The sequence below is a fragment of the Mugil cephalus genome, chromosome 9, assembly GCF_022458985.1.
Source record: "Mugil cephalus isolate CIBA_MC_2020 chromosome 9, CIBA_Mcephalus_1.1, whole genome shotgun sequence".
Taxonomy (NCBI): Eukaryota; Metazoa; Chordata; class Actinopteri; order Mugiliformes; family Mugilidae; genus Mugil; species Mugil cephalus.
Genome location: NC_061778.1, coordinates 823595 through 1056689, shown reverse-complemented (window position 1 = coordinate 1056689; position 233095 = coordinate 823595). Strand labels below are relative to the sequence as shown.

The following is a 233095-nucleotide window of genomic DNA, read 5'->3' as shown; positions in this document are numbered from 1 at the left end:
GTTTATGAGTCACTGTCACTGCGAGCGGCTCGTTGGCTGCCAGCTCCGTGGAAGCGCTGGGGTATTACCACTCGGTCACCTGTCTGCTGGTAAAACCCTTCGCTTTGTCACAATGTCACTATTTAACATGGACGTTATTTTGGTTTCACAATTACACGTGTGGCCAAGTTTCTGTCTGTTACATATTGATCGGCTTGTTTGCTTTTTTTTGTCGTCCCGCTCTTAGTTTTCAGTGAAGCGTTTAGTGGAGGAATATGACTGGAAATAAAACAAAAACACTGAGTAAAAACTGAACAATGCAGAGAGTGGACTTCACCTTCACCTTATATCTACACATAATGTACAAACAATGAGTAAAACGATGAAGCAGTAGCACAAAGTTCTAATAGTTCATGTTGAAAATTCTTCTAGTAAAACAGTTTCTTTCAGTTCCTTTAAGTTCAAAGTCCCAAACTTTCACCATATTATTCTTCTTCAGCTCAATCAGACATTTCAGTCAATTAAATCAAGTGACTTCAACCAGTTTGAAGTGTCCTGTGTGAATATTGTCCTGGTAGTTGTGTTATGTCTGTCTAATCAAATGAATCCAGCGAGTAAGAAAACACGTCCACACGACTGGAAAAAGGCTGAAATGATAGACACGAGTGATTAAAACTTCATTTACACACTTTGTGTGTAAATTTTAAAATGACAATGATCATTTAAAAAGGTTTAAGCAAAATAAGACCAAGCTTCAGTCCACACATGGTCACAGTCAAGATACGTTAACAGAAACAAAGAAATGAACGTTTTTATTGTTTATTTACATAAATGTGTGTACTAAACTAAACTAAACTAAACTAAATTAAACTAAACTAAACTAAACTAAATTAAACTAAACTAAACTAAACTAAACTAAATTAAACTAAACTAAATTAAACTAAACTAAACTAAACTAAACTAAATTAAATTAAATTAAATTAAATTAAATTAAATTAAATTAAACTAAACTAAACTAAACTAAACTAAACTAAACTTAATTTAACAACAGTAAAACAAACATGTGGTTCCAAATTAAGAGAAAAAGGCACAAAATGAATTTAAGATGTAGAAAAGCTGCTTTTAAATACTCTTTAAATAGTTCTTCTAAAGGTTCTTTAAGTCATAGAGTATCTGTATTAATAATATTTATATACAATCTTTTGCAACAACAGGAGAAAAACATGCAAAGTGTGCAGGTTCCACATCAAACTGATCTGAACTTTAGAGCTAGCCGCGTCCAAACGCTATAAGAATTATTCATATACACTGTATTTATAAGAGTCGACTATTTAATGAGTTCTCATTTAAACCCAGAAGTGTTCATCACATCAGCTAATGGAGGCAGCCGGGGCCGGACTATTTCCTGGTGATCCTGCTGTGCGTCATGTAAACTGATAAGAAGTGTCTGAACAATAGAGCCCAGTGGGATTCTACGCTCATTCTGAAAATCGAAAGTAAACTGAGACCTGATATAGGATCTGATTCGTTTGCATGTTGATAACAAAAGCTGAGCTTTAAATAAGCCAAAACATTTCCTGCGTCACGTTTCCTCTGCAGCGTTTCCTCTGTTTGTGGAGTTTTGCTGCAGCTTCATCACATCATCTCTTTGAGACATCTCTGGTTTCTCTTCAGGCCATTTATCCCGACTGAAAACCCCCGGTGGTCAGCGAACACCACCTCCATCATCACCACCTTCTCATCCTTCTCATCCTCTCATTCCTTCGTGGGAGTTTCCACTTAATCCCCAAAAGAGCTTCTGATTTTATTTAATCTTTCATGTCTCATTTACTGTAAGAGGCAGACGACATGACAACAAACCAAAACATTTACAGACAGTATCCAAACACACCTTTTTAGGAAAGGTCCCAGCTTCGTCTCTTTTTATTTTAACTTGTGTGTTTTTCCCAGAACTATGCGAGTGGTTTGGTCCCATGGACGAGTGAAGAAGCACCAGTACGAGCAGCAGAACAACTCACTGGTGAGTCCGTCTTTAAACCTGCATTTTTAAATCCTCCATCATTGTAGTTCCAGTCCCAAACACACCAGCCCCTCCACCTGAATGACCTTCTTCACTCCTCCATGGGCCAGTGGACGACGCTCTACATCACACAGTCTTTGGTTGATTTGACTTTTTTTGTATATTCTTTCATTTTCCCAACAAATTCAAATGTCTATAAATACACACGAACATGAATCCGACGTATTGTAGTAAAGATAAAAGGGAAAAGGGACAGTTTCATACTGAGTATTTCTAAATGGCACCAGGCCGAGTTTAATGCAGAACACATGCAGCAGGAAGAGTTTCTCAGTTTCAGTCGACGTCACACGACAGAATTCAAACAGGCAGAGAACAAACCGAAAGTTTAGTAAATAAACACTTGCATAAAGCTGAAACTAGTTTAATGCAGATAGAACAGTGTTGACAGTTACTCCATCAGATAAACGAATGATCAGATAAGAAATACTTTCACTTTGTGGAAGAACAAAAGTCTTGGTCAACATCAACAACTACCTGCTTTTCTAAAAAACACATTTTTATTTGTGCTTAAAGCTCACAGACAGAAAATGGAAATAAATTTAAATAAAAGGAAAAGAGGTTCGGTCACGACAAGCGTCGCTCTCCACAAACAACAGCTGAGCCTCATGTGCATCTACACAACCGCACAAACTGTTTGACTCTGTTTGACTCATGAAACGTCAGAATAAACCGGCAGCGAGTTTCATTCAGGTGATGAGCTCCTGCTTTAAATACGCTGCTGGTCCAAATATAACAACGTGTCCACGTTTGTTGTCACTCGGCTTCATCTGAATCTGGAAACATGGATTTAAAAACTTTGTTGAGTTAAATCAGATCAGGACGTTATTACGCTTTAATCTTTCCCTCTTTAGGTTTTATGCACTTTTATTTATGTTTGACGTGTCTTTATTCATATAACTGTGTCTGTTTTGTGTCTTCTTGTCTCTGTGTGTGTGTGTGTGTGTGTGTGTGTTTGTGATTGTTGACCTGTTCAAAGCTATAAATGTATCCAGACTGTGACTATGAGTTCAGGCCTGATTTATTTATTTTAAATCAATGTTTTTGTGTGTTTTTTTTTTTTACAGTAAGTGTGTGTCGCTGGTCGCTGAGGAATGTGTGACGCTGGATATTTACTTTGCATCAAACTGAAACTCAGTGGTGAGTGTTTATGTTTATGTAACATCTACTTTTCACTGAAGCGTTCAGTAGAAAGATGAAGAATGAAGCAGGGAGTTCAGAGGAACCCCCCCCACCCAGGACCAGATAAGGAGGTGGTTTTAAATCTGCCCTTTTGTGGTTTCTGACACAGAAGTGATCACTAACCACAGAGATTATCTGCTGTGTAAATTACCACGGTTCTGAAAAGGAAGTGAACTGGTGTGTGAGGAGGGAAAGTCCTCGATTAGAGTCTCAGATTAAACATCTATCGACTTCTTTGATTTGTGTCTCTAGTCTCCAAGCTAATCATCCTAGCCTCCCAGCTAATCATCCTAGCCTCCTAGCTAATCATCCTAGCCTCCCAGCTAATCGTCCTAGCCTCCCAGCTAATCATCCTAGCCTCCAAGCTAATCATCCTAACCTCCCAGCTAATCATCCTAGCCTCCCAGCTAATCGTCCTAGCCTCCCAGCTAATCGTCCTAGCCTCCCAGCTAATTGCAGCATGTTATAGTTTCCTAGCCTCCCAGCTAATTGTAGCATGTTATAGCTTCCTAGCTTCCCAGCTAGCTGTAGCATGTTATAGCCTCCCAGCTAATTGCAGCATGTTATAGTTTCCTATCCTCCTAGCTAATCGTATTATGTTATAGCTTCCTAGCCTCCCAGCTAATTGTAGCATGTTATCGCTTCCTCGCCTCCTAGATAATTGTAGCTAATTATAATTGTAGCATGATATAGCTTTCTAGCCTCCTAGCTAATCATAGCTCTTCTTAGCTTTCCAGATAATTGTTGCTCTTCCTAGCTTCCTACCTTTAAATCTAGTTCTAGCTTTTTTCAAGCTTCCTCGCTAATAGTAGCACTTCCTAGACTCCAGGCTTATTGTAGCATGATATAGCTTCCTAGCCTCCTAGCTAATCATATCTCTTCTTAGCTTTCCAGATAATTGTTGCTCTTCCTAGCTTCCTACCTTTAAATCTAGCTTCCTAGCTAATAGTAGCACTTCCTAGACTCCAGGCTAATTGTAGCATGTTATATCTTCCTAGCCTCCCAGCTAATAGTAGTCTTACTTAGCCTCCTATCTGTTCAGCTAATATATTAGCATCCTAGCCTCAGACTGATGTCACTGCTGAGCTGTTTCAAACAAACATTTCTGCAAATAAAGGTAAATAAAGACGGGATTTTAGTTCCAGGCTTTTGATATTTGTGTCATTCATCCAAGTCTGAGGCTTATTGAAGTAGAATGAATCCTTTAACTTAAAATCCCTTAAAACATCACTTAAGATTCAGAGTCTGGATAAAAGCTTGAGAAGGTGAAGGAATGTGGAGGGAACTGAATGTTTGTGGAGGTTTTCCTCTGGTCTCTCTGCTTGTTTGTTCTTTCTTTGAGGATCAGTGCAGCCACGTGTCTCATAATTGAATGTGTTGTCTGGAGTTCCCGCCCACGTGTCACCTGTCACCTGTTATCAGATGCCGGACATACCTGCACTTTCATTTCCACACCTGGAAAAACCACAGACTAAAAGACAGAGAGAACAGAGAACAGGCGTGGATTCTAGGAAACGTTTGTCACTGTCGTTTCTTTTTCAGCTGATAATTACAATAAACTTTCATTTGTACAGGAAATAAAAGTCATGACTCAGTTTACAGCTGCAGGTAGAGAAATAGCTTCAGGGTTTTACACTGAGATAAAATAGGACTTTACCTTCAAACGTTTTATTATGTGCAGATAAACATCGAACAGGTTCATTAAAAAAGTGTTTGTGTGGTTTCAGTCGTGACCTGGTCACCACCTCCTCTCTCAGGTGTTTGTTTCTTGGTTAATATAAACCTGAAATTAAATCGGCTGCAGGCTCCTGCTCGAGTCTCTGGTCTCATTTTCTTTCTGCTCACGTTAATTGGAGCAGACCGGGTCCTGTAGGGGAAGTGGTCCTGGTCCGGATGACCTCTGGGAGGGTTTGTTTGTGGTGGGAATGTGGGCCAACGACGGTCTGCGTAAAACCTGCAGCTTCAGGTTTCATTTATTTTAGTGGCCTTTAAATTAATGTAGTTTGTCACATTATTTATAGTTTAAAAAATATATTTTCCTTCTTTAAGTTGTATGAAAATCCAATGATGTTTTGAGTCATTTTTAACATTTAACAAATTTCTAAGGGTTTGAAATACTAGACATTATATAACAAAAAGACTAAAGGAAAAAATAAACAGAAAACACACACACAATAATAATAAAATAACTGAATATTAAAAATTACTTAATTGGTTTTTAACTAGATTTGATAAAGTTTCTTGTGTGGAGCTTTCGTTCGGTCGCTGGATCAAATCCGAGTCATGTCAAAAGTTAAAAGAAGAATTTAGTTAAGTTAAAAGAAATCTAACTTTTAATTTCCACATTTGATATTCTGACCTTTGAGTAGCTGTAAATTTTATTAAATGTGTAAATACACGTTTTTAGTATTTTAATATTTCGCTATAAAATCCTCTACAACAACAATCCAGAAATTGTTGGAAATAAACTTCCATCAGTTTGTCTCTACGTAAATAATAAAAACCACGTCCTAGTACGAGCATGTAAATAGGAAACGACAAGGGGCCGAGGATGGATCCAGGGGGGACACCACAGGTCAGGACGCTTGATAATAACAGATCAGTTTTGTCTTCATTTCGTGACATTATCTTTTAAATTCAGTCTTAATATGAGTTGCATTCCTCTCCTCAACCAAAGAGGAGGAGGAAGAGGAGGAGGACTGCAGCCTCCAGATGAACGGAGCTAATAAGTGAAAGTGTTAGCGGGGAGGAATGCAAAGTCTCCGACTCGCTGCCAACTCAACTGAGAGCATGTCGGGAATAAACTGGGTCAACGTCCAGAGGGAGAAGCTGAATTACTTCTGATAAAACCACTAAAGGCGATTTCCTGCTGACAGAACTATTAATATCAATGATGATGAACAACGACTCCGTGTCCATGTTTCTGTTATGTTATGAGAATCCAAATATATTTATCACTCCAGTTTTTATTTCTTTTTCAGCTTAAACCTCAAACCACTTCTCCTCCTTCCCCCAAACCTGGAACCTCATCTACGATTCATTTTTGTGTTATTCTGCAAAGTTTATCTGGATTATTAATGATATTATTATTATTATTATTATTGTTGTTATTATTGTTGTTGTTGTTGTTGCATTTTTTCAAACCCACATCTTAGATTAATTTCTTTACAAAAACACAGGTGTTCATCTTTTTTCCTCTTCTCACTTTTTATTTCTAAAAAAAAGAGGAAGTTTCTTCTTCTATTTTTTCCCCTGTTATTTCTGTGGGTGCTGCTCAGTTTGCATTTACGGTGAAATGTCTCCACCTAGTGTTCATGAGTGGACAGACACACAGACACACAGTGTTTCATCACAACAATAACAAAGTTATTTGAAGAACAGAAAACACACAGACAGTAAAAAAAAAGACTGAAGACGTCTCAGACGACACGAGTAGGAAGTATGTGATAAAAGAAAAGGTGGAAAAGATTTGGTGTTTCACACTAGAACCAAGTAGGACGACAGGTCGGTGAGCGTCTGCATGCTGAGCACTGATTGGCTGAGCAGCATGTCCATCACACCTGACTCCTCCTCCTCCTCCTCCTCCTCAGCAGGATGTTTTAAACCAGGAGGCGTCAGGAGGAGGTGGAGGAGTCAGGATGGGATCCAGTAGCTCCAAGCTGGACTTGGTCCCAGACGCCGAGGAGCTGATGAAGGAGACGGGATGTGAGTCGAATTCTTTTTATACCTGCGACGACGTTTAATAGCTGCTAATAAAAATAATTTTAAAAAATATACTTAAATTAACTTAAAAAAAAAAAGATTCTATTTCAACATAATTAACAAATTTTAAATAATAATAAAGTCAACCAAATAAACTAAAAAATAAATAAAAAATATGTATAAATGTGATAATATGAATTATTTACACATATCTGTGTATAGGAATCATACCTGTAGAGCACAAACTGGATGTTTCTGGTCAGTACTTGATATTTATTATATAAAACTAATTTCCAAACTGTTATTATGGTTTAAAGATATTTGACATTTATTAACAGCTGCTGACAAAAACTAAGTTTAAAGAAACAAACAAATCTTTGTCACTGTGCATCTGTTGATTCTATTTCACTATAATTAATGAACAAATATTAAATAATAACACTAATAAAGTGTATTTCTTGACTATATAAACGTCATAACGCGAGTTCTTCTCCAGACGCATGATTTCGTCTGTTAAAAAGATTAAAGAACTGAAGTGAAGGTCTGTGAATGTTTCTGGCCGTTAAATAAATGTGGTGTTTGTTGGATCTCAGACCAACATGTGTGCGACGTGTGATAACAGCTCAGGGTTTGTTTTTTCTGGTGTCGACGCCCAGAAACGTCGTCACTGATTAAACTGAAACCGTCGTCTGCAGCTTCACCGCGTTTCCTTCACTCATACAAACATTTTTATTTAGTTTAATGTTTAATGTTCACTACTGGTTATTAATGAATTAATACTTTATCTTATAATTATTCATCTTGTTTTTCAGTCTCTTCCGCCCACTTGCTCCGTCTCTACGAGAGGTTTGAGTTTCTGGACAGAGACAACAGAGGACGACTGGGGTCAGTGGACGGATACTGAGACGCTAAATGTCTGAGTCTTCTCTAGATGTCGTAGCTCTACATTTTGTAGCTCTAAATGTTGTAGCTCTAGCAGCAGATGTCGTAGCTCCAGATGTTGCAGATCTAGACGTCATAGCTCAAGATGTTGTAGCTCTATATGTCATAGCTGTACATTTTGTAGCTCTAGATGTCGTAGACCCAGATGTTGTAGCTCTAGATGTCGTAGCTCTACATGTTGTAGTCCTAGATGTTGTAGCTCTAGACGTCATAGCTTTAGATGTCGTAGCTCTAGATGTCGTCGATCTAGATGTCATAGATCCAGATGTCGTAGCCCTAAACGCCGTAGATCCAGATGTCGTAGCTCTACATGTCGTAGATCTACATGTCCTAGTTCCAGATGTTGTAGCTCTATATGTCGTAGCTTTACATGTTGTAGACCTAGATGTTGTAGCTCTAGACGTCATAGCTTTAGATGTCGTAGCTCTACATGTCGTGGCTCTAGATGTCGTCGAACTAGATGTCATTGATCCAGATGTCATAGCTCTAGATGTTGTAGATGTAGATGTCGTAGCTCCAGATGTCGTAACTCTAGATGTCGTAGCTCTACATGTCATAGATCCAGGTGTCATAGCTCTACATGTCACAGATCCAGATGTCGTAGATCCAGATGCCGTAGCTCTAGATGTCGTAGCTCTATATGTCATAGATCTACATGTCGTGGCTCCAGATGTCCTAGTTCCAGATGTTGTAGCTCTATATGTCATAGCTGTACATGTTGTAGCTCTACATGTCGTAGATCCAGATGTCGTAGCTCTAGATGTCATAGATCCAGATGTCATAGCTCTAGATGTCATAGATCCAGATGTCGTAACTCTAGATGTCGTAGCTCTAAACGCCGTAGATCCAGATGTCGTAGCTCCAGATGTCGTAACTCTAGATGTCGTAGCTCTACATGTCATAGATCCAGATGTCATAGCTCTATATGTCATAGATCCAGATGTCCTAGTTCCAGATGTTGTAGCTCTATATGTCATAGCTGTACATGTTGTAGCTCTACATGTCGTAGACCCAGATGTCGTAGCTCTAGATGTCATAGATCCAGACGCCGTAGATCCAGATGTCGTAGCTCTAAACGCCGTAGATCTAGATGTCGTAGCTCTACATGTCGTAGATCCAGATGTCGTAGCTCTAAATGTCGTAGCTCTAGATGTTGTAGCTCTAGATGTTGTAGCTCTAGATGTCGTAGCCCTACGTGTCATAGCTCTAGATGTCGTAGCTCTAGATGTCATAGCTCTAGATGTCGTAGCTCTAGATGTCATAGATCCAGATGTCACAGCTCTACATGTCATAGATCCAGATGTCGTAGCTCTAGATGTCGTAGCTCTAGATGTCGTAGATCCAGATGTCGTAGATCCGAAATATCATCCTGACATTTTCTTTTTTCAGTCCTGACGACTTTGAAGCGGTTACAGAATTGGCCTTGAATCCCATTGGAGACAGAATCGTCGCTGCATTTTTCCGCCCGGGGTAAAAAGTCACAACGTCAATAAAAACAACAACGTGCTTTCAAAAAAAGAATTTTCTCTTGTTTTCCAAAAATGTTCAAATATGACTTTTACGCTAGTTCTGCTATTAAGCTAATGATACCAGCTCCTCTTTCATTCCTCTTTGTTTTGTTGTTGAATCTCCAGAAAGGAAACCGTGGACTTTCCCTCTTTTGTTCGGATTCTGGCTCATTTTCGTCCCGTCGACACAAACCGAAGCCGAGACGGCGCCCAGACAGAACCGGCCAACAGCAGGAACAAGAAACTCAAATGTCCGCAAATGTTTTCATCCGTCACATTTATTTATCTGAGAAATCTGGGGAAAAAATAAAAAATAATTTTTTTTTTAAATCTTCTCTCTTCAGTTGCCTTCAAGCTTTACGACCAGGACAGAGACGGAAAGATTTCCAGAGCCGAGCTGCTCCAGGTTTGAACCTTATAAGTTTTAAGATTAAGATTTAAAAATCTGAGGTTTTGAAAGATGATTCGGAAACTGGACACGTTTAAATGTAGAAGACATTAACCACAGGAATGAAAGAGAAGGAAGGAAGGAAGGAAGGAAGGAAGGAAAGAGTGAAGGAAGAAGGAAAGGAAATGAATAAGGAAATGAAGAAGGAAGTAAGAAAGGAAATAAGGAAGGAAGGAAGGTCAAAAAGAAGGAAATAAGGTAAGAAAGGATGGACAAAAATAAGGAAGGAAATGAACAAGGAAGTAAGGAAGGGAAGGAAAGAAGGAAGAATTGACAGAAGGAAGGAAGGAAGGAAGGAAGGAAACAATGAAGGAAGAAGGAAAGGAAATGAATAAGGAAATTAAGAAGGAAGTAAGAAAGGAAATAAGGAAGGAAGGAAGGTCAAAAAGAAGGAAATAAGGTAAGAAAGGATGGACAAAAATAAGGAAGGAAATGAACAAGGAAGTAAGGAAGGGAAGGAAAGAAGGAAGAATTGACAGAAGGAAGGAAGGAAGGAAGGAAGGAAACAAGCAAGTAAAGAATGAAGGAAATGAGGAAATTAAGAAAATGAAGAAGGAAGTAAGAAGGGAAATAAGGAAGGAAAGGAGGAAGTAGCTCCACCCCAACGTGCTGATTGGCTGAGCCGCTGATTGACAGGTGCTTCAGGCCATGTTGGGGATGCAGGTGACGGAGGAGCAGCTCCAGAGCATCGCAGAGAGAGCGATTCAGGAGGTCGACCTGGACGGAGACGACGCCGTCTCCTTCGACGAGTTCAAGAGGGTCAGACTTCCTCCTTCCTCCTCCTCTCCTTCCTCCTCTTCCTCCCTCCTTCCTCCTCCTCCTCTTCTCCTTCTTCCTCCTCTCCTTCCTCCTCTTCCTCCTCTTCTCCTTCTTCCTCTTCTCCTTCCTCCTCTTCTCCTTCCTCCTCTTCCTCTAATTCTTCTTCTCTTGTTCTTGTCAGAGACGATGAAAACACGTCTTCCTCCTCTCAGATATTTGTGGTACTTGGATTAATTAAGCACAAAAAAAAAGAAAAACATTCACCGTGATTTTCTTCTTGCTTCCAGTCTCTGGAGAAAGTCGACATCGACCACAAGATGAGCATTCGCTTCCTGGAGTAAAGAAGGAAACGTGGCCGGATCAGAAGGACTTTACCTTTTATTTATTCACGCAGACACCAGCTGTGAAATGTCTCGTAGAATAATCGCTAAATAGTTTGGTGAAACCAGAGCCAGTTCTTACAAATCTCACAAAAAATACCTGAAAATGAACTAAATTAAACATAAGACTTGTATTTGTTTATCCAGTAAAATGAGCCAAAGTTCCTCTGGAACTGAACCAGAGTCCATGTGTTCACAAGTGTTTCCATCAGTGTGATGAGGTTCAGTTTCTATAAATCAGGGATTTGTCTCAGTCTGATCTTCACAACACATGTTTGTGGGACAAAGGAGCTTTGTGAGAAAAAGAGTTTCTGGAAGCCACAGATAATAAAACACAGGAAGTACCACAGAAGAAGAAATCCATGACCCTATTACACTTACACAGACTTAATGATAAATTATTAACATACAGACAAACACTGTTAACACTTACATCCTTTACAAGTTAAAATATGTAAAAACTATTTTTTTGTTTGTTTGTTTTCGTATGTTTTTGTGGGGACTGATATGTAACACTGGCTCATTATAGGCTCATTTCTGTTTCATGTGTTTTTTGTGGTTCTTTGTCTAATTTCAGGACTTGTGTGATAATTTGTTAATGTTTTGAGTCATTTCTATGAAGTAATGTAGAAAAGTGGTGTATTTCTTAAATTATCCACCGTGTGGCGCCGTTGCTGCAGTCACATCTTTGTTATTTCAGTGGGTTTTAATTTCAGCCACATCTCTCTCATCTCCGCTGCATTTCTCCAGAGTTTTTGGTTGGATTTTATTTCTGGACCAGATGTGAACGTTCACAGCAGAAACTGTTGTTCAGACAAAACAGGACAATGAACTCAACACACATGTAGAAAGTACAGAGACGTAAAAGTACACGTACTCAAAAAAGTGACTTCAGTAGAAGTTGAAGAGTTTCTTTAAGTACCACATGTTTTTGTACTAAAGTATTACAAGTAGTTTATTTTAATATTTACTACTTGAGTACTGAAAATAAAAGTACAAGTATTGTGTAAAGTAGTTATTAAAGAAAGTGGTGAAAAGTTTGAATATCATCATTTATATCCTTTCAAATGTGTTTCAGTCCCTTTGGCTGTAGCAGCAGTACAAGTACAGGAATGTACTACATAGATACATGTACATGTACTACATAGATACATGTACATGTACATGTACATGTAGTACATAGATACATGTACATGTACAGTCACCAGCCTCAGGAGCAGCTTCCATTCACAAAATACTACATGAAAGATGAAACGCAGTGACTTTAAATGACCTGTTGGGGGCGCTGTGTTCAACTGTGATGTAAACTGATGAAACATAACGTTAGAGAGTCTCCCAGCATCGAGACCCAACGCAACAGCTAACAATGCTAGCTAGCTAGCTGGCTAACATTAAGCTAACTCACGTCAGCTCGGCTCTAATATTACTAATATTCTCCAACAGGAACCATAACTTTCATATACACGTTTGTTCACATGAGCGTCTTGCTAGCTCGACGTTAGCTAGCTAGCTAGCTATCATGTAGCTTTAGCCCATTGTGTGTTACCTTGGAGCAGACGCGTGTAGCGTGTTTGTTGTGTTGACGTGTAGCTGGAGCGGCTCCTTCCGCACCGTTTCATCCACTTCATCCGTTCATGTTGTGTTTCCAGCTTCAGGAAGAACTCGACCCACAAACCACATCCTTCAACATGTAGCTTGTTGGAGGCCGCAGCTAGAAGCACCTGGTTTCCATAGTAACGCTTTCTAGGATGTATGATTGGGGGCGGGGCTTTGAGAAAGGTCGACGGTAACGAGTAACGATGCAGCTCATGAAAAACGTATCAGAGTAAAAGTATTAAACTTAAATATGTAGCGAAGTAAAAGTGGAAGTAGGAAAAAAAAAATATATAAAAATATATATATAAATATATATAATACTCCAGTAGTTAAGTACTTAAGTACAGTGAAGTAGTTCTACTTCATTACGATTCATCTATTAAACACAAGTATGTTTTACTCTGTTCAGACTCTGATTTAATCAGATTTAATCTCACTCTTATATTCACCTACTTTATTTATCCTCTTTGCTCGGATCAAACTCGTTTATTTTATTTTATTTTATTTTATTTTATTTTATTTTAGTTAAAGGTTTTTATGACGGTCTTGAACATTTAACATTTAATGTAGAGATTTCAGAGTAAGTTTGTTCTCTACAGTCAGTTTATTTCATTATTTTGGTGTTTTTAAAACCGTTAACGCTCATGTTCTGTGCAGCTTTAATGTTTCTTTAATCCCACGTTAAATGAGTCTGTCAGAGTCTTTTATTTCATCATTTCTTTCTTTCTCTACTTCCTCCCCGTGTTAAACCAAATAAAAACTCCAGAGGCCGTGACGTTAATGTTTCACAGGTTATTTTTTAACACATGTATCATTGGAGGCAAATCTATTAAAATGGAAGTAAAATGAACAGAGTGTAGCTCTCCAGGAAATAGACCGAGCCCGAGTCTTCTTCTTCTTCTTCTTCTTCTTCTTCTTCTTCTTCTTCTTCTTCTTCTTCTTCTTCTTCTTCTTCTTCTCTAAGATTTGTTCTGCGGCAGCGACGCCACCAGCAGCCAGTACAGAGAATAACCGATTCCTACGGAGACAAATAATAAAAAAAACACGTCTGTTAAATGAACCCGAGAACCTGAATTTTAATGTAACGGCAGATCCAGGAAACGAGGGGACAGGAAGGAAGGAAGGAAAGAAAGAAAGAAAGAAAGAAAGAAAGAAAGAAAGAAAGAAAGAAAGAGGAAGGAATGAGGGAAAGAAAGAAAGAAAGAAAGAAAGAAAGACAGAGGAAGGAAGGAAGGAAGGAAGGAAGGAAGGAAGGAGGGAAAGAAAGAAAGGAAGGAAGGAAGGATGGAAAGAAAGAAAGAAAGAAAGAAAGAAAGAAAGAAAGAAAGAAAGAAAGAAAGAAGGGAAAGAAAGAAAGAAAAGAAAGAGGAAGGAAGGAAGGAAGGAAGGAAGGAAGGAGGGAAAGAAAGAAAGAAAGGAAGGAAGGAAGGAAGGAAGGAAGGAAGGAAGCAAGGAAGGAAGGAGGGAGGGAAAGAAAGAAAGAAAGAAAGAAAGAAAGAAAGAAAGAAAGAAAGAAAGAAAGAAAGAAAGACAGAGGAAGGAAGGAAGGAAGGAAGGAAGGAAGGAAGGAAGGAAGGAAGGAAGGAAGGAAGGAAGGAGGGAAAGAAAGAAAGAAAGAAAGGAAGGAAGGAAGGAAGGAAGGAAGGAAGGAAAGAAAGAAAGAAAGGAAGGAAGGAAGGAAGGAAGGAAGGAAGGAAAGAAAGAAAGAAAGAAAGAAAGAAAGAAAGAAAGAAAGAAAGAGGAAGGAATGAGGGAAAGAAAGAAAGAAAGAAAGAAAGAAAGAAAGAAAGAAAGAAAGACAGAGGAAGGAAGGAAGGAAGGAAGGAAGGAAGGAAGGAAGGAAGGAAGGAGGGAAAGAAAGAAAGGAAGGAAGGAAGGATGGAAAGAAAGAAAGAAAGAAAGAAAGAAAGAAGGGAAAGAAAGAAAGAAAAGAAAGAGGAAGGAAGGAAGGAAGGAAGGAAGGAAGGAGGGAAAGAAAGAAAGAAAGGAAGGAAGGAAGGAAGGAAGGAAGGAAGCAAGGAAGGAAGAAAGAAAGAAAGAAAGAAAGAAAGAAAGAAAGAAAGAAAGACAGAGGAAGGAAGGAAGGAAGGAAGGAAGGAAGGAAGGAAGGAGGGAAAGAAAGAAAGGAAGGAAGGAAGGAAGGAAGGAAGGAAGGAAGGAAGGAAGGAGGGAAAGAAAGAAAGAAAGGAAGAGGAAGGAAGGAAGGAAGGAAGGAAGGAAGGAAGGAAAGAAAGAAAGAAAGAAAGAAAGAAAGAAAGAAAGAAAGAAAGAAAGAAAGAAAAGAAAGACAGAGGAAGGAAGGAAGGAAGGAAGGAAGGAATGAAGGAAGGAAGGAAGGAGGGAAAGAAAGAAAGAAAGAAAGAAAGAAAGAAAGAAAGAAAGAAAGAAAGAAAGAAAGAAAGGAAGGAGGGAATATTGCTCTCAGATGGACATTTTATCTTCTGGATATTGAATGGGATGTTGTTTCCATGGTTACCTGTGATGGTTATTGTCATGGTTGCTCTGTATAGGAGGACGTCCGTAGTTCCTCCCTTGATGTGGACAGGCAGCCCGTTGTCCTCCTGTAACCATGGAAACCATACTTATTATTCTCTCTCAGCAGTATTTTATTTTGAAAAGCTCTCTCTCTGCTGCCGTTTCCTCCTCTGGCTGTGACCTCTGTGGACTTTGGTTTATCACCAAGAACAAACAAAACTCTGGAGACATTTCACAAACCTGGATCAGAGAATAAATCTCTAAACCAGATTTCCTCAGAAACGAGATAAATCTAACAAAGGAGTCACTTCCTCCAGATAAATAAACCCTGTGGATCTGCAGCATCTCTAAATAACAGCAGGTTATCTATCCATCCATCCATCCATCCATCCGTCCATCCATCCATCCATCCATCCATCCGTCCATGTACCTGGAAGAGTTTCTGGGCCTCAGGGACTTTGTTCTTCATGTGTCTGGCTGAGCTGCTGAAGGCTCTGGCCGCCATGACGGGAACTTTCTGGAGACAAATTAAATATGAAAAGCAAAATAAAGGACAATAAATCAGCTTCAGCTCAGACCATCCATTTCTTCTTCTTGTGTTTTAAATAATTTTTAAAAACTTTTTTTCTTTGATTTCATCACTTTAAGTTTCATCCCTTCCCACATTCTTTCTTTCTTTCTTTCTTTCTTGTCCTGTCTCTAAGCAGTACTATTTTATTTTGAAAAGCCTCCTCTCAGCGGCACTAACTTCCTGTCTCACGAACTTTTTAACGAAGGTCACATCAGGTCACTGTGGGCGGGACTAACAGCTCAGGCAGCCAATCAGAGCGCAGGGGACCCGAGCCTTCTGCGCATGCTCAGACGCAGACGTCATGTGATCCCTCTGTTATTTCCAGTCTCCTTGACCTCAGGCCCTGAGGAGAGGATTTAGTTCAAAAGTAACCGGACAGGGTCATGAAACCAAACCTGGAGAGAGTGTCCACATACTTATGACCAGGACGGAGACAGCGAGGAGACATGGTCCTCACTCTTAGTTTAACTTTAAATCTCTAAACTCTTTCCTTCTTTATTCCCTCGCTACCTTCCTTCATCTCTTCTTCTTTCTTTTCCTTCCATCCCTTTTCCCTCCTTTCTCTCTGTCCTCTCCTAGCAGTATTTTATTTTGAAAAGCCCCTCTCTGCTGTCATTTCCTCTGCCTGTGACCTCTGTGGACTTTGGTTTGTCACCAAGAGACAAACCTTAAACTCTGGGGAAGTTTACAAAAAAAAAAAAAAAAAAGGGATCAGAGATTAAATCTGCATCTTCCTTCAGAAATGAAATAAATCTAATGAAGAGTCACTTCCTCCAAACATTAAACACTAAACACTAAACACGAGCCCGTAGAGACGACGCATCTATTAATAACAACAGGTTGAGTTTCTGCTCCGATATAAACTCTCTTGCCTCCTAATGGTTAATCCTCCTCTGTCTTTACTTCTACCACGTATTAAAAGCGGTGAAAAGAGAAGCGAGGATTATTTACCAGGATTCGATTCATGTTGAGCAGCGCTGCCTCGATTCACCCTCACAAGGACGTGAAGACATAAACACACCTCCAGCTGGTATCAGACTTTCTGAATCTCAGCCAAACTACGATCGGCTGCAGAGGCCAAACTGCAGACGCTCACCAGGGAGTTGGTTTCACGTTTAAAATTAAAACACACGAGTTAAATTTAACTTCGCACTCATTATTTATTTAGGTCTGAAAGATATTTTCATTTGTTTTAAGACTCAAAACTAAAAATTTATTCAACCCTCCAGGTTAAAGTTCATCCTTCCTTCTTTCCTCCTTTGTCTCCATCTAGTGGCCTAATGGTGACACTGCAGTGCAGCCATCTAATAGTGAGTGTTAGCTTAGCATTAATATGTAGCATGTAGCCTTGATGACTGTTAACTTAGCATTGCTGTGTAGCAGGTAGCTTTGGTCACTGTTATCTAAGCATTGCTATGTAGCATTTAGCCTTGATGGCTGTTAGCTTAGCATTGCTATGTAGCATGTAGCTTTGGTGGCTGTTATCTTAGCATTAATATGTAGCATGTAGCCTTGATGACTGTTAGCTTAGCATTGCTGTGAAGCAGGTAGCCTTGGTCACTGTTATTTTAGCATTGCTATGTAGGATGTAGCCTTGGTGGCTGTTATCTTAGCATTGCTATGTAGCATGTAGCCTTGGTGGCTGTTAGCTTAGCATTGCTATGTAGCATGTAGCCTTGTTGGCTGTTAGCTTAGCATTGCTATGTAGAAATAAAATGTCCAAAGGTTGAATTGTGTGTACGTTGCCTCCTGTAGTGAATCAGTAGCATTTTGGAGCCAGATTCACTTTAAGAGGTAAAAACCCAACGTGGAGGAACTTTGGGTTCTTTGGTTTGATCCTAATGTCCAGATGGAGAGTGGACCTGGTTCTGTTTCACTAGAACCTTTGGAGAACATGTGAGCTCTGTGGTGTTTCTAGAAACCAGGGTCAGTGAATATTAATGGCCCGTACACACATGATGTAAATACGCCAGAGTTAGCATCGCATGCTAAATTTCATCCAAACAACATATAAAAAAACAATAAAGAAGAAATGTTTTCTTTACGGGGAGGACTACAAACATGGCCGACAAGCTGAGCTACAGGGCAAACAGTTCGCCCCCTAGTGGCCTGGAGCTTCCTGCTGAGCTTCATCTTCAGACTCAAACTTAATTTATGGTTTGTTTAAAACCTGCAGACTAAGATTAAAGTTGTTAGAGAGTTTCTTGATGTGGGGATTAAAAGTGAGGCTCCATCCACTGTGACGTTCCTCAGCCCCTAAATGAGAACTTGTCATAGAGATGAATAAAGTATCGATCTATCACGTCTCTTTTTAGCTGAGTGTCTCAGAACGAACAGGTTCAGAAAACGATCTCGCTGTGAAAGCAGAAGCGGCTCAGAATGAAAAAAGAAAAGTTAGAGAGAAGAATCTGTTTCCTTTGAACCCACCTGTGTGTGAGCATTAAAATAAAACCTACTTTCACTTCTCATTTCTTCTGCTCTGAGTCGAGCTGAAGCTGCGACCGAACATCACAACAACAGCTGCAGTCGTCCGGTAAGTTTCACCTTTAATTTCTCCAACTCAGAGAAAATCACGTTAAGATTCAGCTTCACTTTTTACTAACGGGCAACTAACTGGCTCATTTACCTCAATACTCAAAATATATAGTATAATAACAGCAATGTTTGTGTTTCTGTGTCTGGTTGGATTTTCTTCATCTACTTTCAGGATGTTTTGAGTCATTTTTATGCTGAATTAACTTTAACTAGTTTATCTGTGGGCGGAGCTTCTCCAGCTTTGACTCCATTGGTCCAATAAGAAGCTTCTCCAGTGTCTCCAGGTTTCTTCCATCCAGTGTTTTTATTCAGATCTTGTGTTGATGATGTCAGAGTCTGAGTCTCCAGCTCGTCCCAAACATTCTCTCTGGGTTCAGGTCTGGACTCTGGTCTGGTCTGGTCTGGACTCTGGTCTGGTCTGGTCTGGACTCTGGTCTGGTCTCTGGTCTGGGTTCAGGTCTGGACTCTGGTCTGGTCTCATGCTCCCTGAACCTCTTTCTCTCTCTGAGCCCATGAATCCTGGTGGATGGAAGAACCTGCTCCTTCAGTGTATTCAGGGAGTCAGCTGACCTCATCCTCTGAACCTGGACCTGAGGAACTGCAGCGACGCAACATCATAGCACTATAGCAACAGTTAGCTTAAAATAAAGAAGTTAAAAATGATTATCTAAAAAAAAAAACAATTAGCAAAAACGTGGTTAGCTAAAAAGGTTTTTCCTCCTACTTCCTCTTTCTTTCCCTTTTCTCCTTCCTTTCCTTTTACTTACTTCCTCTTCCTCTTCCATGTCTCCAGTGTGGAGGAGATGTGTTGCTCAGTGCTGCCCCTGCTGGTCACTCTGCTACTCAGCGACATCACTGCGTCATGGGAAGAACGCGGGGTGGACTACAAATATGGTGGACAAGCTGAGCTACAAGACAAACAGCATTTCTGCACCTGGAAGTGTCTGCAGTTCACTCTGCAGTGGCCCGGAGCTTTCTGTAAGGTGAGCTTCACTTCTGTCGATTAAAGGTTTAATAACGTCATTATTCTTTTTTCTTTTTGTTTTTTAACGTTTTGTCTTTTGTCCTTCAGTCTTTGAAGGATGAGATTCTCTGTATTATTCCTCCTGGTATCGACAGCTGGACCATCCATGGCCTGTGGTAACGTTCCTTTAAAAAACTCTTCTTCCTCCTTCCTCTTACTTCCTTTTCCATATTTTTCTTCCTCTTCCTTCTTCTCCTCTTTCCCGTATCCATCATCTACCTCTTTCTTCTCCTTCTTGCTGTTCCTGTTCCTTCAGTCTAAAAAACGTTTCAATATTCTTCATTTTAATTGGTCAAAGATTTGCGCCTCGTTTAGTTCCAGGAACTCGTCCCAAACCTTCGTTACTTGACTTGATTTAATACTAATGATCAGATTCCAGTCACTCCTCGGTTTCCACCTTGTTCATATGTTTCCTGATTAAATCGTTCTCAGTGATTCAAATCAAATGTAAATTAAATGTGTTGACAGGCCGATGAAGGCGCACAGCTGCTGCAACTGTTGGCCGATGTTCCCCTCGGACGTCCAGGTGAGTCCAGCTAGCTCCATTAGCTTCATTAGCTCCATTAGCTCCATTAGCTCCAGTTTCACCCGACTCGTCTCATGATGACTCCAGTTTCATTCCCTGTCGTCTTTCCAGGAGCTGGAGGCTGAGCTCTCCCAACACTGGCCGTCGTTACTGAAGATCAAATCCAGCTTCAGGTTCTGGTACGTCATCCAAGTTCATGACTATGCTAGGCTAGGCTAGGCTAGGCTAGGCTAGGCTAGATTGGACTAGATTGGACTAGACTAGTGTGGGACTACTAGGTTGCCTCCTGGCAGACCCCTGATATAAATAGTCTGGTCTAGTCTAGTCAGGTCTGGTCAGATCTGGTCTGGTCTGGTCTGGTCCCCGATGTAACTGATTTTGTTTGAAAACAGGAATGAAGAGTGGAGGAAACACGGGGCGTGTGCAGCTTGTGTCGAAGGCCTGAACTCTCCTCTGAGATTCTTCCAGATCTGCCTCAAACTACGAGCACGCTACGATTTCCACCGGTGAGTTCATTAGCCTAGCCTAGCCTAGCCTAGCCCTACTGTAGCTTAGCTAAGCCTAGCCTAGCCTCAGTCTGACCTAGTCTAGTCTCACACTACTCTAGTCCAGTCTAGTTGCAGGTTTTTAACTGAACTTTTCTGTAACGTTTTGAACCAGGTTTAATTTTTCCTGCAGGTTCCTGGAGGAGGCCGGGATCACTCCGTCCTGTGAGCGGGTCTACAAGGTGACCAAGTTCTAGACCAAACTAAACTAGAGTAGACTAAGATAGGTTAGGCTAATGCAGACTAGACTAGACTCGACTCTATGTCTGTGAAGGTTCTCAGCCATCCAGGCCGTGATAATCCAAAAGGCGTTGAATAAAGGCAACTGGACTTGTAAGATACCGGAGACCAGAGCCCTGGACATTTTGCAGGTTCCACCCACTGGTTCAGGTATGTGGACGACACCTGGGTTAACATCAAGACAGAGGAGGTGGAATCCTTCACTAAACACTTCAATGCAGTGGAAAGTAACATCAAGTTCACCAGGGAGGACATCAGCGGGGACAGTCTGGTGCATGATGAAGACCGAAGCCTCAACACTGAAGTTTATAGGAAACTCATTCACACTGACCAGCATTTATTATTTGATTCCCACCTGGAACACAAACTAGGAGTCATCAGAACCTCCAGCACCGACCACAGACTGTTCCCACAAGACAGGAGGGCAAGGACAAGGAGGGACAACACATCAAACAAACCCTCAAGACATGTGGACATCCCAACTGGGCCTTTGTCAAAGGCTCTAAAAGAAGGAAGGACAGGGAAGAGGAGCACAGCAGGAGGAAGGACATCACCATCTCCTTCGTAGCTGGTGTCTCAGAGACACTGAGGACAATTTCCAGAAAGAGAACACCCAGAAGACACCCCAAAGACAAAACACCCAGAAACTGGTCCACCCCAAAAACAGGACACCCAGAAACTGGTCCACCTCAATGATAAAACACCCAGAAACTGGTCCACCCCAAAGACAGAACACCCAGAAACTGGTCCATCCCAAAAACAGGACACCCAGAAACTGGTCCATCCCAATGATAAAACACCCAGAAACTGGTCCACCCCAAAGACAGGACACCCAGAAACTGGTCCACCTCAATGATAAAACACCCAGAAACTGGTCCACCCCAAAGACAGAACACCCAGAAACTGGTCCATCCCAAAGACAGAACACCCAGAAACTGGTCCATCCCAAAAACAGGACACCCAGAAACTGGTCCATCCCAATGATAAAACACCCAGAAACTGGTCCACCCCAAAGACAGGACACCCAGAAACTGGTCCACCTCAATGATAAAACACCCAGAAACTGGTCCACCCCAAAGACAGAACACCCAGAAACTGGTCCATCCCAAAGACAGAACACCCAGAAACTGGTCCATCCCAAAGACAGGACACCCAGAAACTGGTCCATCCACAAACACATGGCCCAACACAGGAGAGCCAGCTCATCAGGAAACGACTCAGCAGTCCACCTCCACCTGGAGGACAAAGGACACTCCTTTGAGGACACCAACGTCAAAGTCCTGGCCAGAGAGGACAGATGGTTTGAGAGAGGAGTTAAGGAAGCCATCTATGTCAAAGTGGAAAAACCTTCTCTAAACAGAGGAGGTGGACTGAGATTTAATTTACCATCTATTTATAATTCAGTCTTGACTTTCAGCACCATTCACACCGTGAGACTGGAGGCTCCTACTGACAATAGCTTCATCAGAGCTCCATTCATAGTTAACGTAGCCTCGGCACACAGCCCCCCCCCCCCCCCCCCCCCAACAGATGAGCACTCAGTCTTTACAGAAATAGTGGCACCAATTAATCAAGTTTCTGATGGTTTTCCTGTTCAAATCCCAACTTCCCACTAGTTTCTCAGAACTGAAGAAGCTACTCAGATGTAACGTCCAGTTGCCTTTATTCAACGCATTTTGGATTAGACTAGGCTAGGCTAAAGAAAGCTAGGCCAAAGTAGACTAGGCTAAAGTAGACTAGACTAAAGTAGACTAGGCTAGAGTTGTTGACAGGCTGAGGAGGTGGACTAGACTAGACTAGCCCAGGACTAAACCAGACTGACTTGTTTTCGTGTGTCCAGGCTGAGGAGGTGAACGAGGTCCTAGTTCCACATCTCGGGGACCAATACGAGATCCAGTGCATCACAGACGACCAGGTCAGAACTTTAATCTCTGGTCCATACTAGTCCCACTCTGGTCCGGTCTGGTCTGGTCATTCTCTCTCTCGTCCCCCCAGGGCAGGGAGGTCTGGTTCCAGGTCAAGGTCAAGTTGTCTCGTAACCTGACCATCGGATGTGATCACCACGGCGACCCCAGCAGGGATCCAGGTCCAGGACTGTCTGAGCCGTCTTCTGGACACCCCTGCCCCCCCCACGTCCCGGTCTACTACTACCCCATCAACCACCAGCAGCCTCAGCGTCCCTGCGGTTAATCAGGACCAGGATTAAACAACACAAACGTGATCCGGGACTTAATTCAGGTTCCCTCTAGTCCAGTCTGGTCTTGTTTAGTCTAGTACAGTTTAAATTGTTCTGGTTTAAGGTCTTAGTTGGTTTCACCCAGAGTGAATCCAGTCTTTCTTCAGATGTTTTTCATTTTAATTTTTGTGAATTTAAACCGTGTTTTCTACGTTTATCTCAATAAAAACATCTTTGATCTGAGCTGATTGTGTTTGAACTTTCAACAAAATTAACAATAAAGACTCAAAACTAGAAAACAGGACGTCTGCGAATTAATGTTCTCGTCTAAATGAACTGGATTCAGTAGATAAACTAGATTCAGTAGATGAACTGGATTCAGTAGACGACCTCTTTATATTAATTTATAAAAAAGTAGAAATTAAGTTCGACAAAATGAAATGAAACGAAGGAGACACGAACATGAACTGATTCACAGTTTATTGACACTTTTTAAACCTCGATGCCAGAAAAAAAACAAAGAGTACAGACAGAAAGAAAGAAAGAAAGAAAGAAAGAAAGAAAGAAAGAAAGCTCTAAAATCAGACCCTGGTCACTAAGAAGCTAAAACAACAAATGACAAGTGGAGCTGATCCTGTTGGATTCATTGGATCTCAAAGGAATAAAAACCAGATCATGATGAAAGACGCCCTCCTGTCCCCCCCTCAGTGTCCCCCCTCAGTGTCCCCCCTCAGTGCTCCAGGCGTCCCAGGAACCTCAGGTTGAGGATCTTCAGCTGGTCGTCCAGCTCCATGCGGACGATGCCGTCGTCTCCGTCGATACTCAGCAGGATCCCGGTGGCCTCACGGTCCTCGCCCAGGATCACCTTCACCTGGAGGGGGAGGGAGGGGGAGACGGGAAGGGGGAGGAACATTTACTCACTCTGACCACGATGTTCTACCTTCCTTCTTTTTACAGATTCCTTCTTCTTTCACTTGCTCCATTTCCTTTGTTTTTATGTATTAATTGTATGTTTTTCTACGTCTCGGTGGTAAAACACGTTGGTACCTTCTGGTTGTAGCAAAGAGTTAGAGAAATAACATTTGACTTTCATTCCTTCCTTTCCTTCCATCTGGTTCCTAAATCTGGATCATGTCTCCAACCATGTGGTTCTGGTTCTGGTCCAGTGGTAGGTAGAGATCCATCAGAGACACCAGCTGATACAATAATCTACTGACCACATGGTGGCGCTGCTGCTTAGTTACAGACAGAGCCGTATATCAGAGAGAGTCTGTCCAACCAGGGAATATATCGTCTGATCTGTCCCTCTATGCTGATTGGTTCTGAGCTGGTCACATGGTTCATGGCGCCATGTTGGATCCATCTAACCAGTCTGATTAAAAGGTAAAATATGCCACAGTTTATATGGAAAAATAAAGTCATACTAATGTGAACCTTGATCTCACAAACACCCAACACCACTTTACAAATGAATGAAGTTGACCTAGCCTTTGGCTAGCCTTATGCTAACCTTTGGCTAGCCTTATGCTAACCTTTGGCTAACCTTATGCTAGTTATCTAGATTAAAGGCTTAGCCGCAGCTTGTTTAATATTCTGAGTAATTCCAACCTTTTAACGGTGATGGATGAACACGGAGGCTGAGGAGAAGTAAACACAGCTTCATGACTGATGAGGTGATTGAGCTACAAAGTATTTAAGATGTTTAAAGGAAGCAGACGCTGGGATATTTAAGTGAGGACCTTTTAAATATTGACAGACGTTGGTAATAACATTTATAGGCCTGTTAATGGTGGAAATAAGACATTTATTTCCACATAGCTCATCCGCCCCATAGAGTCACACTGTAGAATCTAAGCTCTGATGTAGCAAACATGGCGCCCACAGACTCTCTGATACACGACTCTGGTTACAGGTGGAGACGCGACGCGTTACCTTGTTGTTCTTGGTCGGGGTGACGGGCTCCAGGTGGTCGCTGCTGATGCTGACCACCTTCTCCGACTCCTGCATGAAGACCGAGCACATTCCCCCCTGGACACAAGAGACACAACGGAGACAACATCAGAGACAAGAGACACAACGGAGACAACATCAGAGACAAGAGACACAACGGAGACAACATCAGAGACAAGAGACACAACAGAGACAACATCAGAGACAAGAGACACAACAGAGACAACATCAGAGACAATACAAACAACAGAGACAACATCAGAGACAAGAGACACAACAGAGACAACATCAGAGACAATACAAACAACAGAGACAACATCAGAGACAATAGAGACAACATCAGAGACAATAGACACAACATCAGAGACAATACAAACAATAGAGACAACATCAGAGACAATAGACACAACAGAGACAACATCAGAGACAATAGACACAACATCAGAGACAATACAAACAATAGAGACAACATCAGAGACAAGAGACACAATAGAGACAACATCAGAGACAACATCAGAGACAACTTCTCCTTCCATCCTTCCATCCATCCTTCCCATCCATCCTTTCTTCCTTTCTTCCATCCTTCCTTCCATCCATCCTTCCATCCTTCCTTCCCTCCCATCCATCCTTCCTTCCTTCCTTCCTTCCTTCCTTCCCATCACATTCTGCGATCTAAATGTTTTTTGAAGAGCTCTCTGTCGTTAGCTCGTCCTCTGATCAGCGGATTCGATCGTTTTTTCTCACCGTGACGCTCCTGATGACGCCGGTCTGTCCCATCAGGTCCATGAAGGAGTCCTTGACCCGGACCAGGATGTCGGTGGTGACCCAGTCGCTGCCCCCCTGCTCGATGTTGGAGCCGGGGGTGTGAGGGTTGTAGCCTCCAGGAGAGGGCGCTCCGGGCGTCATGGGGCTGTAACCCACGGGGCTGGGGCTAGGACTAGCCTGCAGGGACAACGAGAGACAACCAGACGCCACGGTGAGCTAACGGGAAGGAGGGCTAATTATTAAAGTACAGGCTGAGCAGCATGCTAGGCATTAGCATCACCATTAGCATCACTATCAGGGCCGCCGCTAGTAGATTAGCAGATCTCTAACTGCCATTCCAGTCATTAGCATTTCCTTTAGCATCATCCTAAATGGCATCATTAGAATCGTCATTAGCATTGTTTATAGTGCCGATAGCACCTCCATTAGCATCAGTGCCTCCATTAGCAGACGTGCCGACAGAGTTGCCTTCAGAATCACGAGTTTGTAGCATCTTTAGCTAGCCATTAGCATTATATTTGTTGTTGCCATTAACTTTTCTGGTTTTTCATGAACACTTTTATAGGCTTTATTCTTTTTTTTGGTTTGTTTGTTTGTTTTTGTCCTTACCTGATAGGCCATGGGGGAGGGCGTTGGATGGTAGCTGGCCGGAGAGTGTGTGTTCTGGTAGCCGACCGGCGAGGGCGCCACCTGGTGGTAGCTCTGAGGACTGGGGCTGGGCTGGTAGGAGCCCTGGGGGGACGGGGCGGCGTAGGGCGAATACTGCTCTGTGTTATACCTGCAGAAAACAACCAAAAACAGATCAATTAACCCTCATCTCAGTAACTGAGCTCAGGCAAAGTGAGTAGAAAATCCAAGTACAAATGCAAAGCACCAAAACTAGCTCATTTACGCCAAGCACACATTAGTAGGGGATGCTGTTAGCATTTGGGCTAACGCGGCTAACAGCTGGAGACAAGACAAAATCTAATTTTGAGTCGAGTGTGTACATAGCTTTACTGTTTAAAAACCTGGCAAAGACAAAGGTTAAAAATTAGCTGAAGCTACGACGTATTTTCCCCAGTGTCATATGAATTATCCCCATTAAATAAACAATAAATAAATAAATAAATAAATGCAAATATCTGGCCACTCCTGCAACCACGACATTCTTCCTTCTTTCTAGAGTCTGTTTGCTCAAGCAAAATTAAATTAAAACAGATTAAAAATGAACGATACGATACTTTATCGCGATTAATCGAAATTAATCTGATTAATACTTTTACCTTCTGACAGATCTAGTTTTTATTGTACTCACATCGCTGGCGTTCCCGGGGTCTGAGGGTTGTACTGAGGGTTGACCTGTGGGGACGGGACCTCGGGGTAACCGGGCGTCTGGGGGTTGGGAGTCGCCCCGTAGGCCTGAGGAGACGGCGAGGGCTCGTCGTCGTAGGGGAAGTCGTACTCCTCGTCGTTCCTGTAAAACAGAAGCGTTATCGACAACTCCCGATTATTTCTTCTTTTAGTGCAAAAGAATAACAAGTTTACATTTAAAAAGTGGACAAATTGTTTTATACATCTACGTCATTTTCACACTTTGGGATAAATGTGATAAAACGCTCGTCCTCTGCTTGTCGTCGTCGTGTCTCGTTGTTACCTGGAAGGTGTGTTGGGGTTGCTGGGGTCCCAGGCTCCACTCTGACCCGGAGTCCTGCTCCCATCATGCAGCGGGGTCTGAGAGCCGTAGTGAGGCGTCCGACTTCCTGTCGCCCCGAATCAGATTAAAACAGATTAAACGAGGTCGGACGCAGATATGGAACAATAATGCACATTTTAACTGGAACATTGAGACCTTTGAAATATCCTCGATAAATAAATAATGAAACAAATATCAGGACGAAGGCTCCTCTGCATCTCCAGCTGCAGTTTATTTTTATTCCAGATGGACTGAAATGACTGAAATGGTTGCGTTTCAGGAGCAGCCTGGTTGCGTTTTATATTTTCTTTGTTGCCTCGACTTCAAACTAACGCGATGCACCGGCTTATTTGTGTTAATGTGAACATTCGGTTTCGGTTTGGCACTGAAATTATCCCTTTTTATTGGAATTCCTACAAAAGCCACCAAGACTTTTAAAGAAGATTCTTCTTCCTCTTTATTCTAGACTACGATGAAATAAACAGAAAAATAAAAGAACAAAAATAAAAGCAAACGAGAAAAGAGCTTCTCATCATCTAGTGGGTGAATAGATGTGTTGAGCGAGTTATAGGTAGAATTTATTTTGTCTTGTATCTCGACGAGAAAAACAAAACACGACATATTGAGGCAAAATTATCAGGAATGTTTTCATTTATCACCAATTAATTGATTATGGTGACAGGCCTAAGAGCAAGAAAATTAATAATGAGTAATTTACAGTATTACGGCAAATTATGTTTAAAAAAAACATTCAGAAAAGATTTTTTTTAAAAAGGAGGCGATTATAAATTAAAACTTAAGGAATTTTAGTTGTGTTTCTGTGAAATTAATCAACTTATGGAAAAATCTGAACAAAGACACTTAAAATTAATTAAAATTTACATTTAAAAGAACAATTAAAGTCGGTATGTTCAGGGATTCGTTCGTTCCCTTTGTGCAGCCACAGACACACAAACATGTCATTATTTTTGTCTTTGAGTTGTATGTTAAATTTTTCATTTACGTTATTTTATTATCGTCGTTATTTTGCTGCTTGTTGTGTTGTGGTTCTTTGTAAACTGATTCTTGGGGGTAAATATCAGGTTCTATCAGATTCTTCCTCAGTTTGTGTTTGTATCGACTCGTTTTGTTTTGAATGAATGAGTGAAATAAACCAGTAAATGAGTGGAAGTGTTGCTGGCGTTACCGTCGTGCAGCGGCGTCTGGGAGCCGTACATGGGCGTCCTGGAGCCGGTGCCATAGATGGGAGTCTGGGAGCCGTAGGAAGGAGTTCGGACATGAGAGGAGGTCATGCCGCTGTGTCTCTTGGCTCCCCTGAGTCAGAACGAGAGGATAATTATCATCATTATTATTATTACTGTTCATGCTTCTATGAATAAGAGAAGAGGTTGTGTACATGGTGGTGAGTCTCTGTCTGTCCACTGAGATGGTCTGACAGGTGGAGTGTAGCTCTACTCTGGCCGTAGACTCTGTGGCGTCCTTCACCACCCCGATGTATCCTGGGAAACGGAGTTCAGAGCTAATTAGCAGCACGGACACACGTCTTAACTCTGCAGCGTCTGCTCCGCTCCTTTTCCTCACCTTTGTACGGGCCCTGCGAGATCCGGACCGTCTGACCTATCAGCTCGTTGTCTCTTCGTCCTCGGCCACGTCCCATTCCTCCTCCTCCTCCTCCTCCTCCTCCTCCTGCACCTCCTCCCCCTGCGCCTCCTCCTCTCTGTGGAGCACCTGGAGGAGGTAAACAGAGCAGAGCAGAGCTAACTCCATCATTTAGCTCCAGCGCCTGAATCATCTGACTTCCATCTTCACCCTGAACACCTGGATCTAAAAACACTAAGCTCCTCCCCCCTCCCCCCCCCTGTGTTGGTATTGGACCCTCACCTCCTCCTCCCCCGTGGTGCATGGGGCTGCTGATGCGAGGGCTCATTGGAGCAAATCCTCCCACGGTGAAGTTGGTTACGTCCCTCGGCTGGAAATAAAAAAACAACAAATGGTGGTTTGACTTTTGAATTCTTCAGACACATGCGAACAGTTCAGAGCGCTGGTCTTCAGCGGGGGGGGGCGGGGGGTGGGGGGGTGGAGGGGGGGGCGCTGCAGACCACATCCTCACGGACCTTGGATCCGCCGGCCAGAACCAAGTGTCTGGTCTTGCACACGAACATTCCTCCGTTCTCCACCAGCTTCTTGCAGTGGAGGAAGGCGGAGCCTCGGAACAGGTGGCGGATCTCACCTTCACGGCCCTGGAGGGGGGAGGAGGGGGGGAGGGAGGGGGGAGGAGATCAGTTAACTCCCACTGGAACACATCACCTCTCATTCAGCCATGGAATTAATCAGAGGTGCAGCTCTTTGTGTAACTGTATCAAACTGTGTGAACACGTTGGAGCTAAAACCAGACTAAAACCATCAGATCCCAGCAGGAAAAGGTCAGGATCATGTCCAAAACTATCGTCTGAACGTCTCTAAACTGTCTCAGGTCGCGTCTTCCTGAGTCAAACGTTTAAACGCGGCGCTCGGTCCTTACTGAGTGAGGTCCATCGATGACTTTGACGATGTCCTTGACGTGGATGTTGTTCTGCTCTGAGTCCAGGGCCACGGCGAAGCGGTTGTCCTTCCGGCGGTTCACCGCCTGGTGGCGCACCGTCAGCACCTTCCCGTGCATGTTCAGAACCTGAGGAAGCAGGACGCTCGTCTCATTTAATTGTCCTACGTCTCAGTTTGACGTGTGGACACCGGGACCAGACTCTCACCTGGAACGTCTCCCTCTCCAGGCGGACGATGACTCCCACGGTCTGAGAGTCCAGCTGGACCAGCTCCCCCCACTCGTGCTGTCCCCCCGCGTCCACGCCGGACGCCGTCTCCGAGCAGAGCTGCAGGTCTCTGGGCAAAACCTTCAGCTGCACCGAAGAAGAAGAAGCAGAAGGTTCAGAGCGTTTCTCCGTCTCATCGTCACGTTATAATAATAATATATATAATTCATGAAGTAACTCTGAGGTGGGTGAATATTTTCTGAGGGCTTCAGCTGTTTATTCACATCCACCTCTCGTTTCCTGACTCGTCTCTTTAGAAAACTCACAGCCTCCAGTTTGACCGGAGTTAAAACAAAAGAAACCACATTAGTGAGGTTCTACCTCACGTCAGCAGAGAGAACGTTAGCAGAGGGAGTAAAGGGAGTGGAACCTCGTGCATGGTGAGGTCAGAGAACAGGATGACGAAGTTCTCCTCCACCCGGACGATGAGGCCGGTGTCGCCCTCGTAGCGCCCGGCTATCACCTTCACGTGGTCGCCCATACGGAAATACTTCCTCAGCTCGTGAGCCGGGAACTCCAGCGGGTCCTGCAGAGACCAGAGGACTCGGGGTTAGAACCAGGACCAGGACCAGAACCAGGACCAGGTCTGCAGGGGTCTGAGCCCGGCCTCCTACCTTCAGGTCCTCGTGTTTGGGCATGATGGTGATCTTGTTCCCGTCCACGCTCAGGATCTTCCCCTGGAGGTTGATCAGCTCCCCCTCACAAACCTCCACGTTGTCTCCGGCCTGAAGGTTGTGTTCACGCTCTTTACCTGCTGCGGTTCGATGGACACACGAACACTTTAAACACGTTATTTAACCTTTAACACGTCACTAAAACATGACCCCAGGACATGAGAAGTTGATGGTTTGATTTTCATTTTAAAAAGCGTCACTAATTCTGTTTTTGTTTCCATCTTTATCCGTGTATCGTTCGTTCTTTCTATTTTCAACTGTCAAAACCAAAAAAGGAAAAAGTTACGAATTATTTAATAATAAATAAATAATTAATGTTGAGTTTGTGGGGTTTACGTGACCTGGAGGCGGCTTCGCTCGCGAACGTTTGTCCATGGAGGAGAATACGCCTCCAGATGTGCTCTGGATCCTGCTGGACCGGTTCTATCGGGCTCCACTTACACTTCCTGTGATCTGACTCCTGATCGGAGCTGGTACGATTCCAAACCTTCATGTTTGGTCTCATACAGGCTGAGATTAAATGCTCCACGTGTCTCTTCTGCAGAGGGACATTTATATTTATTCCATATTCTTCTCACTTTTATTCGTCCCTCCTTCGTTTTCTTTGTTGTTTTCATGTGTAACTTGCCTCTGATTGGCTGAGCAGTAAAGGCCACAGACATAAAGACGATGGAAGCTGAATCACAGCCGTCGTGTTTGGTTGCAGGTTCCGGGTCCATATGGGACAGTTTCTGGTCCTCATGATGGACAAACCCTGCTCCAGTCTTTTTATTTATTTTCATATTAAAAGACAAAAACTGAGTTTACTTGTTTCTGTGTTGTTGCATCTTTTGTTTCTTTTCCTTCTTGTTCCGTGTCCACTTTTAAAATCATCTTATCATTTCTAACCTGTCGTATTTGAATGACTTTAATGTCCAGGACCCAACAGGTGGAAACTAGGACACGCTGCTATAATCTGGCTCCAGGCGTCTTCTCGTCTTCAAAGATTGTTTGTTTGTATTTTTGTGCGTCTCAAACTAATAAATCACTGTTTCAGTCTGACGTGAGACGTGAGATAAACGAACGTTGGCCAGGTTTCCACGGAGACTTGTTTCTCATCCTGATGTTTTACAGACGTGTGACGGATCCATGAAAACATCATGTGACCGAGTCTGTGGGGTCAAAGCTACGTCTGCAGGTTTTCCAGCGGTTTCTAATTTGTTCCATCACGAATTTGACTTCGTTTTGATGGATGTTTTTAAGGAGGTAATTATATCTGTTTTTCTGGTGACTAAGTGTGACATAATGTCGTGTTGAGGAAACGTGGGACAGAGCTCAGACAGAACGGAGCCTGACTTCATCCACGGCTTTAGATCCGTTTGGGTGAAGGAAGATTCTGTGAACTTTCATTCTGTTTGTGAATCTGAACCGATTCTAAACCCAGATACTTCTGTCTTTTACCCTTTAAATGTAAAATCTAAGCATCTGTCCCGGATAAAAACCGTTAAACTACCTGATTCAGTGACGACCTCCAGGTCGATTCCCTCCGGCTGGTCTTCAAACTTCTCCAGCTCCGACAGCGTCGGCTTCACTCCGTCCGTGATCTACAAACCAGGAAACACAGCAACACTAACGAACCTTCGTCTTCCTGTATGAAGGTTTAAATGTCTCCGTCTCCGTCTCCGTGTCCTCACCACGGCCGACATGGCGAAGCTCTTGAACAGGAACCCTTTGCGGCTGTACCGGTTTCCCTCAAAGATCATGAAGTCTCCGTCGTGGCTGACCTCTCCGCCCAGAGACCTGACGGAGACGCGTCCTCGTTTTAGCATCAGTGAAACAAACGAGTCAAACTCCAGCCGGACGTTTTTCCCTTCGAGTCGTTACCTGATCTTCTCGGCGTCGAACAGCCTCTGCGCCGGCCTCTTGAACTTCTTCCTCTTAGCGAACCAGTCTTTCTGCAGGACACGAGACGGACGCACCAGAGGGGGACACGTCAACCACCAGAGGACAAAGACAGCCAGTGTGTTCATGTAAAGATCGGGTGAAGGTTGGTCCTACCAGACTCATCTTGGCCTTGATCCGGTCCAGGTCTATTCGCGGGATCATCTTCAGGGAGATGGTGTTCTGACTCGGCTCCACGTAGTCCACCTGGAGGGGGGAGGGGGGCGGGGTTAAAACCTCAGACACCAGGAAAGAGAAGAAGAAGAAGAAGAGTGAGGACGGCCGCGTGGTACCTGAGCGATGTCGTCCTTGTAGAGGCCTCTCTTGAGCCGGACCCAGGACTTGGGCTTCAGGTTGGTGACCTCCTTCACCACCTTCAGCACGTCCGTCATCTCCTTGATAGGAACCATCTGCTGGTTCCAGAACCCCATCCTCAGGTTCCCGATGCCCTCGATGGCGGCCTTCACGTGGGTCTGCTTGTACGACTCCACGTAGATGTAGCCTTTGACGTGGTCCGGGGCCACGACCGACTTTATCTGCAGCGGCTGCAGAGACACCGGGACGACGTCAGACACGAACACAGAGCGAAGCCTGAAGCGTTTATTCGTTCTCGCTTTTAAACGTTTGGACTTTTGAGGAGGTTATAACGGAACTAAAGTACCCGTGCAGCCGCTCACAATTCATCCAGCGCAACCGGCTAGCTAGTAGCTAGTGAATACATCTATGGTAGCTAGCATGCTGCTGTGGGCGAGCCACGGGGTGTTAGCACGTAGCATAGCAGCGAAGACAAGTTGGCAGAACCTCATCACATGAGTTTTCTTTGTCCAAGTTGTGCTAATAATAATAATGAGTATGTTGCTAACGAGCTAACAGGCTATCTGCTCAGTAAGTTGCTAACGAGCTAACAGGCTAACAGCTCAGTATGTTACTAACGAGCTAACAGGCTAACGGCTCAGTAAGTTACTAACGAGCTAACAGGCTAACGGCTCAGTAAGTTACTAACAAGCTAACAGGCTAACGGCTCAGTAAGTTACAAACGAGCTAACAGGCTAACTGCTCAGTAAGTTGCTAACGAGCTAACAGGCTAACGGCTCAGTAAGTTACTAACGAGCTAACAGGCTTACGGCTCAGTAAGTTACTAACGAGCTAACAGGCTAACGGCTCAGTATGTTACTAACGAGCTAACAGGCTAACGGCTCAGTAAGTTACAAACGAGCTAACAGGCTAACTGCTCAGTAAGTTACAAACGAGCTAACAGGCTAACTGCTCAGTAAGTTACTAACAAGCTAACAGGCTAACGGCTCAGTAAGTTACAAACGAGCTAACAGGCTAACTGCTCAGTAAGTTGCTAACGAGCTAACAGGCTAACAGCTCAGTAAGTTACTAACGAGCTAACAGGCTTACGGCTCAGTAAGTTACTAACAAGCTAACAGGCTAACGGCTCAGTAAGTTGCTAACGAGCTAACAGGCTAACAGCTCAGTAAGTTACTAACGAGCTAACAGGCTAACGGCTCAGACTGTGAGCTGAATATTATCCTATATAACATTATAAGCTGTTGCCGTACAGTAACGCTAGTTATACAGTTAAAGCTGTGGTTGCTAACGGCGGCTAATCAGTTAACGCTGAGTTATGAACAAATATGAGTTCACAATAAAGAGAATTGTGAATAAATTCATATATTTGTAAGTTACCTCCTTTCTGCCGGGATGAATGTGAAATGGGTCTTAAATTATATTTATTATTGTCTTAAAAAAGTTAAAGTTGACTTGTTGAAACCTGCAGATCTGTTCACGAACATCACTTTGTTCATAACTTTGTTTTTACATTGACTAATATAAAATTATTTTTTAAATCTGTTTCTAAATTGTTCCATAGATTTACACCTTTTACTGTCATAGATCTTTGTTCTGTTTTGGTTCTTGTCTCTGTTCTTTTTATTCTCTTTCAGCATTTTATTCTTTATATTATTCTTTACTTTGCACATCATTTTTGCAGTTTTAAAGTTGAGTGTTTATTATTCTTAAAAGCTGATTTCCTGTTGAGAATGTGTAAAGTTTTGTTCAACATTTCGTTTTGATATTTTGTTCTTAATGTGATTTTTATGTAATTTCCAGTTTTAATTTGTGATTTTATAATAATTCCTAAAATGTGTTTACTACAAAACAAGGTCATAAACTCTGTGACTCAACAGACTGAGAGTTTATTAAATTAAAATTTAATGATTAATAATGTTCAAGGCCCAAAACACATCAAACGTCCTTGAGCTGATATGAACTAAAATGTTTAAAATTAAACTAGTGTCTCTGTGATGAGTTAAAATCAAGTCCTTCTGTCTCTAAACCCAAAAACATGTTAAATAATGAAATAAATCCTATTATAGATGAAAATATTAGATAAACAGGAGGTGGAGATGTGATTCATGTGGTTCATGTATTTGATCCATGTAGTTTCAACTATGGAGGAGAAAGAAATGAAATGAAAGAAGAATAAAAAAAAAGGAAAATGAGAAGAACAAAACATAAAAAAAGAAGAAAAATGAGGAGGAAAAGAAATAAAGGACAGAAAAACAAGACGAAAGAAGGAGGAGGAGACGAATTAAAGGGGAAAACGAAAGAAGAAGAAGAAGAAATAAAAAAAGAAGAAGAAAATTAAATTAGAATGAAAAAGGAATGAGGAGGAGAAAGAGGAGTTTAGTGGAGGAGAGTTTAACAGAATTACGACCAGGGAGAAGAAACCTGATCGGGATTAATCTAAAAATAATAACACGTTTTGTTGTGTTGATGTCGTTGCCGAGCATTTTCATTTTCTGTCCAAATGGTTTTTAGCTGAAGGCATCAGAAACGAATCCAGGTCCACGACCAAAACTGGATCAAGCAAACGGAAAATAATGGGAACTCCACCACAACAGGAGGCAAACACTGAAAACCTTCGTCCAGTTACAATTATTATTTATATATCGATTGCGACTACACACAGCGTTCGTTTTAACATTTCCTCCAAACAGCTGCAAAGAATCTGGAACAGACTGAGAAAACGTTCGCGCAAACACTCGAAGAGTCAAACTCCACACAGCTGTTTTCACTTCAATATCGGATCATCTGCACAAAACGTGTGAAAAGTAAGAGGAAACAAACAAAAACAAAAAAACAGAACTGATCACAAATCAAATTGTGTTCAGTCTGTAACCAGAAAAACTTCAACCAAAGTGAAAGGAAAGGACGCCTGCAGATCTGTTTGTTGGAAGAAATGTGTGGAAAACATTTCTGACAACGGTTTCTAGGAAAGTGTGGTGACCTTCCACCGACTTCCTTTAAACAACACCCAGAGGAGACGCTGAACGGAGGAATCGGATCATTTACTTTAATATAAATAACGTTTTATAAACAGAGCAGCATTGTTAAAGGTTTTATTTCTGCTTGTTATATAATATAATATAATATAATATAATATAATATAATATAATATAATAAGCTTGAGCTGAGTCTTTGCATCTCTTTTACAGAAATATAAATCTGTGTCCTCAGTCCAAGATGCTAATGGCGACGCTAAAAATGCTGGACATGCAAATGCTAATGGTGATAATAATAATAATAATAATAATAATAATAATATGTTAACAGCTAAAATCTCCATGAGTTTGTTCCTGCTCATATAGACCCATGAATCCTGGTGGTTTTATCTTTGAATGTGGAAGAAAAAGATGTGGATGATGATTCTCTGCCCCCCATCATAGCACTATAGCAACAGTTAGCTTAAAAACAGTTAGCTAAAAACAAAAAATAATGGTGAGCTGAAAAACATCAGAAAAAGGACAGTTAGATAAAAAAGGTAAAACACAGCTAGTTAAAGTGGTGACCTAAAAAAACTGCAAAAAAAAAAAAAAAAAAATGGAAAAACGGTTAAATCGGTTAGCTAAAAACAGCTAGCTAACTGTTAGCTAAAAACAGCTAGCTAACAGTTAGCCATGATTAGCTATCATCTGCCCCCCATCACTCTGGACCAGGTCCAGTCTGGACTCCTCAGACCTCATGACCTCCCCCCACGTCTCCAGAGTCTTTGTGCTGCTCCCTGTCAGACTGGAGCCTTTTTTCCCGGTTGTCCTCCCTGATCAGTGGTTTTCTGTTCAGTTGATGGAGAAACTGTACGTTTCTCCATCAATCAGGATTTATTTCTTCCTGGTTGACCATGGTTCTCCACTGTCCTTCCCGTCTGTAATAAAGGCCTTAACCAAGTTTTTAGTAGTTTAATAAACAACTTAAATAACTTGTTGAATACCAGCTGAAAGATAATCATCACGAACTAATTCTCCACCAGGGGGCGCTGAACTATTAGCTCAGTTACATGCAGGTGGAGGAGACTTGTTATTGACCAGGTTCCTGCTGTTTCCTCTTATATAGATGTGATTGTTGATGACATTGAACTGGATCCGAAGTGGTTTCTTACCGTGTCAGTGAACTGATAAGCGATGAACTTCCTCATCAGCGCGATGGCCGTCGCCCTCTCCTCTCCGATCTGCAGGAACACGGCATGTGAGTAAATCATAGCTACTTGTTTAATGTCTATTTAACTTTAATTGAACATTTACATTCAATTTAATAGGCGTGTGTATCTCGTTAAATTTGCATTTCCTTGTTTAAGAGTGTTTCCCTTTACATCTCCTGGTATAATCGACCTTTGTACATCATTAAACATGTATTTCCTGGTGTATTTGAAGAATGTGTATCTCTTAAAATATGCATTTCCTTGTATAACTAAGCAGGTGTTTCTCTTGAAATATGCATTTCCTTGTATAACTGAGCAAGTGTTTCTCTTGAAATATGCATTTCCTGGTTTAAGTGAGCGTTCACACACCTTACACTTGACGGTCCACAGGTTGGGATCCCTGTTGACGACAAAACAAGCATTAAAACACAAACTTAATAATCGCACAAGTGCAGGAGTCTTGATTGGTCGAAGGCCGTTTACGTACTTGACACCAGGAAGTAGCTGCTGCTGGGTGATGTCATCAGAAAGCTCCTCAGACCCACCGGAGTAACTGAATACCACAGAAGAAGAAACAGACAACGGTTTGTTTAGAAGACATTTTAATAATGATAGAAGGACTCATTCAGGTTAATGATAAACATTCTCAACGTCTCATCCTTCTCTTCACAGTTTATCTGAAGTGAAACAAACAAACAAAGACTCTGGTACATTCAGCTGTTTTCTGATTTCATCAGGGAGATGGATGTGAAAGTTACTCACTGCTCTCCTCCTGCAGACTTGGCGTACTTCCTCATGTAGTATTCACCCAGCGCCTCCTCTCTGGAATCTCTGCAACACAAAAAAACAGACCCAGACTGTTCAAACGTGAACACATCCGACGACACTTCTACGGTTTTATCTGAGGTTTTTACGTTTTTTTCCACTAAAAACAAACACAACTTTACGAGCAGACGTAACGTTTCATTTTCTGGGGTAGAACTTTAACATGTTAATTATTGATTGATTAATTAACACGTTAAAAAAATTCATGCATTTAATCACAGTTTGCATTCGAAAACAACTCGGAGGTCCCGGTTCACTGATGCCGGCTAACGGCTAACGGCTAACCATTAGCACGATGGAGAAACTGGAGGAAAACGCGTTGCTGATGGAAGCCTCGATAAAAACGTGATTTTAAATTAGACAAACTCACAAATTCACCTGTTTAAAGTCAATACTGTTCTGAAAAAAGTACCTTAAGTACTTAAAATATCACTTGTTCTATTTTGTCCAGGGACATTTTCTACTGTTTTGAATTGAAATGCAATTAAATGCATTTTTCCAAAAGAGTTTATACAGTGTTCATGTACGTGTCTATTATTTGATTCAGTCGTCCATTAAAGTCCATTTAATTATTATTATTATTATTTTTAAATAAGAAGCTTTTTGGGGCAAACATCATTTAGCAAATAATCAAGATTAATTAACTATAAAGCCTTCTGATTACTTTCCCTCTTTTTTAAGTCTCACCTCTAGTTTTTTATACTTGAAATGTCCCCGTGATAAAATAAATCACGGATCATCTCATCCTTCTTTAATCTTCATTCTAACATCTATCTCGTCGCGGCTCAGGGATGTAATGACAGAAAAGATCAGCTATTCATTAGAAACGTAACACTTCTAAATTTAAAAATAATAAACACGTCATAATAAAAAAAATTTAATGAATTTAAATTCCTTTTTAAAGCATCCTACTGATAATTATATCTGATGGATAGTGATTTATTTATTTATTTAAAAAATAAATTAATTAATTAATATATTTATTCAAAAAATAAATAAATATATTAATTTATTTATTTAAAAAATAAATTAATTAATTAATATATTTATTTAATAAATAAATAAATTAATTAATATATTTATTTAAAATATATATATATTAATTTATTGCATTTTGTTTTACTTTTCATTTAAAATTCTTATTTCATTTGCAACTAGTTAATTTATTTTTTAATCTCTTTCTGATTTATGAGTCCGTGAAGCATCTTTCTGCTGGTGTGTGTGTAGCTTTATTTGCGTCATTATTTGTTTAATTGTGCACAAAAAAATTAAGCAGGTTTTTCGTTCTAGTTTTCTACTTGTCAAATAACAAAGGGATAAAACTATATGTTTATTCATATTTATACTGTTTGTATTGTGGTTCCCCACAAAAAAAAAAACAAAAAAACAGGGTTTAAAAATTAAATTGAAAGAGGAAATCTGTATTTATGGAGTAAATTCCAGACACAGTTTAGACTTTTGACTCCTTCCAAGGAAATGATTATTTATTTTGAATAAAGTGCCGACAGCTGGGTTTAATGTTTACGTCAGACGTGATGGAGCGTTTGTTACCTCCAGAGGTTCTGCAGCCTCCTGGACCCAGAATGATCTTCATCCAGAACCACGTGGTCGATGTTCGACACTGAGACGAACAGACAACGTCATTTAAATTAAATATTTATTCAAAAAGAAACGTTAACATTTAAAAAAAAGAAATGTCTTCTCACCTTCAGCCTCTTCTGCTCAGGACCAACCGGGCGGAGACGGAGGCGACGGAGGCGCCGGAGAAAGAGCAGAGAGCAGCAGGAAAATTTAAAAGAGGAGAAAAAAGAAACGGAAACAAAATGAAACAAAAAAAATAAAATAAAATAAAATAAACAGGAGAGGACGAGAAGATGAGAGGATGAAAAGAGGACAGAAGCCAAAAGACATTGTCAGGCAGCAGCAACACAAAGCATGATGGGAGAGAAAGAATAAAAGAACAGAAAAACAAACAGATTAATGAACGACTGGATGGATGGAGGCGTCGGCTCGGTGGCGATTTAAGGAGGAGGAGCAGAAACAAAACGCAACAAAAAGAAACTCACAATTAAGACAATTAGTCTCATCTGAGTTACAGACACATATTTACACAGTGGATAATGATTTAGCATTTATTTAATATATGTATTTATATATAAGCTCCATTTAACTGGTCTAAAGAGAAATTCTGACGACTATTTTAGAAAAGGTAAAAATGCCGTCGCCTAAAACAATGAAAGATTAAAAAAAAAGACTAATTTTAGACCAAATCAAACATGTTTTCACTGTTAAATCATATAAAAAAGATGTAAAACGTGAACTGTGGTCGTTTTTGTTTCTGCCGTCCGTCCACCTGCAGCGTTATTCATGAGCCACATGAGAAGCTTCAACCAACGTCTAGTTAGTCTCAGTCAAAAAATCAAAACTCCAGACATGACGACAGGTTTCTACCAGGATGCAGTGTCAGGCAAATGATCACGGTCGGTTCTGAGTTCAGCCTCAGCTTCACCCACATTTAACATGCAGCAGCAGCAGCAGCCGAGCTCTGAAGACACGGGACTGAGTTTAAAGGGGAAATGAATCTATTACAAATATTAAACTAAAACTAAAATATTCCGCACACTCCTCAAACGGAAGAAACAATAACACGTCTGTGGATCTTCTAATGTTTGGAGACGTTTCCTCCATTTTACCATGATAACAAGTTCATTTCCTTTTTCCTCTCATCTCCAGTTATTTATCTCTTTATCTCGGGATAAATATCGATCTTGACCAATATCGATAACGTGTTTTAATTTTCTGTATATGCGCCTGAAGGTGAGAAAGGAAAGGATCTAATGTGTAAAGATGAATTCAACATCATGGCTCCATTCAGCAAATATTTAACTGATATTACTTCAGTTGTGACGCCTCAAAAAATAATTTATTACAGTTTGAAATAAACACAATAATATTTTATGAAACCAAAACTTTAGCCAAAAGGTTTTAGTTCAGTCAAACGTCTTTGTCTTTTGCTTCGTTAACGGGTGCAGACTGTTTGTTAGCGTTAGCTGCAGCAGATTTGTTTGACTTAGATCTGCACGATTAATCAAATCTGAATCGTGATCGTGATTTTTGCTGCTATGATTAAAACAACATGACTGTTTGTGATATTTACATTTAAAATGCTCGGCGCCACATTTAATCAAGCAGTTTCTCAACCAACCACCAGGGGGCGAAGTCACGGCTCAGGCTTCATTAAGCTGCCTAAACAACAAGCGAGTGAACCGCGCAGCTTTAGCCTCGTCCATTTTCTGGACTGGATTTGGATTCAGAGCGAGTAACGTGAAACGAGAACGAGTTATAATCAAAGAGTAACACAACTAATCTGTTCAATCACCTAAAAAAAACATCACAAACTAAAGTAGGAGGAAGGCATGGAGGTTAAAGCTAACGAGCTAACGCTGCTTCACTAAATCCACATCCATAGCTGTTCGTAAAAATTATTATTGTGTAAAATGTACACAAAATGTACATCTTTCATTATGAAGCATTTGTTCTTCTTTAAAATTTCATTTTTCGCTGAAAACTGTTACAATATTGTTTTTGTAAAAGTAGCGAAATAAAAAATCATCATCTCAAAAATCATGATCATTTTGTTCATAGTCGTAGTTTGACTGCGGGCGCAGAAATATGACATCATGAGCGTAACAGCAGCACGTAGCATCAGGCTATAAGGATGTTTCCCAGTATCGGGCCGATACTTAGGAAGCATCACTAACGTTTTCTCCAGATCTCTAGTTATTTATCGCATTATCTCGGCTTCATTTCCCCTTTAAGTGTCCTAACATTTGGAGTAAATTTAAAAAAAATAAATAAACTAATAAAAATTAGTTTAAAAAGCCAATTTCAAATCCAAGGAGCTAAAGGTGGATCTGCCTTCGGTGCTTCCTCACGTTACGCTACACACTCACAGAAATAGAGCTGTTGCTGAGATGAGGTGGTTAATACAATCTGGACGGGGACATGGACTTTTATTTTTATTTGTTCGTTTAATTAAATGGATGGAGACTGATCTTCCATTTGCTTCAGATAACAACATGGATGTCAATGACAACATCAGAGCGGGAGAAAATATCTGGAGCTGAATTACCGTTAACTGTCGAGGACATGCCAGACAAGAGAGAGACAAGAGAGACAAGAGAGAGACAAGAGAGAGACAAGAGGGACGTCGTGAGACAGAGAGAGTTCAGTCAGACACAGAAGAACATCCAGAATCCAACATCCAACAATATCCAGCACCCTGCATCCCACAGCCTGCATCCCACATCCAGCATCCAACAACATCCAGCATCCAACAACATCCAGCATCCAACAACATCCAGCATCCTGCATCCCACATCCCACATCTAACAACATCCCACATCCAGAATCCAACATCATCCCACATCCATCATCCCACATCCAGCATCCCACATCTAACAACATTCAGCATCCAACAACATCCAGCATCCCACATCCAGTATCCAACATCTAACAACATCCAGCACCCTGCATCCCACAGTCTGCATCCCACATCCAACATCCTGCATCCCACATCTAACAACATCCAGCATCCAACAACAGCCTGCATCCCACATCCAGCATCCAACATCCCACAGCCTGCATCCCACAGCCTGCATCCCACATCCAGCATCCAACAACATCCAGCATCCAACAACATCCAGCATCCTGCATCCCACATCCCACATCTAACAACATCCCACATCCAGAATCCAACATCATCCCACATCCATCATCCCACATCCAGCATCCCACATCTAACAACATTCAGCATCCAACAACATCCAGCATCCCACATCCAGTATCCAACATCTAACAACATCCAGCACCCTGCATCCCACAGTCTGCATCCCACATCCAACATCCAGCATCCAACATCATCCCACATCCAGAATCCAACATCTAACAACATTCATCATCCCACATCCAGCATCCAACATCCCACATCCTGCATCCCACATCCAGCATCCAACAACATCCCACATCCAGAATCCAACATCATCCCACAGCCTGCATCCCACATCCAACATCATCCCACATCCAGAATCCAACATCCAACAATATCCAGCACCCTGCATCCCACATACAGCATCCAACAACATCCATCATCCCACATCCAGAATCCAACAACATCCAGCATCCAGCATCCCACATCTAACAACATCCAACATCCAGAATCCCACATCCTGCATCCCACATCCCAACATCCACCATGACAATATTCCACATCCAACAACCAGACTCACATCCTGCATCCCACATCCAATATCTCATAACCATTATCCAACATCCTGCATCCCACATCCAGAATCCTGCATCCCACCTCCAATATACAACAACCAGCATCAAACAACATTTAGTTTAGTTCCTGCGTTTCATAAAGATGTAAAGACGACAGGACGTTGTGTTGTCGTCCAAGATGTTGATAAATACAAACAACAAAGTCACAGAAGAAGTTGTTGTTGCTCATTAACTGAGTTCAACAAACAGACTAAACTCTTCCATAACATTTTCCATCCTTCTTTCTTTCCATTCTACCCTTTTCTTATTCTTTCCTTCCCTCTTTCCTTCCTTTCATCCCTTTCTTGTGGAGACACATTTTCACTGATTAACACCAGATCGTAAAAGGTCTGAAAGAACCGGTCGACAATCGGAGGACTTGATCTTCTCACCTTTCTCCAGAATATCCTCAGCTCCTTCCTCCCACTGATCCTCCTCGTCCTCGTACTCGTCGTCCACATCTAGACGGAGAGACAGAAGAAGAATAAAGATCCTGTTCGTCTCTGAAGGAAAAGGAATTCATTCTTCATCCGTTCACACCGGCTTCGTCTAGAATGAAGCCCCCGTGTCTCGGCTTCTTCCTGGGACGGTCGTCGTCCTCCTCCTCCTCCTCCTCGTCGTACTCCTCATCGTCCAGGTCCTCCCCCTCCTCCTCCGCCACCTTGTCGCTGCCTCTGGGACTTCCTCCCTCATCCTGGAGGCAGAAAACGATAAAAACAACCGGGAAACACCCACAAGGTTCTCAAGGGTCCTGTTTGTTTTCATGTACGGGCACAGAATCAAGAATTTATTTATACAGGACAAAAATGCTTTAAATTAAAAACAAGATAAAATTAATCAGTGAGATGAAATCATCTTTCTGTAGATATTTTAACATGCAATGATACTAAACTATGACTTAGGGACAAATGTCTCCATTTTCAGTTTATTTTGGAAAACTTATATTTGTCAACGGTGTGTTTTCTTTTTCCTATATTTGTTATGTTTGTCACTTAACGTTAACAACGCAACTACTTTTTGAAAATCTGACAGGACAAAATAAACAGAGAAAAAATAAAATCCATGTTCATCTGCTCATTTCCTTTAGTCGAAATGATGTCAAACACTCAACGAAGGGAGAGATTTAGATTCATAACTAGAGAATTTCCTCTGGTAAACTCTGAAGGGATGAAAAATTAAGGGACGACAAGAGAAGAAAAACGCGGCACAACAATAGTATAACAATGACTCGGGCCCTAATTAAAATTTCTGAACATTCTGCCTGAAAAAATAATTAGTTTTTATTTGTTCTCAAGTGACTGAGTTTTGAGTTGTTTCTGAACAAGAACTAAAATATAATAAAATATTTTCTATTTACTTATAAACTGGATTTTAATAGATTAATAATCCAAAAGGCAAATCACAGACTTAACGGTCATGAAAAGTGTTTTATGAGTTTCGACGCTGGTTGAATGTTGTGTTGGCTTTTAGCGCATTATTTTATTCTTGTGTGTTTTTATACTGTTTAAGTGTGTTTAACTTTAAAGAGGACTGAACCGTATAATTACAGACGTCCTGCTCTGTTGTATTGGCACAGGTAGCTGGTTGTTAGCTCATCCTGTTCTGTTGTAATGGCACAGGTAGCTGGTTGTTAGCTCATCCTGTTCTGTTGTATTGGCACAGGTAGCTGGTTGTTAGCTCACCTCATTCTCCTCCACCTCCTCAGCTTCTCCATCGCTGCTGCGTTCGCTCTGGTTGTCGGAGAAGTCGCTGTCCTCGCTGTCAGACATCCCCGCTTCCTGAGGACACACCACAAAAAACAGAAAGAAAGAAAGAAAAAAGAGTGACTGGGGTTTTTGCAGGTTTGAACAAGTGAAATTAACCTTTTTAAGACCATTATGGTTTAAACTTAAGGCTTAAACAAAGCACGAAAATAAGGAAACTCAGGAACCTAGAATTATTTTCAAAATAAGAACATTTATTGTTACTGAACTGTCAGCTCAGGACACAGGGCTGTTATTTTTTGTATATTCTTTCATTATTACTGTTTTAGTTTATATTCTTGTATAATTCCGAGCTACTGTATAAAGAAAATGTTCCACACGTGGGATAAACAAACAATGTCTCATGTCTTATCTTTGCAAGAAGTACAGTTGTTTTCAGTGTCTAAAAATCTGTTGATATCAATTCTAATTAAATATATGTTGTGCAAAACCTTAAAGTGAAATTCTTTAATTTTATAGTTAATATAATTTTGAAAAGCTACATTTTAAAAGCCAAACAATACCCACAAACATGTTGAAAGCGTTTCCTCTCGGACTTTTTTAGGAGCAAGTGTTACGTATATTTTATCACTGCGTTTAACATCATTAAGATCAATGTCATTTATCATCAAAAGGGAATCTATCCTAAATACTTGTTGAAATTACAAATGACTTTTTCCTTAGATGAATTATACACCAGCTAAGCTAAGCTAAGCTAAGCTAGGCTAAGCTAATGCGGTTAGCATGGATGTAAAGTTGAACGTATCTCAAAAGCCGCTGAAATCAAACGTGAATGAAGAGTTCCGTGGATGTTATTTACCTCTTTTAATCTTCCACGGCGGGTTTTATTCAGTCAGTTGATAAATAAATTGCGATTTATGACCTTATTTCTTTTTTTCTTTCCCCCTGATGCCCCACGTAGTCTCGGGGTACCGCGAGATTACGGAAAGTGAGACATGATATCGCGGTATTTGGGTTGAGGATAGGTTGAGTGAAGAGGTCTCACTCTGTGCGGAGCCTGAGATTCCTCAGGAACTAATCTACTCAGGTCTGTAATGATTTCTATCGGTGTGGTGTTGGAAGAGAAAAGGACATTTTATTGCTAATAAATAATCGAATCAAGGAAAGGTAATAATGCTCTGAAAAAAATACTTTTTATTTCAGGAAAATAACTTTGAACAAAAGAACATTACCCAGGCATGTTCAGAGTTTTGAAAAGTTTCATATTCGAACAATAAGAAAACTGTATTGTATATTGTATTAAACAGTGAAATAATGCCTGTGTCCACATATGAGGATTTTTTTTTCCAAAGCAACTTCCTGTTCAGAGATAAAGCTTAGTTTTTATACTTCTAAGGTCCAACTAATCCCTTCAAAAAAATAAATATAAAATAAAAATGCAAAAAAAGCTCGGGACTCACGGGGATAAACTTTATTTCAGGACCGGAAAAACGTATAAAAACAAAACTATATTCTCGAAGTGACTCCTCTTTCTCTACTTAATATCTCTGCTACGTCTTGACGCAGCTACGCTTCAACGTCGCTCTTAAATGAGCCAATCGCATGTCGCCGTTCAAGGAAGGTCAGACTGCGCATGCCCACGCTGCCCTTCTCTGGGTGTTAAACCGGTTGAACCTCAGCGGAGACAAAACTTTTCACATTTCTGCGTCACGTCGCGTCCTCGGAGAAATGAACAGCGTCGGGGAGGCCTGCACCGACCTGAAGCGGGACTACGACCAGTGCTTCAACCGCTGGTTCGCGGAGAAGTTCCTGAAGGGGGACCGCAGCGGCGACCCGTGCACGGAGACTTTCCGGAAGTACCAGCGCTGCGTGCAGAAGGCCATCAAGGAGAAGGAGATCCCGATCGACGGGGTGGACTTCATGGGCCCCAACAAAGACAAGCCCGAGAGCTGACGGACGCAGGAGGGAGAGCTCCGACTCATCACATCATCCGACCGATAATCGAACAATCGAGTCGGCTCGATACGACGGGAAATCCATGAGGCCCACCGAGCATGCGCAGAAGCTGTCGTAGAAGTAGCTGCTGTAAATAAGAGGTTGAAGTTTAACCTCCCGAGACTTTTGTTTGTTTGCTGTGAATTTTTTAATTTCTCCAGGTTTTTGGGTTTAGCAGAACCCAAGAAGAATAGAAACTAAAAAACATAAAGTAGGTTTGGGGGGAAACAAAGTGTCCTCATGTGGATTATTTCACTATATATTATAATGTCATAGTCTGTTTTTTTTTTGTCAGTAGTGACATGTGCAACACAGACACAGGACTGAAATCAGCTTCCTCAGCGGACTATGGTGCAGCAGAGATTTAAAGAAGGATATACATATACATACATATATTATTATTATTTAAATCTCACGTTTGTACATTTGAGGTTTAAGGTTTAAATTTAATGATATCGTGAGCCTAATAGCATAATTGCCTAAATCATTTTTGACTTAATGTTTTAAAATGAAATGAAATATATAATGTATATAAACAAAGTAGGATAAAAAAAAAAAACTACAGCACATGACAAACAAAGTGGCCGGTGCCAAAGGGGATGAAATGAGTCAATAAATATAATATATGGTAGAAATGTCGCTGACGTCACAAACCTGAAACGTGACGTCCTCATATGTGGATGCAGGGTCTCTGGAGGATTTACAGTGACAGGACTGGATCTAGAACCAGAACCAGAACCAGAACTGACCCTGATACGCAGAGTGTTTCTGTCTTTTTAAAATCTGCTGCTTCTAGAGGAGGAGACGTTCGCTGGAGCTGGAGGAGCCTCGTGGGCCCTGGACGAACTTATATTTAGGTCAGTTAATGAGGTCTGAGTGGGAGGAGCTTTATTCCTGTGTGGGAACCAGCGTCCAATCAGAAACGCCTACGTTAAACCTCCAACTTATTATTATTATTGTTATTTTTTGTAATTTATTTTCATTTAATTTTCTCCTTTTTCTCAAACATGGAGGCCACAGTCTCTACAAAACCCATTTAAATGAACAGGAACCATCATCAGCTTCAGTTCAATTACATGTTAATTATTGTTTAATCGGCTAATTTTTATTGTTTGTTATAAAGGAATAAATGAATGTCACATGTATTGATAATAAAACTAGTTGTTGGTTGCTTGATTGTCCTGATGTGATTGATTCAGGTTTGATGAGGTGCAGCAGTGAAGGTTTTTTACTGTGGAGGACGGAGTTCAGCGTTCACTGCTGTACCTAATGAAGTGGCCGGTTATAGCAGCAGCAGTTTGCAGAAATCCAGATTTTAATCACTAATGCGTAAAAGAAAATGATTCAGATTTATCACGTCCTCAAACTGTGTCTGAGGATTAAATTTAACGTTAGAAAGAAAATATTAAAACTGAAACTAAAAGTTCAGTTTCTTCCTGCTTCTGGCGCATTAACCACATTTTACATACTCTGCATGTCTGTGGTTTAAAAACAAGCACATATAAGGCAAAGATCATAAACTCAATATAAAGACTCAATAAACAGCGTTTTCATTGGTTCACCACGTTTCCGCCCTCAGACGTTTTTAGACGTAGGTTAAACGAGGACGGAGCCGATCGCACGGAGGATCGACCGCTTATAAAACGCAACGTCCACGTCGTTACATAAACCAGAGAAGATTCACCAGAGAAGATTCACAGGGAAGATTCACAGGGAAGATAAACCAGAGAAGATTCACCAGGGAAGATTCACAGGGAAGATTCACAGGGAAGATTCACAGGGAAGATTCACAGGGAAGATTCACAGGGAAGATAAACCAGAGAAGATTCACAGGGAAGATTCACAGGGAAGATAAACCAGAGAAGAGACAGTTGTGCACTAAAATCTTCTCCTCCTGCCAGTTTCAGCGGTTTTCAAATGATTTAATGATTTAAAGTTTATATTTGAGTTTTGAGTCTTTTTGGTCTGGTCTGTTTCTTAAACTGCTCATTTTTATGCCTCTGTGCTCCAGAAATAAAGATTTATTTGTTATTTTAAGCTATTACTTGAACAGATGCTTCAGGAATAAACCTGGAAGAAATTAATCGTAACTGAATGGGTTTTGGTGGCAAACAGGAATGTTGACTCCTCTGCACAAACACTCACAGCTGCTTCCAGTTATTATTAGAAGCAGCTGCAGTTTCAAGTCTAATCCTCGTCTATTCTGGCTTATGTTTCGTCTTTGGTGTTATTTTTGTTTCTATTCCAGACGATGGAGCTCAGCGTTCAGAGTCTGAGGGAAGCAGAGAAGAGAGTGAGATAAGTGTGCAGAAACATAAGGTCACGTTAAGGTTGGTTCAGGAGACTGAAAAACTCCAGCGCTCGTCCAGACTGGAGCAAACTCAGCCTCCAAGAAATTATATATCAGCTGGATTCAAACCAACAGCCTGAACCTCGACTTCAACTGGGTTTTAACTTGCAAAAACATTTTACAGAAATCGTTCCCCCTTCTCACCACAACAATAGCTCCAAGATCCACGAAGAAGAAAAACAGCTGAATCGAGAACAACTGGACGAACTGTAGTTTACTGAAGACGTTCCATCGAAGTCTTTAATGTTCACCTCCTTCAGGACCACAATTTGCAACGTCTTCCAGGAAACAGAGCATCAACCTGAGCCAACAACAACCAACACCCAGATTCCATCAGTGCTGCTCAGTCTCAGCCATTATTTCACCCCGCGCTGCACACGACGTCTTCATCTCTGGTTTCTCCGTATACTTTTCTATAGTTTTATTCTTGCTTTTTATATATATTCTTGTCTAATTCTGTGCTACAGTGACATTTCATATATGTGGGATAAATAAACAATGTCTTATGTCTTAAGGAGAGTTTTAAAGGTGCAGGATTAGCAAAAAAACAAATAAATACAAATTCCCTCTAGAACCTCACTGTGCAAACTGAGAGTAGAGTTTAAACTCTGGACCAGAGGCCGTTTCACAAAGCAGGTTTAGTGAAAACTCTGAGTTTATTAACCCTGAAATGAGGGAAACGAAGGGATGTAACTCAAACCAGAGACAGCGGGAAACTCAAGCCTGTTTCACAGACAGAGAGAAATAACTTAAGCTCGGTTAGTTACCGTAGTAACAGACTCTATGAGCCTAACCTGGTCGGACCTGGTTTATCTCAATGAACCTCGGTTTCTCTCTGTCTCCGCCCTCTTTCATTCATTCATTCGTTCATTTGTTCTTTCATTCATTCATTCATTCGTTCATTCATTCATTCGTTCATTCGTTCAGTCACAGGTGCGTTTGGGCGTCGCCTCGTTCTGTCTGTCAGAAATCATTAAAAGTCAGAGTCGGTAGCTCAATAAAAACGTCCATTAGACTCAGTAGGAACCAACATGTCGTGTCCTTTTGACAACGATCCCGTGGATGAAGAGAGTTGAAGAGAAGAAGAGAATTAAATACTGGTCGGGAGATGTTTATCAGAGCACATAAATGTTTTAGCATTTACACACAATTATCTTTCTGAGCTGCACCGTCAGAATCTGTTGTGACAAAAAGAAAAAGACATAAAGGAGCTTGTGTGTTGGGGATGAACTCAGAGGATGAGTTAATCCAGCGATTCCCTCAGACTCTGACCTCAGATATTCTGGTTTATTATTCTGCCTCCGTTACAGGTGGAGGAGCTGGAACACCTCCCACTTTACTGCATCTGTCTGTGTTACTTTAAACAGGCTGAATTATTTAACAGGACATTATAGATGAGGAGACATTTATGTGTGAAAACAGTATCATGTTGCAGATAAAACAACTGCTCAGTCAAATATCCACTTATTATTTCCTTGACAGTGTAAAACATGATCAGAATGAGGTCCAACCTGTTTAACAACGTTTTTTATATTTCATCTTAAGCTGCTGCCAAGTAGCTTCTCCCCTATGAAATAAATGAATACACAACCATTCAAGCGGTTTCCCCTGTAATATTATTCTTAGTATCGTTCCCCTGTGTCGTCTCCCTCTCTTTTCTCTTTTGCAGTTGCAGTTGTGTTGCACTTCTTTCTAAAAGCGTATTTCATCACTCTGCAACTGCAGAATTCAGGATTAGACTCAGACTTAGTTGAACCTGGCGTCTTCTGTGTTTTTCAGGCCAAAGATCCTCAGACTGACGGAGATTGAGTCAGGACGCTCACCTCCTACATGTGTTCTACGTTAAACTCAGCCTAGTGCTACTTATAAATACACAGTATTATTATCACTGTGCATTCAGTATCAAACTGTCCCTCATTCCTCTCATTCCTCCATGTCACAGTTCATCACAGAAAAAGCTTAAATACAAAAACTGGACTTGTTGAGTTTGTTGCAGACGTTTTGTTTCTTGTTCAGGTGAAAGGACTGAAGCGTCTCCAGCTCTTTTAAAACTTAAATGCACGACTAACACATGGCAGAACTACCTTTATAATCTGTGTTTGCTATGAACATACAGATCTATGAGGAGACGGTGCTGTCAGCTTAGTCACCGTGATCCTGCAGCAACACAACAATCACTCATTCACTTAGACTTTGAGTTAAACTGTGAAATGTGCTTTTATTTAAGGACGAGTTCTCCTTTTGTTTCTAATTAGTTTTTTTTTTTTCAGGAAATGGAGGAATGTGCTATTTTCATCAAGCGTTTCTTTCTCGGCTCCCAGCAGGATGTAGAGGCCTAACCAGACTCTGCATTTACATAATACTGAGACCATGAGTGCGTCTCACAAGCCCTGATCAGGACGAGTGATAAAACCTGCAGATCAAAGTGCACATCTACAGGGCGACAAGCCAACGCTAAACATGACGGCGCAAGAGCAGCATTCCAAAAATACAGCACTGATGCAGATACAAGATCTAAACAGAAACAAATCATCAGAGGGAAACTTCGCTTCACCAACCACCTCGTCTTTTATGCAGAATCTGATCAAACCCACCTTCCCGTCAATGACTTTACTCCCACAAATGGAAGAGAATTCAGCAAGATAAACAACAACGTCCCAAAAAAGACGGAGACACTCAGTGCGTTTACATGCACGTGAAAAAAAAAACGAATTATTGCCTTAATCGGACTAAAACAGCAGAACTTAAGTTCATGTAAACACGTTACTCCCATTAAAATCAGAGTCCTCATTATCCAATTGAGGCGCCCAGATAATGTGACTGAATCAGTTTTCATCAGATAATGCGTGTGCGCATGCTCCATCACCGCTGCTACTGCGCGTGACCCCGGAACAAACACGTCCAAGAAAAGTAGTCGCATAAGAAGAAGAAGAAGAGAAACGGGAGGAACAGCGCGGATCTTACCTGCACCAGAAGTAGCACGAACACGTATAAGATTAAAAAATGTTCTATTATCCGTCTGGTTGTTGTTTAAATGTCTGACACATGAACGACTCTAGTTTATTAGATCACGTGATAGATCAACCGGAAATCGGGCCGTATTAACGTGGTATTAACCCGCTGAAAAGACACGTGTCGCCCCCTAGTGTGGAGGAGGAGAACAGTTATTAGATTTTCTAGGACTTTAGTCAGAAAGTAGAGTTTAGAGCAAAGCTCCATTAAACTCTGCATGTAAACGCAGTGAGAGTTGCAAATGTTCTCCATCTAAGACTATTCTTGTGCATCGTAGTGATGTGATATTGGCCCATTTCACCGAAAAATAGATACACAAATATAATATTTCAGTTCCACGTGTTTGGTTGGGTTCCCTCGTGTGAGAATCTGCTGATGTTTTGAGTCATTTTACAACGAAATGTAGAAAAATCCAAGAGACAAGTGAAATCTTGTCATATTAAGGGGACAATTTGCAGTCAAATAAGATGTCGCCATTGCGTCATTGATCTTTAACCTACAACCACCAAATTACAGCCAGTTCATTCTGGAGTCGAAGTGAATATTTGTACCAAATTTCAAGAAATTCCATCAAAGCATTCCTGAGATAAAAGTGAATATAAATGCATGTTGGGTGTTAACTCATCACGTTTATTGTTTTTTGTTGTTGTCATTTAAGTAAAATATAAAGTTGATCTTAAATGGGTTTTACAGAAAAACATGTTCTTGATAATAAAGCTGCGGCATAAATGGTTGTTAAATACATTTATATATATTTATATTCATTTATATATAAGTACAAGAAGTGATGCTAACATTAGCTTGTATGAAGCCTCAACCTTGTGTTTGATTTCTTTATTAAAGTGTTGGTTGACCCGATGGTGGCCACCTGTGAGTTACCTCCCATTCTGTCTGACTAGAACCCGAAGCAGAAATAATAAGAAAGTCAAACGTTTAATTTTCCTCTCGGTCCAGATCAACCAAACCAAACAACGAATTACTCGTCGTCCCTCCAGCTGTGAATTCAACACTGCTGAAAAGCTTCGGACATCATGCGTTTTATTTGTGCTCACTGGATATGAAAGGAGGTCATGGAGTCTCTGAGCTCCCTCCATGTGGCAGAGGAGGAACATTAGCTGTTAGCTGTTAGCTGTTAGCTGTTAGCTCTACGCAGTACTTCTCGTTGATCGCTTCTATGGTGGACAAAAGTGCATTGAGGAACTTTTCTGCACTTTGTTCCTCAAGGAGTTCACACTGACGACAATCTGTTTCCGTCTGTGGAGGCAAAAGAAACAAAAAGACATGTGTTTATTGGTTTACAGAGAAGAAGATGGATAGAAAAACAGATAAACTTTACTGTCTGTCACGAGTGACACAAATTCATCTTTGACAGGCTCATAAAAACAGGTAAGAACAACACTATAAAACACAAATAAATATGTATAAGGAGGCTGTTAACAGCAGCGTGAGCCTCCTTCTGTTTCTTCATCTTGTTTTATTGCGATCATACGAGTGAAAACTGATGTTGAGTTCAGATCAGACAAGTTTTGGCGCCACCCCCTGTGATCTTTGGTGCCCCCCCCCCCCCCCCCCAGGTTGGGAACCACTGGTCTAGAGAATTAATCCTAATGTACTTTTATATTTGACATGTTTTTTCTAGCATACATAATGAACTGGTCTCTTGTGCACTATACAGACAGATCCAGAGTTTTTTATTTTTTTTGAATGATTGAATCCAGATGTTTCTCACTAGTAATGGGACCAACAGAAAACATAGCCCTTCATTGTCCAGTTTTGGAACACCAGTAAAACTGAACGCCCTGTGTGCCAACAGCTGTGAAAAGGAGGGTGGCAACAGAGCCTTCAAAGGAAAATGTGTCATGTTGTTCGTCTTCCTCTGTTCCACCCACGTCGACTCTGAATTACGACCTTGTAACAAGCTTCGTTTCTCAATTCCTCTCAGCTGGTTTCACGGCTAATGAGCCGAGCAACATTAAAACTAACAACCAGAGATGAGACCAACAGCTTAGAGCACTTCATGTGGTCTCAGTCCGTGTGTAAATCAGCAGCAGCGCCACCATGTGGTCAGTAGAATATTGTATGAGCTGCTGTCTAATGGATCTCTACCTACCACTGGATTTATTTATCTTCCTCTTCTTCGTATTTAGCTTCATCCCATTCTTCCTGCTCTTCATCTCTGTCTTCCTGCTATTGATCTTTTTCCTCTTTCCCATCCTCCGCCTCATCTTCTTCCTCATCATCCTCTTCCAATTTATTCATCATCCTCTTCCCCTTCTTCCTCCTCCTCCAGCTGCTACAGATGCCAAAGCGTTGTGTAACGGTAAGGTTACTCCACACCACAACTAGATCCTCACCAACTCCCCATACAAACCGAATGATCCCTGATAGCTGATATTGTGAAATAGAATAATTTGAATATGTGGAAGAAGAAGCATTATGTGTCAGATGAAAGGGACTCGTCCTCTCATGTCGGCTGGATAAGTCTACATATTCAGTCCACACAAAGAGCTTCTTGAAAAGTAATCACTCAACAGCTCTTGGGCGAGCTGGGACTTGTTATCACCCAAGAGTCAGGCACTTATCGCAGAAGTTGATTCAAAGTTTACAGCTCGAGGATTTTTTCCTAAACAGGGTCTCACAGACAAAAGTAAAAGTCCACAAAGAAGTTTATACAATCACCACTTCCCACAGACAAAACCCTATCAAATATGTGATGAGTCACACTATGAATCTGTCATTTATTAATGAGCTATGTACGAGCTGAAATAAAACACTGTGTTCTTCACTGGTTTCTGTACAATTTCATTTGTTTTCCAGTTATCATGAAGCAAACTCTTCTCTTTTTGGGTGGTAATTAATAACTGGATGGAGTCTGTGGTTTGAGGAAATGATGCATATTTTAAAAGATGGAGACTAGATTCACTAGTGTACCTAATGAAGTGGCCAGGTAGTGCTTCTTCAAAATATCCACGTGGTATTAAAACAACCTGATCCTTGTCTGGACTCAGGAGCTTTTGGCAGCCTTTTCCAAAATGGCCACCTTCATGGACGTTGTAATAAAAGTAATAATAAGTGAACAATGGGGAAGAAGAAATGGTTCGATGTGAAAAACAAACACGACTCTGCTGAGGTTTATATGACCACACCTTTGTACAGACCAGCAAGTAATCAAATATATGCAGTGAGTCTGGTAATCTACTTGTTTATGAGTTTTACATGCACTCCAATAAAACTACATGGTGCTAATAACCTTATATAAAATCAGTTTTACTGATACGAAAAATGATTTCTACATGAGCAAAACATTATCTGACCTGAGAGCCACTGTTTTGTTTCTATTAAAATTATTTGTATGTTTCTTTACATTTCTTATTTTATTTTTATAATTAATTATCACAGCGCAAACACTTCTCAAATTTACGAAGCCTTGTTCAATTCAAGATTGAAGACTCAAGATCACTTTATCGATCCCCACAGGGAAATTATTTTGTCCAAGTAGTCACAAGATAAAAAAAAACAAAACAAAAAAAAAAAAAAAATATTTGAACAAGACTTAAATATAAAAAAAGTAAAAATAATAGTAAGAATAAGGTAGAAGTAAAATTTACTACAACAACAAAAACTACAGGTCCAGTCACTGTGAATATATTTAGCTGAAGTATCTCAGCATACAAATAGCTAAAGTTTCTTGTGTTCAAAGATTCTTTCTCTGTGGTGTGCCTCAGGGTTCCATACTGGGTCCCATTCCTTTATCTCCTCACCCGCTCTTATTCGGCCAAATTATATAAAAATGACACTGAAATGCGACCAAGTTGCTGCTGAATTTTCATCACCACCACTGGAGGGCTGAGGAGGATTGTCTTTGCATATATTTATGCAGAAACATACAAGCAAATACTTGTAATTTAAACCGTTTTTAGATTAAGAACCACAGTAACTGCACTCTCATACAGTTGGTGGTTGTCTGGTGGAATCTCACCTGGTTGAACGCCGACGCCAGTTTCTGCAGCATGGTGTTCAGGTTTCGACGGGACTTGCGGTTACTGACTTCCCACTCTTCACAGAGGACTTTCACTTCATCAGCAAAGCATTTCAGGGTGGTGCTGGGGCACTTCTGCTGGAGAGACAACGGGACAGGGTCCATTAATGGGGGACGCCTGAACCCACCACCAGGGTCAACTATTTTCTTAGTCTACTGTATGTTATTTTGCAGCTGTGTTTACTCTGAGTCATATCATCACAGCTCTATATTATTGTCATTCATCAACTAAATAAGTGCGAAGATGCCACCAGACTGGGACGTCTGTAGGAAGGTTTCCATCTTCTCCAAATAAATATTTAGATTTTGTGTTCATAGTTCTTGTGGTTTTTTGTTTAAGATTCCTTTAGCATTTTTCTTTAAGTGTTGAGCCAGTTGAGGAAACTCATACCTCGTAGTCTGGGAAGGTCGGCGTGTACAGTCTGCAGGCCAACCAGTTCTGAGCAGAGACAGAAAGTTAGAACAGACGCACGTACGTTTCCATCGACTTTGTAAATTTGCAATTTAGTTGGTGACTTCTTCTCTGGTGTTACCACGATGCTGACATTTGTGGCTTAAACTATTGTTTTCTTCTGACTTTTTCTTTGAATTTGTTCAGTACTGACGGAAATATACCCGAACAACTCATCTCCAGATACTGCAGCTGAGCTGCTAATTAGAAAATACTAATGGAAAAGTGTGGAAGTGAGTTCAGACCAAGAGGAAAAGGTGAAATCAAAACATTTGAATTGTCATCTCTCTCAGAGATTAGATAAAGACTTTGGAGATCTTTGGTGAGTTAAGAACTTAAGAATATAAGAATATAAGTTAAGAATATAATTTATGTTGTTAGTAATATATTCAACTTGAACATTTATTTATTGATTCCACCTGTAATTATTTCATACTTTATTCCTGAGTGAAAACTAGATATATGATACAGCAGATATACATGAGGAAATTCACCTCAGTCCTTCCTATAATCTTAAAATTATTCCTGACGCTATTGTCATTATTTCAAGATTATTTAAAATATTAAAATGTTGTTAATTTATTCCATATAAGTAAAATATTTAGATATTTATATATATATCATATATATATATCAAATGTATCATATACATTTAACAGATCAGAAACGTTAATTTATTGAATTTTTTTAAATATCTGTTAATACCCAAATCCAAGAGAAATGTTTCAAATCTTCCAAAAACATTGAACAGTAGTTTTGTTTATTTTTTTTAATCTAAAGTAACAACGTAACTCAACATAAATTCCCATGAATCTTTTAGATAATCTTACCTAAGAGACATCATCAGTCTATTCTTTGTCTCCTGTGTTTAAACTACATACTTTCTACTTTTATTTAAAAAAAAAAAAAGAAAGAAAGAAAGAAAGAAATTCTAAGTATCACAGAGCAAACGTTTCTTGAATTTAGCCGGGATTCTTTCTCTGTGGTGTACCTCAGGGTTCCATACTGGGTCCCATTCCTTTATGTCTTATTCGGTCAAATTACATAATAATTACACCAAAATACAACCAAGTTCCTGCTGAATTATTATTATTATTATCATTACCACCACTGGAGGGATGCTAAGAGTTTTATTTTTATTTTATTTTTATTTTACCATTCTTTCTTGTCCCAGCACCCCCACACAATTTGATTTATCATGGCTATGACACGTCCACTTTCATAATATCTAATGTTATCTCTTCCACTCCTCTGAATACCTTCATTCATCTTCTTTTTCCATCTCTAGTTGAACCTTGAATCAGTTTGTGTTATTTATCTTTGTCATTTAGTAGGACCGCCCGACAAGGCGCTGTGGGTGTTTTAGTTCCTCCTCCACATTCCTTCCTCAGACTTAGAATTTTTTTTCTCTTCTTAATGTACTATATGTTTTCAGTGGTACCTAAGTGCTTATAAACAATAAATCAAGACATAAACATGCAGTGAATGAAATATGAAAATAAAAATCACATGCAGAAGATTTTCCTGAGGCTTGGTTGGGTGGTCTACTGGTACCTTCTCGGGGGCTCCGTTAATGAGGGCCCTGAGCCTTCGGATGATGTCTTCGCTGCAGCGTGGAGACCTTATCTCGGGCTCAGCCACCAGCAGACACACATAACACAGAAACACACCCACGAGAGCTGACCTCCCCCTCAGCATGGCCCGGGCGGCAAAACCATCATCTGCATCACTTCATCCTCTCACGGCCTCTCAGGATCCAGGACGGGGGGGCTCCAAAAACGCACGACAAACTCTTTAATCCAGCGACTTTCAATCCCACGAGATCTGAACACACCTCATCTAAACGCTGCCCTGGAGCAAGGAACGCCCACTTCGACTCAGAGTTGTGCAGCTGTGATGACAATTCAGTCATTCATGTAATTCCTGCCAAGACATAAAATACCAGAAGCTCGTGTTCAGCTCTGGGGCGTAGCAGTGGAAAGATTTACATATGCTCAAATGGTCCAGTCAGAGAAAATCTGAAAAGCATCCAAAGATAAATTCCATCTGAGAAAATAAAAAGAGACGAGTGAGAGTTTCCTCTCGACTGGAATCTGGCTTCTGTCTTTTCTCTGCAGCTCGTCACCACGTGGGTTGGAAGAAGACTGATGGATGGACGCGAGCTTTTAAACAGAAAGCAATCCCCCTTCCTTCTGCTTCTTCTCCCCTTCTAACCCTCCTGTTTTACACTCCCTCACTCCTCCCATTCCTCCTCCTCCTCCTCCTCCTCCTCCTCCTCTTCCTCTAAGTGATTTACTTTGTCATTCAGCTTCCTCGTTTCAGTTTTCTTTGGCACCATCTTCTTCTACCTTTATCCCGAGGGCATTTACTTAAAGAATGTCTGAGTTGAAACACCCATGCTGAGTAATCAGAAGAAAAACCTGTAGGTTACTATTGTCTGTCAAATGAGGACACAAATGTTTCTCAGTAACAGGATCAGGAACTCGTTTTAAAACGATTTGAACGAGTTTGAGAAGCTGTTTATATCTGCTGCCCGGAGAAAATGGACAAGCTTCATAATCAGAATCTCTTCTTCTTCTACGTCTTATCCTCACTAGGGTCATGGGGGGTTACTGGAGTCTATCCCAGCTGGCATCGATGGGGGTTCCACCCTGGACCTGGAGAAAACCCACACAGACACTGGGACAACATGCAAACTCCCCCCAGAAAGACCCGAGCTGGACTTGAGCCTGGACCTTCTCGCTGGGAGGCATCAGCGCTGGCCACTGAGCCACTGCGCCGCCCCATAATCAGAATCAGAAAAACTTCATTTATCCCTGAGGGGCAATTAGGAGGCAAAGAGCGCTACGTAACATTAAAGAGTGAGAGAAGAAATACACTTGAGGTGTCAAATACAGGATCAGAGTTTAGAGTAAAAAGTTCGGAGTTAATATTTAAACATTTACACCTAGAGGTTTGATTTAGTGACACTTCCTTTTTATGCTTGTTTTGACAACAACTATTTAGTGAATGAGGGTTAATTATAATCTACCCAGAGTATAATTAACTCTACTAGTGTGTGTCTAGTTTAACAACAAGAATTCAACTCTCCTCAATTTGCTGTGTAGTAGAAAATATGACAAATATATATATAAAAAAAACATTAAATTAAAGAGTGGCATTGGAATACTGAGATGACATCACATTAAATTATTGTACAATATGTGAATCTTAAGTTATCGTAACCTCTTAGGTTTGAAAGAGTCTGAGAGTTGGATGATCTGCAACTTTCCTCCTACAACTAAACACTAAACCAGAGAAACCTGGATGCACTTGTTTCTTCTACCTCAGAAATATAATGACATGTGCGTTTGCTAATTTGCTCTGAAATACTTGTTGATAAATGAGACACGTAATTGAGCAGTTTGCTTGTAACAATAATGTCTGTGAGTTTTGTATTTGTGTTGATGTAAACAAACATTGTCACCCGACTGCAAAACAAACCCACAAGTAAAGTAACCAGAACCTGAACCTGAACCTGAACCTGAACCTGGACCTGAACCTGAACCTGAACCTGAACCTGAACCTGAACCTGGACCTGAACCTGAACCTGAAGCCACCTCCATCCTCTCCTCTCTGCACTGGTTCCTGGACCAGTCCAGGATTCAGTTTAAAGTCCTCCTGACCTTCAGATCCCTTCATGGTTAACTCCAGACACTAACTCGTCTCCTGGTGGCTCAAGGGACCAGGATAAAGACAAAAGGGGACAGAGTCTTCTAGGTGGTAGTTCCAGTGCTCTGGAACGATCCTACCCCTGAAGAGTCTTCCTGAGACCTTGCGTCCTCGTATGGGGACAATAAGTGCTGCAGACGAACATTATTCAATCCAAAAATCATATTAACTTTTCTAGTTTGATTCTGTCGACAGTGACGAGCTGAGACTGATCAGAAAGAACTCGTTTGAGGACATTGAGACTACATAATTTCTGTCTTTGCTCAGCCACGTTCAAACACTTTTATACTTTGTTTGTTTCACCTTGGTGACTTTATTATAACATATAGTTAAATAATCCCTGAGTCCACATAAAGGGACATCACATTCTTATCTACTACTTCCTGTTCAATGATGATGCTTAGTTTTTATATTTCTCAGTAGGTGTGGAGTCCAACCTAGATACAGAATTCATAAAGGCACAAAGAACATGGTGTCTACAAATACTTATTTCTAACAAATAGTTTTCAAATGATTTGTGTTGGAGAAGAAGACAAACATCCAATCAGAAAGCTGCCTTTCCTCATGTGACCTCAGTGAATATTTGTGCGTCTGCCTGGATTGAGTGACGTTCAGGAGTCAGGGTGAAAAGTCTGGACTCTGTAACAGAGGAGGCTCTGACTGGACCAAACACCACTTCACTGCATCACTAGTTTAGTCCAATAGATGATTTATCTTAACTGGGTTGTGGAGGCAGCAAATAACTTTCTGACCTGGAGATTATTCTGTTGAGACGCCTGCTGACAGGTTCTCTCATGTTAGCAGGTAAATGGTAAAATCTACTGAGCCACAGTCACGTTCTGCCCCTTTAAATCAGCCTGAATCACCTCTAATAGCTGTGTTTAATGAAAACATCAACCAATACTACACACACAATTACTACAATGGATCATTGAAGAATACTTAGTTTTACACTTACATATTCTAATTTAGAAGTGTAATGAATTTCATTTCAATACATATGCAAATACCAGAAGCTTTGCATGCCTCTAGTTCCTAGAAAGAAAGAAATGCAGGTTACAACAAAGCAGAAAACTTTTCAGGCATTCCTTGGGCCGCCTCCAGCCGGTCACCTGGTCAACCTTTTATTTATTTGAATCTATTCATTTACTTAAAGTTATTGTATTGTATGTACTGTTTATTTCATCTCCTTTTCAATCTATAGCTGTAAAGCACTCGTGCTGTGAGAGGTGCAGTTTTATTTGCTGTAGTTGAAAGTTTAAAGTCATCAGGTGGGGGCGCCGTAGAGAGCCTCCTACTGTCATTCTTAACCAAGCACATTGTCACTGCTGTAGTTTAATGTCCATATCTCATCAGTGGCCCCTCAGCGAGGCCTTAAGCTTAAAAACTTGTCACACTGCCACTGCTGTAGTTTGTCATGTCTGACTTGTTTGCGAAGGAGCAGCATCGTAACTCACTTGTAAAGCAATACTGATTATTGCTAGTTAGCTAATGCTAGCATGCTAACAGACTGGCATTTTATTTTTGAAGCATTACTGCTAACGTCAACCCCAGCTATGTACTAACCTCTAGAGTTGAAGCTAAAGTGCTACCCTGTGTTTGATTTGTTTCCATCTGCAGCTACTGCAGAGTTCTTATGAAAAGAAATGAGCTCTTACCTGGAGAGAGGCCAGGTGGACAATGAACAAAACAAATGAAAGCACATTCAAGAGTCACAGTCTAGAGTCCAAACCAAAACTGAAAGTGTCACACTGGCGACGGATCACATATCACATATTTCTGCATGGTACAAAGGTCAACCTGCCGCTTGGGAAATCAGTGACTCAGCCACTAAGAAGTTATGTCGTCTCTCAGGTTTGATCCACAGAAACACAAATGTTTTGATTTAGCAAAAAACAAAAACCTTTTTATTTCCAAAGAAATCACTGACTCTCTTGTGATTACCAGATGAACATTTTCATAATAATTCCCTTTTTTCTTACCCAGTTGCATAATGTTCAACCCAGTTTGAAACCAGCGTCCTCCAAAAACATCTTTACTTTTGTTTTTCACCAATTTACACCAACTCAACTCAAAAATGTTGCCTCAGCACCACACAGGTCCTGGAAGTCCACAAAGAGAACCTGTTCAAACACATCAAACACAAATATTAGACTGAAACGAGTCAATATTCCAGATCAGAGGGGAGCTTTTTGAGCTCATTGTGTTAAAGTGTGTGATGGCAAAGGAGCTTTGTGAGGAGTGGTCCACCAACAAACATCACTCCATCATAGTGGGAGAGGAACCAGAGGAACCCAGGGGAACTTCTAAGCAGCTAAAGGCCTCTCTCACATTGGCTGATGTTCATGTTGATGAATCCACTCAACAACCAAAGACACTGCTCTCTGTCCACAAAGAACATGTGGGACAATGTTTAGTGGACAGATGAGACCAGAGTAGAATAGTTTGGTTTAAATGTTTGGAGATGAACCAACACTGCATTCCAGCATCAGAACCTCATCCCTCCATGACACATGGGGGCGCTAATGTCCTGGTTTGGGCCTGTTCTGCTGCATCTGCTCATCATTGATGGACCAATGAACTGTGAATTCTACCAGTGAACTCTGAAAGAAAATGTCAGGACATGAGTCCATGAGCTGAATGTGAAGAGAAACTGGGTCATGGAGGAAGACAAGGAGCCAAGAACACCAGTGGTTCTGTTCTGAGGAACTGGATCAGATTCCTCCAAGCTGCTTTAGACACTGATCAGCTGTTACCACAAACACTTAGTCTAAAGGAGCTCACAGACTCACACACTGGACACAAGGACTCAACAACATGGAACATTGGACCATTTTAATGAATATACAAATACACCAGTATAATATTTGTGCATCATGTCATTCATTGGTTCTATGTCGACTTCCCGAATGTTTAGATTTTTCTGTTTTTGCTTTTGAAGAAATGTATAAAATTCTCTAGGGGGCAAACACATTTAAGCAGCTCTGCCTTTTAATGGGAAACACAACTTTTTAAATGTTGCACTGCATCAGTGTTAGCCTCAACTTCCCACCACTGACTGGAAAAAAAAGGGTTTGTGGAGGAGGACGCTGGGTCACTGAACCTAGTAAACAACACAGACACGTCGTCTTGGTCTGAAGTCAAACAAACTCATCAGACACGTCATTTCAAAGAAACACAAACACACGAACACACACATTCTCAATGCACCCAAGAGCTGAGGACACTGTGCAAAATACCGACATTATTTTAAGGATATTAAGTGCCAAAGAGAATAAGACTAACTTCATAAATAAACAATAAAATAATAATAAAAAAAAAGAATAAGAAAAATGATTAAAAGTTATCACTGGCCTCAGACAGCCAGACACCAACGCTCAGAATAATAATTTGTTAAGTGTAACTGGGATTGCATACAGCATGGTTTGGCTTCCAACATGTCTGTGTCTGCAGGATGGGGTTCGTCTTGCAGCTCATAAAACATTTAAAATATGCTCTTAAAATATATATCTGAAGTCCTTTACAGTTCATCTTATCCAGCTTTGGACATTCAGGGGTTCAGTAAAGTCATACATTTTTTTTTTTTTTTTTACAACACTGGCATCTTTTCCAAGTTAATGACTTTCCAGCCCCGTGCTGGTTGGCTTCTTGAAGGGCTTTTGGTTTAATGCTTGGACCTTGAAGTTATTTTCCCAAGAAAGTGTCTTAAAATTGAGTCCCTTGGACGAGAAACTAATTCCCAAGTGAGCCACGGTTTTCCATGTTTGTCTGGTGTTTGAAAAGTCTCATGCTTTCTTTGTGTCTCACTGGTGTTTTCTAGCAACACCTCTCGCATGAAAGACTTTCCTTCACGACCTGTTGCAGTTCTGAGGAAGAGGTGAAGGAAGGTGTGAAAGTCCGTTGATGCTCACTCTCCTCGCCCCCGGCCCCTGCCCGGGTCCTCCAGCTCCAGCTCCACCGTGCAGGGTTTGGGTCATGCTAACCTGGGCGGTGCTGAAGGAGGTTATTCGGCCACTTCCTGCGATCTGGAGGTTTACTGTGGTGGCGTAACTGGCCTTCTGGTTCCCCTGCTTGGATGGGGACGAGTGGGAAAAGGGCGGTGGTGGTGGTGGTGGTGACCTTGAGGACGTAGGAGGCGTCGTGGAGGCGCCTTGGACCTGAGGCGGCTGTCTGAGCTGAGATGGGTGGTTATGTTGGTGGTAGGCGGCCGGCGGAGGGGAGGTCATGTCTGGGGAGAGAACAAGGCATGAGGAGGGGAGGTTTTGTTCACGGGATGGCCGGGCAACGTAAGCACAGATCAGCTGGCTACGACAACTGCCCTCCTCTAGCTCAGGGTCTCCCCACTCGGTCTGGGTGTCTGGTGGGACAGGGGAGGTGAGGAGGGTAAGTGAGGACATTGGGGGTGAAGAAAAGCCAACGGTGGTTGATGAAGCGCTCACATCGGGGTACTCAGTCCCATTGTATTTGTTTGAAAGCTCCCGTACATCCGGCCAGGGCACGCTGGTGAAATGCTGCCCACCCGAGGCAGCCTTACCCGGGCTGAGCGGGGACTGCAGCCCGGCACGAGGGCTGAGGCAGGAGGGGGAGCTGCTATACGAGGACCATCCACTTCTCGGACTGATGGGACAAGACTCCTGCTGGTCGAAGGACCCTTGACTACTTCCACCACTATAACCAAGAGACCTTCGGCTGCCGTCCGCCCAGGATCGACGGAGTCCACCAGCGTTGGTTCGGGTCGGACTCACGGGTCTGTCAGCCAGGCTGGAGGAGAAAGACCTTCGAAGGCTTTGGGAGGGTCCAGATGGGGAGGCGGCTCTGGAACTGCTCCGTGGCACAAAAGAGGAAGAGGACGAAGAAGTAGGGAAAGACACACTTTCCCGTGTTGGTGAGTCTAATGAAGAAAAAGGAGAGGAGGAAACATATCTAGGATTTCTAGGCTGAGGGGCGGCAACGTTATTCATCCAAACATTCACTGACACACCGATGGGGGGCGGGGAGAGGATCTGAGGGCTCAGAAACGAGGATGAGTTGCCGAAACTCGCCGAGGAGGCCCTGGGCATCTCCAGAGTGAGGCCCAGGGGGTTATGAGAAACTGCCCCTCCGACCCGTGCGCTCCTGGGGTTGGGAGGCTTGTTCGCCATCGGGGAGGAGTAGTTATGCTGCGGCGGTGGCGAGCAGATGCGAGTAAACGATGCCGGTGTCGGGGAGGGAGACGGCGACTGAACCCGTGAGCTGGGTTCAGAGGCGGAAAAAGGCCGAGCTACACGGTTGTGTGATCCCGACCAGAGAGGATCAGGGGTTTGACGGGTGGGTGTTCGCGCCTTCTGTGGAACTCCCGCCCATCCACCATTACTGGCAGCGCTGCTGCAGCTGCTGGTGGCGACAGATACACCAGCCATCCTGTTGTTATTGTTGTTTGCATTCGGCGATGAATCTGACTTGGAGTGAAGGAATGAGGGACGGGGGGATGAGGAAGTAGAGCTGAGAGGCTGACGATGGGTAAGATTCATGGATGGAGACGGAGGACAGCGTTGGGAAAGAGTGGGTGGACATCGTGGAGGTTGGTACCCATCCTTGGTGCACCCTAACTGGGTATAAGCAGGCGTCCAAGTGCTTTGCTGGCTGGGAGGTTGAGGTTTAGGAGAAGGCGAGCGCTGTCGTAGGTGAGAGGAAGGCGGGCTTTGACTTTTCGCCATGCTCTGACTTATGGATTGGCTGATACAGGAGGCAGCTAGGGATCTGGTGAACGCAGAGGGGGAAGAACAAGGCCGAGAGCCGAGGGAGGGTGATGTCTGGGAGGCAGGTGGGGATCTTATTGAGGAAACCATGCCAGAGGATGGAGTAGGGGACAAACAGGAAAGAGCATTTGGGGAGATGAGGCCTCCTGGTGACACGGGGGTGGGAGAAGGTCCTTGGATGACCCTGAAAGGGGAGGAGCAGGGAGGGGCTCGGACGGCAGACGAGGAAATCGAGGACGGAGGAGGTCTAAAAGGAGAAGGGGAGCGTTGTCTGAGGCTTGGTCTGAAGGCCGAGGGGAAGTCTGTGTCCTTGTCAGGGCTGGAAACGTTTGGGTTACCCCTCTCCACCGGAACAGATGACTTGGAGACGAGCAGCGTGGTGGGGGGGGCTGAGCCGGGCTCGTCTGCTTCTCTGAAAACGACGAAAAGCAAAGTGTTACCATAGATTTCCCGCACAGGATGATTCACCAGAGATGAAAATATGCAGACGTATCTGTAACAAGGAGGAAGACGATGCTATCACTGATCTGCAGTAGATTCGTGGGAAACTTCAAGGAAGAGATGATGCGTAAAATGTTGAAATGAACAGTAATTAATAAATTTAAAAGTGGTACCAATCTAAATGAATTTCTCTGCTTTCTCTCAGAGGGGTAAAAAGAGGACAAGACAATCTAACCCCTGTTCAATTGCTGTTAATCCCTTTACATCTCCACACGCCTGCATTACTTCTGGGTATTTTACAGTGGATACATATAATTATGTCTTCACCACATGCCAGATCTGTAATCTAACAAAGCATGTGCAGAATGTGCAGAGATGTGGACAAGAATGGAACGGAACAGGAAGTTTATGGCAACCTCAAACTTTCTACCAGCCACATTTTCATAAACAAAAACTTTGAATTATGTGTAACAGTTGTGTCACTGAAGCATGCCACAGTGATGCAGCTGGAGGAAGAAGGTACAAACCAAGTCAATGCACATTGCTTAGAAAGCGCTTCACCTGGTTTTTAATCCTAAAGTCAGTTTCAGATCAGTGCTTTCTTAAACAAAATAGCAAGTTATAACATAGCAGTAAAATGTTTCCTTAGGTCATATTTAAAAAAGACTTGAATTTAACCGTGTCTGTTTAAACAGTGGGTATAGGCATCTGCTAAATACACTAAATACACACCTGTGTTGATATTCATTTTTAATATTGACATTCCAGGAACCAGTCGGGGCCTGTTTGCCCTGAGCAGTGGGTAGATCTGGAGGTCTCTGGGTGGTGAATGCCAGGAGGTGGTCTGCAGGGGTTGAGAGTGGTTGGGCACAAGCTGGTGCAGCAACAACTTCTTCTGAGGATCCGTGGTTTGATGTGTTTTCTGTAAAAATCACGGCAGAACCTTGGACAACCGTTTTGAACCTTGAGGAATTGCTCAGATCAGATCTAGCCTTGTATTCTTTTGGGTTCCCAGATGTTCCAGGTGAACCTGGGCCTCCCTCTTCCGGGTGAAGGGCCTCGTTCTGGACCTGGTCTCCAGCAAGTCCAGGGTGAAGCACCGTGGAGCTGTGGTGATTTACTGGAGCCTGGCTCTGAGCAGATTCTGCACCAGTGGTTTCTGGCCCTGTACAGACATCCTTCTTATGTTTGGTTGATGAATCCTGGTTTTCATCATGCCCTGTAGAAGCGTTGTACTCTGGTACATCTGCATCTTGCATGTTAGACTCGTCTCCATCTCTGGAATTTTTCCACTGTGGCTTGCTGTGAGCAGGGAGGCTTGACCCAGGCTGGTCTGGTTGGTTAATGATGTTTACAGATGTAGGGTCTTCTCTGACTGAATTAACAGATCCATACTGCTCCGAGCTGCAGAAAACCAGGAGGAGAATCAATCAAAAACACGTGCAAACCCAACTGTCCATAGGAAACCCAACAAACGTGAAAAAGGGTGCCATTAGCGATAGCTTAACTTAGCCTTTAGCAGTAACTGGACAAACTGGAGCTCATTCACTCAGTTTATTCCTGCTTATAATGTCTAATAATGTGTCTGCTACATCCTGCTTCGACTCAGGTGCATGTCAGAGTTAATATTAGACCTTTCATATGTACGTTCAGACACCTTTAGCTACTTTGCAGACTCGGATTAATAGTTAGTTAGTTAATAGTAGTGGAGAGGAAGCAGGGAGCAGCAGAACGGATATGAAGTGGGTGCATTTAATAGATATGCTATTTCTAAATCAGATTACATCTTCAGGATAAACTAATCCAGTAAAGTTAAAATTTCTGGACACGGTTTACTTTTAAAATTGCAGGTATAAACTCAATTACTTCACGTGATTAGAGGTCCTAAAGTAAAACTAAGAGATCTAGCCTTTAAAATGTTTAAGCCCACCTACAGCACTCTATGTTATGCTGTTTATTTCTAAACATACAGCTGCAGCTGCTACAGACAGCCACTAGATGTCAGGAGACTAAAGATAAAGCGAGATAAAACCCGCTAAACTCACTGTTTCATAATTTACCACCAGTCCAGTATCTGTCAGTATATTTCACTCACCTGTCTACATCCTTCTCTTGATTCAGGACTTCACCTCCTTCCCTTAACTCCGTCACTCCACAGTCCAAAGCCACGGTCGGCGTCCAGGTACCGGAGCTCTGACCTTCACGTTCAGTTCCGAGGTTCTGAGATGTGGACGGTGTCGAAGCCGAGGCTAAGATGAGCCCAGAAGGCGGCGGGGGTGGATTTTCCCCATGTGTGGCGGATGTTTGGGTGTTTGCACCAGAACCACAGCCCAGATCTGAGTCCTTTTCTTTGGTTAAAGCTGAGATAAAGTCCCTGGGTCTGGAGAGGGTAACGAGCCCGTTGGTCTGGTGAGTGGCCGGGTTCTGCTGTTCTCTGACGAGCACATGACCAAACAGCTGAGGCTCACAGGGCGCCGTCGCTTTCTCCTGGACATCTAGAAAAGAGAAAATAAGATTACAACCAACTCCACATGAAGATGCTGAATGTTAAGCTGATGAAACCAAAGCGTTAGAAAAGCCAACCTACCGTCTGTCAGACTATCTGCTCTCTTTATCAACCCGTCTTCCTGGTCTCTTCCAAACCATGAGGCATCCTGGCTCATGGTTTGTTTCTGGTACTGGCATGGAGTCCTGGTCTGGGTCTGCTGCCTACTTTGTGTTCTGGTTTGACTCTCTGCTTTGGTCTCAGAGTTAGTTTGAGTCCCATGCTCCGTCTCTGTTGAGGCGGTTTCTATTTGTCCTTGTGTTTGCGGCTCGGCTGGGTTCTGCGTTTGATTCTGAGCTTGAGTAGAAGGCCCGGAAAGTCGAGCCGATACCCACGACTGGGTTCTCACGGTGCTGCCTCGTTTGTGATGCAGCGGGACTTTCATGGTGCTAGCTTTGGCACTGTACATCCGGGCCAATGTTTGGACCTTGCTCAGAATCCGCTCTGAGTTTTCCATCAGCGCTGGGTCCACCACGGGGCTGGTCTCAAACAGCCCAATACGAGCCACATCCGACCCCATGCCCTCGAACAAGGCTCGGTTAGCGGCGACGATCCTGGAGTGGCGGGACCACCGGCCCACTCTTGTCTGACTGGGAAGGCCCTCCATGTTCCCGCCAGACTTAGCAAGGTCTTTGTTTTTGGCTTTAGCTAAAGTGGCCTGAGTTTTAGCCTCAGTTTTTTGTTCTGCAGATAGTGATGTTGTCAACGCTTCTCTGGGACTTGGTTCCTCTGGGTCGACTTGTTCAGAGTTAACAAACTCTTCAGCATTGGATTTGATCATTTCATCTCCTTCCACTGAATCTCCACTCTGCTCCCCTGCAGCCATTAAACTCACTGGTCTTTCCTGTGTTTCCTCCACTTCCTCCTCTATCGACTCTTTGGAGATTTTTACATTCTGATCCCGAACCTCCGTCTCTCCTCCAGCAGCACTGTTTTGGTGCAGATCTAGATAACCTTGGTTCTGAGTCTCATTAGAAGATTTAATCGGACCTCCTTCCTCAATCACTGGTTCATCTGCAGTTGTAGATGTGCAGGGACCAATGGGGGAGGAGGACTCATCCACTTCATACTTGGATCTGCCGGTCTCTGGCTCCCCCTGGTGTCCACCAACGTCAAAGAGCGACACCGACTCCTTCACCAAACCCGAGGGGATGTTAGAGAAACTGTTCCTCCTTCTAGACGCCCCTCCTTCTTTCAGTTCCTCCTCCTCCTCCTCGTCTTCCTCGCCCTCCTCGGCCTCGGCGGCTGCCTCATAGTAGCTCCTGATCTTCTCGATGATCTTCTTGTCTCGCTTGGTGAGGTGAGATCCTCTAGTGGGAAGCCGGCGACTCTGGATGGAGGGATGAAGAACTTCTGTTGAGGAAGCAGAGACCTCGGTCTTTACCTCCTCCTCCTCTGTTGAAACAGGGGGATGAAGATCTGTCGTTGGGATGCTACTTCTTCCAACTTCATCGTCACTTGCTCTCTCCTCTTTATCTTTTTCTTCCACTTCGTGCGTCTCTCCAGACTCCTCCACCCGTTCGTCCACCTCTTGACTCGTTGGAGGTTGTTGGACGTCACTTGTGTCATTTTCACCGGTCTCGTATTGGAGGGTGCCGTCGTTATCTGTCTCTGTTTCTTCCGGTTCTTGGTGCATTGTGGGTGATGTGGGTGATGAGTGTTCTGGGCTGGAGGCGATGGGGGGCAGTGGGCAGGTGAAGTTGGTCTGGTTACATGGAGGCTCCTTGGGCTGATCCTCGGCCTCCTCCTGAAAGAAAATTAAAGACTATCATCTTTCATCTTTCTATCATCAACTAGCGGAGGACAGACGTCATGAATGAGCCTTTCGGGAGGAAACGTACCGTTGTTCCGGTGTGAATGGCGGCGAGTCCCTCCCTGGCTCTGCTCTGGTTGATGAACTCCAGGATCTCTTCAGTGATGGACAGAGTGGGCGGAGCGCTGAGGGGGGTCAACTCCTCCTCTTCCTCTTCCTGCTCGGTGAAACAGAACAGAAACAATTTGATTTGATATCCCCACACCGACCAGCCCCCTGACGTTAACCTGAGGTCATGTGACCCACCTCCTCCTCCTGGTTGGTCTGGAGCTGTGGCGTAGCTTCGTCCCTCTCAGGCTCCACCTCGATGACGGAGGACGCCAACGTGCTGCTGCTTCCTGCTGAGCCCAGACTTTCAGCGTGACACAACTCTCCTTCACTTCCTGCCTGCTGCAGAACACAACCAATGGCACCAATAAAACCAACAGCCCACTAATTAAGTCTGTCAACGTTGGTCCTCTCCATGGGACATTTGAGGACAAAGAAACCAAGAGGGACCAGTGGAGACACATAAAGTATCATCACACTCTGCAGGAAGGAGTTTTCTTTCCAGCTTCAAACAGCACATGAACCAAGCCAAGCATACGTTAGTCGGGGATTCTGCTAGCACTTGGGCTAACGCGGCTAACAGCTGGAGACAACCCAAGACAAACCAAGACAAAGACAAGCTGCCAATGCTGGCTGCTAATATGTGTCCACTCCTGCAGCCACTGTTCACTGGGAGAGACTGTTCTCCTTCTTAATCTGATGTTTGAATCTTTTTTAAATCGTTTTCAGTAACAGAATGTGGCGATGAATGCTTCCAGGTGCTGTGGTTTATATCTTACCTTCAAAGCTGCCAGATCCCATGGTGGTGGAGATGATCAGGCGGGAGCAAAGGGAAAGAGAATCAGGAACGTTACTCATAATCAATCATCTCCAAACAGTTTCCAGTTTAATCGGTGGTTTCTGAGCAGCCTGAGACGAACTCAGACCTGGTTTATTGCCAGTGACCAATGAATTGAGACCAGAGCACCTATGACTTCTACCGCCTCAACAAACACCGACAGTAGAAGAAGAAGAGAAGAATTAAATGAATTAATCATCCTCTCACCGTTGGGATGAAACGCTGCTTCAATGTCTTTAGCCGGAGCTGAAGAAGAAGAACGAGAAGAATCAACACATCATTTCATCCTGGTCTCACAGAGGTTTGGTTTTCTATCTAACTCGTCTCTATTTCTATCTCCATCTCAGTCTATCTCCATCTATCCATATCCCTCCATTAATCTCTCTACAGAATTTTTTCTATCTTGCTATATATCTTTATATTTCTTTATATCGCTCTATATCAATTTATATATATCTGTAGCATTTCTATCTCTAGTTTTATCTCACCTGGATCTCCATCTATCTATCTATTCATTTCTGTCTCATCTCTTTTTCCATTCTTTTCTTTTTCCTTCTTTCTCAGGTAGTGGTTGAATGTGGATTTTTATTTCTAGACTTTAGACCTCAGTCTCTTCAGGATCAAGTTGCCACAGGTTCGTTATTTTTTTCATTTTGATTCGGTTCATCTTGAGGATGCGTGAATAAAGTGGCGTGGCCTCATAACATCAACCTTTATTGTTTTTAACTGAGTCGTATCTCGCCTCCTCTTTGTGTTTAGATGTTCTCATGGGTTCAGTTTTATCTGGTGCGTCCTGTGGTTCAGATATTATTACCTCCTACGTCTGAGTTTCATGTGGTTCATTCACACAGAACAAACAAACTCTGTGTTTACTCTACTCTCCATAGTTACGTCTCGGCTGCAGGATCATTTTCACTTTGTGATGTAGCTCCACCTCCACCATATGAACCCATTAATGGTGGATTTAATGGTTTCATCCCTGGTCTGAATGGGTGAATGGTTCAGAGACGTCTTCACTTTGCTCCCTAACATCTGGTCATTTACTAATTACCATGACCTCAACATTATACATACAAATTACCAGAGGTCCCAGATTAAACTAGTCCCTGATAGGACAGGGTCTGTGTTTCCAGCCAGCTGTGAACTTCTGGTTCCTGGTTCCTGGTCCGAGGTGGGTCTTTATTTACCTGACTGCCTCCTAGTGCGTCGGTACGGTAGATTTCCCTCCAGCAGCAGCGGTAAACCCTTCCTGGATTTCTCGGGGGTGTACAGCAGCAGCTCTGGAGGCTCTGGACGAAGGAAAGATTCAAACCTTAAAGTCAGAGAACGTCTGGAGCAGGAAGAAAGATTCAAAGGTTCCTCTGCTTCAACACTTCGTCTTTTACCCTTGACTTCACTTCCTGTGCTACTTCCTCCCTCATTCCCACCCACTATTCCTTCTGTTCTTTCTTTCACTCCTTCCTCTCCTCCATCGTTTCCATCATCCTGCCTTCATTTCTTACTTTCATCTTTCATCTTTCACTCCTTCTGTCCCCTCATTTCTTTCATCCACTATTCCTTCTTTTCTTTCCTTCCTCTTCTACTTCCTTCCTTAATCTCATAGGAGTCTGTGACATGAGGACCGGGTGGTTTATTAGGACCAGGTGGTTTATTAGGACTGGGTGGATTATGAGGACTGGGTGGTTTATGAGGACCAGGTGGTTTATGAGGACCGGGTGTTTAATTAGGACCAGGTGTTTGATGAGGACCGGGTGGATTATGAGGACCGGGTGGTTTATTCAGACTGGGTGGTTTATGAGGACTGGGTGTTTGATGAGGATCGGGTGGTGGATGAGGACCGGTGGTTTATGAGGACCGGGTGGTTTATGAGGACCGGGTGTTTGACGAGGACCGGATGGTTTATGAGGACCGGGTATTTGATGAGGACCGAGTGGTGGATGAGGACCGGGTGGTTTATGAGGACCGAGTGTTTGATGAGGACCGGGCGGTTGATGAGGACCGGGTGGTTTATGAGCACCGGGTGGATTATGAGGACCGGGTGGTTTATTAGGACCAGGTATTTGATGAGGACCGGGTGGTTTATTAGGACCGGGTGGTTTATGAGGACCGGGTGGTTTATGAGGACCGGGTGGTTTGATGAGGACCGGGTGGTTTATGAGGACCGGGTGCTGCTGACCTGACTGACGGCGCCCTCTGTGGTAACCGTGGACATCGTCCGGTCGCGGTGACGCTGACGACTTCTTCAGACCATCCTGCTCCATGTGAGGAGCTGAAAAACAAGAAGTGGAGTCAGTCCAGTTCATTGAGGCGCCCACAGTGAGGTCAAAGGTTTTAAACTGAGGACGTCGGTGGAACTCACTCTGACAGAAGGTGTCTCCCAGGACCTGTCTCGCCTGGAGAGAGAGAAGAAAAGAGATGTGGGACAATTTAGGGAGGATTTAGATGAAATAACGAGGATAAAATCTGCTGCAAACCTCCTTCCCTCCTTCCCTCCTCTCTCTTACCTTCTGGGGCAGTGATGCTGGATGGTTTTCTACTATCAGTCTCTTGAGGTAGTGAACCCACAGTCTCTTCTCCTCCTGGTTCTTGGTCTGTCGTGATAACGAGACATTAACGCCGCAGCAGATATCATTCACATAATATATATATATACATATACATATATACATACATATATCTACACTACAGGAAAAAAGTTTGTTAGCAACTTAAAGTTTCTGTCTTTCTTAAAAACCAGCATGAGTGAAATATCAGTAAAAGAAAAGAAGGGCTTAGTTTTAGGGTTGAGAAGATTTAAAACAGTCACAACTTCAGTGCAGAAGTAAAAAAACAACAAGCCTTTAATCTTCCACAAAGGAAACTGTTTGGTCACAGTAGCTTAGTTGCACATAAAAAAAAAAAAAACAGAACCACAAGTAAAAATGAAAACAATAAACAACAATAAATTAAAATAAAACAGTAAATGTAGAGAAAATGTAGGAGAAACACAGAAGTAAATATTTATTATATGCATAAAGACAGATTAATGATGTGTTTCCTTTCGTGTGTGATAACCAGCGGCTGAAACGGACCTGGACCACGTGCTGCTGTTTGGGGATGGTCTGGTCTGACACCCTGAAGCAAAGAGGATCCTTCAGAGTCTCCACCAGCAGCAGATTACAACACTGCAGCACAAACACAAACACAAACACAATCAGACCACGAACACGAGGGCCCTGGTTCCTGGTTCCTGCTGGTTCCTGCTGGTTCCTCTGGGGACTCACGAATATGTGCGTGCTGTAGACGAAGTGATCCAGCCTCTTCTTGGAGATCAGCAGCATCTTATCGAACAGGAAGAACGCCCTCTCCTTCTTCACCCGCTGGACCTTGAAGGAACCTTCCAGGACCAGTTCCCCGAAGCCTCGGAGGTCTGGACCGCTCCAGTTCACCAGCAAGGACTCGATCTCCTGTAGAGACCAGGAACAAAGGAGGTCCTTTAATTCACCCCAGAATCTCCCACTCCCTACCTCCCTCGCTTCCTTGGTTCCTCTTCCTTCTCTCTTCCTTCATTATTCCGTGATTCCTCATTCCCTCTTCTTCCTTGTATCCTTCCCTCCCTCCCTCCCTGGTGGCGCCCCCTGGTGTTTACCTGCAGACGTACGGCGTGCTCCTGCTTCCTCTTCATGTCGTTGATGTACCATGCGACCGCTGTCATGGTGATGATGGCGTCCTCCACCACCTCGTATCCCGGCTCGCTCTTATCGAAGTGTTTGGAAAGTTCCTGAGAGACAGACACAGACTCAGAGACGACGGATTCTCACTTCGCACCACGGACGAGGCCGAAGCGCGACCAGCCGAGGATTATGGGAAATTCCCAGCGAAGATCCAAACACATGTTGCAGCAGTGTTTAAACTGGCGGCTGCAGACGGAGCCGAGCAAACAGCAGAGAACAAAGAGCTTTAACTTTCTGCCCGTTTCATCATCCTCCGCTCAGAGGTGGGCTTGGACCGAACCCAGAGCACAGAGTCACGACGTTCAGGGGAAAAGCTGCGAGTGTGTTTCTGCTCGGTGGACGTCAGCGTCTGCAGCTCTAGAGCCGGGATTTATCTCAGATATGAGGCCTTGACTCAGCGACGGATTAGAAGCAGACGCATTTAATTTCATTTGTGTGGCACAAAGTTTAAAATAGAATCAGAACCGACCTCCAGAAGCAGAATCAGAATCTAACAGGCATTTTTTTCATTGTTCCCTGTTTTATTAGTTTGCTTTGTCCACGTTTAAAATACTGTGATCATCACATCCTTTTGAACATGATTTCACTGTTATTTCTCCATCAGTTCTTACCACAGGTGGAAACTAGCACACGTTTCTATAAATCAAGACGTCTTTTCTTGTCTTACAAGGTTCATGTTTTTCGTGCGTTGTCCCTGTTTTATATAAATAAATTCCCATTCCTATAAAATATTCAAGACAGAAATGAAACTCTAATGTTGTTCTAAAAACCAGCTGACTGTTGTTAAACCCAACAAACTGAAAACAGATCTTAAGATAATTCAGCTCATTTTATCAGATTCAGTTAAATGAACTTTGGATTTAAGTTCAAGGCGAAACTTAAAAAAAATAATAATTAAAACCAGGAAAGACTCTCAGGACCCAGTAAGATGTTAAAATCAGTTCTGAACCAGACCTGATGTGATCCGTCCTCCTGGTTCTGGTTTAGACTCTGGCAGCCGGAGTCTAGAGACTGATTTATAGTTCAGACGAGTAAAAACGCTGCTGCAACAATGAAAATATGTTAAATAGTCTTTAAGAGACAAAATGGGACGGATTATGGAAATGTCTCTGAGACTGGAAGTTGTTACTGTGGGAACCGTCCGCGCATTTCGTTCAGTACTTCAAGTCTGATTTGAAATCCAAAAACAAAACAGCAGCAGATTTTATGAGTGTGTAGTTTTTGATAGAATATGAAATATCTCTGGTAGTAGGAGGTGGTATTTTAGGTCCTAGAGGCAGTACTTGAGAGTATTTGTAGTAGTATCTGTAGTAGCAGGTGGTATTTAAGGTTTTAAATGCAGTATTTGCAGTAGTACCTGTAGTAGCAGGTGGTACTTGAGGATCCTCTGCACAGGTTTCAGCAGGTACGTCTCCAGAGGTAAAGAATGGTTCAGAGTCGCTTGTCTCTCCTGGAAGAAACGAACCAGACTCTGGTTCTTCATGCAGTCCCTCAGTACTGCCACCGAGCTGTGGAGAGACAAACGATCACAGATTAATCATGTGGAGACGTCCAGACTCCAGAGAAAGACTCCAGAGACTCTGAAGGACGAGGACTGAACAGCTGTCTGGACCTGAGACAAACATTCATTACAAGCTCCTGAAGGAAGAAGAGAAACAGGAGAGGAGTGAAAATTATTACATAACCTGACGTTTATCGCAATTTATACAAAGAAAAACGGCAAAAACTGAGCTCATAGTCCAGCACCTCCTGGTGGATCATTAGTTCAACAAGTTCTTTAACCGATGCAATGAGGAGCTTCTCGTTTCCTCCACATCCCGTGGTGGAGGAGGAGATGTTAGTCTGGAGGAGATGTTAGTCTGGTGGAGAAGATGTTAGTCTGGTGGAGGAGGAGATGTTAGTCTGGTGGAGGAGATGTTAGTCTGGTGGAGGAGATGTTAGTCTGGTGGAGGAGATGTTAGTCTGGTGGAGGAGATGTTAGTCTGGTGGGAAGATGTATCTGGGGATGTTAGTCTGGTGGAGGAGATGTTAGTCTGGAGGAGAAGGGTCAAATAATTGGCTGCATCAAGCAGAGGAAACATCTAGAAACTACTAAAACTGGTTTAAGACCTTTATTCCAGACTGGAAGGATAGTGGAGAACCATGTTCTACCAGGAAGAAATAAATCCTGATTGATGGAGAAACGTTTGGAAGAAAAGCAGCAGTAGAACTCAGGGCTGTGTTTAATAGTGGAAGGAAGAACATTTCACACCATGGACAATGTGAAGGGAACTCAAGGGACTGAACAGAAAACCACTGATCAGGGAGGACAACCGGGAAAAAAGGCTCCAATCTGATAGGGAGCAGCACAAAGACTCTGGAGACCAGACCTGAACCCCATAGAGAATGTTTGGGATGAGCTGGAGACTCAGACTCTGACATTATCAATACAAGATCTGAACTAAAAACAGTGGATACTAGAGAGTTTTGTTTGGTGGCAGAGGAGGAGGAGGAGGAGGAGGAGGAGGAGGAGGAGGAGGAGGAGGAGGAGGAGGCCCAGACAACAAACCTCTGTCTAAATGTAGGAGACGACTAAAGAATTTAAGGGTATCCTGACAACGGAGGAGAACGACACAAAGAAGAAGAACAGGAATGTAACGGTAAAAGAAGAAATGCTCCAGATGATGGAGGACGGAGGAGACACATCCGACTAACATTCATCAAAGCGAGAAGCCAAGAAATCTTGGACACCAGCAGCGAAACTGGAAGAGAAAGCAGCAGAAAAAGGAGAAGGGGGAAGACGGAGGATGGGAGGAAGGAGGTCAAGGCAGCGATGGGGATAAAGAGGGAGGAGAGAGGAGGATGTTTCCTCCAGATAGACGTTAATCACAGGAAGGAATCCAGGATCCACAGCGCTGCTAATTTATTCTACAGCCTCATGGTCCTGCTTGAACTCACCGGCCCAACGTGGGCTGGTCATTAGGGCGTAACTCGTAGTGTCTGAAGCATTACCCACAGCAGCAAGTAGTACTTTGGGTCATAGATGCAGTATTTGACAGCAGTAGTAGGTAGTATTTTAGACTAGAAGGGTTTAGTATTTGATAGTATTTGAAGTATGTCTTGCAATAGCGAGATGTATTTTAAGTTTTAGGTGCAGTACTTGAAGCATCACCTACAGTAGCACGTGGTATTTTAGTATTTGATAGTATTTGAAGTATGTCTTGTGGTAGCAGGTTGTATATTCGGTCTTAGCTGTAGATGCTGTAAAGCTGTCGATCTTCGATGTGGTTCCTCCTCCGCCTCCAGTTCTTCTTTTTCTTTTGATTCCAGTTTGTTCGTTCTTCTTCCTCTCGTGTTAAAGGAGGCTACCAACCACTACCAACCTGTGAGGTCACCCACCTGTCAATCAAAGAGGCCACTCCCCTTAATCCTGCAGAACTTTAAATTCTTATTAAAAAATTAAAAGGCTGAGTTTAAATCATTCATCTTTGTGCATTGACCACCTCTAGTGGACGTCTGAGGAACTTCAGGTTTTGCCTTTGCTTCCTCCTCCTCATCTCGCTGAATTTTTTCTCTTCCATTCCTGCAGAGCTCTGATCCCGCTGTGGTTTGTCCGGCATCGGTCTGAGATGCTGTGGCGATCCAGAGATTCTGGGACTGGCTCTTCCCGGGCTGGATCTCAATAAACAGGCTGAGTTACGATCAGATGTGAGACCACATAATGAGGCGGATGGAGGCAGACGCTCTTCTGCAGATTGTGTGAACGCGTCGTCTAATGTCGCAGCTATTTGCAGAGGTTGCAGCGGGAGAGACATAAGATATGTTGGCTCAGCTAGAGTCAGTCACATGGAAGAATTATGTGCATTTCTAAACAAAAATTACTCAAGAAAAAACCCAATCAAACACATGAAATGAAAATATTAGACTAGTTTGTTCAAGAAAATGAGCCATTTTCATTTTCCTTAAATATAGGTGCAGTACAGGTCATAAGCTCCACCCCCCCCATGTTAGTGGGCGGGACTTGTGCAAAACTAAAAACACTAAAACACACATCAAACAAACGTTTTTCAAACTTTTTCAGGTAGTTAATTTAATGTTGATGAATGTTCGAGTGTCATTTTTTTGGATACGTTTCGTTTTAGTTTGTTATTTGACGCTATAGAGACAGGATGTGATGTAATGGCGCCCCCTAGTTGCCATTACACACCTGTAAAAACTATTTTTATAAATAAGTTCAGTGTATAATCCAACATGTCCTTGTAGCCGGTGGAGGTGGAGCAGAAAGTAGGATTAATTAAAGGAAAACACCAGTGAGTCTGGAGCAAGTGTGGGCGGAGCATCAATATCGTGGCTCCGCCCTCAGACTGGCCTCAGTGTCAGTCAATGGTGGAGACGTTGCGTTTATATTTATATACGGTCTATGAAATAAATACACACGTCTAATATTTCTGTTCCGTGTGTTGTTTTGGTTTTTTTTATGTATTTTCAGGACGTTTCGTCATTTTTTTCTTGGCTCCACATTGTTGCACATAAGAATCTTCATTACATTGTTCCTCATTTTGATCCATTTTCTCTTTCAACAACTAATTTTCAAACAAAACACATGAACACGTCGTGCATGTTAATAATACAAAAAAAAAAACTGAATAGTTCTCATATAAAAATAAAGACTTTAAACAAAAGAGGAGCGTCTCAGGGAAACATCCGTTTCTTCCACATATCTTTAAATTCAGATTGTTGAAGTGTCAATGAGAAAGTAATTCTTTCCATCACAAACATGTCACAGATGATCATCCAGTCACTTTTATGCAGAAATGTAGAAACTCTATAAAGTCTTTGCTGTTGTGATGTGAACCCGTAACCTGCTGCTCTGTTGCTCTTTCATGTACTTTCACTTTCTGTGTTTAGTCTGATCCGCTGGAAACTTCCCTCCGTCTGTTAAATCTCTGCGTTAGAGAATCGAACTCCTCCGACCTCCAGAGCTTTAACCTCACTCCCTCCTCCCCGAATCTACAGCTCATCAATTTACAGCGTTACAAACTGAACACACATCCAAGTGGAGCTTAGCAGCATAAATTACCTCAGCATCTGTCTCAGTTCTCCCTCTGGATCTGCCCACATCTGTGATTACATCCACATCTGTGAATTTTAATAGCTGCCTGTTTGACGACACGTACGGAGCTGTAATGATATCTCCTCCGCTCCAGACGAGCTGCATTCCTCCAGACATTTTCTCTTTTTTAGTTTTTATTTTTTATGTTAAAGCAGAATAACTAACCAAACAAAGACTCTCCTCTCGGGTTCCCAGCGGAGCGACGCCGAGTTCACAAACCTGCAATCCAGCAGATTTCCCTCCAAATCTGACCCCGGCGGATCGCAGTGGAAAAAATGCCGAGCAGAGACCGAGCGTCTCCTCATTTCTGGTAATTACATTAGTGTTGCAGAGGAAAATACAAACCAAAGAAAACAACCAGGCTAGATTTTAGTCTTTAAATCTGCTCTCGGCCGGGTCACATAGAGTCCTCATGTTCTCAGACACGCTTATGTTCCATTTAACAACATCCACTGAGTTATTATGGGCTGAAACGAATCCTTTCTGTAGCAGCTCAGGCTCCAGAGCTCGACTTAAATGTTTGTAACAGGATCTACCGAAGGAGATGAAGTCACCCTGAAACTGAATAGTTCAGCGTCTGACAGGAAACTACTGGAAACCAGCAGGGGGCGCCAGTTTAGAGGCGCCTTTCAAAGGAGGAAACAAAAAGAGCTGCTACCGGCTTGGAGGGCAGGAGGCTAGGAGGGCAGGAGGCTAGGAGGCTAGGAGGCTAGGAGGCTAGGAGGGCAGGAGGCTAGGAGGCTAGGAGGGCAGGAGGCTAGGAGGCTAGGAGAGCAGGAGGCTAGGAGGGCAGGAGGCTAGGAACCTAGGAGGCTAGGAGGCTAGGAGGCAGGAGGCTAGGAGGCTAGGAGGCTAGGAGGGCAGGAGGCTAGTAGGCTAGGAGAGCAGGGGCTAGGAGGCTAGGAGGCTAGGGGCTAGGAGGGCAGGAGGCCAGGAGGCTAGGAGGCTAGGAGCCTAGGGGGCTAGGAGGCTAGGAGAGCAGGAGGCTAGGAGGCTAGGAGAGCAAGAGGCTAGGAGGGCTAGGAGGCTAGGGGCTAGGAGGGCAGGAGGCCAGGAGGCTAGGAGGCTAGGAGCCTAGGGGGCTAGGAGGCTAGGAGGCTAGGAGAGCAGGAGGCTAGGGGGCTAGGAGAGCAGGAGGCTAGGAGGGCAGGAGGCTAGGAGTCTAGGAGGCTAGGGGCTAGGAGGGCAGGAGGCTAGGGGGCTACGAGGCTAGGAGGGCAGGAGGTCAGGAGGGCAGGAGGCCAGGCTAGGAGGTTACGGGGCTAGGAGGCTAGGAACCTAGGAGGCTAGGAGGCTAGGAGGGCAGGAGGCTAGTAGGCTAGGAGGCTAGGAGGCTAGGAGGGCAGGAGGCCAGGAGGCTAGGAGAGCAGGAGTCTAGGAGGGCAGGAGGCTAGGAGGCTAAGAGTCTAGGAGGGCAGGAGGCTAGGAGGGCAGGAGGCTAGAATGCTAGGAGGGCAGGAGGCTAGGAGGGCAGGAGGCTAGGAGGCTAGGAGGTTACGGGGCTAGGAGGCTAGGAGGTTACGGGGCTAGGAGGGCAGGAGGCTAGTAGGCTAGGAGGCTAGGAGGGCAGGAGGCTAGGAGGGCAGGAGGCTAGGAGGCTAGGAGGTTACGGGGCTAGGAGCCTAGGAGGCTAGGAGGCTATGAGGCTAGGAGGCTAGGCTATGGTTAGCTTGGACTTCTTCCTCTTCAAGTTTTTTTTCGTCTTCCTCCTCCTCTTCTTCTTCTTTTCTATTTCCTGTAGACGTGATGCTCGTCATCATCAGAACCTTGTTCATTACTGAACTTCCAGAGTCTCAGATGTTTTCATCTTTAAACACGTGTTCGTTCTAGAAGCTGGAGATAAATGTTTCACTTTCTTCATGTCTTTATTTGAACTGTTCTTCCTTTGATTCCTGCTTTTTGAGTCTGTCTTTACTCTGTTCCACCTCCACACACGTTCTTGTGTTTCTGGACGTTGCTGCCGCGTCTGTTTTGAAATGTGAGCGACGTGCAGCTCTGAGAGCGGTTGACCTACTTCTCTTTATTGGAGGTTAATGGAGCTTTAAGGAGGAGGCGACGGCGGCGAGAGGAGGTGAAGGAGGGGAGACGCTGAACACATGCATGGACGGCGATGAAGGCCGGCGCTGTTTATGTGCGCGGTGATTTAAGTGTGTTAGCATGAAGACAGATGTAGACACATACACACAGTGATCTGGGCTGTGATCCAGTCACTGCAGACAGGAGACGATCAGAGACAATGAAAGACACATGGGACAGAGAAGGAGGTGAAGACAGGGAGACGGACGGAATCAGAGACACTGTGGTAGATCTGCATTAAAATTACAATCATCTAAGTTTCTGCATAGAAATGACTCCAAAATATTTTACCAAACATGAAATATTAGACTAAAATGAGACAGTCCTCTGTCGGTGCTTAAACAGTGAAAAGAAACAAACTTTGTCCAAATTTGGTGCCTTTTTATTTTTAAGGAATTTTGTGACGTGAAAGTTGAACAAAAAACTATTTAAATAATATAAATACAACTAAGATTAAGAAATAAACAAACCAATATAAAATAAATAATAAAACCAGAGTCGTGGGGTCTGTCAGGCATCAGAAACGCTACATCTCTTTTAATAAAATGCTAATGCTAATGCTAATGCTAATAATTCCAGGTGTTTCCTCCTTGTTGCATCTTTAGAGGTGAAGTCCAGACAAACTTTAGACAAACGTTTGGTCTCAGACATGTTGAAGCTTCACTTCCATCCATGCAGCTATAGAGCTAAGGAGGCTAAGCTAATTAAAAACTCACTGGCACCACATCAGTCTGGTTCATTATCATTATGGTCCCAGTATCAGGACCCATCCCTTCTGGTATCACATTCCTCAGATCAGAACCAGCTGAGTTGTGAGATGTTGGTGGTTTCCTCTCATCAGTTGATGCTCCAACATTTCTACTGGATGAAGGTCAGGACTTTGACTTGTTCCTAAACATTCATCTGGTTCTTCTGGAGAACCACTGGTTGTTCTTGGGCTCCTTGTCTTCCTCCATGACCCAGTTTCTCTTCACATTCAGCTCATGGACTCATGTCCTGACATTTTCTTTCAGAGTTCACTGGTAGAATTCACAGTTCATTGGTCCATCAATGATGAGCAGATGCAGCAGAACAGGCCCCAAACCAGGACATTAGCGCCCCCATGTTCATGGAGGGATGAGGTTCTGATGCTGGAATGCAGTGTTGGTTCATCTCCAAACATTTAAACCAACTGTTCTACTCTGGTCTCATCTGTCCACTAAACATTGTCCCACATGTCCTTTGTGGACAGAGAGCAGTGTCTTTGGTTGTTGAGTGGATTCATCAACATGAACATCAGCCAATGTGAGAGAGGCCTTTAGCTGCTTAGAAGTTCCCCTGGGTTCCTCTGGTTCCTCTCCCACTATGATGGAGTGATGTTTGTTGGTGGACCACTCCTGTGGAGGGGAACAGTCGTCTTCAATCTGTCTGACTCTCTGTGGATTATTTGTGGCTTCCAGACTCTTTACAGATGGTTGTGGAACCTTTTCCAGCCTGATGAGCAACAACAACTCTTTTTCTGAGCTCCTCACAAAGCTCCTTTGTCCGTGACTCATCAAAGACTAACTTCCTTTTGAACCTCCTCACAGATATGTGATACTGGCATCATTCCAGTCTTTTTGTAAAAAATAAAAACCCTCCTATTTAGGACATACCCAAAGTAAAGTGAATGCTGTTCATGAACATGTTGGAGCTCATTTGTGGTCTTTTCTCTTTTTAAAGACAAGACTCTGAAGTTTCTATCACAAAAGTCAGAATCTCTCTAAGTGGTTTAGTTCTGGGATCAAAGTTAAAATTAGTTGGGTTCACCTGAATTTTTGTGTTGGTTGAATCCTATAATGACTTTTATCAATGAAACCCAAGAAAATTCACATGAAGCATCACGCAGCAGTTACTGAAACACACTTTGAGTCCAGAGCTCTGACTGGTTCATGAAGCTGCTGCTGTCCCATGAATGATAGCGTTAAAATCTAAAACGTTAGCTGTCTTTGTTGCACTTAAAGAGAAGTGTAGAATATCTTTATAATGCTTTAGAAGAAGAATTGAGGTGTTAATTAAACACATACTTCACACTTTGATGTTGTTTCCTGTTTAACTCTTATCCTGTTTGTCTTGTTTGTTCATGTATTTAAACGTCTCAGCCACTTATCCCTTCAGAGCGCTTCGTATTTTTAAATATGTGAACCACAGCCGTGTCTTTACTTTTATTTTGGTCACAAACAAAACTCTGAGAGAAACATGAACATGTGGATAGAGAGAAAAAAAGAAGAAGAAGAAGAAGAAGAAGAGGTTCCTGCCTGTTTTCATTTAGTTTTAAATGTCAAAAATCACGAATAACGACTTGATCCAAAACCAGCAATCTGGTTTTGTGACATTAAGACATAAAAAACCCCAAGATGGGAAACATGCATTTAAACACACACATGATATTTTAGTTAGGAATGCATTGTCTCAGAGCGTCCTGCAAAGATAGCCGTAAAACTCCAGCTCCCGGCTCTCCTCCTCCTCCTCCTCCTCCTCCTCCTCCTTCTCCATGAAGCAGCCTTTTACTTTTTTCCTCCTCTTCTTTATGCTTCTGCTAAAACACATTTGCTCTCGTCATAAAGCAGACGATTCACACATGCTCGCTGTCGAACCCGAGAGTCGTTCATCAACTACAGACCAGGGAAGAATGTGGAGTCTCAACGGGACTCGAAAAACACACACATTTAAAACACAAAGTGAGAGCGTTAAGAAAAGAGTGTGACTGTTTGGTCCTGAACGGAGCAGGAACACAACACAAAATAAAACCTCCTCCATTCTTCTTCTGCTGTTTTTAAAATGTGTTTGGCATTTATTTTCTCATCTGTAAATCTTTTTGTATTGTCTCCCATTGCTAATAAAACAACAAGAGCATCAACATCTAAACCCACGAGAGTCAGTATCTGGATTATTTTAGTGAGTTCAGTCTGATTGTTGTGGCTGGTCAGAGCCTGGGAATTCAACAAAGAAAGGATGCTAATGGTGATGCTAATGGAGATGCTAATGGTGATGCTAATGGCGATGCCAGTGGTTAGCATGATGGCACAGCATTGCCGTGGATTTCAGGGCTGTAAGGACACAACGACATACTGCAAATATTCAACCAGACCGAAACTTTGTGAAAATGAAACAACAAACGACAGCAGCACAACCGCTATGAGCTCTGCATCTTAGCAGAGATCATCCTGAAACTCTTCAACATCAAACGACAACACACCAGCATCAATGATAACCGAGATTAAAAGTCTGTGAAGTCTTTGAAAAGTTAACTGAGAAGATGTTTTGAAGCACAGCAGCACAACCGCTACACACACACATCTCAGAGAAAGATCCAAGATAATGGTGAAACAAACTGAATCTGAGTATAAAGAACTTTCAGCACCAAGAGGTAGAAGAAGGTTGAATAAAAACCGTTCAGCGTAAAACCAAACCTGAAGAGGTGATGGACTTACTTTGGGTAGTTCATGCAGTAAAGTGTGTAGATGTCGAAGGCTTCACTCTGAACAAGACACAGAACAGGATTCAAGGTTAACACAGTTTCCAAAAAAATGCAAAAGATCAGAATGAAAATAACAGCTGTAATAACGACATAAAGGGAAAGTAGCACTAGCATGTTAGCATTGTTACTGTCAGGATGATAGCCGTTAGCGATTAGCTCAAACTATTCATCACTCTGAGGTTTAAAACTTGAGAGAATTCACTACAAAAAAAAAAAAATAAAGTTGAATATTTCAATGAGTCGCTTGATGTCTTGATGGACGAAGACAAACTAAGTTTGTTGGTGACGAGTAAATACGTCCACTTCCTCTCAGTTCATCAGGAGGTCGGAGAGAAAACGAGTTAACTGGCTCCAATTATCAGGTCTAAAAACAAATCCTGGGAAACTCCAAACTGATTAATCTCAGATCAGCTGCTACGAATCAGGAAGTTCAGCCGTGAAGAAAAAACCTCCTGAAGATTAATTTAGAAGAAAAAGAGGAAGGAAGGAAGGAAGGAAGGAAGGAAGGAAGGAAGGAGGAGCTCTCCTCACCCTCTCTACGAAGCAGTAAGCGATGGCGGCGGCGTGAGGACTCCTCTCTAAATCCTCCAGGAGATCACTGCAAAACACAACAACACAAACACTGAGGTTAAACCGGTTCAACTAGAGACACTGAGACGTTTGAATGACGGACGGAGACACAGTCAGACAGAACCTGCAGAGACTGATCACAACAATCATCCAGTAGATAACAGGAGGCAAGGAAGGAAGGAAGGAAGGAGGGAAGGAATTCCCTCCATCAATTTCTCTCACATCCCATCTACTAATAAACTTCTTTGCATCAGTTAAGGCCATTAGCATCATCAGTCTCCTCTTCCTCCTCCTCCTCCTCCTCGTTCTTCTTCTTCTTCTGTGTTTTATTTCCAGTAGACGTGATCCTTCTCATCATCCGAACCTCTTCAGGAAACAAAATCTGCATCTCTACACTCGGATGCAAACAGATTTGATTTGGTTTCCATGGAAACGGGGAAACGTAGTCACTGATCCAGATGGAGGAGGAGAAGGAGACGACGAAGGAGGAGGAGGAGAAGTTTGAGACGTAGCACATTAGCTTCCACCACAACTCTCTCTGCATTCTGAGCTCTAATTAAGTCTAATTAACTAATCAACTCTCTCATTATCACAAACACAAACACACACACAAACAGATTTGTTTATGAGGACAGACTCTCTCCTCCTCTCCTCCTCCTCCTCCTCCTCCTCCTCCTCCTCCTCTCCTCTGGCGTCAGGCCTCATTTTGTGGCCGGAGGACGTCATTAGAGGAGGATTGTGGGAGAGGAAGAGGGGATTCTGGGTGTTTTATTTATTTAAATGGAGTGACCACAGAGGAGGCGACGGGGGGATGAGGGGGAGAGAGAGAAGACCACAATAAAGACGGATGTATGTGACCCGGAGAAAGTGAAGAACGTAAAGAGACAAGAAAATGAGAAGATAAAGACGATGATGATGTTACATAAGAAGAGACGTCTCCATCTTTATCTGACTCCTCCTGACTCCTCTTGACTAAGTTTATTCAATTTGAAGAGTTACTCCTTTACTCGTTTTTATCGTCACCTCTTCCTTCTCTGTGGTTTTAGCTGCTACATAAATAAATTTACCCCTGACCCCACCCGACCTAGTGGCCCCTGAAACCTGAAAATGCCCTAAACTCCTGAGGCCCCCCCCCCAAAAAAAACAAACAGGGACAGGGAGGGGGGGCTGTTATTCACACAGCCTGAGAGTGAAATATGATTCCCTGGCCTCTAGTGGACGTTGCAAGCTCCAGTATATTAGCTTAACCGGCTAATATTAGCCTAAACCAGCTAATATTGCCAAAACAACCTAAGCTTAAACCAACAAATATCAGCTTAAACAAGCTAATATTAGACTGTATTAGCCGAAATTACATGGTTTAAGCAATTAATAGCCTAAACCAACAACTGTCTGTTTAAACCAGCTAACATTAGCCTAAACCGGTTAATATTAACTAACACCAGCTAGTATTAGCCCACAATAGCAAACATCACCAAAACAATCTAGCTTAAACCAGTAAATATTAGTTTAAACTAAACTAGCTAACATTAGCTTAAAGCAGCTAACATTATATATGAGCCTATACCAGCTAGTATTAGTCTACACCAGCTCTATCTATCTATCTATCTATCTATCTATCTATCTATCTATCTATCTATCTATCTATCTATCTATCTATCTATCTATCTAAGCCTGCACCAGGAAATATTAGCTTAAACCAGTCAACATTAGCCTAAACAAGCTGAGATTAGTTAGTTAAACCAATTAATATTAGTCCAAACAAACTAATATTCGTCAAAACTAGCTAATTTTAGCCCCACCCAGCTAATGTTAGCCTACATGAGCTAATGACAGAACTTTTATTGTGATGAAACATCACAGGCTACATCTCTTACTCTGTCGTTGGGGGTTTCTCTTCCAAACTCTGGAGCCAGGGAGACATTTTTCTATGGTTGTAACGTATAATTAGTGTCAGCAGTTAGCGGAGTGGAGATCTGCTCGCTGCCAACCTGCTCCTCTCCAGGTGTGTTTGATTTACGCCCCATCAGGAGGAGGAAGCAGCGAGGCCGAGGCCGCAGACGTAAAAAGGCCTTCGATAGGAGTTTATCAGCAGGACTCAGCCTGAGCCGCGAGTGCAGGCGTCCAACATAAATACTGACTTCTACTCTGAGCCGGGTGGAGCGAGGTTATCTTCATCTCTTTAATTTCACTTAAATAGCTTGGGGTCTGAAACCCAACGAGTCTGTAATCACTCATTTCTAGTCGAGCGATGTGATTTTAGTTTAGAGAGTCTGGAATAAATCAGGAAAGGTTAGTTTCACTGGGACGAAATGCGTCTGGTCATGTTATCACTCAGCTCTTAACCCTTTATCGGACACTCACTGAAATACTATTATTTATCATAGGATGTCAGAAAACGTCTTTATTTACGTGAAATGTTTCATATTTTCTCATTTTCATGGAGAAAATCTAGATTAATGCGCTTAAACATCGATGGTTCCTTGTCCTTAACAAATGTTTACAAATGTAAACATGTATTCAGAGCATTACGACATGATTCTGATTCAGACTTGTAGACCACATTAGACCCTGATTAGACCTTGTCTCCAGACCATTTGCAAGTTAGAAGCAGCAATTTGTTAAACTATGCTTCCTGAGTTGTTTACGTTCAACCGCAGCTATGAAACAGTTAGCCTTAACCAGCTAATATTGGTCTAACACTGTGCTTCACATAAGCTAATGGAGATGCTAATGGAGATGCTAATGGTAAAGCAACTCAACTCTTGTTTCTGCTCTAAAAGACCTCTGAACCTAAACCAGGTAGATTTCAATGAACGTTCCACTCTAAGTGGATGTTAGCAACCTTTAGCACTGGTTAGCATCACAGTAGGTGAAGGTTGTGGGTTCTAAGCTTCTTTAATCATAGATATCATGTCAAAATAGGTTTATAAATGTTTATTGGAGGCAATTCTGTGTATTGTTTGTTGGTTAAATCAAAGGATTAATCGACTATTTGCACTTGAAAGGTTCTTCCAGAGTTTTCTTTAGCGGCATCTAGTGGCGGCTGGAGGAACTGCAGCTTTCAGTGTTAGATGATCTGGTGAAATCCAGACGTCGCCACACAGAATGAGGTTTCCTTTATGAGGTTATACGTTAGCAGTGATTAAAGTAAGACTGTGATGTTAGCAGGAGACCACCCTGGATCACAAACGTTAATCACTGCTGCTGTGATGCGCAGTAACTCAGGGTGGAAATTAACGCTATAAAAACACACCTGAACATTCAACACGCTGATTCGACTGGCAGCGCTGTAATCTGAAGTTCTCTGAAGTAAAAGAGCCTGAAGACGAATATTTGAGGTAGAAATGTGGATCTGGACTCATCAAAACACCTCGAACTAAACGTAGTCTAGACTCAGACGGCGACAAGAACTCTGAAGTAAAAACTGGAACAGAGTCAATAAACAGAATTTAGGAAAGAAAAAGGAAACAAGAAAGAAGATAGAAGGAGGGGAGCAAGGAAGGAAGGAAAGAGAAAATAAGAAAATGGAGATTCAGAAAGAAAGAAAGAAAGAAAGAAAGAAGACATCTCATCAACCATCAACTGATCTTGGCCCAGTGCATCGTGGGAAAACAGACTAATGACGATGTCATAGAGCCAACAAAGTACTGGTGTAATTAGCTTGTTAAGAACTAATCAGTGAAAATCCAATTAACAGGACTGAGGCAGTTATAAACCCAGAGGTCAGTCAGACACACACCACCACCACCTCGACCCCCCTGGTTTAGATCTTTACACTCCAGCGAGGTCCAGAGGTCCAGAGGTCAGGGGTCAGGGGTCAGAGGTCAGGGGGGATTAAACTCACCTGTTGAACTCGTAGATGTCCTCGATGTTGCAGAACAAAGTGCTGACCTGCTCCGGCTTCAGGGGCAGAGCTCCACAGTCAATGATACAGCCCAGGTAGTCCTAGACACAAAGAGGGAGGGGTCAGAGGTCAGGTAGTCCTAGACACAAAGCAGGGAGGGGTCAGAGGTCAGGTAGTCCTAGACACAAAGAGGGGTCAGAGGTCAGGTAGTCCTAGACACAAAGAGGGAGGGGTCAGAGGTCAGGTAGTCCTAGACACAAAGGAGGGAGGGGTCAGAGGTCAGGTAGTCCTAGACACAAAGCAGGGGTCAGAGGTCAGGTAGTCCTAGACCAAAGCAGGGGTCAGAGGTCAGGTAGTCCTAGACACAAAGAGGGAGGGGTCAGAGGTCAGGTAGTCCTAGACACAAAGAGGGAGGGGTCAGAGGTCAGGTAGTCCTAGACACAAAGAGGGAGGGGTCAGAGGTCAGGTAGTCCTAGACACAAAGGAGGGAGGGGTCAGAGGTCAGGTAGTCCTAGACACAAAGGAGGGAGGGGTCAGAGGTCAGGTAGTCCTAGACACAAAGAGGGAGGGGTCAGAGGTCAGGTAGTCCTAGACACAAAGAGGGGTCAGAGGTCAGGTAGTCCTAGACACAAAGAGGGAGGGGTCAGAGGTCAGGTAGTCCTAGACACAAAGGAGGGAGGGGTCAGAGGTCAGGTAGTCCTAGACACAAAGCAGGGGTCAGAGGTCAGGTAGTCCTAGACCAAAGGAGGGAGGGGTCAGAGGTCAGGTAGTCCTAGACACAAAGCAGGGGTCAGAGGTCAGGTAGTCCTAGACCAAAGGGGGTTAGTGTGTCTGGGTCAGTCAGGTAGTCTAGACAAAAGAGGGGGTCAGAGGTCAGGAGTCGTTGTGTTGGGTTGTGTGTGTGTGTGTGTGTGTGTGTGTGTGTGTGTGTGTGTGTGTGTGTTGTTGATGCAGCCTGGATGATTGAGTTATGAAATAATCAGCTTCTTTAGTTGGAGCCGTTAGATCGAATGTGTGAACAGGAAACCAGAGACAGGAAGTCAAACAGGAAACAAGAAAGATTAGAACAACCTGAACAGGAAGCAGCGAAAGGGAAACTACAGCTGGTTATCTGAAGTCGATCGTCCTGACGCTTCTTCTTTTACATTTATGAATCAAAAAGATGAAAAACATCAAGACATTTTTACACAAGTCCGGAAAGTAAACAAAGAAAACCAGAAAAAGCACAGGAAACGGAAATATTAGATATATTAGAGATATATTCAGGAAAATGAGCTAATAATAACTATGCTAAATGCTAAAAACACTGCTAGCTGGTTTAAGCTAATGTTAGCTGGTTTAGGCTAATGTTAGCTTACATTAACTAGTTTAGGGTTTAAGCTTATATGAGCTTGGCACTGTTAGCTGGTTTAAGCTAATATTAGACTAAACCAGCTAACATTAGCAGGTGTTAAATGGTTAGACTAACGTTAGCAGTTTTAGGCTAACCTTAGCTGGTTTAGGCTAAAGTTAGCTAGTTTAAGGTGAGGTTTACTGGTTTTATCTGATGTTAGCTAGTTTAGTCTGGTATTAGCTTAAACCAGCTAACAGCACCAAGCTGATTTAAGCTTAAACCCTAAACTAGTTGATGTTAGCTACCATTAGCCTAAACCAGCTAACATTAGCAGGTTTAATCTAATGTTAAATGGTTTAGACTAATGTTAGCTGGTTCAGGCTAATGTCGTTTGTTAGGCCTCTGTTTTGTTTTTGCTTCTTTTCGGTCTCTGATTTGTTTTAGTTTGGATTTAACTCAAGATTCTCAAGCGTCATTAAATGAATTTTAATTAAAGGTAAAAGGTAACGGAGACATCAGAGTAAAACACAACAAGGGACGATAATTATAGCAACAATCCGTGTTCATACTAAAATATAAACACACATGAAATGTTCTACACGTATCTGTTTAATATGTTATGTAGAGAATCATCCATATCTTTCTCCTTCTCTTGTTCCCAGACCTCTGTTCCTCTTGTTCTCTCTTTCCCTCTTTCCCCCCATGTTCCCCCTTCCCCCCTTTTTTTCTTCTTCATCTCTTCCTCTCCCATCATTCGATTCCTTCCCCCTTTTTCTCCCCCCTCGGTTTCCTGTCCCACTTGGCTGCAGGTCAACAGCAGGATCCCGTCATGTTCCCCCCACGGCTCAGGTTTCTCTCCGCAAAAATGTAAGAAGAAAATGATTCCAGCCTCTTCCCCGATTCCTCCGCACGTCTCTCAAACCCTTTAAATCTCGCCGGGGTCAAATCTGACCCGGTTACTGGTCGAACCGGATCTTTGTGTTTAGATGTTTTAACACAACAACAAACACGTCTCCGTGTCAGTAAAGTCTCTAAGAACGAAAACGACGTGTGGCGATAAATTACATGTAGTTTTAGATGAAAACTAGTTTAAAGATAAAAAGTCTATGCATCCTTCCTTCCTTCCTTCCTTCCTTCCTTCCTTCCTTCCATCCTATATACGAGGTGAACTCAGTGTGTGATGACCATGTCCTGGTGTGTACTGAGTCCTGGGTGAATTGTGTCCTGAGGTTTAAATGTTGAGCGACCTCAGTCGGTTTTAAAAATAAAACGAGGGAGTGAGGAAGGAGTTTGTCTCCCCCCCTGGTTCAGATTCCCAGAGAGTGTGACATCATGGAGCCTCAATCAAAACCAGACTGCAGCAAAAAAAAAAAAAAAAAAAACACAGGAAGGAACACGTCATCCGTCAGCGCGGCCTCCATCAGAGCTCAGGAATCCCGGGTTAGAAATGTTAAAAATGTGAAAATCACCGGGTCTGTGGGCGAAGTGTTGACGGACGACGTTTTCCTTCCACAGCTGGAAGAGGCTTCGCTGGAGGACGGGATCAGATCGATATAGACCTCAGGAGGACGGGCCTTCACTCCTCACTTCCTTCCTTCACTCCTCACTTCCTATCCTTCCTTCCTTCCTTCCTTCCTTCATCCCTTCCTTCCTTCCTTCCCTCCCTCCCTCCCCCCTAGACGGGTCAGGATGGCCGAGCGGTCTAAGGCGCTGCGTTCAGGGCGCAGTCTCCTCTGGAGGCGTGGGTTCGAATCCCATTCCTGATATTAGTTTAGTTTGAGTCGATGATGATGAACCATCAGTCTGATATTTACTTCCTCCCCCAAAAAAACTCCGCTGACTCAAAAAAAAAAACCCAAACTGACTCTGGTATCAGTGACAGGAGGAGGAGGTGTGATTGTGAAAGTGAGGAAGGATTAACACACAGAGAAGAGAGATGTGGTGACGAGAGAACGAGCTCGAAGATGAACGATAAACCTGACGTGTGTGTGTGTGATGGCAGAGGATGAAAGCTGCAGTAAATTCTCTCTTTTACTTCAAAAGAATGTTTCACACTCCAATCAGACAGCTGGAGATACACACACCAACACACACTAATACACACTGACACACACTAATACACACTAATACACACCGACACACTAATACACACTAACACACACTGACACACACTAATACACACTAATACACACCAACACACACTAATACACACACTAGTACACACTAATACACACTAACACACACCAACACACACTAATACACACTGACACACACTAATACACACTAATACACACCGACACACTAATACACACACCAATACACACCAACACACACTAATACACACCGACACACACACTAACACACACTAATACACACTAATACACACCGACACACACTAATACACACACTAGTACACACTAATACACACTAATACACACTAATACACACTAATACACACTAACACACACTGACACACACTAATACACACTGACACACACTAATACACACTAATACACACCGACACGCTAATACACACACCAATACACACCAACACACACTAATACACACCGACACACACACTAACACACACTAATACACACTAACACACACCAACACACACTAATACACACTAATACACACTAACACACACTAACACACACTAATACACACTAACACACACTAATACACACTAATACACACTAACACACACTAATACACACTAACACACACTAACACACACTAATACACACTAACACACACTAATACACACTAATACACACCGACACACTAATACACACTAACACACACTAACACACACTAATACACACTAACACACACTAATACACACTAATACACACCGACACACTAATACACACACCAATACACACTAACACACACTAATACACACCGACACACACACTAACACACACTAATACACACTAATACACACCGACACGCACACTAACACACACCGACACACACTAATACACACTAATACACACCGACACGCACACTAACACACACCGACACACACTAATACACACCGACACGCACACTAACACACACTAATACACACTAATACACACCAACACACACTAATACAAACCGACACACACTAATACACACTAACACAAACTAATACACACACTAATACACACCAACACACACTAATACACACTAACACACACCAATACACCCTAATACACACCGACACACACTAATACACACTGACACACACTAATAGAACACACACTAACACACACTAACTCAGACTGGTTATTCATGTTCCTGGGTTCGTGGCTGATTCGTGTTTTAAATAATGAACGTGATGAATCAGCTGGAGAAGAACCTGATCATCTGCTCAACTCTAACCACGTCAGTCACATGTCAGAGTAGTTTCAGTGGGAGGCTGAGGACACACGTGCCTTGCTCAAGGGTCCGTCCTCCCGGCTGAAACATGTGTCCGTCCATCTTATTGTGCAACAGCCTGAGGAGGCGTGTTGGAGGCGGCTGCAGGTAAACTGGCCCAGAGGCGTTCACACCTGGAAGGAAGTCAACAGCTCCTCCCCTAAACTCAGCGTCCTAGTTTTCTGGACACGAGGCAAGTTAACCCTCTGGAGTCCAAACAATAATAATAATGAAAATAATGAAGACGACGTAGCATCAAGACGCTTCTCACTGAGTCTCTGTTTCTACTTTAGTACAAACTTCAAACTATAGATCAGTTTTTAACTAGTGTTTCTAGACCAAGTAAAACTAGACCAGTTCTAAATAACTGAGTCTTTCTCCTGAATGTTGTCGTCATGTTTGGTTCACGGAGGAAAACGCTAGCAAGAGGAGAGAGCTAGCAGGAGGAGAGAGCTAGCAAGAGGAGAGAGCTAGCCAGAGGAAAGAGCTAGCAGGAGGAGAGAGCTAGCAAGAGGAGAGAGCTAGCAGGAGGAGAGAGCTAGCAAGAGGAGAGAGCTAGCCAGAGGAAAGAGCTAGCAGGAGGAGAGAGCTAGCAAGAGGAGAGAGCTAGCAAGAGGAGAGAGCTAGCATAGGAGAGAGCTAGCAGGAGGAGAGAGCTAGCAGGAGGAGAGAGCTAGCAAGAGCAGCTAACCAAAGGAGAGAGCTAGCAAGAGGAGAGAGCTAGCAGGAGGAGAGAGCTAGCAAGAGGAGAGAGCTAGCAAGAGGAGAGAGCTAGCAAGAGGAGAGAGCTAGCATAGGAGAGAGCTAGCAAGAGGAGAGAGCTAGCAGGAGGAGAGAGCTAGCAGGAGGAGAGAGCTAGCAGGAGGAGAGAGCTAGCAAGAGGAGAGAGCTAGCAGGAGGAGGGAGCTAGCAGGAGGAGGGAGCTAGCCAGCTACACATGATAGAAAGAAACAACATAACAGCCCCTTTCCTATTGGTGGAAACATGCATCCATCAACCAATCAGGACATGATGTGTCAGTGGTTGCTAAGCAACATTGAGGCTATATTCAGTCTATGGAGACAGGAGACAGTTTAGAGACATTTAGACATTATTACTGGTTGGACACCTGATAGTTGTGGACATGGTCCTAAATAGTTTTAATGGAAATAGTTGTAAATAACTAAATGTGTTGATCAGCTTTAGAAATGTCCAGGTTAGATTTACATTCTAAGTTCTAGAAATGGTTGGTTCCACATGTTTGTGGTTTTCTAACTTGTTCCTCCTGGATCTGATGGTTTTAGCTCCAATGTGTTCACACAGTTTAATACTGTGAAGTCACGCATGTGAGGTTGAGAATTAAACCAAACCAGGACCAAGGTTGAACAGTTTTTAAGGAAATATGAAACCAAAAGGAGTCACATTATCATGGGATCATTGGACTCTGGACTCCTGAGGGTTAAAGTCTGAGGGTTAACGTGTTCCTGGAAGTCTAACTGGTTCGGTTTAGAGGCGTGTATGAACAGGAACAACTGACTGGAAAGCAGCACTGACATGCTAGCCATTAGCATCTCCTTTAGCGTTGTTATTACCGTCATTAAATCCAAGCACCTATTGGCCGACGCTGGATTAAAGACGGACGACGTGGTGCCATTTTTTTGCAGGAACAAATTTAGAATAATATCTACAACATACGGCCACGTGATGTTGAGAAGAGGGAAAACAACCTCATGTAAAACTGGAATGGGGAAGAGGATGGGCAGCATCAATCAATGACATCTTCACAAACTTGGAGGTTAAATTGTTGGAAGAACTTGGTTAGATTCTTTATCGCACCTGAGATCATGGACAAAATGTGGATCATTCTCATGATTCTAAGATGATAAACTTTTAGGGGGATGTTTAATTATTGTCAGAATTGTGGGTGGAATTAAGCCAGGTCATGTATGCTACTGTATTTACACAGTACGACAGGAAATGTGTTACAAGACGACAAATACTGACTGAAGATCCTGTTAGTGGCCTGTAAGACAGAAATCTGGAGTGGAACTGGAAGTGGTACGAGCCAGATCCCCAAATTATAACGCAAATGTATGTTATAGAGCAACTGTTGGAACACTGTTGAGGAAAATGGTATAACAGGCCTGTTGTCTGTACGTCATCGTGAGGACAAGGTCTCTGGGGACGTGTTCTCACCTCCACGATGCTCTTCAGGTCTCGGACGTAGGCTTGTTCCGTCTCCACGATCTCCAGAACCACTCGCTCCAGTCGAGAAAGCTGTCTGGGTGTAGCCGCCGCCGCCGCCGCCGCCGCCGCCACCACTGGATCTGCTCCTTTCCCATCATGGGCGTGGCTTATTCCTGCCACCTTGGCAACACAAGTCCCACCCCCTCCTCCTCCTCCACCTCCTCCTCCTCCTCCTCCTCCATGTGGCGTGACGAGGGGCGTGAGGTCCAGGCTGATGTCTGAGCCGTTCCTTTTCGGTGAAGAGGACGAGGAGGCGTTGTAGGTCGGGACGGCGCCGTACGGAAGCGAGGACGAAGACGAGGAGGACGAGGAGGAGGACGCCTCATGCAGGGAGACTGAGGAGGCGGAGGAGGAGAGGGACAGGGAGGCGGGACGCTCGCCCTCCGAACAGACGGTGTTGACGGAGGTGCAGGAAGAAGAGGACGCTCCTCTCTCGCCTGATGACATCATCCTACCCACAATCCCACTCAGGGACGAGACTGAGGAAGGACGCTTGGAGGCTGCAGAGACAAAGAGACAAAGAGACAAAGTTTAGTCCATCAGATCCAGACTTTAACCCTCCATGGACCAGGAACCATATGTGGTAACGTGGTTCCTGGTTCCTCTCAGTGAGGTTTAGTGTCATGTGGTTTTTATTGGGCCAATCAGAGAAGATCCAGGAAACATCCTCAGGTCTAATCAGGTTAATGTGGTCTACGAGGTCCCCCTCTGACCTGGTTTATCAGGAACCATGAAGAAGAACAAGTGTCCTAATGTTTCTCATGTGATGATGTTGGTGATGTTCTAATGTGACAAATACATGTTTACATTAGTTTAAGGACCAGGAACCAGATATGAGACCAGGAACCAGATATGAGACCAGATATGAGACCAGGACCAGGAACCAGATATGAGACCAGGAACCAGATATGAGACCAGAACCAGATATGAGACTAGAACCAGATATGAGACCAGGAACCAGATATGAGACCAGGAACCAGGAACCAGATATGAGACATCCATTCATCTGGATTTAACTCAGGAACATTAGGTAAAAAGGTTAAACGTCTTCTTACATCCTGCAATAAAACTCCAGGGTTGAGATTTAGAATTTCCCAGTATTTCACTGAGAGTCCTGTGAAGAGTTAAGAGCGTTTCTTTTGTTTCTTGACTGAGCTGTTTCCCTTGTGGATCATTAAATTCTATTTAAGTCTAAGTCTGCTTTGTTTTTGCTCGGCCTCATCTGGCACACACTCCTAGTTCACTGTCTGCATTTTATAACCTTAGCAACGATATTACTGAATACACTGAATGACCCCACAGTGTTGTTATTTTCTTAAGTCTAAATCTATACTGATCTCAAAGAAACAGCACAGAGTGAGACCTCTTCACCTGAAGAGTGAAGATCCGCAAACCAGACATTTAAAATTTATTTTTATTTTTCATTAGTACCTTTAAATGAAGGGTTAAAAATGCTTCCATCAAATGACACAAAACCACGAATTTATAATATCTTAATCAGCTGTTTACAGCTCAGAGCAAACAAGAAACACTCACCTCAGTCTGACACAACATCGACTTTGTTCCTCTTTTTAATTCTTCCTTTTTTGGGTCAAGATTAAACATGAGAAGTCGCACGTCTTTAAAGACATAAGAAAGATATGGACTGACTCAGACTAGGAAACTAGGAAGTGCTACTATTAGCCGGGAGGCTAGGAAAAGTTATCATCAGCTGAGAGGGTAGGAAGAGCTAGTATTAGCTGAGAGGCTAGGATACGCTACTATTAGCTGGGAGGCTAGGAAACGCTAGTATTAGCTATGAAGAGCTACTATTAGCTGAGAGGCTAGGAAGAACTACGATAAGCTAGTAAGTGATACGATTAGCCTGGAGGCTAAGAAGCTAGGAAGGACTACCTTTACCTGAGAGGCTAGAAGTGCTACTATTAGCTTGGAAGCTAGGAAGAGCTACTATTAGCCTGGAAGCTAGGAAGAGCTACTATTAGCCTGCAGGCTAGGGAGAGCTACTATTAGTCTGGAAGCTAGGGAGAGGTACCATTAGCTGAGAGCCGATTATAATTTCTAAAACATCAGTGAACGATGAAAGAAGTTCATGAAGTTTTTAACCATGTTCTTGTAATTCAGAAAGAATTTACAGCTTGTTCGTTCAGACTCGTGTCTCGGACGTGTTTTGGCGACGCCTGGTTTTGGTGTTTGAACAAACACAATGAAACGAAACGTGTTAAAAGGCTCCACATCTAAAACACACCTGGCAGAGACTGGACGCCGCGATGGAGAACTACTTAAAGTTCATTAGTGTTTGGATTCCAGACGTCCTGGCAGGAGGAATTTCCGCGCAGGGTGTGAAATGAGAGCGTTTTTGTTTTTTTCCCTCTCAGCTGATATTGGTTCTTACTCGGCTTCATCACTGAGTTCTAACAGGAACCGATTTAACAGCCGCCTCGTAAAGAACGTTCACCTCATTCCAGCTTATTTCAAACAGGATAATTCACCACGAACACAAACAGAGGAAAGAACTGGAAGCAAACAACACGGACACAAACTCCCAGGAGACGTCCACCGAGGACACGAGGACACGAGGACAGAGGACAGAGGACAGAGGACATGAGGACAGAGGGGACAGAGGACAGAGGACGTCCACGCCTGAGACACAGGGGACAGATGGTCTGAGAGGACAGTAGAAGAGTCCATCTATGAGACAGACTGGACAAAGGAGGATATGAAGGAAGGATGGAAGGACATGAAGGAAGGACATGATGGAAGGAAGGAAGGAAGGAAGGAAGGAAGGAAGGAAGGAAGGAAGGAAGGATGGAAGAAAGGAAGGAAAGGATGGAAGGATAGACCTGAAGGAGCAAAGGAAGGAAGGAAGGAAGGATGGAAGGCTGGAAATAAAGAATGAGTGAAAGGAAGGAAGGAAAGGAGGAAAGAAAGGAAAGGAAGTAATGAAGGAAGGAAGGAAGGAAGGAAGGAAGGAAGGAAGGAAGGAAGGACATGAAAGGAGGAAAGTAAGGAAGGAATGATGGAAGGAAGGACATAAGGAAGGAAGGAAGGAAGGAAGGAAGGAAAGGATGGAAGGAAGGAAGGAAGGAAGGAAGGAAAGGATGAAAGAAAGGAAAGGAAGTAATGAAGGAAGGACGGAATGAAGGATGGATGGACCTGAAGGAGGAAAAGAGGGAAGGAAGGAAGGAAGGATGGAAGGTTGGAAATAAGGAATGAAAGGAAGGAAGGAAAGGAGGAAAGAAAGGAAAGGACGTAATGAAGGAAGGAAGAAACGAAGTCAGAAATGAACAAAGGAACGAAGGTAGAAACGAAGGAAGGAGGTGAAGGAGGAATGGAAGTCGGACGGTTTGTGTGAATGAGTCGTGCGTCATCATTAGTTTTAGTTTGTGAGCGGCTGCAGGACGGAGGATAAACTAACTGATGCCTCATCAGCCATAAATGGTAAAAACCAGCCGGTGAAAAGCGTTAAAGGAAGAAAGGAAACGTGGTGAAAAGCGGCAGAAAGCGTCCGGGAACGTGTGCGAGGGCAGGATTTACTCACAGTTTGCAGAGTTTCCGTGTGTGTTGGTGTCGAGTTGATCGTTAATCTCTGGTCATAATGATTCGGTTGAACATTAAACTGTGAAGAGTCTGTCAGTCACACTCGTCTGGTTTCCTGGTTTCCTGTTATTGGCTCTTAGTCACACGTCGGTTTCTGTGAGGACCGGCGTGTTTCAGTTCACGCTTACATTCATTTATTCCTTTATTTACAGGATTTATTCATATTTATATTATATTTATATTAGTCCACGAACACAAACGACTGTTTGGGAAAGTTTGTCATTCAATGCTTTAAAAAAAAAAAAAAATGCTCGAAAAATAGTTGAAAACAAATGAAACCTGGGAACATGTGTGTTTTCTATCCTGAGCATAAAATCCTAGTTAATAAATCTTTATTTATTTACTTGTAGTTGCTGCTGTGTCTGTGTTTACGTCGCGTCTGAAGCTGCAGATGGAAACGATCTGTAGCTGAATGCATCATGTATTCGTACCAAGTGATTCATGAATTCATCTTCACCAGATAAATAAATGAATGAATGAATAAAAGGAAGAACCGGGTTTTATTTGGGTCCTGGTTTACGGGCTGAGGAGCTGGACGGTACCAGAGACGGTCCTCACTAGTCTGGTTAACTTCTGCATGTTGTGTGTGTTTGAAAGTGTGATTTCAAACACAGGATGTGGTTTAACAAACGTTTTGCTGATGCACAACACGATCCGTCAGCCTCAAACCCGGATTCTAACCCTCAAACAGGCCCTGCAATCAGTGCAGGTTCTGGTCCTGGTCCTGGTCCTGGTCCAGATCCAGGTCCAGGTATTTTATGGAAATGTCTAAAGTCTAAAGTGTTTGTTTTGCCAACGTCTTGTGCAAGAACCAAAAAGCAAAAGTGAAACTTAAAGACGCAACGATGCAGGTTCTGAACCACCTCATCTCATCTACTCATCTCATCTCATCTCTGATCTCATCTCATTTAACTCATTAATAAAATGTCATCATCTCATCCCACCAAGGAAGGAAGGAAGGAAGGTGTCGTCATTAGTTACTACTTTAAGTTTGTAGTTAATGAGCCGCTTTGAGGACCGAATATTTAAAAGTCACTTATTAACTCTGTAACAATCTGAAGTTAATTGTCTTGTCATTAAGTTAAAACCACTCGTGGTCTGATGATGTGACCTGACGTGCGGAGTCTGACTGGCTGCAGACTGAGCTGTGAATATGGTTTTAAGGTGGAATTTCCATTTAAACACACGTTGTGAAAGGAGGAGGCGGTGGAGTGGATTCCAGAGAGTGATTACAGTAATAAGAGCTGCTCGCTGTCGACTTCACAAAACTTTAAAAACATCCCGCTGTCACTTCATCTGCTGCAGATATGGTTCAGGTTTCGCTTCAACGTGTCTCCTTCACACCTCCGAGCACTACATGTGTTTCCATCAACCCGAGAACAGAGCAAAACCTGAAGATTTCAACAAGAAACTGCAACAGAAACTAATGGAAACTAGTGTAAACTAACTGAAACTAATAGAAACTAATGGAAACTAATGGAAACTAGTGTAAACTAATGAAAACTAATGGAAACTAGTGTAAACTAATGAAAACTAATGAAAACTAACGGAAACTAGTGTAAACCAATTGAAACTAGTGGAAACTAATTGAAACTAGTGGAAACTAATTGAAACTAGTGTAAACTAATTGAAACTAATAGAAACTAATGGAAACTAGTGTAAACTAATGAAAACTAACGGAAACTAGTGTAAACCAATTGAAACTAGTGGAAACTAATGGAAACTAATGTAAACTAATTGAAACTAATGGAAACTAATGGAAACTAATTGAAACTAATGGAAACTAATTGAAACTAATTGAAACTAGTGTAAACTAATTGAAACTAATGGAAACTAATTGAAACTAATGGAAACTAATTGAAACTAATTGAAACTAATGGAAACTAATTGAAACTAGTGGAAACTAATTGAAACTAATGGAAACTAATGGAAACTAGTGGAAACTAGTGTAAACTAATTGAAACTAATGGAAACTAATTGAAACTAATGGAAACTAATTGAAACTAATTGAAACTAATGGAAACTAATTGAAACTAGTGGAAACTAATTGAAACTAATGGAAACTAATGGAAACTAGTGGAAACTAATTGAAACTAATGGAAACTAATTGAAACTAATGGAGCTTCAAAGCTAATGAACTGAGTATCAGGGTCATTTTTAAATTGAACTGAATTGAAATCAGGATTCAACCAACAATGAGCTTCAGCAGGTATCAGGGAGGAAGAGAAGGAGGAGGAGGAGGAGGAGAAGGCGAAGTAAGGGAGGAAGGAGGAGGAGGAGGAGGAGCAGGCGAAGGGAGGAAGGAGGAGGAGGAGGAGGAGGAGGAGGAGGAGGAGGAGAAGGCGAAGTAAGGGAGGAAGGAGGAGGAAGAAAGGAATAAGGAGTGACCAGGAGGAGTGGATGAAGATGGAAGAGTTAAACCCTGAAAAGGTGAAAGGTCACGATGACGTGAGAAAACTGACTTCCTGTCTCCGTCTGAGTCAACATGCAGCTGATTCTGTGAACACACGCGGTTAAAAGGTCGAGTCCACTTGGACTCTCCCACCCGACCCCCCCTGACCCTGTAGAGTGGTATATTCCTGCTCTCTGCTTCACAACAAGAACAAGAAGAAGACATGGAAGAGGGCTCCTCTACCACTACTTCTTCTTCTTCTACTCTTCATCTATGTTCCTCCTCCTCCTCCTCCTCCTCCTCCTCCTGTGTCCTTCTATTCTATCGTTCTTCTTGTCATTCTCTCTTTTCAGTCTTATCTTGGGCGTTCTCTCCATTTTCTGCCTCATTCTTTTCTATATCGGCTGTAATCAGCTGATCTGCTCCAGCCTTTTATGGAGAAACATTGTTGGGAGCTGCAGAGGAGGAGGAGGAGGAGGAGGAGGAGGAGGAAGAGGGGGAGGAGAAGAATGAGGAGGAGAAGATAAAGAAGGAGGAGGAAGAGGGGGAGGAGAAGAATGAGGAGGAGAAGATAAAGAAGGAGGAGGAAGAGGGGGAGGAGAAGGAACGAGAGAACTGACAGAGAAGGAGAAGGAGAAGTGTAGGAGGAGGAGAAAGACAACAGGAGGAAATGGGAAGGAGGTGAAGATAGAACAAGATGAGCAGAAGAAGGAAGGGATGAAAAGAAGAAAAAGGAATGAGGAGAAGAAGAAGAAGATGGAGGAAAAGAACGAGCAAGAAAAGGGAGAAGAAGAAGAAGATGGAGGTCAGGAAGGAGGAGACGACTAAGAAAAGGAGAAGCAGAATAAGACAGAAGGAGAAAGGCTGAAGGAGGATGAGGACAAGAAGAATGGAGAAAGGAGGAGAAGGAGGAGCAATAAAAAAGATGAAGTGATAGATGAAGAAGAACAAGTGGGAGAGAAAGAGGGAGTAGAAGAAGAGAAAGGCTGAAGGTTCACACCAGGTCCTGATCCATGAGGTTCTATTCAGATTATTAGAGGAGGAACCAGACTCCTCCTCCTCCTCCTCCTCCTCCTCCTCCTCCTCCTCCTGTATCCTTCTATTCTATCGTTCTCTCTTTTCAGTCTTATCTTGGGCGTTCTCTCCATTTTCTGCCTCGTTCTTTTCTATCGGCTGTAATCAGCTGATCTGCTCCGGCCTTTTATGGAGAAACATTGTTGGTAGTTAAACTTTATCACCACAAACCATACGACTTCCTGTCTGAGTGTGTGTGTGTGTGTGCGTGTGTGTGTGTGTTGTGTTGTGTACGTGTGTGTGTTGTGTCTATGTGGTTTCTGTGAGAGCAGCTCTGGTATGTTTGTGTGTGAATTCTAACTATAACAGCAACTAAACACCACGGTGGCTGAGTGTAATTACACCTCATTACTGAGTGTGTACTTGTGTATTTGTGTTTGTGTGTGTTTGTGTTTGTGTGTAGCGGCGGTGGGTCCGGCCTCTCTCTCTCTCCCCCTCTCGCTCTCTGGGTTCGGAGAAAACGGAGAAAGTTTAAGACTTGAAATGGTGGAAATAAAAATTTGCTTCTACGTCCAGATCAATCTGTTACCACGGAGACCAGATCCACCATCCAATCATCTGTGCAGGAGCATCACATCCACGGGAAACAGGAGGAGGAGGAAATAACAAAGTGCAAAGAAAGAGGAAGAAAAATGGACCTCCACATCAGATCCACCTCGATCCGATTATTATTATCACTAGAGGAAGAACTAGTCTCCATGGAAACACAGCAACTAACTCTCAGCTCTGGCGGGACTCAAACCCACAACTTTTCACCTCCTCATGTGTCTCACCTGAGCTAGTGGGCGATCTCTGGCTGCCACGCCGTGACCCCTCAGGCATCGTGTGATGATGTCACAGGAAGTAGAAACCTGAGGAAAAAAGACAGGAAATAAAGCTTCTGTTATTACCAACACTATCTCAGGTTAGCCTAGGCCTGCTAGTGTTAGCCTAGACCTGCTAACTTCAACATAAAACAACCTGATGTTAGCCTAACACAGCTAACAATGACCTAAATAACATTAAACTAAACCAGCTAATATTAGCCTAACCAGCTTATGTTAGCATGGACCTGCTAACTTCAACATAAACTAGTTAATTTTAGTCTAAATGAGCTAATGTTAGTCTAACCCAGCTAACAGTGACCTAAGCAAAGTTAGCCTAGGCCTGCTAACTTCAACATAAAACAGCTAATGTTAGCCTAACGCAGCTAGCAATGACCTATGCAACATTAGCCTAGACCTGCTAATGTTAGCCCAGATCTGCTAACTTCAACACAAACAACCTAATGTTAGCCTAAAACAGCTAACAATGACCTAAACAACATTAAACTAAACCAGTGAGTCTAAGCAAGCTAATATTAGCCTAACCAGCTTATATTAGCATGGACCTGCTAACTTCAACATAAACTAACTAGTTAATTTTAGTCTAAACGAGCTAATGTTAGTCTAACCCAGCTAACAATGACCAACAAACAACAAACAAACAACGTTAACCTAAACCAGCTAATGTTAGTCTAGCGAGCTAATGTGAGACTAAACTAGCTAATATTAGTGAAAACCAGCTAATATTTGTCTAAATCAGCTGTTTCTAACCTAAACCCGACTATGTGTTGTGTCAGCTTAGGCCAGCTGACCTAAACGTAAACTAGCTAATGTTAGTGTAAACCAGCTAACAATGACCTAAGCAATGTTAGCCGAAACCAGCTAATGTTAGCCTAAACCAGCTAATGTTAGTGATTACATCCTAATGTTGGTCTAAACCGGTTGATTTTAACCTAAACCCACAGGGTTATTAGTCTATATTTTAGCTTAGGCCAGCTAACTTAAACATAAACCAGACAGTGTTGGTCAAACCCTGCCAACATCAGTCTGAGCTAGCAGATGACCTTTAAACCTTTAAAGGCTTGAACTGAAATCCAGATGGAAAGCGACCAGCCTCTGATTCTGATAAGAGTTGAGCTGAGTTTAGTTTCAGTTCAGTGGCTCAAAGATGGGAAAAAACGTTAACAAGAGGAAGAAGATGACGTCCATGTAAAACTGTTCTCTTTTCTTTTGTGTGAACAGTGTGAGGACATATGTAATGTTTGGCTAGAAGACAAGAATGTGGAGTGTGTGTGTGTGTGTGTGTGTGTGCTTGTTTGACTTCAGTTGTTCGGGCCAAATTCTTAGTGGAACACTAATGTTGTGGAGCCATGTCGTCCTTTTTAGAGGATTAAAACTAGTTCAGGTTGAGTTTGTGTGTTAGGGTCCGATCAAAGTTAAGCTTTATGTTGAGCACAAAGAAAGAAAAAACGGTTAGTGTGTGTCTCTGATGCAGTAACACACTGACCCACTTAGTCCATTGCACATAAACAAGTGTTTCTGCAGCTGCTTGCAGGAAAACTGAGAGCTGTGGGTCAGGGATGTTGGGAGGGGGGGTGGGGGCATGGATGGGGGTGGGGGTATGAGGGAGTAGGGATTCTGGGGTGTCAGTAACACAAGCCAGATGAAGAGCAGGTCTGCAGGTTGTTGGTTTAAAACCTTTTACTACAGATTCTCTTCATGCGCAGAACACACACATTCAGGTTTAAATGGCTTTAAAACACCACGTTAGCCTAAGCAAGCTATTATTAGCCTATACATTAGCTGAGGCCAGATAAACCAAAACATAAACCAGCTAGTGTTAGTCTAAACAAGCTAATGTTAGCTCAAACCAGCTAAAAGTAGCCCAAACCAGCAAACATTGGCCTATACGTTAGCTGAGGTCAGCTAACATCAGTCTAAATAGGAAATGTTAACCTAAGTTAAACATAAACAAGCAAATGTTAACTTAAACAATATTATATGTTAGCTGGAGCCCGTACACTTAAACATAAACCACCTCATATTAGTTTAAACCAGCTAACAACTGGCTTAGGTTTAAGCCTAAACCAGCTATTATTAGCCTGTATGTTAGCTGAGGCCAGCTGACCTAAACATACTAGCTAATGAAAGTCTAAACATGCTAATGTTAGCCCGGAACCAGTCAAGATTAGCTTAAAAATGTTACCCTGAATCAGCTAACTTAAACATAAACCAGCAAATGTTAACATAAACAACAAGACTTTGTCTAAACATTAGCTTATATGTTAGCCGGAGCAGGTTAACTTAAACAAAGCACCTCATATTAATGTACACCAGCTAACATTAGCCAATTTTAGCCTAAACCAGCTATTATTGGCCTGTACGTTAGCTGAGACCAGTTAACTAATGTTAACCCATCTTATTTTAGCCTAAACCAGCTAACATTAGCTGAAACCATCAAAATCCCTCAACTTTTAGCCTAAACAATGTTAGCCTAGCTGTTGCATTAACTCCCGTCCACATGTAAACAACGTGACGTGAACCAGACACTGAGATTGATCATCACGCCCTCGGGTTGGACTGTGACTTTAAGTATAGAAATGTAGCCACTTGTTTTAGCTCTAGAGGAAACTTACAGATAAAGTTCAACACGTTCTCCAGAAAGAGGTCACAGCAAATGTAATTTCTGTCCTATTTAGCATTAAAAAAGTAACCTCCATCAGCAGCCTCTTGTTACAAAACCCATAAAACTTAGATGAAGTTCATCTAATCTGACTTCAACATAAAACCTGGTGGATGATCTCTGAAAGTCGTTCTTGTCCTGTAAATAAAACAGGAAGATAAAACACTGATTGTGCCATTGAGTAAATGTGATTATGGATCATTAGTGTCTATCACAGACTCCCCCCAGTTTGGTTTAATTTGAAACTAGTTCCTCATGAACTGAAAATAACATTTGGTGCTTTGTAGCCATGACTATTTGGTATTTTTAGTAAAAGTTATTACGAAGGGAGGTTCGTGTTTTCTGCGAAGATCCAACGACAAATCAGAATCCTCAGCTGATGATCAAACAAGACACAGCTAGAAACTAGAAGTTCCTTCTTAAATATGTTCAGCCAATGTTTGACTTTATCCTGGAGCTGTGCTGAGGACAAACTAAGACTGAGTCTAAACCAGCGTTAACATTTAACTAAACCAGCCAAAATTAAACTAAACTAACTAATATTAGCATTAGGTAGCAACCATTAGCACAAACCAGTCAATAATAGTCTAAATCAGCTAAAATTTGCCTTAAGACGTTACTAATGAACACTGAACATAACTGCTTTATTAGGCACCAGGAAGAAATGGCCTGAATCAGCGCTGATGTGCTAATGCTCTAAATACATGTTTACACTTCGTTACCACTTAAGGACAAGAGTCAGAACAGAATTACAGAAGTCTGAGTATGAAGTGTCGTGGATCAACTCCAACTGTGCGGTTAACCAAATGTGAAGTTCCAGGAAGGTTAGACAGACATTTATGATGACATATGTTTATTTCCTGGACAAACTCAAGCTTTTTCTCACAGACGAAAACTTCAGCTTATCACAGCAGGAGAAGCTCAAACAGAAGAGAGATAAAAAATAAAAAAAAACAGAAGAGACAACTTTCAGTTTCATCAGTTTGATGAAAAACTGCCACAAACGGGTTAAAGTTAAAACTTCTGCTGAGACAAAACATCCAGTTTTAGCCTAAACCTGCTTACGTTAGTCTAAACCAGATAACATGAGCCAACATTACCTTAAATCAGCAGATTATTGTCTAAACCAGCTAGCATTAGTCTGAAACGGCAAATATTAGCCTATCATAAATCAAAACCAGCTAATATTAACCTAAACCACCTAACATTAGCTTAAACCAGTTAACATTAGCCTAAACAGCATTAATCCAGCTAACATAAAACAGCCAATGTTAGCCTAAACTAGCCGATATTAGTCTGAACCAGTAAACATTAGCACAAACCAGCTACCATTAGCCTAAAGAGTGTTATCCAAGCTAATATAAACTAGCCAACATGGGTCCAAACCAACTAACATGAGCTCAGCTGATGTAATCTAGCCAATATTAGCCTAAACAGCTAACATTACCTGATATGACATTTGCCTACATAGCATTAGCCCAACTAACATCAACTACCCACCAACATTAATCTTAACCAGCTAATGTAAGCATTAGCCTAAGGATGAGTTCAGCTAACATAATTTAGCCAACATTAGCCTAAGGATGAGTTCAGCAAACCAAATAACATGAGCTCAGCTGATGTAATTTAGCCAACATTAGCCTAAATTAGCAAACATCATCTTAAATCAGGAAATTATTGCCAAGTCTCCAGGATGTCCTGTTCTCAACTCACACACATCTTTAACATGTTGGTCAGGAATGTGTGTGTGTGTTTATGTGTGTGTTAGGGTGTGTATGTGTGTACACTGGCCAGCTTCATCATCACCTACTGAGGTATTTCCAGGTGCATCCGTTCCAAACACACCTCATCACACATGAACACACCCCGTAACAGCGGCAGCAGACCAACACTCGCACTTATTAGTGTGCATGTGTGTGTGTGTGCTATTGATGCCGTATCTCGTTGCCGCGGTAACATGATTAAACTTTATAAACGCCACGTCAGCTACGTTGAACCGACAAACAATGATCCGGTTTCTCAAACAGTCGACACCTTTCTTTGACTTTCACAAAAGTAGAACAGAAATGACTTCAGCTCCCAGAGTGCATCAGGGCGGAAGGGTCAAAGGTCAGAGGTTGTAGCTTCTCATTATTTTAGCTTTTTAACTCATGTATTTGCTTATATAGGGATGTTAATCATCATGATTATAGACTTTACCCAATGAAGCATCTGCAGCAGAATGACTCTGAACGTCTCTCAGTTCGTCCAAGTAGCATTAGCATCATCATGAACAAGAACCCATAAAGATGGAAGACGCTAAACAGCACGTTGGTCCTCTCCATGGGACATTTGAGGACAAAGACACCAAGAGGGACCAGTGGAGACGCATAAAGTATCATCACACTCTGCAGGAAGGAGTTTTCTTTCCAGCTTCAAACAGCACATGAACCAAGCCAAGCATACGTTAGTCGGGGATTCTGCTAGCACTTGGGCTAACGCGGCTAACAGCTGGAGACAAACCAAGACAAACCAAGACAAAGACAAGCTGCCAATGCTGCTGCTAATATGTGTCCACTCCTGCAGCCACTGTTCACTGGGAGACACTGTTCTCAATAAGAAGCGTCAGCTCTCCTCTGGTTGGACAATGTCCACAAGTTAGTCTGTCTCCATAGCAACAGGGACACATTCATGTGGACACATCGTGGACAAACAAAGACACAAAAAGTTGTTTCAAGTTAAAACTATTGAAGGTGTGTAATCAACATGTTAAGTGCAGATATGTTCCCTTTTTTTCTGGTGTCTGTTCCTATAAAGTGAAATGCGATTAATTGAGATTAAAAATTAACAATATTTAATTGCGATTAATTGGAATTAATCCACAGAGATTAATCTGATTAAACATTAGAAACGTTTGACAGCACTAATATATACACATGCAAGGAACAACCTGTAAGTTAATAATCACATCAGGAAGTACATGACGTCATCCTAAAAGTCTGACTCTGACGGGATTCAAACCCACAACCTTTCAAATTCTTTCTTTTCTGCTCAGTTATGAGTCAAACCCACGTCACAGAAACGGTGCAGCTGATAATGAGGAAACCTACATGAAGTTATTGAAGGGTTAAAGGACTCGCCTCTGCATTCAGGAGGAAACTGTTCACAGCATGTGTTCAATTATCTGCACAAACAGAAATAAACCAATAATGAAAACGTGAATATGTGACGTCACGCCTGCGGCCTCCTCCGCTGTTTATTGTGTTTGAGCTCAAACACACGTGATGGAAAAGTAAATCAGGGGAAATGGAGATTGATTTCGGTAATTATGGAGAAAGTGGAGAAAACGCAGAATTATTGGTCTGAAAATATCCAAACACGCAGCCTGGGAACGGGATGGATCCCATCTGACAAACTATAAACGACACACAGACCCAACAAATGAATCTTCTTGTTCGGATCAGGTTCTAATGTGGAGGGAAAGCGAACGCAACGTATTCATGGTCAAAATGACGACAAAGACGCAACGACTAAAAATCAACGCAAAACATCTGCACAGACAGAAAAACACAAAACTACTGCAACAACACGCACACAAAGACGTTTAAAAGATGGAACCTGACGGTGGTTTTGGTTCGATCATAGGATCAGGTAAAAAATCTGTATCTGTAGAGACCTGAGACCTGAGACCTGAAACCTGAGACCAGAGACCAGAGACCTGAGACCTGAGACCTGAGACTAGACCAGAGACCTAAGACCTGAGACCAGAGACCTGAGACTAGACCAGAGACCAGAGACCAGAGACCTGAGACCAGAGACCAGAGACCACAGACCTGAGACCTGAGACTAGACCAGAGACCTAAGACCTGAGACCAGAGACCAGAGACCTGAGACCAGAGACCAACAGAAACCAGAGACCTGACTGACCAAGACCAAGACCTGAGACTAACCAGAGACCAGACCTAGAGACCAGAGACCTGAAGACCAGAGACCTAAGACCTGAGACCTGAGACCTGAGACTAGACCTGAGACCTGAGACCAGAGACCAGAGACCAGAGACCAGAGACCTGAGACCTGAGACCAGAGACCAGAGACCTGAGACCAGAGACCTGAAACCTGAGACCAGAGACCAGAGACCTGAGACCAGAGACTAGACCAGAGACCACAGACCTGAGACCAGAGACCAGAGACCTAAGACCTGAGACCTGAGGCCAGAGACTAGACCAGAGACCAGAGACCTGAAACCTGTTCTTTCCTCAGTTATGAGTTCCAACACATGATGGTGTGAGAAACTACAAAGACACAAAAACACGACTGCAACTAAACAACCAAAAACTAAACAACTAAACAACTAAAAACTAAACCGACACAAACAAATTCGAAACTAATGTCAAACAACTAAAGAGACAATAACAAAACACACAAAGCTCAAAATGAGACGAACAAGGGAAACAACGACAATAATGAACAAATGAGGACGTCACAACAACGACACAACAACAACGACAACACAACGACAACAGAACAACAACACTACAAAGACACAACAACACACCAGAGGTTCCTTCCTTGAAGAGGCGACATAGACTCTTTGCTGGTTCCTGGTTTATGGTGAACAGCTGCTGTGTGTGTGTGTGTGTGTGTGTGTGTGTGTGTGGACACAGTAGCGTCACAGTGTGTGTTTGTGCTGATTGACGCTATGAGCACAAAGGAAACAGCAGGACAACAATGAGGAGCTATTGTGTGTTTATGTGTTGGGTTTGTGTACAGACCACACAGGGAGGCCGACACACTGGGAGGACACACAACTGTTGTCGTCTGTTTGAGTCCCAGCGAAGCACAATCTCCACACAAAGACTTAAACCACCTCCCTCCCTCACTCCCTTCCGTCCTTCCTTCCTCCTTCCTTCCTCCTCTCCTTCCCTCTTCCTCCTTTTCCTCCTTCCTCCCTCCTTCTTCCCTCCTCCTCTCTCCTTTCCTCCTCCTCCTCTACCTCCTTCCCTTCCCCTCTCCCTCCCTTCCCTTCCTCCTCCCTCTCCTCCTTCCGTTCCTCCCTTCACCTCCCTCTCTTCCTCTTCCTCCTCGCTCCTACTCCCTCGTCCTTCCTCCCTCGGGGGGGGGGGTTTCCCAGCAGAAGGAAAATGAGACGATGAGTTTTTATGAGAAGAAACGAACAGACACACCTGAACCTGAGGCCACGCCCCCTAATTCTACACAACGTCAACCTTTTATAGAATGAAAACCCACGACTTCCATGACGTCACACAAAACACACGACTCTGGTGGGACTCGAACCCACAACCTTTGAATCTCTTCCTTCAGAGCAGCTAGAAGTCCAACGCGCTATCCATTGCGCCACAGAGCCACATGTCCCTGTCCCACCAGGACCAGGACCAGGACCAGGACCAGGACCAGGACCAGGGACCAGGACCAGGACCAGGACCAGGACCAGGACCAGGACCAGGACCAGGACCAGGACCAGGACCAGGACCAGGACCAGGACCAGAGTCAGGACCAGAGTCAGGACCAGGACCAGAGCCAGGACCAGAGTCAGGACCAGGACCAGGACCAGGACCAGGACCAGGACCAGGACCAGAGTCAGGACCAGAGTCAGGACCAGGACCAGGACCAGGACCAGGGCCAGGGCCAGGGCCAGGGCCAGGGCCAGGGCCAGGACCAGGGCCAGGGCCAGGGCCAGGACCAGGCTCTGTGTGTGTGTGTGTGTGTGTAACAAACATTCATGTCTGGTGTGTAGTTGTGTATGTGGTTGTGTTCGCTATGGAAACAACCCTCCAGCATCCCATAATGAGCCTCAATGGCTCCATATTACAACTGGTTCCAAATACTCCTCCTTCCTTCCTTCCTTCCTTGCTTCCTTCCTTCCTTCCCTCCTTCCTTCCATCTTTTCTTCCTTCCTTCCTTGCTTCCTTCCTTCCTTGCTTCCTTGCTTCCTTCCCATCATTCTCAGTGATGGTGCGTTCACTGACACGTTGCTTGCGTCACAAATGTGGCATTCAGGGTCAGATTTTTCAAAATAAAAGCCTCCAGTCAAAGCGCAGGATTTTTTAACAGACACAGGGAGGAAGTGATTCACAATCAATAAAGCAGACGAGTAAATAAACCAGGGAACCAGAGGCAGCCGAGGTTAAAGGGTTCGAGTCGGCGTAAAATGACAGATTTGAACCAGATGAGGCTTAATGAGTTTCATAGCGCCCCCTACAGACTACAACACAGCATTGCACGCATTAATACTAAATAAAGACGGAAGCACTTCCTTGCTTCTTCCTCCTTTTCTTCCTCCTTCCTTGTGTCCTTCCTTCAATCCTTCCTTCTTTCTCTCATTTCTTCCTTACCCATTTACTTTCCTTCCTTCCTTGTGTCCTTCCTTCCCTCTTTTCTTCCTCCATTCCTTACTCCCTTCTTTCTTTCTTTCTTTCTTTCTTTCTTTCTTTCTTTCTTTCTTTCTTCCCTTTATTACCTCCTTCCTTCCTTTCTTCCTTCCTTCCCTTCCTTCCTTGCTTCCTTCTTGTCTTAATAGTCTAATATTAACTGAAATGATTGTCTGGACACGTGAACGCGCATTGCAATCACACGCATGAGTAAATCCAACATCTGCTGCTATAAATATATTTTTCTAGATATTTTAAATTTCGTTTTTTCTATCTCCCTGATGCAATAAAGCTAAAATAAAGTTAAGGTGAGTAATAAGCGCTGTGTGCTCGTACCTCGGTGGTGCTGGTGGTGGGTTTGTGGGTTCGTGGGTTTTTTGGGGGGGGGTCATGTACGGTCCCGGGGCCGGTGGGTCCCTGCAGACCGAGCCCAGCTCCCCTCCTCTCTCTACGTCCTTCTCCTGTTGCTTCAGCGGTCGCTCCGGACGCATTGAATCAAACGCTCCTCGACTCTTTTCTGTTCTCTTTTCTGTTCTTGTCTTTTCTTTGCTTCTCAAACAAACTCGCTCCAAAAAAAAAAAAAAAAAAACAGAGAGAAAGGGAAACAAAAGAGCTCCGGTTCCTCCTCTAACCAAGTTTTACGCACCAAAACCTGAATCCATCCAACTCTCGTCCGGGTCCGGATCCGTGATTCCTTCGCGTCCACAGTGAGCATGAAGGAGGAGGAGGAGGAGGAGAAGAAGGAGGAGGAGGAGGAGGAGGAGGAGGAGGAAGCCGAGGATCAGACACGGAATTAAACGCGTTAACGGCGTCAATCTCCCGGTGAAAGATGGATCTGGTGGTTTGGAGATGAGCTCCGGGCGGCGGAGAGACGACTCGACCCCGTCTCTGCTTCTCCTGCAGAGGAGGGAGGGAGGAGGGAGAGAGGGAGAGAGGAGGGAGAGAGAGGGAGAGAGGAGGGAGGAGAGGGAGAGAGGGAGGTCCAAAAAGCATCAGAGATATTTCTGTCAAACGTCCAGCTGTTTACAAGAGAACAAAACTCTCTAAGAACCAACTTCACCCTGGAATGTGTTTAACTCCTCAATGGATCCAGACCAGAGCCTCCATTAGGAGAGGAGCAGGAGGAGCAGGAGGAGCAGGAGGAGGAGCAGGTGGAGGTTAGAGTCTGATCAATGACTGTGATCAAGAGGAGGAGAAAGAAGAGGAGGAGGAGGAGGAGGTGAAGAAAGAGGAGGAGGAGGAGAATCTTTGTGTCCTGGAGGAGACGTCTCCACGGACTCTAATAAATAAAGTTTTCTGTTTATTCCACCTCCATCTTACTTTTTAATCATTATTTTAGTGATTTATTCCAAACATGTAAAAATAAAAATAAAATAGAGAAGAACAACTTATTTAATCTCTTCTCCACAAATTATTAATAATTATTATTTATCTCCTTTCTGTCTATTTAAACATTCATACCTGCATCTAGACATTTATATCTGTACATCTCTATGTACAAAGACTCTTTTTCTGCTACATTTCTTGTGTTTTCAACATATAAATAATAACTGAATAAAGTTTAATAGCTTAATTATTTTAAATGCTGCTCATCGTATCTATTCCGTTCTCTGAGCTACTCTGTGATTTTATTCTATATATTTTATTTTATTGTGTTTTTATTGCTCCTGTGTTTCCTTGTTTTTTGACCATGATGCTAAAAACTTCTTCTTCTTCTCCTCCTGGAAACAGACGAGGTCATTTCTTCTTCTTCTCCTGTGGAGGAATGTGTCCACAAACACAGCCAGATGTGAAAGAGTGAAGACTAAGAACACACAGAGGGTAAACATTTTCCTCACCCTCCTCACCCTCCTCACCCTCCACTGTGTCCTCAGACCAGGTCAGGAGGTCGTCAGCGAACAGGAGGGAAACAGGAAGACCACAAAGAAGAAGAGGAGGATGATAAAGAAGGAGATGAGGAAGAGGAAGAAACGGAGGAGACGCTGTTTGTACATGTGGCAGAGCGTCTCCATCGTCTCTGGGGAGTTATTTTTCCTCGTGTCATGGTCTCGTGTCTCGGCCGCTTCTCGCTGATATTCCATCTCTTAATAACCCACCACATTTCCACAGCTAATGACACGGCGGCGGCCATCTTGGCTCGGAGCGCCGTCTCATTAGAGGATATCTGAGAAACCGACAGAACGCAGACAGACGGAGGAGAAGGAGACGGCGAACGCATCAGGAGGAGGTCAGAGGTCAGCGGGGGTGTGTGTGTGTGTGTGTGTGTGTGTGTGTGTGTGTGGAACCACCTGCCTCAGTGCCCTTTAGCAAGAATCTGATATATTTATGGTACAAATAAGAGGAGAAGGAGGAGAAATGAGAGAGAGGAGAAGGAGAATGAGAAGATGAAGAAGTCTGTCCTCGTTCATTAGTAGATGGCTGGTAGGGGTTACCATGGTTACCACCTGTCCCTCCCTACCTGCCGGATGCTGATGCTCCTCTGGACCAGGTCTCTGCTGTTTGTTGGTGAAGCAGCAGATTTTCTTGATTAAAAGTGAAATTCAGCTCCGTTGGTTTTTCTGGCCTTTAATTAGTCGAGAGAGAGAGAGAGAGAGAGAGAGAGAGCAGCTTCTTATTACAGGCCTCCACTCCACCAATAAACATTTACTGCTGTCAGAGACGAGGAGGAGGAGGAGGAGGAGGAGGAGGGAATATGAACGAGGAGCAGGAGAAGGAGAATGAAGAATGAGCATTTGAAAAATGCGCCTGAAATAGTGGCGGCTCTGTGTTTATCTTTTTACATCATTCTCATTGTTGGTGCTTGTTTTTTCTGCCTCGAACCAGTCGTCGTGTTTTCTCATCGTTTCTGTCTCTTTGTGCGTCTTCATGTTGTGTTTGTCTGTGTCGGTGGTTGTGTTTCTCTGTGGAGCAGCTGTTGTGTCCGGTGGTGTCTTCCAGACACCAGCTGCCAGCGTTGTCCTCGGAGACTGCACGGGTGGACACGTCCCTCCCTCAGTGGACGAGGAGACGCCACCAGACACAATCCAACCGACCAACAACCACATCACCCCGGACTCTGCTTTCATTAATACTTTGGTTCATTTTAAGAGTCTTTACTTTTATGTGCAACTAAACTACTGAGACCAAACAATTTCCCTCGCGGCCATTAAAGTCTAAGAAGGAGGAGGACATCTACTGTTAGCTGGGAGGCTAGGAAGCATTACTATTAGCAGGGCTAGAAAGAGATACAGTTACCTGGGAGGTTAGGTGCAGCTACTCTTAGCTATGAGGCTAGGAAAAGATACTGTTAGCTATGAGGCTAGGAATCTAGGAAGCTACTATTAGCTGAGAGGCTAGGTGGAGCTACAGTTAGCTCTGACACCAGGAAGAGCTACTGATTGCTCTGACGCTAGGAAGCCTAGTCTGGGAGGCTAGGAAGACTTACTATTAGCTGAGTGGCTAGATGGAGCTACTGTTAGCTGGGAGGCTAGGAAGTGCAACTATTAGCTGGGAGGCTAGGTGGAGCTACTATTAGCTGGGAGGCTAGGTGGAACTACTGTTAGCTGAGAGGCTAGGTGGAGCTACTATTAGCCAGGAGGCTAGGTGGAGCTACTATTAGCTGCGAGGCTAGGTGGAACTACTGTTAGCTGGGAGGCTAGGTGGAGCTACTATTAGCTGGGAGGCTAGGAAGAGCTACTATTAGCTGAGTGGCTAGATGGAGCTACTATTAGCCAGGAGGCTAGGTGGAGCTACTGTTAGCTGGGAGGCTAGGTGGAGCTACTGTTAGCTTGGAAGCTAGGTGGAGCTACCAACCATCGTGCAGAGCTGTGCTGTTTGTTTCTTCTAAAGTTCGTTCCAGATCATCAACTCTGTCCTTTGAGTCTTTCGCGTCCCGTTTGTTTGTGGTGACGTCTTCTTCTTCCCACTCTCTCCTCCATCTCGTCCGTCTTCGTTCACGGCCCAGAGGACGTCCACCCTTCAACTCCACGACCAGGAAGACAACAGGAAGTGACCTCGACCTCTTCTTTCTCCTCAAAGGCTGCAGCTCTGTGGTCGTGACACGTTTCACCACGTTGTCACGTTTCACACGGAAAGAAAGAAAATGTCAAAGACATCAGTGATTCATTCAAACATTTCTCTCCGGGGAGTCACATGTGTGAACGACATGAGCTCAGTGGTAGAATGTGATGACGTCCAGGAGAAATAAAATGTCCAAAGGTTGAATTGTGTGTACGTTGCATTTTGGAGCCAGATTCACTTTAAGAGGTAAAAACACAACGTGGAGGAACTTTGGGTTCTTTGGTTTGATCCTAATGTCCAGATGGAGAGTGGACCTGGTTCTGTTTCACTAGAACCTTTGGAGAACATGTGAGCTCTGTGGTGTTTCTAGACGTTTCCATGGCGACCAGGATCCATGGAGACCGGGGTCCATGGAGACCGGGGTCCATGGAGACCGGGGTCCATGGAGACCAGGCCGAGGAACCTGGACCTGATGGTTCTGGTTTATTTTGGGTCTCGGACCAGAAGAGGTTAACAGATGATTTGACTAAAACTAAAACCAGACCAGGTGTCGAGTTTAACACATCGACTCCAGAGTGACGTCAGTTTGGAGAAATGTGTTTACGGAGCGTAAACCACTGTAAATTCCTGCTCCGTTAGTTCAGACGTCTCCATCCTGGACCAGTTTCCACGGTCATTATCTTCTGCAGAGTCATCCCTGGTTCTGTCCCTGGTTCTGTCCCTGGTTCTGTCCCTGGTTCTGTCCCTGGTTCTGTCCCTGGTTACGTTTGACGGCTTCATCCACGCGACATGAAAACTCAGAAAAACCGTTTCATCCTTCACTCTGACGAGAAGAAATAAAAGACATTATTTATTTATTTAATTGTTTTTGTTGTTTTGTTTCTGTTTAATTAATTAAACAGATTTAAATTTAATTAATTTATTTGCATTTTATCTCAGGTCAGTTTTGTTTGACTTGTTGTTGTTTTAATTGTGACAAATGAATGAATTAGTTTTGAACATGTAACCGTTGCAGCCGTTTGTACATAGAAAGTAAAGAAACAATAATTATACAACAAAAACAAAAAAATCTCAAAATCAATTGAAAAGTATTAGGAAGAAGTAATTCTGTTTAAACATCAACATAAATATATAACATATATATTTGTGATTTTTAGATTTGTATATTGATTATATTGATTGATTGATATTGATTATATATGATAATTAAACTATGTTTTAAGTTTGAAGAGTGAATACTCCCATTAACATTAGCCACAATAAATAAATAAACAGTAACATGGAATCTGGAAAAAATATATATAAGAAACAATAATGAATTTGACAGGAATATTACAGAAAATAAAGAAAAATAGAAAAACAAAGACATTCTGTACAGTGTGGTGGTGAATAAGCAGCAGACGGTTTGTGCAGATTTATTATTAACTGTAAAAATCAATTAAACTAAAATACAATAATTTTTTGTGCAACTGTATAAAAGATCTGTGATATAAATGGGTCAGTGTTTATTCCATGTTGTGTCTTTGATGAAGAATATAACGGTGCTAACATAAGCTAAGAAAAGCTAAGCTAATAAAAACCTTGTGATCCATTTCTATGTATTGAGGGGTTTTTTTTACAATTATTAACACGACCATATTTATTCTGTAATTTGCATAATTCGTTTTTTTTTCTACTTTTTTCCCTGTAATCCACCGTCTCTGTCCATCAGTTCCCGTTGTCCTGATCTTCTGACTCCGTTAGCTGAGCTGCTTCCAGCTATTTACCGCCTTTACATCTTTTACAGTTAAATATCTGCCACATCAGCGCCGTTATTCACCAGTAAAATCTCTGACATTCCTTCCAGACGTGTCAGCACAACTTCTGCTTCCTGACAGAAAAGTCACAGCTGCCGCATGTTCTGGGTTTTATTAGGTTGTGAGGACCAGGGTCTTGCAGGATACTCAGATTGTGGGGTCACGTTGTCCTTATGGCACCTGGTTTTAGGGTCAAGGAACCAACCGATCCGACTCTGATACTTTGAGAAAATAACGTGGAACAGGCTACAGGCTTAGATCGACTCTGGTGGGACTCGAACCCACAACCTTTGAATCACTTCATTAGTAACTTGCTAGAAGTCCAACGCGCTATCCATTGCGCCACAGAGCCACAATTCCTTGTGAGACTAGGAAGCTAGGAACGGCTACAATTAGCTAGGAAGCTAGGAGGAGCTACAGTTAATTTGAAAGCTAGCAAACTAGGAAGAGCTAAAATTCACAGTGAGTCTAGGAAGCTAGAAAGAGCTACAATTAGCTAGGAAGTTAGACGGAGCTACAGTTAGCTAGGAAGCTAGGAAGAGCTACAGTTAACTTGGGATTTAGGAAGCTAGGAAGAGCTACAATTTGCAGTGAGGCTAGTAAGCTAGAAAGAGCTACAGTCAGTTAGAAAGCTATGAAGCACTACAGGAAGTTGGGAAGCTAAGAAGAGCTACTATTGTCTTCTATTAGTTACCTATTAGCTAACTATTAACTGAGAACAGCAAGCTAGTTAGAGACACTATTAGCTGGGAGGCTAGGTAGCCAGGAAAAGCTTCTGTTAGTTGGGAAGCTAGGAAGCTAGGAGGAGCTACAGTTTGGTTCTGTTAGCTAATATATCAGCTGATGTCTCTGGTGGACGTCCTCCAGACTTTTAGACACGAGGTTAAGATGTTTTTAGTCTTCGGTGACGAGATGATGAAATAATGAAACAGGTGTGAATCAGACCTGAAGCAGCTCCAGAGGTTTCGTGGCTTCATGTACGTGTGAGCGAGACTAAAAAAATCTTGTAAACCTGACAGCGTCCTGGTTGCCACGGTTACCACAGAGCTAACGCGGTAATGACAGGGCCGGAGCCGCGACGTGATTGGCTGAGAGGACGAGGCGCGTTAAAGCTTTGGCTTCTAATCACATGGGCGCAGATTACAGAGCGGCAGGTAACATGTCTCAGGCCGCGATTAAAGCTTCTACCTGAGGCTCCGGGTTCGAGCTGAACTTCAACTTTATTTATTTTATTTAATCTGTTTTAATTTAAAACTCTGATATTCTCTGATATTTTCAAAAACAAACAAACAAAATAATAATAAAAAAAATAAATAAACAATTAGAAACTTGTCACCTGCCCCCTGGTGGATTTATCAGGCCCTGCACACAGTAGCTATTGGCAGCCGTTTCCAAAATGGCCACTTTCAACAACTTTTCGTTTTTTTTTGCTGGGAAATCGCTGCTCATTTCTGAAAATGTTCAGAATAAAATTCATATTGTTACTGACATTTAAATATGAGCATTTACTATTGATTGCACCTATAATTACTTTCTACTTTATTTATTATGTCATAGTAAAATAAAACATGATCCAGCAGCTACATAAGGTCGTTTGTTGTGACGCGTTTCATGATAATATTTATTTTATTCTTCCCACAGTGACACATTTTCAAATTTAATTAAATTAATTATTTAAAAGTTTAAAATCTAATCTCAAAATATATATATTCATTTATAATATATTAGCGGATATTTATGTGTAATTTTTCTGTTCAGAGGTTCACTTGCTAATTATTATATTTTGTCGTAATTTATTTTCACTTAACACATTTAAATAACTAATATCAGTAATGATCAGTTATATCAATCAAGCATTTATTCCAATAATAGAGAATAATTAGTCACCCTCATAATTAACCAATAATAGTGATGGAGATATATGTTACAGCTATATTTACGATATTTACATTGTATTTGATACATAATGTCAATATATTTATCTTCTTCTTTATACCTAATGAATATATGTGTAGAAGCATGTAGCATAAATACTGTGGTATATAAGAGATATGATACATGTTGGTTTATAGCAGATAGACAATATTTACAGACTGAAACCTGTAAATATTGTCCACATGTTATAAAAACAACTGTCTATAAAAACTCTCCTATAATAATCTAAAACATTTAATGATGTAAAATGATCCTATAATAATTTAAAACTATCCCATAATAATCTAACAGGTTCTGATTGTTTCTAAATATCTTTGGAACAGAAACAGAAGAAAAATGTCTGACATCAAACAATCATTTTTTTATCTATAGACACAGAATAAATGGTCAGTAATTAACATTAAAAGTCCATTTTACCACGTGTGTGACTCTTTATTACTTTTAATTAACTTTAAATCTAATAAAACGTGGCCCGTGTTGCTGGTGAATCATCCAGGTGAGTCTAACAGGTTCCTGCTGTGGCTCCAGACTCAGACTCTGAGTCACTGACGAGGTGTCACATCTGGACCCGGAGCCAGATGTTGGTCTGAGTCTCAGTGTCTTTGTGTTATTTCCTCTGAGCTTTAGTCAGACGGTTACAGGGGTCAGACGGCTGGAACTGCACCAGCATTTTCCATGTCGGACGTTTAATATTTCTCAGGCTTTTTATAGAAAACAAACTGATCCACTGCAAACGTCTTTCTGTCCATCTTTAGCTCCGTCTGGGTTTAGATCCAACAACCTGCTGCTTCTCACAGCTCCAGGTTCCAGCTGAAGATCAACGTTTTCTCAGAGTCTGACTCATGTTTCCAGACACATCCGCTCATCATGAAGGCTACAGCTAGCTGGGAGGCTAAGAGGCTACGGCTAGCTGGGAGGCTAAGAGGCTACGGCTAGCTAAGAGGCTAAGAGGCTACGGCTAGCTGGGAGGCTAGGAGGCTAAGGCTAGCTGGGAGGCTAAGAGGCTACGGCTAGCTGGGAGGCTAATGGTTGGAAATCCACTTCATTTATATAGATTTTTGATTGAAATTCAGTTATTGTATAATTCTTGTAAATATTGTGAATAAATCATATATTTATTTGTTTTGTACATTTGAACATGGTTTTCATTTTGCCTTGTAAATATTATGTGTATGGTTTAGTTCATTGTTTTAATTGTATCCACTTATTTTAATATAATTGCTTTATGTTTCTGGTAAATATATATATTTACATATATATATATATATTACCAAGAATAAAGTAGAAGAGCACGTTTACATCATGTTCTGGTTTTTCTAACAAACTCCTGCAGAATCCCAACGTTCTCCAGCTGAACAGGAATGTAATGGGAACCATAGAAACACTGTGTGTGTGTGTGTGTGTGTGTGTGTGTGTGTGTGTGTGTGTGTGTGTGTGTGTGTGTGCTGTGATATGAGGCCTCTATTTATTTTTTTTTTCGAGCTGTTCCCACGACACCAAACGACCTCCACCTCCCTCTGTTTGTCTATAAAAGGTTCGTCTGGTGGCGATTTGGTGACGAGTCCGACTGGAAAAGGACAAAGAGAAAGAGCGAGGGAGAGAAACGACGAGAAAATATTCAGACGGAGGAGGAGAAACGGAAAATTAGTCGCTTCGAAATGAGTAAATAAGTTTTTTTTTTAGCCTAAGAACCAAATATTTCCTCACATTTACTGAACATTCAGGCCTGAGATTCATTCTGCAACCGACAAAGTCCAACACTGACATTAGTGTCAGCGGGAGGCTCACCTCCTCCTTCTTCCTTCCCCTTTTCTTCCTTCTCCTCTTCCTCCCTCTTCCTTGCCCCCCCCCCCCCCCCCCCCCCCCCGGGGCCCCAGGTGACGTCAGTGATGGAGGGCGACTGGTGTCAGCTGACTCATGGCTCCATATCTGGGCAGTGAGCTAATATCAGTCTTCAGGGTCTAATTTTAGAGACGTGTGTTTTATTGCAACATCAAGGACTCAGAGAGGAGGAGGAGGAGGAGGAGGAGGCAGCTCATCAGTCCAGATGTTTCCTGAGATCACGTCAAGAAAAACTTTTTAAACATCTTTATCCAGGAAGTAGAATAAAATGTCTGCTCCACTGGGAGGCACAGAAACAAGGAGGCAGGAAAGACACTGAGGACGAGGAGGAGGAGAAACTCCTTTCTTCTTCCTTTTCTTCCTCCTCCTCTTCTTCTCCTCCCCTTCATCTATGCAGTTTAAACAGTGATTCTCTCTGTTTACTGGCGCCCTCTGCTGGCTGCGCCACCACACAACACACTTCAATCCACATTAAAACATTTCATTTTTTAATTTAACTTCTTATCAATAAAAGTCACTGATTTCATCTCTCTCATATTTTTGTCCATTTTTTGAGGCTAGCAGTTTCCATTAGCTTCCAGTCTTTGTGCTAAGCTAGGCTAAACTTCAGCCTCCGGCTTTGCACAACATGTCTGATGGAGCGTCTCCTCTGCTGCTTCCCTTTCTTCGTGCTGCTCCGGGGTTTTCACCGGCCACCGTCTCGTGATGATGGGGAACATTTCCCTCAGCGTCTGCCTGAACGGCTCGGAAAGGTAGAAGAAGAACACGGGGTCGAAGCAGACGTGCAGGACGCTCAGCAGCAGCGTCGACTCCTTCGCCAGGAACAGCTCCCGCTTCGTCCGACAGTCGGTGATGATTTTGGTCTGGGCCAGGGTGTACGGCGTCCTCACGATGTGGTAGGGCACGAAGCTGAGGACGTAGGCGAGGGCCACGGCCGCCACGCTCGCCGCCGCTCGCCTGGCGTCCGCCCACAGTTTGGGGTCGCCGCGGCTACGCAGGAGTCTCTTGAAGGCCAGGCCGGCGGAGATGAGGACGGCGGCGGAGGCGTTGAGGAACAGCGCCGTGCAGAGGACGATGGTCAGCGCGTGCCAGTGGAGGCTGATGTCCTGCTTCAGGGACGAACAGCTGAGGTAGCGACACTGCTGCAGGACACGAAGAGGACGGACAAACACACCACAGCATCTCAGTGGCAGCTACAACCACGTCTCAACACACAAACTATCAGATCGACTCATGTCATAGACGCTCGTCGACTCTGGACTAAAGGAAATTAGGATTTAAACATAAACACATGCAGACACATGTTCCCAGAAATCAACCAGCATAAAAAACCCTTTGTTCTTACTCTTATTTTTACTGCTTATTCTTTCAGCAAGGACTCAAGGAAGAGCTACTACTAGCTAGGAGGCTAGGGAGAGCTACTGCTAGCTGAGAGGCTAAGAAGAGCTACTGCTAGCTGGGAGGCTAGGGAGAGCTATTGCTAGCTGGGAGGCTAGGGAGAGCTACTGCTAGCTGAGAGGCTAAGAAGGGCTACTGCTAGCTGGGAGGCTAGGAAGAGCGACTACTAGGTGGGAGGTTAGGGAGAGCTACTACTAGCTGGGAGGCTAGGAAGAGTTACTGCTAGCTGGGAGGCTAGGGAGAGCTATTGCTAGCTGGGAGGCTAGGGAGAGCTACTGCTAGCTGAGAGGCTAAGAAGGGCTACTGCTAGCTGGGAGGCTAGGAAGAGCGACTACTAGCTGGGAGGCTAGGGAGAGCTATTGCTAGCTGAGAGGCTAAGAAGAGCTACTACTAGCTGAGAGGCTAGGGAGAGCTACTGTTAGCTGAGAGGCTAAGAAGAGCTACTGCTAGCTGGGAGGCTAGGAAGACCCACTATTAGCTGAGAGGCTAGGAAGAGCTGCTGCTAGCTGAGAGGCTAAGAAGAGCTAATGCTAGCTGAGAGGCTAGGGAGAGCTACTACTAGCTGAGAGGCTAGGAAGAGCTACTACTAGCTGAGAGGCTAGGGAGAGCTACTACTAGCTGAGAGGCTAGGAAGAGCTACTACTAGCTGAGAGGCTAGGAAGAGCTGCTGCTAGCTGAGAGGCTAAGAAGAGCTAATGCTAGCTGAGAGGCTAAGAAGAGCTACTGTTAGCTGAGAGGCTAGGGAGAGCTACTACTAGCTGAGGAGCTAGGAAGACCCACTATTAGCTGAGAGGCTAAAAAGAGCTACTGTTAGCTGGGAGGCTAGGAAGACCCACTATTAGCTGAGAGGCTAGAAAGACCCACTATTAGCTGAGAGGCTAAGAAGAGCTACTGCTAGCTGAGAGGCTAAGAAGAGCTACTGCTAGCTGAGAGGCTAAGAAGAGCTACTACTAGCTGAGAGGCTAAGAAGAGCTACTACTAGCTGGGAGGCTAGGGAGAGCTACTATTAGCTGGCGACATTTGTGATATTTTTACGTTTTTTCTCCGTTAACAAGTGAAAACTAAGAGTTGACACGAACTGCGAGCGAGTTCCCAGATGCTAAGAAGGGAACCAGGAGGTGATGGGGTCGCGGCCTCAGTACCTGGACGTGTTTAATGGGCAGAGCCATGTTGGGAACCATGATGAGCAGCAGCAGCAGCCAGACGACCAGCGACAGCAGCCGAGCGAATCCGGCCTCCTGCATCCTCAGAGTGCTCACGGTCTGGCAGTCCTGCAGGAAAACACATCCCTCACATCCATAAGACTTCAACCCTCCAGGAACCAGGAACCAGGAACCATGTGTGGTAACGTGGTTCCTGGTTCCTCTCAGTGAGGTTTATTGTCATGTGGTTTTCATTGAGCCAATCAGAGAAGATCCAGGAAACGTTGTCAGGTCTAATCAGGGTCTAATGTGGTCTACAAGGTGTGGTCTTATTAAATTAATCAGGCCAGTGTTCCCTCTTAGCTGTGGCGTTCCTCAGGGCTCTATCCTGGGCCCCATCCTTTTTTTTTATTGTACATGCTGCCTAAAAGGTTTAGCATTTCGTTTCATTTGTGGATTACATGGCACGTACCGCCAAATTTCCTCAAACTAAATGAAGACGAAACTGAAATTTTAGCCTCCTACTGTTTTAAATCTGATAATCAGATTTAAAACAGTAGTCAAGACTTTTTAAATAAACCGACCTCCCACCACATGACTTTGACTTTTATTACTTCTCATTTACTGTAACTCTCTGTACGTCGGGCTGGACCAGTCATCAGTACGCCCCCTGCAGGCCGGGACTAGTCACTGTGCACCAGCTTCCAGCTTCCAGATTAATTTTAAATTTATGTTACTAGTTTTTCGTTTGGAGCATTTTAAATCATTGTTGTCCAAGCTGACAAGTGTGAAATATTGATGTGAAACGGTGTCAGTGAACAGAAACTGAAAAGGTGAACAGTGCATTATATGGTTTGAAGTAGTCTATGATTTTAGGAGTCTGCTCCTCTCTGGCCTTCAAGCTGAGCATGATAAGATTTTATGATGCTCTATGGTCACATTCATTAACTTATATTCAGAGGGATGGCTGAGTTCTTTACGTCGTCCCTCCTGGCCCCCTTTACCTGCAGGCAGCGGTCGGTGATGATGAAGGCGAGGAAGGCGATGGAGGCGTACAGGCTGATGTAGATGGTGACGCCGCTGGCCTGGCAGTGAAACACCATCAGGTCCCAGGACGCCGCCCCGAGGTCCTTCAGGATCTTGAAGGGCAGCGCGAGCAGCAGCAGGAGGTCGGCCACCAGCAGGTTCACCAGGTAGATCCTGGAGCTCGGAGGCTGCACGAAGACGAGCACAGAAAACCTCAAACATCCTCCAACACTAGGTGGCGCTTTCTTTCTTTACAGGATCAGACCTGGAGAGTCGCCTCATTTAGCTCCTTACTCAGCTAATGTCCACAGACTGAATCCTAGAATCTGATCTATGAGACTGAAGAGAAATAAATAGTAGATCTACTTTAAAACCATTGTTGCTCTTCATCCATGTGGTATTAACCAGGTAAAATGATTCCTGCTCCAGGAGAATATCTCCTCCTCTTCTTTCCACCATGTTCTCCTCTCTAAGCCTCTTAAAGTTCTCCTCCCTGCTCTCAGCACATCTCACTGCAGAACCTTCTTTAGGAACCTTTCATCTCCACCTCCATCTAGAAACAACTCATAAAACATCAGGTTCTAGTTTAATGTTCTTAGACTTCGTCCACTGGCAGCAGCTCTTTGCCCTAAGAATCTTTGAAGCTCTAATTTGTTTTGATTTTATTTCTGTTAAATATTTATCCTGGAGAATGAAACTGATCTGATTTTCTGTCTTTTCGTGTCATTCAGAAATATTAATTATTTTCATATCTGCCAAAAATATTAAACTAAAACAAAAGGAAACGAGCATAAAGAGTTAACGTGGGACCAAAAGAGAAACGACGGCTTCTCGTTGGAGTTTCTGAGATTCTGTTCATATTTGTGTCTGATAAATATATTTTTATTCACCATATTTGACCGTTTCTGAATGATGCTTTTATCCAGGCTGTGAAGTCAGTAGCAGCTTTTGGCATCTACTTCCAAAATGGCCGCCTTCATTGGCTTTATTTCAACTTCTTTCCGGGAAATCTTTGTTAATTTTTGGAACGGTTAAAAATATAATTTATGCTGTTTCTGATCTTTAAATCTTTAAATATCTAATATTTAATTTACTAAATATTTACTTTATGTTACAGTTACTTACTATAATCTGCTTTATCTCCGACAGGTTTCTAATTTAATTAAATATTTAAATGCCATCTTAAGATATTAGATAACTTATTACATATTAGTGGATTTTTAATCTAGTTTAGCCAATTTTTCACTTATTTCTTATCCTTTCATCCTGAGTTTCCCCTTAAACATCCTTTTCTTTGTCTTTAAATCTGCTACATATGTAGAAACATTTAACATGATATGTTTTACATATATTTGGATTTATTCGTGCCGTTTTCTTTGCGGCTTCTCTTTCTCTCTTTGCTGATTTCTGAAGAATATGATTCATGTTCTTATCAACTTTAATAGTAACTTTATAATCTGTAACTTCGCTGGGATCTTTCTATCTGTTCTATCTGTGTCTGTTTGTTTCAGACCGTCTCCATGGAAACTACCTGCCATTATTCCACCGCAGCCACTAAACCACTTCTTCTTCTTCTCTTCTCTGAAACGACCTCCTGTTCCCCACCACTTCTCTTTGTTTGTTTCTTTGTTTGTTTTTGTGCAGCTTGACTCGGCGCCGCTGTCGTACCTTGTCTCTGGTGCTGCACTTGAAGAAGGCCCAGGCCGACGCCAGGTTTCCAGGGAGACTGATGATGTAGATGAGGATGTAGAGGACGGTGAAGGGGCCCATCTGGTCGTTGACGATGCACTTGGAGCATCCGTCCGTGGAGTTGGAGGGAGGAGACATGTCGAGGCTGGAAAACAAACGCGCCACGTTTCAGCTGAGACGTTGAAGAGGCAGGAAGCGTTCGAGCTGCAGAGGTTTGAAGGTTTGTTCTCACCGAGGCGACGACGACGGCGACGATGCTGATGTGGTTTGGACGTCAACGCTCAGTCTGGTTCAGAGTCTGGTTGGAACAGGAAGAGAACAGATCAAACCACTTTCAGACCTGGTCCCTGTTTCAGCTTCAGTCCTTTTCAAACGCTCTGAGGCCGTACGGAGCGCGCTCAGACCGGCTCGTCTGGACAGGAGGGACGGTTTCCCTGAAGAAACCGGGTCAGAATCAGAATAAACGCATCAGTTTTACTGTAGAAACAGTAGAAACATGAAATCATTTCTTTCATTTCTGGAAAAACACTGAACTAAAGCAACAGGAAATGAACACAGAGGTTAACGTGAGCCCTTCACTTCACTTCACTTCACTTCACTTCACTTCACTTCACTTTACTTCGTTTGTTCGTTCCTTCCTTCCTTCCCTCCGTTCTTTTCCTTTTTAGTACCCTCTTTCCTTCCTTCCTTCCTTCCTTCCTTCAGGTGTGGAGACACATGTTAATATGTTAATGAATCAGCACCGTGGTTCAGGATCAGGAAGTTGTTATGACGTCTAATAAAGTTTAACATTGTTCATGTGAGGTTTAAATATGACGACGTCTTAAATAACGACTTGTTGTGTATTTAATGTTGTGAGTATAAAAGATTTCTAATTCTTTCATCCTCAGTTTCCACTAAAACATCTTTTTTTTTTCTATTTAAATCTGTTAAATATCCAGGATTTATTTACTTGCTGTATTGGGTTTGTTCCTGCCGGAGGTTGTGAGTTTAACAGTCGAGAGGTTAAAGGTCGTGTGCTTCACTGCTTTACATGAAAACCCACATTTCACAGCCTGTCACCTCGACGCGTCGGCCTCGTTGTGCGTTTGTGTTGTAACAGTAGGAAGCGACAGACAGCGAGAGTCTGTACGTGATGTAAAGACAGTCTGTGGTCACCAGCGAACTCACAACACGACTGCAGCAGGAAGTCGCACAAAGAAAAAAAGAAAAGGTAACGTTTATATTTATCGGCTGTAATTTTACGTCCGTGTGTCACATCATCGGACGTAAAAATACGGTGACACACGGTGCTTTTCTGACTCGTTCTGACTCCGTGGGTTAAATGTCAGCAGCAAAATCTCATCAGTGTCTGACTTTACTTCTCTACACACACACACACACACACACACACACACACACACACACACACACACACGCTGCTTCTGTACTTTCCACCAAAACAAACGAGGAGACGATGAAACCAGGAGAAAGTCTGAGTCACAGAAGAAGAAATAAAATAAAATGTTTCACCGAGGGACAAACACGACGTCACTAAGTCGGTTTAGTCCGTGAACACAACACACACACACACACACACACACATATATGCATGTGATTTATACATATATGCTTTTAATTTGGAAAGTACAACAACCCTTTCAAAATAAAAATTCCAAAAAGCCACGCGTTCCTTCGCCAGAGGATGAAATGAGACGTTGCTGTAAATGAGACATATTTTCTGTTTTTTGTGTGTTTGCTTCGTTTTTGTTGCAGCTAATTAATTAAACTTAACGTTGGACGCGTCTTAGAAACGATCTGATCAGAGACTGAGACAAGTTCACTCCACAGAAAATAAAAGAAGGAGAAGTTCACATGACGATGGTGACAAAGATAAAACCAACAGAGACGAGTTGTCGACACCAAGTCACTGAGGCGACAGAAAAACGACCAAATCTTCACAACTCGACCACAAAGACGAACAGGTAACGGAGACAGAACCATATGAAAAGGACGAGAGACACGAGTTAAACAACCGCAGAAAAAATGAGATTAAATTAGAAGGAGCTGAAAAGAAGAAGAAGAGACTCAGAAACCACAGAAACCTGATTTAAATGTTTGAATGTTCAGAATAAAAAGAAGAAACAGAATAAACGTGTCTGAGATCAGTGTCTCTGTCCCTCTGTGTCCCTCTGTGTCCCTCCGTCCTCCACCAGTCAAACACAAACCTCAGGCAGCTGTTCTCCTGTCGTCCCCTCACAGGGTCCCAGACCAGGTGTTGGACCCCCTTCAGGGACCTGATGGGGTGGTGGTGGTGGTGGTGGTGGTGGTGGTGGGGGGGGTCCAGGTTCCACCTCGCGTCCTCGGGGAGCGTTTGATTCGCAGCTCGGCTGCTGATCATGTGCTCGACGTGTTTCAGGATGTGACAGATGAAGTGAGAGGAAACTCTGACACTTCTGGTTTATGGAGGAGGAGGCGGGACAGGAAGTGATGTCACAGACTCACTCAGCTCTACACTGACAGTACACAGAGGGAAGGAAGGAAAGGAAGGAGGAAGGAAGGGAGGAAAGAAAGAAAGAAAGAAAGAAAGAAAGAAAGAAAGAAAGAAAGAAAGAAAGAAGAAAGAGAAGAGAAAAGAAAGGAAGGAAGGAGAATAAGGAAGGAAGGAAGGAAGGAAGGAAGGAAGGAAGGAAGGAAGGTGGGAAAGAAGGAAGGAAGGAAGGAAAGGAAGGAAGGAAGGAAGGAAGGAAGGAAGGAAGGAAGGAAGGAGAATAAATGAAGAAAGGAAGCAAGGAAGGAAGCAAGGAAGGAAGGAAGGAGAATAAATGAAGAAAGGAAGCAAGGAAGCAAGGAAAGAAGGAGAATAAATGAAGGAAGGAAAGGAAGGAAGCAAGGAAGGAAGGAAGGAAGGAAGGAAAGAAAGAAAGAAAGAAAGAAAGAAAGAAAGAAAGAAAGAAAGGAAGGAAGGAAGGAAGGACACATCCTTATAACTGAGTCCTGGTAAAGTGACATAGTGAATAACGGCGCCTCCTGGTGGCGGATTTTATTATTCGGTTTTATTCTTAAAGTTACTTTAACAGTGATAATAAAACATAATAATAAGAATCACTTCTTTTCATATACAGACACTTTTTACACACATTTAACACAACTCATTATTATTTTTCTATGGTTTAAACAGAAGTAGGAAAGAAATTAATACCAAACTATCTCAGATGTAGCTTCATATATATATACACACATAAACTCATATATACATAAATACATAAATATGAACCTCCACACACACACATGTATTTACATACATATACGCACACACAACATATTTTTATATTAGCTCTAGAATAATACACTTTAAATTCAACTAATTCATTCATTTTTTGTCCTTAAAGCAACAACTAGTTGATCAGATGGTTCGTCTATAATGTGGTTTTTTAATTAACTGTTTCTTCTGTGAAATAACTCTCACATACATTTCTCTATATTTACAGACAGTAGGTTTATATTTAACGTGACTAAACATGTAACAGTTCTATTTTATTTCTGTTATTAAACTCAAGACTTTAGTTTCTCACATCAACTCGGTTTATTCAAAGATTCAACTCATTCACATCAAACCGTTTCTTCACTAGTTTCATTTCTTCTTCTACTGTTTTCAGTGCATTTTTACGTTGGTACGTGAATATTTATGACGTATCACACAGACACACGTTACCATCATTAATCACATGCAGAAATGTACAAAGGAAATCAAAGCTTTCAAAGCATCAACATTAAACTGGATCAGACTCTGAACTGGACTCTGGTTTGATCTGGTTTGATCTGGTTTGATCCTGGAGGAGCTCCTCTCATATTTTATGTTTTTTTTGTGTGTTTCTTCTTGTTCATGTTTATGCAGATAAAGCAGAGAAGCGCTGTATAAATATATAGACATGTGTTATATCGTTAGCCTAATAGCATCGCTGCTAACTCATGTTAGAAAGTTCTCAGAGAAGAAGATAAAACATCATTTAAGCAGCATGTTGATATTTTTGTGTGTGTGTGCGTATGATTAGCTGTTAGTAAAAACCAGTGGTGCTGCTGGTCTCAAACATACCTGAATAACAGACCTTTCCATGGTTTCACATCAGATAAAGTTCTGTTCAGGTTCTTCCCCAGCGTTTCCTCTGGTTTCCTTTCAGCCTGGATTCCTCGCTGGGGTCAAATAAATCCACCTGGAGGCCTCAGAGAGTCGCTAGGCTAGGCTAACCAGAGCTAGCCAGCTAGCTAACTGCAGCTAGCTCTGAGGAGGAGAAGAAATGGATTTGGTTGATGATTTTGAAGACATTTTCTAGACGGACTTTTCAGGAAAAACTGGAAGAAAGATCGAAGAAGTGGGAGGAAGCAGAAGCTCTGGTTCAAAACGTTTCTTCAGTTCTGTTGAGTGAAATTAATTTCATTACAGTTCATTTCATCGTGTCGACACTGATGCTTGTGCTGGATTTGATGCATGTGGCTCTGGCGGCTGCTGCTGTTCTGAGTTTCTTTCTTTACTGATGAAGTTCATCTCTTTGTGGGAGACTCCTGCGTCCTGATGGTTTCTATAGCGATCGCATTAAGACGAGTTTGGAATGAAGCTGAAGGACATTGAAGACGTAGGAGGAAAGTCCAGGATCCTCCGCTGCTGAAACCGTATATAAACACATTAAAGCTGAGGATGTTCCTCTCTTTAAACCAGCAGACGTGACGTGAAGCTACAGGATGTTGGTCGGTTTGGTCGCGGAGCTGAGTGACAGTTTCCTGTTGAGTTTGACGGAGCTCAGCCTCCTCTCGCTGTTCCTCCTGTCCACGCTGACGGCGCCCGTCGGGAGGTGGGTGGTGCTGGCCGCCCTCCTCAGGCTCAGCTGGGACCTGAAGGCCTTACAGAAGATGAAGTAGATGAGCGGGTCCAGGCAGACGTTGAGGACGGAGAGCAGGACGGTCAGCTCCTTCAGGTAGAAGAAGACCCGGGTCCAGGAGCACTCCCACTCCTTCCTGAAGGCGTAGGGGATGCGGACCAGGTGGTAGGGGACGAAGCAGATGCAGAAGACGCTGACCAGCACCAGCATGTTCCTCCGGGACTTTTCCAGCTTCTTGGAGCCGGAGGACGCCGGCTGCCTCTGCTGGGCCTGCGACAGGCGGCGGGAGGTGCCGTGGTAGAAGACGACCAGCGAGACGAGGACGAGCAGGAAGATGGCGGCGGAGCAGGTGTGGATGACTTTGTAGAGGACGCTCAGCTGTTGACTGTGCAGGGCGTCGCAGCCCTTCTGGGCGGGGATGGAGTCCCGGCGCTCCTGGGTGAGCAGGGACACCAGGACGTAGGTGCACATCATGGCCAGGAGGAAAGCCCAGGTTACTATGGAGACGATGTAAGCGGTGCGCACCTTCTGGAGGACGTGGGTTCCCAGAGGATGGACGATCTTCAGATACCTGCAGACAGGAGACGGACATGATCAAACACCGTCTAGAGCTACAGCTGTGACACCATTAAACACTCAATCAGATTCATTTATTTCATGTTTAATCTCATTTTGCATGAACAGACTCCAGAAAGAAGGAAATATATCTGCAGTTTGTGTCTTTCTTTGTCCACCATGTGTCCATGTTAATGTGTCCCTGTTGCTACGGAGACAAACTAACTTGTTGACATTGTCCAACCAGAGGAGAGCTGACGCTTCTTATTGAGAACAGTGTCTCCCAGTGAACAGTGGCTGCAGGAGTGGACACATATTAGCAGCAGCATTGGCAGCTTGTCTTTGTCTTGGTTTGTCTTGGTTTGTCTCCAGCTGTTAGCCGCGTTAGCCCAAGTGCTAGCAGAATCCCCGGCTAACGTATGCTTGGCTTGGTTCATGTGCTGTTTGAAGCTGGAAAGAAAACTCCTTCCTGCAGAGTGTGATGATACTTTATGTGTCTCCACTGGTCCCTCTTGGTTTCTTTGTCCTCAAATGTCCCATGGAGAGGACCAACGTGCTGTTTAGCGTCTTCCATCTTTATGGGTTGGTTCTGCTGCCTGTCACTACCGGATCAGCTGGTGCTAACGCTAACGCTACTTGGACAAACTGAGACACGTTCACAGTCGTTCTGCTGCAGATTTATCACATGAATCATGATGATGATTCATTGATGCCTTAACTGTGACAAACAAACTCATGTTACTCATGAGATGCAGAAACATTTAAGTTGCGTTAGATTTAAAAAGGTTAAGTTCCTGGTGAACTTAAGAACGTTTGCAGGTTCTCAGTCCTCCAGGTCAGTGTTTACATCTGAAACAACAACCAGAGTTTCATCTGAGGATCTTGTTCAGTTCTACGGGACCAGAGGGAAGTTTGAGGTTTAAACGGAAACTCTGAGGGTAAAACCACCAGGAACTAACTTGTTTTTGTAGGAACCAGAAACTGGTGCAGCTGATTAGATTAGAAAGTCAGATTGGAAAACTTGGACTGAGATATTATCTGACATCTATTTACAATCAAGTTCAGTCTGAACTCGTGTCTCACACCTGGAGACTGGAGCTAAGGACTGATGATGGGTCTGGACCATTCACAGGGACAGAGGACAGGGACAAACAGCCCCCCCCTTAACTACAGTTCAATTAGAAAAACCTGTTTGTCCCACAGTGGGGAAACCTGGAATAACAAATAAATAAATAAATAAATAAAATATTTGATTGAAGAGAATTAAAACAAACTAAATGAACCTGTCGTCAAAGAAACTGGAAAAATGCATTTATTTATTTTAATGTATCAAACAAAACTTGAAATTTGTTCCAGTCTGTGCTGTTTATTTAGTGTCTGTATTTATTTATTAAAAATGGAAACTACGCTACTCGTTTTATCTGGTCTGGTGGGCGTTTTGTCGTCACTCTGACTCTTTGACATGATTTCTAATAAATTGAAATGTCGCAGACTGACTGAGTTTCTATTTCCAGCAGGTGAGAGGACGTTTGCAGCGTCAGAGTGAAACTGAACCTCCAGTGTCTTTTTTAAACTGTTCTGGATCCTGATGGGTTCGTCGTGCAGATAAAACGTCTGAGGAGATGATCAGAGTTCGGCCGAACCAGAGAGAAGCTTCGTGTTCTGCAGCGTTTGGAAAACTCACCACATCCTCCGTCTCTTGAAAGCACACGCGACCAAAACAATCTCACTTCCTGAACTTAAGATAAAAACCACAAACACACACGTCTGTCGATATTAAGTCACACATATTCCCTCAGCCCAGTTTCACTCTGACTTTAAAATCATCCTAAGTGGGGTTCAGCTGGAAGAGGTTTGACTTTATTAGAAATTATTTCAGGGTGAGTCAGCGTGACGACAAAACGCCTTCGAGCCGAAACCACATCCACACGTCTGCCTGTAACTGATCAGAGTCGACGGCCGGAGGGACTTTTCATCACGACCTCTGACCTTTACCCTAAAACATCTCAACCTTCACCTGGAAAATGTTTCTGGATGTTTGTGTTGTTTATAAATAAATATAGAAACTCATTAATTAACAGCTCAGACTGTAACAACATTTAGGTTTTTGTTTTGTAAATTAAAATAAATAAATATTTTTAGAGTTTCTTTGACGACAGGTTCATTTAGTTTGTTTTAATTCTCAAATATTTCAGTGTTTTTTCATAATTCCAGTTCGTTTTCTTGATATATTGTGAAACACAGTGTCTCTGTTTCCTCTGGTCGTTTATATTCACCTCAGAGTTCATCAGCGTCATTTATGAAGTAAAAACCTTTTCTGGTGTCGTAGAGTTTAGAGAAGTTTTTTCCGTTCTAAGAGACTGAAGGAGGAAGTTTGAGGTTTACATAGAAACTCTGAGGGTAAAACCATCTGGAACTGGTTCAATTAAAGTTCATTAAAGTCTAGATCCTGACCTGTAGTTAAAGACGGGGGGACGGTTTGTCCCTGTCCTCTGTCTCTATAAACGGTCAAGACACATCATCAGTCCCAGTCTCCAGGTGTGAACAGAAGCTCAGACTGAACTGGATTATAAATAGATGTCAGGTTATATCTCAGTCCTCGTCCTCTGGTCAGTCTCACAGAGATGGACTCCTCTACTCATCTCTCAGTCCACCTGTCTCCTCTGGCTCAGACTTGGACGTCCTCTGTCCTCCAGGTGGAGGTGGACCTCTGCTGGCCCGTGTGTTTGTGAGTCCTACCTGTTGGCTGCGATGTATCCCATGAACAGGATGCTGGCGTACATGTTGAGGTAGAAGACGGAGGCTCCGAAGTTGCAGTAGACGAGACGGACGGGGACGGAGCTGCTGCCGTAGTTGAGGATCCTGACGGGGAGACAGAGGCTGATGAGGAAGTCGGCGGCCGCCAGGTTCTTCAGGTAGATGGTGACGCTGCTGGACGTCTGAGGAGTCAGCTGAGACCTGCAGAAATAAACCTTCAGGGTGAAGCCGTTGAGCAGCAAACCGACCTGCAGAGGAGACAAGGACAGAGGATGAGCGGACAGCGTCCACGGTGACGGTCTGTCCCCGGGTGGACGGACGGACGGACCCTCACCAGGAACAACAGGCTGTAGACGACCATGAAGACGTAGCTGACTGATGTGTTGATGTCGGGGCAGGAAGTCTGGTTACTGTGGTTGGTAGCGAGGGGCAACGTCGCCCCCAGGCCTCCGGAGTCATTCATGGTTCTAGGAAAGAGACGAGAGCTGGAACGTCAGCTGATAGAGAGGAAGTAGTGAAAGAGGAAGCGACAGAAAACCTCAGAGGAACAGAATGACATGAAGTTCTCCTCTAAGGTGCATCAGTATATATCGTATATGTACGTAAACACACATATATACAGATATATATACATGAAAATGTGATGTTAACTCAGAACGCTTCCAGACACGTTAGTGGTAATAGTTTATTTCCATCATGAATGAGTAGAAAGGTAGAACAGTTCTTGAAGGAACTCGTCTGGTAGGTGGTTCTTGGTTCTTGGAGAACTAACCCCAGATCTTCCTCAGTTAATCCAGACTCCTCCATGATGCTGAGACCAGGACTCTGGGGGGTCATGCTGTTCTTGTTTCCTCTGAAGATAGTTCTTAATGACCTTGTCTGGATGATTGGGCTCTTTGTCCTGCTGCAGAATAAATGTGGGGCCCGTCCTCCTCCTCCCTGATGGTCTTGATGATGGGTCAGTATCTGCCTGAGGACCAGACTCTCCAGGAGCCTCCACCGTGCTTCTGGTTCTGGTTCTGGTCCATGGTGGAGTCTCTTGGTCTTGTTTCCATGTCAGAGGGATGTTTGGCTGCAGCTCTTCCATGAAGACCACTTGTGTCCAGACTGGTCCACACAGTAGCTGGTGGACCTGGATCAGTTCTGAGCTCATGTCTCTGCTGGACGTCTTCACATTTAGAAGACAAATAATCTGGACATGTTTGAGTTTCCTTGGTCGACCCCTAAGTCTCTGATCGTACTAAACCCTGACGTAGAACCAGTCTAGAAGGACTGATGCTGGTTTAAAGAGAAGTGACACCAAATACTGATGAGGCTTCAACACAAACATGTGTAGTGAAGATCAGACTGAGACAAATCCCGGATTTACTTCAACTAAACCAGGACCTGAGTCTCATCGCATGGATGGAAGCTCTTCTGGACACGTGGACTCTGGTTATATCTCTCTCTGATCTGGAACAGTGACTCATTTTCTTCTTCGTTGTTTCTGTGCATTAAATGTTCACGAGCTGCAGAGAAACAGGAAATACCCCGACGACCTGTTCTGACCCACTTATCACACCAGGAAATTTAAAACCAGCACGTTATCGTACACCGATCAGGCCCAACATCATGACCACATTCCTAATGTCGTGGTGGCTCCTCGGAGAATGAGCCGCTGTTCGAGGGATTATTTTAGAAATAAAGAAAGACGCTTGATGATTTTGTTTTTAGGTTAACCGGGGTCTAATTTTACGTTTATGTCACAAACCTTTTTTAAGAGGAAGTTCAACCACAACAAACGTTTCCTCTTAAATCTGCAGAAAACCTCCACAATGAGAAAACCTGATAGAAGTTCACGGTGAAGCAGCTGCTCCTGGGTTGAACTTCAGGACAGATAAAACATCTCTGGGAGTTCAGCCGTGAAGTGGAGAAATATACCCACTAAGTCTGAGCATAGACTTGTCTGTTGATGCAGGCCAGGAAACACAGTTAACTCTTTCTACCCTCAGTATTGTTTCAGCTATGCTAAGCTAACAGCTGCAGTTATCTTCATATTTACTGAAGGAAGGAGGCGGGAGGACTTAATGCTTTGGGTTCAGCTGGTTTTGATGTGCAGAGCATCAGTGTTCGTCGTAGAAAAGCTGATGCAACCGTCGGTGGATGTGTGGTCAGCTGCAAACTGTCAGTTCTCACAGCTTCAGTCTGCGTCTCATCACCAACATCCCACCAGCGAGAAGAACAATCGGCCTCACTCAACAAAATATAGGTTAAACTTTATCTGCTGCATCTGAACATCAAGCGCCGTCGCCGTCTCAGAGCTTAAAACAACTGAGTCTGAGACGCAGCAGAAACACGAGTTCAGCTCAGACCTGACACCAGGTTAGAGTCCGGGTGTAAACGCTCATCTGGTCTCCTTCCTTTGGTTTGGTGTGAACCCACTTTAATGAGTCCTGGTCCCGTTAAAAACCACCTACTGACCTCATTCATTCATCCGCTGGTAGAAATTAACCTGAATCAGAGACGTCTGTTCATCAGTGACGAGACTTTAAAAGAATCTGGAGCTGAGAACAAACTAAACTAGAACCTGATCTGAACCAGAATCACATTTAATTAACACCAGGTGATGGACAGATGTTAATTCAAGTTCTTATTTTATTAAATAGAAATATTAAAGCTTCTTCCATACGAGTGTGTTTATATATAGATAAACTCACTGTACATTTTACACTTTGACTGTTTATTTAACTCTAATTCTAATTTCTGTGTATTGATGCACAATTCAGTTGAATGTATCGTCTCTGTATCTGCTCAGGACTAATTAAAACACGGTTCCTGCCACCACTTAATCTAAGATCTAAGATAAGATCTAAGATAAGATGCTTGGTTTTTTATTTTGTCCTGTTGTCATGACACGATCGGTTTCTGCAACTCAAGTCCAACTGCAAGTGTGAACAAAACTTCATTTACACATTAATTGATATTCAAAATATTCATGCGAAGTATGTTAATGACGCACGTCGTAAGCAAAAGAAGAAGAGAAGCAAGAGTGTGGGTGTCACCTCTGGACTTTACATGAACTAACAAACTTTATAACGCCCTCATTAAACCGGGGGAACATAATAGTTTTAAAAATATCTGTGAAGATTTTCTGTCGTGCAACTCAGGATATATATGAAAACAAAGCACTTGTGATGGTTTAATCTGCACGTTTACTCCATCAAACCTGACGAAACCGGTTATTTAAATATAACATATAAATACATCGTCATCTGCATAGACGATTATATTATATCATATTATATCATATTATAATATATTTAAATTATATTATATTATATTATATTATATTCATACATTATCTGTGAAGATACTCAGTCTTTTAGCTCATTTACATTGTTTAATATTGATATTAATATTTGTACGTCATTAAACTGCAGCAAATAAATCAACTTTCAACCCAAACAAGTTGCTTTTGTTTCAGCTTTTCTTTTAGTTACGTTCACAGTAAACAATACAGAAAACATTCGTCTTCCTCACAACTATTTACAGTGTTTTAAACAGTGTGAACAACAAGCGTCGGGACTGAAACCGTTTTAAAACCACATTTCTTTTCTAGTACAGGCTGAGCTGATAATTAGGTTCATTTCCTCCGTGGTTTACTTCTTCTTCTACTTTTCATGTTGTGTTATAAGTCACTGACGAGCAGGTTTCAAAGCTTTACAAGCTGTTACATGAGTAAACGCACGAGTAGCTCAGAGTGTTATTAGTAGTAGAAGAGCAAAGAGCAGATTTACCTGCAGAACTCACCTTTCAGCGTCAAGACTGATGAGAAAAAGCGTCCGACTTCCTTCTGCACGTCGTCGACATCAGAAGAGCTGCAGGAGGGAGGAGGAGGAAGAGCTGCACAGCGGCTCTAACTGAAAGCGGAGACCTATGAAGTAACGCTGCTCTGGATTTGCAAGTCAAAAAAAACACAAATACATCTGGTCTGTTACTGGATTCCTGATATATGAAATAAAAACGTGTTTCCTGACGGGTTAAAGTCAGAGGGAGAGTCTCTCTGAATGAAAGACGAAGCAAAAACAGGAGCTTTTATGAATATGTGTCATTTATGAGATTGACTTGTCGTTGTGTACGTCATGTTTGTGTGTGTGTGTGTGTGTGTGTGTGTGTGTGTGAGGTGGATTCCCTAAAAATGTGGAAGTAAACACAGAAGTCATTTTTCTGTCACTTCTTTTCCTCTAAAACGTCTGATTGACACGACTCTGACAGAATAAAAACTGTTCACATTAAGAGCTCGATGCTGCAGGTTCATCGTGTTTCAGCGCAGCCAGAAATAGTTCCCTGACTGTCTCATGTTTTTCTCTCATAGACACAGAGACTCTGCTTCTTTTGTGTCTCTTATTAGTCGACCGGCTGAGAGATTAAAAACAGGATTAAGTTAAAGTTGCAGCAGACGACGTGTCTGAGCTGGACGCTGAAACCGACGGAGCCAGTTTCAGGAACAACATTCCTGCTCGTTGCAGGATTCTCTCCAACTTAAACACAAAGATAAAAAGAAGAAGAAAGAAACTCTGCCCCCTGGTGGACAGATTATGACCTGCAGTCCACAGCTGCAGCTCTTCGAGCTAATTAAGACTCATTGATGTTCTCATGGATATATCTACTTTAATCATAATTATAATTACTTTATACGTGATGTTAGAGTAAAGTCAGATATGATACAGGAGATATATTACATTTAAAATGTGTTGTGCATTTATAATATGTGAAATGTGGAAATGTTTAGCAGTTTTCTATTATTTAATTATGTATTTGGATTGTTTAAAGTGACTATGAATGAATATCAGCTGCTTCACTCTCTCAAACCTTGTTGCTGAACATCCTGATGCCACTGGTTCCAGAAGGATAAACTTTTCTAAACTTCTCAATGCTCCAGTGGGAACTGTTGGGGCCATAATCCAACATCATTCAACCACAAACCGGCCACGACCAGGAGAAGAATTATCAGAAGAGTTTGTCCACGAGTGTAGAGTTTCAGAAAGACCTGGAATCAGCAGGAACAATAGTTCCAAAGAAAACAATAAGCGACGCACTCAGACTCCGTTTCTGAAGAAAAAGCACGTTGAAGCTTGTTTAAAGTTTAATGGAACAACGTTCGGACGAGCCTGTAAAATACTGGGAGAACATAGTCTGGTCAGATGAGAGTGAGACTGAACTGTTTGGATGTTAGTGGGACACAACGCACATCAGCCCAGAAACACCGTACGACAGTGAAGTCTGGAGCTGGAACATCACGGTGTGGGGCTGTTTTTCTGCTTATGCTACTGGCAAACTTCATTTAACTGGACAAATGTACCGAGACGTTCTTGATAAAAATCTGCTGCCGTCGACCAGAACGATGAAGATGAAACGAGGATGGAGCCAAGGAAACTCTCACTGGCTTCAGAGGAAGAGAATAAATTCAACATCTAAAGACTGTTTGTGAGGAAGAACCTGAGCAGCATGAGACTCATTTGTTCTGGTTTCTTTCTATGTGTGGATTATTTGGGTTGTTACCAACACCTGGTGAACATTTCATGTCAATAGCACCTTTAGAAACGTGTTTACTATGAAACACTGTGATGTGTTCAATACTTATTTTACCTGCCGTATAAAATATTTATCATTATTTACTAATTTAAGAAATAATTTGACTTTTATTTCACATGTCAGACTTAGAATGAAAAATAAAAACAGGAGAATCATTCAGAATCTGATTTGAATATTTTTCCATCCTGCAGTTGATGCATGTGTGGAAATAAGAGGAGATATATTTACAGCCAATGTCCAGTCAAAAATAAAATAATTAAAATTATATGATCCTCCCCAACTTCTTCTTTTACTACAGAAGAAGAAGGGAGATTCACAAAGAGTCATCGGGGTTTTTAATTTGTGGTTGTGTATTTCTAAACTGTGGCCACACGATGTCGTGCAACAGCTTTTGTGACCTGAAGATGGAGCCACAGCAGAGGTTTGGTTTTTATGCAACGAATGGAAAACAAACCTACGTCTGTTCAGTAAAGACCAGGATGTGAGTCTGACATGAATCTGTCTTCAGCTTTTTATACAGTTCTACATAAAAACATGCTGAAAGTCGACAAAAACACAAATATTGTCCTGATGTATTAGTTTATTCAGGAAAATGAGCCACTGATCTATATCAGAGGATTAAATCAGAGTCCTGGTTTAGTTTCTATGAATCAGGGATTTGTCTCATGTTTGTGTTGAAGTGTGTGATGACAACAGATCAAAGGAGCTTTGTGAGGAGCTCAGAAAAAGAGTTGTTGTTGCTCATCAGGCTGGAAAAGGTTCCACAACCATCTGTAAAGAGTCTGGAAGCCACAAATAATCCACAGAGAGTCAGACAGATTGAAGACGACTGTTCCCCTCCACAGGAGTGGTCCACCAACAAACATCACTCCATCATAGTGGGAGAGGAACCAGAGGAACCCAGGGGAACTTCTAAGCAGCTAAAGGCCTCTCTCACATTGGCTGATGTTCATGTTGATGAATCCACTCAACAACCAAAGACACTGCTCTCTGTCCACAAAGAACATGTGGGACAATGTTTAGTGGACAGATGAGACCAGAGTAGAACAGTTTGGTTTAAATGTTTGGAGATGAACCAACACTGCATTCCAGCATCAGAACCTCATCCCTCCATGACACATGGGGGCGCTAATGTCCTGGTTTGGGCCTGTTCTGCTGCATCTGCTCATCATTGATGGACCAATGAACTGTGAATTCTACCAGTGAACTCTGAAAGAAAATGTCAGGACATGAGTCCATGAGCTGAATGTGAAGAGAAACTGGGTCATGGAGGAAGACAAGGAGCCCAAGAACACCAGTGGTTCTCCAGAAGAACCAGATGAATGTTTAGGAACAAGTAAAAGTCCTGACCTTCATCCAGTAGAAATGTTGGAGCATCAGCTGATGAGAGGAAACAACCAACATCTCACAACTCAACTGGTTCTGATGTTACTCTAATATTTCTGTCTCGTTTCGTTTGGTTCTTTGTTACTTTCAGGATGTTTTGATTCATTTTTATTCATAAACTTGTGCTGAGTCTTTTATTTACAGGTTTTTATTGATCCAGTGTAGAACATCTTCTATATACAACATTAATATATATATATATATATTTTGTCCCATTTCCAGTTTCCAGGAAGCGATGAACTCGTGATTTCAGAGCTGAACTTGCGGAGACGTTTTCTAACATGATGCTGACATGGATGATGAGTCAGTCGCAGGTTTAAAGCTCAGTCATCACAGTTCAGTTTCACTTCTCCTCCAACATTTTACTTCTTCAGCAATAAATAAAAAACTGAAACGAAAGAAAAACACTGAATCCACCTCAGCTTATTTACACTGAACTCCACATTTATTCATTCATTCACTCACTCATTCATTCACTCACTCATTCATTCATTCATTCATTCATTCATTCCACAGAAACCGATCAAAGTCATCGTCATGATGAAGAAGAGTTCAAGTTGCTTCACGGTTTCCTTCCTCCTTCCTTCCTTCCTTCCTCCTCCTGCTCCTCCTGCTCCTCCTGGCCTCCTCCTAGATGTTGCTGAGGCTCTGGGCCGTGGTGAGTGACCTCCTCCTCCTGCTCCTCCTGGCCTCCTCCTAGATGTTGCTGAGGCTCTGGGCCGTGGTGAGCGACCTCCTCCTCTCCCGCTCCTTCCTAGAGCGACTCCTGAAGGCCACATGAGGTCCAGTGGGTGAGCAGACTCCGACCTGGCCTCCTCTGGACCTACTAGATGTAGCAGGCTCTGGGCCGTGGTGAGTGACCACGATCCTGCCCTCGCTCTCCAGATGTTCTGAGCTGGTGCACGCCTCTCTCCGTCCACATTCGAGCAGACCTGAATTCGACCTGGATGAGAGGGGTCGGGGACGTGAGCCGACAGAGAGCGTGCTCTTGACTGGAGAGGAGGTACGCTCGGAAGGAGGGGTCTGGCTCAGGGTGTAGGGGACCCTGCAGACGTGGTACGGCACGAAGCAGACGAAGAACACGGCCAGGATGCTGAAGATGCTGCGGTTGGACTTGCGGCAGACGTCGCTGTTGTCGCGGCGGACACGCCGGTACGAGCGGTAGATCTTCAGGGCGATGGACACGTAGCAGAAGACGAGGACGAGGAAGGTCAACCAGAAGAGGGCGACGCTGAAGAGGGAGGAGACCTGGTGCCACATCACGCCCAGACGAGTCTTCAGCTTCATGCACTGCTGAGCGTTGTGCTCTCCGGCCGGGAGGCTCGTCAGGACCACGTTGGGCAGGACGCAGAGGAGGAGGAGGCTCCAGGACAGGAACGCCAGCACCCGGGCGCACCTGGCGTTCTGGACGTGGTGCAGGGAGAAAGCTCCGCCCACTCTGCTCCAGCAGGAGGAGGAAGAGGAGGAGGAGGAGGAGTGGCGGACGATCTTGACGTAGCGCTCCAGGCTGATGAAGCCCATGAAGAGGATGCCCACGTACATGGAGGAGTAGAAGAGCACGGCGGTGTAGCGGCACATGACGACGTGGAGGCGCCACCCGCCCAGGACCAGCTCCGCCCCCACCCTGAAGGGGAAGCTGAGGAGCATGAGGAGGTCGGCCACCACCATGTTCTTCAGGTACACCACCAGGCCCGAGTCCGCTGGGACCCGGAAGAAGATCCAGGCGGCCACGCCGTTCAGGGCCACGCCCACCAGGAAGACCACCAGGTAGAGCGACGGGAGCACCTGGCGCGTGAACACGCTCCGGAAGTCTGATTGGTTGGTGGCGAGGTGGGTGGAGTTAACAGGATCCATCCCTGGAGACACAGACACATGAACACACGATAAGAGTCTATTTTATCGTACGTCCTCCACTTATAGATATTATCATCTAAACTTTCTGGGGTTTAATCTGACGTTTACATTCTTTCTCATATCTGTTTTTTTTTTAATTAAATTCATGATATTGTAAAGTAAATTGTTTATTTGTTGGACTCTGTCCCTGATTCCTTCGCTCTCGTATCTGAACGACGTCACATGACGACATTAAACGCATCAGCTGAGCCTCCGAATAAACACGAGTTTAATTTCATTAAATGATTTTATAGTTTTTCAGGTTAAATCTAAAGAACTCGAGGCTTTTACAGGGAAATTAATTCATTCTGTGCTGTTTGTTCTACTGTTTAATTTAGTTTAGTTTCTATTGAAATAATTGTTATTTTATTTATTGTTACATGAGTTTAAAACACAAACACGCTGAGTTTCTGGTTTGTTGTTGAGTTTTATCTTTTGTTGATTTGTTTTGAGCCTGTTTGTTTCTGTTTTGCATCTTTTTTTGTATGAGTTAGTTTGTTTGCAGTTATTTTAAGTTAATCTGTGGATGTTTTTGTTACATTTTTTCGTTGTTTCTCATGTTTTTCTTGCTGTTTGTCGTCATTAGAACGAGCTCTGAGCTCTAAACCCTCCATCATCATCATCATCATCATCATCATCATAACTAAGTCACATTCAGGTCCAGACACTGACACTCAGGTTAAAACCAGTCATTTCCTTGCGGCTGCTTCCGTCTCTTCTTCCTTTTATGTCCATGAACTGGAGGCTTTTCTCCGCCGACTCTCGGCCACGAGCACAAATAAACACATGTCTTGTTGCTGTTCGCACACAAACTTGGGCCCCGACCTCCGACTCATCGCGGTCCAACACAAACCGACCTCCCGCTTCGTTCCCTCCTATGAAAACAGGACGGAGGACGAGGCTCCGGCCGACGCCTCCGTTATTTTAAGCTCCTCTGACTCTGCTGACGAGTGTTTGATCAGAAACAACCTGATGCACCAGCAACAAAACAAAAACGTCCCGATCTGGAATATGAATCTTTTTCAAGCGTCCTGTGTTTATACCGACAGATTATTTTACACGAAACATCTGCAGCTCCTGGGTCAGACGCAGAAACTTCCTCTGGAACATGAACTCACATCAGATTTACAGTTTTTCAACAAGCAGCTAAAAATAAAACTAAACCTCAAGGCGACACTTGTGGACAGAAACGTCCTCAGTTTATAATGTCCGATAAATAAACGGAGGAAAGTAAACACAGCTGCAACAAATAAACATGAACCACTGACTTCAGATTAATGCAGCAGAACGAAGCTACAGGAGCAAGTTCCTTCACTTTAACCTGAGTCCTGACGAGTTTCACAGCAGTAAAACCTAAAAAAAACTGTCCTTTCTTAAATAAAAACTGTCCTTTCTTAAATAAAAACTGTCCTTTCTTTATAAAAACTGTCCTTTCTTAATAAAAACTCTCCTTTCTTAATAAAAACTCTCCTTTCTTAAATAAAAACTGTCCTTTCTTTATAAAAACTGTCCTTTCTTAATAAAAACTCTCCTTTCTTAAATAAAAACTCTCCTTTCTTAAATAAAAACTGTCCTTTCTTTATAAAAACTGTCCTTTCTTAAATAAAAACTGTCCTTTCTTTATAAAAACTGTCCTTTCTTAAATAAAAACTGTCCTTTCTTTATAAAAACTGTCCTTTCTTTATAAAAACTGTCCTCAGATGTGGACGCAGAGATTAGTTTACTTTACTTTATTCAATGTTGCCATAAAGTCACTAATACGCAACAAAATATAATGTCCTGGTTCTGCTGCTACAGCCAAAGAACTGAAACACATCTGAAATAATATAAACGCTGATATGTTGAATGTTGAATACTTTAGAACTTCTATTTAACTGTGTTGCTTAAATAACACTTTTAGTCCCTTTTCTGATAAAGAACTTGTACTTTTACTTTTTCTGTTTCCTTATCTTGAGGAAATGAGCTGAGCCGAAGGACGAGTTGCTGCTCAGATCAAGATGAACTAGTTCCTCTTCTCTGCAGAAGGCGTCGAGTCTTTCAGAGCCGGCGTTTCCTGCCTCAAAACGATGAAGCAACGAGGATGGTCAGGCTAACGGGAGCTAATATTAGCTAGGATGCTAGTCAGGCTAGGAGGAGCTACTGTTAGCTAGGATGCTAGTCAGGCTAGGGGGAGCTACTATTAGCTGGGATGCTAGTCAGGCTAACGGGAGCTACTATTAGCTAGGATGCTAGTCAGGCTAACGGGAGCTAATATTAGCTAGGATGCTAGTCAGGCTAGGAGGAGCTACTGTTAGCTAGGATGCTAGTCAGGCTAACGGGAGCTACTATTAGCTGGGATGCTAGTCAGGCTAACAGGAGCTAATATTAGCTGGGATGCTAGTCAGGCTAACGGGAGCTACTATTAGCTAGGATGCTAGTCAGGTTAGGAGGAGCTACTATTAGCTGGGATGCTAGTCAGGTAAAGGGGGAGCTACTATTAGCTAGGATGCTAGTCAGGCTAGGAGGAGCTACTATTAGCTAGGATGCTAGTCAGGCTAGGAGGAGCTACTATTAGCTAGGATGCTAGTCAGGCTAGGAGGAGCTACTATTAGCTGGGATGTTAGTCAGGTTGGAGGAGCTACTATTAGCTGGGATGCTAGTCAGGTAAAGGGGGAGCTACTATTAGCTGGGATGCTAGTCAGGTAAAGGGGGAGCTACTGTTAGCTAGGATGCTAGTCAGGCTAGGAGGAGCTACTATTAGCTAGGATGCTAGTCAGGTTAGGAGGAGCTACTATTAGCTGGGATGCTAGTCAGGCTAGGAGGAGCTACTATTAGCTAGGATGCTAGTCAGGCTAGGGGGAGCTACTGTTAGCTAACAGGTAACAGTCTAATGGTTTCAGTTTATGCTACAGCTGATGCTCAGTGATGTATTCGGGCGTCAGCAGAGCAGCAGATACAGGATGTGAGTCAACGTGAGAAATGTTCAGGATGTGTTTGGTCAGTTTTTAAAGAGAATTTACAACCTGTTTCCTCTTTAAGACGCGGTATTTTTATAGGTGTTACTTTTACTTTACTGTTTGAAACCTCATCTTTATCTTTATCTGGGCGACAGACAGAGTCTAGTTATTAACAAAGAGAATCCTGCCAGGATGAAAATGAGCCAGAATCATTATCAGCCTCCAGACCTGAGCCTGAGCTCAGACCCTGGTTCTAGTTTACTCTACGATCAGGAACGTGTTTACATGCACTCAGGTCCAGTTAGAGTCCGATTAAGGGAATAAAGCTTTTTCACACATTCACATCTGCTCTTCTGCTCAAACACACAAACAAACTCCTCCACTTCCACCACTTCATGGTTTTATATTTATCCCCGTCGCTGCCTCTGCAGTAACATGTGAATATATCTGCAGTTTACGCCTGTTTAACACCTGAGCAGCTGTTTATGAGTACGACTCAAACTCTGCAGTTCTACAAACACGTCATCAGTTTCCTCTTCTCACCTGTACAATCATGTTCCTACCTGACAGATCGGTGTCACTACACCCCCCGTCTAAATGATGCTTCTCCAAAATACAAAGGAAGCCGCTCATTAACGTTCAGCTCTTTTTTCACTTTGTGATCATCTGATCAGAAACTCATTTACTAATAAAACTATTACTATTAACCAGAACTCTGATGTTTCTCTCAGCACGAACATTTTATCAACCTTTAGTCCTTAAACAATCTTTTTCTTTCTTGTATTCGTACGTTCTCTCAGCGTGATTGAACTTCCTGTGTGTCTGTTGTGGTCATAGCATCAGGAGTTGTGTTGGGTGTGTAGTTGTGTGTCTGTGGTGAGGATGGAGGGAGGTGGGATCTGTTTCTCTGCAGCCTGGACGTCTATGTAGACGCTGCTGTTCCTCTGAAACACTGAGGCGGGATAAGACGAACAGTTTGAGTCTGAATCTTCGTCCTTGCAGCTCGCTCTGCCTCCACGTTGCTCTGCAGAAAATATGGGCACAAACCGAGCGCTGACTCCAGGTCTGAGACGAGCAGAGATACTCATGAAGCGCTTGTTTTTTTTGTTCCGATGACGTAGACGTGTCCGTGTTTCAGCAGTAACGCCGGTGGAATCTCTCGTACAAGCGTCTCAGTTCTCTGTGGTTTCTACCACACGATGAATGAGAGGAAACCACCAACATCTCACAACTCAGCTGGTTCTGATCTGATTAACGGGATCAGATCAGACCCTGATCAGCTGTTACGATCTGAAGGACTCACAGACTCACACACTGGACACAAGGACTCAACAACACGTTATATTTGTGTCCCATGTGTGTGGTTGTGTTTCTACTTTCAGACCAAAACATTGTTTGTGACGTCACAAGATGAAAAAACTAGTTGGTGGAAAACTGAAAACTGTGCTGTTCACCACAGGAGCTGCACTTAGGTCACACACACACACACACACACACACACACACACACACACACACACACACACACACACACACACACACACACGAGTCATTTGCATGTAAGACTCAATAAGTGGATGAATAAGCAGTAAGTTTTTATGCTGCGTGTGGTTTTGCTTTGAGAATCTCTCTGCTTTAAAGCTGGAAACCAGCAGATCTTCTTCCTCTTCTATAAAGAACCAAGTGTCTGTTTCACTGACAGGAACCGAAAATATCACAAGGAGTAAAAAACTCAAAGAAAACATGAAAATGATCTGATTATCTGATTATTCTGATCCTTTATCAGCGCGTCCACAGACAGAAACGATAGAAAGTTAATGAGTTTGATGTTTTATAAAACCAGTGATAATAAGTTTAAGAAGCTGCTGCAGGTTTGATGAAACAAAGTTTAGGACGTAAACGAGCAACAACATGAATTAAAGAAACGCACTTCAGCTGTTTCATTGACTTATTCAATGAAAGAAACGTTTAACGTAGCTCAGCCTCAGTGAACAGGCTGCAGAACTACATTTATATTTATATTTATATTTATTAACCTCTGTTACCTTTTATTAAAGAGCCTCCTTCACCCTAATAAAGTCTGATCTTATCAAGCTTTGTGATCGTGTGACTTTCTGTCAGAAACGTGTCTGTTCTCACGTTGTGGTCAGAGCTTTATCTCAACATCTGCATTTTCTCTTCATCTACAAACAGCAGCGACTGTTTTATTCAAGCTAATAAAACTCTGCATCGTTCCTCTAATCACAGGTTTAATGATGAACATGTTCAGGTCCCTTTTAACCACCTTTAAAGTTTAAAGAGCCGTTAAATCCTCTGACGTCTCCGTTTTCATATTATTTATATGTGAGACTGAACTCACCAGGTAACAGATGTGCAGACCTCAGGTTTCCATACAGATGTGGCTCCAGCTGCTGTGAACAGAAAAGCAGAGAGGATGAACTTTTATAGTCTCTGTGGTGGAGTTTTACTTCCTCTCTCTCTCTCTCTCTCTCTCTCTCTCTCTCTGTTGCTCAACAGGTCAAAAATACTCGGATCAGATTCAACTTTCTCCGGATGCTGAAAAATAAAAACATCGTCAGCTCTAATGTGATTCATATCAGCTAATATTAGCTGGGAGGCTATTAGCTCCTCCTCGCTCCCCAACGAGCAAACGACAACATACGAGAACATATAACAAGCAAACGAGAACATATAAGAACATATGAGAACATATAACCTCAGAGCTTCACCAGAGAACGTCCAACCAACATTTGACGCCACGTTGGGCTTCAGAACCACAGAGTAGTGACGTGTACATCACAGGCTCTGTGGTGCAATGGACAGCACGTTGGACTTCTAGCTGAACTATGAGGATGAGATTCAAAGGTTGTGGGTTCGAGTCCCACCAGAGTTGTTAAATCTTTAAACATTGGTCAATGTTTGGGTCTGCTGCCCCCACCCTGAGCTTCTAGGACTTGACCCATTGGATTCTGAACCTTGATCCAACCTGGATGTGGAGCCCCGCCCACATGCTACCTGTCACTCAAAGTGGGAACGCCCTTAATTATGCAGAATAATAAATAAATAAATAAACTAATTGGTACAGTCGTCATGAATAGTGAAATAAACCGTTGAGCCTAAAGCGTTTTTTGTACCAGGCTCTAATCATGTCTAATTAATGCTGAAAAGTGGGATTTGATCCGTTTTGGAGCCTCTAGTGGCCGCTCCATGAACTGCAGGTTCTGAGCTTCCTGACTGAGACGTGGATGTTAGCGCCTGTTTAGCGCCTGTTTAGCACCTGTTTAGCGCCTGTTTAGCGCCTGTTTAGCACCTGTTCTATGTCCGGTTATAACCACGGACGCTTCCTCTTCCTGTGACGTCCCGTCCACGTCCCCTGCAGACGACCAGAGGCTCATTCACAGCCTGAGACGTTAGCGGCTACGCTGCTAATATTAGCGGCTACGCTGCTAATATCAGCAAATATCTTCACATTTCATCGGTTTCTGTTAAATCACAGAGTAATAGCGATGAGTAATAACGAGGCGAGTCCTTCGTCTGGCTTCATGGACGCAGACGTCCACAGACCCGACGCTGAGTCCATCAGTCTCACGCATCACAAAAAAGAGCTTTTACACTTTTAGACACAGACTCTGTTCTAACCAACACTAACATCACAGGCCTGAACAAGATGAGCATACAATACCCTTCCTTCCCTCCTTCCTTCATCCTTCCTTCCTTCCTTCCTTCATCCTTCCTTCCTTCCCTCCCTCCTTCCTTCCTTCCTTCCTTCATCCTTCATCCTTCCTTCCTTCCTTCCTTCATCCTTCCTTCTCTCCCTCCTCCCTTCCATCCTTCCTTCTTTCCTTCCTTCCCTCCTTCCTTCATCCTTCCTTCTCTCCCTCCTCCCTTCCTTCCTTCCCTCCCTCCCTCCTTCCTTCCTTCCTTCCTTCCTTCCTTCCTTCCTTCCTTCATCCTTCCTTCTCTCCCTCCTCCCTTCCTTCCTTCCTTCCTTCATCCTTCCTTCTCTCCCTCCTTCCTTCCTTCCTTCATCCTTCCTTCCTTCCTTCCTTCATCCTTCCTTCTTTCCTTCCTTCCCTCCCTCCTTCCTTCCCTCCTTCCTTCCTTCCCTCCTTCCTTCTTCCTTCCTTCCTTCCTTCCTTCCTTCCTTCCCTCCTTCCCTCCCTCCTTCCTTCCTTCCTTCCTTCCTTCCTTCCTTCCCTCCTTCCTTCCTTCCCTCCTTCCCTCCCTCCCTCCTTCCTTCTTCCTTCCTTCCTTCCTTCCTTCCTTCCTTCCTTCCTTCCCTCCCTCCCTCCTTCCCTCCCTCCCTCCGTCTACGGCTAAAATAAAAAATCCTCCACTTCGCTCATGTTTGTTTGAGGAAAGTAAACAGAACTCAAAAGTATGAATGAGGTTCTAATCCGGTGCTTTCTAAGGATTAACCGGAGGGAAGAGGGATTAGAGGTTTGTTTAAAGTAGAACCACGTGAAACGTGACTGAGTCTGAGACTAAAGATAAACAGAGTTTAACAGCGGCTCTGACTTACAAACACACTGAGGTCACTGCTCATATACATATACATATATATATGTGTGTGTGTGTGTGTGTGTGTGTGTATATATATAGACAGAGTGATCTGAAGTGTGAAGTTTCTCTAATAGAAACCACACACATATATAAATGTAGATCACACTCTCTCTCTCTATATATGTGTGTGGTTTCTATTAGAGTGCAGATGACACTGATGATAGTTTTAATAGACATTAGTAGAAAGATCGACTCTGGTGGGACTCGAACCCACAACCTTTGAATCTCATCCTCATAGTTCAGCTAGAAGTCCAACGCGCTGTCCACTGCGCCACAGAGCCTGAAACCTTTCCTTCCTTCTTTCCTCACTTCGTCGCTCCCTCCCTCCTTCCTTCCTCGCTCCCTCCCTCCTTCCTGTCTGTATCGTGTAGGTCTGTAGGAACTGACTCACGGTGGAGCCTCTGGTGGACGTTAGAGGAACTGCAGGTTCCTGGTTCCTTCCTCCAAAATCCTTTAAATCATTAATTTACGGCTTTTAATTTATAATGATGGATATTAACACGATAATACATTTCACTGACCTTCTTCAGCCTGGTCCAGTCTAAGGTCCAGTCTAAGGTCTGGTCTAAGGTCTGGTCTAAGGTCCGGTCTGGTTTAAGGTCCGGTCTAAGGTCCAGTCTAAGGTCCAGTCTAAGGTCTGGTCTAAGGTCCGGTCTGGTTTAAGGTCCGGTCTAAGGTCCAGTCTAAGGTCCAGTCTAAGGTCTGGTCTAAGGTCTGGTCTAAGGTCCGGTTTAAGGTCCGGTCTAAGGTCTGGTCTAAGGTCCGGTCTAAAGTCCGGTCTAAGGTCTGGTTTAAGGTTCCGTCTAAGGTCTGGTCTAAGGTCTGGTCTAAGGTCTGGTTTAAGGACAGGTTTAAGGCCCAGTTTAAGTTCCGGTTTAAGTTCAGGTCTAAGGTTAAGATCTGGTCTAAGGTCAAGTCAGGTTTAAAGTCCAGTTTAAGGTCCAGTCTCAGGTTCAACCTAAGTTGAGGTCTAAGTTCAGGTCTAAGGTCTCTCTAAGGCCGGTTTAAGTTCAGGTTAAGGTCCTAAGTTCCGGTTTAAGTTCAGGTCTAAGGTTAAGATCTGGTCTAAGGTCAAGTCAGGTTTAAAGTCCAGTTTAAGGTCCAGTCTCAGGTTCAACCTAAGTTGAGGTCTAAGTTCAGGTCTAAGGTCCAGTCTAAGGCCCAGTTTAATTTCAGGTCTAAGGTCTAAGTTCCGGTTTAAGTTCAGGTCTAAGGTTAAGATCTGGTCTAAGGTCAAGTCAGGTTTAAAGTCCAGTTTAAGGTCCTGTCTCAGGTTCAGCCTAAGTTGAGGTCTAAGTTCAGGTCTAAGGTCCAGTCTAAGTTCAGGTCTAAGGTCTAAGTTCCGGTTTAAAGTCCAGTTTAAGGTCCAGTCTAAGGTCCGGTCTAAGTTCCGGTCTAAGGTCCAGTCTAAGTTCCGGTCTAAGTTCAGGTCTAAGGTTAAAATCTGGTTTAAGGTCAAGTCAGGTTTAAAGTCCAGTTTAAGGTCCAGTCTCAGGTTCAGCCTAAGTTCCGGTCTAAGGCCCAGTCTAAGTTCCGGTTTAAGTTCAGGTCTAAGGTCCAGTCTAAGTTCAGGTCTAAGGTCTAAGTTCCGGTTTAAAGTCCAGTTTAAGGTCCAGTCTAAGTTCCGGTCTAAGTTCAGGTTTAAGGTCCGGTCTAAGTCACGTGTCACTAACAGCTGGTTGTGTGTCTCGGAGGGAAGCCCAGCGTGTCCTCCCAGCGTGTCCTCTGGACGTGTTGTTGTCTCCGCTGGGCTTCGCGTGTCTCCGTCGTGTCTCCGTCGTCTCGTCCGCCCACGGATCAGAGTTGGAGAAGAATGGGAGGAAGAGGAATCCAGCGGAGAGGAGGAAGTGAAGCATCTCCGTTCATCTCTGCTGAAACAACATGAACATCTGCAGAGACCGACGGACAGTGAACGCATCCCTGCTGAGCTCTGCTGCCTTCACTGCTGTTTGTTTTTAATTTGACACTAGAATTAAATCTAAAGATTTCTGCTTATGTTCAGCACGACTTTAAAATCTGTTGTTGTGTTGATTTCTGATGAAAGTTGGTTCCTTGTGGTTGAACTGAATCATTTCACGTTAATAACGTGGAATAGAAATAAACTTTCTGATGGACTGAAGCTTCTTTCTGTTCTATGTGATTATATTTTATATTTATTTTATATATTATATTTATTTTACATACATTTGTACATTAGTTTATTTGTTTCTTTGTAGTTTTTCATGGATTGATTTTTTTATTTATTTAGTTTCTGTTATTTATAACAACAAAAAGTTAATTTATAATTGATATTTAATAAGATTTGTTAGTTTTTCTGAGTGTTGGTCACTTTTAACACCTCAGACTCTTTTTATTTATTGCAACCATTCACCTCTGTAATACTGACATTACTTGTGCAATATTTGATTATTCTTTATATTTTTATTACTTTTATTACTTTATTCCCTTTGTATTTGACTCTGTGATCATGAAAATAAAATATTGAGAAAAAAAAAGTTGAATCGTCGTTATTTTCTTTTCTCATATTTGGCCCAAACACTAAAACTAATAATCTGATAATGTTCTAGATTCACATTTGTTGAGGTTGTGTTTATTTATTGTCTGTTATTTATAACAACACAATTTTAATGTATAATTGACATTTAATGAGATTTGTAGTTTTTCCATCATAAAACGTATTTTTCTAGATATTCTGGGTGAATGAACGTTTAGTCCTGATCCAGAGGATCCGGGTCCGTGTTTTAGCTTTTACCCCGGATCCAGTGATCCGGGTCGGGTTTCCCGTCCCGCCCTCCGCCGGTCTAACGGAAGTTGACTTAAAAACACGAACGTAAACAGTTTATCCCTAAAACATGGATTAATATTTTTGGTTTATTTTGTCGCGGCCTCCCAGAGCCTCCGAGCCCGTCCAGAGGATGTCTAACTCGGCGAGGAGCGGAGACATCATCCACCTCAACGTCGGAGGGAAGAGGTGAGCTAACCGGCTAGCTGCAGGGACAATGCTAACAGAGAGGCGTCCATTATCGGACACACCCGTCAACATTTCCCACATTATCAATGATTTTATTCTGTTTTAAGCTCAAAGTCACATTATAATAAATCATTAGACACGCGTTAATAATTAATAAACACGTAATTACTCACAGAATCGACTTTTTTTACTTTTAACCTCAAAAATCAAAAGCTCGCGTCCGGCTCTTTTACAGTGTTCATTGTGATTTCTTTTACAGCTTCAACGTCAGATATTGTTTTATAAGTTATAAATTATAATTCTGTTATAAGCCAAAAGCAAAGAATGTTTATGTATAAAAACGTTTTAATTTTATAAGTGAATGTATTGTTTGCTTTGTGTCCGACGATGGAAGCAGGACAACTAACGTGGGGAGCTAAGCTAGCTAGCTAGCTCCTGGGTGCAAACTCACAACAACTCTCAGAAAAACACGACAATTAAGTAGAAATGAGTTCAACACAGTTTAACAAATGTGATGGTTTATCAACGTAGTCTGACTTAATTCATCAGAGCTTTGTAAAACGTGTCTGAATGAGAAAGGAAGCTGTAAATATGGCGAAGCTAACGATGCATTCATGCATTTCAGCCTTTTGATGGCATCATTTATTTAGTGGTGTTTTTAGGGTTAGTTATCATTATTATTATGATTATTATTATGATTATTATTATGACTATTATTCACTAAAATCACACAAAGTGTGTGAAAATAAGTCCAACTACAGTCCAACATTAATCAGAGGGCTGACACTTAACACATTTACCACATTTAACAGACATTTAACACACTCACAGTGTTTTCATGCAAAATACATGAAACAGAAAAGTTCAACTACTGAGATATATATATATATATGTGTATATATATATAATAACTCTGACCACCAACACGGCTCCATGGAAACATTCAGTGTTTTTCCACAAACACAAAATAAATTGAATAAAAAGTGCAAATTCAAAAGGATTCAAATTTGCAAAATGAACCTTTACCTGATTCTCTTATCAGGAGATAAATACTGGGAAACATTGAGCTCAGCCTTTGTCCTCAATAGAAGGAAATAATTATCTCATATAATCTGAGTCGTAGCTGATTTATGTAAATTTATGCAACATAAAAGTGGAGCCGGATGAACTATGGTGAGATTCTGCAGTGGGAAAGTCATTGTGGCCTCAGTGATGTTTCACATGGAAACACACTGACGGTTCTTCTTCTGTGGTGTCACCCATTGAAAACAGGCCTGTGACCCACTTTTTTGGGTCACGACCCACCAGCTGAGAATGAGTTTGATGCCAATATATTCAGAGATAAAGAAACTCCGCCCTCTAAATTACAGCTACGATATCTGTCAATAAACCTGATAAATGATGATGATAAAGAATTTAGAGCTGAACTATATTTAGTGACGTCTGCTAGTGACGTGCTAGCTTTAAGCTAACAGTCAAACAGTTAGCTTAAAGCTAGCCAGAGACGTGCTAGCTTTAAGCTAATAGTCAAACTGTTAACTTTAGGACGGAAATGTAGAGAATTTAACTCAGAGTTGTTTGGATTCATAGAATTAACTCAGAGGATTAAAGCCACAAATCCACATTGGAATCTTGAACCATCTGTTCAACATAAACTAGACTAAGAAATAAAGTATAATTATCATAATTATTATCAGTGTGTCAGCTCTGAATTTATTTTCATTTATCTACTTTTGGGTCTCAACACTAAACTTCTAAACTTCTGAATTAAAGACGTGTTTGTGAAACATAAGCCCCAGGTTTCTGACGTGGTGGCGCCCTCCAGAGGATTAACAGCGTCCTGTCAGGATCAAACTGAACTACATCCACCCTCTGTCTTTTATTTCTTTCACAGGTTCAGCACCTCCCGACAGACTCTCACATGGGTTCCCGACTCCTTCTTCTCCAGGTTCGTCACAGAAACTCGACCACTGACCATTTTTCTCCTAAATAAACCCAAATAATTCAGAGCGAAGGATTTTATTGTGTCACGGCTGAGAGATTTAAAACATGTAGTTATAATGAACGTCAATGGGACATTAATTCCTCTAATGTCACACACTGATAATGCAGTGAAGTCAGTATTTTAGATGATATGTTCATATCTAAGACTGATCTGAAGAAACGTGGCCCAGTCCCCAAAACATTCGTTTTATTTGTCATTTTATTTTTTTACAAAAAACAAGTGACGTTAAATAATCAAAGTGGCATTTAAAGGGTTAAAAATCCTCAGAATGATTAGATTTTAGTAGTTTTGTTAAGTAGAAAAGAACATGAGTCAGTTCTTGTAGCAGTTATTGGACGTGTAGTAAATGAAAGTTAAACATGTAACTCACAGACGTGACGAAGCTTTGAATAGAAGCTGAACTTATTCCTGGTTTTGTTTCTGTCTTCAGTCTGTTGAGCGGCCGCATCTCGACTCTGAAGGATGAAACCGGAGCTGTAAGAACGAAATCAGTTCAAATTCAGTTCATCTGTGGAGACGCAGCCTTTTTTAGATGCTCATAAATCATCTCCTCTCTCTCATCATAGATCTTCATCGACAGGGACCCCTCCCTCTTCGCACCCATCCTCAACTTCCTCCGGACCAAAGAGCTGCACCCGCGCTCCATCAACGTGCACATGCTCATGCACGAGGCCGAGTTTTACGGCATCACACCGCTGGGTGAGACGGAAACCTTTACTCTGAACGTTACTTTAGTTCATTTAGAACCTGGTAAATATGAAGGAAACACACAACACAAATATATTTTTCTTTCTTACATGGTCCTTTGTCTCCACCTAGTGATTAATGGTGGAACTACACATAATAAACAGATTGGATTTAGTTTTGGTCTTTTATATGTCAGCTGATTATTGCTGGTCATTAAAATCATACAAACACCAGTTAAATACATAAATATGTTCTGTTGTTTTTAGTTTGATTTATTATCATTATCATTATTTCCTCTGTAGTTCGGAAGCTGCAGCTGTGTGATGAACTGGACCGATCCTCCTGTGGAAACGTGCTGTTCAACGGTTACCTGCCTCCTCCAGGTACGTCACACCTGACGTCCTGATCCCTTCCCTCCTTCCCTCCTTCCCTCCTTTATCTTTTTAACCGCTGACCCTCCGTCCTCCCAGTGTACCCGGCGAAGCGTCGTAACCGCCACAGCGTGGCCGGGTCTCAGTTCATGGCGGGTCGGCCGTTACCTGGAGAGAGGGCGCCGGTCCGACGAAGCAACACGATGCCTCCGAACCTGGGGAACTCTGGGATGTTGGGGAGGATGATGGAGGAGCGGCCGTCAGGAGGTACCACGACATAACTTACCCCACCAGGGCTTCATGGACGTATTCACGGACCATCAGAGATTCACACATAAGATAATATTTACGTCAGAAATGGATTTTTTTCTAAGCTGAATTTATTTAGTTCATCCTCAAACTCTGATGTCACAGACGTCCGTCCATAGTTTTCTTGAATTTAAAGGATGAGGTTTCTCGTGTCTGGTTCCAGGTCCGGTGTCAGACCCCGGCTTGGTTCGGATCATCTGTGGTCACCATAACTGGATCGCTGTGGCCTACGCCCAGTTTGTCGTCTGCTACAGGTAAATACCTCCTCCCTCCATCTTCCTCACTCCTCCCTCCTCCCTCCTTCCTCCCTCCCCCCCGGTGACCCTGTTCTGTCCGTCCCAGGGTGAAGGAGTCCACCGGGTGGCAGCAGGTCTTCACGTCTCCTCGTCTCGACTGGATGATCGACCGCGTGGCTCTGAACGCCAGAGTGATGGGCGGCTCCCTGGGAGACAACGACAAGATGGTGGCCGTTGCCTCGGTGACGGAGATCATCCTCTGGTCCATCTGTCCGGACGGCAACGGGAATGAGATCGGTCCGAGCTTCTCTTACTTCGCTTCGAGTTACAGATAAAAGCTCAAACTGAAACCTCCTCCGTCCCTCCGTCCCTCTGTCCTCCAGGCGTCTTCAGTCTGAACGTCCCGGCCGAGGCTCTCTTCTTCGTTGGTAACCAGCTGATCGCCACCAGCCACACGGGGAAGGTCGGCGTCTGGAACGCCGTCACCAAACACTGGCAGGTGGGTGGCGACCGTGGTGACCGTGGCAACGGCGTCTCCGCGGAGACCAGGTTCAAATCCAAACCTGTCACTGATGAAGAGAAGCGTCACAGGTCGAAGGAGAAGGAGAAAACGAAATCATAATAACAAGAAGATGAAAAGAATAAAGAAGGAGGAAGCTCAGAGTTGATTCATTAGTTTTTGTTCTCCTTCAGAACCAGGACGTCGTTCCCATCAGTAGCTACGACACGGCCGGTTCCTTCCTCATCCTGGGCTGCAACAACGGCTCCATCTACTACATAGGTAGGAAATAAATGATCCGTCTGTCTCTGTCTGTCTCACTGTCTCCATCCATCCCTAAAGACTGTCTCTGTCTCTGTCTCCGTCAGACGTCCAGAAGTTTCCTCTGAGGATGAAGGACAATGATCTGCTGGTGACGGAGTTGTACCGGGACCCGACTGAAGACGCCATCACTGCCCTGAGCGTCTACCTCACCCCCAAAACCAGTACGCAGCAAAAACCACGAACAAACAAACGGACCCGCTGGTCCTGGACTCACTCACCGTCTCCCCCATGTGTTCAGGTGACAGCGGGAACTGGATCGAGATCGCGTACGGGACCAGTTCTGGGACGGTCCGAGTCATCGTCCAGCACCCGGAGACCGTGGGCTCAGGTCCTCAGCTCTTCCAGACCTTCTCAGTCCATCGCAGCCCCGTCACCAAGATCATGCTGTCAGAGAAACACCTCATCTCAGGTAAGAGACACCTCATTCTGTCATTAGTGTCATTATCAGCAGCCTTTAATTCACCAGCAACACACAATTAAAGGAGATAAACGAGAACATTAACCCTGATTAAAACACTTTCATCTAGAAAGTCACTGGAGTTTTCTGTGGCCGAGTTGTGCTAATACAACACTTACTAACGAGTCAGCTACTAACGAGCTAACAGGCTAACGGCTCAGTGAGCTACCAACGAGCTAACAGGCTATCTGCTCGGTAAGCTACTAACGAGCTAACAGGCTATCTGCTCGGTAAGCTACTAACGAGCTAACAGGCTAACTGCTCAGTAAGCTACTAACGAGCTAACAGGCTAACTGCTCGGTAAGCCACTAACGAGCCAACAGGCTAACTGCTCGGTAGGCTACTAACGAGCTAACAGGCTAACTGCTCAGTAAGCTACTAACGAGCTAACAGGCTAACTGCTCGGTAAGCCACTAACGAGCCAACAGGCTAACTGCTCGGTAGGCTAATAATGAGCTAACAGGCTAACGGCTCAGTAAACTACTAACGAGCTAACAGGCTAACTGCTCAGTGAGCTACTAACGAGCTAACGGCTCAGTGAGCTACTAACGAGCTAACAGGCTAACGGCTCAGTGAGCTACTAACGAACTAACAGGCTAACGGCTCAGTGAGCTACTAACGAGCTAACAGGCTAACTGCTCAGTAGGCTACTAACGAGCTAACAGGCTAACCGCTCAGATTATGAGCTGAATATTATCCTCAGCGTTGTAAGCTGTTGCCGTTCAGTAACGCTAGTTACACGTTTAAAGCTGCGGATGCTAACGGCAGCTAATCAGTTCTGAACAAATATGAGTTCACAATAAAGAGGCTCCTTTTGTTTTAAGTTTAAGTTTTAAGTCAGCACCTTGTGTTCCAGTGTGAAATAACTGTGAGTAAATTCATAGTAAGTAGTAGCAGTGGTGCTAAGTAGTATTTCCTTACCTCCTCTTAAATTTCATTTATTACGGTTTTAAAAAAGTCTTAAATTTGACTTGTTGAAACGTTAATTTCGTAAACCCAATAATAATGTAATGCGCTGTAGAAATTAAATGAAGTCAGAGCGCCCTCTACTGGATACGTTTCATTTCTAAGAATAACTTCATATCAGCTGATTATTCTGTAAAGGTTGCAGTCGGTGGATTAGTTCCAGGTCTTAGAAAGTCTCTGCAGACCAGGTCCCTGACGTCCCCGTCCTCTCGTCCTGTCCCCTTCAGTTTGTGCAGACAACAACCACGTGAGGACGTGGACGGTCACTCGGTTCAGAGGGATGATCTCCACCCAGCCGGGCTCCACGCCGCTCACCTCCTTCAAGATCCTCAGCCTGGACGAGGTGGACGGACACGGAGGCTGCAGCGCCGGCACCGAGATCGGTAACGGTTCATTCAGACCCGCACACACATCGGGCCGGGTTCAAGCTTCCCGCTCTGGGCTCAGCGGGTCCTGTCTCTGGTTTCAGGTCCGTACGGGGAGAGAGACGACCAGCAGGTTTTCATCCAGAGAGTCGTCCCAGACACAGACAAACTCTACGTCAGGCTGTCGTCCAACGGGAAGAGGTAGGACACGTCCTCGGGATGCACATTATTTTTATGTCTCGGGGTCTCAGGTCTCTGCAGACCCGATTAGACCGGGTCTGTCTGTTGGATATCGGCCCGATATCAGCAAAAAAAATAGTTTTTGTGTGTGTTTTTATGTCTGTAAAGAAGCGTTATACAAATAAAGTGTGTCAGTATTATTAGTATTAGTATGGGACGGTATCCGCCTGCTCCTAAAGTCTCTGGTATCATCAGTCCATCCCATAGTGGCTCCATCAGAGCCCAGAGGACACAGCAGCACCGTGTGCTAACATGCTAACACGGTAGCAAGGAGCAGGACAAGTCAGACAAAGATGTTGTAGCTGAGCAAAACTAGCTTCCTGTGGTGTCACAGACCCGGGGACGTTTCTTATGACGGAAACAAACCAACGCTGCCTGAAAGATACTGATGTAACGTTCCACACAACAAAATAGTAATAAAAGAATGTGCTGATATCGGATCCATATCGGGGACTGTCCCCAGAAATCGGAGACGTCTGTAATTTACTGGAGGATGTGTCTCATGTCCTGACTCTGGACGTTCTGCTTGTGTTGCTGTTAGTTTTATTCCACCTCCACCTTGTGGAGCTTGGTTTAGCCGTCACATGACCAATCATCACCCGTTTCCCTGTGTGAACCCGTGTGTGTCCAGGGTGTGCGAGGTGCGCTCTGTGGACGGGACGTCCATCACGGCCTTCATGGTGCACGAGTGCGAGGGCTCGAGCCGCATCGGCTCCCGGCCCCGTCGCTACCTCTTCAGTGGCCATAGCAACGGCAGCATCCAGATGTGGGACCTGACCACGGCCATGGAGATCGCCGGCAAGGTGGACATCAGAGGTACGACCCCCGACCCCGCCCCCGTCTGACCCAGGAGCTCTGTGATTGGCCGGCCGCCCAGTAACGAGGCCTCTGGTTGGTTGTCTTTCAGCTCTGGGCGGACCCACGGAGGAGGAGCTGCTGGAGCTGCTGGACCAGTGCGACCTGGCTCTGACCAGAACCCCGGACAGTACCCCGCGGGCCTCCACCTGCAGGTACCCACACACGGGCCGGTTCTTAGTTTCCAGGCTCTAGCCCCGCCCACTAACACGGAGGGGGTGGAGCCTATAGGACCTATACAACCAGCTGTTATTATATTTCTATAGAGTCGATGTCTCCACGCGCCCTGATGCTGGATTTATTCATAACATTAGTCAGAAATGAACCAGTTCAAAAAACCCGTTGAGCCGCCTGAACCAGAAAAGTGAAGCTACGAGTAAAACTACACATCACAGGAATGAAAACAAAGAAGAAGAAGAAGAAGAAGAAGAAGTAGTGATCTGTTTCTGTTTGTGTTGTTAGTAGCTGAAAATTAGCATTTATGCTAAATCTGGTGTTTTTACAGTAACAGCTGATTCATGTGATTCAGTGAATAAATGAATCTCTCCTGTCTCCTCTCCTCCTCTCTCTTCTCGTCTCCTCCTTTCTCCCGTCTCCTCCTCTCCTCTCCTCCTTTCTCCCGTCTCCTCCTCTCCTCTCCTCCTTTCTCCTGTCTCCTCCTCTCTCTTCTCGTCTCCTCCTTTCTCCCGTCTCCTCCTCTCCTCTCCTCCTCCTCCTGTCTCCTCTCTCCTCCTCTCTCTCCTCCTCTCCTCCTCCTGTCTCCTCGTCTCCTCTCTTCTCTCTCCTCCTGTCTCCTCCTCTCCTCCTCCTCCCCTCTCCTCCTCTCCTCCTCCTCTCTCCTCCTTTCTCTCCTCCTCTCCTCCTCCTCTCTCCTCCTCCTCTCTCCTCCTGTCTCCTCTCTCCTCCTCCTGTCTCCTCCTCGTCTCCTCCTCCTCGTCTCCTCCTCCTTGTCTCCTCCTCCTTGTCTCCTCCTCCTCTCGTCTCCTCCAGTCTTTACTCCCAGGACTCCTCAGGCTTCAGGACCGAGCGCCTCCTCTCTGCAGCAGCAGGAGGCCGAGGAGCAGCCGGAGCTTCGGGCTCCTCGGCCAATCTTTGTGGGACGCTCCCTCGCCAGGCCCCGCCCCCCCTCGCCAAACTGGGCCGTGACGCCGGCCTCCTGGCCTTCCCCAGCCCCGCCCACAGCCGGACGCCGAGCCCCCGCCCCTCCAGGCCCCCGGACAGGGAGTGGGGGCCCGTGCGGAGGGGGAGCTTCGTGGAGCGCTGCCAGGAGCTCGCCAAGGGCTCGGAGGCGTCGGGGTCGGAGGGCGTGAGGCGGAGCTTAGCCGTGTGCAGCGAGCTGGAGGCGCGCTTCGGCCTCAGGACGCCCACCACCTTCTCCGTGTCGCCCGCCGCCCGCTCCTCCCCCTCCACGCCCTCACCCTCACCCTCACCCTCCACACTGAGCTCCGCCCCCTCACCTCAGCGCAGAGCCACGCCCTCCTGCCCCGCCTCCACGCCAGCTAGCCCCGCCTCCTCCGCCGTGAGCCCGCCCCGCTCTCAGTCGTCTTTGCCTCGACGCGGGGCCTCGGCGTCGCCCGTCGACGCTCCCAGAGAGACGCCAGAGGCCCCGCCCAACCCAGACAGCCCCCCCACCGGCCCCAAACCGCACATGAACGAGACCAGCTTCTGACCCCGCCCCCGTTACCGTGGTAACCGCTAACAGCCCGTTAGCCTAGTAGCAAATTCGCCTCAGTTGGGTTTGTTCTGGAAAAATACTAAAGATCATTAATGAGACAAGAAAAGATACGAGGAATGAAATGAAGTTAACAGGATCTTTAATCGTGATCATTTAAACCTGATGAATTAAAGCCCCGCCCTCTTTTTGTAGTTTGTTTTCCAGCTGTTTTTCTAAAAACTAAACATTTGTACAGAAGCATTATTTTATAAATTTGTATGTTTGAACTCTGCAGACTCTCATTCATTCTTTTACCTGACGTTAGTGTTTTTATACTTTTTAATAATTAACATCTTCATTTATTTATTACCTGTAGATGAATCTGACTTGAACTTGAGCCATAATTTGTATTTTAATGTCAACAAATTGTCAAAAAAAAAGAAATAAAATAAAATGAAGTGGATCTGGACGAAGCTTCATTTGTCTCTGGAGTCAAACCTGTCGTGTCTTTGTCCCTCAGACCAGACGCTGTGTTCACAGGGTTTTGGGTCTGGACGACTTTTAAAGGAAGAGGGTGAAATAAAAGAATAAAAGGTGAAATAAAAGAAAACTACGACCTGGAGAAGATTTATGTTCCAGTGAGATGAATGTTTTAGAGTCCAGATCTAATATTTCATCCTGAGGACGACGTCTGGACATTTCACTTTGACAGGAAACTGATTTTTGCTTTGTTTATAAATCCTTGTACAAAATATATAATTATATAAATATATATATAAAACAGACCACGTGGTTGAACCAAATAAATGAAGTTTTATAACTAAACTAGGATAAGAAACATCTCCATCCTGAAAACAAACCAAAGGCCTGAACATCTTCTCTACCGCCCAGTGTGTTTAGAAAGGAAGGGTTGACCTCCTACACGGGGAGGAGGTGTATAAACCTACATGAGGAGGTGTACAGGAGGTGTACAGACCTCCATCATGTCTCGACACTGAGCCAGAGACCAGTCACGTCATTAGTGAAGAGGAAACGAGACGTAAACAATCAAAAAACAAAGATGTTTTAACGACCAACAGGAAACTACGGAAGCCCAGAGGGGTCATGCATTCACACATTTATCTCGTTATAAAGAGAAAACAAACTTGTTTGCTTTCTAACATTAAAGCACTAAACACACTGTCATATAGTGGATGATAAACTGTGGGTTCGCGGCCCTTTGTCGGCCCCTGGTGGTCGGCTCAGGTACTTCAGTCTGTGCAGTGAGTCACTAGTTACAGCAAAGAGACGTCAGGATCAACAAACTGATGCCAAAGGTTGGACATGAGACCAGGAGGCGGCTGGAGACATTTGTCTCAGTGAGGGACAGGAGGACACGGGATAAACTGCTGTCCATTATGGACAATCCCTCCATCGCTCATCCATCACTACAGCATCACTACAGGGTCAGAGGATCGTTCTCCATCAGACGATTTATTCTTCATTCTGAGAACGATTCAGCTGCTCTGATCGATTAATTTCACTAGTGGATCATTAAATCTGAGTCTAATACATAATAATACAGAACATAATACTTCCAGTGCTTCAGCAGCAAATATTAAAATAAACTACTCTAATACTCAAGTACAAAAAATGTACTTTTACTCAAATCTCCGCCTTCAGTTCTTTACACACGTCTGGAAATATCTTTATATCTATTTATTATCTAAATCTATGTAATAAAAAGAAACGTGTGTTTTCTTCTTCTTGCTTTTCACCCATAAACTGAAAAATCACAAAGAGCCGTTTTAAAGGAGGATGTAAAGTTCCTCAGACTTTTCCCGTCCTCACAACCTCAACCTCAACCTCACAACTTCACAACCTCACAACCTCACAACTTCACAACATCACAACCTCACAACCTCACAACTTCACAACCCCACAACCTCAAACCCCCACTACCTCATTACCTCACTACCCCACTACCTCACTACCTCACAACTTCACAACCTCACAACTTCATAGCCTCACAACCTCAAACCTAGAACGATAAATAACAACGTTGACTCAGTCAGGACGTTTTCATGCAGCCTGATAGTAACACACAGTGATGCAGGAATGAAAACACACACACACACACACACCTCACTCAGGTCTGTAGAAACAAATCTATGGTGCAACAAAGAAAGTCAGTGCAACACTTTCCCTCAGTTTTCTCATGAAATGACTTTTTGTTTATATAATTTTCTAATAATTGTCCAGTTCCAGTTTGTGTGTTTGTGTTTTCACACTAACCCGTCATGTAAAACCTGCTGCACGACTTCCTGATAACACGAGTGTGTTCCAGTGAAGCGTGGCCGCGCTCCAAACACACACATGTGAGTAAACATCCAGGTTTTCTTCCTTTAACTTGGTGCAGATTTAAATCTCGAACCGTTGCTGCCAACTTTCATTAACGCGTCACGTGACCAGGAAGCGCTGATTTTCCAGCGAACTGTCAGATGCTGCTTTATTTTCAGACGCCTCAGTCTGAGCTGTCACTTATAAAAAGCTGCAGAGACGCAGTGACTCACAAACTGGTGCGAACGCACAACTGGTCCCATTCGCTGAGCTTCACTGGAGCAGAGGTAAGAAACAAATACTGATATTATATTACACACTTCTGAGGTCGTGTGTGTCGCTGTGTGTTACTGAGGTCTGAGGAAAACAAATATAGATCCAATAATAGGATTCAGAATATTAAATAAAGCTCTTTACCACTTTCACAACAGCTTTAACATGTACAATAATTAAGGAATATGAAAATAGTTGCACATAAACCAAGTATTCTTTCATGTCCTATTTTCTGCTGATGTGTAATTGTCTCATAAAGGCAAAAATAAGACACTCAGTCCGTTCTGCTTTTCAGTTTAAGTGTAAACTTCGTGTGTGAAATTTATTACGTCCTGATAAAATTCATCATCTCAAAAACTTCAGCCACAAAATTCAACCTTTAAAATTAAATTTCTGGTTTTATATGTTGTTGTATCAGTTGTATTAACACAGATTGTTGTGTCTTGTTTGTGTTACATGTATAAACCATCATCATGATCAGTTTAATTTAACTCCACAATCTGTCACAAACTAAAGTTAAGAGACAGAAGCTCTGAAACAGACAGAAACATTAAGACGATGTTGATAAAAAAGTAAATGTTAAATGAAACGTGAAGACGCAGAGAAACAGAAACCAGCAATAAACAGGAGGAGAGGACGCTCTGTCTCTGTCTCCGTCTCTGAGTCTGTCTCTGAGTCTGTCTCTGTCTCTGTCTCTGTCTCTGTCTCTGTCTCCGTCTCTGAGTCTGTCTCTGAGTCTGTTTCTGTCTCTGTCTCCGTTTCTGTCTCTGAGTCTGAGTCTGTCTCCGTCTCTGAGTCTGTCTCTGAGTCTGTCTCTGTCTCTGTCTCTGAGTCTGAGTCTGTCTCTGTCTCTGAGTCTGAGTCTGTCTCTGTCTGCGTCTCCATCTCCGTCTCTGTCTCCGTCTCTGAGTCTGTCTCCGTCTCTATCTCTGTCTCCTAGTCTGTCTCTGTCTCCGTCTCTGAGTCTGTCTCCGTCTCTATCTCTGTCTCCTAGTCTGTCTCTGTCTCTGAGTCTGAGTCTGTCTCTGTCTCCGTCTCTGAGTCTGTCTCTGAGTCCGTCTCTGAGTCTGTCTCTGAGTCTGTCTCCGTCTCCGAGTCTGTCTCTGAGTCTGTCTCCGTCTCCATCTCCATCTCTGAGTCTGTCTCTGTCTCTGAGTCTGTCTCTGTCTGCGTCTCCATCTCCGTCTCTGTCTCCGTCTCTGAGTCTGTCTCCGTCTCTATCTCTGTCTCCTAGTCTGTCTCTGTCTCTGAGTCTGTTTCCATCTCTGAGTCTGTCTCTGTTTCTGTCTCTATCTCTGTCTCCTAGTCTGTCTCTGTCTCTGAGTCTGAGTCTGAGTCTGAGTCTGTCTCTGTCTCTGTCTCTGTCTCTGTTTCTGTCTCTGAGTCTGTCTCTGTCTCTGTCTCCGTAGAAGATGTTTGGACTGGAAGCCAAGGCCGTGATGAGGAGCGTGGGCGCCCACAAAGACCTGATCTCCAACGACAACCTGAACAACAAGGTGGATTTACTGACTCTGGTCAAAGTCCGGGAGGGAAACATCTGGAAGGTCCCGAAGTACACGATGATGACGATGAGCCTCCCCGAGCTCATGGAGGAGGAGAAGGAGGAGGAGGAGGAGACCTTCTCTCCAGGTGAATGTCATAAACGTAGATGTTTTGTTGGTCTGACCTTCACCACTTTATCATTATTATTATTATTATTATTGTGCATTAACCCTCTGACTATCTGAGGTGCAGTTATTTAACATCCGGTCTCTCATGGTTTTAATGTGGCTTCGTCCCAGATGTTGAGGAGGAGGTGCTGGTGAAGGACTTCACTACGTCCATGGAGACGAGTGGGAGCGGCAGCGCGGGTGGAGGAGACGCTGCTGTGGGTGAAGCTAAGGTCTCGGCTAACGTGGACACGGTGGACGGTCTGGTGATGCCCGTCAGCATGATGAAGAAGAAAGCCGACATCAAGAAAGTCCGCAGTAAATTCAGCGGCAGGTACGAAACGTGTCCCTGTCCCAAACTAAAATGAGACGATTAAAGGTCTGACTCTGCTTCTGTTTGACCCGTCAGGAAAATCAAGAAGAACAACGTGGACATGCTGGACCTGAAGCAGAGGGACAAGCTGACGTTTGTCCACCAGACGGTTTATAACACGGGCCCCGTCAAACTCATCAGGAAGTCCAAGAGTGACGGGTCCATCTCAGCGTCCTGCCAGAAAATGATCAACCTGCTGGTGAAGGTCAGAGTCAACATGTCCACAGATCAGAGACGGGACCAGGAGACATTCAGGCTCCAGTAGAAACAGGATCCGATTCTGTCTCCATCAGGTTTTGTGGACATGAACCAGGTTCAGGTCTGGTTCAGGTTTTATCTTCTGAAACGGTGCCGGTGCTTAAAGAATGAAAACATACAGAGTTTGTCCAAAAGCAGCTGCTTTTTATTTTTAAGGCATTTTGTGATGTGAAAGTTGAACAGAACATTAATTTAAATAAAATAAATACAACTAAGACTAAGAAATAAATGAACGCATATAAAATAAATAATAAAACCAGAGTCGTGGGGTCTGTCAGGCATCAGAGACGCTACATCTCTGGTCCTTTAATAAAATGCTAATGCTAATGCTAATGCTATGTGTGGTCAGATGTTGAATCTAATTCCAGGTGTTTCCTCCTTGTTGCATCTTTAGAGGTGAAGTCCAGACAAACTTTAGACAAACGTTTGGTCTCAGACATGTTGAAGCTTCACTTCCATCCATGCAGCTATAGAGCTAAGGAGGCTAAGCTAATTAAACACTCACTGGAACCAGATCAGTCTGGTTACTACCATTAGCATCAGCACCATTAGCATCATTGTGGACCCCAGTATTAGTGTCTTCTGTCTTCTGTCTGAGGACGTCTCACTCTGTCTCGGTTCATTAAATGAATGTGAATGTTTGTCCAGGGAAGCAGGAAGGAGGAGACGTCCTTCACCGTCCCAGAACAGGCCACATTCGCCTACGGCCTCACCGAGATCATGCTGGACGACAACGAGCTGAGTAAGAACGACGTCGGCGTTTTCATGCGTTTCTGGGTAGAACTCGTTTTTAACTTCTCTTTTTCTTCCTCTCATTCAGAAATCAAATGTGAACCCTGGACTCACAAAACTGGTCTCGGTAGGTGTTTGGTTCAGCTTAAAAGTTCCTGTTTGTCCAGTTTGTGAGGAGATGGATGTGATGATCTCATCCTTCATCCCATCTCTTCTCAGAGACGATCTTCTCCGACAGCTCGAACACGGCGACGCTGCGACAAGTGAAGGACGGTGAGAGTTCAACTACGTCTGAACCACTTCTTTACACGTTTAAAGATCCAGTCGATGTTTCTGAAGTCAAACGTTTCCTGACTCTAAAGGCGTCGAGATGAAGGAAGCTCTGCTGCAGCCGCTGGCAGATCTTCCTGAGTCGACCCGTCGTGAGCTGCTGAAGAAACTCTGCGACGTCCTGAAGAACCAGGACGACCTCTCTGAGCTGGAGGAGACGGTGAGATGATGGACTCCTGGTCTGGTTCAGGTCCTGGAGCTAAACCTGGATCAGTGACCAGTCAGGAGCGTGATGAGTCCAGTCCTAAATATCTGTGAAAAGCGTTTAGAAAAGTCACCTGGAGGATCTAGTTCAGGTCTGAGGTTTAAACACAGACTCTGTGGGTAAAACTGGACTAAAGTCTGGAGCCATACAACAAACTCATGGACCAACACAGCAGAGGTCCAGCTCCACCTGGAGGACAGAGGACGTCAGAGGACACATCTGATCCAGAGGAGACAGATCAAATATCAAATATCCTCCATCAGCATTTCAGAAATATCACTTTTATTGAGAAAAACTCAAATGTAAATGCAGCTTTAGGTCAGGATCTAGATGTAAACAGACTTTAGTTGATCCAGTTCCTGATGGTTTTACCCTCAGAGTTTCTATTTAAACCTCAAACTTCCTCCAGTTTCTCAGGACTGAAGATCCTCAGATGAAACGTCCTGTTGACCTTTATAAAAACACGTTGTTGGATCCAAACCAGGACCTGGATGAGTGAGAACCTTCAGACAAATATCTGCAACTTCAACGTTAAACACATGAACTGATGATGATGATGATGATGAAGATGATGGTGATGATGATGGTGATGATGGTGATGATGAAGATGATGGTGATGATGATGGTGATGATGGTGATGATGGTGATGGTGATGAAGATGATGGTGATGGTGATGATGGTGATGATGATGATGATGATGGTGATGATGGTGATGATGATGATGATGGTGATGATGGTGATGATGGTGATGATGGTGATGATGATGGTGATGATGGTGGTGATGATGATGATGATGATGAAGATGATGGTGATGATGATGATGATGATGAAGATGATGATGATGATGGTGATGATGATGATGATGGTGATGATGATGAAGATGTCCTCCTCCTCCTCTCAGCTGGATCAGTCCATTAAAGGGACATACGAGCGTCCTCAGAATGAGACCGTCTCCTCCTTCCTGGACGTCCTGGACGTCTCTAACGTCTCCTCAGACGTGAAGAACGCTGTTTACGTACTGGTCAGCGCCTTGGACGGTAAAAACTGACACATGAGGTTTACGGTTCAGTTAGAAACTAAGAGTTTCTACATCTTAAAACATTTCTTCTTCTTCTTCTTCTTCTTCTTCTGCAGCTCTTCCAAACGAAGCTCCGCCCCTCCTGACCTCCTGCAGTGAAGAAACCCTGAGAGTCCTCCAACAAATGGTTGGTCCAGTCCAGACACGTATAAAGTACTACAGACCCAGACTTGAGTAAAAGTACAAGTACTCTATCAAAAAAGTTACTTGTGTAGAAGTTGAACTGTTGTTTAAGCGACACAGTTGAGTAGAAGTACTAAAGTATTCAACATTGTTCGTACTAAAGTACAAATAGTTTAATAAAATTCAAAATGTCCGCGGGAATTTTCTAGTTTTAATATTTACTACTCGAGTACTGAAAATAAAAGTACAAGGTATTGTGTTAAGTAGTTATTAAAGAAAGTGGTGAAAAGTTTGAATATCATCATTTATATTCTTTCAAATGTGTTTCAGTCCCTTTGGCTGTAGCAGCAGTACAAGTACAGGAATGTACTACATAGATACATGTACATGTACATGTAGTACATAGATACATGTACATGTACATGTATCTATGTACTACATGTACATGTACTACATAGATACATGTACATGTACAGTCACCAGCCTCAGGAGCAGCTTCCATTCACAAAATACTACATGAAAGATGAAACGCAGTGACTTTAAATGACCTGTTGGGGGCGCTGTGTTCAATGTGATGTAAACTGATGAAACATAACGTTAGAGAGTCTCCCAGCATCGAGACCCAGCGCAACAGCTAACAATGCTAGCTAGCTAGCTGGCTAACATTAAGCTAACTCACGTCAGCTCGGCTCTAATATTACTAATATTCTCCAACAGGAACCATAACTTTCATATACACGTTTGTTCACATGAGCGTCTTGCTAGCTCGACGTTAGCTAGCTAGCTAGCTATCATGTAGCTTTAGCCCATTGTGTGTTACCTTGGAGCAGACGCGTGTAGCGTGTTTGTTGTGTTGACGTGTAGCTGGAGCGGCTCCTTCCGCACTGTTTCATCCACTTCATCCGTTCATGTTGTGTTTCCAGCTTCAGGAAGAACTCGACCCACAAACCACATCCTTCAACATGTAGCTTGTTGGAGGCCGCAGCTAGAAGCACCTGGTTTCCATAGTAACGCTTTCTAGGATGTATGATTGGGGGCGGGGCTTTGAGAAAGGTCGATGGTAACGAGTAACGATGCAGCTCATGAAAAACGTATCAGAGTAAAAGTATTAAACTTAAATATGTAGCGAAGTAAAAGTGGAAGTAGGAGAAAAAACTCCTGATCTGACCTGGTTTAGGTTCTGTCCTCTAGTAGCTGGTCTCACTGTCTGGTCCTCAGGTGGACGCTCTGAAGGACGAGGACCAGGCTGAGCTCCCTGAGTCTCTGCCTCCGTCCCTGCAGGAGGACGGGGATCTTCGCTGGGCGGCTGAACTCCTCTGCTCCACCGACCAGAACCTGGAAGAACTCAGCCAGAACTGGGAGCGTCCAGAGTTTCCTCCCCAGATGCTGCTGGAGGTTTTATGTCTCACGGTTCAGGGACTCGTGACTTTAACCATGAATCTCTAACACTAACGTTCATTAACCTCCTGTTACCTTCAAAATGCACTGTTTATCCTTTTTACTGTTACATGACTGTAGAGAAACATGGAGATCACCATAAAATCTGCCTTAAATTAAAAAAAGAGAAGTGTCTTTATATCATTTAAGTTCATATTATTGTTCTCTATAACATTTAGTATGAAAAACTATTATCAAGAATAACAACACATGGGGTCAGTGTCTCCAGTAAATGATTAAAAGTCTTTAAATATGAAGCAGAAACAATGACATTAATCTTATATTCATAGATGTTAAACATTGGTCAGAAGATTAAAGTCACGTAACATTAAAGCTTTTTTTTCACCTCCCGTCGTAAAATGACTAAAACTAAACTTTATTCTTGTGAGAAGTGTTTATTCATGAAGGGATTTTATTGTAGACAAATCAACACATTATGAACCTGATTTAAGACCTAAGACGTGTTTCTGTCTGTTAAACTGTGGGATTGTTTCTAACTAAAAAATAAAAACAAAAGACTTGATTTAATGTTTTTATTCACCTGGAAACAAACTAAGAGTCAGTAGCAACTTTTCTGCTTCATCTTCTAATCAGCAGCAGCCGAAATAAATAAAACAATAAACAGAAATAAATCATAAAATAAAGACAGTTTGTAGTTTGACCAGCATCATGTAGAAGAACTGATCCAGTCACATGCTCCGTTTGTTACAGGTCCACTTCATTCCCAGAGTGCATGATGGGAAAAATGTTGATATAGATGAATGAATGAATGAATGACTGAATGGATGGATGAATGAATGAATGAATGGATGAATGAATGAATGGCTCGTCTACGGTTGAAAAATGATGCAGCATGTTCAGAGAAGCTGTTTCTCTGAACTCAGGATCAGGTTGGTATGAACAATAATGAGAGAAAAATAAAAATGAGATGGTGTATGAATGATATAAAAATGATGATTGAATGAATGAAGATGAATGAATGACGCTCCGTAGCAAATGCAGCTTCTTCCAGCTGACACAGGTAACAACAATGCAGTATAGTGAATTAACAGACGTGGGCTAGCAGCAGTAGCACAGCTTAGCACAGCAGCGCAGCTAGCAGCAGGCTAGCTCACCGAGGCTAAGGTCACTTTAAAGATTCTAATCCACTGAGAAATGCTCTGTTTTTATATTTCAATAAAAAAGTCTCTGTAAAAACACCTTTCAACAGGAAGTCAGTTTCTGACAGAAATAATCGATGAGGGCGTCTGTCCTGACGTGTCCCGGGGCTGGAGGACGTGTCCTGGGGTTGATGGATGTGTATTATGGCTGGAGGACGTGTCCTGGACCTAAAGGACGTGTCCTACGGCTGGTGGACGTGTCCTGGAGTTGATGGATGTGTCCTACGGCTGGTGGACCTGTCCTATGGTTGGTGGACCTGGCCTATGGCTGGAGGACATGTCCCACGGCTGGAGGACGTGTCCTGGACCTAGAGGACGTGTCCTACGGCTGGTGGACCTGTCCCACGGCTGGAGGACCTGTCCTGGACCTAGAGGACGTGTCCTACGGTCACGGCTGGAGGACTGTCCGGCTAGGAGGACCTGTCCTAATAGGCGTCCTGGCGAGGACGTGTCCTATGGCTGGAGGACGTGTCCTGGACCTAGAGGACGTGTCCTACGGCTGGTGGACCTGTTCAGGCCTTGGCGTCCAGCATCTCCAGCAGCAGCTTGTGGAGGGGGATGCGGTGCTGGTGCTGCAGCCTCAGGAGCGTCTGCACGGCCCGGTGGGCGGTTTGTCTCAGCAGGGGGAGGCTCATCAGGAGACGTCCCGCCCGGTGCTGCTCCCTGCGGGACGCCTCGTAGTCCAGGAGGGCCTCGTGGAGCCCGTCCTGGAACCTCTGCAACGAGTCGGGACAGTCCACCGGGTCCACATCTGACGGAGACACGTTAAAGGTTCTGTTATTTAGACTGAATGTTCCTCTACTTTATTTATTTAATCATAAACTCATATCAAACTTATTTGACATATGTCTCTAGTCTCTGGTCTCTAGTCTGTTGTCTCCAGTGTCCATACCAGTGTCTTATATCAGTATTCTTATTATTCTGTAATGTCAGTATCTAATATGCAGCCCTTGGTTTCATTTGTTGACTTTGTCTCCATCTAGTGGACAAATGGTTTTTACTACAGATAACACAACACTGCTCTAGTCTCTGGTCTCTAGTCTCTGGTCTCTGGTCTCTAGTCTCTAGTCTCTAGTCTCTGGTCTCTGGTCTTTGGTCTCTAGTCTCTGGTCTCTGGTCTCTAGTCTCTAGTCTCTGGTCTCTGGTCTTTGGTCTCTGGTCTCTAGTCTCTGGTCTCTAGTCTCTAGTCTCTGGTCTCTGGTCTCTAGTCTCTGGTCTTTGGTCTCTAGTCTCTGGTCTCTGGTCTCTGGTCTCTGGTCTCTAGTCTCTGGTCTCTGGTCTCTAGTCTCTAGTCTCTACTTTAGTGACTAGTTTCTAGTGTTCGTACCAGAGTTGGTTCCTCTGGTTTCTGGCCTCTGGTCTCTATAGTCTCGTCTAGTCTCTGCTCCTTATTCTCTAGCCTCTAGTAAGTGACCTCTAGTCTGTTCTCTAGTCCCTGCTGTGTGGTTTCTAGTCTCTAGTCTCTCGTACCGGAGTTGGCGAGTGCCACAGCCTTCAGGGCGGCCGCCTCCTCAGGGCTCAGCCTCATCATCTGGTATTTAATGGTCAGGTGACGCAGAGCCTCGTACAGATCGGCCAATCCTGCGCTGCGACACTGAGCTTCGTCCAATCGCAGGTTCCCAGCGAACACAAGCTCCTCCCCCAGCGTGCCTTGTGACCGCCAGGCCACGCCCACCAGCAGCGCCTCCATCCAACCGCTCTGCAGCAGCGACATCTGATCGACCAATGAGAGCCCAGAGAAACCTGAAGGGGTGGGAACAGAGGGGTCACTTACATATGGTCTAGTCTCTAGTCTCTAGTCTCTAGTCTCTAGTCTAGTCTAGATCTGGACCTGGACCTGCTCTGTCTCTTTCTCTAGTCTGGACCTGTTCCTAGTCTCTAGTCCCTCTCTCAAGTCTCTAATCTGGTCTCGTCTCTAGGCTCTTATCTAATCTTGGCTCTAGTTTCGTTGGCCTCTAGTCTCTGGATTCTAGTCTATCTCTAGTCTCTAATGTCTAGTCTCTAGTCCCCTATCTAACCTAGCCTCTACTCTCTCTGATGTCTAGTCTCTAATGTCTAGTCTCTAATGTCTACTCTCTAGTCTCTCTAGTCCTTAGTCTCCTATCTAACCTAGTCTCTAGTCTCTCTAGTCTCTAGTCTCTAGGCTCTAGTCTAGATCTGGACCTGGACCTGCTCTGTCTCTTTCTCTAGTCTGGACCTGTCCCTAGTCTAGTCCCTCTCTCAAGTCTCTAATCTGGTCTCATCTCTAGGCTCTTATCTAATCTTGGCTCTAGTTTCGTTGGCCTCTAGTTTCGTTGGCCTCTAGTCTCTCTAGTCTCTAATGTCTAGTCTCTGGTCTCTCTAGTCTCTGGACTCTGACCCGTACCTGGGATCTGTTTGGCCCAGCCAATCAGAACCAGCAGCTCCCGGTTCAGGAGGTCACAGAGGGTCAGCAGGGTGCTGAGGCTGCTCTCATTGGTCGAGTCGTCGTGATTGGCAGCCAGGGGGGCGGGGTCTGTCAGCAGCAAATGAGAAATGACCTTGTTTCCTGAAAGACATGAAGAGGAGGAGACATGAGGATGATGACGAACTGAGTCCAGGATGAAGACCTGGGGACGTCCAGAGGACTCACTGCTGATTGGATGATTGACTGACTCCACCCTCCTCTTGTACTTCTGACGTCCCCCTCGGACCCGGTCCATCCGGACACCTGCAACACACAGAGATCATTCAGTCCTCTAGTCTCTGGTCTCTCAGTTCTAGTTTCTAGTCTCAAATCTGTAGTTTCTCATCTCTGGTTCTAGTCTCTGATGTGGTCTCTAGTCTCTGGTCTCTAGTCTCTGGTTCTAGTCGCTGGTCTCTAGTCTCTGGTTCTAGTCGCTGGTCTCTAGTCTCTGGGCTCTAGTCTCTGGTCTTTAGTCTCTGGTCTTTAGTCTCTAGTTGATCTGGTCTCTTGTGTCTAGTCTGGACTTTTTTCGAGTCTCTAGTCTCTAGTCTCTTGTCTTTAGTCTCTAGTCTCTGGTCTGGTCTGTTGTGTCTAGACTATACTTTTTTCAAGTCTCTAGTCTCTTTAGTTTGTTTTAGTCTTGTTGTAAGTTTGTTTTGGTCTCTCTCCGGACTCTGTGTCTTAGTTGTGTCTTTTTTAGTCTTATTCTACGTGTCCTTGTGTCGGTCGTTGACTCGTGTCTCGTTGTCTTTAACTCGTCAGACTGAGGGAGACCAGGGCGGAGACGTACCCTCCCTCATCATCCCGGCCTGGAGACACTTCTGGAAGCGACAGGCCTGGCAGGCTTTCCTCCTCCGCTTCGTTATCTCGCACTCGTTAGTCACCGGGCAGCTGTACTCGATGTTTCCTAGGCAACCACCAAACAGGAAGTACAGATGAACAACGGTCGAGCTCAGAGGCTTCGATGTGACCTGGACCTGGACCTGGACCTGGACCCGGACCCGGACCTGGACCTGGACCTAAACCTAAACCTAAACCTAAACCAGAACCTGAACCTAGACCTAGACCTAAACCTGGACCTGGACCTGGACCTGGACCTGAACCTGGACCTGGACCTGAACCTGAACCTGAACCTGAACCTGAACCTGAACCTGGACCTGGACCTGGACCTGGACCTGGACCTGAACCTGTCTCTGGTGTCCAGTCAGGTCTCTAGTCTCTAGTCTCTAGTCTCTAGTCTGTGGTGTCATTAGAAAGCATTGACTAATGTACCTAATGACCTAATGAAGTGGCCAGTGTGTAAGAGTTCATTTATTTCCATGTCTTTGTTTCCTGTGCTCATGTTTTCGTCCTGTCTGTTCACACACTAATCTATAAACCCTCCTCCCTCCGTCACAGGGAATCGATGGATCTGTGATCAGCTGCAGACGGACTCAGACTTCACACAGGAATCAATGGATCCTCATTAACTCATTAACGCTCTGATTAATCACTGAGTCGCTTCAATCACACGTTTTATCCTTAGAATCTGTTTTACTGCAGCTATTTAAACCTCCAGAAGAAAATTAATAGAATTAATATATATAAATAAATATCTCTTTAAATGAAACAAAGCCACATGTCCATCCAGAAAACCTGTTACATGACTACAGAGACAGAGACGTGTCTCATTTCTAAGTTCATATTATTGTTCATCCTGTATCAAGAATAAAAACACATTTGCTCACGTGCTAATTCTGTAAATTCTTTGATTCTTTTATAAAATAATCCTATTTTATTTGATATTTTTTATTTGTGGTTTTTAAGATGATGATGATACTTTTATGTGTAAATAAAATCATTTTCCTCGTGGATCATTAAAGTAAAGACTCACGTCGTTAAATTAGGAAAAGTCATTAAATATGAAGCAAAAAAAAAAAGTATTAATCTCTCATCATTTCAGCCTTTAAGCAAAAATAAATAAATAAATAAATCAAATCCTATTTAGGACGTATCCAAAGTAACTGATTGGCTCATGAAGCTGCTGCTGCTCCTATAAACCAGCAGAGAAGTGATGGAGGATAAAGATAAAGAATAAATAACGGGGGGTTAGGACCTGTGAGGTGAACGTTGCCCCACCTCTGAACCTGAATGCTAAACCTCCACCTGGGCCCTCACCTTGTATGGTCCTCTTGAAAAAGGCCTTGCAGGCCTCGCAGGACGCGACCCCGTAGTGGAACCCGGAGGCGAAGTCTCCACAGACCAGACACAGTCTCTTAGGACCAGAGGAGCCCACGGGGGTCAGGAAGTCTCCTCTGAGGATGGAGTTCACCTGCAGACAGGAAACACTCATCATCCGACCTCCAGGTTTAAACCGAGTGACACCAGAGCTTCAACAGCATCAAAAGTTTCTTCACCTGAGCTGAAAACGAGTCCGACTGAGACACGGAGTAACAGACCGCAGCACCTCCTCCGACGCTTCCTCCGCTGGAGCTAGATCCCGACGGAGAGTCGGGCTCTGGAGCTCCACAGAGGAGGCTGTAGGAGGAGGAGGAGGAGGAGGAGGAGGAGGAGGAGGCCGGGCTGGGCAGGAGGAAGGCTGGATGAGAGGGGCTCAGAGCGGGTGTAGTGTCCAGGGGGAAGGAGGGACTGAGGGGTGAGGAGTGGAGGAAGGAGGCTGGAGACCCGGCTTCAGGGGAGGGGGAGGAGGAGGAGGAGGAGGAGGAGGAGTCCAGGAGGCTGAGGAGGAGAAGTTAAAACATATAAATTAATATGTATAAAAGAATGTCTTTTTATTTGTTTTAAATGAACTAAATATTTTGTTTAAAGTTGTTTTAGCTGCAGAGAAAAATGAAATTAAATATAAAAATATTAAATGAAAATATAAATAATAATAATATTAAATAAATTGATAGAAACTAGAAATATAAATAAATAAAACACTTAAAAATAAAATAAAATATAAATATAAAAATATCAAATTTAAATACAAAAAAATTACTTGATCACAGAAGATTAGTTGCATAAAAGAAACACTCTTAAAAACCACAAATAAAAAGAAAGATGAAATAAAATAAGATTAAAATAAAATAAAAATAAAATATCAAGTAAAATAAAATGGAAAATAGAGTAAAGAAAAAATTTACAGAAATTAAATTATGAACAAAGTGAAACTGAAATGATGAACATGCACAACTTTAAACTATACTTTAAACTTCACATCTTTAATTATTATTATTAATAAAATGAATGTAAACACGTCACTCTGACTAATAATTATAATATTAATAATATTAATAATAATAATAATAATAATGATGAACTGACCGCTGTGCGCTGAGGAAGTGGAAGTCGTCTGTCAGACAGAATTCCTTCAGCTCCATCCTCAACATGAACCAAGATCACTGCAAAAATAATAAAATAATAACTCAGTAAAAACTAGAACTCGTTCATGAGTCAGAAGAAGTTTGAGTTACGGAGGAAGAAGCAGCACTGGAGGAAACTGGAGGATCAGTGAAGAGGCTGAGGTTCATTTATCTGTTCATCGTCATCACAGAGGAGGGGAGGGAGGGGGCGGGGCCTCTGCTCTCAGCCAATCAGCAGGCACCACCTCCTCCTCCTCCTCCTCCTCCTCCTCCTCCATCATCTCTATTGATGTGGACAGTGACAGATGTAGGCCACGGCCTCAAGCTCCTGTCTGCTGATGTCAACCTGCAGCTTTAAACTTTAAACTTTAAACCTTTACTGTTCGTACGAGAGCAGGAAACGAAACGAAGACAAAGAAACTTAGAGTTTTAATGTGACTAAAAAATAACACAATGACTGTTTGTGTTATGAACTAATGATGAGTCTGAGCTCTCACTGTTCTTTTTACACAATAATCTGCACAAACTCCGTCATTGTCCACATTTAACACCTTAACAATTATATTATGTTATAACTTTTAGCATCGTTTTAATTCCAGCCTGTAGCTACTGTCACTGTTTATGTATATTCTTTATATTCTTTCAAATTTGATTCGTGGGATAAACGAACTAAATGTCTTGTGTCTGTTGTATATTTCTTCTTTATTTTTCAGTCTAAATCATGGTGAACAGTTATTTAAGTTCTGTGAGAACAAGTGTGTTCACACTAGTTTGTTCTTTGTTTTGTTAGTTTAATAACTTAAACTCTGGAGATGCTCAGAATAAACTCATTTGAGTCTTTAGTTTGTGAGTCTATGTGTCTAAATCTGAATTATTTGTTTATCTGTAAACGAATGAAATAAAACATACAATAAAAAAAGTTAATTGTGATAAAAATGATAAAAAGTCTGAATTTAAATAATCAGGATTCCTTCAGGAAACAACAGCCCAGTCACATCTTAAATGAGCTTTTACATAAAGTTCTTAGAGTTTAGTGTGAAAACAGAGGAAGAAAGAAAGAAGGAAAATCACAACACGACGGAAACAACAAGTCTGAGAGGATTTAACAAACACAAAGACTCATGAAAGACGAGAAGACACAAACCTGTGGAACCAAAGAGGACGTTACATTCAGAGAAAATATAAGAACAAACGGAAACGTCTCAGCAGCGACACGAAAAGTGATTATTCCCTTAATCCGACTTTAACTGGACAGTTTAAGGTCATAAAACACGTTAAAATGAGTTCTCTGATTAACAAACTGTACATATGACAGCAGCACATTAGGCCACGCCCCCATGTGGGTGAAAACAAACCACAGGTGGGAAATATTCCTCCAGTCAGTGTTTATATTGCTGCTAGCATCCGTCAGCTGGAACGTGGCTGAAAAGGCTAAAGCTAATCAGAGGCTAATCAGACGCTAGTGTCCTACAGACACTTACCGTATTTTCCGCACTATAAGGCGCACCTTCAATGAATGGCCTATTTTAAAACTTTGTTCATATATAAGGCGCATAGAATAGACGCTACAGCAGAGGCCTGGGTTACGTTATGCATCCATTAGAGCTGCGCTAAAGGGAATGTCAACAAAACAGTCAGATAGGCCAGTCAAACTTTATTAATAGATTACAAACCAGCGTTCTGACAACTCCGTTCACTCATCTCGCTTTGTTCCCTCGGAAACTCTGTTTAGTCTTTACTTGGCGCAGGTCTTGTTGCTTCCTCCACTTCCGCACCATTGATTCGTTAATGTTAAATTCCCGTGTTCTACTGCGTGACTGGTCGCCTTGAGTTTAGACTCTGCGTCGTAAGCGCGTCTCTTAATAGGAGCCATTTTGGGTCATATATCCCAGCATGCACCGCGCGCTTCTTCTTCTACGGGGAAAAATGAAGTCGGCGGCTGCTTAACGTAGTTGCGAGACCTGTTGTTACTCAGCATTGGTTCATATATAAGGCGCACTGTCAGCTTTTGAGAAAATTGGAGGTTTTTAGGTGCGCCTTATAGTGCGGAAAATACGGTACTCTCTTTCCTCGGTGAATCTCTGATGTTAAATGAATGAATGAAGCTTTGCCACGTTCACCCTTTCATTAACGTACCTTTGTGTTTAACATTGTAACTAACCGCTGTGATGACGGACATTAGCTAACGTTAGCATCATCACCATGCTAACGCACATATGAACTGTCAGGGTCCACATCTTCCACCTGTTTCCACGGCTTCTGTCCCTCTGTCCTGAGGAGAGAAAATCTCAGTTTTATCTTTTAAGTTGAACGATAAACGACAGAGCTACGTCTCCACCCTGAGGGGGCGTGGCCTGTTCAGTGACGTAGGGAAGAAGAAGAAGAAGAAGGTAAAGAGAGTATGTAAGCAGAACCAGCTGAGGGACAGCGCCATCTATCTGCACCAGAAGCAAACGAGATTAAAAAGCTGAACTATTCTCCATCTGACTGTTGTTTAAATGACTCCAGCTTTTCATTCTATTACCTAATAGGTCAAAGTGAACGGGGCCGTATTTACCCACTGACAATGAGCATATCGCCCCCTAGTGGCAGGAGGAGGACACGTTCCTGTCAGTTATTAAGGACAGAAGGTTGAATTTTGATCATTGCTCCATTAAACTGCATTTGAACAAACTGAGTGGTGACCTAGAAGCAGAGAGGAGAAGGGAGGAGGAGGAGGGAGGAGGAGGAGGGAGGAGGGAGGAGGAGGGAGGAGGAGGAGGAGGAGGAGGAGGAGGAGGAGGAGGAGGAGGAGGAGGGAGGATGCTGAAGCAGCACTTTGAGATGAGAGACAAACACACACCGAGTGTTAATCTCACACTGAGACGCTCAGATCAGTCTCACCTACATCTGATGTTTCATAACAGCTACATAACCAGACCTGGACCAGACCGGACTGGACTGGACTGGACCGGACCTGGACCTGGACCCTGGAGTTCCCACATTCCTCATGAATGTCTCTGAACGTCTTGGTTCTGGCTGAGAGTGGACGGATGATCGTGTCCATCCGGGACGTTAATCAGCTTCAGTTTGTGTCGATGCCGTGAACCGAGGGAACATCCAGTCACTCCACTGACCCACTCACCTCCATCACCAGATCTGGGTCAGAGCCGCTCTGACTCAACCAGGTCTCTGCTGGACCGGACTGTGTAGAGCAGGGCTGTTCAATCAGCGGCCCGTGGACCAGCTGTGGCCCAGAACCGATCCCCAGTGGCCCAGTGTGAACTGAACTGAACTGAACTGAATTCAGTGATTCAGCCCAGGAATCAAACCCGTAGGATCCGTCTGCCCACGACGCAGAGACATGAAAATATGTCCCTTTAAAGTCTGAAACCACCAACACACACGACCTGCTTCATTCTGTCCACTGATTTATTTGCTATAACCAGCGGCTTCCAACTGATTTTATTACTGATTTAAATACGAGCAGGTTCTGTGACATCACAGCTGCAGAAACTACAGGACGATGACGACACCTACAGACTCACAATGATTCCTTTACATTCATCCCATAAACACAACAAGGTGTGTGGGTCTGTGTGTATCAGTGTGTGTGTGTATCAGTGTGTGTGTCTGTGTGTATCAGTGTGTGTATATCTGTGTGTGTGTCAGTGTGTGTGTGTCTGTGTGTATCAGTGTGTGTATCAGTGTGTATATCTGTGTGTGTGTCAGTGTGTATATCTGTGTGTGTGTGTATCAGTGTGTGTGTCTGTGTGTGTGTGTCTGTGTGTGTATCTGTGTGTATATCTGTGTGTGTAACAGTGTGTGTGTGTGTCTGCGTGTGTCTGTGTGTATCAGTGTGTGTGTCTGTGTGTGTGTGTCTGTGTGTATCAGTGTGTGTGTGTGTGTGTGTGTGTATCAGTGTGTGTCTATGTATCAGTGTGTGTGTCTGTGTGTGTGTGTATCAGTGTGTGTGTCTGTGTGTGTGTGTGTGTGTGTGTGTGTGTGTGTGTGTGTGTGTGTATCAGTGTGTGTCTATGTATCAGTGTGTGTGTCTGTGTGTGTGTGTGTGTATGTGTGTATCAGTGTGTGTCTATGTATCAGTGTGTGTGTCTGTGTGTGTGTGTCTGTGTGTGTCTATGTATCAGTGTGTGTGTGTGTGTCTGTGTGTGTGTCTGTGTGTATCAGTGTGTGTGTCTGTGTGTATCGGTGTGTATCAGTGTGTGTGTCTGTGTGTGTGTGTCAGTGTGTGTGTCTGTGTGTGTATCAGTGTGTGTGTCTGTGTGTGTGTATCAGTGTGTGTCTATGTATCAGTGTGTGTGTCTGTGTGTGTGTGTGTATCTGTGTGTGTGTCTATGTATCAGTGTGTGTGTCTGTGTGTGTGTGTCAGTGTGTGTGTCTGTGTGTGTGTGTATCAGTGTGTGTCAGTGTGTGTGTGTCTGTGTGTGTGTATCAGTGTGTGTATCTATGTGTGTTACTGTGGCGTGGCTGGTCCTGTGAAAGTGAAAGCTGACATTGTGCTGGCTCACGGGTTCGGCCTCGTACTGGGTGAACCTGTTTAATCCCATTATTGGTGCCTGAGTGTGTGTGTGTGTCTGTGTGTGTGTGGACAGATTGGCCTATAATATAAAGTGGCTTAGAGCCGGATCCACGTAAACAGTGTGAGCATTAAGGTTCTGGAGCCCGGTGCAGGATTAGAGCGGGTCAGCACGCGACCGCCGCCCGGGGTGACTCAACAACAACAAACCCTCACAGCTAGCGGCTAGCCACATGCTAATGCAGCTAGCCCGCTAACCACATGCTAATGCAGCTAGCTGGCTAGCCACATGCCAATGCAGCTAGCCCGCTAACCACATGCTAATGCAGCTAGCCGGCTAGCCACATGCCAATGCAGCTAGCCCGCTAACCACATGCCAATGCAGCTAGCACGCTAACCACATGCCAATGCAGCTAGCCCGCTAGCCGCATTAGCATGTAGCCACATGCTGATGTAGCTTCTCCAGCAGCGGGTCGGTGTGAACCATGGATGCTCAGGAGAACCAGGAGAACCAGGAGAACCAGGAGAACCTGATTCTACCGACTTCTCTTTAAACGTCTCATAATAAATGAACCGTTGTAAAAGCTTCTGATCAGGAACTAAACTCTGGACCAAACCACCTGAAATCTGTTCAAACCTTCATTCATCTTGTTTTTATTTTTGGTCTCTGTTCAGTACTTTTGTGTTGCATTATATGATTTTATGCATGAATTGTGTTATGAATAAAGTTTATTATTATTATTATAAAAGCTGCATTTGTTTTCTTTTCTTTTTCTTGGTTTATTCTATTTTTTATCATAAATTTCCCATGAATAATAAGCAGTTATTTTATATTTATTTATTGACGTATTATTTTAATATTTTTAAAATCATTTTATTATTTATTTATTTATATATTTAAATGATCGTCTGCAACAGAGAAACAAATGTCAGATACTTTCTTACATCAGTGACCAGTCACATCTTCATCCTCATCCTCACTCCCTGGCCACTTTATTAGGAACACTAGTGAATCTAGTCTGCAGGAAGGTTCTGGTGTTCAGGTGTAGTTTCTAATGACTGAGAGAGAATCCGCTGGTTTTATTTTTTGTAGAACTATTGAACTGACATGTGTTCCTAATATTTTGACATCGTGGTCAGTGAGATAAACAGCCTCTTTAGCAGCACCACAAACTCCGTCTGATGATCCAGCTGAATCGACACTTTAATGGAGATTATTTAGATCAGAAAGACGTCACTGGTGTACCTAATAAACTGGCCACCTCCACCTGTAACTACACCTCTTTACATTCTGCTCGTTTTTCTTCCTTGTGGATGTGAAGCAGCTTCTTTCCTTCAGATCAGATGTGAACAAACAACCAGGAGGCGTCTTTCAGTAAACGTGTGCAAATATATTTTCATTTCTTGTTATTACAAACAACAGTGATAAAAAATAATAATATAAACGTGAGTCATTAATCTTCTTGGTCTCTGGGAGATACAGTGCATGTTATACTTCCAACGGGAGGAGGAGACGTTCTGTGAGAGGGTGAATGAATTAATATATACACTGAGTGCAGCTTACAGCAACAGGTTCAACACCACGGAGAATAAAAAATATAGAAAAGGACAAACATGTCAGTAACATTTAGTATTTATACAAGAAAAAAAAATATAAAAAGAAACTTATTCTACGTTTGCTTTTAAATCATAAAAAATCCCAAACACATCCAGATGAAAACGATTCAGGGACTATTTTCAGCAGCGGATGAAGACGTGGTGCGTTGGTGTGATATGATTCAGCTGCTGCAGCAGTTCACATGAAAAAGTGTTTGTGGACGAAGCGTCGGGACGAACGCTACGTTAAAAAGACTAAAGCTGCTTTAATTACTAATCAAACAACAGACGTGTGTCCATGAACCTGAGGACGATCTATTTCTGATTCATGACATTTACCAGAATAATGTGATTAACAGGAGTCGTTATGACGTCACTAAGGGCTTTAAAACATCATCAGCATCAAATAAGAAGATAAAAACACATAATAATCAAATGGAGACGTTTCAGCTTCAGAAATGTAAGAAATGTTGTAAATTAATCTAATTATTTAAGGCTTTAAGGCTCGATAACAAATAAATGTCGATTATAATAATTCACCAATTAAAATAAATTAAGAGCTCATATAATGATGATAAGCATAATAATGATCCTTTATTTTTTCATTTCTTAAAGTCTAATTTATGTTGTAGGTACAGAAGGTTCAAGATTCATCTTTTACACTTTTATTTTTTATGCTTATTAAAGAGTGAAAGTGACCGGAGTCAAATACAACTGGTTCTGAATCTAATTCTAATTCTTTTTCTAATGTGGATTTGTGGCTTTAATCCTATGAATCCAAACAACTCTTCCTTAAATTCTCTACATTTCCGTACTTAAGCGAACAGCTAACAGCTAGCAGGATGTCACTAGCTAGCAGACGCTGTCAGAAAATATAGTTCAGCTGTTTAAATTGCTCATCATTTATATTGGAGCTAATATTTAATCAGGTAATTAAACTGAATTAACTCTCAGTGTTTCAGTGACAAACGATTTTATAAGAGGAACGAAGCTACAAGCAAACACTTCACTAGCGTCTCAGCTGTTAGCGCGCTAGCTACCTGCTAACTTTGGTTATTAGTGAATGGCTCTTTAATAATAATGCACTTTGGGAGTTTTGGGAATCATTATCTGAAACTATTAATATCAGCTATACATTTTTTTATACTTGAATCCTTTTGAATTTGCACTTTTTGTTTAATTTATTCAGTGTTTGTGGGTAAAAAGAAGCTGATGTGTTGGTCCTGAACCCGACCAGATAAACCGCTGGTTTAAAACACGGAGATGATCTGAAAGAAGATCTGAGCTCAGCTTCTCTCTGTTTGGTTAGTTCTCTAACGAAAAGACAAAAATACACTTAAACTAGTTTCTTCTGCTGCTGCGACAAGTTTCACGCTGAAAATATCTTTGATAGAAATAACATCAGACGTCAGAGGAATAAAACACAGGAGCTTTGGGTTTAGCTTTGTTTCCAGCACTAACCTCGTTATAATATGAGTTTAAACAGAGTTCAGACTTTATGCTGATGCTCATGAAGCATTTTCATAGTTTCTTACATTTAAATATGTAATATTTGGTTTCAGCAGTTTGTGTTTGTTACTGAAATGATCTGATACCAAAGAAAACATGAAACATGAAACATCTGACCTCTGACCTCTGTGGTTCCTGGTGTTTATTGGAGATGAACCTCCAGTAAATAGACTGTGCATTGTCTGTGTTCAAATTTAACTAGATGTGATGCACATTGTTGGTTTAGAGACGGGACTAATGGGAGGAAACAGCCTGAAATGAACCTGCACTGATGCTGGATGCACTGAGTGAGTTGAAACCAGACTCTTCAGTCAGGATTAGCCGCGGCTAACCTAGCCTAGCCTCGCCCAGCTTAATGCAAGGTGTTTTAGTGACGTCTGGTAAATAAAGCGAGTTCAGTGATGTCCAGTATGTGCTGGTCTAAAGGAACCCGGTCCGGTCCGGTCCGGTCTAAGCAGCGACGCAGTGGTTCGGTCTGCGGGACATGATATATCCTCTCCTGCAGACGCAGCGGAACGAACCGTCGGTGTTGACACAGCGAGCGTTGACGCAGGGGAACGACAAACCAACACTGTCCTCACACTCGTTTATATCTGCAGAAAACAGATCGAGGTTCAGAAGGAAAACAAAACCGGAAATAACAGTATTATATCTATAAACACACTCCAGTCTGTGGGAGGAGCTCCTCCCCTCTAGTCTGTGAAGCTCCTCCCCTCTAGTCTGTGAAGCTCCTCCCCTCTAGTCCCTGGGCGGAGCTCCTCCCCTCTAGTCTTTGAAGCTCCTCCCCTCTAGTCTGTGAAGCCCCTCCCCTCTAGTATGTGGGCGGAGCTTCTTCCCTCTAGTCTGTGGCTGGAGCTCCTCCCCTCTAGTCTGTGAAGCTCCTCCCCTCCCCTCTAGTCTGTGGGCGGAGCTCCTCCCCTCTAGTCTGTGAAGCTCCTCCCCTCTAGTATGTGGGCGGAGCTTCTTCCCTCTAGTCTGTGGCCAGAGCTCCTCCCCTCTAGTCTGTGAAGCTCCTCCCCTCCCCTCTAGTCTGTGGGCGGAGCTCCTCCCCTCTAGTCTGTGGGCGGAGCTCCTCCATCTTTGACTCCATTGGTTCAATCAGAAGCTTCTCCAGTGTCTCCAGGTTTATTTAATCCAGTGTTTTTAGTTCAGATCTTGTGTTGATGATGTCAGAGTCTGAGTCTCCAGCTCGTCCCAAACATCTGCCCCATGAATCCTGGTGAATAACTACAATACAACCTAAACAATAGAACTTTGTGTTTAACTTTCTAAAACCTCCAGGTCTGAAAGGTGCAGACCACAGTGAACCTGAACCCTGCAGTGTTCCTACCTATACAGGTCATGGAGGTCATGTCCAGCTCGTATCCTTGGTAACAGTCACAGGTGTAACCCTCGGCAACGCGAATACACCGGCCATTGTCGCAGCCGTGCAGTATCCCACAATCCTCTGCTGCACTGGCGTACGGCTCATAACGTCCTGAAAAGAGAAGAAGAAGAAGAAGAAGATCAGGTTCTTCTTCTGTTCCTCCTGTAGTGGAATCAGTAGGATCCTGGAGACCAGGGTCCATGGAGACCAGGGTCCATAGAGACCAGGGTCCACAGAGACCAGGGTCCATGAAGACCAGGGACCATAATAGAGACCAGGGTCCATGAAGACCAGGGTCCACGGAGACCAGGGTCCATGAAGACCAGGGTCCACGGAGACCAGGGACCATAATAGAGACCAGGGTCCATGGAGACCAGGGTCCATGAAGACCAGGGTCCACAGAGACCAGGGTCCATAATAGAGACCAGGGTCCATGAAGACCAGGGTCCATGGAGATCAGGGTCCATAATAGAGACCAGGGTCCATAGAGACCAGGGTCCATGGAGATCAGGGTCCATAATAGAGACCAGGGTCCATGGAGAACAGGGTCCATGGAGACCAGGGTCCATAGAGACCAGGGTCCTGGAGACCAGGGTCCTTAGAGACCAGGGACCATAATATAGACCAGGGACCATAATAGAGACCAGGGACCATAATAGAGACCAGGGTCCTGGAGACCAGGGTCCTTAGAGACCAGGGACCATAATAGAGACCAGGGACCATAATAGAGACCAGGGTCCATAATAGAGACCAGGGTCCTGGAGACCAGGGTCCATGAAGACCAGGGTCCATAATAGAGACCAGGGTCCATGGAGGTTGTATTTGCTGTATTTGGACTCACTCTCATAGACCGGTGCTCCTCCTCCTCCTCCTCCTCTGCTCCTCTCTGTGATGGGAGTAAAGGGGGGCCCTGGCCTCCATGTCCTCTCCTCCTCCTCCTCCTCCTCCTGGTCCTGGTAGCCGGCTCCAGGTAGCGGGGCCAGGCTGAGAGGAGGACCTTCGGGCCTGGATGGAGGAGGAGGCCGGGCCCCGAAGGAGATCTCAGCTCGGGGGTCGGGAGGGAGGCGGAAGGACGGAGTCCTGGGGTCGGAGGCATCGGGGGCGCTGTAGTCTCCCTCCGAGTAGAACCCAGTGCTGGGGGGGCGGCGGAGAGTCTGGTTCAGATTCACAGGATCCATGACATGTGGATCAGGAGAAGGGGGGTCAGGTCTCACCTGTAATCGGGTCTACCGTAGGACTCCACCGGCAGGTCGAAGGTGGACGGGGTCCTGCCTCCAAAACCAGACCTGCTGCCCCCCGCTAGGAAGTAGTCCTCATAGTCCAGACGGCTGAAGTCCCTCCCAGGCACGAAGTCCCGACCAAAGGGGGACGGACGAGGAGGAGCTGAGGACAAACATTCACATAAATTAACATAATCAATTAATCTATGAATTAATTCATAATTAGACCTGAGAACATGAACTCCTTCATTAACTCATTAATTAATCAGCATCATCACTGTGTCCATCACTGTGAGAGCCAATAAGAAGCGTCCAGCTCTCAGTTAGCTTGTCGCCGTAGCAACAGGGACACATTAATGTGGACACATGATGGACAAAAAAGACGCAAAACCTTGTTTCAAGTTAAAACTGTTGAAGGTGTTTAATCAATAATCCGATATTTTGTTTAAAAATATTAAATATTATATTTAATCGCGATTAATCAAGATTAATCTCGATTAATCGACATCGACCCTGAGATTAATCTGATTAAACGTTAGAATGATTTGACAGCTGTAATAAATAAATGATTGTTTTTACCGCTCGCTCCTCCTCGTCCTCCTCCTCCTCGTCCTCCTGCTTCTGAATCAGAGTCCGGGAAGTTTTCCATGAACAGAGACGGAGGAAAGGAGCTGCAGAGAGTCGCGTAGTCGCCTACAGAGACAAGACACAGTTATTCTCCTAAACCTTTACAGGTTTAGACCTTTTTGTTCTGAAAAACATGTGAGTTAAGGTGCCTTCACAAACAGACGTCCTATTTCTTTACTTCTAAAGATCAGACACTTTTCATACAGACACCAGAGAACAAATAGAACAACGGGCGACACTTTGAGCTTTAAGTTTCTCCTGTTGGAGCCTTTGAGTCCTGTGGTGACGAGACTCTGAATGATTTTACTTCACTGCATCTGAGTTTTTTATATAAACTTGTATTTGAAATTTCAGAAATTACATTTTCTCTCACTGAACAAAGATGAAAAGCTTTGAGGTATGAACATAAATCTGTTTAAGAAGAGGCTCAACAAACCACTTCTACACAAGTTTATGCAAAAGACGATATGTATATAATATATATATATATATATATATATATATATATATATATATATATATATATATATAATAAATATCAATGAATATGTGTATATGTCATCTAATGTGTATGTGTTTGTATATTTACATGTTTATACAGCTCCTGATTTATAATCATTATTTCTTTCTTCTGTATGTAAACATGGTAACATGTTTATATACATGTTGGAAATGATCAAAAATAAATTCATTCATTCATATTAAGTCTAAAGCAGTAATAGATCAACATGGATTAAACCTGTGAGATAAAAACGATGATGTGAGTGATACTGAAATGAAGTGAATGAAGTGAATGAACTAAATGAATTAAATGCTGGTTTACCGGAGTCGGTGGGGGGGCACAGAGCGCAGCCCATTCCCCATCCTTCCCCATAGAGGCAGCAGCAGTCGGTGAACGTGACCTGAGCTCCAAGTAACGGACTCTGACACAGCAGCTCTGCAGAGACGTGCTGCCAGCACACGGACAGGTTCTCATCTGGAGAACAAAGCACGTTTAAAATGTTTAAATGTTTAGACACAAACCGTTTCATCAGTGAAAGCAGGAAAAATCTTATTAGTCTATAAAAACTTATATAACATGAACATTTACTTTTATACAATAAGAGAAGAAGAAAAATAAAATACAAGTAACTAAGTAAACACACACACAGAGACGCCTGCAAACCTGGACTTTATGAACCTTAATTCAGTTAATAACGCAAAGATCAGGAGGAGGAGCAGGAGCAGGAGGAGGAAGAGGAGGAGGAGAAGGAGCAGGAGGAGGAAGAGGAGGAGGAGGAGGAGGAGGAGCAGCAGCAGGAGGAGGAGCAGCAGCAGGAGGACAGGGTGTCGTACCGCCGAGGAGGGCAGGAGTTGACACAGTCGTGTGTGCATCCATCAACCAAGATTTGCAGCTGCAGTAATAGGAACCGATGGTGTTGACACAAACTCCTCCAACACAACTTTCCTCCTCACACTCGTCATGATCTGAGACACAGAGGAAACACAACACGGTTCATACAGAATCTACTATTATTACTAATAATAATACTAATAATGATGATAATAATAACAATAATGATAATAATAATAATAATAACAACAATATGATAATAATAATAATAATAATAATAATAATAATAATAATAATAATAATAATAATAATAATAATAATAATAATAGTGACATGAAACACATGGTTCAGCTGGTTCATGGATAAAACATGAGGAGGAGGAAGAATAAATTTGACAGAAGGTTTTAAGTTGGTTTGTTGTTGTCGTCCATTAAAAATGATCTTTGTTAATAAACAGAAGAAATAAAGGTGGAAAGAGTTTATGGAAAAATCCACATATTCCAGATGTTTGACTGACGATGGACACGAGGACTAATCTCTGTACCAATGCTGGTTTTTAGGATTTAATAACGATTAATGATGTAAGTTTGTTTCTTATTATTTGCCACAACCATGTTTGCTTGTATAAGAGTCTTATTTAAATTTAGTTATATTTGCATCTTCTCTTATTTCTTACTGTTCACATCGTCCTGTCAGCGACTCTTTCTTCACCTCGTTTAAATATTCAGGACAAACGTCTGAATCAGTCGGTGATTTTAATGAGCTGTTGTTCTGGAAAACGTCACAAGATTAAAATCTATGAATAATATTTATAATTTCAAGCCTAAACAGAAGCTAAACTTTAAAAAGAGCCACAGTCACATGTTCAAATGTTCAACACTAAATCTGTTGGTCCCGGTAGGACCCGGTCCCGGTAGGACCAGGCCTCTGTAGGACCCGGTCCCGTAGGCCCGGTCTCTGTAGGACCAGGTCCCGGTAGGACCCGGTCCCGGTAGGACCAGGCCTCTGTAGGACCCGGTCCCGTAGGCCCGGTCTCTGTAGGACCAGGTCCCGGTAGGACCAGGTCCCGGTAGGACCCGGTCCCGTAGGCCCAGTCTCTGTAGGACCAGGCCTCTGTAGGACCAGGTCCCGGTAGGACCCGGTCCCGTAGGCCTGGTCCCTGTAGGACCGGTCCCTGTAGGACCCGGTCCCTGTAGGACCCGGTCCCGGTAGGACCCAGTCTCTGTAGGACCCGGTCTCTGTAGGACCAGGTCCCGGTAGGACCCGGTCCCTGTAGGACCCGGTCCCGTAGGCCCGGTCCCGGTAGGACCCGGTCCCTGTAGGACCCGGTCCCGTAGGCCCGGTCTCTGTGTGTAGGCTGCGGGTCTTACCCACACACTCCAGCAGGGTGCTGTTGTACACGTATCCGCTGGAGCAGTAGCAGCTGTATCCAGGGATGTTGTTCACACACACTCCGTTCTTACAAACCTCCGGCTGGAAACGTTTACACTCGTCCACATCTGGGAAACACACACACACACACACACACACACACACACACACACACAGGTCCATGTAAATACACACTTCTGCCCGTGGTGTGTAGGGAGGGGGGAGGGGCTGCTCCAGACGTGACGGGGGTCAGACATGGGGAGGCGGAGCTACCTGTTGGGGTCAGAGGTCATGATGGGCGGCCATGTTTTTACAGGGGACGTGTTGTCATAGCGACTGTTCTCTGAGGGGTCTAAGCTGATAAATAGAGGAACCGTCTGAGGGACAGCGCCACCTACCTGCACCCAGAGGAAGCTCCACATTATATATGAGATTAAAAAATGTTCTAGTGTTTAAATGTTGGTCTGACACATGTTTATTATATGATGTAACAGATCAACCTGTAAGGAGCCGTATTAACGTGATATTAACTCGATGAAAAGACACGTATCGCCCCCTAGTGACGAGGAGGAGGACATGTTCCTGTCAGGTATTAGATTTAATCTGCTGCTTGTAAACTGGGACAAGGACGTAGTGTTAAAGCTGATCTGGATCTGGTCTCTGGTCTCTGGTCTCTGGTCTGAGAACCAGGTGTTTGTACCTGTGTAGCTGAAGGCTCCAGGTCCAGATGTGACGTATCCTCTCCCACTGGGACACAGAGACAGGAACTCAGCTGCAACACAATCACGAGTTATCATCAGTTCACAACAAAACACAACAAAGTTAAAACTTTAATCTTCAACTTTAAAGAGCGAAACAGAAGAAGACGTGAACCTTGGACCTGAGGACATGAGACCAGTGTCTCATGTCCACGGCCTCACGCTGGTCTCACCTGTATCCGCGGGGGGGCACAGGTGGAACTGGCAGCCCAGCCCCCAGCCCTCCCCCGCCGTGCAGCAGCACTCCTGCTGGCTGCTGTTTGTGGCCAGAAGGCTGCAGGTTCCAGGCTCAGCCAGGTTATAGTAACACTCCCTCAGCTCCCCAGGGACGGGCAGCGGGAGGGGGAGGAGCACCGGGGACAGGGAGGAGGAGGAGGAGGAGGAGGAGGAGGAGGAGGAGTGAACTCTCGGTGTTTCTGTCAGGAAAAAGGAGAAAGTGACCGATGAGTCCTGATGTTTTTCTGAATAAAACTGCAGCGATTTAGATTTAATTTAGATTCACTGTTGGACAAAGACACAGAGACACAGAGACACAAAGACACAGAGACACAGAGACACAAAGACACAGAGACACAGAGACACAGAGACACAAAGACACAAAGACACAGAGACACAAAGACACAGGGACACAGACACAGAGACACAAAGACACAGAGACACAAAGACACAGAGACACAGAGACAAAGACACAGAGACACAGAGACAGAGACACAAAGACACAGATACATGAAGACAGAGACTAGTTTATAGTATAATTCTCTGTTACTTTACACAGTTGATTATATAAATGTATTAATATTAAAAAGCAACAAAGTAATAATAAATCTAATAAATCTAATAAATCTAATAAATCTAATAAATCTGATAAATGTAATATATGTATTAATAAAATCTAAACGTTGTAAAGGGAAACGTTGTGGTGACTCAGGGGCAACACTGTGTTTAGTTCAAATACTGAATATAATATATTATTATTATTATTACTGTCGTAGTATCAGTATTATTATTATTGTTAATAAAGTAAATATGTATATATATTTGACTTATTTATCTTTATTCTTTTCTCTACTGTTCATCTCTGCTGTTTTTCTTAGTAATAAATATTCTACAAACGTTAGAATAAATAATAAATAATAAATAATAAATAATCAGGACTGAGGATTCATTTGGTCGTGTTTGGTTGTGAGAGACAGAATAAAATCCTTCGTTCCTTTAATGAACATGAACCTGCTGATGAGCTGGACCGACTGGAACCGGTTCTTTTAAAGCCCGTCCCGTCTGGAACCGGTTCCTTTAAAGCCCGTCCCCTGTTCGTTTGTATTTACCTTGGAGGACGTTGTGGACACAGCGTCTGGCTCCGGGGTCAAAGTGTCTCCCGCCGTCACAGAGACACAGGAAGGATCCTTCAGAGTTCACACACCGAGCAGAACCACACGGACCCGGGTCAGAACCACACTCGTCCACATCTGGGGGACACACACAGCGGGAGGGACACATCTGCTACATGTGGACACCACTGAGGCCCCGTGAGGACATGTGAGGGTGCAGCAGAGACGTGTACCTGTGCAGGACGTCCCCGTGGACGTGGACGTGGACGTGAAGCCCTGGTCACAGACACAGCGATACGACCCAGGAAGGTTCTGACAGACGGAGTTCTGTCCACACAGCGTCCCACTGGAGCACTCGTCCACGTCTGAGGACAGGGGACAGAGGACAGGGGAGAGGGGACAGGGGACAGGGGACAGGAGGCAGGAGACAGGAGGCAGGGGACAGGGGACAGGGGACAGGAGAGAGGGGACAAGAGACAGGGGAGAGGACAGGGGGGAAAAGAGACAGGGGACAGGGGACGGAGGAGGACAGGGGACAGGAAACAGGAGACAGGAGAGGGGACAGGAGACAGGAGAGAGGGGACAGGAGGCAGGAGAGAGGGGACAGGGGACAGGAGACAGGAGGCAGGAGACAGGAGACAGGGGAGAGGAGACAGGGGACAGGGGAGACAAGAGACAAGAGACAGGGGATAGGAGACAGGGGACAGGGGAGAGGAGAGAGGAGACAGAGGACAGGAGGCAGGGGACAGGAGACAAGACACAAGAGACAGTAGGTAGGAGACAGGGGACAGGAGGCAGGAGACAGGGGACAGGAGACAGGAGACAAGGGAAAGGAGGCAGGAGGCAGGAGACAGGGGACAGGTGTGTCTTAGACGTGTTCAGGGTTGATGGGGACGTTGAGGACGTTGAGGACGAGCTGAGACTCACCCACACACCCGTCCCTCTCAGACTCCTGGTACCCCGGCTCACAGGACGCACGGCACCGATAGGAACCGATGGTGTTTTCACAGCTCTGAGAACCACAGACAGAACCTCCAGAGGACACACACTCGTCCACGTCTGAGACACAAGGACACACGAGAAGACGCTTCAACACATGTTTTCACCAGGAAACATCCTCAGGTCTAATCAGGGTCTAATGTGGTCTACAAGGTCCCCCCTCTGACCTGGTTTATGAGGAACCATGAAGAAGAACAAGTGTCCTGATGTTTCTAATGTGATGATGTTGATGATGTTCTAATGTGACAAATACATGTTTACATTAGTTTAAGGACCAGGAACCAGATATGAGACCAGAACCAGATATGAGACCAGGAACCAGACATGAGACCAGAACCAGACATGAGACCAGGAACCAGATATGAGACCAGAACCAGGAACCAGATATGAGACCAGGAACCAGATATGAGACCAGGGACCAGATATGAGACCAGGAACCAGATATGAGACCAGGAACCAGACATGGGACCATGTGTTACCGAGACAGGCCGTCCTCTCTGGGCTGCTGGTGAAGCCGGTCTCACACTGGCAGTGGAAGGATCCTTCAGTGTTCACACAGCGACCGTCTGAGCAGACGCCCGACTTCACACACTCGTCTACGTCTGCACAAAGAAACGACATCGTTCCACTTAATCATTAAACGCTGTGGGACTGGTGGTCCTAATGTTTTGGCTGCCTTGGACGGACAGGACGGACAGGACGGACGGACAGGACTCACCCACGCAGGACGTCCTGTTGTCGCTCAGAGTGAATCCCTGAGAACAGACACATGTGTAGGAACCAGGAGTGTTGACACATTCTCCTCTGGAGAAGCAGAAGTCTCCTTCCAGACACTCGTTGACGTCTGAGGACGTTAGAGACGCACGTTAGCCTCAAATAATCAAACCTGGAGACAAACCTGGAGACAAATCTGGACCAGACCTGGACCAGACCTGGACCAGACCTGTCTAGTGATCTAGACTAAAGGCTGAGGAGAAGGTAAACACAGCTCCATGACTGATGAGGTGATTTAAAGGACGGAGACGCTGGGACATTTAAGTTACGACCTTTTACGTATTAATAACATTTACAGGAACATTAATGGTGGAAATCAGACGTTTATTATAACACAGAGTTAAACTGTAGAATCTAACGTCTGATGGAGCAAACATGTCAGACTGTCTCTTATATATGTCTCTGGTCTGTCTGTGTCCGTCCATCATGTCCACAGCGGTAAAAAGTAACAGTGATGTGGACTCGAGGTGTAACTGTGTTTCCATGACTCACCTCTACACTGTCGGCTCAGGCCGAAGGTTCGATACCCGGGGGGACAGTCGCACCTGAACGAACCCACCGTGTTCACACACACGTGGTCCGACTCACACGGCCGAGACGTCGCACACTCGTCAATGTCTGCAGAGAATAACAACATGTTAACATGACAATAAACCAGCAGCACAACAGGAAACAAGAACATGTGTGTGTGAGTGTGTGTGTGTGTGTGTGTGTGTGTGTGTGCGTTGTGTGTGTGTGTTAGAGTGTGTGTGTGTGTGTGTGTGTGTGTGTGTGTGTTAGAGTGTGTGTGTGTGTGTGTGTTAGAGTGTGTGTGTGTGTGTGTGTGTGTGTGTTTAGAGTGTGTGTGTGTGTGTGTGTGTGTGTGTGTTAGAGTGTGTGTGTGTGTGTGTGTGTGTGTGTGTGCACCTGTGCACTGTCTGTTGATCAGTGTGTATCCAGACCGACATGAGACACATCTGTACGACCCCACAGAGTTCACACACATCTGTCCAGGACACTGGGACGGCTCCAGACACTCGTCCACATCTGGACACAAGGACAGATATTTAATGTCCCTCGTCTCATCAGAGGACACAGGTTTGTCCAAATAATGAGCTAATAATGAGTTAATAATGAGTTAATAAATAGCTAATAATGAGCTAATGATGAGCTAATAATGAGCTAATAATGAGTTAATAAATAGCTAATGATGAGCTAATAATGAGCTAATAAATAGCTAATGATGAGCTAATAATGAGTTAATAAATAGCTAATGATGAGCTAATGATGAGCTAATAATGAGCTAATAATGAGTTAATAATGAGCTAATAATGAGCTAATGATGAGCTAATAATGAGCTAATAATGAGCTAATAATGAGCTAATGATGAGCTAATAATGAGCTAATAATGAGCTAATGATGAGCTAATAATGAGCTAATAATGAGTTAATAAATAGCTAATGATGAGCTAATGATGAGCTAATAAATAGCTAATGATGAGCTAATAATGAGTTAATAAATAGCTAATAATGAGCTAATGATGAGCTAATAATGAGCTAATAATGAGTTAATAAATAGCTAATGATGAGCTAATAATGAGCTAATAAATAGCTAATGATGAGCTAATAATGAGTTAATAAATAGCTAATAATGAGTTAATAATGAGCTAATAATGAGCTAATGATGAGCTAATAATGAGCTAATAATGAGCTAATAATGAGCTAATGATGTGTTAATAATGAGCTAATAATGAGCTAATGATGAGCTAATAATGAGCTAATAATGAGTTAATAAATAGCTAATGATGAGCTAATAATGAGCTAATAAATAGCTAATGATGAGCTAATAATGAGTTAATAAATAGCTAATGATGAGCTAATGATGAGCTAATAATGAGCTAATAATGAGTTAATAATGAGCTAATAATGAGCTAATAATGAGCTAATGATGAGCTAATGATGAGCTAATAACAGGCTAATAATGAGCTAATAATGAGTTAATAATGAGCTAATAATGAGCTAATAATGAGCTAATAATGAGCTAATGATGAGCTAATAATGAGCTAATAATGAGCTAATGATGAGCTAATAATGAGTTAATAATGAGCTAATAATGAGTTAATAAATAGCTAATGATGAGCTAATAATGAGCTAATAAATAGCTAATGATGAGCTAATAATGAGTTAATAAATAGCTAATGATGAGCTAATGATGAGCTAATAATGAGTTAATAATGAGCTAATAATGAGTTAATAAATAGCTAATGATGAGCTAATGATGAGCTAATAATGAGCTAGTATCTGCATGTGCATGATGCTGTGTGCGGCTTTGGTTGCATTTATTTATTTATTGCAGCTTGGTTTTGTGAATTGTGTTGTTGCCTAGTTTGCAAAGCTGGAATAAACCTGTAAAGCTCCGGTACCTGTACAGGTGTTGTTGTGCAGCTTGTATCCATGGCGACAGACACAGCGGTAGCTGCCAGGTGTGTTTTCACAGTGACCGGTGGAGCACGGAGACGGAGACCGACACTCATTGATGTCTGAGGACCAGAGAGTTTACCTGGTTACTACACAACCACAAACAGGACCGACACCTGTACCTGTGTGTTGTGTCACCTGTGTGTTGTGTCACCTGTACACTACCTGTGTGTTGTGTCACCTGCGTGTTGTGTCACCTGTGTGTTGTGTTACCTGTGTGTTGTGTCACCTGTACATCGCTGTGTGTTGTGTCACCTGTGTGTTGTGTGTTGTGTTACCTGTGTGTTGTGTCACCTGTGTGTTGTGTTACCTGTACACCGCTGTGTGTTGTGTTACCTGTGTGTTGTGTCACCTGTACACCGCTGTGTGTTGTGTTACCTGTGTGTTGTGTTACCTGTACACCGCTGTGTGTTGTGTCACCTGTGTGTTGTGTCACCTGTACACCACCTGCGTGTTGTGTCACCTGTGTGTTGTGTTACCTGTGTGTTGTGTCACCTGTGTGTTGTGTTACCTGTGTGTTGTGTCACCTGTACACTAGCTGTGTGTTGTGTCACCTGTGTGTTGTGTTACCTGTACACCGCTGTGTGTTGTGTTACCTGTGTGTTGTGTCACCTGTACATCGCTGTGTGTTGTGTCACCTGTGTGTTGTGTCACCTGTGTGTTGTGTCACCTGTGTGTTGTGTTACCTGTACACTACCTGTGTGTTGTGTCACCTGCGTGTTGTGTTACCTGTACAGAGGCCGTTGAGCAGCCCGTATCCAGGTTGGCAGGAAACACATCGGTAGGATCCTGGACTGTTGATACATTCCTGACCTGGACACTGCAGAGGATCAACACACTCGTCCACATCTGAAGAAAAGACAGGAAGTAAAATAACTCATCTTCTATCTGTCTGTTCTACACATGTTCTTTGTGGCTTCAGTTTTCTTACTTTCTGGAAGTGAATAAATGTACGGAAGCAAGAAACAACAAATTAAACCTATAATTTAATTAAAGTTAAAGTGGAGCTGTTGAATAATTCAAAGGTTTAATCAGATTAATCTCATTGAATCACTGTGAATCTAAACGGCTCATGAGATAAATGTGTCCGTAGATATAAAACCGACCATCTGACCATGTATGAAACATGCTAACAGCTACGTTCTGGTGTTACTGCTGGAACGAGGTCCTGTACGTTCTACATGTGTGACCTCTGTTCTGTTTTGTAGATTGTTGTCAGGTGTTTTTTAGTTGCTGTTTGTGTCATTTTGTTGTGTGGTGTGTTTTGAGTAAAGAGTGTGTTGTGTGTTGACTCCAGGAAGAACAGCGACGGCCGTAGCCAAAGCTAATGCTAATGGAGATCCACATAAATGACAAATCTCAGAGTAACGTCTGCATTTCTACGTACGGGATCTTCTATGTATCATAGTTTTGTGCAATAGTTTGTCTGTTTATTACACTTGTTTGTCTTCATTGTTTTTATTGTTGCCGTTATTTTGTCTTCTCCTGTATCGTTGTTTTGTTGTGGTGTTATAATTTTATAAATGGTTCATTAAGGTGAACATTGTGTTAAAGTCTTTACCTGTGCAGGTGTTGCCGGTGAATCTGTAGCCGAGGTGACAGACACACCTGTAGCTGCCGGCCGTGTTCTCACAGCGAGCGTTGCTGCAGAGATTCTGTTGACACTCGTCGATGTCTGAAGATTCACCAGAGAAGAAGAAACACTGTGTGTTACTGGTCGTATAGTTCACAGCTACAAGATCAGTTACTTTGTTTCATCACTGGAACTAACTGATACAGGTAGGCTGATAACCGACACAGGTAGGCTGATAACTGATACAGGTAGGCTGATAACTGATACAGGTAGGCTGATACAGGTAGGCTGATAACTGATACAGGTAGGCTGATAACCGACACAGGTAGGCTGATACAGGTAGAGTGATACAGGTAGACTGATAACTGATACAGGTAGGCTGATAACTGATACAGGTAGGCTGATACAGGTAGGCTGATACAGGTAGGCTGATAACTGATACAGGTAGGCTGATACAGGTAGGCTGATAACCGATACTGGTAGGCTGATAACTGATACAGGTAGACTGATACAGGTAGGCTGATAACTGATACAGGTAGGCTGATACAGGTAGGCTGATAACTGATACAGGTAGGCTGATAACTGATACAGGTAGGCTGATACAGGTAGGCTGATAACTGATACAGGTAGGCTGATACAGGTAGGCTGATAACCGATACTGGTAGGCTGATAACTGATACAGGTAGACTGATACAGGTAGGCTGATAACTGATACAGGTAGGCTGATACAGGTAGGCTGATAACTGATACAGGTAGGCTGATAACTGATACAGGTAGGCTGATACAGGTAGGCTGATAACTGATACAGGTAGGCTGATAACCGACACAGGTAGGCTGATACAGGTAGAGTGATAACTGATACAGGTAGGCTGATACAGGTAGACTGATACAGGTAGACTGATAACTGATACAGGTAGGCTGATACAGGTAGACTGATACAGGTAGACTGATAACTGATACAGGTAGGCTGATACAGGTAGACTGATACAGGTAGGCTGATAACTGATACAGGTAGGCTGATACAGGTAGGCTGATAACCAATACTGGTAGGCTGATAACTGATACAGGTAGACTGATACAGGTAGGCTGATACAGGTAGGCTGATACAGGTAGGCTGATAACTGATACAGGTAGGCTGATACAGGTAGGCTGATAACCGATACTGGTAGGCTGATAACTGATACGGGTAGACTGATACAGGTAGACTGATAACTGATACAGGTAGACTGATACAGGTAGGCTGATAACTGATACGGGTAGACTGATACAGATAGGCTGATAACTGATACAGGTAGGCTGATACAGGTAGGCTGATAACCGATACTGGTAGGCTGATAACTGATACAGGTAGGCTGATACATGTAGGCTTATAACTGATACTGGTAGGCTGATAACTGATACAGGTAGGCTGATACATGTAGGCTTATAACTGATACTGGTAGACTTATAACCGATACAGGTAGGCTGATAACTGATAACTGGATGTCACCTGTGCAGCTGGTCTGTTGGTTGTTGCTCCTGTATCCAGACGGACAAACACACCTGTAGCTGCCAACGCTGTTCACACACTCTCCCACTGAACACACACCTGGAGACTGCACACACTCATTCACATCTACACAATAAAAACAACACACACACATTAAAACAATTATTCTTTTTATGACACATTTGCTTCTTTTGTAATCATTGTAATAATAATAATATAATAATAATAAACAAATAAATAAGATATAAAGGGAGAAATTAGGAAATAAAATAAAACATAAAATGTAGGTAAAATATGTGAAAATTTTCAGTAAATATTTTTACAAATCTTTACAATATTATTAAAATATCATATTTACAAAATAGAAGTAATTATTTAAAAGTAAGAATCAGATAAAATCCAACATAAAATCGATCAAAAAAATAATTGAAAGTAAAAATAAATATAATTATTTTATTTATATAAATTACAGACAGTATGTTGTAATTAAAACCTGAAGCCGGCTGCGTTACACACGTGTTAATAAATGTGTGTGTCTGACCTTGGCAGAGAGTTCGCTGAGTGTTTGGCTGGAATCCCTGATCACACACACAGGTGTGTTTCCCACCTGGTTGGTCCACACAGCGGCCACGCCCACACACACCTGGCCGGCTCGCACACACACTACGCACTGCTGCACACACACACACACACACACACACACACACACACACACACACACACACAAACGTCAATATTATTCATTCACTCATTCAAGGAAGGAAGGAAGGAAGGAAGGAAGGAAGGATTTAAAGTCGTCCTGTCCCTTTAAGAAGGACCAGGACCTTCCTCACCCTGGACTCTGCCGGGTCGGGGTGTTGGCCTCGGCGTGGCCGGTCTACTCTGAGGAGGGGGAGGAGCCTCTGAGCTGGGACTCGACCCCCGTTCGGTGACTCGTGGCTGAGCCGGAACAGGGAGGGCGTCCCCCCTGGCTGCTGGTTGATCGGGGCCTGACCCGGAGGAGGACCGGGCCCCTGCTGAGGGATTCAGAACAGAACAAACGTCAGGAAGGTCCCTGAAGACCTGGGTCAGAGGTCAGAGGTCAGAGGTCAGAGGTCAGAGGTCACCTTGACTTCCTGTCGACGGAGGCTGAGGTCTGGGTTGTGATGCTGAGGAAGGACCGGTTCTACCCTGGGAGGCCGTGGTGAGGCCGGTGAGAGCAGGCTGGACCGGTCTGGAGGAGGAAGAACCTCCGGCTGGACGGGGCTGAGGACGAGGAGGGGGAGGAGCCTGAGGCTGAGGACGAGGAGGGGGAGGAGCCTGAGGCTGAGGACGAGGAGGAGGAGGGGGAGGAGCCTGAGGCTGAGGACGAGGAGGGGGAGGAGCCTGAGACTGAGGTGGACTGGGTCTGGAATCAGCTGATGAAGAGCTGGTACCGGAGGACGGTGGTTTCTGCTGAGACCTGGAGGCTCCACTGCTACTGGACCCAGAATCAGAACCTGGGGGGGACGATGGACGGGTCAATAAAACATCTACGGGGACCAGGATGAAGAAGAGGCTCTGACTGACCCAGCTGGTCCAGGACTCCTCGGGGCAGCAGGTCTTCACTGACCCTCTGGTTGATCTGGAGGGCGGAGGGGGAGTAGTGGTACCCAGGACCAGCTGGACAGATCTCCTTAAAGGCCACTGGACAGAGGACAGAGGACAGAGGACAGAGGACGTGTGTTACATGAATGTTTAAAACATTAATAATCTAACAGATGAGTGAGTAAAAGTGCAGGGACGTGGTCCTGTCCTCGGTGTCCTACCTGAGCCGAGGTAGGGACAGCGGAGACAGTCCGGTCCCCAGGCCTTCCCCACGCGGCTGCAGCAGCAGATCTGCTTGGTGATGTTCCTGATGATGGGCAGGGAGCAGGAGGACGGGCCAGAACCAGAACCCAGGACCCGGTAGCACTGACCCCTCTCCTCAGATATCACGCTCTGGGCTGGGGGGGGACGAGGGAGGACAGGGTCCAGTCAGAGACACGGGACAGCAGGGGGACATTAGCTCCGAGCTAAACCTGCTACAAACCAGCTCCCTCTGCTAATTCATTCATTCATTAGTTTAGTTTAATGAATGAATGAATTAGTTTAATCATGTTTTGGTCCCTGAAAGAAATAAACAACATAAAAAAACAGAGCCGGAGACGCGGGGACGCGGGGACGAGTCCATGCTGTCTGTCCTCCAGAGACACATTTAAACAGCCAAGCAAGACATTAGAGGACGAGACGTCTCTGGTCAGAGCCAAGACACACGATGCAGAGACAGACAAGACGAGACGAGACAACTGGACACTCTTATGGACACATTTAACCAAGACACCTCCCTCCCTTCCTTCCTTCCTTCCTTCCTTCCTTCCTTGCTCTCTTGCTTCCTTCCTTCCTTGTTTTGTTTCCAGAAGACAAACACAGAGACACTGTTAATGAACCAGCGTTAAGCTTCCATTAGAGCGTTGCCATCGGTTACCAGCCAGACCAGCATCCCCCTCCTCCTCCTCCTGCTCCTGCTCCTCCTGCTCCTCCTCCTCCTCCTCCTCCTCCTCCTCCTCCTCCTCCTCCTCAGTGATGCTGGTTGGAATAAGCAGAGCTCGAGTCCGACTTCACTGAAACCGTCTGAATAAACTCTGAGACCTTTAATTCTCACATTAGTTGATTTGAATTTGATCAGATTCACTGAATTATTTGAGTGATTTAAAGATCAAAGTTACACAGAGAAATAAATAAAGTTCAGACGGATTCATGAAGTCAGGACAGGACTCAGCTTTATTCCTCGTTTCATTCCCAAGCCGACGACACAGAGAGTGTGTGTGTGTGTGTGTGTGAGTGTGAGTGTGTGTGTGTTACTTACAGATGCAGATTCCATGTGTAGCATCAAGGATGAACCCCAACCTACAAACACAGCTATAGCTCCCCCTGGTGTTCACACACACTCCGTTCTCACACAACCCGGGCTGGAGGCACTCGTTCACATCTACACAACACAACAACACAACAACAACACAACAACACACAACAGACAACAACAACAAACCACACAGACACACATGACAACACACACACACAACACGAAACCAACAACAACAAACAACACAAAACGAACAACAACACAAAACACAACACCGACAACACAACAACACAACACGACAACACGACAAGACAACAACACGACAACATGACAACACAACCACATAACACGACAACACAACACGACAACACCACAACACGACAACACGACAAGACAACAACACGACAACATGACAACACAACCACATAACACGACACAACACGACAACACCACAACACGACAACACCACAACACAACAACACAACAACACAACACAACAACACGACAGCATGACAACACAACCACATAACACGACAACACAACACGACAACACAACAACACAACAACAACACAACAACACAACAACACAACAACACGACAGCACACAACAACACAACAACACAACCACACAGAACAACACACAATGACAACGACACAACAACACAATGACAGTCACAACGACAACAATAAAACACACAAAACCAGGCACAGCAACAACACACCAGCAACAACACACCAGCAACAACACACCAGCACACACCCGGGGCGGCGGAACTTTTCTCAGTAAAGATTCTCAAGTTTTAATTCTCTGCAAAAACAACAACGACAACAACAAAAACAACAACAACAACTCCTCCTGACCCCTCCCCCTAACTCCTCCCCCTAATTAAATTCCTCCTGGCTCCTCCCCCTAACTCCTCCTGACCCCTCCCCCTAATTCCTCCTGGCTCCTCCCCCTAACTCCTCCTGACCCCTCCCCCTAATTCCTCCTGGCTCCTCCCCCTAACTCCTCCATCCTCTTCTTCCTGTTTACATCTACGGACGCTGACTCACTGGTGGAGCCTCTAGTGGACGGAGGAGGAACTGCAGGCTGTGGCCTCCAGACACCAGAGCATAATAATAATAATAATAACAATAATAATATTAATAATAATGATAATAACAGATTTTATTTATTTATTGTTTTCAAACTGATGCTGATCTGAACATGGTGCAATGCATTCTGGGACACGGACTCATCCGACTCAAAGGACGACGACAGGAACTAAAATCTTCCTCCAACATATAAAAACAGTTTTCAGTGTCTCTGAATGGGACCTGGAGGAGCATCAGCGCCACCTGCTGTTCACCTCAACAACTCAACATCTGCTGTGATTAATGAGGATTGTGTGTTTGCGTTAAACTCACCGACGCACTGAGTTCCGTTAGCTTGTTCAAACCCAACGGGACAGTTGCTGCTGATTTGACCTGATGAGGATCAATGATGAGGATCATTAATTAAATCAGTGGTAGAACCTGAGTCCTGGTCCTGAAGCCTCCCCCGGACCTGGTCCCAGTCCCGGTCCTGGAGAGACCCTCCACAGCTGGACCTCAGGCCCAGACCCAAACACATTCAGGAACACGTGAGTCTGGAACCGGTTCTAAAGCTGTGGGTCTCCAGAGAACCTCAGTGAGAACCATTATCCACACATGGACCAGAGGAGAACCTTCCCAGGAGAAACCGGACCACCACCAGGACCCCAGGACCCACAACAACATCCAGAGACCTGCAGCCTCACGGGCTCAGTCAAGGTCCGAGTTCAGAAAGAAACCGGACTAACATGGACCTCAAGACCAGAACCACTGCTGAGAAAGACCAGAACAACCTGGAGGTTCCCCAAGACTCTGTGGACGGACCAGACTGGAGCTGGACTCCATTTCACCTGGGGTCAGTGGTGCTGGTCTTCAGGACCTGGAAGACTTAATGGAACCATGAGTTCTGGTTCTACCTAGAAACCCTGAAGGAGAACGTCCATCTGTCTGCTGAGAACTTGGACAATGATCCAGAACCCGGCATCTAGTCCACCTCGGAACAGATGGACACAAACCACATGAAGACCAGACCTGGATCCAGACCTGGGTCCAGACCTGGGTCCAGACCTGGGTCCAGACCTGGATTGTACTGAGATGCTGAGGCCTGACCTTAAGCAGGAGGTTGATGCTGGAGAACCCTCCACTGACCTGGAGAACCCTCCACTGACCTGGAGAACCCTTCACTGACCTGGAGAACCCTTCACTGACCCAGAGAACCCTCCACTGACCCGGAGAACCCTTCACTGACCCAGAGAACCTTCCACTGACCCGTAGAACCCTCCACTGACCCGTAGAACCCTTCACTGACCTGGAGAACCCTTCACTGACCCGGAGAACCCTTCACTGACCTGGAGAACCCTTCACTGACCCAGAGAACCCTCCACTGACCCGTAGAACCCTCCACTGACCCAGAGAACCCTCCACTGAGGCTGAACTACAGTAACTCTGTAAAGACTAAACTCCAGCTGAGGGAGGAACAAACAGGGATCAGGTTCAGGATTTAGTTTCCCCTCAGTAATAAAAACCTTCATTTAATGTTAATATTTAAATTAGTTTGACGATTTGAAACATTTAAATGTGACAAACGTGCAAAAAACTAATCAATCAACACCAGAGTGCGTTTATAAGAACTATAAGATGAGTGGATCTGAATCACTGAATCACTGTGAGATGTAACGGATGTAAAACAACAACAGAACCAGTGTGTAAATGTGTGTAAATGTGTGTAACTGTGTGTAACTGTGTGTAAATGTGTGTAACTGTGTGTAAATGTGTGTAACTGTGTGTAACTGTGTGTAACTGTGTGTAAATGTGTGTAACTGTGTGTAAATGTGTGTAACTGTGTGTAACTGTGTGTAAATGTGTGTAACTGTGTGTAACTGTGTGTAACTGTGTGTAACTGTGTGTAAATGTGTGTAAATGTGTGTAACTGTGTGTAAATGTGTGTAACTGTGCAGACGTGAGTCTTGTATTTCCTGCAGCTTCCAGGTTCTGACGCTGGACACGAATCAGTTTGTGACTAAACGTCTGATTGGTCGGAGCCTCATTTGTTTTCTCTGTTCGAACATAATGAAACCCAGATGTTGTCAGACTCTAGGGGGCGCCGTCGCTAATGGAAAAACAAAACATACAAATTCCTCTTTTGTGTTGTTTTTCCTCTGAGGAGAGGAGCCTCACAGGGACACAGAGGATCCGGGTCCAGGTCCAGGTCCCGGTCCAGATCCAGGTCCAGATCCGGGTCCAGCTCCGTGGTCTGACAGGATCCTGAAGGCTTCGTGTCGTCATTCTTCACACGCTGAAGTGCAGCCGAGGCCAGAAAGTGACCTCACACTCTTCCTGTCAGCGCAGATGTTGGTGAGTGAGTTAAAGGCTTCGCTCCCTCTGAGCTACATTCCTGCTCCGTGACTCAGCGGCACCACAAACACCCAGCGCCTCCTCCCCGGACCTGGACCTGGACCTGGTCCTGGTCCTGGTCCTGGTCCTGGTCCTGTTACTGGTCCTGGTCCTGACTCTGGTCCTAGTCCTGGTCCTGGTCCTGGTCCTGTTACTGGTCCTGGTCCTGACTCTGGTCCTGGTCCTGGTCCTGGTCCTGGTCCTGATCCTGATCCTGGACCCTTACACCCTCCACCTTTTACCCTCCACCCTCTCCTTCCTTCCTTCCTTCCCTCTTTCCTTCCCTCCTTCCTTCCTTCCTTCCTTCCACTCTCCCTCCCTTCCTTCCTTCCTTTATTGTCCTCCCATCCTCCCTCCCTCCCTCCCTCCCTTCCTCCCTTCCTTCCTTCCTTCCTTCCTTCCTCTCTCCCCTCCCTCCCATCCTCCCTCCCTCCCTCCCTTCCTTCCATCCTTCCTTCCTTCCTTCCTTTATTGTCCTTCCTTCCATCCTTCCTTCCTTCCTTCCTTCCTTCCTTCCTACCTTCCTTCTTCCTTCCTTCCCTCCTTCCTTCCTTCCTTCCTTCCTTCCTTCCTTCCTACCTTCCTTGCTTCCTTCCTTCCCTCTCCTTCCTTCCTTCCTTCCTTCCTTCCTTCCTTCCTTCCTTCCTTCCTTCCTTCCTTCCTGTCTTCCTCCATGACCCAGTTTCTCTTCACATTCAGCTCATGGATTCATGTCCTGACATTTTCTTTCAGAGTTCACTGGTAGAATTCACAGTTCATTGGTCCATCAATGATGAGCAGATGCAGCAGAACAGGCCCAAACCAGGACATTAGCGCCCCCATGTGTCATGGAGGGATGAGGTTCTGATGCTGGAATGCAGTGTTGGTTCATCTCCAAACATTTAAACCAAACTATTCTACTCTGGTCTCATCTGTCCACTAAACATTGTCCCAAAATGTTCTTTGTGGACAGAGAGCAGTGTCTTTGGTTGTTGAGTGGATCCATCAACATGAACATCAGCCAATGTGAGAGAGGCCTTTAGCTGCTTAGAAGTTCCCCTGGGTTCCTCTGGTTCCTCTCCCACTATGATGGAGTGATGTTTGTTGGTGGACCACTCCTGTGGAGGGGAACAGTCGTCTTCAATCTGTCTGACTCTCTGTGGATTATTTGTGGCTTCCAGACTCTTTTCTAATATTTCTGCTTCATGTGTTTGATGCTTGGTTCTTTCTCTACTTTCAGGACGTTTGTGAGAATCTGGGTCAAAACAACAAATGTAAAACCTTTGAAGCAGTTTTTCCAAAAGACATAAAGCTTCAGAGCTTCAGAGACAGACGAGAGTTTCTCTATGTTTGCGAGGTCCGGGAGCATGAAGTCACAGCTGGTTTGTGTTTCTACAGCAGCTCAACGACGGAGTGAAATAAATGCATCACGTCACTGATAACGAGTCTGAGGGAGAGTTTGGCAGCGGCGGCTTCTACGCAATGAAAATGTTCAGTTACAACTGTAAGAGGAGAAGAGAAGAACCTGGACCAGGATTCATCAGGAAAACCCGGAGACAGAGAGAAAAACCAGCACAAAGGAAGGAGGGAAGGAAGGAAGGAGGGAAGCAAGGAAGGTAGGAAAGGGAGAGAGGAAGGAAGGAAGGAAGTGAATGAGGTAGAAAGGAAGTAAGTAAGGAAGGAGTGAAGTAGGGAAGGTGAAGAAGGAGGGAGGAAGAAGGAAGGCAGGAGGTGTGGAAGGAACAGGGAAGGAAGGAATGGACTGGGAAGGAAGTGGAGGGACTGAAGGAGGGAAGGAAGGAAGCAAGGAAGGTAGGAAAGGGAGAGAGGAAGGAAGGAAGGAAGTTAGTAATGAAGGTAGGAATGAAGGTAGTAAGTAAGGAAGTAAGGAATGAAGATAGGAAGGTAGTAAGTAAGGAAGCAGGTACCTGTGTTGTCGGGGCAGAGGACACAGTCCGTGATGCCCCAGGCTTTTCCCAAACCTCTGCAGCACATGTCTCTGCTCCTCAGACCAGGAAGTGGAGCGCTGCACTGCAAACACAGCGGAGAGCGATAAAAAGCGTTAGACAGCGATAAAAAGCGTTAAAGCAGCCGCCAGCGCCTCACACAGAGTAAATATATCAATAAATATAATATATACATATATAAATGTAAATATATAAATATAAACATATAAATATAAATATAAATATATATATAAATATAAATATATAAATAAATGAGAGCGGCTCCTTTGCTCTTTTCTCTGGTTGAGAACAAGTCGTAAATCTCCATGAAAACGTTTTCATCTGCTGCCAAAAATCAGTTTGTCCTAAATGGAACGAAGCCAGTGAAAACACATGGAGCGCAGCATTTCTTCTTCTCTGCTTTTCTTTGGCGCACACGCAGCCCCCCCCCCACCCCCCACCTGTCCGTCTTTGATCTCTCTGAAGCAGTACTTGAAGCCGGACTGCTGGGTGTAGGTGCTGCCCCCCCTCAGAGTCTGGGCCACCACTCGCTCTGTGACCGGACCCGGAACTGGACCTGGAGCCGGAGCTGGAGCCCCCGCCGACCCCGAGGAGGAGGAGGAGGAGGAGGAGACAGTCCACAGGGTGGGGCTGGAGCCAGACACCTGGAGGAGACCAACATTTACTCAGAGTCCCAGCGTCAGACGACTCGTTACTGTTCTCACCTTTAACACCTGGTGGATCTTCACGCTGGCCTCTGGCGGGTGCTGCACTCGGACCTTCACCATGGACGGACCCGAGGCTGCACACACACAATCACACACAATCACACACAATCACACACAATCACACACATTCACATCCTCTTTATCGAGCCTCTAAACCACTAAACGGACCAACATCAATTAAGTTTAATTAATGAATTAATTAATTAATTAACCTGAGACGATAATAAAAAAAAAAATACACTGTCAATAAAAGTATGAAAATGTGGATGGAAATAAAAATATTTAAAAAAATAAAAAGAAATGTATCAATAATACATTTAAACTCTAAATCACAACATGACCAAAATTAATTAAATTCAATTAACGTCAGCGAATATAATAAAACGTGTGCTGTCAATAAAAGTTTAAAAATATGGAAATATATAAATAATAATAATAAATAAAACATGTATATGAAAAATATTATATAACATGAACATATTCACTAACATGTTTAATATGAATATAATAAATAAATATTATGTTATTATATACTTAGTTATATGGACGATATGTAAAGAAATATATTTATATACTATAGTATAAATTACACTATAAATATAACAAATAATAATAAAAACATTAAAAATTATGGAAATGTGTGTTGTTCAAAATCTAAAAGAAAAATTGAACATTTTTAAATTTATTTAAATATATATTTGTTTAATGTCAAAATATTATTAATATTTGAAAACAATGTTAAAAAATATGAGGTCACCAGCCCAGTCCAGGAGGTCAGAGGTCAGAGGTCAGAGGTTAGGGGGTCGGGGGTGAGGAGGGGTCGGGGTGAGAGGTCGGGGGTGAGAGGTGAGAGGTGAGGGGGTGAGGAGGGGTTGGGGGGAGGGGGTCGGGGGGTGAGGAGGGGTGAGAGGTCGGGGGTGAGAGGTCAGAGGTTAGGGGGTCGGGGGTGAGGAGGGGTCGGGGTGAGAGGTCGGGGGTGAGACTCACCATCAGGTCTGATCGAGTCCTGGTTCGGTCCGAGCGGCAGCAGGAACTCAGACTGCGTCAGCTCCTGATTGGCCGCCATGGAGGGGAGGAGCACAGGCTTGACGATCTCATTGGTGGAGGAGGGCGAGGAGGAGGTGGGGATGTGGCAGAACTTCCCGGTGAAGGACGGAGGACAGAGACATCGGTCCTTCTGAAGACACACTCCTCCATTCTTACAGAGCAGAGGACACAGGACTAGAGCAGGAGACACAGCATCACCTCATTACTTCATTTATTCATTACTTCATTTATTCATTACTTCATTTATTCATTACTTCATTTATTTATCCCAACAAATAAACAAACCAGAACAATAATCAGTCACAAAGGTCAATAAATCAGCAGCATAAACAATAAATAAATATACGGGACCTTCTGCTAATGATCTGTCCCACTGTTGGTGTCACTGCAGAGACGACCTGACCTGTCGGGTGGTTGTTGGTTTTATTCCTGAATTTTTCTTCTTAGTTCCAGTAACTTCTGAACATGTTTGAACTATTGTGTTGAGGCTGTAACCAGCAGGTTAAAGGATTCAATTATTACATAAATAAATAAAAGTAAATAGTATCACAGACGTTAAGAGAACGTCACTTCCTCATTAGATGAATATTAGATGAATATTAGATGAATCCCTCATTTGACACTGAGCTCCGTGTTTTCTGAGTTTTCTCTAAATCTGAGCTGTGACTCAAACACAGAGAAAGATTTTTATAAGAGTCGACTGTTTAAACCGGCTTAGACCCACTAGTCAGTTCTGATTTACACCATTTAATGGAGGCGTCTTCATGGTGGAATAAGTTCCCAACAGAGAGACTCCAGATAAACTCCAGCCCTGAAATACAGACTAAAAAACATGAGCACAAAGCAAACAGCTGAATTAAAGAGATAAACTCCAACCAGATGTTTCTTCTTCTGCTGGATCGATGATAACGAGTCGGATTATTTCAGCAGTAAAACTGTGTGATAGTTGGTTTAATTTAAATCCTGTCTGTGATGATTTAGAACCAATGAACTCACTGTTTTCTCTCTTTAAACCCTTTGATGCATGAAGCTGTAGAGATTTAATAAGACAAACACAGCGCAGATCTGATGTGTTGTTTTCTTAAATCCAGATTTATCTGACTCTTCGTGGTTTAACAGCAGGACACAAGGAGACGGTTTGTTTGTGAAAAGTTTCCATTCTTTAAACTTTCATGGAGAAAATCAAGATGAATGAAGTGAAGCTCTCATCGTTCCAGACGATTTATCCAGAGAAACTGAATCCTGCTCATGAACACGTCGTTTTAAGTTTGATGTTTCTATCACTGGAGTCAGAATCTCTTTAAGTGGTTTAGTTCTGGAGGAACCGAAGCAGGAACCCAGTTTAAGTGACATGTTGCATCATGCAGCATTTACTGAAACACACCTGGAGTCCAGAGCTCTGATTGGTTCATGAAGCTGCTGCTGAGGAACGATGGAGGATCAGACAACATCAGGACACTGGTTCTTCTTCATGGTTCCTAATAAACCAGAGTTCATCTTCATCTTCTCTGATTGAAACCTCTCTGAGAGGAACCAGGAACCACGTTACCACATGCGGTTCCTGGTTCATGGAGGTTAAACACTTTGTAAGTTCCTCCCCCCGTGGTCCAGACTGGGTCGTGTGTTTGACTCCCCGGTCTGAAACAAAGCCTCCGCTGGGCCGGGATGGACGTGAAAGCGGCACATCGACCCGCCACTTCCTGCTTCCTGTCCCAGCGCCTGCCACAGGAAGCTGGTGTATTGTTACCCAGAGGAAGGAAAGGCCGCAGGTTTAATGCTGCAGCTGATTTCAAACCAGTAAATACTGACCTCATCCCACACTGACCCGATTACAAGCTGAAAACATCCAGGTCACCTCCTACACAAACAGTGGTTCTCAGAGCATCACAGGCAGCGGACGCACTTTTTATTTCTCCTGGACATCGTCTCATTTTACCACCGAGCTCATGATACGATCCAGAAGAAGATGCAGATTTGTTTATTATCTGTAGTATCACATTAGGCCACTAGATGGAGGCACAGGAACATTGATGCCCCTGAGGTCTCTGATTCTGTCAGTCCAGTCACCATGTGGTAGGTACCTGGAGGAGAGTCTGTTACACCGATCCCAGGTTAAAGTCTGATCTATTACAGACATTAGTCAAAGTCAACTCAGACTGATCCGGTAGTGACAGGCAGCAGAACCAACCCATAAAGATGGAAGACGCTAAACAGCACGTTGGTCCTCTCCATGGGACATTTGAGGACAAAGACACCAAGAGGGACCAGTGAAGACACATAAAGTATCATCACACTCTGCAGAAGGAGTTTTCTTTCCAGCTTCAAACAGCACATGAACCAAGCCAAGCATACGTTAGCCGGGGATTCTGCTAGCACTTGGGCTAACGCGGCTAACAGCTGGAGACAAACCAAGACAAACCAAGACAAAGACAAGCTGCCAATGCTGCTGCTAATATGTGTCCACTCCTGCAGCCACTGTTCACTGGGAGAGACTGTTCTCAATAAGAAGCGTCAGCTCTGCTCTGGTTGGACAATGTCCACAAGTTAGTTTGTCTCCGTAGCAACAGGGATGTATTAATGTGGACACATGGTGGACAAAGAAAGACACTAAACGTTTTTTTCAAGTTAAAACTGTTGAAGGTGTTGAATCAATAATCAGAGATATTAACTCCTTTAAAGGTTAAAATGAACCCTGAGATCAGTCATTAATTAATCATTAACTAAACCTTTGAACAGTTTGCAGCTCTAATAAAAACAGTCATTCAGTGACGTGACGTGTTTTCAGTGTTGGCGCTAACGTTGCTAACATCACATTCACTCCTCATGAAGTTTCGTTTCTGCTCGTTTGACTTCGCTGTAATGATGAAGAACTTGTGTGTGATCACGTCCACGCCCTCCTGTTTGTTTATTTGATGGGCGTACGTCCCCCCCCCCCCCTCCCTGACCCAGTTATTGTCCTACAGATGGACCACATCCACACAAACAGTTTGGACAAGAGAGAAACGAGTGCACCGGAATAAACAGAGAAGGGCTGGATGGACAGAGTAACATAAACTCAGGAGACGACAGGAAACATGAACTCAGGCTTTCGCTGGTTTCAGCTTTAAAGTCGTCACCAACTTCTGTTCATCAGTGAAGTCACCGTCACAGGAGGCTTCAGCGTCAGCCAATCACAGGCCTTTTGTTTCTGAGCTTCCAAACAGGGCGGAGGTGTTTCTGTTGCTGTTTTCTGGTCGTCCTGCGCGTCTTCGTGGTCTTTTGTGTCTCTGGGGCCATTTTGTCTCCGTCCAGGTTTGTTCTGTTAAAACTGGTTGAAGTTCACGTAAAGTTGAGTCTGTAGGAAATAAATGTGACGTCCTGTGAGGAGATGGAACCATGTGACAGAGCTTTAAGGTGATGATGAATGGGAGACACGTGTCCTCCATGTCTCTGTCCTCTTTAGTCTCTGCACTCGTTTCCTTCCAGATGTTGAACATAAGTTAACTTCTGGTTGGGAAACTTCAAACATACAACACAGAAGCTGAGTTCTTCACGGCCTCTGACCTGAACACTGAAACTAAGAACCTGGGTGTTTTCTTGGATCCCGCTCTGAATTTAAACACAGAATTTTATCAGAATCATCCCCAGATTAAAGCCGTTTTCTCTCTGAAGGACCTGGAGACACTGATCTGTGCTCACGGCTTCATTACTGCAGCATCAGCATCTGAAGTTAAACAGGCTTCTTCTCAGTTCTGCTGCAAAGCTGTGAGCTGTGTTTGAGTAAATGCTGCATGATGCAATGTGTCATTTTCTTCTGGTTTCACTGATAAAAGTCTTTATAGGATTCAACCTGGTCCGTTTTAAGCAGATTTGTATTGTTCTCCTACTTATTTTACCCACTCTCTTACTGTCCCTTGGTTGGTTTCATGCAAACTGGTCTGGGTTTGGTTTTACTTGTACGGAGGCAGATGTTTTCATCTGCTCTGACCGGAAAGAACTTTGGTCGACTTCTGTTCTTTTAAATGTGCGACAGGAATAAAGAGACTGGACTTCAGAACTTCTGGCTTCAGGTCTCGTTAAACCAACCAGATCAGATTCAAGAGGAGATGAGGTGGATCTAAGGAGGGATGGAGGCAGCAGCTCTTCAGCTCCTGTAGCTTCAGTTCAGCTTCAGTTCAGCTTCAGTTCAGCTTCAGTTTAGCTTCAGTTCAGCTTCAGTTCAGCTTCAGTTTAGCTTCGGTTCAGCTTCAGTTCAGCTTCAGTTTAGCTTCAGTTCAGCTTCAGTTTAGCTTCAGTTCAGCTTCAGTTCAGCTTCAGTTCAGCTTCAGTTCAGCTTCAGTTTAGCTTCAGTTCGGCTTCAGTTTAGCTTCAGTTTAGCTTCAGTTCAGGTTCAGTGCAGCTTCAGGCTTTTCTGCCGGTCCAGACCTGCAGCCAGGCAGGAATGATTTAAAAGCCTCTGACCTGGAATCAGTTCACAGCTTTTCTCTGGCTCAGCTTCAGCCTCAGAACTCGACCAATCGTCAGAGAGCTGCAGGTCACGTGACTCAGGCGAAACGCTTTCATCCACGTGAACTCGTTCAGTCTGAGGCCAGAATCAGGTTTGTGTGTTGCCTCAGATCCTAAAGTTTTCATAAACATTTGAGCTTTAGCTTTAAGTGATGGTTGATGCTTTGTAATGTTAACAGATATGATAATGGTTCTTAAAACATCTGAGCAAACGGTAACAGCTGCCAACACTGGCACATTTAGTATTAAGTAGATTAATGCGCAAAGTCCTTTTTAAATAAATACGTAACATGAAAATGAAAAAAAGAAACATGAAGAAGCAGCGACTATGATCGATGTCAAACTCCTGAAAACATCCCAGTGTTTTTACGTGAGTGGAAATATTCTGAAGAATCGTTTTAAGGAGGAAACGGCTCAAAGATCCACGTGCACATCTGAACTTTACGTTAGCAACATGTAGCCACAACAGCCGGAGCAGCGTTAGCTCTGTTATGCTAAAGTTTTAAATCTGGATGTAGTGAGGTCTGACGCTACACACTGGAGTAAACTGGAGTAAAAGAATCAGAATCAGAATCAGAACCAGAGCTGTCAAACTGCCACTGTCACTGAAAATAAATCTTCATTTATTCCTTTTCCTTTTTTAGACCGTGAAAAAAATGATTGAATTATTTACGAAGAGCAATAGTTTTTTGAGTTGGAGCAGCACCTAGTGGCCGTCGGTGGTATTGCACTTTAATGCTAGCTGAGTTAGCTGCTGCTAGCTGTTGCATTTTTGCAAATTTATTTTACTGCAGGTGAAAAACATGATGTCACGACCAATTTATTAGGTACACTAGTGAAAACAGACCTGCACTTAGTCTTTGTAAAGTTCTGACATTCAGCATCAGATGAATCCGGTCTAACAGATGCATTCAGTGTTGTCCCTAATGAAGTGGCGGGGGTGTGGCTGCTGGACTTACAGACTCTGAAGCCCGGTCCGTGGGGTCCGTCTCTGGGTCCCTGTCCTCCGTCAGCGCTGCTGTACAGCGTGGTCATGTTCCCGCTCTGGCAGTAGTTGACGCATCGGCCCTGGCTGCAGCGCACCTTGCAGATGGTCGGCGTGAACATCACCTTGATCCTCTCCGCCCCTGCTCCTCCTGCTCCTCCTCCTCCTCCTCCTCCGTTCTGTCCATCAGCTGGCAGGAGAGAGGTGAAGAAGATGAGGATGGACAGAAGGCGGCGGCGGCGCCTCGGCTGCAGCATGACGAGGGTTCGGCTCAGACTTTCTGAGGCTGCATCGCCTACGACTCGCTCTGCCTCGATCTCAACTCTCACTCGACTGAAAACAAGCGTCACAGGAAAAAAGGAGGGAAGGAAGGAAGAAGAAAACGAGCAGCCGCTTCCCCCTCCTCCCCCTCCTCCCCCTCCTCCTCCTCCTCCTTTTTTTCCCTAAACACTCCTGAGTGTGAGGGAGAGGGAGGTAGAGAGATAATTGAAAGCAGTGTGCAGCACTGGGCTCTGATCCAAACTAAATGTTTAGCAGGGATCTGATCCATCACTCCTCTTCTCCTCTTCCTCACTCCTCCTCGCTCCTGTTCTCCTTTTATTGGCCCTTCACTCGCTGCGAGCGGAGGAGGCCTCGGACTCCGCTCCCCGTTTCATAACGGAGGTGGAGCGGTGGAGCGGTGGAGCAGTGGAGCAGGGGAGCGCAGGACGCCAGGACCATGATGCAACCCTGGTTTTAGGTTTCAGGCCTGAATTCAGTGAATGTTTTAAAGTGGCTGCAGACGCCAAACCTGCAGCTACATGTCAGCGCTCCATCACCAGGAGCTCGTCTGCTCCTCCTCTCCTCCTCCTCCTCCTCCTCTCCTTCTCTTCTCCTTCTCTCCTCCTCCTCCCCTCTTCCTCCTCTCCTCCTCTCCTCCTCCTCTCCTCCTCCTCTCCTCCTCCTCCTCCTCTCCTCTTCCTCCCCTCTTCCTCCCCTCCTCCTCCTCCTCCTCCTCCTCCTCTCCCCCTCCTCTCCTCCTCCTCTCCTCCTCCTCCTCCTCCTCCTCCTCCTCCTCTCCTCTCCTCCTCCTCCTCCTCCTCTCCTCCTCTCCTCCTCCTCCTCCTCCTCCTCCTCTTCCGTCCTGTCCCTCCTCCTCTCCTTTTTTTTCGCTCTCTACTTTCCTGCTTATTCCTCCCTGTCTTCTCTTCGTCTTCTTGGTACTCACTCCTCCTCCTCTCCTCCCCTCCTCCTCTCCTCCTCCTCCTCCTCCTCCTCCTCTCCTCCTCTCCTCCTCCTCCTCTCCTCTCCTCCTCTCCTCCTGCTCTCCTCCTCTTCCTCTCCTCCTCCTCCTCCTCTCCTCCTCTCCTCCCCTCCTCCTCTCCTCCTCCTCCTCCTCCTCCTCCTCTCCTCCTCTCCTCCTCTCCTCCTCCTCCTCCACCTCCTCCTCCTCTCCTCCTCTCCTCCTCATCCTCCTCCTCCTCTCCTTCTCCTTCTCCTTCTCCTCCTTTCCTCTCCTCTCCTCCTCCTGCTCTCCTCCTCTCCCTCCTCCTCTCCTCCTCCTCCTCTCCTCCTCTCCTCCTCCTCCTCTCCTCCTCCTCCTCCTCTCCTCTCCTCCTCCTCCTCCTCCTCCTCCTCCTCCTCCTCTCTCCTCCTCTCCCCTCCTCTCCTCCTCTCTCCTCCTCTCCTCCTCTCCTCCTCCTCCTCCTTCTCCTCCTCTTCAGGTCACTGAGACCCTTTTATTTTACTTTTATTTCTGTTTGTGCTTATTTGCTGTTTATTTCTCCCCTGATGTCATTTTTTAAGTCTTTGTGGTGAAAGATTTATTGTCTCTGGCTTCGGTTCTGCTTGTTTCTGGTTGTTATTTGTGCCTTTTGTGAAACGTTTCTTTGTCTCTGACACCGCGTTGTGTGTCTTTGTGGTCGTTTTATGTTTAAGTTGCTCTGTTTCTCTCTCTGGTTGTTATTTGTCGCTGTGTGAATGATTTGTGTTTCTGAGTGTGTGGTTAGTTTTTCTTTCTGCTCATTTTGAATCTGATGGTTTTGCTTCTGTGAAGACTTGCGTCTCTTTGCCGTTTTATGTGCGTTCTGGTTTGTTCTGGTGCCTTTGTGGATGTTTTGCAGTAAAATCAGTGTGAACGTTTCTAAATGTTTTTAAATCCGGTGCTTATGGGTCAAATCCTTTTAATGCAAGTTAAGATCTGTAATGATTTAAAAGAAATTCTTGTTTTTCTTTGTTTGTCTTTTAAATGCATCTGTTTGAGTCGTTGTTGCTGTTCAAAGAGGCTGAAAAGCCATAAAACTCTTTCTACAGGTTAAAAGAACTGGAAAACTTGAGGAATTTGAAGGTTATCGGATCATCAGCGTTTCCTTTCCTTCCTTTCTTTAGGTCTTCAGGTCCAGCGTTCGCCACCATCTGGTTCACGGCTGCAGAGAAGTTGCTCATGTGAAAACGCTTCCTGACGAATATGAATTATGGCTTTGGAGCCTCTATGCTATGTAGAGTTTTCATTATTATTTTTTTCTCTTTTCACTCGTCCTGTTGCATAAAGAAGCACAGATCCAGGTTAACTATCAGCACTACGATGCCCATGAGCCTCTGCTGCTGCAGATAACAGGCCTCCAGACCAGGCTGCAGCGGTTTGGCTGAACAGAGGCTGGTTGTTCCTGCAGGTGTTTGTCTATGAGCTCATGTCCTGAACCGGTGGGAGTGGAACCGAGCAGGAACAGAGCGAGAGCTTTAACACGACTTCTCAGCTCATAGGAACCCGTTAATCAGGACTCTGACACGGAGGATGTGATGTAGTCACGGCCTTTAAAGAGGCAGCAGCCGGGGTCTCCATGGCAACGAGACCAGGAACCAGTGGAACATCAGGGCACAGGTCTACGTTCTTCCTAACCTCCTAGCCTCCTGGCTAACAGTAGCTCTCCGTAACCTCCTAGCCTCCTGGCTAATAGTAGCTCTCATCTAGAGGCTGTAGTTCTGTGACTCGGTTCCGTCAGTGATCCATCACTAAGCCTCCGATTCCTTGGACCAGAGTCTCCTCTCAGCTGAACAATGACAGGAACTGTTTGCTGGTCTAATCCCAGAGATCAGGCGCTAACGCGTAGCTTATCTGAAACCCTCCATTAGCTCGGCCTGGACTGGAAAACAACAACATTCCAGCTCCATACGTCTGCAGGACGTTTGCAGAGCTCTGTTTGTGTAACGGCGCCGACATATCGGCCGCTCACTGCGTAGCCTGCAAAATAATGACCCGCGCGTTGTGGTATGTTTGTTAAATACACGCTAAGATCCTGTTAGCGCGACCCGGCCTGCTCTGGTTTCTATAGCAACGGCAGATTAAACATTAAACACACACAAATACTGACGTTTTAAAAAATAACACATTTTTATAACCAGGGACGTTAAAATCAACGTGTTAACTTTGATTAATCCATCAACACGATTAATCTGATTAAACATTTTAACTCGGAGTGAGAGTTAGAGTTAAATGAATGATGTTTAATCCTGATTAATCTGATTAAAGATTATAATCGTTTACAGCACTAATTACAGGTAAATGATCTCATTCTGCTAACAGGCTAACATGAAGCTAATCAGCTGTTGTGTTGAACGTGTTGGAACTGAACTGACCAGTGGGGGCGCTGATGTGGACGGTGTAGCGGCCTCGCTGGGTGTGGAAGGACTTCACGCTGGTGGTCGCTGAGGAGGAGGAGGAGGAGGAGGAGGAGGAGGAGGAGGAGGAGAGCCTCTTCCTCTCCTTCTCTATGTGTTTCATCAGCAGGGCGGCCATCTTGTCTCCTTTTCCTCCTCGGGACAGAGTCTTCCTCAGCAGCACGGCCTGCGCCTCCCTCAGACTGTCAGAATAAAAGCCCATCATCAGGTCAAACCACAACATGTTCTGGTATAAACAGAAGCTGGAGAACCCAGAGGAACCCAGAGGAACCTAGAGGAACTTAGAGGAACTTAGAGGAACCTAGAGGAACCTAGAGGAACTTAGAGGAACTTAGAGGAACTTAGAGGAACCCAGAGGAACCCAGAGGAACCCAGAGGAACCTAGAGGAACCCAGAGGAACTTCACTCTCCTCTTCTTTCTCCTAATTTTCTTCCTCATCCTCCTGCTTTTATTCCTCCTCTTCTCACCCTCTTGTCACTCCTCCTCCTCATCCTCCTTCTCCTCCTCCTCCTCCTCCTCCTCCTGTTCCCCTCTAGTCTGTGAGGAGCTTCACAGACTAGAGGGGAGGAGCTCTGACCTCTGACCTCTGACCTGAGGTGGTGAGTCTGGATCCACAGAGGTCAGAGGTCAGCTGGTCAGAGTGGTTGCCCCCGGTTACCAGGTTCAGAAAGAAGAGATTAGGGAGGATGGAGAAGAGACAAAGGAAGAGGAGACAATGGAGGGAGAGAAAAAACAGAAGAAGAAGAAGAAGAAAGTATAAGACGAGGAAGACAAAGAGGGTGGATTCAGATTCTACCGCGAGTGTCGTCGGTTCAGGAGGAAACACTGGAGTAAAGTCAGTGCTGATTATAAAGAGCAGAGCTCCACCTGCTGTCTGAGCAGGGAACTGCAGTCAGGAGTTAAAACAAGGTTTCATTACCTCAGAGTTGTCTGATTCTTTCCTCCTCCCGTCTTCACCTCCTCCTTCTCGTTCTCCTCCCTCCTCCTGTCTCCTCCGGTCAGACTCTCCTCCTCCGTCCATCCAGGATCTGACTCCAGCTCCAGACTACGAACGTCAACGTGTCTCCTGAGCTCTGCTTCCGGTCCAGGCTTCAACTCCAGGGGAGAGTTTTTAGGGGAAGAAGAAGCTGCAGCAGGAGGTGAAGATACAGCAGGAGGAGGAGGAGGTGGTGTAGAGGCTGCAGGAGGAGAGGAAGAAGCTGCAGGAGGAGGAGGAGGTGGTGTAGAGGCTGCAGGAGGAGAGGAAGAAGCTGCAGGAGGAGGAGGAGGTGGTGTAGAGGCTGCAGGAGGAGAGGAAGAAGCTGCAGGAGGAGGAGGAGGTGGTGTAGAGGCTGCAGGAGGAGAGGAAGAAGCTGCAGGAGGAGGTGAAGAGGCTGTAGAAGGAGGAGGAGGAGGAGGTGAAGATACAGCAGGAGGTGAAGAAGTTGCAGGAGGAGGAGAAGAGGCTGTAGAAGGAGGAGGAGAAGTTGCAGGAGGAGGAGAAGAGGCTGTAGAAGGAGGAGGAGGCTTGTTATTCCTCGGGGCACGTGGGACGTCCCGGCTTGGAGACGGTTGCCGTGGGGAACTGACAGCGGTTACCGTGGAAACCCGGTCTGCACACACAGATGTTGGCGAGTCGACACGACGCTCCGTTACGACAGAGAGGAGAACACGAGGCTGCAGGAGGAAACCGGGACGTTAAACAGGTTCTAGGAAACAACAGGACCTTAAATAAAAAGTTACATTTAAAGAAAACAAAACGAACAAATGAACAAAAATAGAGACAGAAGAAAATAAATATACTGTGTTATATGAATGGAATAATAATAAGCTGCAGTAAAGTCCATTAACTTTAATAACCTGGAGTCTGTTACAGAAATAAAAATAATTCATCTTAGAATAATAAACTCATGTGTGTTAGAGGAACATTAAACTAAAGACTGAGTGAATTAATTATTCCTACATTCTGTAATTCCTTCCCTCCTTCCTTCCTTCCTTCCTTCCTTCCTTCCTTCCTTCCTTCTTGCCTTCCCTCCTTCCTTCCATCCTTCCCTCCTTCCTTCGTTCCTTCCTTCCATCTTTCCCTCCTTCCTTCCTTCCTTCCATCCTTCCTTCCATCCATCCTTCTCTCCTTCCTTCCTTCCTTCCTTCCCTGCTTCCTTCCATCCTTCCCTCCTTCGTTCCTTCCTTCCTTCCCTACTTTCCTACCTCCCTCCTTCCCTCCATCCTTCCCTCCTTCCTTCCTTCCATCCTTCCCTCCTTCGTTCCTTCTTTCCTTCCCTGCTTCCTTCCATCCTTCCCTCCTTCCTTCCCTACTTCCCTCCTTCCCTCCTTCCTTCCTTCCATCCTTCTCTCCTTCCTTCCTTCCTTCCTTCCCTGCTTCCTTCCATCCTTCCCTCCTTCGTTCCTTCCTTCCCTACTTTCCTACCTCCCTCCTTCCCTCCTTCCTTCCATCCTTCCCTCCTTCCTTCCTTCCATCCTTCCCTCCTTCCCTCCTTCCTTCCTTCCTTCCTTCCTTCCTTCCTTCCTTCCTACATGTAATATCCACATTGATGAATATCAGGTCCTAAAGTTTCAGACCATTGAATTGTCACATGACGGTTTAAATGTTATTTCCTTTTATCATAAAAACTAAAGCAACAAAATCACGATGACGTTAATTCACATTTTCCACCTTCAACTTATTTTAACAGGTCGTGTTTGTTTCAACTGTTCAGGACAAACGAGAGATTTACTGTGAGTCGTAGCTCAATGTATAAACACACATATGTGTGTGTGTGTGTGTGTGTGTGTGTGTGTGTGTGTGTGTGTGTGTGTGTGTGTGTGTGCGTGTGTTTGTGTGTGTGTGTGTGTCTGTGTGTCTGTGTGTGTGTGTGTGTGTGTGTGTGTGTGTGTGTGTGTGTGTGTGTTAAATCTGTTTCCGTTCACGAGTTTCTGCTTCACGGCTGATCCAGATAATCCTACAAATCATATTTATGTCCCACTAACCTGCACCAGACAGAACTCTGCAGTTATTATTTAACTTTCTCACTCACAGATGAAGGAACCAGACGGAAAGTTCATGTTTTATATTTGAATCCTTGTTGTTTGTTGGACTTATTTAGTGTTTGTGGATAAAAACTGAAGAAGCCGAATGTTTTCATGGTTCAGTTATTAAACATTCAGGAAGAGACGATTTTCAGATAAAGATTTTTTTTCTTTTTCTTTTCCTTCCTTCCTTCCTTCCTTCCTTCCTTCCTTCCTTCCTTCCTTGCTGTTGGTGCCTCTAGTGGACGTTAGAGAACCTGCAGGTCTTTTAATTCTAAACCACATTAGACTCATTGGTTGATAACAGCTGGTCCGATGATCCTAAACTCGTTTTTATTTTATTTTATTTTATTTTATCTTATTTCATTTCATTTCATTTCATTTTATTTTATTTTATCTTATTTCATTTCATTTCATTTCATTTCATTTCATTTTATTTTATATCATCTTATTTCATTTTATTTTATTTTATTTTATTTTATTTTATTTTATTTTATTTTATTTTATTTCATTTTATCTCTGGACCACCTGGTTCCTCTCTCTGAACATCGTTTATCATGAAGCAGCTCTGACTCTCACACTTTGATCAGACACATGTGCAGCAGCTGTGACCTCTGGGCTCCTTTCTAAACACTACATTACCCATGAGCCTCGGCTGCAGGGAAGACTTCCTCCAGTGGAATAATTCAGAAGGTTTTTAATGATCGGTACGAGAGATAGAGACAGATGATTGGTGGTTGATTCAGTCGTCTACTTTTCCTTAGACTAAAGTCCTTCCTTGCTTCCTTCCTTATTTCCTCCCTCCTTTCCTCTGCCCTCGCTGTGAGGCCCAGGTTGTAGTTTTTATTTCTTATCTCTCTCCGTGGCTGATGTTCCAGATGAACACACGTCCAGGTGAGTCTCATCGAGCTCCAGTTTCCTGCCTTCGTCTCTTAAACATCTGCAGCTGCTGCAGATGTTTCCAGTGCGAGTTGACATCAGCAGGACGGAGGAAACCGATGTAGAGGAAACGCGCTCGGATTAGAAACGTCTGGATTAGAAAAGCAGCAGCAGATGATGCTCACGTTTAACCTGCACTGCTTCTCAGAGACACGTCTCCGTCCACATTAACGGAATAAAACTTAACAGGAGACGGTTCTGTTAAACCAGGTCAAACTCATTTAGGACGGTTTGATCTCTGCAGGGTCAGAACCGCAACACAACAGAACATTAGGACATAAATAACACATAATAATAAGAGGAATATGATGAAGGTGTTTACATTTAATGAACTGAACTATTACAAAGTTTCTGATTAGTTCCAGGTCTCAGTGTTGTGTTGTGTTGAGCTCTGAAACTAAAACTGTTTGAAACATCAGATACTTTCACTGGAGAAGCTGCAGTTAGTGAGGAAGCTTCCGACTGGACCTTGGTTTGAAGATGACGGCTCGTACTCACGTTTGGTGCATCTCCTGGTTTTAGGCGACAGAGTCCATCCAACACAACACCGGTCTCCACAAACACGAGGTCTAAGGGCACAGACGGAAACAAACCGATTCATGAAGGTTCATTAAGTTCTTCTCCACCTCCGTCCTTTAACGAACCTCCACCTCCGTCCTTTAACGGACGCTTAGAAGTAAAGATGCTTTTAAATCCTCATCATTTCATCCAAACTGACTCCATGAGGATGAGATCATGACTCTGGGTTTGGACACAACCTTGGATTCTACCCTCATGATCCTTAGTCACTGGCAAAAACTACAACCGCCTGAATAGGGACTTGAACCCTAGACCCTCAGATTAAAAGTCTGATGCTCTGCCGACTGAGCTACCCAGGCTCTGGAGGCGTCAGTCTGAGGAGTAAACACCACGTTAATACTGCTCCTCTTTGATAAAACATCTACACAGTGATTCTGAGCCTCAGTCACACGCTGAGACGACACTTTTTAAACTGTGTTCATCTACGCAGACGTTTACTGATCCAGGACAGTTAATGACGTGTGTTCCCATCGGCCTTCTGGGAAATGGGGTCAATTCACAGGCAAACCCCGGCTCCAACACCCCCGCCCTCCACCCCCTTCACCCCCTTCACCCCCCTCCACCCCCCATCACTCCACCCCCCAATCAAAGTGACGCACCAACGTGACTTCACGGCCGAGTGTAACAGGAAGTGTTTAGACGTGGACTGAAAGAGTCTAAACCAAGTCTAATGAAGACCAAAACCAGAGTCCAGGTCTAAGCCAGAACCGTGCAGATCAGTCCAGAACCAGTCTAAAACTGTTCTAAACCAGGAGTCAGTCAGGATTATATGAGAAGACAGAAGGCACGCAGACTGAAACCAGATTAAAGGGTTTAAAAACAAGTCTAAACTGTTCTAGACCAAAACCAGACTGGATTAAAACCAGAATATAGATCAACATTAAACAAAGTCCAGCTTGAAAATGCTCTAAAATAGAAACAAACCGGATCTGAAACCAGTTTAACCAGAATATAGATGTATTACTCCAAAACTAAATGTAAAACCAATAAAAAATAATAAGTATAATAAGTCAGGCTAAACCGGGTCCAGATCAGAATCAAATCAGATCTAAAACCAGGACGAGTCCTGATCAGAACGTGAATAAAGCCCAAGAACTGAATCTGGACTCAGTGTGAACACGACATCAGAGACATTAAATCTACGCTGTGTCCAGATACTGGGCGTCACTTTGAGGTTTATTTTCTGATACGATGACTTTTTAAATTTAAAGTGTCGTCTCAGCGTGTGACTGAGGCCCAGAGTTAATATGTAGATGTTTTATCAAAGAGGAGCAGTATTAATGTGGTGTTTACTCCTCAGACTGACGCCTCCAGAGCCTGGGTAGCTCAGTCGGCAGAGCATCAGACTTTTAATCTGAGGGTCTAGGGTTCAAGTCCCTATTCAGGCGGTTGTAGTTTTACCAGTGACTAAGGATGATGAGGGTAGAATCCAAGGTTGTGTCCAAACCCAGAGTCATGATCTCATCATCACGGAGTCAGTTTGGATGAAATGATGAGGATTTAAAAGCATCTTTACTTCTAAGCGTTCGTTAAAGGACGGAGGTGGAGGTTTGTCTCTAATGTGTTTCAGGCTGAGGTCTAAGCTGGTGTGGACTCTGAGCCGGGTTCAGGTTTTAGAAGGAGCTGTGCGTTAAATGCGTCGACAGCTTCTCTGCTGAGGATTTAATCATTACTCACAGTGTACTGCTCGTATTGTGGCAGCAGAGGAGGCCCCACGAACTTTACACGAGCTTTAGCAGCGTCGCACATCCAGACCCCAACACTCAGACAACGTTAAGACCTCGACACCAAACACGAGTCTAATCTCTGCAGCAGCTGCCTCCAGACGAACTGTTTTACTTAAAATCCACCTCATCACAGACCCAGCGGGTTCACGTAGACTCAGTGTTTGGTAGATTTGACTTTAAACTACTCCTGACTGGTCTGTAGCATGATGTAGCATGATGTAGCATGATGTAGCATGATGTAGCATGATGCTGCCACCCCCATGCTTCACAGTGAGGATGGTTTTTACCTGAAACTTCCTGAGAAAAGTGTATTTGGTTTTCGAAGCTCCTGATTGTCTGATTGAGATCATTTTAGTGACGATTGTCCCACTCAGGAACATACTTTAGTACAAACACTAAAAAGTGAGGTAGTTAAACCCTTAATCCAGTCGGGAAGTGACCAACAACTGGAAATAAATCTAGAGAAACAGAGACGCCAGTGGATGATTCTGGATTCTCACATTAATAATAACAAGATATATTTTCACAAGGAAAACATATTTCTCCACCTCAGAGTGATAAAACCACTGAAACTAATCATTTAAACGGATGTTTGTTAAGAAAGTGAGACATTAACTAATGGAAATAATGTGATTAAATACTTGAACTGTTGCTATGACCTGATGATGACCTCAATAAAAGCAACATAAAGAAGAAACTTCAAAAAGATTTTACTCTCTGGAGAAATATCATCTGCTCTGATGAAACACAGGCGAATGAGTTTGATCCATTTAGCCGCTTCATTTAGCCGCTTCATTTAGCCGCTGCTAACTAGCTATTCTCAGCCAAAAGACACAAAAACATCTCAATATCTCATCAAATTCAAAAACAACTGATAATAAAATGCAACTGATTTTGTTTTTATGACCTTTTGTGATTTTGACTCTGAAACAAACAAGCAAATCTGTAAAGATTCATATATATTATTTTATGTTTTACTAAATTTGTGAACATTTCTGTTAAGTTAAGTTCACGTAAGAAACAAAGTAATTTGCAAACTGGACGTGCATTTGTGTTTTAATTTCTGATGTTATTGTCTTAAACAATGAATGTAACTTATAGATGAGACTCAAATAATGTTTTGCTGATACTTTTATCAAAGAGAATTTAAATAACTTCCAACTTCAACTCTCGTTGGCTTCGATTCCACAAGATGTTGAAACTTAAAAACTGAGACTAAATGAAGATCAGATGGTGAAGTGTCCACTGCTGGGTTTAAATCTCATTTAAATGCCGTGTCCTGTCTTCAGATCAGGTGTTAGCGAGTTCACAGCTGCTGCTCTCACAGCGTAGGAAGCAAACAGCAGCTTCAAAGACGCCACTTTGCTTTGGAGTCCAGATAAAACTGAGCCGCCTTTCACGCGTCTCATCCCTCAGAGCTCAGAGGAAACTTTCCTTCAGCTGCACGGCAACAAGAAACCACAGCTCAGCTCAGATCAGACGAAAACAACGCGAAAAACTTCAACTTTAACGTCTCCACTATGCAAAACATGTTCTTAAGTTCAGTAAAACACACACTCATGATTTCTTACATTTTACATTATTATAAGAAACCGTCATTAACAGTATTTACTTTCCAGATGGAGGAAGAGCTACTTCTGTCCTAGCTTATATTTAACATAAGGTTTATTTATTTCCCCACTCTGGGGTCTTATGTTTTTATGTTCTGATTGACCCGTCCAATATATTTAACAATGTTTAGGCTAATGTTAGCTGGTTTAGACAGACATTATTCAGGCTAATGTTAGCTCGTTTAGGCTAATGTTAGCTGGATTAGACAGACATTATTCAGGCTAATGTTAGCTGGTTTAGGCTAACATGGACAGTTTATGTTAAACCTACTCCTGTTGTGATCACATGGCCCATGTTGTTTTGTTTTTGGTTCCTATTTTTTTGTCAGTCCGTTCATACTTTGATAAAAACACTTTGTCAAATCTGCTCCATTTACACAAACTCCTCTGAGGATAAAACACATTGAGTACAGACCAAAGCCTTTTTCCTGATACCAGGGCTGAACATGTTCTGACTCTGTGAATGTTGCAGGGCCCAGAACATGACCCCCACCAGGACCACATGGCCCCACAGCGTCAGTAAAGCTGCAAGGCTCCGGCCCCGCGAGGTAATAAAAACCAGAGCAAACACGGGGCCAGTTCACAGGGTTTAGGATCAGACTCCACTGATCTGCTCGCGGTGTGTTTGTGTTGACTCTGCGTCCGTCACTTCACCGTCAGTCAGACTTGCACTTGAGGCCGGTTACACACAGAATTTCACACATTCCTGAGGCGCCTGAAACACACCTGACAGATGCTACATGCTAACAGCTTTACATGCTGGCGCATTAGTCACAGGTTAATTAATGCGTCCTCACGTTCCCCTGAGGAACATGCAGAGAACAGAGCGTCTGTGGAACCTCAGTTTATCTGTGGTCACAGAAACTAATGACTTAAAGAGGGATGTAAATTCATGCAGATACGAGCTACGGCCTTTTAACTTTACAGTGTAGATTTAATCTGATTTTTCTCAGTTATTTCTATCTGGTGTGTTGTACTGTTCCTACTGTGGTACTTTTACTGGCTGCAGAAACATGTGCAAAACATTTCACTGTGCATTATACAACGACGCATGTGACAAATAAAACACTCTTATCTTAATTATTTTATCAGTTGCATTTAGACCTCGAGGCTCAACAGTCTTGTTGTGACACAAGATGATAAATAAGAAGTTTAACACAAAGGAGGATGTAAAGTCAATCACGCAAAGTGAAGTGAATTGTTCTATATTCCTGTTAGAGCAGAGTTCGTGCACGAAGGTCCAGATAAACATGAGTTTAGTCACTTTTTGTGAACTTATTAGAACTTTCAGTTCATTAATATAATAGTTATATAAACATTAATTAATACATATAATGCATTGAAAATAAGTATATCAGTCATTTAAAATAGAAACCAGAGCAAATCCCCTTTAATTACCCGCTCAGAGCTGCTCTCCTCCGGACACCGGGCTTCTCGTTGCTCGCTGCCCCGGTTCTGTGTCTCCTCCGCCCGGGCTGCAGGACTCCGTCCTCCCGCCGAGGAGGCTCCAGAGCCGCGGTGAAGAGAGTCAGAGTCCCGCTGGTCCACAGGAGGAGGACAGAGACACGCATGTTGGACACAAAGACACAGGGCGGTGGTTGATCGGATCACTGAGACCTGAGCATCTTTTCAGAGTCTGACAGAGGTTCAGGGTCAAAACACACGCTCCACTTTTATATGAGCAGCTCACAGCCAATAGGAGCAGAGGAGCGCAGACCAGC

At 43.8% G+C, this 233095-nt stretch overlaps 15 protein-coding genes, 1 long non-coding RNA gene and 7 other non-coding genes across 35 annotated transcripts; 8 read left to right on the top strand and 15 right to left on the bottom strand.

Moving 5' to 3' along the window:
- Window positions 1-6810: 6810 nt before the first annotated feature.
- Window positions 6811-11517, top strand: chp2 (calcineurin-like EF-hand protein 2). The gene is made up of 7 exons (XM_047595159.1): window positions 6811-6943; window positions 7753-7825; window positions 9272-9352; window positions 9517-9641; window positions 9735-9796; window positions 10475-10597; window positions 10885-11517. The coding sequence occupies exons 1-7, from the start codon at window positions 6877-6879 to the stop codon at window positions 10936-10938; spliced, it is 585 nt and encodes a 194-aa protein (XP_047451115.1). The 5' UTR covers window positions 6811-6876; the 3' UTR covers window positions 10939-11517.
- Window positions 11518-13350: 1833 nt separating this feature from the next.
- On the bottom strand, window positions 13351-16702 carry LOC125014112 (cytochrome c oxidase subunit 7A2, mitochondrial). Its single transcript, XM_047595160.1, has 4 exons — window positions 16571-16702; window positions 15479-15565; window positions 15050-15134; window positions 13351-13591 (listed from the first exon to the last, which is right to left on the bottom strand). The coding sequence occupies exons 1-4, from the start codon at window positions 16583-16585 to the stop codon at window positions 13533-13535; spliced, it is 246 nt and encodes an 81-aa protein (XP_047451116.1). The 5' UTR covers window positions 16586-16702; the 3' UTR covers window positions 13351-13532.
- Window positions 16703-18010: 1308 nt separating this feature from the next.
- On the top strand, window positions 18011-22896 carry rnaset2l (ribonuclease T2, like). 3 transcript variants are annotated; one of them, XM_047594506.1, is made up of 9 exons: window positions 18011-18152; window positions 18948-19137; window positions 19227-19294; window positions 19647-19704; window positions 19816-19883; window positions 20097-20210; window positions 20365-20431; window positions 22330-22404; window positions 22485-22896. In XM_047594506.1, the coding sequence occupies exons 2-9, from the start codon at window positions 18958-18960 to the stop codon at window positions 22677-22679; spliced, it is 825 nt and encodes a 274-aa protein (XP_047450462.1). In that variant the 5' UTR covers window positions 18011-18152; window positions 18948-18957; the 3' UTR covers window positions 22680-22896. The 3 variants fall into 3 exon arrangements, with proteins under 3 accessions (XP_047450462.1, XP_047450461.1, XP_047450463.1); XM_047594505.1 differs by lacking the exon at window positions 18011-18152 and having other exon boundaries at window positions 18644-19137; XM_047594507.1 differs by lacking the exon at window positions 18011-18152 and having other exon boundaries at window positions 18648-19137; window positions 20383-20431.
- Window positions 22897-23128: 232 nt separating this feature from the next.
- Window positions 23129-45794, bottom strand: supt5h (SPT5 homolog, DSIF elongation factor subunit). Of its 2 annotated transcripts, XM_047594555.1 has the most exons (31): window positions 45649-45794; window positions 44769-44864; window positions 43627-43780; window positions 43479-43547; window positions 41897-41902; window positions 39471-39482; window positions 39316-39385; window positions 37702-37770; window positions 37427-37492; window positions 37309-37339; window positions 36901-36969; window positions 32750-33001; window positions 32574-32663; window positions 32400-32470; window positions 32210-32315; window positions 32029-32119; window positions 30477-30616; window positions 30233-30388; window positions 29803-29949; window positions 29577-29723; window positions 29170-29295; window positions 28937-29024; window positions 28637-28783; window positions 28452-28554; window positions 28242-28369; window positions 27017-27122; window positions 26678-26836; window positions 25990-26158; window positions 25360-25557; window positions 24598-24693; window positions 23129-23536 (listed from the first exon to the last, which is right to left on the bottom strand). In XM_047594555.1, exons 2-31 carry the CDS (start codon window positions 44853-44855, stop codon window positions 23396-23398), a joined length of 3294 nt encoding a protein of 1097 aa, XP_047450511.1. In that variant the 5' UTR covers window positions 44856-44864; window positions 45649-45794; the 3' UTR covers window positions 23129-23395. The 2 variants fall into 2 exon arrangements, with proteins under 2 accessions (XP_047450511.1, XP_047450512.1); XM_047594556.1 differs by lacking the exon at window positions 41897-41902.
- A 600-nt stretch (window positions 45795-46394) lies between these two features.
- On the top strand, window positions 46395-47955 carry triap1 (TP53 regulated inhibitor of apoptosis 1). The gene has a single exon (XM_047594102.1). It carries the CDS (start codon window positions 46518-46520, stop codon window positions 46740-46742), a length of 225 nt encoding a protein of 74 aa, XP_047450058.1. The 5' UTR covers window positions 46395-46517; the 3' UTR covers window positions 46743-47955.
- Window positions 47956-52755: 4800 nt separating this feature from the next.
- il15l (interleukin 15, like) lies at window positions 52756-62697 on the bottom strand. Of its 3 annotated transcripts, XM_047593299.1 has the most exons (5): window positions 62006-62697; window positions 58191-58559; window positions 56577-56624; window positions 56126-56263; window positions 52756-53400 (listed from the first exon to the last, which is right to left on the bottom strand). In XM_047593299.1, exons 2-5 carry the CDS (start codon window positions 58332-58334, stop codon window positions 53272-53274), a joined length of 459 nt encoding a protein of 152 aa, XP_047449255.1. In that variant the 5' UTR covers window positions 58335-58559; window positions 62006-62697; the 3' UTR covers window positions 52756-53271. The 3 variants fall into 3 exon arrangements, with proteins under 3 accessions (XP_047449255.1, XP_047449256.1, XP_047449258.1); XM_047593300.1 differs by lacking the exon at window positions 62006-62697 and having other exon boundaries at window positions 56126-56260; window positions 58191-58840; XM_047593302.1 differs by lacking the exons at window positions 56577-56624; window positions 62006-62697 and having other exon boundaries at window positions 56126-56260; window positions 58191-58842.
- A 470-nt stretch (window positions 62698-63167) lies between these two features.
- plekhg2 (pleckstrin homology domain containing, family G (with RhoGef domain) member 2) lies at window positions 63168-115361 on the bottom strand. Of its 3 annotated transcripts, none has more exons than XM_047594247.1 (22): window positions 114788-115361; window positions 105371-105448; window positions 97484-98034; window positions 90568-90668; window positions 86682-86748; window positions 86104-86150; window positions 76841-76991; window positions 75399-75530; window positions 75034-75216; window positions 74842-74934; window positions 74275-74361; window positions 74130-74163; window positions 73947-74039; window positions 72958-73059; window positions 71978-72016; window positions 71712-71719; window positions 71131-71274; window positions 70913-71041; window positions 69114-70818; window positions 68622-69021; window positions 67259-67930; window positions 63168-66497 (listed from the first exon to the last, which is right to left on the bottom strand). In XM_047594247.1, exons 2-22 carry the CDS (start codon window positions 105417-105419, stop codon window positions 64196-64198), a joined length of 7089 nt encoding a protein of 2362 aa, XP_047450203.1. In that variant the 5' UTR covers window positions 105420-105448; window positions 114788-115361; the 3' UTR covers window positions 63168-64195. The 3 variants fall into 3 exon arrangements, with proteins under 3 accessions (XP_047450203.1, XP_047450204.1, XP_047450205.1); XM_047594248.1 differs by lacking the exon at window positions 114788-115361 and adding an exon at window positions 112618-112977; XM_047594249.1 differs by lacking the exons at window positions 105371-105448; window positions 114788-115361 and adding an exon at window positions 101073-101396.
- trnal-cag lies at window positions 93584-93666 on the top strand. The gene has a single exon. It is a non-coding gene; the product is annotated as a tRNA-Leu (tRNA).
- On the bottom strand, window positions 113337-113427 carry trnar-ucu. The gene is given in 2 exon segments: window positions 113337-113372; window positions 113391-113427. It is a non-coding gene; the product is annotated as a tRNA-Arg (tRNA).
- A 5145-nt stretch (window positions 115362-120506) lies between the features above and the next one.
- On the bottom strand, window positions 120507-120598 carry trnar-ucu. The gene is given in 2 exon segments: window positions 120507-120542; window positions 120562-120598. It is a non-coding gene; the product is annotated as a tRNA-Arg (tRNA).
- A 1924-nt stretch (window positions 120599-122522) lies between these two features.
- Window positions 122523-123968, bottom strand: LOC125013011. Its single transcript, XR_007113347.1, has 2 exons — window positions 123889-123968; window positions 122523-123748 (listed from the first exon to the last, which is right to left on the bottom strand). It is a non-coding gene; the product is annotated as an uncharacterized LOC125013011 (long non-coding RNA).
- Window positions 123969-124143: 175 nt separating this feature from the next.
- Window positions 124144-131683, bottom strand: gpr171 (G protein-coupled receptor 171). Of its 4 annotated transcripts, none has more exons than XM_047593270.1 (6): window positions 131486-131682; window positions 129511-129712; window positions 129258-129423; window positions 127568-127777; window positions 126564-126692; window positions 124144-125165 (listed from the first exon to the last, which is right to left on the bottom strand). In XM_047593270.1, exons 3-6 carry the CDS (start codon window positions 129414-129416, stop codon window positions 124623-124625), a joined length of 1041 nt encoding a protein of 346 aa, XP_047449226.1. In that variant the 5' UTR covers window positions 129417-129423; window positions 129511-129712; window positions 131486-131682; the 3' UTR covers window positions 124144-124622. The 4 variants fall into 4 exon arrangements, with proteins under 4 accessions (XP_047449226.1, XP_047449225.1, XP_047449229.1 ...); XM_047593269.1 differs by having other exon boundaries at window positions 129511-129576; XM_047593273.1 differs by having other exon boundaries at window positions 129258-129712; window positions 131486-131683.
- Window positions 131684-132299: 616 nt separating this feature from the next.
- LOC125013780 (P2Y purinoceptor 14-like) lies at window positions 132300-141336 on the bottom strand. The gene is made up of 4 exons (XM_047594676.1): window positions 141236-141336; window positions 137781-137913; window positions 137429-137694; window positions 132300-134705 (listed from the first exon to the last, which is right to left on the bottom strand). Exons 2-4 carry the CDS (start codon window positions 137907-137909, stop codon window positions 133991-133993), a joined length of 1110 nt encoding a protein of 369 aa, XP_047450632.1. The 5' UTR covers window positions 137910-137913; window positions 141236-141336; the 3' UTR covers window positions 132300-133990.
- Window positions 141337-145102: 3766 nt separating this feature from the next.
- Window positions 145103-151721, bottom strand: LOC125013778 (P2Y purinoceptor 14-like). Its single transcript, XM_047594674.1, has 2 exons — window positions 151594-151721; window positions 145103-146262 (listed from the first exon to the last, which is right to left on the bottom strand). Exon 2 carries the CDS (start codon window positions 146258-146260, stop codon window positions 145103-145105), a length of 1158 nt encoding a protein of 385 aa, XP_047450630.1. The 5' UTR covers window positions 146261-146262; window positions 151594-151721.
- A 314-nt stretch (window positions 151722-152035) lies between these two features.
- trnar-ucu lies at window positions 152036-152127 on the top strand. Its single transcript is given in 2 exon segments — window positions 152036-152072; window positions 152092-152127. It is a non-coding gene; the product is annotated as a tRNA-Arg (tRNA).
- A 1859-nt stretch (window positions 152128-153986) lies between these two features.
- Window positions 153987-154078, bottom strand: trnar-ucu. The gene is given in 2 exon segments: window positions 153987-154022; window positions 154042-154078. It is a non-coding gene; the product is annotated as a tRNA-Arg (tRNA).
- A 2481-nt stretch (window positions 154079-156559) lies between these two features.
- Window positions 156560-166028, top strand: shkbp1 (SH3KBP1 binding protein 1). The gene is made up of 17 exons (XM_047594675.1): window positions 156560-156768; window positions 158663-158716; window positions 159204-159249; window positions 159340-159472; window positions 159763-159843; window positions 159931-160098; window positions 160304-160394; window positions 160483-160673; window positions 160760-160875; window positions 161070-161157; window positions 161244-161360; window positions 161438-161608; window positions 162850-163005; window positions 163092-163188; window positions 163859-164043; window positions 164135-164237; window positions 165073-166028. The coding sequence occupies exons 1-17, from the start codon at window positions 156713-156715 to the stop codon at window positions 165749-165751; spliced, it is 2532 nt and encodes an 843-aa protein (XP_047450631.1). The 5' UTR covers window positions 156560-156712; the 3' UTR covers window positions 165752-166028.
- A 2107-nt stretch (window positions 166029-168135) lies between these two features.
- On the top strand, window positions 168136-175036 carry LOC125013689. 2 transcript variants are annotated; one of them, XM_047594560.1, is made up of 11 exons: window positions 168136-168342; window positions 169738-169957; window positions 170110-170311; window positions 170387-170555; window positions 171257-171350; window positions 171429-171467; window positions 171560-171613; window positions 171703-171830; window positions 172777-172912; window positions 173010-173080; window positions 174295-175036. In XM_047594560.1, exons 1-11 carry the CDS (start codon window positions 168217-168219, stop codon window positions 174520-174522), a joined length of 1467 nt encoding a protein of 488 aa, XP_047450516.1. In that variant the 5' UTR covers window positions 168136-168216; the 3' UTR covers window positions 174523-175036. The 2 variants fall into 2 exon arrangements, with proteins under 2 accessions (XP_047450516.1, XP_047450515.1); XM_047594559.1 differs by having other exon boundaries at window positions 171257-171467.
- A 1091-nt stretch (window positions 175037-176127) lies between these two features.
- Window positions 176128-181561, bottom strand: esrrd (estrogen-related receptor delta). Of its 2 annotated transcripts, XM_047594490.1 has the most exons (8): window positions 181405-181561; window positions 180495-180816; window positions 180256-180409; window positions 178889-179005; window positions 178285-178362; window positions 178039-178200; window positions 177144-177416; window positions 176128-176424 (listed from the first exon to the last, which is right to left on the bottom strand). In XM_047594490.1, exons 1-8 carry the CDS (start codon window positions 181467-181469, stop codon window positions 176186-176188), a joined length of 1410 nt encoding a protein of 469 aa, XP_047450446.1. In that variant the 5' UTR covers window positions 181470-181561; the 3' UTR covers window positions 176128-176185. The 2 variants fall into 2 exon arrangements, with proteins under 2 accessions (XP_047450446.1, XP_047450445.1); XM_047594489.1 differs by having other exon boundaries at window positions 178039-178362.
- A 5767-nt stretch (window positions 181562-187328) lies between these two features.
- LOC125013575 (latent-transforming growth factor beta-binding protein 4) lies at window positions 187329-224571 on the bottom strand. Its single transcript, XM_047594361.1, has 35 exons — window positions 224433-224571; window positions 223471-223694; window positions 219830-220045; window positions 214326-214559; window positions 213336-213412; window positions 213072-213275; window positions 212593-212695; window positions 208628-208687; window positions 207224-207346; window positions 206145-206321; window positions 205906-206022; window positions 205464-205835; window positions 205191-205373; window positions 204899-205030; window positions 204358-204483; window positions 202857-202970; window positions 202025-202144; window positions 201241-201357; window positions 199746-199865; window positions 199332-199457; window positions 198784-198909; window positions 198545-198667; window positions 197994-198125; window positions 197300-197431; window positions 197064-197204; window positions 195912-196154; window positions 195681-195752; window positions 194980-195108; window positions 193612-193743; window positions 193100-193252; window positions 192229-192342; window positions 191644-191812; window positions 191271-191563; window positions 190394-190540; window positions 187329-189656 (listed from the first exon to the last, which is right to left on the bottom strand). Exons 2-35 carry the CDS (start codon window positions 223628-223630, stop codon window positions 189514-189516), a joined length of 5130 nt encoding a protein of 1709 aa, XP_047450317.1. The 5' UTR covers window positions 223631-223694; window positions 224433-224571; the 3' UTR covers window positions 187329-189513.
- Window positions 224572-224938: 367 nt separating this feature from the next.
- Window positions 224939-233003, bottom strand: LOC125013574 (latent-transforming growth factor beta-binding protein 2-like). The gene is made up of 3 exons (XM_047594360.1): window positions 232773-233003; window positions 227957-228027; window positions 224939-225169 (listed from the first exon to the last, which is right to left on the bottom strand). Exons 1-3 carry the CDS (start codon window positions 232943-232945, stop codon window positions 225024-225026), a joined length of 390 nt encoding a protein of 129 aa, XP_047450316.1. The 5' UTR covers window positions 232946-233003; the 3' UTR covers window positions 224939-225023.
- trnak-uuu lies at window positions 228264-228336 on the bottom strand. The gene has a single exon. It is a non-coding gene; the product is annotated as a tRNA-Lys (tRNA).
- Window positions 229353-229425, top strand: trnak-uuu. The gene has a single exon. It is a non-coding gene; the product is annotated as a tRNA-Lys (tRNA).
- Window positions 233004-233095: the final 92 nt, after the last annotated feature.

Excerpts from the sequence above, each read along its gene's own strand:
- chp2 (XM_047595159.1), top strand. The coding sequence starts at position 6,877 with ATGGGATCCAGTAGCTCCAAGCTGGACTTGGTCCCAGACGCCGAGGAG. Across the intron at positions 6,944-7,752 it reads GCTGATGAAGGAGACGGGAT|TCTCTTCCGCCCACTTGCTC; the intron begins GTGAGTCGAATT and ends CTTGTTTTTCAG. Across the intron at positions 7,826-9,271 it reads GACAACAGAGGACGACTGGG|TCCTGACGACTTTGAAGCGG; the intron begins GTCAGTGGACGG and ends TTCTTTTTTCAG.
- LOC125014112 (XM_047595160.1), bottom strand. Across the intron at positions 15,135-15,478 it reads AGGCCCAGAAACTCTTCCAG|GAGGACAACGGGCTGCCTGT; the intron begins GTACATGGACGG and ends CCATGGTTACAG. Across the intron at positions 13,592-15,049 it reads CATGACAATAACCATCACAG|GAATCGGTTATTCTCTGTAC; the intron begins GTAACCATGGAA and ends TTGTCTCCGTAG.
- rnaset2l (XM_047594506.1), top strand. The coding sequence starts at position 18,958 with ATGTGTTGCTCAGTGCTGCCCCTGCTGGTCACTCTGCTACTCAGCGAC. Across the intron at positions 19,138-19,226 it reads GGCCCGGAGCTTTCTGTAAG|TCTTTGAAGGATGAGATTCT; the intron begins GTGAGCTTCACT and ends TTTGTCCTTCAG. Across the intron at positions 19,705-19,815 it reads TGTTCCCCTCGGACGTCCAG|GAGCTGGAGGCTGAGCTCTC; the intron begins GTGAGTCCAGCT and ends TCGTCTTTCCAG.
- supt5h (XM_047594555.1), bottom strand. The coding sequence starts at position 44,855 with ATGTCTGACAGCGAGGACAGCGACTTCTCCGACAACCAGAGCGAACGC. Across the intron at positions 32,120-32,209 it reads GCTTCGCCATGTCGGCCGTG|ATCACGGACGGAGTGAAGCC; the intron begins GTGAGGACACGG and ends CCTGGTTTGTAG. Across the intron at positions 29,025-29,169 it reads TTCTGGCCGGCGGATCCAAG|CCGAGGGACGTAACCAACTT; the intron begins GTCCGTGAGGAT and ends TTTTATTTCCAG.
- triap1 (XM_047594102.1), top strand. The coding sequence starts at position 46,518 with ATGAACAGCGTCGGGGAGGCCTGCACCGACCTGAAGCGGGACTACGAC.
- il15l (XM_047593299.1), bottom strand. The coding sequence starts at position 58,334 with ATGCTGAGGGGGAGGTCAGCTCTCGTGGGTGTGTTTCTGTGTTATGTG. Across the intron at positions 56,625-58,190 it reads TTAACGGAGCCCCCGAGAAG|AACTGGTTGGCCTGCAGACT; the intron begins GTACCAGTAGAC and ends GTCTCTGCTCAG. Across the intron at positions 53,401-56,125 it reads TGGCGTCGGCGTTCAACCAG|ACGGAAACAGATTGTCGTCA; the intron begins GTGAGATTCCAC and ends TTGCCTCCACAG.
- plekhg2 (XM_047594247.1), bottom strand. The coding sequence starts at position 105,419 with ATGCCTGAGGGGTCACGGCGTGGCAGCCAGAGATCGCCCACTAGCTCA. Across the intron at positions 74,164-74,274 it reads CAGCATCACTGCCCCAGAAG|GCGAGACAGGTCCTGGGAGA; the intron begins GTAAGAGAGAGG and ends CTCTCTCTCCAG. Across the intron at positions 66,498-67,258 it reads AAAAATGAATATCAACACAG|AGAAGCAGACGAGCCCGGCT; the intron begins GTGTGTATTTAG and ends CGTCGTTTTCAG.
- gpr171 (XM_047593273.1), bottom strand. The coding sequence starts at position 129,416 with ATGTCTCCTCCCTCCAACTCCACGGACGGATGCTCCAAGTGCATCGTC. Across the intron at positions 127,778-129,257 it reads AGTGCAGCACCAGAGACAAG|CCTCCGAGCTCCAGGATCTA; the intron begins GTACGACAGCGG and ends GTCTTCGTGCAG. Across the intron at positions 126,693-127,567 it reads TCACCGACCGCTGCCTGCAG|GACTGCCAGACCGTGAGCAC; the intron begins GTAAAGGGGGCC and ends GTTTTCCTGCAG.
- LOC125013780 (XM_047594676.1), bottom strand. The coding sequence starts at position 137,909 with ATGAATGACTCCGGAGGCCTGGGGGCGACGTTGCCCCTCGCTACCAAC. Across the intron at positions 137,695-137,780 it reads TCTACAGCCTGTTGTTCCTG|GTCGGTTTGCTGCTCAACGG; the intron begins GTGAGGGTCCGT and ends TCTCCTCTGCAG. Across the intron at positions 134,706-137,428 it reads GGATACATCGCAGCCAACAG|GTATCTGAAGATCGTCCATC; the intron begins GTAGGACTCACA and ends TCCTGTCTGCAG.
- LOC125013778 (XM_047594674.1), bottom strand. The coding sequence starts at position 146,260 with ATGGATCCTGTTAACTCCACCCACCTCGCCACCAACCAATCAGACTTC.
- shkbp1 (XM_047594675.1), top strand. The coding sequence starts at position 156,713 with ATGTCTAACTCGGCGAGGAGCGGAGACATCATCCACCTCAACGTCGGA. Across the intron at positions 160,395-160,482 it reads CAGTTTGTCGTCTGCTACAG|GGTGAAGGAGTCCACCGGGT; the intron begins GTAAATACCTCC and ends TGTCCGTCCCAG. Across the intron at positions 163,006-163,091 it reads CAGCGCCGGCACCGAGATCG|GTCCGTACGGGGAGAGAGAC; the intron begins GTAACGGTTCAT and ends CTCTGGTTTCAG.
- LOC125013689 (XM_047594559.1), top strand. The coding sequence starts at position 168,217 with ATGCTGCTTTATTTTCAGACGCCTCAGTCTGAGCTGTCACTTATAAAA. Across the intron at positions 170,556-171,256 it reads TGATCAACCTGCTGGTGAAG|GGAAGCAGGAAGGAGGAGAC; the intron begins GTCAGAGTCAAC and ends ATGTTTGTCCAG. Across the intron at positions 171,614-171,702 it reads GCTGCGACAAGTGAAGGACG|GCGTCGAGATGAAGGAAGCT; the intron begins GTGAGAGTTCAA and ends CTGACTCTAAAG.
- esrrd (XM_047594489.1), bottom strand. The coding sequence starts at position 181,469 with ATGTTGAGGATGGAGCTGAAGGAATTCTGTCTGACAGACGACTTCCAC. Across the intron at positions 179,006-180,255 it reads TTTCAAGAGGACCATACAAG|GAAACATCGAGTACAGCTGC; the intron begins GTGAGGGCCCAG and ends GTGGTTGCCTAG. Across the intron at positions 177,417-178,038 it reads CTGGGCCAAACAGATCCCAG|GTTTCTCTGGGCTCTCATTG; the intron begins GTACGGGTCAGA and ends CCACCCCTTCAG.
- LOC125013575 (XM_047594361.1), bottom strand. The coding sequence starts at position 223,630 with ATGGCCGCCCTGCTGATGAAACACATAGAGAAGGAGAGGAAGAGGCTC. Across the intron at positions 197,205-197,299 it reads CACGGGGACGTCCTGCACAG|ATGTGGACGAGTGTGGTTCT; the intron begins GTACACGTCTCT and ends TGTGTCCCCCAG. Across the intron at positions 195,753-195,911 it reads GTGCCCCCCCGCGGATACAG|CTGAGTTCCTGTCTCTGTGT; the intron begins GTGAGACCAGCG and ends ATTGTGTTGCAG.
- LOC125013574 (XM_047594360.1), bottom strand. The coding sequence starts at position 232,945 with ATGCGTGTCTCTGTCCTCCTCCTGTGGACCAGCGGGACTCTGACTCTC. Across the intron at positions 228,028-232,772 it reads AGGAGAGCAGCTCTGAGCGG|ACCTCGTGTTTGTGGAGACC; the intron begins GTAATTAAAGGG and ends CTGTGCCCTTAG. Across the intron at positions 225,170-227,956 it reads AACCAGGAGATGCACCAAAC|CCTCGTGTTCTCCTCTCTGT; the intron begins GTGAGTACGAGC and ends TTCCTCCTGCAG.